Source organism: Lithobates pipiens, unplaced genomic scaffold (genome assembly GCF_037356315.1).
Source record: "Lithobates pipiens isolate NorthernLeopardFrog02 unplaced genomic scaffold, aLitPip1_a1.2 Scaffold_13, whole genome shotgun sequence".
NCBI classification, from domain to species: domain Eukaryota; kingdom Metazoa; phylum Chordata; class Amphibia; order Anura; family Ranidae; genus Lithobates; species Lithobates pipiens.
The window spans coordinates 234054530-234342887 of record NW_027507718.1 but is presented as its reverse complement, the minus strand read 5'-3'; the positions used below and the strand labels follow the sequence as shown (position 1 = coordinate 234342887).

General features: G+C 44.2%; 2 protein-coding genes across 4 annotated transcripts in view; one reads left to right on the top strand and one right to left on the bottom strand.

Moving 5' to 3' along the window:
• SCAMP4 (secretory carrier membrane protein 4) overlaps window positions 1-37290 on the top strand; it is a 63044-nt gene extending 25754 nt beyond the window's left edge. For all 3 annotated transcript variants that reach the window (XM_077476344.1, XM_077476347.1, XM_077476345.1), the window contains exons 2-7: window positions 9054-9097; window positions 10008-10136; window positions 12958-13114; window positions 18038-18139; window positions 26388-26505; window positions 30874-37290. In XM_077476344.1, the coding sequence (XP_077332470.1) occupies window positions 9091-9097; window positions 10008-10136; window positions 12958-13114; window positions 18038-18139; window positions 26388-26505; window positions 30874-31050 (690 nt within the window). In that variant the 5' untranslated portion in view covers window positions 9054-9090 and the 3' untranslated portion in view covers window positions 31051-37290. The remainder of the gene's footprint in view (window positions 1-9053; window positions 9098-10007; window positions 10137-12957; window positions 13115-18037; window positions 18140-26387; window positions 26506-30873) is intronic.
• Window positions 37291-54425: 17135 nt separating this feature from the next.
• Window positions 54426-223168, bottom strand: IL12RB1 (interleukin 12 receptor subunit beta 1). Its single transcript, XM_077476343.1, has 15 exons — window positions 222827-223168; window positions 212497-212623; window positions 173239-173408; window positions 163139-163290; window positions 150460-150535; window positions 148362-148472; window positions 123128-123210; window positions 122156-122357; window positions 120192-120362; window positions 106195-106287; window positions 100390-100545; window positions 99632-99778; window positions 91978-92059; window positions 73358-73439; window positions 54426-54827 (listed from the first exon to the last, which is right to left on the bottom strand). Exons 1-15 carry the CDS (start codon window positions 222939-222941, stop codon window positions 54471-54473), a joined length of 2124 nt encoding a protein of 707 aa, XP_077332469.1. The 5' UTR covers window positions 222942-223168; the 3' UTR covers window positions 54426-54470.
• Window positions 223169-288358: the final 65190 nt, after the last annotated feature.

The window sequence follows — 288358 nt, the reverse complement described above, 5'->3', positions numbered from 1 at the left end:
TCCCGGCAGCTCAGAGAAAATCTCTTTGTTACGAAGTACAAACTCTTTAACCTCCTGTTGTTGGGCTTTCGATAAGGTGTCTGCTATTCCAACCTCAGGAACTAAGCAATCAGGCTGTACTTGTGACAAAGTCTCTGCGACTAGGGATTCCCTATCCCTCCAGGCTTTCAGCAGATTGACGTGATAGATCTGCTCCGGCTTTCGCCTTCCTGGCTGTCTAACCCTGTAGTTCACCTCACTAATTTTTTCAATTACTTCATATGGACCTTGCCATTTGGCCAGAAATTTGCTTTCAACCGTAGGGACTAGCACCAAGACCCTATCCCCCGGGGAAAAAGTACGGGTCTTGGCCCCACGGTTGTACACTCTCTGCTGTGCTAACTGCGCTTGGGTCAAATGTTCCTTTACGATTGGCATTACCTGTGCAATTCTATCTTGCATCAGGGCGACATGCTCAATCACACTCCTGTGAGGAGAACTCTCATTTTCCCAAGTTTCCTTGGCGATATCCAGCAGCCCTCTTGGGTGTCTCCCATAGAGCAACTCGAAGGGTGAGAAACCCGTAGAGGATTGGGGTACCTCCCTAATGGCAAACATCAGATAGGGTATTAGACAATCCCAATTCTTTCCATCTCTATCCACCACCTTCTTTAACATTTGTTTTAGGGTTTTGTTGAATCTTTCAACCAACCCATCTGTTTGGGGGTGATACACAGATGTACGCAATTGCTTCACTTTGTACAACTTGCATAATTCTTTCATAACCCGGGACATAAAGGGTGTACCTTGGTCCGTAAGCAGTTCCTTACAAATACCCACGCGGCTAAAAACAAGAGATAGCTCTTTGGCTATGGTTTTGGCCGAGGTATTTCGAAGAGGAATTGCTTCAGGATATCGGGTGGCATAGTCCAATATAACCAAAATGTACTGATGCCCCCTAGCGGACTTCATTATCGGACCTATCAAATCCATTGCGATCCTTTCAAAGGGGACCTCAATGATAGGAAGAGGTACCAGCGGGTTACGGAAATGTGGCATAGGTGCCGACTTCTGACACACAGGGCAGGAGGAACAATAATTTTCTGTTTCCTTCATGACCCCAGGCCAATAGAATCTCTGCAATACCCTCTCTCTGGTTTTTTCGGTCCCCAGATGACCTCCCAGAATGTGCCCATGGGCCAATTCTAACACCAACTTCCTGTAAGGTTTGGGCACCACAAGTTGCTCAATGGTTTCTTCTGCCCTTTGAGCCACTCGATACAGCAGGTCCCTTTCCACAGTGAAGTACGGGTAAGTGCAAGTCTTATCTGGGTTCACTAACTCGCCATCTATTTTCACCACATTTTCCCGTGCCTTTATTAGGGTGGGGTCTTTTAACCACTTTCAGACCGGACCATTTTGCTGGTAAATGACCAGAGGTCTTTTTACAATTTGGCACTGCGCTGCTTTAACTGGTAATTGCGCGGTCATGCAATGTTGTACCCAAACAAAATTTGCGTCCTTTTCTTCCCACAAATAGAGCTTTCTTTTGATGGTATTTGATTGCCTCTGCGATTTTTATTTTTTGCGATATAAACGTAAAAAGACCGCAAATTTTGAAAAAAAATGATATTTTCTACTTTTTGTTATTAGAAAAATCCAATAAACTCAATTTTAGTCATACATTTAGGCCAAAATGTATTCAGCCACATGTCTTTGGTAAAAAAAAAGTCAATAATTGTATATTTATTGGTTTGCGCAAAAGTTGTCACATCTACAAACTAAGGTACGTTTTCTGGAATTTACGCAGCTTTTAGTTTACGACTGCCTATCTCATTTCTTGAGGTGCTAAAATGGCAGGGCAGTACAAAACCCCCCCAAATGACCCCATTTTGGAAAGTAGACCCCCTAAGGAAATTGATAAGTGGCATGTTGAGCCCATTGAATATTTTTTTTTTTTTTTTTTTTACACAAAGTTGTCACTAAATGATATATTGCTCACACATGCTATGGGCATATGTGAAATGACACCCCAAAATAAATTCTGCTGCTTCTCCTGAGTACGGGGATACCACATGTGTGGGATTTTTTGGGAGCCTAGCCGCGTACGGGGCCCCGAAAACCAAGAACCGCCTTCAGGTTTTCTAAGGGCGTAAATATTTGACTTCACTCCTCACTACCTATTACAGTTTTGAAGGCCATAAAATGCCAAGATGGCACAAAACCCCCACAAATGACCCCATTTTAGAAAGTAGACACCCCAAGCTATTTGCTGAGAGGCATGTTGAGTCCATGGAATATTTTATATTTTGCCACAAGTTGCGGGAAAATTACAAACTTTTTTTTTTTTCACAAAGTTGTCACTAAATTATATATTGCTCACGCATGCCATGGGCATATTTGAAATGACACCCCAAAATAAATTCTGCTGCTTCTCCTGAGTACGGGGATACCACATATGTGGGACTTTTTGGGAGCCTAGCCGCGTACGGGGCCCTGAAAACCAAGCACCGCCTTCAGGCTTTCTAAGGGCGTTACAGTTTTGAAGGCCATAAAATGCCAAGATGGCACAAACCCCCCCCAAATGACCCCATTTTGGAAAGTAGACACCCCTAAATTTAGGGGTACACTAGTGAGACTAGGTAATAAATGGCGGGTGCCCTGAAACTATAAAAAAATAACTAACCAACCAGCGTCACCTGTAACAGTTATATGGTGATCACTGGTGAAAGGGTTAACTAGGGGGCAATCAGGGGGCTTTATGCGGTAGTATATGGGGGTCCCTGGCGCTATAAAAAGCTGCGGCGAACCTAAATACCTACCTGCCTAACTAGCGTCACCTGTGACACTAATACAGCGATCAGAAAAACGATCGCTTATTAGGCTGGGTTCACACTGGAGTGATGCGGGAACGCCACGAATCCGCGGCGGGTTCCCGCATCGCATGCCTCCCGGCGGCAGTTCACACTGCCCTATGCGAACTACTGGGAGTGTCAGTGAAATGTTAATGACACCCCCAGATCAGTTCGCATATCGCAGTGCGATCTGCAAACTCGGATCGCATGGTGTGAACACCCATGCGATCCGATTCTGCTGCGGACCAAAAAAAGGGTCCCGTGCGAATTTGCGGCGGGTGTGGCGGGTGCAGCGAATGGCTGAACTCGAATCGCACAGAGATCGGATGTGATTTGCACTGCAGTGCGGTGCGAATCACATTCGTTCTCATAAACCGCTGCAATGTGAAGCCAGCCTTAGTGACACTGGCGACGGGGGGTGATCACGGGGTTAAACCTTTATTGGGGGGGTTAGGGGGGTACATTAGAACTAAAGGGGGCTAACCCTAAGGGCCGGTTCACACAGCGAGGCGAGGCGACACGGCTCGCCTCGCCTCGCTCCCGCAAGTCGCCCCCGTTCTGTACAATGGAACCGTTCTGAGAGGAGCGACTCGAGTCGCTCCGACTCAGAAAAAAGGTTCCTGTACTACTTCGGGGCGACTTCGGGGGCGACTTGCATTGACTTCTATACAGAAGTCCTCTGCAAGTCGCCGCTGAGCTCCCCGCAGGTCGCGGCGAGGTAAGTCGGAGACGCCTCGCCGCGCCTCGCTGTGTGAACCGGCCCTAACTGCCCTAACAGTTATTACAGTCACAAATGACACCAATGCAAAAAAAAAATAAAAATGACATTGGTGTCACTGTGACTGGGGGGCAGGGGTAATTGGGGGGGTGATCGGGGGGGGTGTGAGTGTGCCTGGCATGTTCTACTGTGTAGTGTCGTGTTGGTGCAACTCACCGATCCTCTCTCCTCGGTGTCGGAACGAAAAATACCGACACGGAGGAGAGATTACATCACTTCCTCTCCTGTGTTTACATTACAGGAGAGGAAGTGATGTCACGGAGCATTTTCATTCGTCGGGAGCGATCGCGAGGGGGTGGCCATGAATGAATGGCCGTCCCCTCGTCCGGGATCGCTCCCGAACGAATACCGACCGCCGCGGGCACCGGGCGGGGGCCCGATCGGGCCCCCGACCCGAGGGAAGGCAGGGACGTACATGTACGCCAATATGCCTGCCCGTGCCATTCTGTCGACGTACATCGTCGTGCGGCGGTCGGGAAGTGGTTAACTGTTCTGTGGCAAAATTTTCCCTGTGAACCTCAAGATCCGAAAACTCCACAGACGGCATGTTTTCAACTGAGGATGTTGGCTCCCCCCCAGTTTCTCGAGTTTCCCCCGCCAATACCGACAAGGGAAATTCAGGAGAGTCCTCACCACCCCCAGAGGAATTCTGGTCATCTTCCTGGTTTATAGGGGCACCAGTGGGGGGCTCAGGACAATCCCAGAGTTCCCAGAATTTTGGAAAATCCCTTCCCACAATAGCATCATGTGGTAAGTGAGACACTAACCCCACCTGATGAGAGAGGTTACCTTTGGGGGTCTCAAAAAACACTGAAGTTACAGGATACTCTCGGGTGTCCCCATGCACACAAATAACAGCCCCCTGTTCTTCCCAGAGACCTCTGTAGTAACTAATTCAGCTTTTATCAATGTTACCAGGCTACCTGAATCTAGCAACACATCAACATGTCTACCATTAATACACATTTTACATAAATGTCTCTCAGGTCCCCGAATGGCAGTGCATGCAACTGTCGCAAACAGCGACTGACGTCTCTCCCTTATAAAGTCACATTGCATAGGCTCATCCACAACTGGGCAATTGGCTGCAATATGTCCCTCTTGCCGGCAGCGGTAGCAAATAATCTTTTTCGCTGCCTCTTGCAGCATGGGCTTCCTGGGCTGCTCCCGCCAGACCTTAGGTAGAACTCCCACCCTCTCACTCTCTCCACCGTCACCCCTTGGAGTCATCTTACCCGCCACTGGGGATGATCTGGTCTTAGGGGGGAAAGTCCGTGAGTCCCTGGAAGATGTGGTCAGGTTCTCTGTAGCCAAGTACCTCTCAACCAGATCCACAAGTTTATCTGCATTTTCTGGGTCTCCATGGCTTACCCATTTTTGGATGGCAGTAGGAAGAGCTCTCAGGAAACGATCCATAACAACACGTTCCACAATGTTTGGTGCAGTCAAAGTCTCTGGCTGCAGCCACTTCCTGCTCAGGTGAATGAGATCATACATTTGAGACCTGGGAGGTTTTCCAACCTGAAAAGTCCAGTTATGCACACGCTGAGCCCGGACGGCCAGGGTGACACCCAGCCGTGCCAATATTTCTGCTTTTAGCACCACATAGTCTTTTGCTTGGTCAGGCTCTAGGTCATAATAAGCTTTCTGCGATTCCCCAGTTAACAGAGGGGCCACCAGTCCAGCCCATTGCTCCTTAGGCCACTTTTCCCTTTCAGCAGTCCTTTCAAATGTGGTCAAAAACACCTCCGGATCATCCTCTCCAGTCATTTTTGTCAGTAAACGGCTCACACCAAAGGATGCGGTATTATTGTAACCACTTGCTTCATTGGTCTGCGGACGTTGCTGTATTAATGTCTCTATTTTCTGTTGAAAATTCTGCTCTTGCTTCTGCAACAGGTCTATGAAGCGGGCTTCAGATCGCTGCTGGGCTTGTTGCTGAGCTTCCAGACTCTGCTGGTGAGCCTTCTGCTGAGCTTCCAGACTCTGCTGCAAAGTTGCATTTATCTGCTGCTGGGCTGCAAGGCTCTTTTGTAAACCTGCATTTGTTTGCTGCTGATTTGCATTTGCTTGTTGCTGGTTTGCATTTGCTACAGCCAGCTGTCTCAGTATCTCCTCCATGCTGGCCTTAACAAAAAAAAAAGTGCCAAAATTCTCCACCAACTGTGAGGGATTAGCTCGGCAGCGGGTGTGTGTGACCCCCTGGATGGGTTCACAACACAAAGTCAGGCACAGCAGACAGCGGTGTAGGTTAAAAAAAACAAAAGATCCGGTTTATTTATGCTACATGCAGTGATACATATAACAGCCAAACAAAATAAAACAAGAAAATAAATCCTGGTCAGCTTGACCTCTAACTACACACGTAGACTCCCTGTCTAACAACTGGGTGCAGCCTTGTGCTGTACCAGTCCCTGCCTTTGTTGTAAAGGTTTTGCCACACAGGCGTTAACTCACCGCACAGTACAGGTGACACACTCCCCAGTCTATACAACACAAAACTGGTTCCAGGATGGAGCATCTCCCTATGCATGCTGGGGTTTTTTGTAGAGGTCTTAATGAGCCCACTTACTACAGCTGGGCTAATTAACTCTTCCCCTCTAATTGTAAAAGTCTGCATAAAGCCTGAATCTAGGACACACATATTTCCCATCCTGGATACAACCAGGTGATTTTACCTGCGTGCTGCCACACTTCATATATGTATACGGGACGTTTTTACAACCTCTCCTGAACGATTTAACTTGACAGATAGTAACCCGCATTTAAAACATCCGTTTTGCCTTGGTTACATGGCGCTTTTAGCGGCGTATTGCTGCGTTTGCGTTTAGAAGACAATCCACAACTTGTGGCAGGTGACGTGGCAAGTGGACAATCCACAACTTGTGGCAGGTGATGTGGCAAGTGACATGGCAAGTGGACAATCCACAACTTGTGTCAGGTGACGTGGCAAGTGGACAATCCACAACTTGTGGCAAGTGGACAATCCACAACTTGTGGCAGGTGACGTGGCAAGTGGACAATCCCCAAATTGTGGCAAGTGACACGCTAAATACAATTACACTGCTGCTCTCACAGCTGCTGCTACTCACTCTGGTCTCATAAAATGGCTGAAATAGTTAATAATACTGTTTTTTGAGCTTGAGGAGGGTCTATGATGTTATCTTAACTAAATGCTTCTAGGCGTAAACGCAGTAAAACGCTGCTAAATCGCGATAAAAATCACGGCTTTTAAAAACGTGTTCAGCAGAGTTTGCCCCGGCGTCTCGTGTGCATGGGGCCTTACTTCTTCAAGGGGCTGTAAATACAAGTTGGTGGAACAGCCATGGGAGCTCAGTGCATCTCACATTGACTTAACCTTCATTTGCCATGTGCTGCACATGGCTGCTCTACATCAATGACATTTTTATCATCTGGAAGAGCAGCCTCTCTCTAACAAATATGTTGATTTTCTCAAAACCAACATATAAATTCAGTTGAATTCACCCAAATTTAACCCAGTTACATCAATATCACAACATTTTTTTGGGGGCATGTGCCAGTATTGGTGAATGATCCAGGTAGGATTTCAAGTAGCCTGTATTCTAAACCCAGATGGAACACCCATATTACTTTTTCCAAGTGCCCATCTTAAACATCTAAAAATTTACCAATATCATAGTTTGTATCAATTCTAAGAATCTGCTCAGACTCTGATGTTCAGACTGGACAGCTTTCCAAATTGCAGGGAAAAAAAATTCAAACAGGATTATCATCACTTTCTGTGTGCACAAGTTTTAGTAAATCTTCCCCATAGACTGGAGCATGTGATGATAAATAACAGCACTGCTCGCTCTACAATAGTAACAGTGAGGTGCATCAGTGGAGAATGGGGATTGTGCATAGGCCAAAAAAGAAACAAGGGTAGGAAACTTAAACAAACCAAAAAAAAGACCCATGGTATACTTGATAATAGAAAAATTTCAAAAAATTGAGTTTAGTATCAGTTAAAAATCTCTAAGAGAAAGGGGGGCTTTAAATGCCATAAATATATGTAATATTTTTATTTGTGATTGTACAACTCCCATTCCAAAAAACTTTGTGAAGCTGTGTAAAATCTACATCAGAACAGAATGCAATGATTTGCAAATCCCTCATAAACCCATATTTTATTCACAATAGAATGGAAAACATATCAAATGTTTAAACTAAGAAAAAGTTAAATTTTAAGAAAAAAAGGAAGGTCATTTTGAAATTGATGGCAGCAACATGCCTCAAAAAAGTTAGGACATGGCAACAAAAAGCTGTCAGAGTAAAGCCTGGTACACACACACACACACACACACACACACACACACACACACACACACACATATATACATTTTTGGTTCAACCCAGCAGGCTAAACGAACGAAAACCTGAGAGGCACTATACTAACTATGCAATGTTAGTACAGTGATCTGCCCCTCTCGCTCGGTCTGTCTCGGCGGCGGGAAATTTAAACATGGGCAAGGCTGCAAACGGCACTGGGCAAGCTGCAAATGACACTGGCAAGCTGCAAATGACACTCTGCTAGCTGAAAATGACACTGGCAAGGCTGCAAACAGCGCTGGGCAAGCTGCAAATGACACTGGCAAGCTGCAAATGACACTCTGCAAGGCTGCAAACAGCGCTGGGCAAGCTGCAAATGATGCTGGGCAAGCTGCAAATGACACTGATTATTCTGCAATTATGGACAAGGCTGCAGATGCACACTGATAAGGCTGCATTGATGGGCATTTAAATGTAAGTTTTTTTTTTTTTTTTTTTTTTTCCTTTAAACTCCCCTCCTAAAACTTTTTTCCTTAAAATGCCCTCCTAAACTTGGGGTGCGTGTTATACGCCGGTGCGTGTTATACCCTGATAAATACGGTATATGCTTGGGTATAAAAAGAGCATCTTAGAGAGTCAGAGTGTCTCAGAAGTAAAGATGGTCAAGGTTCAACAATCTGAAAGGCTTCCTCTAAAAATTGTAGAACAATTTCAGAGTAATGTTTCTCAATGTAAAATTGTGCAGACTTTAAGTATCAGTTAAATAAAAAATGGAATCAACCAAAATGGGTTTTCTAAACTCTGCAATCATCCTATCATCTTGGGAATGGTCACCAAAGAGTGACTGTGGGGGGGAGTTAAACAAGCTGAAGTTACAAACTGATAGGCTACCATGCACAGCTGCACCAGATTCTGAACGCTCACATTTCAGTAAATGTATTCTTATGTGAAAAGGCATCAAAGGCCTGTTATTCCTACTATGCTGTTAGGAATGTCTGGTAAGAGAAGAAATGGTTCTTGATTGTATATTTTTATTTTTTGTACGTAAATAATTTACACAAACTATGTTCTCACTTTGTTAATTGCACGGCTTTAAGATTTTTTAAAAAAAAGAGAACAGAAATGAATGTACAATGTTGTGTGTTTTCTAGATGTTCCAGTTAACCAGGCCAGGTCACGTCTAGAAGAATGGGAGGTATTTGTGTTTTGTAATATTGCTATATATTTTTCATTTACCTTTATTTTTTAACACTTTCACTGCCAGAACCTCCTTTTTATATTTTTTCATTTTGCATACACATACTAAAATGCACATAGATAATAATGCATTTTAACCACTTGCCGACCACTCTCAGCATATATACGTCGGCAGAATGGCATGGCTGGGCAAAGCAGCGCGCGCTTGCCGAGAGCCCCGTGACCGTGCCTGCGGAACCCGTGGACTCGATCACCGCTGGGATACCTGCAATTGTGTAACGGAGCTGAAGAAAGGGGAGATGCCGATGTAAACAGCATCTTCACCGAGGACACCGATTGCCTGCTCCCTGTCATCGGGAGCAGTGATCAGTGTCATGTCACTGCTAGCCCATCCCCCAGACAGTTAAAAACACGCCCCAGGACACACTTAACCCCTCCCTGCCCCTAGTGGTTAACCCCTTCACTGCCAGTGACATTTTTACAGTAATCAAATAAATTTAAATAGCTAAAATACACTTACAATACAATATGTCAGTGCTGTCTATAAAACTATCTCAGATGGCTGGAACGCACTTCCTGGGGCATTTTTGGGAACATGATGATGTCACAGCCTGAAGCTCAGTCTATTGTATTACTAAATGAATCAGAGGAGTCACTCCCCCCCAACACCCCATTCCTTCCCGTGCTGGCTGCTCTGTTATTTGCTTCAGCATTATAGAACAAGTCCGGCTGAATGTGACTATTCACTATGAGATTTTAGTCGCATTAGTGTGCTTTTTTTTTTTTTTTGGACATATACTAGTTACATATTAGTTGAGGAACCGTCCACAACGCATGCTATAGGCTGATAATTTAGAAAGAAAGATGCATGGTTTGACTTGTTTTTTTGTCTACTTTTCTTACCCTAGAACGTGAAAATAATTTCCCTCCATTGCCTAAATTCATCCGCCTGCGTCCCTGTTTCTACCAGAATTTTGAGGATGAAATTCCTTCACAGCACAGAACATTGGTACGGAGGATCTACCATTTGTGGATATGTAAGTACTTCAAAAGGGCTGTCAAATATTATTGCCTCATACAGTTGCACAAAAGAAATTATCGTAGATCTTGAGTAGTCAACATACAATATTGGCCAAAGCCTACAGGTGGCAAATCTTGCTACAATTTGGGATCGTTTTGGTTTGGTTCGCCCATAATGTAAGAAGAATGACTAACATATCAAAATCCATGTCAAGCAGATAAAACCCTGCTGCATTTTGTACATCTTTCGGGGCACACAATCATTGTATGACAAGTGTACAGTTAGGCCCTGAACTTTAAGCCCTTGTACACACGGTTGTAAATTCCGACGGAAATTGTCCAATCGGACCGTTTTGTCGGATAATCCAACTGTGTGCTGGCTCCAATTAACTGTTTCCGTCGGAATATCCGACAGACAAAGTTTTAGAACTTTCCGACAACATGATCCGATCGGACTTTGTTTGATTGTGTGTAGAGAATTCCTATCGGAGAAAGTGGCACGCATGCTCAGATCAAATTACGAGACCAAAGCCATTGGCTACTAGCCTGAACGTAGTCCCGTCGTAACGAAAAAACGTCATCACGTTCAGAACGATCGGATTTTCCGACAACTTTGTCCGACCGTGTGTATGCAACACCGGTTTCGGACAAAATCCGACCGATTTTTGTTGTCGGAATGTCCGACTGTGTGTACAAGGGCTTAGACTTTTTATATGTAGTCAATCAATTTCATATAGATGTGTTAAAAAAAAACAACAACCTCTTTGGCTGAGAGTTTGCATTTACCTATATATCCTCTAATATTATACATTTAGAATTAATTTAATGGTGTGTGTGTGTGTATGTGTATCTGTCTTGGAGCCCATCCTGCTGTTTTGGAATAGTTGAGTTGATCCTAAGCCCCATTACCTCTCTGGGTCAAATGCCCCAGCCATTTAAAAGCATAAGTTGAGTGTCTCAGTGACCGGTAGAAGTTCTCGTATTGGACAATACTTTTTTGTTCAGTATCTCCCACCTGCCTACTTGCTAAGACAGTTGATTGCAAGCAAATATTGGAATTCTAACTGTATGGCAGATTGGGACCCTTACTCTTAAAGGTTGATTACTAAAGGCAAACACTGTGCGTGTTGAAAAGTGCACTTTAAGGCTGGGTTCACACTGATGCGAATTGGATGCAGATGTTAGGGTTGCACCGATGCCACTTTTTTAAGACAGAGTACAAGTACGGAAACTTTTTTTTACCAAGTTCTCCCCAACACCGATTACCAATACTTTTTTTTATAATGTCATGTGACGGTGGCACCAATATGCAGCAGTGATGGGCACTGATGAGGCGTGGACTGTGTCAGTCGTTTGTTTTTTACAATTCATATATTTTTTATTTTATTATTATTATTATTATTTTTTTTTTACAATACTATTTTTATAGGGGGGGATGGGTGGCGGGGAGTGAGTGGATGGTGTCAGTGTATTTTTATTTTTATTTTTATTTTTTTTGTAATTATTTAAAAAATTTTACTTTTAAATTCTTTATTACAACTTTTTTTTTTTTTTTTTTTTATCAACCCTGTTGGGGAGGGCTTTGGTAAGTTATCAGGGGTTTAAACGGACTACTGACATCTCCCTTTTGAGACAGGGAAAGGGACTGAGGACACAGATTTCCCAGTACCTTTCTCAGCAGCCTCAGCTGCACTGAAGATGAATGGACAGGAGACAGAGGCTCCTGTTCATTCATAAACTGAAGCATTATAAACAGTTTACAATTTTCAGTTATGAATGAACAGAGTCAGTGATCACTGAATGTGCATTCAGGAAAGGAAGGAGTTAGTAAATGACAGATTTACCTGCTCCTTCCTCCGCTCTCCATCCTGATAACTCCAGGACGAGGGGGGTGCCGGAGGAGGACCTGGGGAGGACACTGGGAAAAATTGGGGATAATCGGTGGGGGTAGTTACAAGCACCAATTCCTCCTGACAGCCGCGAGAGGGAGAGGAGGAGAATTGGCTGTCTGAAAAGCTATACATGGAGATTGGTGCATGTAACTGCCCCCACTGCCGCACTGATCATCTGTGAGGCGTCCCGGCCCCCCTTCCCTGATACACTGAGGACGTCGGGTGTACTGGCCTTCTGCCAGGTATCGGGTCAAGCATGATCAGAGCATTTGCACGAGTACTCGTGCAAATGCTCGGTATCTGTGTGACCCTAATGTGGGTTTCCCTGCATCCACGTCGCATGACGGATGGGAGAATGTCACCGGCACTCAATGGAGATGGTTCACACAGCTCCGGGGTGGCCATGGTCCACATTGGAAAAGGGCCCTGTGCGTTTTTGGCTCCGTTTCAGGTGCAAATTCAGGCAAAAATTCAAGCCTGAATCGGTAAACAGGGATTCACCAGACCCCCCCCCCCCCCCCAGCAGAAGCTTTGTTAACTTCCATCATCCAATCATGTCCAAGCAAAAATGCTGTTTTTTTTTTTATTTTTATTTTTTTCTTGCACTTGATTGGGTATTCTTTGCAAAGTGCACAGACTATTTGCCTTTAGTAAAACAACCTCTTTGTGTGGAAGCAGTGGTCTCTCTGCAGAGGTTCAACACGCAGCTAAAGCTCCCCATTCAGCAGGGAGAATGGGCTTTGCTGATTGCAGTGATATAAATAGGTATGCAACATATTTTGATAGCCATGTATTACTATTTAGTTGTAAGATACAAGCATCCATGTAGGGTTCACTATTGTTTACAGTGCATGATGTTCCATTAATAACAGAATACACCTAAATAAAACACCCAAGTTTAACAAATATTATCCTTTCTGATTACCATAATTCTCCTGTTTTCTAGTTTATTGCCTGTCCCTTACAGTAAACTTAGTCGCTTGCCTTGCTTGGTGGATTGCAGGAGGTTCTGGGGTGAATTTTGGATTATCTTTGCTATGGCTGGTCATTTTCAGTCCTTGTGGTTATGTGTGTTGGTTTCGTCCAGCATACAAAGCTTTCAGGTAAGCCCTCTCTCTGACTTTTTGGGGAATATTGTGGGGTGTAGGATATGACATCCTAGTCTCATCTCACAAAAGCATAATGCATGCTGTGTTTTTATTACTGTAACTACCGTATATACTCGAGTATAAGCCGAGATTTTCAGCCTCTTTTTTGAGGCTGAAAGTGCCCCCCTCGGCTTATACTCGAGTCATCGCTGTCTGCCCGCTCGATCAGCGTGTCGAGCAGACAGACAGCGGCCATTCTACAATTCAAAAGCCGCGCCTCCGGCTCCGCCTTCGCCTGTGATAGGCGGAACACTGAATTTCCCAGCAGCCTGTGTTCCGCCTATCACGCACATCGTATCATCCTCGTACTACGGACGAGGATGATACGATGTCAGTGATAGGCGGAACACAGGCTGCTGGGAAATTCAGTGTTCCGCCTATCACAGGCGAAGGAGGAGGCGCGGCTTTTGAATTTTACAATGGCCGCCGAAGAGGGCACGGGACGGAGGCAAGGCAAGGCAAGGCACGGCACGGCACGGGACGGGACGGAGGCAAGGCAAGGCACGACACGACGGCAAGGCACGGCACGGCACGGGACGGAACGGAGGCAAGGAGGCAAGGCACGGGACGGAGGCTCGGGACAAAGGTAGGCTGGACACACACACACACACACACACACACACACACACACACACACACGGATACACACACACACAGGGATGGGTGGATGGATGGAGACACACACAGGGATGGGTGGATGGATGGAGACACACACACACAGGGATGGATGGATGGATGGATGGAGACACATACACACAGGGATGGATGGATGGATGGAGACACACACACACAGGGATGGATGGATGGATGGATGGAGACACACACACACAGGGATGGATGGATGGATGGACACACACACACACAGGGATGGATGGACGGACACACAGGGATGGACGGACACACAGGGATGGACGGACACACAGGGATGGACGGACACACACACAGGGATGGACAGGCATGTCTCACCCTCGGCTTATACACGAGTCAATAAGTTTGCCAGTTTTTTGGGGGGTAAATTGGGGGCCTCGGCTTATATTCGGGTCGGCCTATACTCGAGTATATACGGTAATTTGCTTTTGTTTATGAGAGAAAATTGATATTTAAAATAGAACCTAAGGGCCCTTTTCACACGGACGTGTCCGTGTACGGGGCTCCGCTTTTCTCAGTGGGGGATCGCTCTGTCTGATCCCAGCTGAGCAGGCAGATGACAGGTCTATCTCTGCACACTGTGGGGAGGGACGGACCTGTCAGATCGTCGCTCTCCCCTATGGGGGATCGGATGAAGACGAACCATAGAGTCAGTTTTCATTCGATCCACAGACGGATGGAAAAATAGGGTTTTTCCTCTGTCACGCTTTTTCGGAGTGGGTCGGATGTCAGCGGACATGTCACCGCTGACATCCGTCTCTCCATAGAGGTCTATGGAGCGTCCATTCAGGTACGCCTAAAAAAGTGACAGGCGGACCTGAACGGTCCATCCGTGTGAAAGAGGCCAAAGGCAGAACTTTTTTTTTTTTCATTGCAGATAAAGTAAGTAAGAAAGGGCTAAAACCCCTGTCAGTTTTTTGCCATTTGTATCCCACTGGGGGGGTGGTTTCTTCTTTTTCTGTCCCTGGAAGTGAAATCACCCCCCCAAAGTGAGGCAAGCCTGGTGTTTCACCAGGGTTACCAGAACTAATGTCCCCATCGGAAGATTTCCCCTCTTACTGTTGTGGTGTCAACCCAAAAATTGGGGTTTTTCCTTTCCTCTCACATTTGATGATAATGGTAAACATGACAAATAGAGTGGGTGAAACTCCGTAACGGGCGTGCAGACAACAGGTGTCCTAATACCTCTGCAATCTATCCAAAACTAAAGGAAAAGTTGAGCAAAGACATTGCTGAACTGATCAGGTTGATATACTGAATGTATGTTATTTGCCAATTTTTGAGACGTTTTGTCTGTCAGTCAGTTCACAATTAATTTCAGTTTGTGAAATTGCAATCAAACTACACACTATGGCATATGACACCAGTTAAGCTGCACTCTATTTATCCCTCAGTTTCTCCATCTTGTTTTCGTGGCTGCTCAGACCATGGTTCCTTTATCCAAATTTTTGAAACACTATGGTGACATGCTGCCACAAAATATACCCTAATACCAGGATGCCCCATCACTCTAACGATACAAATGTGCCTAACAGGGACACACCCCCTTTTTTGTAGTACATGGTAGTTCTCTTTATAATGCTATACTTTATCAATGCTCTACCTGATATAGTGGTGCCTTATTGATTCCACCCTGTGTTTTTTGCCTAGTACCCAGACTACATCTACTTTTACCCTATATTTGTCACCAGCCATTAACAAGCCAATTGTAATCAGTTTTCATATACCGTTCTATTTTATATAATATTTCTTTGTACTTAATATATCTTTTATATTGTCGGTTGGTACTTTTATAGTATCTTGATTGTAACATGATCTTCCAAATAAAACGTTTGTAATATAAAAAAAAGTCAGTTCACAAACAATTTTGCATGGCTTATCTCTGCATACATGCTGCTAGATTAAAAAACCGTTTGTTACCCCAACATTTCATATTGCTGATATGTGCCCTGTTGTACCATGTACTTGTATGAGAAAGTATCCTGTTATTTGTATTGCTACCTTTGTATGAAATCCCTGGTGTTCCTGCCAGTCCTTCTGCTTTCCTATTAAAAACTGATTATGCTAAGCAGGAGAGCACAGCATGGTCACTTCCCTAGCTATGCTGGGAACTCAGCCTGCTCTCCTCCAATGATCAGACTTGTTCTGACACGCCCCTCCTGCACAGCCTTTCACTGGGATCATCAGTGTGCTGCTGCTTCTCTGCTTCTCCTCCCCCAGCTCTTATGCAGCTGAGAACAGAGGGAATGTGATTCCTTATAAAAAAAAAAGGAAAAAGGGTATTTATCATTTTTTTTTTTTTTTATCTATACACAAATATTCTGCCTTTCATTTCTATTTTAAACTGAATAGGTTGTTTTACAAGGTGATCGTTTACAACCACTTTAAGGTTGGTTATAAGTGTGACGTATGGGGGGGAAGTCTGAAGTACTTATTGTAGAGAGCAGAGAAAGGGATCATATAAAATAAGCAATATTTGATATTTAAACCCAGGCAAAACGTAATATATTGTACTTAGTCCTGATATGTAATGATTGCATACGTTTTCATGAGTCAAGCTAAGATGCTTTTCAGCAAGTACAGCAAATATGTGTTGATCTTCCCAGAAATGCTGTGTTTTTTACCACTTACTGTTTGCAAAACCGAAAGAATAAATGTTTATTCTTTCTGTAAGCTACTAACCCCAACGCATACCTGTAATGGAAAGTGCATAAACAGGAATTTACCTACTAACCATTGGTCATGTTAAAGTGGAACTAACCCAAAACCAAACATTTATTGTATTGCATCTTTCCAATTCCTAGATGTTGTGGCTGCATTTGTTCTTTTTAGATTTTCTTTCTTTTATTTTTATTTGGTGATCCAGCCAGTAAGCTTGCTGTTTTTCTACAGAACAAGCTGTGCTGCAGATGTAGCAGTTAGAAAGTAGCGACAAACCATTTAACACTGACAGGGGTGCTTACAAAGATCAGTTTTAAAAAAAAATGTAAAACCTTTATCCTAAAGTCAAACAATTTTTTGTTGTAGAGTGATGAACCGCTCAGAGGATTGCAATTGCATCTTTTCACCTCCCCTGCTAGATAGGGTGCTGGCTCAGTTTACAGGATATACGTTTTAAGGCAAAGCTCTGCACTGGTGGGGCCCCAATTCTGCAGCTGAATCAACTGTAGGAGACGGTCGTGGTGCTTGCTGGACTTTCTTGGGCGCTCTGAAGCCTTTTTCACAAATGCAGTGGAAATGTTTTTTTATGGGATTAAGTATATTTTAAAGACTTTGCAATTAATTGCAATTCATTTGATCACTCTCCATAACATTCTGGAGTATATGTAAATTGCCATTATAAAAACTAAGGCAGTAGACTTTGTGAAAATGAACATTTGTGTGATTCTCAAAACTTTTGGCCATGGCTGTACATAAGGTGTGTTACTGGCCAGATCACCAGGTGAAAATAGAGGGACGTAGCTTAAAAAGAAAAGAAAAATAATGCAGCTACTACATCTAATGATTGGTAATCTACAAGAATGTGGACTATGAGTTTAAATTGGGTTGTGAAAAGACCAGTTGGCTTGACAAATCAAAAAATTTTTTTTTAAACGAGAAAACTATTAAGAGTTCGGAAATGTTCTCAAACAAGCATAGGTCTACTTTTTTCACTGTTGGATGTTTTCTTCAAAAAATCCAATTTGTTTAAAGGGACTGTATAGTGGTTCTGTGCTTGTTTCCTTCCTTGTTCATTAAAATAATGCTAAAGTTCTTTTTTGCCTTAAAACAAAGTTTTTATTCATACCTACTCTGTGCAACAGTATTGCACCTCCTTATCTCGTCTTTGGTGGTCCGCCGCTGGCGCTGTTCGCACCTCCTTTGCTCCAGATGCCCCCTCAGCAATCACAGTGCTAAGGGTGCGCCTCAGTGTCTCTTATGAGACCTGGAAGAGAGAGGAGCAGTGCTGCAGATGGGACAGTGCTGAATAGGCGAGAGGAGGTCAGGTAAGTGTTTAGGGATGACTCTGAACTTGTCACACAAACAAAAAGGTGGGCTGCAGGGTGGAAAGTTAGAAAAGAGGCCATGTGTCTCAAAAGATCAATTTTTAGTGAGGAATGGATATCTTGGATTTGTGCAGAAGAAAACCGTATATGCAAATGTGTTATCTTTAGTAGGTCAGTTCTTTCAAATAATTTGTCTTCATTCTTAACAGGAAATTCTTAATATGTTTTTGTTGCTTCTCCTCAGGTCTGACAGCTCATTCAACTTCATGACTTTCTTTTTCATATGCGGGGTGCAGTTTGTCCTGTCTGTTGTTCAGGCCATCGGTATTTCCGGATGGGGTGCTTGGTGAGAATCTCAACATATAACTAATCCATGTGGCACATTTTCTATTTGGTAAACTTCAATGAGGGTGCCTTCACATTGCCCCACTATGTTTGACCACAGCGTGGGTGCAGCGCAGTGTACCTGGAGGTTTTGATGCAGGTTAGCTGCGCTTTGCTATAGACTTCTAGCTTCTATTTTCTGAAAGTGCACCACAATGCTTTCACGCAAGACATATGTCACAAAGTATAAACCTGACATTATGATCTAATTACCAACAGATATAAGAATCTTGCTTAACTGACCTATATTTATTCATATACAGTACTTTCTTTATTTTATCTGACAGGTTTTAATGTAACTCATTTAATGGATTGCAGATGCTATTTTAAAGTCAAAGGAATGCATTCCATGGCATTTCTTAGCTGAATACTATATTTTTTAGGAGCTGCTTGTATTGCTTGAACCTGCAGGCTATAAAAAAATCAAATTAAAAGCTAGTCCTGTTTTTCATGATACAGTGGGTATAGAACAAAAATCACCCTCCTTTTTAAAATCCAATATTTTTTTTGCTTTGCAGCCTGAAATGAAGACAGACTCTGTTTTTGTTTTATCCAGCTGTATTTACTAGTTCAACTTCTAACATCCAAGTGAAAGATATAATACCAACATGTCAGAAAAAATAAAAACAAATTCAAAAACAGAATCACTGTTTGGAAAACTGAGTTGGAAAAAGGATCACCTTCCTTATGTCAGTATTTTGTTGGACCAGATTGCGCTTTAATTACAGCCTTTAGTCTGTGATATGTCTCTACTAACTTTTCACATCTAGAGTTTGCAATATTTGCCCTCTCTTCTTTGCAGAAACTGCTCAAGTTCAGTTAAGTTTGATGGTGACCATTTTTGTGGGCTGTAGTCATCAAGTCATTCCACAGATTTTCAATGAAGTTTAAGTCTGTGCTTTGACTAAGCCATGCAAGCACATTCAGCCTTTTCTCCTTCAACCACTGTAAGGTAATTTTTGCTGTTGGCTTTGGATCATCGTCATGTTGGAAGGTCTGGCAGAGGGCAGTAGATTTTCCTCAAGAATTTGATAGTATAACAGGATATTACTACCTTCATGCTTTACTGTAGGAATGGTGATATTTGGATGATGAGCTGTATTGGATTTCTACCAGACATATCATTTGGTGTTCTGGCCAAATAATTCCATTTTAGTCTCATCTGACCATAACACCTTTTCCATGTGGCCTCAGAATCTTAAAGGTGCGTTTTTAAGGTGATCAGATTAGAAATATTTGGCCTCAACACCAAACAATATCTCTGGCCGAAATCCAATACAGCTCACCATTCATACAGTAAAGCATGGAGGTGGTAATATCCTGTAGCGGGGACTGGAGCACTTGTTGGGATAGAAGGAAAAATCGATGGGGCAAAATAGAATCAATATCTTGAGGAAAATCTGCTACCCTCTTCCAGAAACGTGTCAATAAGAAGAAGGTTTGCCTTCCAACATGACAATGACCCAAAGCACGCAGCAAAAATGACCACACAGTGGTTGAAGGAGAAAAAGGTAAATGTCCTTGCATGGCCTAGTCAGAGCCCAGACTTGAACCCCATTGAAAATCTGTGGAATGACTAGAAGACTGGAGTCCAGAAACGGTCACCATCAAATTTAACTGAATTTGAGCAGTCCTGCAAAGAAGAGTGGGCAAATATTGCAAAGTTAGTAGAGACATATCCCAACAGACTAAATGATGTAATTTAAAGCAAAAAGTTGTCCAACAAAAAACTGACATAAGGGGGGCTGGTCTATTTCCAACTCAATGATTCTGTTTTTTGAATTATTTTTATTAATTTTTTTGTGACATATTGGTGTTATATCTTTCACTTGGATGTTAGAAGTTGCACTAGTAAATACAGCTGGATGAAACAAAAACTGTGACTATTAATTTCAGGCTACAAAGCAACAAAATGTGATTATTTAACCACTTTCAGACCGGACCATTTTGCTGGCTTAGGACCAGAGCACTTTTTGTGATTTGGCACTGCGTCGCTTTAACTGACAATTGCACGTGGCTCCCAAACAAAATTGACATCCTTTTTTTTTTTTTCCCCACAAATAGAGCTTTCTTTTTGTGGTATTTGATCCCCTCTGCGGTTTTTATTTTTTGCGCTATAAACAAAAAAAGAGCGACAATTTTTTTTAAAAAAGCATTATTTTTTTACTTTTTGCTATATTAAATATCCCCAAAAAATATATAAAAAAAAATAATTTTTTTCTTGTGTTTAGGCCGATACGTATTCTTCTACATATATTTGGTAAAAAAAAATCGCAATAAGCGATTTATTGGTTTGTGCAAAAGTTATAGCGTTTACAAAATAGGGGTTTGTTTTATGGCATTTTTCTTAATATTTTTTTTTCTCTTATATTCACCGACCGAGACAGCTCCTCTCTGTAACTAAATGGGTTTGTTAGCCTGCCACTAGGAGAAACTAGGCAAAATTGTAACACAATACACAGAATTGTCAGTACTGCCCAGGGGGCGGACCCTGTGCTAACAACCCTCCCTGCTGCCCCAGCAGCCTCAGTTTTATTTTGCATAGTGTAGGAGAATGACCTAGGAACCCTGCGGGCCCTTTGGTCCATTTTTTTTGATGCAGGCTTTATACTTTTGCACAAGATAGAAGATCACAGGATCTTTCATCAACTGCCGGCTGGGTGACAGGCTGGTTGAGTTATCCTTGTAGTCCCCCCAGTCTGGCCATCAAGCGTGTGCAGGTCGCAGCTAAGGCTCGGCAGGCCACGACATACCTCAGCTCCAGAGGTGGTCGGTGAGCTTCAATGCTCCGGGGTATACATATGACCGGGCTACTGATGTCTGGATCACAGTATACCGAGGCCAGCAGCCACCCTGTAATTGCGCAGGAGTGGGTCTGTGATGGAATGTCTCCCAGCTCTTCAGGAATGGTAAGTACGGCTCTCCCTCCTTCGGGGGGTTGAGCAGTTGGGCATTCCCTGGGAGGTCGATTCAGGGCCACCTCACCTCCTTCTCTTCTCTCCCACGTCCCTATCCTCCCTCCTCCCCCCATGGCTGCATGTGCTGCTGGCGGGGTGTGTATGGGGATCGCTGGGTCTCTCACCTATAGGGGGTCTGTGCGGCTAGCGATGGTCCTGGTCCCGGGGTGGGGGGATCCCAAAAAAGGTGTATGTGGAAGTATTTTTGCTGGGTAGAGGCAGCGCTGTTTTATGATTTCTCTTGTCACCGCATGGCGCTGTCCGGCGGCCATTTTGGCTGCGGGCAGAGCAGGTTCCCCTTGTGAGCCTCAGCGGCCATTTTCTATGAGATTTTCCTATTAGTATCATTGGCGGCCATTTCTTTGAAGCCCGAGCGCTCTTTTCACCGCAGCTCTCTTGTGACAGCATACCATGTGCTATCACATTCTGTTTCCTGTGTTCCCTGTGTATACAGGATGCTGGATGGCCATTCCCTGAACGCTGGTGCAAGCTCTGCAGATCGTTTCACTGCTCTTTTCTACAGATGCTGCCGACACAGCTTCTTCACTCTGCACTTGAGTAACCTCCTGGGGACTACAGGCACGGCTAGTAACCATCACAGAACGCCCCAGGGTGGTGAGTCTGGTGCTAGGAATCCCCCCCCCCCCAGGGGGCGGCAGTAGGAGGGTGGGACCTTCACTGTCCTAAGTGCCCTTTCAGGTGGCAGACAGGGTAGGGTCAGCATGGCTTCAGAAACTGGTGTTTCTTCCCCCGAAATCCAGGCTATTGCAACCGGGTCACCTGCAGATAGTGCTGTGCCCATGGACACCCTGACGGCGGTCCTTAACTCTTTTGTTGCAAAAATAGAGGCGGTGCGTGGAAGGAAAGGTGCGCGTAAAAGGCCCCTGCAGGTCTGCTGACCAGGCATCCAAGAAAGCCCTGACGGATCTTCCCTTCCTTGGCGACCGGCTCTTTGGAGCCTCGTTGGATGACATTATTAAAAATGCCACGGGTGGTAAGAGTACACTACTCCCACAGGCCAGGAAGACTAAGGAGCCACACCACAGGCAAGGGCCCTCTTTTTCCGCTCACAAGCTGCTTTTTCGTCCACCCGGTGCTTCGACAGGACGCCCACGGATGGTCAGAAGCGTCCCTGGAACCACAAGCCTAACAAGCCTGCGAACAAAAGTGCTACCGCATGAAGGTTTGCCCCCACCCAAATCTCAGTTGGAGGGTCGTCTTCGGGAGTTTGCAGCCTGGTGGACCTCCCGGTTATCCGACCAATGGGTCTGCAATCTGATTTCTACAGGCTACAAGATAGAGTTTCTCTCTTGGCCGCCAAACAGATTCTTCCCCTCCAGCATACCCGCACCCCTGGTTCGCTGGGAGGCCCTGTTAGGGGCGGTGAGGGACTTGCTGAATCGGGTTGATTGTACCAGTTCCAGAATCGGAACGCTTCCAGGGGTTCTACTCAAATCTGTTTGTGGTTCCCAAGAAGGAAGGGGTATGTCTGATCTTGGACTTAAAAGCCCTCAATCAGTTTGTAAAAGTGCAGAGGTTCAGAATAGAATCAGTTCGCTCAGTAGTCGCTACACTCCATCAAGGGGACTCCCTGGAATCCTTGGACATCCAGGATGCGTACCTGTACATACCCATATGCATCAAAAATTTCTGCATTTGGCAGTCGGGGAAGCCCACTACCAATTTGTGGCTCTTTCTTTTGGCCTGGCATCAGCCCCCCCGAGTCTTTACCAAAGTACTGGTTCCAGTATTGCCATTGCTGCGACAATGCAGGATCGCGATCATGGGCTACCTAGACGATCTCCTCCTGAGAGCATCTTCCGCCTCAGAATTAGAGGAGGATGTGGCGATCACCATGCAGACCCTGCAAGAATTTGGATGGCGGTTGAACCTAAAGAAGTCGGTGATTGTAATGACCCAGCATCTGGAGTACCTAGGTTTGCTATTGGACTCCAGGGAAGCGAGAGTCTTTCGCCCCCGTCAGACAAATTGCAGACTCTCAGAGCTGCGGTCAAACTACTGATGAACCGCAAGTGGTGGTCGCTCCGCTTTTGCATGCAAGTACTGGGGCTCATGGTAGTCTCCTTCGAGGCAGTGCCTTATGCCCAGTTCCACACCAGAGTCCTGCAGAAGGAGATTTTGACAAAATGGGACAGATCTCCATTGTCCCTGGATCAGCAGATCCAGGTGAGCCAGCCAGTCAGGGACTCTCTGATCTGGTGGTTGAGGTCCCCGGTGATTCAGTCCGGAAAATCGTTCCTTCCTCTGAATTGGATGGTAATCACTACGGACGCCAGTCTATCCGGCTGGGGTGGAGTGATGGGGATTCAGTTGGCGCAGGGCCTCTGGTCGACAGAAGAATCCGAGTTGTCGATCAATCTGCTGGAATTGAGAGCGATCAGGCTGTGCCTCCACACATGGTCGGTCGATGTGTCTTCAAGGACCTCCGATCAGGATACAGTCGGACATTGCCACGGCTATGGTGTACATAAATCACCAAGGGGGAACAAGAAGCTCAGCCACTGCTCGGGAGGTTGCTCACATACTTCAGTGGGCAGAGCGACACGTTCTGGCCCTGTCGGCCATTTACATCCCGGGGGTGGAAAATTGGCAGGCAGACTATCTGAGTTGACAGATGCTGGACCCAAGAGAATGGGCATTGCATCCGGAGATATAAAGGCTGCTGTGCCTTGAAATGGGGCACACCAGATGTGGATCTATTGGCCTCCCGTCTCAATCGGAAGGTGCCGAGATTCGTGTCCAGGACAAGAGATCCGTGGGCAGATGCGCTGGTGGCTCCGTGGGATCAGTACCAGCTGATCTACGCCTTTCCTCCACTAAAACTGTTACCACGCCTGCTGCGCAGAGTGGAAGCCGAGGGGATTCCAGTAATCCTGGATGCCCCAGATTGCCCTCAGCGTCCTTGGTACGCAGACCTGGTGCGTCTGGTGGCAGACGCTCCCTGGCGACTGCCGCTGCGGGAGGACCTCCTGTCTCGAGGTCCAATCTTTCACCCTGCTTTAACGGCATGGCTATTGAGAGCCAGGTGCTGAGGAACCAGGGTCTGTCGGACTCGGTGATTCTGACTATGTTGAGGGCGCGGAAATCTTCTTCACGGAAGATATACCATCGTACCTGGAGATATAGGCCTGTGTGAGGAGAAAGGGTGGCATCCGCGCTCCTTTTCTATATCCATGATCCTGCTGTTTCCTCAGCAAGGTGTAGACCAGAAGTTGACGTTGAGCACCATTAAGGGGCAAATTTCAGCTCTGGCTGTCTTTTTTTCAGCGACCCCTGGCGTCTCATTCATTAGTGAGTACCTTTGTTCAGGGGGTATGACATGTAGTCCCTCCGGTGCATCCACCGTTACTTCCATGGGATTTGAACCTGGTGTTATCGGCGCTTCAGAAGCCGCCGTTTGAGAATATCAGGGAGATTCCCCTGTTGACCCTTTCACAGAAAGTGGTCTTTCTAGTGGCCATCACATCGGCCAGGAGGGTTTTGGAATTGGCGGCCTTGTCCTGCAAGTCGCCTTATCTGGTCATCCAAAAGGATAAGGTGGTGTTGCGTCCACAACCGTCCTTTCTACCGAAGGTGGTCTCAGCTTTTCATATCAATGAGGACATTGTATTACCATTGTTGTGTCATAAGCCGAAGCACCCCAAAGAGGTGGTCCTTCATGCTCTCGACGTAGTTAGGGCCCTAAAAGTGTATTTGTTGGCCACGGCTCCCTTTCGGAGGTCAGACTCGCTGTTTGTTTCGGTGGCTGGTCCAAAGAAAGGTATGGTGGTCTCGTCTGCCACCATTTCCAGGTGGATCAGACAGATTGTAGTACAAGCCTACGCCTTGACGGGGCAGGTGCCCCCCTTTCTGGTCACGGCCCACTCTACAGGGGCAATCGGAACGTCTTGGGCCTTCCGACACCAAGCGTCGGTCACTCGGGTGTGTAAGGCGGCGACCTGGTCGTCTGTCCATATGTTTACCAAGTTCTACAAGGTAGACGTCCGTGCATCGGCTGATGCCTGTTTTGGCCGCAAAGTTTTGCAGGCGGCCATGTAGTTGCAATCAAGATTTTTTCCTTGTTTTTCGATAAAAACGCAGTACTGTTGGTTAATGCACTGTTGCATTACATCCGCAAACAGCTTGCGGTGTTGGGGATCTCTCCTGTTGAGAATACCCGGTTATATGGCGGTGTGTTTTTCCGTACACTGCTGTTTTTTTGTGGGTTTAGTTTCACTAGTTCCCACTTACCATGGTGGATGAAGTTTTAATGCTGTTTTTTCCCACCCCTCGTTTGGCACTGCTTGGGGATGCCCCATTTAGTTACAGAGAGGAGCTGTGTCGGTCGGTGAATATAAGAGAAAATAGGATTTTTGTACTCACCGTAAAATCCTTTTCTCTGTAATTCTCTGACCGACACAGCACCCACCCCTCCTTTTATTTTTTTTTCTCTAAGTTATACTGCTTGTTGATGTACTGAGGCTGCTGGGGCAGCAGGGTGTGTTGTTAGCACAGGGTCCACCCCCTGGCCGTTACTGACAATTCTGTGTATTGTGTTACAATTTTGCCTAGTTCTCTTAGTGGCAGGCTAAAAAACCCATTTAGTTACAGAGAGGAGCTGTGTCGGTCGGTGAATTACAGAGAAAAGTATTCACACATCAGACTTTTTTTACACTTTTTTTGGGACTATTGTAATTTATACAACTATCAGTGCTATACAAATGCACTGATTCCTGTGTAAATGACACTGGCAGTGAAGGGGTTATCCAGGAGGTGGCAGTATAGGGGTTAAGTGTGTCCTAGGGGCGTGTTGCTAACTGTGGGGGGCGTGGCTGTGTTTTACAGACCAGTAATTTCTGCTCCAATCACAGGGAGCAGAGATCAGTGCCACTTGTTGCTAGGCAGAACGGGGAGATGCTGTTTACATCGGCATCTCCCCGTTCTTCCTCCCCTTGAGACGAACGCGGGTATCCCCCCGGCGATCGAGTATGCTGGACTCATGGAGGTCCCAACAGGTGCGCGGCCCCGGCGGTGCGCCCGCGATGGCACGGCAGCAAATTCAAAGGGACGTACCTGTATGCCCATTTGCCTGTCCGTGCCATTCTGCCGACGTACATCGTCGTGCGACGGTCGGGAATCGGTTAAAGGGGGTGATTCTTTTCTATACCCACTGTATATTCTATAGTGTATGGGAGGAATCCTTATGTACTTATTATTATACTTATTATTTTCCTTTTTCTTTTTACTTTGAAGTGGCTGGCTGGCTGCAGTGACATTTTTCAGCTACAATGTAGGGGCTGCCATCGTGATGCTTTTCCCAGCTGTGATGTTTACCGTCAGTGCGATTGCAACTGCTCTAGCATTGGTCAAGGTAGGCAAATAGATATTATAATATTTAATATTTAAAGTGTTCTGTGTCAGTGTTGGCAACTTTTTAAAGGCTAAATTTATTTTTTTTCTTTAGTTTTTGGCTAGAGTGGGGGGGGATTAGAACACTTGTCAGTTTTTATTGCTGCCTGTGTCTCCGTTATTGAGATTCACCCTCTCGTTTTGTCTTGTTTACCATTATCATTGAAAATGAAAATTGAGTACTGTCCATGATACTTTTTTTATTTGCACTAACATACAATTTTTCAGGACAAGCTTTTGGGGTATGTCCCCTTCTTCAAGGTCCAAGCAGTACTGATTCACAATTTTTTAAGCAGAATGTTAAAAACAAAAAAAACACATATCTGAGGGAAAGGAGAGAGGAAAAAAAAAGAGAAAAACAAACACAAATCAATGGTAATAAAGATAGCATCAGAGTTAGTGAGATAAGACGGAGAGCAATAGAAAGGGGGGATGGCAGTCACAGAGGGGGTTGTAAAACTTTAGTATAAGGCCCCTTTCACACGGCGGATAGACTTGTGCTTTTAGCTGCAAATTTTATAGTTTTCTACCACAGCTAAAAGCACACAATGCTTTCCTATGGCCTCATTCACACACTGCGTTTAGCTGCGACTTAGTTACATGCGGTTTGGTGTGGATAGAAAAAATAGAATTGACTGCGTCCAGGAGCAATTTAGCGCAGCTATCTGAACATAACCGCTGGTAATTGCAGTGTACTATTTCACCTGCGGATAGCAGCGTGAGGGGAAAAAAAAGATATAGATGGAAATAGATGGTTTGAAATGCAGAGGACTGAAATGCATCATGGGTAGAGGTCAAGGGACCCAAAAAAAAAACAATAAACAAAAAAGGGTTGCTATGGGAATTACTACCGCAGCTAAACGCAACCGCATGTAATTGCACTGTACAAATGCAGCTGATCGCAGTGTCTGGAGTCTTCAATTTCACAGAACAAACTATATGCTTTTAACTGCGGCAGAACAGCTGTCCGTGTGAAAGGGGCCTAATGGGTAAGGAAACCAATATCTAAATTCAGGCCATTATTTTTTTGTGTCAAAAATAATTATCATTCTTAGTTCAAATGTTTTCCTTTCCTGGATAGTTCTGAAATTCCCTTTATGAACTAAAACATTGAGGTCTTCTATAGTGTGGTCAGGTTGTGAGAAGTGATGTCCCACAGGTGCGCATAAACTGTCTTCTTTATGTTCCTTGATGGTATGTCTGTGTAAATTCATCCTCGTTTGCAACTTCTGTCCTGTTTTCACCAACATAAGATCCTTTGCTGCACCTTTTGCATTGGATGAGGTACACAACATTACTGGAGGTACAGTTGTAAGATCCCATGATATTGAAGTTCCCATTTGCGTGTGTGACACTTTTGGATAGATTGATCTGGTTGCATAGTTTGCAGCGCTTTTTATTGCAGGGTTTGCTTCCATTATTTGTGACTTTATAATCAGAGTGAAGTTTCCTGCTGATTAGTTTGTGTCTGAGGTTGGGTGATTGTCTGAAAGCCAATAATGGGGGATGTCTGAATATTCCTTTCAGAGTTTCATCCTCTGTTATAATGGGTTGTAAATTTTTCTTTGATTATCTTTTTGATCCCTTCTAGTGCTGGGTTGTATGTGGTGACTAGAGGTACTCGGTTATTTGTTGTTTTCTCTGTGTATTGGAGGTGATTTTCTCTTGAGGTTTTCAAGGCTGTGTTTATGCTGTTGTTGATGGTTTTGTCTTTGTAACCTTTCTTATGGAAGGAGTCTGCAAGTGTTCTGAGATGTTTATCTCTGTCTTCTGGGTCTAAACAAATTTGGTGGTATCTGATGGCCTGGCTGTGTATGATGGCCGTTTAGTGTGTTGGGAGTGAAAACTGGAACTGTGAAGATAGCTGCATCGGTCAGTCGGTTTTCTGTATATCGACGTGTGAAGCTTGTAATCCCTGATGTACTGTAGTGTGTAGAAAGTTGACATGTGTGTTTGAATAATCCCTTTTTTGTTTGATGGGTGAAAAGTGTTGATCAATGAGAATATTTGGATTTTAGATTTTCTTCACCTTCAGTCCATATCATGAAGATATCAATATAGCGATAATATCTGTATGGCTTTTGTTGTATGCTGTTCAGGAATTTGTCCTCCAGGTCAGCCATAAATACATTTGCATATTGGGGTGCCATTTTGCTTCCCATAGCAGTACCCATACACTGGAGATAGATGTCATTATTGAAAGTGAAGTAGTTGTGTGTTTAAGAATGAATTTAATGAGCTGTGTCACATCCTCAGCAGTGTATTTGTGGTTTGGTGAGGATGAGAAGAATCTGTGACATGCTGTGTTTCCTTTTGTGATCAGGTTGTTTAACTGCTTCTTTATGCGGCTATATGCAGTATCTTCCATCATACTTGATGTAATTGTAGAATCACATCAAGTATCGTTGAAAATTTTAATGAAAAGAAAAACCCAAAGTTTGGGTTATCCCCAAAAAAGTAATAGAGGGGAAGTCTTCCAATGGGACACTAGTTCTGGTGACCTGGGGGCCCCCAAGGAATTCTATTAATTTCTGGGGGGTTTCCTCTCACTTCCTGTTTGGCTATGGGACAGGAAGTGAAGGGAAATCTTTGCAATGGAACACAGATGGCAAAAACAATTCTGACAAGGGTTATAACCCTCCCTTGCTATATCCAAAATGCAAAAGAAGGTTTTTCCTATAGTTCTACTTTAAAAGCCAAGTTCACCTTTTTGATAAGAAATAATAAATTCTCATATTTGTGGATGTGCATTTATTTTTTTCCTGCAGGAGCCTGCAACACATTACACTAATGATCAGCAGGTCTCAGTTGCAATGTCAGGCTCCTGCACACTCTTCTTCCAGCTTTGTGGTCATACCTCCTTGTGGGCTTTCAGGTACAGAGCTGGAGGAAGGGTCAATGGACTACAACGGCGCTCATCAGCACCCTCGTCTATTGAGAGCTTCCAGCCCGTCTCCCGTGGTAGCAGACAGGACTTGTAGTTTTCTCATTCACAGATCCCTGTGAATGAATAACACGACTGTGCGGACAGAGCCCTGAACTGCTGTGCCTTTTCTAAAAATGTGACAGAGGGTGTTGGGAGAGGATCCCTTACTTGCTGTCACAGTGGAAGGGGATGAGCAGGGCATTCGCTAGAATTTTTCATGTTACACCCAAAATACATTTTGTAATATGTTCCAAGGGTGAACTTCTTTTTAAATAATTTCAATTACCCTGTATAAAAAAAGAAAAAGAAAAAACAAACTGAACAAAAAACTAATTATATTTTGGAATCCGTGTACGTGAGTGAAAGCATTAGTGTTAAAGCAGAAGAGAGAATGCAAACCAGACTGAAATTGCTGTAGAGGAATCATAAAGGCATTGATTTTGCAACTGGGAGGAGTGTCTAATGCCCCATACACACTATCAGATTATCTGCTGATTTTTTCCTTCAGGTTTACCAAAACCATGTAGTAGAAGGGCTTGCCTGATTGCATACACATTGAAACTCCTCCTAAGGTTTGACCTCATATTATGTGGTTTTGGTAAATCCAAAGGAAAAACTCAGCAGGAAAACTGATAGTGTGTATGGGGCCTAACTGGTAGTACACAACACTTTGCATTGGGATTACCAGTGTCTGTGTCACAACAGGACTCCGTGATTAAGTATTTGTACAACAGCTTGAGGCAAGGCAGGGGATTTAGTTTGTGTAATGGAACCTCCGCTTTAAGTGCTGGTGACCCCCTGGCATGTCATTTTTTTTGAGGGGGAGCGTGTACCCAGTTTTTACAGACACCCATGTCCCACTTCGTCCCCTTCCGCCGCCAGAAGGAAGATCACCTCTCCCGCCTCCCTCCCTGCAATCCAATCTTCTGGGACACGTCACAGGTCCCAGAAGATTGCCTGGCCATTCACAGCACGCAGCGCCGCTTGTGCATGCGCAGTGCGCCCACAGTTTGAATGGCGGCAGAGAGGAGAGGAGAACGGAGGCTTCGTGCACCCGCATTGCTGGACTGTGGGACAGGTGAGTGTCAGCAGCTACACTTTATTTTTTTATTTTTTGTAGCTGCTGACTTTTAAATGGGTGGAACTACTCCTTTAATGTTTAAAACTTATACCACTCATTTTCACTTTCATTTCCCCAGCCTAAATTATTATTAGGAAGTTTCCACAATCAGTTCATTGGTAACACATGACAAACGGAGCAGGAGAAGAACAGGACAATTGTAAAATGTATTCATGTAGGGATTCATGGTGCCAACTAAAGAACACAAAGTAAAATAGTAGGAAAATTATGGTCTTCTCTAAATGTTTTCAACCATTTTACCTGTAATGCTTTTTTTCTTAAAGGTGCACAGACTGTACAGAAGGGCTGGTTGCAGTTTCCAGAAAGCCCAAGATGAATGGGTCTCGGGGACCTGGAAGAGTCCACCTACCCATGAGGAACAGTACTCCAATTTTACTGGGCCCAGTCTACCCCAGTACCCTACAGTGCCAAATTATCCTGCAGAACGACAGTGGCCATAAACGTTTGCAGCCTTTTATAGCTTCTGGGTTTCCATTGGAGAGTTCTATGAAATCTACAGTGACCAAATTTCATGTGAAGATACCACATACAGCATCTGGCTCCTATAGACTGGTTATTCTATAATCTATTCTAATTAGCCAGACTTATTATTATTATAATTGTTAATATGAATATTACACCCTTTAGCTAAAGATGAAATTAAGACTGCAGTGATGTGTTGAGAAAACTGATCAAGTTGCATACGTTTAAACATGTACTAAAGGGTCTGACCGGTCTTTTAGACTCGGTTCACACCTATGCAGATTGCTTTTGATCAATTTTCTGCTGTGCTTTTTGCTGTGCGCTTTGCATTTTTGCACACAAGACTTTACTGCGATTTGATCCTTATTTGCTTTTTGCATTTTTATGGATTTTTTTGGTCAGTTTGTTGTTGGGAAGATTAAAAAACACAACATTGCGGCAAAATCACACTACATGCTTTTCTGCAGCGTCTCCATATATGTCTATTAAACAAAAAAAGCAAAAGCACCATTTTGTGTTTAAAAAAAGTCCCCGACCCTTTCCAAAAATGCAGCGGCTGAAAAAAATCATAGATATGAATGTGTTTCATAGGAAACCATGTTAAGTGAACTGTAGTGCGTTTCTGCAAAAAAAACGCATAGGTGTGAAGCAGGCTTTAATATGCCTTAGAGATGTGAAATGGAGACTTAAACAAACAAATCAACTATTTACAAGTTGTTTTCATTTCTCAAGCTTTCTAGACAATATGCAACTTTAACATGTTATGTTATTCATTTTTAAGGCCCGGTTCACACTAGATGCAGTGCGGGAACCACATGCGGTTTGAACAGGAATCGCTTTGCATTCCTATTCAAATCACAGGGGATTCTGCAGCAGTGTAATTTGAGCCATTAATTCTGTATGGCTTTAATCACACCGCATCCGCACCTAAATCACACAGAAATTTTTATATTTTTTTCTGCCGCACCAGAATTGGATAGCATGAGTATTCACCTCCATGTGATCTTATTATGCAAATCACACTGAACTTTGCAAACAGATTTAGGGGGGTCATTAACATAAAATACACACCCTCAGCGATTTATATGCACAGGCTGCGATTTTTGATTCTGTGCGGAAACCGCACAGAATTTGCTGCAAATTCCGCACTGCATCGATGCGAACCAGGTCTAAGCCTTTTAATTTCCAGAAAATCTTTTAGCCCTCGTTTCACACTAATGCGTTTCCCGCACCGCATTGTAATCACACGGCGTCCATGCGATACGCTGTTGATGTCGATGTTAGATTAACGACATGCCAAAACAGATTGCAAAACGCAGTGTGATTGCTTGAATCGGATCACATGGGTGTAAACATCCATGTGATCCGATTCAGGTATGGATAAAAAAGACTTCTGCACCGTTTTGGTGCTGATGTGATATGATAACTCAAATCGCATCGCACAGGCATCGCATGTAATGTGCACAGGAATCCCGTGTGAATCACATGCAGTGTCCAGCTGTTCAAAACATATGTTCCTTACAGCTGAATTTCAGGCAAACCGCTTAATATATTATTGAAATGCATACATGGGAAATGTTTTACCTGCAAAGGATTTCTGACCATTCGGTTTTGAGTTTATACTCAACCCATCCAGCGAGCAGATCCAGGTTAGTGACCTGACTTATTTTCTACTGGATTTAAGCAATACAGCTCGCTGCACTTAGCTTGCTATTTAAAAAGTAAAGGCACAGCAATGAATTATTATTTTATAAGGGTATCCTTGCTAGCTCAGGTGCACTGTAGCACACCTGATTGGCTGCTGCTGCTGCTACCAGTCCTTCTTCCATTTTGACTTGTACAGGGGATTACAAGAGACTAACTCCAAGTCAGATTCAGTTACTTACGCTAATTGAATTTCAAAATGTATTTCATTTTTTTAATCAACACCTAACTGCATATATATATATATATTATATCTAACTGAAGTTCAGCTTTAATGCCAAAAAAGAATTTATAAGTTTTACAACTCTTTTTCAGTAGTACCCATCTGACATACTCATTTGCATTTTGAAAATGTTATTATATATATATATGCACCTAATCTATTTATGATGTAATTTAATTATGTGTATTGGATATAGACCTCATTTTAGTGATCTAGGATTATATATCTATTATGATATTATTATGTATGATGCATTATGCATATCAAATCTTACAGAAGTGCCTTACAGCAAGAGAATAATTTTGTATATAGTCATTTTTTTCTGTTTTGTATACATTTCACATTCTCGCAAATTGATTTGAAATCTTTTTCTGAGGTTTAATTATAAAGTGATGATTTGGCTGTAGATGGTTTCATTTGTTACTTAAAGTATATCAACATCTCTGTTTATCGTGGTGAGCCATTAATGCACAAAGACACAGCAATGAGAAATTCAACATTCCTAAACAGTTTCAAATGTTTTTTTATCAAAACACTAGAAGGGGAATCTTCTGATTGTCACACCTTTTCCAGTGACAACTGTCTAAAAGGGGACCCCCCCCTTCTTCTTTTTTTTTTTTCTTTTTTTTGTATTTAAGAGAGAAATTTGTCAATTTCACTTCGCTTCCTAGAACAGAAAGTTGGGGGAATCGTCCCCAACAGAACACCGCAAAAAATAAAATAAAAACCAACCTGGCAATGAGTTTAAATATTCTATACTAAAAATTACCTTTTAGATTCCCTTTAAGCCAAATCAAATCATTGAAATTTATAGTGCTTTTCCATGTGTATAATGTGTTGCCAAAATTTGTATGGTTTGCTTCAAACTGGCTTTAAATTGGTACACTTCTTCTCTTTTTTTTTGCCTGTCTTTGACAGTTTACTAAAAGTGGACCAAAGGAAATTCTAAGTGGATGTTATTTAACACAACATCGAACAGTTGGCTTCCAGGTTGCTGTGGCCAAAAGCCAATGTTTGTTCTTTGCTCCAGTTTAAGGGCCTGTTCACACTAAACTGCAGTAGTTTAGTGTCCAGCAGCTGTCTGTTCTGGCTGCATTTTTTACCCCAAATAAACTTTATTTGAAGTGCACAAAAGTGACACTTTATTCATGTTACTGTACACATAATGTGTTGCGCTGCTGTACAGTGACATGCTATCCTGTCTAGTGCACTGTAATAAAGTGCAGCACATCTCAGATCACTGCAGCACAGCTCCAGGCTATGTTTCAGTTGGAACGCTACCGGTGGCTGGCATTCTTCTAGTGCGGGAAAAACACCAGTGACCACGCTGGCGTATGTGTGAAATGGCTCTTAGTAAAGAGCCACAATGCTTTCTTTCTCGTACATCACAGGACACAGAGTCTCAGTAATTACTGATGGGTTCTAGGGTATCACTAGGTGATTGGACACTGGACAAGGAAGTTCAACCCCTTATATAACCCCTCCCCTTACTGGGAGTAACTAAGTTTTTTCGCCAGTGTCTTAGGTGTTGATCACGAATAAAGATGTGCTGTGCTGAGCTCCACTGGAATATCCTCACTGGGGTTAGCCATGCAACCAGATCCATTCAAGGTGTCTTTTGCAGGCCGAATTGGATGGTACCCGGGCCTCGTGTCCAAAGAATCAAGGTTTTACCTGCAACACTTCTCTTTTTAGAGAGCTGAACCCCGAGATCCAGTATTTGTTTTTTTCAGCCATATTCCTAGCGGGGTGCTTTACAGGCCCAGAACTGCGGATCCCTCTATTCAAGGGGGCCCCAGTCTCTGAAGGTTTTTCTCTAAACGGAGCCCACCGTGAGAAGTGAAGATTGGATCTGTTACACAGAACCCTGCAGCTGGATAAGGTGAGGGAGACTCCTCAAGAATTTTTCTAATTCTAGTGGGTTTCTCCTTTAAGTAAATGTATGCTATGCCTAAAGTCGCCACCGGGGGCTGTCAAGAGCACATATTTTCATGCCTGATCTGTATGTCTCTGTGTCCACATTGTACGCTCCTCCAGCCATGCTCCAGTTAGGATGTGGATAGGGGGGTTTTCTCCTTCAGGGATTCTCCCCCCACGGCTTAGGGGGCTGAGGTGAGACTGAACAGGGAGCGTTAGTATACTGCGCCGTCTGCCGCTGCCATTACGGCTTCACATCCACCGGCCCTTCTCTCTCCTCCGTCCCAGCCTCCCCTCCATGCTTGCCCAAGAGTTCAGAGCCTCGGCTCATGCAGGAAACGCTGTTTTTTTTAAAAAGACGAGGGGGGGCGGGAAGGGATGGTCGAAGGAGAGGGGCGGAGCATTAATGCGACGTTGGCGTAGTTGAGCGCCCACATCGCAGGCTACACAAGCTATAAAGTGCACTCTTTTTCAGGTGCACACGGCTTATGGAGGGACACAGAGCAGACAGGCGCATGTGAGTTTTGGGGACGCAGGCATTCCCAGGCAGCATTTACTTAAGCACCAGACTGAGTCTTGGTAGCAACAGCAGTTGCTGAACTACATTGCTCAGCAGTCAGTGCATTTTTTGTGTGGTACCTCTATCTTTTGTTGCTTTGCACTATGGGCAGAAGAGGTACAAATACCCCGAGAAGTAAGGGCTCAAAGGGGTCCCCCTCAGGCTCTGAGGATCTCCCCTGCAGCACCTCTCCCCCCAAAGGACCTGGGGAAGCTGGCCAGCGTGAGCCGTTGGGGTCAGAAGTTTCAACTGCTTCTGGCACTTCAGCCCCTGTATAAATTATGCAGGAGGTTTTTTCCTCAACCATAAATGGATTAGAGGAAAGGTTAGTGGCCTTAATCGCATCTTCACTCAGTGGAAGAAGGCAAACAGCAAGCCCGGGGGTTGGAAAACCTACCAGTGGCTTTGTGTTTTGCTGTTGATGCTATCAGAGATTCTATCCTCCAGACTACTCGCCTTACGCTTGGGTTGGTTCATATGCGTAGAATCTTATGCCGGGTACACACCACCGGACAGCAAAGGTCTGACGGAACGATTCCGACAGACAATTAGATCGTGTGTGGGCTCCATCGGACCTTATGCTGTCCAAACATCTGACGGACTTTAGAAACAGAACATGTTTCAAATTTTTCCGCCGGAACTCCGACTGACCCAGTTCCTATGGAGAAATCTGCTTGTCTGCATGCTAGTCCAACGGACAAAAACCGACGCTGGAGCAGCTATTGGCTACTGGCTGTGAACTTCCTTATTCTAGTCTGGTCATACGTCATCACGTTCAAATCCGTTAGACTAGAATTGTTCAAGCTTATGGTTTGAAGCAAAAAGTTCTGTCCTTTCAGATCAAGTTGCACTCCACTAGGGATATTAGTGCTTCGTGGGAAGTGCATCACCAGGCCTCCATGGCTCAAATCTGCAAGGCTGCAACCTGGTCGTTAGTCCATACATTCACCAAATTTTATTAGGTGGATGTGAGAAGGCATGAGGATATCCCCTTTGGGCTTAGTGTGCTGCAGGCAGTGGTACAAGGTCCTCAGGTCTGATTACACCCTACTTTGTGTGGTTCCCCTCCCCTCGGATAGCATTGCTCTGGGACATGACCCATGATGTATGAGAAAGAAAATAGGATTTATAACAGCTTATCTGTAAAATCCTTTTCTTTTGAGGTACATCACAGGACACAGAGGTCCCTCCCCTCTTCTAATACACTTATATTGCTTTGCTACAAAACTGAGGTACTCCCAGTAAGGGGAGGAGTTATATAGGGGGTTGAACTTCCCGTCTAGGGTGTGCTAGTGTCCAATCACCTAGTGATACCCTATAACCCATCAGTAATTACCGAGTCTCTGTGTCCCGTGATGTACCTCAAAAGAAAAGGATTTTACAGGTAAGCTGTTATAAAAATCCTATTTTTGTCTCTGGCTTATGCCACAATATAAAAACTAAAATTGTTACAATGAAGATCCGGTCAGCTGGAATCCTACAGTGCCAAGAAGGATGTTGCAAATTAAAGATGTACTCACTAGATGCTACAATAAGTCACTTATCTCTACTAAAGTTTTGGACCACTTTGTAAAGTACTCCGCATAAGAGCTTTTCTGCAACCAGTTGTGAGAAACTTTTTCTATGTGTAATTTAATAATATCAGTTTACACAGAGTATTGCAAGGAGCTGTGGCCTGTCAGAAAAACATTATGTACTGGAAATATAATAAATTCTAGCTCTATTCCAAAGCTGAATGTTTGTGGATTAATAAGGATGATGAATTGTGTGAACTGAAGGAAAAAAATATAATGGAAATAAAAGGCTACTACATGATGTTTTCGTTCTGTGCACACTCAGCGGCACACCCAAAATATTATGAGAGTCAGCAGTGTCTGAATCATTGCATTTCGTGGTGGAGAGAGGAAACAGCATGCTGTTTTTAAATGTTTAAAAAATAATATATAAATATGTTAGGCATGCTTTACTTTTAGTTTTTTTTTTTTTTTTAGTTTTTTTTAGTTTTTTTTTACTTTTACTTTTAAAAATAAAGCAAACTCACCTGGGTGGTTGCAGCATTGATCTGATGTTGTGTCTGTCCCCGTAAGATCAAGAACTGAGTGATGAAACACTGCTGATTGCTCAGTTCTTAGTCTTCAGTCTGTCACTGGTTCTTGCAGTGCTTCATGTTTGCTATCCCTTAGTAGGGTTGGTAGTGCTTTTTGTTTGCTAGATCTGGCTTCAGATTGGCTACATTTCAAATATTGCTCTGGAGTCTAGGAAAATCCTCTGCACCAAGCGGCTCTAGAAACCCCAGCTCCGGCTTCAGAGCTGCTCCAAAACTACTTATAACACCTAAATTTGCATAGGTGCTTCAGCAGGATTCTAGAGATCACTATGTGAAAGTAAAGCTGGCTATGCATGGGTCTGTTTTTTTTCGATCAGCCAGAGGGCTGACCAAAAAGAAAAATGGTCAGATTCTCTCATCCACAAACACTCGAGGTGGATGAGGGAATGCACTATTTTTTTCTGACAGCAGGACTCCTCTGCTGTCAGAATACACTGACTAGCGCTGTAGCAAGTGCTGATTGAGCAAAAATGTGCCAGCATTACCGTTTGGCAGGAGTCAATCATTAGAACGGCCATAGATGGATCAAAATTTGGCTGGTTCCTACTGAATCCAGGCAAATTTTTGTCCATCTATAGTCAGCTTAAAGGTTTTTCCTGGCACCTTTATGGAACCTTTATCCTGTAACAAAGTTACCACAGAATGATTTATTTTACTACGGGTTTACATTACGGTCTCATGCACACGGTGGGGGGTTTATTTACTAAAGGCAAATCCACTTTGCACTTCAAGTGCACTTGGAAGGAAAATAAAAAACAGCATTTTATCTTGCACATAATTGGATGAAAAAAATCAGCAGAGCTTCCACTCATTTTAGATCTACCCTTTAGATCTTTAGCTTTAGAATGACTGCACTTCCAAGTGCACTTGCAAGTGTGTTTTTACAGCTGCTTTTACCAGCGTCAGACATTTTATTTGTATTTTTTGCAGCTTAAATATGCCTCTTCATGTTGTTCTATGTGAGTGGCATAGGCATTTTTAAGCTGGTAAAAAAAACAGGGCCAGTGCGTTCTGGAGCAGCAGCATTACAGCTGTAAAAACATTTGATGCTGCTAAACATGGCCTAAACGTATCGTTAAGCCTTGCCGATGTTTTTTTTTTTTTGACATGTCAAAATCAATGGTTCCCTATGAGAGCCGTCTTAACTGACTTTCCGCCCATTGATTTGAATGGAAGTCGCATCCAAGTTGGATCATCATGTGCTCTGAGGATCTTGAAGGGGAACCCCATGCCATCATTTTAAAAAACAGCATTGCCCCCCCCCCCAACCAATACCATACCATACCATACCCTACCCTTCAGGCTGGTATGGATCTTGAGGGAAAACCCCACGCCTTAAACCAAGCCTGGCAGGTTAGGCCCCACCCATCCTGGGCTCTGGGGGCAGGGGACTTATCGGAATCTGGAAGCTCCCTTTAACAAGGGGGGGCCCCCAGATCCAGGCCCCCCTCCCTATGTGAATGACTACGGGGTACATTGTACCCCATACCCATTCACCCCAAAAAAAACTGTGTAGTGTAAATAAAAACAAGAAACGGTTTTCACAAGTCCTTTATTAAAAATCTTCCTCCATTCTTCTCCCTCTGTTGTTCTCCTTACGGTCTTCTTCCTTAGGTGTCCTTCCTATGGTCTTATCCACTGCTGCTGTCTTCTCCACCGCCGACCCTGTGCTCCAATGCTGTCTCCCATCATTGTATCAGCTCTGCTCTCTGCTGTTCTAATATAGACATGGGGCGTGGCCATCCAGTGGCGTCACGGTGAGACCCACCCTTGTGATGTCACAAGGAGCGGGGTCTAGCTTTGACACCACCGGATGGCCATGCTCCATGGCTATATAACAATGATCAGAGAGCGGAGCTGGCACAATGATGGGAGACGCTGTCGGAGGACTGGGTTGGCGACAGAGAAGGCAGCGAAGGACGACGGAGGAAGATTTTTAATACAGGACTTATGAAAACCTTCTCTTGGTTTTATTTACACTACACTGCCTTTTTGGGGGGGAGCCTCCCTGCCCCAAAGCACCCACCCCACCATGTTGAGGGCATGTGGCCTGGTATGACCCAGGAGAGGAAGAAGTGCTTGCTAGTCCCCCCATTTCCTGACCTGCCGAACTGCATGTTTGGATAAGGGTCTGGTATGGATTTTTGGGGGGGGGGAGACAGGCCGTCTTTTTTTTATTTTATTTTTTTTGGTGTGAGGTTTCCACTTAAGATCCATACTAGACTGAAGGGGAGCCCCAAGCCTTTTTTTCTTTTCATTTTAGCATGGGTTTCCTTTCAACATCCATACCAGATTCAAAGGGTCTGGTATGGATCTTGGGGGGGGGGGGGGGGGGCGCACCGTGTTTTTTTTGGGGGGGGGGGGTTTTGCCGTGGGGTTCCCCTTCAAGATCCTTAGAGCACAAATCAGATCGTGATGTGATGATCTGGATATCAAAATTAAAGGGTAGCGCTAAAAAAAATCCAATGAAAACAAAGAGATAAGGCAATGTGTTAAAGGGACAACAGCAGTGACCATTAATCCAAAGGTGAATGTCCACAAGTAGGAGTCCACTCAAGAGACTATATATTCTATCACCAGCTTGCAATCCAAATAACCTCCAATTAAAGGGCTAATAAGCATAGGTAAGAGGATGGGTACTCTTACTGTAACTGGTGAACACATACACCATAAGACAATGCGTCATCTAGGCTTGAGAGGCTAAATAGCCAATGGTGGTCGGTGCCCGACTTCATGGTAACACCCAGGCTGGGGTTCGGATCGACGTCCATGTCAGTAGGAGTCCATGATTCCAGGCAGATAGCTCCAGAATGGATGGACAACCAAAATCGATCCCTCAGATGTTGATCCAGGGGTACCCGTCAGATGCCGAACATAAAGGGGAAAAAAGTATGGAGATGCTCCACATAGCAGAGATAAACCAATGAAGGTTTATTGAGGTTAAAATACCATACAGAAAAAATGGTAAGGCATAAAAAAAATCACGTGATATTAAAAAGCAATATGGGAAGCAGAAAATACTGGCCCGATGCATTTAGACTGCTAAGTCTTCTACTGGGGCATCTCCTGACCTCCCCATTTTGCTGATATATATAGACTGAACAACAATTACCAAATTGGAAAGAACCGCCCCCATCATGGCAGACCCGGAAGTAACCTGAATATATCCCATCCGGAATACATATTGACCTTTAATATACAATCTCCAATTTAATCCCACCTTAATAGAAAATGTAAATAACCATCCAAATGTGATGAGAACCATACAAAAATCCATATATAGAGGCCAGGGCGCAAAACACAAGAACATGGCCTTTCTGTTTGTGCTCCACACCTCGTAGTGAGCAGCGGAAGTGACAAAAAACATCACTTCCGCTCAAACTCAGAACAATGAACATTCTGTTTGGGCTCAGAGCCTCGTACTGAGCAGTGGAAGTGATGGTAAACGTCACTTCTGCTCAGACTGGTGCACCGCCACACCAAGCCTCGCTATGAATAGCGAAAAACAGCGGAAGACAACACATGTCACTTCCGCTTGTACTAGGATGTATGGGCAACGAGGACGGTGTATATCCATACTGCTTCTGCCCAAACCAAGGGTAACGCCCCCGATCGGGACATAGAAGCGGCATCCCAATCGACATAACCACCCATCCACAGACGCTCCGCGCCATTAGACAGTGATGCGGTAGCGCTGGAAAGAGGGGGGAAAACGCCACAGATCATATATAAAATATATATATATCTAAAAACAGCAAAACTACAGATAGAAGATATAGTCTCTTGATTTGACTCCTACTTGTGGACATTCACCTTTGGATTAATGGTCACTTCTGTTGTCCCTTTAACAATTTGCCAAAGACTTATTTCTTTGTTTTCATTCAATATTTTTTTAGCGCTACACTTTAATTTTGATTTATTTGTTTGGACTTTGTCTGAGTGTTAGCAGCTTTATTTGTGTTTATTTCACTTTTTTTTTAACATATTCACATATTTGTTGCCACTTTTATGGTTTAGCGCAGTATTTTCCTCACCTGCACATGATCTGGATATGACTTCTATTTAACTCAATGGGCTGAAAGTCTGATCAGTTAAGACTGCTCTCATAGGGAACCGTTGATTTTGAATAGAGGTAGAGAAATGCTTCTAAAAGTTAACGTAGCTAAACGTGCATTAATGCTAATGCAAAAAGCTACTAAACGTGTGTTTTTACAGCTGCTTTTTCCTGACGTTGGTAGTGGCTTTGCAGCTTGTTTTTTCTAACGCCCTGTGTGAACGAGGCCTTTAGGCCCCTTTCACACGGGCGGATAGAATGGTGCTTTTAGCTGCGGATTTTCTAGTTTTCTACCGCAGCTAAAAGCACACAATGCTTTCCTATGGCCCCATTCACACACAGCGTTTAGCCGCGATTTCGTTACATGCGGTTCGGTGCGAATAGAAAAAATAGAATTGTATGCGTCCAGGTGCGATGTAGCGCAGCTATAAGCACATAACCGCAGGTAATCGCAGTGTACTATTTCTTCTGCAGATAGCAGCGGCAACAAGGAAAGAAAAACAATAGGAAGCACATCAGAAATGGCAAGAATTTTCCAAACGCAGCTAAACGCAGCTAAACGCAGCTAAACGCAGCTAAACGCAATGTACAACTGCAAGTGAACGCTGTGCCAGGATTCTCTGAATTTCAAAATAGCAAAACATGTTTTTAACAGCGGCAGAACAGCCGCCCGTGTGAAAGGGGCCTTAAGGTCAGGTAGTAAACAAAGTTGTTTATGTAAAAGCAACTGCCTTTTGGGGAGATCTTACTTCACTTCTAGTCCCTATAACAGCAATGCAATAAATAAGGGGAACAGTTGTCAGTGGTGACAGGAAGACACAGACAAAACATTGGTTGCATTAGGTTTCTTTCACACCAGCGGACCGATTGGGTCAATCTCAGTTTTTTAGGCAGACCTGATCAGACCACCCTTTGTTCTCTGTAAAGAAGAGAATGTAAATGGACATGCGTCCTTTTACCTCCGCCTGCATCGGATCGAGATGCCAAAAACAGACGGATGGGGATCCATTCCCCATCTGTCCAGCAATACGGATGACAGTCAGATGGAAACAGACAGATGGTCCGTTTCCATCCGACCACCCCTTAGACAATAGCAGGCTGTGTCTGCTCTGCATAGGCGGTGCAGACACGGACCTGTTATTCGCCTGCTCAGTGGATAGATTCCCCGCTGAGCAGGTGGATCCACTTGATGTGGAAAGGAGCCTTAGAGATTTATGAATGAAAAGTTAGATTAGTTCAGTTTCTGGCAACAAAACCAACTCCATGTGCCAGAGCCTTACCATCCACAGATTAGGATACATATTCAAAAACATTTTCAGAAGCAAGGCAGGGCTGACAATATTTTTTGCAATGTCACTGCAACAACGGTGCTATATTGTCAACCCACAACAGGAAATTGGGAGTGCATTTCTGCTAAGATCAACAAGTACTGTTCTGCACTTTAAGTTTAACCAAAGGGAATTTTTTTTTTTTTAGTTTTGGATAGAGTGCAGAGGGATTAAAACCCCTGATTTTTATTGCTGTCTTTGCCCCCATTAGGGAGATTCACCTTCTCTATTTGTCCAGTTTGTGCTATCTTGGGATTTCATGGCTTCCAACCTGTGATAGGTAGTGAGGAGTGAAATAAAAAATGTACGCCCTTAGAAATTCTGAAGGCGGTGATTGGTTTTCGGGTCCTGTACTTCCAAAAAGTCTCACACATGTGGTATCCCTGTACTCAGGAGAAGCAGTAGAATGTATTTGTGGTGTAATTCCACATATACCCATGACATGTTTAAACAATATATCATTTTGTGACAAGTTTGTGTAAAAATAAATAAATAATTTTCCTCAAACTTGTGGCAAAATCTAAAATATTCCATGGATTCAACGTGCCTCTCGGCAAATAACTTGGGGTGTCTACTTTCCAAAATTGGGTCATTTGGGGGGTTTTGTGCTATCTTGTTATTTTCATGGAAATCAAAAATTTACGCCCTTCAAAATCCTGAAGGCGGTGATTTTTGGGGACCTGTATATGGCTAGGCTCCCAAAAAGTCTCACACATGTGGTATCCCCGTACTCAGGAGAAGCATCTGAATGTATTTTGGGGTGTAATTCCACATATATCCATGGCATGTGTGAGGTATATATCATTTTTATTTTTATTTTTTGTAATTTTTCAATCACTTGTGATAGAAAAATAAAATATTCAATGAACTCCACAATACCTTGGGGTGTCTGCTTTCAAAAAAGAGGTAATTTGGAGGTTTTTTTTACTGCCCTGCTATTTTAACACCTCAAGAAATTAGATAGGCAGTCATAAACTAAAAGCTGCGTAAATTCCAGTAAATGTACGATAGTTTGTAGACGTTATAACAAAAAAATAGTTTATTGGAATTCTATAATAAGAATTATAAAAAAAAAAATTTTTTCAAAATTTGCAGCCTTTTTTGGTTTATATCACATAAAACAAAAATACCAGAGGTGATCAAATCCCACGAAAAGAAAGCTCTATTTGTGGGAAAAAAAGGACGCAAATTTTGTTTGTGTACAGTATTGCATGACAGTGCAATTACCAATTAAATCAACGCAGTGCCAAATTGTAAAAAGTGCTCTGATCATTAAGGGGGTGAAACATTCTGGAGCTGAAGTGGTTAAATGATAGAGACAGAATATCAACCAAAAATACAGGAAAAACACGATACAAATGTTATAAGTTGATTTGTAGTGTAGTGAGTATTTGATCCCCTACCAACCAACAATAAGTATGGCTCCCACAGATTGGCTACAGTATGTGCTCATGTGGTAGACAGATAAGTCCTGTCAATTTAAGAAGTTGCTCCTAACGACAACTATGTGCATAAAAGACACCCGAGCACAGAATCTCTTACTTCCATTCAAACCTCACCATCATGGACAAGACCAAAGAGCTGTCAAAGCATGTCAGGAGCAAGATTGTAGACCTGCAAAAAGCTGGAATGGGCTACACGACCACCATCAAGAAGCTTGGTGAGAAAGAGACAACTGTTGGAGCAACTTCTAGTTGTCAAGCAACAGCCAGGAAACCTTAAGGATTCAGAAAAGATCAGTTAAGAAGAGTGGACCAAAATCTCTCCTGAGATGTGTGCAAACCTGGTAACCAACTACAAGAAAACACCTCTGTGCTTGCCAACAAGGGGTTTTCCACCAAGTACCAAGTCATGTTTTACTTGAGAACAAACACTTATTTTACTCACTGAACTGCAACTCAATTTATAACATTTCTATCATGAGTTTTTTCTGGATTTTTGATTGATATTCTGCCTCTATCATTTAAAATACACCTATGATAAAAAATGATAGACCCTTAATTTCTTTGTAAGGGGGCAAAATCTGCAGGCGATCAAATAATAATCAAATAATAATTTTCCCAACTGTATATAATGTTTACGTACTGTCCTAATGCAAGCCATGCCAAAAAGCTATAGTTCTGATAATTTTTGAAAAATTCTGTATTTGGGGATATGGCAAGAGGATGCAGTGTACCTGCGTTGAAGGTGTGCGGTATTTTACATGCTCAGTGTTTTTAATTTTTATTTTTTTTCCCAAAGGATGCAGTGGGATGTTGTAAAAAAAGCAGCTCTTGAACAAACTGTCAACAACAGTTAAAAAGAAAAGAAAAAATACCCTCAATTAATAGAAAAAATGTACAGTGGGAAGAAAAGGTATGGAAATGGTTTTCTGCTGTAATTTGCCATAAAATGTGATCTGTTTCAATGGTTTTTATTGAAAGTTTTCAAAACTTTTTTAACATTTAAGTTTAAACTGTATACCATATCTCAGTATTATTATACAGTGTGCCTTTCTAGAAAAAATTATCTTCCGGCCTGCACATGTTACTGCTTATTGCTCCAATTCTGAAAAGCATAACAAAACAGAATAACATTTCTGTAGTCTAAAAGATAACTATGAATATCCCCTGGTTTCCCTGTCCATCCTCTACCCTCCACACAGGAAGGGGGAAGACCAAGGCCATAGGCGATTCCAGAAAAAGAAGAGAAGAATGAAAGTAAGAAAAAAAGAATATCGGAGAGGAAAGTGCACTCCCTAAGATTGACTTGGTCAATTCCTGAGATCTCACAAGGGGTCAGACGAGTATTTAACCGCTTTACAACCGGCCCATAGCCGAATGACGGCTTCAGGGCGGTTGTTTAACTCTGGGAGGACGTCATATGACGTCCTCCCAGAATTCCGCTCTCGCGCGCCCCCTGGGGCGCGCACTCGAGAGCATCCGTGACCGCCGGGTCCACAGGATGACGGAGTGATCACTTGTAAACAAACCGGTTCCTCCCTCCCCCTCTCTGTACCGATCGGAACAGCGGAGGGGGAAGAGATCGGTGTCAGCAGCGATGTGGGCTGCATCTGCAGTGCCCACATCGCTGCTCACCGAAAATTAACCCCTGAATTCCCTGCCAATACTCTGCAATACCCTGCAATACTCTGCAATGCCCATGCAACACTCTGCAATGCCCATGCAACACTCTGCAATGCCCATGCAACACTCTGCAATGCCCTGCAACACTCTGCAATAGCCTGCAACACCCTGCAATAGCCTGCAACACCCGCCAATACCCTGCAACACCCGCCAATACCCTGCAACACTCTGCAATGCCCTGCAACACTCTGCAATGCTCTGCAACACCCGCCAATACCCTGTAACGCTCTGCAATTCTCTGCAACACCTGCCAATACCCTGCAACGCTCTGCAATGCTCTGCAACACCCGCCAATACCCTGCAACGCTCTGCAATGCTCTGCAACACCCGCCAATACCCTGCAACGCTCTGCAATGCTCTGCAACACCCGCCAATACCCTGCAACGCTCTGCAATGCTCTGCAACACCCGCCAATACCCTGCAATGCTCTGCAACGCCATACTCTGAGATACCCAGCCATACTCTGAGATACCCAGCCATAGTCGGTGATACCCTGCAATACCCAGCCATAGACACCCACCCCCTCCCGCCGCCCTCCGGTGTTTCTACCGACTCGCCAATACGATTAAAGCCAGAATCTTTTTTTTTTTTTTTCTTTCAGGCTTCTCCAGCTTAGAGGTGAGATGTGGGGTCTTATTGACCCCATATCTCACTGTAAAGAGGACCTGTCATGCCATATTCCTATTACAAGGGATGTTTACATTCCTTGTAATAGGAATAAAAGTGATCAAAAAATTTATTTTTGGGTAAAAAAATGTCAAACTAAAATAAAGTAAAATGAACAATAAAAAAAAAATTTTTTTTTAAAGCTTCCCTGTCCCCATGTGCTCGCATGCAGAAGCGAACGCATACGTAAGTCCCGCCCACATATGAAAACGGTGTTCAAACCACACGTGAGGTATCGCTGCGAATGTCAGAGCGAGAGCAATAATTCTAGCCCTAGACCTCCTCTGTAACTCAAAACATATAACCAGTAAAAAAAATTTAAATCGTCGCCTTTGGGGATTTTTAAGTAGCGACGTTTGGCGCCATTCCACGAGCCTGTGCAATTTTGAAGAGTGACATGTTAGGTATCTATTTACTCAGCGCAACTTCATCTTTCACATTATGCAAAAATTGGGCTAACTTTACTGTGTTTTTTTTTTTTTTTTTTAGCACAAAACTGTTTTTTTTTCCAAAAAAAAGCATTCGAAAAATTGCTGCGCAAATACCGTGCGAGATAAAAAGTTGCAACGACCACCATTGTATTCTCCAGGGTGTTTGCTAAAAAAACATATATAATTTTTTGGGGTTCTATGTAATTTTCTAGCAAATAAATGATGATTTTTACATGTAGGAGAGAAATGTCAGAATTGTCCTGGGTGCTCCAGAACACCTGACGGCGCTCCCTGCATGTTGGGCCTCTGTATGTGGCCACACTGTGTAAAAGTCTCACACATGTGGTATCGCCGTACTCGGGAGTAATAGCAGAATGTGTTTTGGGGTGTAATTTGTGGTATGCATATGCTGTGTGTGAGAAATAAACTGATAATATGACAATTTTGTGAAAAAAAAAAAAAAAGTAAAAAAAATCTTGATTTTGCAAAGAATTGTGGGAAAAAATGACAACTTCAAAAAACTCATTATGCCTCTTACTAAATACCTTGGAATGTCTTCTTTCCAAAAAGGGGTCATTTGGGGGGTATTTGTACTTTTCTGGCATGTTAGGGTCTCAAGATTTGAAATAGGCCGTCAGTACTTCAGGTGTGATCAATTTTCAGATATTGGCACCATAGATTGTGGACTCTCTAACTTTCACAAAGACCAAATAATATCCACCAATTTGTACTTATTTTTACCAAAGATATGTAGTAGTATAAATTTTGGCCAAAATTTATGAAGAAAAAATTACTAATCTGCAAAATTTTATAACAGAAACAAAGAAAAATTCATTTTTTTTACAGAATTTTCTGTATTTTTTCTTTTATAGCACAAAAAATAAAAAAACGATCGGTGATTAAATACCACCAAAAGAAAGCTCCATTTGTGTGAAAAAAAGGACAAAAATTTCATATAGGTCCTGTGTTGCATGACTGAGTAATTGTCATTCAAAATGTGAGAGCACCGAAAGCTGAAAATTGGTCTGGTTATTAAGGGTGTTTAAGTGCCCAGTGGTCAAGTGGTTAATCCATGGTTCCCAGATCTTATCAAATAGGGCTTGTTTGAACTGTAGGATCATAAAATGTGATCTGATCCTCATCAAAGTCTCAATAGACAAACACAATGTGCTTAAAGGATTAGTTCACCTTTGGGAACATGTTACATGTCTCACCCATTTTTTAGGGTGCAACATGTTCCCAATGCTGCAGTTGCTCACAGATTCCCTTGCTGAATGTCTAAAGTTTGTCAAAGAGCCCCTTGGCTACTGGTAAAAGTTTTTTGTGGACTGATGAAATAAAAGTTGAATTGTTCCAGAAGAATACTCAACACTATGGCGCAAAAAGGCACAACTTACCAACATCAAAACATCTTGCCAACAGTAAAGTATGGTGGAGAGAGCATCATGATTTGAGCTTTCTTTGCTGCCTCACGGCCTGGACCACTTGCCATCATCGAGGGGAAAATTAATTCCCAGGTTTACTCTACCAAATACCGTATATACTCGAGTATAAGCCGAGATTTTCAGCCTCTTTTTTGAGGCTGAAAGTGCCCCCCTCGGCTTATACTCGAGTCATCGCTGTCTGCCCGCTCGATCAGCGTGTCGAGCAGACAGACAGCGGCCATTCTATTCAAAAGCCGCGCCTCCGGCTCCGCCTTCGCCTGTGATAGGCGGAACACTGAATTTCCCAGCAGCCTGTGTTCCGCCTATCACGGACATCGTATCATCCTCGTACTACGGACGAGGATGATACGACGTCTGTGATAGGCGGAACACAGGCTGCTGGGAAATTCAGTGTTCCGCCTATCACAGGCGAAGGCGGCGGCGCAGCTTTTGAACTTTACAATGGCCGCCGACGAAGAGGGCACGGGACGGAGGCAAGGCAAGGCACGGCACGGCACGGGACGGGACGGGGGCAAGGCAAGGCACGACACGGGACGGATGCAAGGAGGCAAGGCACGGCACGGGACGGAGGCAAGGAGGCAAGGCACGGGACGGAGGCTCGGGACAAAGGTAGGCTGGACACACACACACACACACACACACACACACACACACACACACACACACACACATGGATGGAGACACACACAGGGATGGATGGATGGATGGATGGAGACACACACACACAGGGATGGATGGATGGATGGATGGAGACACACACACACAGGGATGGATGGATGGATGGAGACACACACACACAGGGATGGATGGATGGATGGACACACACACACACAGGGATGGATGGACGGACACACAGGGATGGACGGACACACAGGGATGGACGGACACACAGGGATGGACGGACACACACACAGGGATGGACAGGCATGTCTCACCCTCGGCTTATACACGAGTCAATAAGTTTGCCAGTTTTTTTGGGGGTAAATTGGGGGCCTCGGCTTATATTCGGGTCGGCCTATACTCGAGTATATACGGTAATGTCAGGGTGGCTGTCTGCCAGCTGAAGCTTAATAGAAGTTGGGTGATGCAGCAGGACAATGACCCAAAGCATCTAAGTAAATCCACCACAGGCTGGCTTCAAAAAAAAAAGTGCCTTTGGAGTGGCCCAGTCAGAGCTCAGACCTTAACCACATAAAAATGCTGTGAAATGACATCAAGAGAGCCGTTCACTGCAGACATTCTACAAATGTTTCTGAGCAAAATGAGTTTTGTAAAGGAATAGTGAAAATTTCCTCCTAAAACCTATGCAGGTCTGAGACAGAGCTACCAAAAGTACTTGCTTGAAGTCATTGCTAGCAAAGGAGGTTCGACCAGCTATTAATGGGAAATTAGAATTGTTTATGTGTTATCAGCCTAAGCACAAGGGGGGATTTACTAAAACTAAAGCACTCAGAATCAGATTAGTAGCCAATCAGTTTCTTCAGCTTGTTTAATTAAGCTTTGACAATAAAAATCCCCCTGGGGGTTATTTATGAAAGGCAAATCCACTTTGCACTACAAGTGCAAAGTGCACTTGAAAGTGCACTTGGAAGTGCAGTTGCTGTAAATCTGAGGGGTAGATCTGAAATGAGGGGAAGCTCTGCTGATTTTATCATCCAATCATGTGCAAGCTAAAATGCTGTTTTTTTTATTTTCCTTGCATGTCCCCCTCAGATCTACAGCAACTGCACATTCAAATGCACTTTTCACTTGTAGTTTGCACTTTGTAGTGCAAAGTGGATTTGCCTTTCGTAAATAACCCCCTGAGCTGATAGGCGCAGAGTGTATGTGCTAATGAGGTCAGCTGGTAAACTCCTTCTTGTCTTACTGGTTTCTCCATCCCAAATCTACATATCAGTAAGTGATGAAGCTTTCTAAGAAATACAGCAGGGACTAAGGTAAGGCCTAGTTCTCAAAATCAAAAAAGCTTGTATTTTTTTGCAACAGAGGTGCATTAATGGCATATTGGTACATAGGGGAGCTGTAATTTAGAAAGAAAAGGTAAACTTAGCCTTTAAACCATTAGAAGTAAGTTATAGCTTTAATAGTTTTTATTTCTTGATGAAAAGAAACATGAATCTAATCAAGTCTAGAAGTCCTCTTCTGCCACAATTTTATACTCTGACTTGTATAAAGATATTATAACTGGTGAGCTGCCCCCCTCACTTCTTGTACTGGAAATACCCAGAACATGATTAGTGGAGACAAACTGCAATCAAAAATTGCTTATATGCCTATACTGACTCTTTTATGCTGCTTAATGGTAAACTCTATGAAAACATACATACCTTATTTTACTCTCCTTATTTATAATTCTCACTTCGTAATACCGTATATACTCGAGTATAGGCCGACCCGAATATAAGCCGAGGCCCCCAATTTACCCCCAAAAAAACTGGCAAACTTATTGACTCGTGTATAAGCCGAGGGTGAGACATGCCTGTCCATCCCTGTGTGTGTGTCCGTCCATCCCTGTGTGTCCGTCCATCCCTGTGTGTCCGTCCATCCCTGTGTGTCCGTCCATCCATCCCTGTGTGTGTGTGTGTCCATCCATCCATCCATCCCTGTGTGTGTGTGTCTCCATCCATCCATCCATCCATCCCTGTGTGTGTGTGTCTCCATCCATCCATCCATCCCTGTGTGTGTGTGTCTCCATCCATCCATCCCTGTGTGTGTGTGTCTCCATCCATCCATCCATCCCTGTGTGTGTGTGTATCCATCCATCCGTGTGTGTGTGTGTGTGTGTGTGTGTGTGTGTGTGTGTGTGTGTGTGTGTGTGTGTGTGTGTCCAGCCTACCTGTGTCCCGAGCCTTTGTCCCGAGCCTCCGTCCCGTGCCTTGCCTCCTTGCCTCCGTCCCGTGCCGTGCCTTGCCTCCGTCCCGTGTCGTGCCTTGCCTTGCCTCCGTCCCGTCCCGTGCCTTGCCTTGCCTCCGTCCCGTGCCCTCTTCGTCGGCGCCTCGGCGGCCATTGTAAAATTCAAAAGCCGCGCCTCCGCCTTCGCCTGTGATAGGCGGAACACTGAATTTCCCAGCAGCCTGTGTTCCGCCTATCACGGACATCGTATCATCCTCGTCCGTAGTACGAGGATGATACGATGTCCGTGATAGGCGGAACACAGGCTGCTGGGAAATTCAGTGTTCCGCCTATCACAGGCGAAGGCGGCGCCGGAGGCGCGGCTTTTGAATTATAGAATGGCCGCTGTCTGTCTGCTCGACACGCTGATCGAGCGGGCAGACAGCGATGACTCGAGTATAAGCCGAGGGGGGCACTTTCAGCCTCAAAAAAGAGGCTGAAAATCTCGGCTTATACTCGAGTATATACGGGTATATTGGTTTGCCAGTTTTCTGCTTGTTTGTGTGATATATTTATTATACAGGATTTATATAGCACCAACAGTTTGTGCAGCGATTTATAAAATAAAGACAGTACAGTTATGATACAATTCAAAACAAGAGGGTTAGAAGAACCTTGCTAGAGAGAGTTTACTGTCTAAAAGGGAAGGGCACAGGGTAATACAAAAGGTAGTAACTGTGGGGATGAGTTGATGGAAAAAGTAACATTTTCAGAGATGGGTTTTCAGGGATCATCTGAAGGCTGATAGAGTAAGAGAGAGCCAACAAATTGGGAATATGAGGAGGTGATGAGGGAGCTAAAGAACAGGAGGTCTTGGGAGTAGGGAAGTTATGATGTAGCTGGTGACAGAGTTGTTGAAGTATTTTGGATTTTATTTGTTGGGTGAGCAAACTCAGTGAAGAGATTGGCAGAAAGGGATGGAAGATGTGAGTGGTTTGTAATATAAACGAGTCTGGCAGCAACATACATGATAGAATGAAGAGGGAAAGGCCTGTGTAGGCCAATGAAGGAGTTGAAATAGTCAAGGCAGGGGATAACAAAGGAATAAATTAGTAGCTTGGTGAAAGTGGCAAGATTTGGACAGTGATTGGATATAGGGGCTACAAAAAAGGAGAAGTCAGAGCCCATGATCACACATGTAGCTTAGCACTCTGGCATGAAGAAAGAAAGGACATATATTTGTGGTATTCATCTTGTTGGAAATGTTGGGGAGAGGACATGGGAGGGGGATATGTTGGTGTGTGTATATATATATATATATATATACAGTGCCTTGCGAAAGTATTCGGCCCCCTTGAACTTTTCAACCTTTTGCCACATTTCAGGCTTCAAACATAAAGATATAAAATTTTTATTTTTTGTGAAGAATCACCAACAAGTGGGACACAATTGTGAAGTGGAACGAAATCTATTGTATTTTTTAAACTTTTTTAACTAATAAAAAAATGAAAAGTGGGGCGTGCAAAATTATTCGGCCCCCTCGCATTAATACTTTGTAGAGCCACCTTTTGCTGCGATTACAGCTGCAAGTCGCTTGGGGTATGTCTCTATCAGTTTTGCACATCGAGAGACTGAAATTCTTGCCCATTCTTCCTTGCAAAACAGCTCGAGCTCAGTGAGGTTGGATGGAGAGCGTTTGTGAACAGCAGTTTTCAGCTCTTTCCACAGATTCTCGATTGGATTCAGGTCTGGACTTTGACTTGGCCATTCTAACACCTGGATGCGTTTATTTGTGAACCATTCCTTTGTAGATTTTGCTGTATGTTTGGGATCATTGTCTTGTTGGAAGATAAATCTCCGTCCCAGTTTCAGGTCTTTTGCAGACTCCAACAGGTTTTCACCCAGAATGGTCCTGTATTTGGCTGTATCCATCTTCCCCTCAATTTTAACCATCTTCCCTGTCCCTGCTGAAGAAAATCAGGCCCAACCCATGATGCTGCCACCACCATGTTTGACAGTGGGGATTGTGTGTTGAGGGTGATGAGCTGTGTTGCTTTTACGCCAAACATATAGTTTTGCATTGTGGGCAAAAAGTTCGATTTTGGTTTCATCTGACCAGAGCACCTTCTTCCACGTTTGGTGTGTCTCCCAGGTGGCTCGTGGCAAACTTTAGACGAGACTTTTTATGGATATCTTTGAGAAATGGCTTTCTTCTTGCCACTCTTCCATAAAGGCCAGATTTGTGCAGTGTACGACTGATTGTTGTCCTATGGACAGACTCTCCCACCTCAGCTGTAGTTCTCTGCAGTTCATCCAGAGTGATCATGGGCCTCTTGGCTGCATCTCTGATCAGTCTTCTCCTTGTCTGAGCTGAAAGTTTAGAGGGACGGCCAGGTCTTGGTAGATTTTCAGTGGTCTGATACTCCTTCCATTTCAAAATGATCGCTTGCACAGTGCTACTTGGGATGTTTAAAGCTTGGGAAATCTTTTTGTATCCAAATCCGGCTTTAAACTTCTCCACAACAGTATTACGGACCTGCCTAGTGTGTTCCTTGGTCTTCATGATGCTCTCTGCACTTTCAACAGAAACCTGAGACTATCACAAAGCAGGTGCATTTATACAGAGACTTGATTACACACAGGTGGATTCTATTTATCACCATCAGTCATTTAGGACAACATTGGATCATTCCGAGATCCTCGCTGAACTTCTGGAGTGAGTTTGCTGCACTGAAAGTAAAGGGGCCGAATAATTTTGCACGCACCACTTTTCAGTTTTTTATTTGCTAAAAAAGTTCAAAATATCCAATAGATTTTGTTCCACTTCACAATTGTGTCCCACTTGTTGGTGATTCTTCACAAAAAAATAAAATTTTATATCTTTATGTTTGAAGCCTGAAATGTGGCAAAAAGTTGAAAAGTTCAAGGGGGCCGAATACTTTCGCAAGGCACTGTATGTGTGTGTATATATATATATATATATATATATTGAATATTCATCATTACCTTATACAGATATTGCATCTTCACAAACACCTAAAAAAGCAACATTTTCTTTTAAATCAGCTTCTGTTGTCAAGTCCTCATCTTCCAGTTTTCTGATCTCCTGAATCAGTGCTTCCTTTCCAGTACCTGGTGTCATAGCAACCACTTGCTTCTTGTATGCAAATTGGAGATCTGTCTCAGCTTCAGCAACTAAAAAGACATCATTATCATATATTTCCCTGGTTACAACCACTTGCTTGATCTCGGGGTCCTTCAAAATCATCTTGGAGTCGTTTAAAGCCACATTGGTTTCTATCTTTAAGAAGTCTGTTTGTTGGTTTTCAGAGCTTGCATCAATTAGATATTTTGGGCATACAATCTAAAATATATTAGTAAAATGACATTAGAATCATGCTACTTAAATAATTGTAAACCTTGATAAGTGTTCACAATAGTGTTATGTAATAATTGAATGTATCTCCTAGTTGATCAGAGTGTGGATGTGCACCATTTCAAACACGGCTGGAGCACCCCAAAATTCCAATGCAAATAATTTTTTTAAGGCATTTGTATATGCTTAGTCATACCTTCTTCCCCCAGACACACACATTGTAGAGTGAATAAAAATAATGTCTACTCTCCCCTAACCTGGAAGACAGGGTAGTACTAGGACACATTTGGAATTGCTGCATATACAGTAACTTGAAAAAGCATTCGTACCCCCTGAAATTTTCCACATTTTGTCCTGTTACAATAAAAAATTTAAATGTATTTTATTGGGGTTTTATGTGATAGACCAACACAAAGTGGCACATAATTGTGAAGTGGAAGGGAAAAGATGAATGGTTTTCAAAAATGTTTACAAATAAATATCTGAAAAGTGTGGCGTGTATTTGTATTCAGCCCCCCTGACCCAAACTTTGTAGAACCACCTTTAGCTGCAATTACAGCTGCAAGTTTTTTTGAGGATGCCTCTACCAGCTTTACACGTCTAGAGAGTGACATTTTTGCCCATTCTTCTTTGCAAAATATCTCAAGCTCTGTCAGATTGGATAGCGTGTGTCTATGAACAGCAATTTTCAAGTCTTGCCACAGTTTCTCAATTGGATTTAGGTCTGGACTTTGGGCCATTCTAACACATGAATATTCTTTGATCTAAAGTTCTAAGCCATTCCATTGTAGCTCTAGCTTTATGTTTAGGGTTGTTGTCCTGCTTAAAGGTGAACCCCTGCCCCAGTCTCAAGTCTCTTGCAGCCTCTAACAGGTTTTCTAATAAGATTGCTCTGTATTTGGCTCCATCCATCTTCCCATCAACTCTGACTCACTTTCCTGTCCCTGCTGAAGAAAAGCATCCCCACAACATGATGCTGCCACCACCATGTTTCATGGTGAAGATGGTGTGTTCATGGTAATGTGCAGTGTTAGTTTTCTGTGACATATAGTGTTTTGCTTTTAGGTCAAAAAGTAAAATTTTGGTCTCATCTGACAAGAGTATCTTCTTCCATATGTTTGCTGTGTCCCCCACATGGCTTCTCGCAAACTGCAAACAGGACTTCTTATCGCTTTCTTTCAACAATGGCTTTTTTCTTGCCACTCTTCCATAAAGGCGAGATTTGTGGAGTGCACGATTAATAGTTGTCCTGTGGACAGATTCTCCCACCTGAGCTGCGGGTCTCTGCAGCTCCTCCAGAGTTACCATGGGCCTCTTGGCTGCATCTCTGAATAATGCTCTTCTTGCCCAGCTTGTCAGTTTAGGTGGACGGCCATGTCTTGGTAGGTTTTCAGTTGTGCCATCCTCTTTCCATTTTCAGATGATGGATTGAACAGTGCTCTGTGAGATGTTTAAAGCTTGGGAAGTTTTTATAACCAAACCCTGCTTTAAACTTCTCCACAACTTTATCTCTGACCTTTCTGGTGTTTTCCTTAGGCTTCATGATGCTGTTTGTGCGCTAAGGTTCTCTAACAAACCTTTGAGGGCTTCACAGAACAGCTGTATTTATACTGAGATTAAATTACACACAATTTACTAATTAGGTGACTTCTGAAGGCAATTGACTCCATTAGATTTGAGTTAGGGGTATCAGAGTAAAGGGGTCTGAATACAAATCCACACTTTTCAGATATTTATTTGTAAAAAAAATTGAAAACTATTTATCATTTTCCTTTCACTTCACAATTCTGTGCCACTGTGTTGGTCTATCACATAAAACCCTAATAAAAACTGTTTACATTTTTGGTTGTAACATGACAAAATGGGGAAAAGTTCAAGGGGCGTGAATACTTTTTTCAAGGCACTGTAATATAAATAATAGTAAAACTTTGGCACAAACATAATACCTAGTGCAGTAGCATACAGCTGCAAAATAATATAATGCTGACTACTAAAAGTAACATTATTAGTTTGAGTATAATTTCTATTCTCCTAAGGATAAATCCTTGATGAAGCATGAGCAGGATATCCTTAGACAAAACATAGCCAGGGGAATTCGTAAAAAAATGCCAACATGCATCTGTACAACACATATCCGTGCAGGTGACATATATATATGTGCTGTAGACACATTGGAGGCGCATTGAAACCAGAATGTCCATATGAACACTGCCCTTAGTGCAACTCTACTTCTATTTAAACCTGGTGGACAAAGCCTGATGTAGATTCACAGATACTAGTTCCCCATCATATCTGCTCCTCTTGTGATCGACAGTAGGCAGTGGGTAGATCCTTAGCCAACAGTCTGCTATTGGCTATATAATCTTCCCACTGCCTGCTGTCAATCACAATATGAAAGTATTGTTATTGACAACTTGTTAAAGTGGCACTAATAAGAACTACCTGAATCTGCCACAGGTATCGGTATAGTTACCTAGACAAGTGGTAGGGATTTTTTATCTGGTGCAGGTCATTTTAAAGGGTCATAGCACCAGAAAACTGTTGGTAGTGTTTTATTGACATCCCATATTGTGCATGCTCTATTTCTCCTGGATAGATAATATGTTAAAACAGAAAAAAAGCAGGTGGTGCCTCTATCTAAGTGTGGAAATAGCTATTTGGTAATGATGAATCAATATACCACTCACATTTTATGGAGGAAATATTGGCTTGTCATCTGCGGAAGTCTTAATAGCTCTAGCAGAGATCTATAGGCAAATGGCTGGTGTTGTGCAGAGATCAGCCAGGAAGCTGCTGGGTGGTGAGAAGGAAGTGCTGGAGAATGGAATGGGCAGCAGTGTGTTGTGCATTGGGGTCTGGGTGTCCTTGGCTTGCTTGACAATCTCCTGAAATGCAGAGTTTAGCCAGGAAGTGGCTAGGAAGAAATGGATAGGAACGCTGTGGCTGGGAAAGCTAAACAGTGTGCAATGCTGTAGAGCTTTCCCTATGGTTTGACAAGGTGGAGCCCTGGGTCGCATAGCCATGACCACTTGTGGAGAGACATCACCTCATCCTAGCGGAGTTTGCCTAAGCCAGACGAGGACATCAAGAAGCTGCCACTCTACAGCGTTGTACGGGGTTTAGTTTCCCCAGCCACCGCGCTCCTGTCTGTTTCTGCCCAGCAGCTTTCTGGCTGAACTCTGCATTTCAGAAGAGTGTCAAGCTAGCCAAGGACACCCAGATGCTAATGCACACCATGTCACTGGCCCCTCCATTCTCCAGCACTTCCTTCTCACCACCCAGCAACTTCCTGCCCGATCGCTGCACAACACTGGCAGCTTGCCTGAGGATTTCTGCTAGGGATGTTAAGACTTCCACAGATGAGAAGCCAATATTTCCTCCATCAAATGCAAGTGCTATATTCATCACCACCAAATAGAAGTTTCCAATACGCCACACTGAGATAAAGGCGCCCCCTGCTTTTTTTCTGTTTTCACACTAGGTTTACTTAAAACCTATATATGGGAGCTGACTCTTCCCACCAAATGTTGATATTTTTAACTGTTTACCCCTCTTTCCATCACTCGCATCCACCCTGCTACATTACTTGTCTGGCTACAGCAGCGCCATAGGTTTTTCCTACTCAACAGGTAATATATTACTTTATAGAGTAGAAACATCATGAGTAGGGAGGAAAAAGTCTGCCTGTGTTTAGTCTGTAAACAGTTTTGCAAATCATGCTCAAAGTTCAAAATCGAACACCAATGAGGTCTATGGTGGTTGAATCAAAAGGCACGGAAAGTCTAGAGTTTCTCCCTAACAGCTCCAACAAACACTGACCATATTGCTCTTGCAAGTCCACCCTTTTATAGAAAGGGGTCTGGGTTATCCTTTCCTTTAAATAGATGAGCACCAACCTCTGGCCACATACAGAGCTGTGTACACCAGCGGCTTTACTCTACATACAGTATACACAGTGGCTTTAAATAGGCGAGCACCAGACTCCTTAACATTGTCACTGTGCACATTCTTTTTTTTTTTTTTGTTTTTTTTTTTTACCTTAAAACTTTTGCAACATAGAGGTACAGTACAGTATTCCTACTGCTGTACAGTACTGTATTTTGAAGTGCAGTTTTATTTGTTTTATGTTTACAGTACACTTTATACTGTATTTTTATTTTTTTTATGAATAAATGGTTGTGGAACGAATCATTGGAGTTTCCATTATTTCCCATGGGGAAATTCACTTTGATATAGGAGTGCTTTGGATTGCAAGCATGTTTCTGGAACAAATTATGCTCGCAAACCAAGGTTTCACTGTATATCTCTTTACATGGGGGACTGTATTATTGAGAGAAGACTGTTTGATCTAAGGTCTCTAAAGCAGACACATGGCCACCCAATGAAGTTGGACAAGAAGCAGTTCAATCTTAAACTGCATAAGGGGATCTTTACTGTTAGAGCAGTATGGATGTGAAACGCTATTGTGTCAGAGGGGAGTGTAGCTTAATTTATAATAACTTTTAGGTGTGTTTCTTATCAAACACTACGTACAGGGATATAAAAAATGATAGGGCCATAAACACAGATGCACTCAGGTTGAACTGGTTGGACAGGTGCTTTTATACAACCTTATCATCCACTATGTAACAAGTAGGGGTGAACAAATCTGCCTGGATTCTGTTCGCAAACCATTTTACAAATCTTGATCGTAGTTTGCAAACATTGCAGCAAACCTCAATGAAGTATTTGAATGGCGAACATTTTTATTTAATTCTGCCCATTTGTAGGACTAATAAGCAAGATAACAATGGCATATGGGAAGCTGGAAACTGCCACGGAGACGTGTATCAATGCCAAAATGAATAAATTAGAATTAAAAGACACTATCTTTCCCTAGACAGAATTTTCATCTCTCTGTAACAGCTCAAGCACACACTAACAATATTTCTGCTGTGACCCCACCCTTTTATAGAAATGGGGTCTGGGTTATCCATATCTTCAAATTGTTTTTTTGACTCCGCTAACCAGGTGCACTGTAAGATAGATTGTTCTTTAATTCTGTTAACCCACCTGCAAACATTGGGATTTGTCATGAACTCATGGTAATGGTGAGCCTCCTCTCTATTCACAAGTATAAAATATATATTATTTAGCTGCCAGGGTATGCCATTCGTTATTAGCAAGCTCATGAAGCAGTCTGACCTGGAAGGGCTGCTGCTGCTGGACATTGCATGTGTTATCATGTCAGCAGATCCAATCCAGTGCCACCATTACTGATGATAGCTGCATAGAAATCCCAGGTTGATGTGGTCACGTTACACTGGAGATATGTCCCTTTATACGGATGTTTGGGGAACTGTCAGAGATTTTTTTTACTATTAAATCCTTCTGTTTTAATCCACATGCAGTCTCCATGCCTTTCTTTCTGTTATCATTCAAGCATTACTCTCCACTTGCTAAGCAGATATATCAAACTACATTTAGTGATGATTATATATATATATATATATATATATATATATATATATATATATATATATACGGTATATGGAATCAATCACAAAATGTAGTTTGATATATTTGCTTAACAAGTACATCAGTTGTCATTTTTGTAGTTTTTAGTGATGTTTGGCATCCTACACTGCCTTGCATACCCTCTTGTCTGCTCTCATGCCCTTTGCTACAATAATGAGAGGCTGTGTCATTAGACAGTCAATAGCTTACTCACCTTTGCAGTAGCAGCATATCTGTTCTTGTAACTAAAGACAATTAACCTACACAAATAAAAACAACTCTCCCATATGTGCGTGTCAGCTCAAAAATGCTGGATTATTCACAGATTAACTGAAGTAGCTTTTACTGGTTTGCTTCCAAATAAAATGAGCCACATGATTTAGGCTTATGATAGCTAGTGTCTGTCAAAGGGGGAACTAATGATATTGGGACATTTTTATTTTATTTAATTTTTTTACATTTTATAACTTATTTTGATGGTTCATTCAAGTTTACAAGGAACATATTTAAAAGGAGTAATAGGGCCAAAGCTCATATGCTTCCACTTCTTCTGTAGGTCACTGGAATGCACTTCATTCTGCACTGCTGTGACCCATATTCAGCCGACTGTGGGCTTTAGCTCCCTGTCGGCTGATGTCACTCAGTTGGCCCAGACTCTGGAGGGATTCCAAGTTTAATATCGAGATCCACACAGATGCGTGAGGGGCAGCTGTCTCAGCCTCTCAGCGCGTCAAGAGGCTGAGCCAGCAGGTCCTGCCCCCAGCACAGCTGAGGGGCATGTTGAGCCCATTGAATATTTTTTTTTTGTCCCAAGTGATTGAATAATGACAAAAAAAAAAAAGTTTACAAAAAGTTGTCAGGTTAGTGCCAGTACCGCTAACACCCACGCGCAAAGCATACACCTCCCGTAGTGGTATAGTATCTGAACAGATCAATATCTGATCAGATCTATACTAGCGTCCCCAGCAGTTTAGGGTTCCAAAAAAACGAATTGTTAGCGGGATAAGCCCAGATACCTGCTAGCACCTGTGTTTTGCCCCTTTGCCCAGCCCACCCAAGTGCAGTATCGATCGATCACTGTCACTTACAAAACACTAAACACATAACTGCAGCGTTCGCAGAGTCAGGCCTGATCCCTGCGATCGCTAACAGTTTTTTTTTGGTAGCAGTTTATATTTAAATCCTGAAGGCGGTGCTTGGATTTCGGGGTACTGTACATGGCTAGGCTCCCAAAAAGTCCCCCACATGTGGTATCCCCGTACTCAGGAGAAGCAGCAGAATTTATTTTGGGGTGTAATTTCACATATGCCCATAGCATGTGTGAGCAATATATCATTTAGTGACAACTTTGTGCAAAAAAAAAAAAGTTTGTAACATTCCCGCAACTTATAAAATGAAATATAAAATATTTCATAGACTCAACATGCCTCTCAGTAAATAGCTTGGGGTGTCTACTTTCCAAAATGGGGTCATTTGGGGGGGGGGGGGGGGTTTGTACTGCCCTGCCATTTTAGCACCTCAAGAAATGAGATAGGCAGTCATAAATTAAAAGCTGTGTAAATTCCAGAAAATGTACTCTAGTTTGTAGACGCTATAACTTTTGCGCAAACCAATAAATATATACGCTTATTGACATTTTTTTACTAAAGATATGTGGCTGAATACATTTTGGCCTAAATTTAGTTTATTCGATTTTTCTTATAACAAAAAGTAGAAAATATCTTTTTTTTTCAAAATTTTCAGTCTTTTTCCTTTTATATCGTAAAAAATAAAAATCGCAGAGGCAATCAAATACCATCAAAAGAAAGCTCTATTTGTGGGAAGAAAAGGACGCAAATTTCGTTTGGGTACAACATTGCATGACTGCGCAATTACCAGTTAAAGCAGTGCAGTGCGAAATTGTAAAAAGACCTCTGGTCCTTAGGCTGACAATTGGTCTGGGGCTTAAGTGGTTAAAAAAAGAAAACAAATAAAATTAGACATGCTATCTGCCAATAGAACTTAACCAAAAAGTGCATTCTATGCATCCAAAAATATAGAAAATGTATCAAATCATTGTTCAACCAAAAAATAAAATAAAAGCCTCATGCATGTGTGCTGCTTCTTAGGGGGTCAACAATGCCAAGAGTTAGTGAAAGCAGTGGTCCGTCATACAAAGATAAATCTGAAAATCATCTGGATTATTCTTCTGGAGCTCCCGCAGCAAAGGCATATGACATAATTAGTCACGATTAATAAAGCAACCAAGTTTTGGTCCATGAAATCCTCCTCCTCCTCTTCCTGGACTGGACTTGGGTCAAAGCAATAACTCCAAGGCCAATAATAAATAACACGTTATCTCCTCCGAAGATTTCCGCAACATGTTTGGTTGATAAAGGGCCATTCAGAAATGAAATGAAAAGCGCAAAATGAAAAGTGCGAAATGAAAAGCACGAATCAACACCCACCAAACTTCTACTAACACGATATTAGCAGAAGGAGCCCAAAGGGTGGCGCCTGACAATTTAACTTCCTCTTTATTGGCTCGTAGTATGTCTAGTACATCACTACGTTAGTGTTTGTTGGCCGACAATTGTGTACCGTTGGTATGCAAGACAAAATCCAGGCACACGCCCTTCAGACAAAAGTCAGATGCTTTGTCTGCGGAAGATCCAATCATGTGTATGAGGCTTACGTCTTCATTCATTTTTTTCATCCATGCAGCCTTCAACCTGTCTAGACCCAGACTGCCTCCAGGTGTCTCTGCTTCTCGTGTTACGCATTCAAAGGTCAGATATTATTATATCAGGAGTGTAAGAGCTCCCTAACAATTGATGGCTATAACGAATATATGTTTTACTTTTTAACATAAAACAAAAAAAAAAAATACTTTATTATAATGAATATTAAAGTAAGAGATTGTATAAGGCCTTCTTTCAGATTTAGCAGTAGTACCCGGTGGCTTCTAAATAAACAGTATCTCTGAGTCCAGGGTACTTTAACCACTTGACAACTGGGCACTTAAACACCATTAATAACCAGACCAATTGTCAGCTTTCGGTGCTCTCACATTTTGAATGACAATTACTCAGTCATGCAACACTGTACCCATATGACATTTTTGTCCTTTTTTTCACACAAATAGAGCTTTCTTTTGGTGGTATTTGGGTTTTTTATTTTTTGTGCTATAAAAGAAAAAAGACCGAAAATTCTGTAAAAAAAAAAGAATTTTTCTTCGTTTCTGTTATAAAATTTTGCAGATTAGTAATTTTTCTTCATAAATTTTGGCCAAAATTTATACTACTACATATCTTTGGTAAAAATAATTCAAATCGGTGTATATTATTTGGTCTTTGTGAAAGTTATAGCGTCCACAAGCTATGGTGACAATGACAAAAAAAAAACATAAAAAATCATTGCTTCGCTATGCAGTCCTTACTCTATTTATTTTTATTTTGTTTGTGACTCATTGAGCAATTTTTGTACATTATCAGCTCCACTATCATCTCATAACATTACAAACAAGTCCAAAAAGCAATACTGTGCAACTGCAGGACTCCACATCTTATAGTGGATCATTTATTTATTACTAGTCTAGGTTTCTTCTTTATATTATTAATGTATGTAAGTAAAGCATATGCTTATATGGTAATAATCTGTGAATTATGATGACCGTTCAGTTTGACCTTGGCCTGTTCCAACTAATCCTACCTATCTTCTTGCTTCTTCACTTGACATATAGGGGTTGATTTACCAAAACTGGAGAGTTTAAAATGTGGTGCTGTCCATGGTAGCCAATTAGCTTCTAACTTCTGCTTGTTCAATTAAGCTTTGACGAAAAAAAAACGGAAGTTGATTGGTTTCTATGCAGAGCTGCTCCGGATTTTGCACTTTTCACCACTAGTAAATCAACTCCATACTGTATATTATCTTGAGTTGCCTGCTTTAACATTGGCCCTGCCAAACAATTACAGCCCTAAGCCATCAACAGTAAAATCTGAATTGTTCATTATCCTGAAGACCTGAACTAATATCACTCACCCTAGTTTGTGTTACTAGCTTACTGCATGGTTTTATAATTAAAATTTATTGCATTTTTTTTTTTTAGTCATTCTGCATTTCTAATTCTCACTAGCTGATAATACAAGGGATTCTTATCTGCTAAGTATCCAACGTCATGTTTTAAGTAGTACTCCATGGTGCTGATACAATTTATGCTTTTCTCATGGATTTTACTTTTATTCTACAGATCCAATACCATTTATTGTGTATAGGCAATCTGCGGATATAAGTTTTGTCCTAAACATTTAATTGTGCAATGCCTACAATACAGTGACCAGACATCCCTGGTTCCCAGGGACAGTCCCCAGACTGAGGACATGGTCCCCGGTCCAAGACCGTCCCCGCTTTTGTCCCTGGATTGCAGGCAGGGGTCCCCGGGTCCAACTCCGAGGCTGCGATCACTGCTTTTCTCCCCCTGCTGTACCAGTCCTGCCCTGATCTCATTGAGCGGCGCATATGTAAGTAGCTGTCGTGCATTCCAGCCTATTTGGCTGTAATAGGTAGTGGGTTGGCAAGTGTATATACTCACTTTCCAGCCTATTTGATATGTTTATGTGTACAATTGTTTAGAGCTATCTGCTTCTATCATTGTCTCCGGCACCATTTTGGAGAAGCCTGGTGCCCTGATAGGACAGCAAATCTCTTATATAGGGAAGCCCAGCCACGTTAAGGGTGTTCATGTGTGTGTATAGACAGGGACAGAAACCCGCTTGTGAGGGAGAGTTAGAAGGTGATAGGGAGAGTGTTCCGGCCTGTGAGGGATAACTCAGGGTTTCTACTGAGTTCTGTAACAGCAATCCTGGTCAGATGAAAGACTCCCCGTGGCGGACAATAAAACCGATGCCCTCACTTTGAGGGCGGGACAAGCGTATCCGATGCCTATATCCATCTGCTGAAGAAATAACGTTGTTTCTGGGTAACGTGTGAATATCAGCCTCTTCAGATACGCATTGTGTGCTGGGATTTATACTGTGTTAGTCAGTGGGAAGTGCCTATAGTGCTGATGAGTATGGATGAGCCGAGCACCCCCGGTTCAGTTCGCTCCAGAACTTTTGAACAGACCGAAAATTTGTGCGAACTTTAGAACCCCATTGAAGTCTATGGGACTCGAACGTTCGAAATAAAAAGTGCTAATTTTAATGGCTAATATGCAAGATATTGTCCTAAAAAGGGTTTGGGAACCTGGCTCCTGTCCCAGGGGACATGGGTCAATGCCTAAAATGTTTTTAAAAACGGCCGTTTTTTCAGGAGCACTGATTTTAAAGACGATTAAAGTGGAAAAAAAGTTAAATATTCCTTTAAATATCATGCCTGGGGGGTGTCTATAGTATGCCTGTGAAGTGGCACGTGTTTCCCATGTTTAGAACAGTCCCTGCCCAAGATGACATTTAACGGAAAAAAAGTCATTTAAAACTGCTTGCGGTTTTAATGTAATATCTGGTTCCGGCAATACAGATGAAAATCATTGAGAAAAATGGCATATGTAGCCCCCCCCCCATATTAAGGGGAACCCCGTACCCATATTAAAAAAAGGAAAGGCATGGGGCCCCAAGGCGCTATATACTCAGAACAGGAGTATACAGGCAGTGCAAACAAGACAGGGACTGTGTAGGTTTGTTGTGTTAAGTAGAATCTGTTTGTAATTTTGAACTGGTACATTTTTAAGGAGTAGCTCCAGTCAAAAAATCTATTTTTAAGCTTTTAGGAAAACATAGGGAAGGGTTATCACCCCTGTATAATTTGTTTTGCCGTCCCTCTTTTTTCCTCTCACTTCCTGGTGTCTCCTTCCATTTGCAAGTAGGAGACGTTTGTAAGTTGGATGTTTGAAAGTAGGAGCCTGCCCTATATGCTCTGCAGAAATGGGGGCCTAAGGTGTTGGTGTTGCCACAACACTGTAAGCCCTCAAAGTGACTCTTGCTGGAGCGCCCTGCTGTGAACGATTATATCAAGAATTGTAATTACATGCAATTGTTGAACAGTGGTAGAAAACTTGGGCCTTTGGTGGTTGTGGTGGCCGTGCTGGTGCCACGACACTATAAGTCCTCACAGTTACTCTCGGTGGGCACAGGGACAGGCCCTGCTCTGAAATATTATATCAAGAATTGTAATTACATGCCCCTGTTAAATAGGGGCTGAAAAATTAGGCCTTAGGCACTGCTTGCTGGTGCCACAACACTGCAACCTCTCCCAGATACTCTAGTTGGAGTTCAGGAATGAGCCCTGCTGCAAAGAATTGCATCAAAAATTGCAATTACACACCCCTGTTAAACAGGGGCTGAAAAATTGGGCCTATACACTGCAACCTCTACCATATACTCTAGTTGGATTGCAGGAATGAGCCCTGCTGCAAAGCATTGCATCAAAAATTGTAATTACATGCCCCTGTTAAACTGGGGCTGAAAAATTGGGCCTTAGGCACTGGTGCTGGTGCCATGACACTGCAACCTCTCCCATATACTCTATTTGGAGTGCAGGAATGAGCCCTGCTGCAAAGCATTGCATCAACAATTGTAATTACACGCCCCTGTTTAACAGGGGCTGAAAAATTGGGCTGGTGGCATCACCCAGATCCAAAAATGTTCTTCCAAGATATCAGCGGAGGAGGAAGAGGATAGACAGTCAACATAACAGGACAGTCACTCAGCATCAGCATAGGCAGTCTTGAAGGGATGTGATATTTCCAAAAAAATTATTTGGTTACATCAGCTTCAGGTGCTTGGTAGCTGGTGGTGATCCAAGACTGATTCATCTTTATGAAGGTCAGTCGATCAACCGAGTCGGTGGACAGGCGCACCCTGTGATCAGTTACAAAACCACCAGCAGCACTGAAGATGCGTTCCGAAAGAACGCTGGATGCAGGACAGGCCAGTAGTTCAATTGCATACTGTGCAAGCTCTGGCCAGTGATCCATCCTCAAGACCCAGTAAGCCAGAGGATTTTCGGTGGCAAAGGTGTCCAAGTCTGACCTTGCCCCTAGGTATTCCTGCACCATGTAAATCAGATGCTGGCGATGGTTGCTGGAACCGATCATACCTTGGGGCTGCGGACTAAAAAACTGTCTGAACGAATCGGTCAGACGGCCACCTTCTCCACCGCTCCTTCTGACTGAAGCCTCAGCAACACGTTGTCCAGGACCAGGAGTTTGTAACCTCCCAGTCTCTGGGAACGCATTGCACAGACCTTTCTGCAAGGCCTCCTGGAGAGGTCTCATCCTCTGCTCCCTCGGCGACGGCAAGATAAGATCGGCAACCTTACCCTTGTACCGTGGATCAAGGAGAGTGGCCAGCCAGTAATGATCCCTCTCCTTGATCCGAAGAATACGAGGATCTTTCTGCAGACTTTGCACGATCAGGGAGGCCATGCAGCGTAGCTTAGCTGAGGCATTCGGTCCGGAGTCCTCTGGGTCACTAAGGTCACTAAGGACCAGCTACGTAGAAGTCCACGGGTTTCTTGAGACTGTAAATCATCCCTACAAGACTGCTGCTGCTGAGTGCCAAGCTCCACCTCCATGCTGACACAATCATCTTACTCCTCCTCCTCCTCCTCCTCTTCCTGTGTGATGGGTGGGACAGCAGGAACACTGTCTGGCTAAAGGGGGCCTTGAGAGGCAAGGAAGTCCTCCTCTTCCTGCCTCTGTTCTGCCTCAAGTGCCCTGTCCATTATTTCACGCAGCGTATGCTCCAACAGGTGGACAAGAGGTATAGTGTCACTGATGCATGCACTGTCACTGCTCACCATCCTTGTGGCCTCCTCAAACGGTGACAGGGCAGTGCATGTATCCCTGATCATGCGCCACTGGCGTGGTGAGAAAGAACCCAGCTGCCAGAAGAGTGACCCAATGGGCCGTGAAAGACAGGTAACGTCCCTGTCCATGCCTGCTGGACCATGAGTCAGCGGTAATATGCACCTTACCGCTGACCGCCCTGTCCAGCGAGGCAAGGGCATTGGCTTCCACATGCTGGTAGAAAGCCGGAATCGCCTTCCGTGAGAAAAGGTGGCGTTCGGGGACCTGCCACTGAGGAACCGCACATTGCACAAACTCACGAAAGGGGGCCGAGTCTACCAACTGAAAAGGCAGCAGTTGAAGTGCTAGCAATTTAGCCAAGCTAGCATTCAACCGCTGGGCATGTGGATGGCTGGGAGTGAACTTCTTTCTACGGTCCAGCAGCTGGGGCAGGGACATTTGCCTGATACAATCGGACGTGGGTGTACTGCTAGCAGAGTGCCAGCAAGCACTTGGCTGTGACACACCTAATTCTACACCTTCATTCCTCTCAGTGCAGGTTTCAGAGGGGACTGAAGGTCTAGTGGGGTTGGAGATCCCAGCTGATGAGGAGCAAGGAGAGGTCCGCTTTGTTCTTTGGTGTGGGTCTTTGAGGTACGCTTGCCAACGAGCTGCATGGCAGGTCAACATATGTCTGGTCAAGCATGTGGTGCCCAAGCGGGTGATGTTTTGGCCACGCGAGATACGCTTGAGACATATGTTGCAAATAGCAGCGCTGCGATCTGATGACACCAAAGACCTTTTAGAATAACGCGCAGAGGCAGCACCCTGCACAGGCGCAGCTCTGCGGTGTGATTCAGTCGGTGTGCTGCCCCTAAGCGGGCCCCCGGAGGGCACCCTGCCTCGTTGGAGATGTGCCTCCTCCTCTCTCCTACCAGGCACCCATGTGGAGTCAGTGACCTCATCATCCCCTCCCTCTTCATCACTGGAGCAAACCTGGCAATATGCTGCAGCTTGTGAAACATGACTGCCAGATTGCTGTCCTTCTTGAGCATCCCCTCTCTCTGCGCTCACGCTACTGCCTTCCTCTAGCTGAGTATCATCATCAGAGCCTTCAAAACACTGGGCACCCTACTGGAGCATGTACCCAACACTGTGCTCAAACAGTTCGGGGGACTCCTCAGGTGGACATGGTGGGTCTAGGGAAGGAGTGACTGATGATGACATTGAGGCGAGGGAAGTGGATGCGTTGGCAGCTGCTTTGCTAGTACCCTCAGCCTGGGTGAGAGAGGATGAGGAGGATGAAGAGGGTTTGGTCATCCACTCTACCAAGTCTTCGGCATGATGCGGCTCAACATGTCCAGCTGCCGAAAATAAGGACAAGCGCGTCCCATGGCCACGTGCTGATGACGATGCACTGTGTCCACCACCAGCACTGTTGTCTGTAGACACAAAGCCTGCTTGCCCTCTTTTATTGGCTCGTGCCTGTCTGCCTCTCCTTGTTGGCCTTCTAGACATGGTAATGGCCTGCAGGGAGATGGGAAAACCAGCAATTGGGTAGTGTAATTTGTACTGGAGGCATACAACACCCACTAACTCCTGTAGATGCCTGTATGATAGAACACCAGCAATAAAGGGTAGATACAGGTGTATACTGTGCTGTGCTGGAGACACACAACACCCACTAACTCCTGCAGATGGCTCTATTTGAGAACAGTAATAAAGGGTAGATACAGGTGTATACTGCGCTGGGGGCACACAACGCCCACTAATTCCTGCAGATGGCTGTATTAGAGAACACCAGCAATAAAGGGTAGATACGGGTGTATATTGTGCTGTGCTGGAGGCACACAACACCCAACTCCTGCAGATGCCTTTATTATAGAACACCAGCAATTAAAGGGTAGATACAGGTGTATACTGTGCTGTGCTGGAGGCACACAACACCCACTAACTCCTGCAGATGCCTTTATTATAGAACACCAGCAATTAAAGGGTAGATACAGGTGCATACTGTGCTGTGCTGGAGGCACACAACACCCACTAACTCCTGCAGATGCCTCTATTAGAGAACAGCAATAAACGTAGATACAGGTGTATACTGCGCTGGAAGCACACAACACCCACTAACTCCTGCAGATGGCTCTATTAGAGAACAGCAATAAATGTAGATACAGGTGTATACTGCGCTGGAAGCTCACAACACCCACTAATTCCTGCAGATGGCTCTATTAGAGAACAGCAATAAAGGTAGAAAAAGGTGTATACTGCGCTGTAAGCAAACACCCACTAACTCCTGCAGATGGCTCTATTACAGAACAGCAATAAAGGGTAGATACTGGTGTATACTGCGCTGAAGGCACACAACACCCACTAACTCCTGCAGACGCCGCGCTGGCGGCCTTATATAGTGTGGGGCGTGTACTAAACAGCCTGAGCTATAATTGGCCACAGGCATCCTGCCGGCGCTGTGATTGGCCAAGCATGCGGGGTCACAGTGCATACTTGGCCAATCATTCATGAGCCAGCAATGCACTGCGATGGTGCAGTGCGTTGTGGGCCATGGGCGCCACGTGAATTTGTCGCAAACGGCCCACAGAGTTCTGGCTTCGCCGAATGGACGAACAGCCGCTGTTCGAGTCGAACATGCATTCGACTCGAACACCAAGCTCGTCCCTACTGATGAGTACAATTACCGCTTACATCAGAAGTGACTGTGCTGTGTATCTGTGCCTCCATGCTTGGAATGAAACTACGTGCATTACTGCTGTAAATACTTTTCCTACTCCCGTCTCTCCGGTAATAAACGTCTGGTTCATAAGGTCAGTACATGTGATTCCCTCTGTGAAGCCGCTACACCCTAACCCCGCTTACACACAGCTGATTGCAAACAGGCACACACAGCTTTGCTGGCCACTCTGCAGAATGGAAGAAAGGAGCAGGGAGGGGGTGGGGCCCAGATTGACACTCGTGGAGGAGCGTTCAGAGGCCACACTACACAAACACAAACTACATTGTTGAGGTACGGGGGGGGTTACAGTATACAGAGAGGGAGAAAGGGGGGGTTACAGTATACGGGGGTTACAGTATACAGAGAGGGACGGGATTACAGTATACAGATAGGGAGAGGGGGAGTTACAGTATACAGAGGGGATCATCGAATAAAAGCAGCCAACAACTCCATACCATCAAGCGTATTTATTTTCAAGCCTTCACAGTGGGTACAGAGAAGGGGGTTACAGTGTACAAAAAGAGGGGTAGATGCAGTATACAGAGAGAGAGGGTTCAGTATATACAGAGAGAGAGGAGGTACGGTATATACAGAGAGAGGGGGATACAGTACACAGAGAAATATTGGGGGGTACAGTAGATACAGAGAGAGAGGCCGCACAGTATATACAGAGAGAGGGGGAGATTCAGTGTATACAGAGAGCGCGTGGGGGTACAGTATACACAGAGAGAGGGGGTACAGTATATACAGAGAGAGAGGGGTATACATTATATACAGAGAGATTGGGTGATACAGTATATACAGAGAAAGAGGGGGAGATTCAGTGTATACAGAGAGAGTGAGGGGGTACAGTATATACAGAGAGAGAAGGGGAATACGGTATTTACAGAAAGAGAGAGAGGGAGGGGTACAGTATATACAGCAAGAGCGGGGGGAACAGTATACACAGAGAGAGGGGGGTACAGTATATACAGAGCAAGAGATTGGGGGATACAGTATATACAGAGAGGGGGATACAGTATGCTCTGTAGATGCAGGAGGGAGGGGGATAGAGCGGCTGGAAAGGAAGACAAGGTAGAAAATATGTGGAGTGATAGAGGGATTAGGAGGATATGTGCTGGAGGGGGCTGTGGCAGGGGGAAGACAATTCTAGAAGTGTGGCTTGGATTTGAAATCTGACAACTCCTCCTTGCACTCTCTCTTCCTTCCGAAAGGACCCCTATAGCACATATCCTACCCCCCTACCCCTCCCCCTTGCGCTGCCTTTCTTCTCTCACAAAGCCCCCCCCCAGCACATATCTGACCCCCTTAAGCGCCTCTAGCACATATGGGCACAGGCTGCATATGATGGACACAGAGGCTGTATGATTGCCACAGAGGCTGCACATGATGGGCACAGTGGTTGTATGATGGCCACTGAGGCTGCATATGATGGGCACAGTGGCTGTATGATGGGCACAGGCTGCATATGATTGCCGCAGAGGCTGTATGGTTGGCAGAGAGGCTGCATATGATGGGCACCGTGGCTGTATGATGGGTACAGTGGCTGTATTATGGGCACAGGCTGCATATGACGGGCACAGAGGATTCATATGATAGGCACAGAGGCTACATATGATGTGCACAGTGGCTGCATATGATGGGCACAGAGGTCTCATTTTATGGGCACGGGGGCTGTATTTTATGGGCACAGTAGCTGCATTTGATGGGGCACAATGGCTGCATTTTATGGGGCACAATGGCTGCATTTTATGGGGCACAGCGAAGCTGCATTTGATGTTTTTTTTTTTGAATTTTTCAGTTTGTTTGCGCCCCCTCAAAAATTTTGAGCACCAGCCCCCACTGCCTCCAGAACATATCTAACTCTCCCCATCCCCCTTCTCGCACTAGCCCTCTCCCCAGGACATTCTGTGCAGAGCACTCACAATTCAGCCACGCACACTGTTTGCTGCAGCGAGCTATGCGCCACATTACTACTTTCTTTCAGGCCACCAAAAGTGTCCCAGGTCTTTTACAATCTTATAGTGTATAACCCCCCCCCCCCCCCCCAAAAAAATGCTGTCACTAAAGTGTTTGGGTTTGGCTTGAAGAAAAAGTGGCAACCCTAGTGGGTATACAGTATATACATAGGGAGAAGGGAGATACAGTATACAGAAAGAGGGGGAGATGCAGTATATACAGAGAGAGAGAGGGGTACAGTATACAGAGAGAGAGGGAGATACAGTATATACAGAGAGAGGGGGGATACATTATATACAGAGTGAAATGGAAGATACAGTATATAGAGGGAGGGTGAGATACAGTATATAGATAAATATATTATTGTATAAATATAATATCAATAAATACATTGAAAAGTATTTTTTATATCATATCTTCTTAACATTTGGTAGTCCTATCCCAAAAAATTCTAAGAAGGATTTTTTTATATATATAAAAAATCTGGTCACCTTAGCCTACAATAAAATTATTGTTGTGTTAACGTTGTCATTCAAAAAATGCATTGGTATCACATATAATACTTACATAGTTGCTATTGTTTGGAACAAGTGTTAATACATTGCTCTTTGAAGGGTCGGGCAGAACAGGAAATAAATACACTCGGAGTCTGAAATATTTTAAGTAGAACTAGTTAACACTAATTTAAAAAAAACTGACTAGAAATTATTGCAGCATTGTGGCAGGTATCAAAATACTTAACTTTTCAGATTAATAAAAAGTGCATTCCAGATGAAAAACAAATACGGTATATGAATACATTTATTTTAAGCTACACAAACTGATTTTTGTTTTTGATTGCTTTGTTTAGCAGAGCAAGCAATATGTATTCTATATTTTGGATTCTTTCAATTACAAGAACTGTGGACACGACTAAGCATTGCTTGATTGCAAATATACAAAGCTACTGGAAGTATTTTCATCTTCTGCAAACTTAAAATGTATGATATGTAAAATGAATATTATTAACATAAAACTTATATGTTATAGGTGACTGATTTTTTTTATAATGAAATGACTTAATTGCATAGCTAAAACATTTAGGTACTATATGTGACATTGTCTTAACCAACAATACTACCAATAGGTAGAGGTTTAGTAAAATGTTAAGACAGAACTGCAATTAAGATAACAGTCTGTGAAAATTAAAAGAGTAGGAGAAGTATAGGATTGAAAAAAAACAATTATACTCTCCTAGGTTGATGCAGCATCTGATCCCCACTGCTCAAAGACCGAAAGAACTGAGTGATGAAAGACCGCTGACCTCTCAGTTCTCTCAGTGAACAGAGAGCAGATGACGGTCAGTCATGGGGTCTCTGCTCTGCCCCTCCGATGCTCACTGAAGCATCGGCCGCTGTGGGCAGTTATCTGGCTTAGGCTCTTAGAGGTGTGCTGAGATGCTGAGCCAGCTGCGGGTCAAGCATCTGGGTGGATTCTGACATTAAAGTCCATCCAGAGTCTGGACCAGCTCAGTGACGTCAGCTGACAGACATCAGACGTTTAGCCCGCTGTCGGCTGAATGTAGGTCACAGGAGTGCAAATCTAACTACACTCTTGTGATCCACAGGAGAAGTAGGGCCAAAAGGAGCTTTGGCTCTACATCTACTTTATGTAAAATGGACACAGGGTATTAAAGTGAGAAAAAATAAGTAGGAAAATGGGAGAAGGAAAAGTCATAGAGGTAAGAATGACCAAAAAAACCAATAGTGGTTTAGAAAGGCGTGTGATGTGTCAAATATAATTATCACTCTTAGTTCAAATGTTTTCCTTTCCTAAGTGGAAGTGAAATCCAAGATGTTCATGCCCTCCAGAGAGTGATTTTTTTATTTAGAAATTGAGTCCAATAGGTGTCACTAATCATCTCCCTTATGCCCTGAGGTTAATTGTTAGTTAGTTAATGTCAGCGTTTGGGTGAATGTCTGAAGACCAAAATTTAAAAGATCGTTTGAAGAGATGATGCAGTTTCATGCTATATTCCGATAGCTTGCGGCTATTTTATTTTATTTCATATACCTTCTAATGCTGGATTGTATGTAGATACTAGAAGTATTAATTTTTTCTCTTTGAACTGTAGGAGATTTCCCTTTGGGTTTTTAGTGCAGTGCTTGTACTGATATTTTTATTGATATGTCATCCCTTAGGAAGAATTCTGCAAGTATTCTGAGATGCTTATTTTGTTCTTCTCGGTCAGAGTGTGGTGGTAACTGGTGGCCTTGTTATGTATAAAGGATTGTTTGGAATGTTGGAGGTGGAACCTGGAACTGTGGAGATATTTGCATTGATCAAAGTATTTCCTGTAGTATACAGTTTGGCATTCTTGATGGACACTGTGCTGTCCAGGAAGTTAAAAGTGGTGCCCATATAGTCCATTTTAAGACTAAGTGAAGAGTGGAATGTATTAGGTAATAGAGATTCTCTTCTGCTTTTATCCATATGATAAGAATAGTATAGTAATTGTAAACATATGGTTTTGTTGTACACTGTACTTCTTATAACACTAATCATATACAAAATTTTATGTCATAATCAAAAGTGAAATCATTACATTTTAGTACGAATTCAATGAGCACTTTATTTGAAGTTTAGGAAGGTAATGGGAATATGTGACATGCCTTAATACCACCTTTCTGAGGTATGCATTTACACAGATTCTACATCCATAGTCACTAGCCTTGTATTTGGTTGTGGATGCTTTATACTGTGTAGTTTGGTAAGTAAATCATTAGCATCAAGGGGGTAGACCCTAAAGGCCTGTATTAAAAATACCTCTTAAAAATAAAAAATCAATCACATAGAGTATTCATCTTGTTGATTCAAGTGCACTAAGATAACTACAATCACCGTACTTATAGCTAGCATGGGCCTTTTTTTTCTTTCCTGTAAATCCCTTATTGGAGTATGTTCTGGGACACAGAGTATAAGTCTGAAACACTGGAATGCCCAAAAGCAGTCCAACTAGCAGGCCCACAAGAAAAAAAAACAATAGGTTGATACGGTTAGCTCAAGGGTTCCTACAGCATGGCCTGAAGAACCTCACAACCAAAACCAGCATCAGCCGAGGCCTGAACATCCTCCTGGGAAAACACAACTGTGTAAGCAGAAAACCAGGTGGCATACAAATCTAAAAAAAAAATTCCTGATGCTGAAAAACACATGAAGCAATAACTGATCTTATCAATCAGACTGATAAAAGGGAGCTGTAGCTGAAAGATAAACTCAAATGGCAGGATCCACATCCAGACAATGGAACAAAATCTTTTTAGGATATGTAGAAGTAGGACAGAGAGGCAGTAGGAAGAAACCACCTCAGAAAGAAGTCTCTGGGCCTCAAAGAAACCTTATCCTTCTGTGGCATAAGAAAGGATTTTTTTACAGATTAAGGATGCCAACTAATGCTGCGCACACACGACCGGACTTTCCAGCAGAAAAGGCCAGACGGAATCATTTCATCGGATATTCCGATCATGTGTGGGCTTCATCTGACTTTTTTCTTCAAAAATTCTGACGGACCTAGAAATAGAACAAGTTTTAAATCTTTCCGAACGAATCAATTCCTATCAGGAAAACCGTTCGTCTGTATGCTATTCCGATGGACCAAATATGATGCAAGGGCAGCTATTGGCTACTGGCTATTGAACTTCCTTTTCTAGTCCCGTCGTACTTCAAGGCGTTCGAAACGAACAGACTTTGGTATGATCGTGTGTAGGCAAGTCCGTTTGGTCGGAACTCCATTGGAAACTCTGTCAGAAAGATCGCCAGAATTTAATCTGATGGAAAGTCCGATCGTATGTATGCGGCATAAGAATATCACCCTGCAGAAGTGATGGCAATACCAAAAGCAACCATGTGAGTTTGGATAGATGGAATATCTGGACACTCTGGGAGTGTTCACAAGTGAGGAGCACTTGCCTCCAGACTGGGTGGATTTTGGGATTGCTGCTCAGCTGAGTTCCAGTCTTGGCCTTGGAAGCCTGCAATAAACTTTTTGTTTTGTTTCAGGAGCAGGGACCTTATCCACCCCAGTTTTTGCATTCTTTTCTGGGACTAAATGGATACTCCCTACTTTTTTGAGAAACACTGTTTAATGATGTAATGCTTCTTCTCCCCTATCAATCAGTGTGACTGCTGTCCCATTATGCACACACTGCTCAGGACACATTTTTAAGAGGGGGCCACTCCTCATTTACAGTCATTCGTATTTGATATACTGTTGGGCAACTGAGTATTGGATGAAACTCTGTGGTTTTGCTATATGTATAACCTCATCTATCTTTCTCCCTTTCAGGAGACAGGACAAGTTGTGCACGGGAAGGAAAGTATAGCAAATCACTTGTTAACCTGCCTCAAATGGCCTTTTGATGTGTGCATGGGCACGTACGACAGGACCTACTCTTTTCAAATAAAAAAGATACTCAAAAACAAACCACTAGAATCATCACAATCTACAACAAACAACAAAGGGCAGTCAAAATAACATAGAAAGATATTGGCACCTCCTGCAAATTGACCCCAACCTCAGTCCACATATATGAACAACTCCGGCTATCATCTACTGTAGAGTCAAGTCCTTGAAGGACCAACTAGTAAGAAGCGAATATGTAGGGACATTCAGGTCAAACACATGTAAAAGATTGGGTACCTTCACATGTGGAGGCTATCCATATTCTAGATATAGGAACATAAAATAAAATAAAATACAACCCTGCCGAATGGCAAACTGTACAAACCTAAACATTTTGCTAACTGAAAAACTCTAGGAGTAATTTACCTACTGACATGCCAATGCAAAGCTTCTATGTAGGGGAAATCAAACTCGAGTTCTGGAAGAGGGCATCTAGACACATCATGGCCAATGCTAATCCCGACCTCCCCTTTGGAAGACATGTCAGAGATTGCCATCAGGGCATCTCCCCCCATATCCAATTCACCACCATCCTGGATCAGGATCATCCCGATAATAGGGAGGCATATTGGAGCACACTTCTACTCCAACGGGAAGTAAGATGGATTGCAGAATTAGGTGCCACTACACCTCCGGGCCTTAACACCCCACTGAGGTATTTTTTATTAACCATACTTCATTCTACATAGGCATCTATAAACAAATAGAAATGTTCATATCCTCTTCTAAGGCAACTGTCATCACAATTGACAAATACATTTTCATTGTGCCATATGGATATTCTATGAAAGTGGTTATTCTTCCATATGTTCCTGTAATGTCGCGTACACACGACTGGACTTTACGGCAGACTAGGTCCAAAGGGATTAGTCAGTCAGACAATCCAATCGTGTGTGGGCTAGTCTGATCGTTTAAAAAAAAAAAAATCAGACAGACCTAGAAATAGAACATGTTTCAAATCTATCTGACGGACTCAAATCTGACGAACTAAAATCGGGAAAAGCGTTCGTCTGTGTGCTGGTCCGACACACCAAATATGACGCAAGGGAAGCTATTGGCTACTGGCTATTGCACTTCCTTGTTTAGTCACATTTACACCATCACGTTCAAAACTAATGGACTTTCCAACGGACTTAGTCCGTTTTTGTGTGGCCAAGTCCGTTTGTTCGGAAAGTCAGTCTGAATTCCACCAAAAGTCCGTCGGATCTAGCCTGCCGGAAAGTCCGTTCGTGTGTACGCGGCATAATATACTGATTTGACTGATTATTGCAATAAAGCGCATGTGAAAATATCTATATTATGACCTAGTTTTTGGCCAGTCTCTCGTACACTTGGACAATTTTAACAAATACATGTCCTATAATAAGCTTATATACAGGAAATACTCAGGACTAGGGATGAGCCGAACACCCCCTGGTTCGGTTCGCACCAGAACTTTCGAACGGACCCCGTGTTCGTAACGAACGTTAGAACCCCATTGAAGTCTATGGGACTCGAACGTTCGAAATGGAAAGTGCTAATTTTAACGGCTGATATGCAAGATACTGTCCTAAAAAGGGTTTGGGGACCTGACTCCTGCCTCAGGGGACATGGGTCAATGCAATAAAAAGTTTTAAAAGCGGCCGTTTTGGCGGGAACACTGATTTTAATGACGATTAAAGTGAAAAAAATAAATGAAATATTCCTTTAAATATGGTGCCTGGGGGGTGTCTGTAGTATGCCTGTGAAGTGCCACGTGTTTCCCGTGTTTAGAACAGTCCCTGCACAAAATGACATTAAGCGGAAATAACACCATTTAAAACTGCTTGCGGTTTTAATGTTATATCTGGTTCCTGCAATATGGTTGAAAATCATTCAGAAAAATGGCATGGGTAGCCCTCCCTGCCCATTACCAGCCTATTTGGGTCTTGTACGCATATTAAGGGGAACCCCGTACCCATATTAAAAAAAGGAAATGTGTGTGGCCCCCAGGCCCTATATACTCAGAACAGCAGTATACAGGTGGTGCAAACAAGACAGGGACTGTGTAGGTTTGTTGTGTTAAGTTGAATCTGTTTGTAATTTTCAACTGGTACATTTTTAAAGTGTAGCTCCAGTCAAAAAAACTATTTTTAAGCTTTTTGGAAAACATAGGGAAGGGATATCACCCCTGTATAATTTGTTTTGTCGTCCATCTTTTTTCATCTCACTTGCTGTTGTCTCCTTCCGTTTGCAAGTAGGAGATGTTTGTAAATTGGATGTTTGAAAGTAGGGGCCTGCCCTATATGCTCTGCAGAAATGGCGGAACAAGGTGTTGGTTTTGCCACAACATTGTAAGCCCTCAAAGTGACTCTTGGTGGGCGCTGGAGCGCCCTGCTGTGAACGATTATATCAAGAATTGTAATTACATGCCATTGTTGAACAGTGGTAGAAAAATTGACCTTTGGTGGTTGTGGTGCTGGTGCCACAACACTATAAGTCCTCACCGTTACTCTGGGTGGGCACAGGAAGGGGCCCTCCTGTGAAATATTATATCAAGAATTGTAATTACATGTCCCTGTTAAACAGGGGCAGAAAAATTGGGCCTTAGGCACTGGTGCCATCACACTGCAACCTCTGCCATATACTCTAGTTTTATTGCAGGAATTAGCCCTGCTGCAAAGCATTGCATCAAAAATTGTACTTAAACGCCCCTGTTAAACAGGGGCAGAAAAATTGGGCTGCTGGCACTGGTGCCATCACACTGCAACCTCTGCCATATACTCTAGTTTTATTGCAGGAATTAGCCCTGCTGCAAAGCATTGCATCAAAAATTGTACTTAAACGCCCCTGTTAAACAGGGGCAGAAAAATTGGGCTGCTGGCACTGGTGCCATCACACTGCAACCTCTGCCATATACTCTAGTTTTATTGCAGGAATTAGCCCTGCTGCAAAGCATTGCATCAAAAATTGTACTTAAACGCCCCTGTTAAACAGGGGCAGAAAAATTGGGCTGCTGGCACTGGTGCCATCACACTGCAACCTCTGCCATATACTCTAGTTTTATTGCAGGAATTAGCCCTGCTGCAAAGCATTGCATCAAAAATTGTACTTAAACGCCCCTGTTAAACAGGGGCAGAAAAATTGGGCCTTAGGCACTGGTGCCATCACACTGCAACCTCTGCCATATACTCTAGTTTTATTGCAGGAATTAGCCCTGCTGCAAAGCATTGCATCAAAAATTGTACTTAAACGCCCCTGTTAAACAGGGGCAGAAAAATTGGGCCTTAGGCACTGGTGCCATCACACTGCAACCTCTGCCATATACTCTAGTTTTATTGCAGGAATTAGCCCTGCTGCAAAGCATTGCATCAAAAATTGTACTTAAACGCCCCTGTTAAACAGGGGCAGAAAAATTGGGCTGCTGGCATCACCCAGAACCAAAAATGTTCTTCCAACATATCAGCGGAGGAGGAAGAGGATAGACAATCAACATAACAGGACAGTCACTCAGCATCAGCATAGGCAGTCTTGAAGGGATGTGGTATTTAAAAAAAAATTATTCGGTTACATCAGCTTCAGGTGCTTGGTAGCTGTGGGTGATCCAAGACTGATTCATCTTGATGAAGGTCAGTCGATCAACTGATTCGGTGGACAGGCACACCCTGTGATCGGTAACAAAGCCACCAGCAGCACTGAAGGTGTGTTCCGAAAGAACGCTGGATGCAGGACAGGCCAGTAGCTCAATTGCATACTGTGCAAGCTCTGGCCAGTGATCCATCCTCAAGACCCAGTAAGCCAGAGGATTTTCAGTGGGAAAGGTGTCCAAGTCTGACCTTGCCCCTAGGTATTCCTGCACCATGTAAATTAGACGCTGGCGATGGGTGCTGGAACCAATCATACCTTGGGGCTGCGGACTAAAAAACTGTCTGAAAGCATCAGTCAGACGGCCACCTTCTCCACCGCTCCTTCTGACTGATGCCTCAGCAACACGTTGTCCAGGACCAGGAGTTTGTGACCTCCCAGTCTCTGGGAACGCGTTGCACAGAGCTTTCTGCAAGGCCTCCCGGAGATGTCTCATCCTCTGCTCCCTCTGCGATGGCAAGATAAGGTCGGCAACCTTACCCTTGTACCGTGGATCAAGGAGAGTGGCCAGCCAGTAATGGTCCCTCTCCTTGATCCGAAGAATACGAGGATCCTTCCGCAGGCTTTGCAGGATCAGGGAGGCCATGCAGCGTAGGTTAGCTGAGGCATTCGGTCCGGAGTCCTCTGGGTCACTAAGGACAACATGATCCGCAGCTACCTCCTCCCAGCCACGTACAAGTCCACGTGTTTCTTGGGACTGTAAATCATCCCTATAAGACTGCTGCTGCTGCTGCTGCTGATGCTGAGTGCCAGCCTCCACCTCCATGCTGACACAATCATCCTCCTCCTCCTCACCCTCTTCCTGTGTGATGGGTGGCACAGCAGGAACACTGTCTGGATAAAGGGGGCCTTGAGAGGCAAGGAAGTCCTCCTCTTCCTGCCTCTGTTCTGCCTCAAGTGCCCTGTCCATTATTCCACGCAGCGTATGCTCCAAGAGGTGGACAAGAGGTACAGTGTCACTGATGCATGCACTGTCACTGCTCATCATCCTTGTGGCCTCCTCAAACGGTGACAGGACAGTGCATGCATCCCTGATCATGCCCCACTGGCGTGGTGAGAAAAAACCAAGCTCCCCTGACCCTGTCCTGGTGCCGTAGTCGCACAGGTTCTCATTGATGGCCCTCTGCTGCGTGTGCAGCCGCTGCAGCATGGCCAATGTTGAGTTCCATCTGGTGGGCATGTCACATATAAGGCGGTTCTTGGGCAGGTTCAACTCCTTTTGGAGCTCAGCCAGCCGAGCACAGGCATTAAATGATCGGCGGAAATGCACACAGACTCTCCTGGCCTATTTCAGGATATCCTGTAAGCCGGGGTACCTGCCCAAGAACCGCTGCACCACCAGGTTAAGGACGTGAGCTACACAGGGCACATGGGTCAGTTGTCCCTGTCGGAGGGCGGAGAGGAGGTTGGTGCCATTGTCGCAAACCACCATTCCTGGCTTAAGCTGGCGTGGCGTCAACCACCTCTCGGCCTGCCCCTGCAGAGCTGACAAAACATCCGCCCCAGTGTGGCTCCTGTCCCCCAAACAAACCAGCGCAAGCACGGCATGGCATCGTTTTGCCTGCGTACTTGCGTAGCCCCTGCAACGCCTACGGAGCACCACTGGTTCTGAGGACAGAGCACTGGAAGAGGCCATGGAGGAAGAAGAAGAGGAGGGGGTGGAGGAGAGAGGTGTGTCACAACCAATAGTAGCATTTTGGAGGCGTGGTGGCGGAACAACCTCCAACACTACTGCACCTTGTCCTGCATCCTTCCCAGCAGCCAGAAGAGTGACCCAATGGGCCGTGAAAGACAGGTAACGTCCCTGTCCATGCCTGCTGGACCTTGAGTCAGCGGTAATATGCACCTTACCGCTGACCGCCCTGTCCAGCGAGGCAAGGACATTGCCTTCCACATGCCGGTAGAGAGCTGGAATCGCCTTCCGTGAGAAAAAGTGGCGTTTGGGGACCTGCCACTGAGGAACCGCACATTGTACAAACTCACGGAAGGGGGCCGAGTCTACCAACTGAAAAGGCAGCAGTTGAAGTGCTAGCAATTTAGCCAAGCTAGCATTCAACCGCTGGGCATGTGGATGGCTGGGAGTAAATTTCTTCCGCCGGTCCAGCAGCTGGGGCAGGGACATTTGCCTGCTATAATCGGACGTGGATGTACCACTAGCAGAGTTCCCGGAAGCACTTGGCTGTGACACACCTGATTCTACACCTTCATTCCTCTCAGAGCAGGTTTCAGAGAGGACTGAAGGTCTAGTGGGGTTGGAGATGCCAGCTGATGAGGAGCAAGGAGAGGTCCGCTTTGTTCTTTGGTGTGGGTCTTTGAGGTATGCTTGCCAACGAGCTGCATGGCAGGTCAACATATGTCTGGTCAAGCATGTGGTACCCAAGCGGCTGATGTTTTGGCCACGTGAGATACGCTTGAGACATATGTTGCAAATAGCAGCGGTGCGATCTGATGCACTCGTCTCAAAAAACCAAAGTACTTTTAGAATAACGCGCAGAGGAAGCGCTCTGCGCAGGCGGAGCTCTGCGATGTGATTCAGTCGGTGTGCTGCCCCTAAGCTGGCCCCCGGAGGGCATCCTGCCTCGTTGGACATGTGCCTCCTCCTCCTCCTCCTCCCTCCTTCCAGGCACCCACGTGGAGTCAGTGCCCTCATCATCCCCTCCCTCTTCATCGCTGTAGCAAACCTGGCAGTATGCTGCAGCTTGTGGAACATGACTGCCAGATTGCTGTGCTTCTTGAGCATCCTCTCTCTCTGCGCTCACGCTACTGCCTTCCTCTAGCTGAGTGTCATCATCAGAGCCCACCAAACACTGGGCATCCTCCTGGAGCATGTACCCAACACTGTGCTCAAAGAGTTCAGGAGACTCCTCAGGAGGACGTGGTGGGTCTAGGGAAGGAGTCACTGATGATGACATTGAGAGGAGGGACGACGATGTGTTGGCAGCTGCTTTTCTACTACCCTGAGACTGGGTGAGAGAGGATGAGGAGGATGAAGAGGGCTTGGTCATCCACTCTACCAAGTCGTTGGCATGTTGCGGTTCAACATGTCCAGCTGCAGAAAAGAAGGACAAGCATGTCCCATGGCCACGTGCTGATGACAATGCACCGCGTCCACGATCAGCACTGTTGTCTCTAGACACAGAGCCTGCTTGCCCTCTTTTATCGGCTCGTGCCTGTCTGCCTCTCCTTGCTGGCCTTCCAGACATGGTAATGGCCTGAAGGGAGTTGGGTAAAACAGTAGTTGGGTAGTTTATATTGTGCTGGAGGCACACAACACCCACTAACTCCTGCAGATGCCTTTTTTATACAACAGCAGAGTTAAAGGGGTATATACAGATGTATACTGTGCTGTGCTGGAAGCACACACAACTTCCAATAACTCCTGCAGATGACAATCGGGCCCAAATAGAGAACAGCTATGTAGGTGGATTATAGCGGTATGTACTGGGTACAGAGCACGCACACAGCACGCACTATCTCCTGAGTGACACTACTGACTGCAAGCTCTATTGTTAAAGATGGACCACTAGCTATATAGGTGAGGTGAATATCACGGTGTATACTGCGGTCAGGGCACGCAGACAATAACCAGAAAACAGCAGAGTTAAAGGGGTATATACAGATGTATACTGTGCTGTGCTGGAAGCACACACAACTTCCTATAACTCCTGCAGATGACAATCGGGCCCAAATAGAGAACAGCTATGTAGGTGGATTATAGCGGTATGTACTGGGTACAGAGCACGCACACAGCACGCACTATCTCCTGAGTGACACTACTGACTGCAAGCTCTATTGTTAAAGATGGACCACTAGCTATATAGGTGAGGTGAATATCACGGTGTATACTGCGGTCAGGGCACGCAGACAATAACCAGAAAACAGCAGAGTTAAAGGGGTATATACAGATGTATACTGTGCTGTGCTGGAAGCACACACAACTTCCAATAACTCCTGCAGATGACAATCGGGCTCAAATAGAGAACAGCTATGTAGGTGTATATAGTGGTATGTACTGGGTATAGAGCACGCAGACAGCACGCACTAACACTACTGACTGCAAGCTCTATTATTAAAGCTAGATCACTAGCTATATAGGTGAGGTGAATATAGTGGTGTATACTGCGGTCAGGGCACAGACAGTAACCACTACACAAGAGCAAGATAGTAAATCAGCCAAAAACGATTGGTGTGTAACTGTGTTGAAGGTACACAGAACACCCACTGCTTCAGACGCCAACACACTGCACGAGGCTGCCTTAATGGCGGCCTTATATAGTGTGGGGCGTGCACTACACAGCCTGAGCTATGATTGGCTACAGGCAGGAAGCCTGTGGCCAACCATGGCTCTCCTCGCTGCTGGCGCTGCGATTGGCCAAGCATGCGGGGTCACAGTGCATGCTTGGCCAATCGTGAGACAGCAATGCATTGCGCCATCGCAGTGCATTGTGGGCCACACTAATTTTGCCGCGAACGGCCCAAACGTTCGGAATTCGGCGAACGCACGAACGACCGATGTTCGAGTCGAACATGCGTTCGACTCGAACACGAAGCTCATCCCTACTCAGGACATTGTTATCCTATTCCAAGTTAATGATTTTTCTTTTATTTGATGTACTGTATTAACTCCCTTATCTTCCACTACATATTTATGTTTCTTATAGGTTGAGCCACACTATCTATATGCACATTGACTTCCAATATCCCCTCCTCTGGAACCTTCTTTATCCTTGAAGCTTCCACCACTCGCTGTCTGAGTCGGCTGCAATTATTGTGGATCCTTGTGAGGGACATTTCAGGCCTCAGGGGTTCCCCCATACAACTGGGTGATAGACCTCTAGGGAAATTCTCCCCTGATGCAGCTATATCATCTATCTTTTTAATTACTTTTCATATGATACAGCATTGGTATGTACAATTCACTGTGTGTTGGTTGTGCTCATTTCATGTCCTGCTATATGTTCTTAATCTATGCTATGTTCTGTTATAGAATGTCTTCAATTTATGATCTTCTCTATTTCCCTGAAGAAGGAATATACGTCTACATTCCCAAAACGCATTGGAATTAATGAGAAGCAATTTCTACGCTTATTTATTAGCTCTTATGAGCTTGGTATACTGTATACTGTATTTTGTATTGTGTACTCTTATCGTGATGTTTGCACCAATACAATTTTAATACTTTAATAAATATTGCTAAACTTTTTAATCAGTATAGTGTTCATTACAGTTTGCCCATAAAGTCCCACGGGGGGGGGGTACACTCTTTTCTTCAGTATAGCAAATCAGGGCGCAGGGAAAGCAGGAACCAATTGAAGACCACTCAGCAATCTGTTCAAGTCAAATAGGCCATTTTGTGCCGGACATGAGTGTGCATATGCGCATGTGTATGCTCCATTTTGCGCACACGCTAATACAGTTGCAGCTGAGCTGAGTCCATGGGCGGGTTTCAAAATGGTGTGCACATGTGCAGTGAGTTCGACGTAGAAGGTGGCTGCACAGGCTTAGTGAAGGCGCCTGAGTTGAAGCCTGGGAAACAGAGAAATGGCACTAGAACAGTAAATTGTCCTCTTACACTACCCACTTGTGACTGAATGTATCAAAGCTGACACCGCAGTTATACTCCTAAGTGGCCAAAGCAGCACACCTGGGCTTCCATTTAAAGAGTCCTTACTGGAGCAGTCTTCCATCCTGCGGCTCCCCCAGGCACTTAGGCAGTGCGTTAGAGACAAGCCCTACCTTCATTCATTCAACTAGCATACATACTAGGGAATCTTTAGGGATTGGGTTCTGCCAGATGTGTGTATTTTAGCCTTCAACCTGTGGAGAAATGTACCATGTACATGTACCATGTACACCATGTACACCATGTACCTAAGTGAACACCAAACACAGGATCCAGTACCCAGTCAGCAGCATTAAAGGCCAGCCCCACATATTCTTCCGGGCGGTTTCTAGGTACAGTACCCCAGGGCAAAGCTGAGAAGTAAACAATCCAAAAGCTGCAAAAAAGAGCCCCAGTGGCTCTGCAGCAACTGAAGAATTCTACTTGAAGAAAAAAATTTATTGACAGGTGAAAAGGTTTTTCTTCTATCAGAACAGAGAGAAAATACTCATTCTTCTAAGCACATTAGCAAAAAAGGCATGCTTGGAGCATGAGAGGTTATGGTGGACTGTCCTTTACTGCATTGCTTCCCAGTGTCCAATTCTCTTGAAGGTGGCAGTATATCCCAGTGTTAAAGAATACTCTTTTGTGTCCTGTTATGTAAGACTAATGCCGCATACACACGATCAGACTATCCGACAGACTTAGTCTGGGGGACAAACCTCCGGACTTTGCAGGGGTGGGGTCACCACGTGACATCATCTGGTGAGCCCACCCATTGTCCCTATATAAGTCGCCGCACAACACGTCCCTGTCATTGCGGCCAGAGACAGCGTCGAGTCAACATCTCAAAGAAGAAGAGAAGGCCACGGCGGCGGCGACAGAAGACCGGGCCACCGCTAGTAAAAGAGCTATAGGAAGAAGGCGGAGGCCCGGCAAGAAGAACCGAAGAGGGGGACAAGACCCCTGAAGTTGGAAGAAGAGGCGGCGGCGATAGAAGACCGGGCTACCGCTAATAAAAGAGCTGGGAGAAGAATGCGGAGGCCTGGCAAGAAGAACCGAAGAGGGGGACAAGACCCCCGAAGTCGGAAGAAGACCCCCGGGCGGCGGTGGCGACGAAGAAGAAGAAAGCTGGGCTCCTCCTCTAGTAAAAGAGCTAGCAAAAGATATCGGAGAAGACCCCCCAAGACGGAAGACCACCGGAGCTGTGCAATAAATTATTTTAAAAACTTGTGTTGTGTTTTTTTTTATGTACACTTTTTCCCCCAGGGTGAATGGGTAGGGGTACCATGTACCCCATACTCATTCACCTAGGGTGGGGGGCTGGGATCTGGGGGCTTCCTTATTAAAAGGGGCTCCCGGATTCTGATAAGCCCCCCGCCCGCAGACCCCGTCAACCAACGGCCAGGGTTGTCGGGAAGGGGCCCTTGTCCTTATCAATATGGGGTCAAGATGCTTTGGGGTGGGGGGGCCGCAGGGCCCCCCTTCCCCAAAGTACCCCCCCATGTTGAGGGCACGCGGCTTGGTACGGCTCAGGAGGGGGGGGGGGCGCTTGTTCGTCCCCATCCCCTTTCCTGACCGGCCGGGCTGCGTGCTCGGATAAGGGTCTGATATGGACTTTGTGAGGGACCCCCACGCCATTTTTTCGGCATAGGGCTTCCCCTTTAAGTCCATACCAGGTGACGGGGCCAGCGACGTGTCAATCTCGCCGATGGAGGCGGCGACATTGATCTCCTGCGCTAGTCCCGTCTACCGGGAGTCACGTTCAAAATGAACGGACTTTTCTCCATGTGTGGGCAAGTCCATTCATTTCAAAAGTCGGGAGGACTAGCGCACAGACGGCCGGATTGTCTGCCAGACTGCCGAGTCCGGCGGACAATTTTGAGTCAAAACTTCTTTCCAAGTCCGCACACGGGCGGATTGTCCGACGGACTCTGGTCCACCGGACCAAGTCCGCTGGATAGTCTGATCGTGTGTACGCGGCATTACACAACAATGTTCACATTTACACAATGTGCAAATGAAGCATGGAAACAGTGTAGTAACATTGCCCTACTCCCAGGGGCATAACTATAGGCGTCACAATTGTGACCCGTCTCCATGCTCCAGGGGGCATGTGTGGCTCCCCCGTACACCTGAATAGAGGTGGTGGGGGCAGCATATAGAGGAACCAATCCCCTCCATTTTCTTCCTGCAGTCGGTGAAAGCCTGCTTCCCCTCCTATCCCTCCCGCAGGCATTCAGCATCTTCAGGAGGAAAATGGATGGGATTGGTTATTTTATATGCTGCCTCATCACCCTTCCTATCCAGGCTACTGCTGCTCCCCAGTGTGCTCCCCTGGTCCCTCCCCCCCCCCCCCCACAGTGCTGCTGGCCTCCCCCCTCTCCTCTCCCATGGGGAATGTGTAAGGATGAAGAGCGGGAAATGGGCCGTTAAATATGTAATTTACTGGCCCCTTCCTTTTCTGAATAGACACAGTGAGTGATCGGTACCGACTGCTTCTGTGTCCATTCATAAGAGAAGCATAATAAAATATGTTTACTATGCTTCCGTTTGTAAATGAAAGGGAAGCTCTGTACAGAGCCCTTCCTTTCCATTTATTCTTTGCAGCTGAGGCTGCAGAGATGCAGATTGAGGGTTGTGTCCTCAATCTCCTTTCTCTGTCTCAAAGGTGAAACATTGAAGGTCTGAAATTACACCAAAGCCCCCTCAACAGAGGCTTGTTTGAAAAAAACATTTTTTTTAAAAATTGTAAAAAAATAAAATACCAAAAATAAAAAATGACTGACACCAATAGCGGCACTACCTGGCTCTAACATGGTCGCAAAGGTGAGACTTTCTTCCTAATACATGCCATTGTATAGAATCTGCCTTTCTGTGAAAATGTAAACTTCCAATAAAGAGGATATTTTAAAAAAATTTGGAAATGTATGAATATTGAGCAAACATTGTGTGAATCTTGGGTGAAAACATTAGAAAATAGACCCCCTAGGTGTTTGTCTATAGAGGTGATAGAGATGGTTCTTTCAATGAATATGTATAATCGGTTCCCCCCAGGCCTATGGCAAGATGACGCCGGCAGGAAGCTCAATGTTGATTCGGTTGGAGGTAAAATTACGTCCTCCCAGATCGCGCCCCGCGGGGCTGCGTCCACCGGACACAGCCAATGACTGATCACTGTACCAGGCGGCTGCCGGTACCATGTGACCGCTGTAACCAATCACAGCAGGTCATATGACAGTTGTAAACAATAGATGGCTTCACCGGTTACTGTCCCTGATCACTGCCACCCCTGTTATATGATGACGCTGTACTACACTATTGGCAGTACGTTTAAAAAAAAAAAGTTTTAATTTTCCAAAAACGTATGACAAAAAAAAGGACAACTTAAAAAAAAAGCTTGAATTTTGGGCCTCAAGAAATGAGATAGGCCATCACTCTGTACATCAAGATTGATCAGTTTTCAGATATATATTATAGTATGTGGACTCTATAACTTTCCTACAGACTAACATGCGGTAGTTTGCATGAAGGTAAAAAAAAACTTGAGTCTTTACAACCATTTTAAAGCTTACAAAAGAACATAAAGAACTAGCAATACTATGAAGTTACTTTTCTATGGAAAAAAGACACTACACTTTGATTGCTACAAAACAAATAGTAGCATATGTAACCCAGATCAGCAACATGTTTTCATTCTTAGGTGGTAATCCTTGAGAACAGTAAATCATAGCAAATAATTGGGGTAATATTGATTTGTTGTTATGGGTTACTGCACTTTAGTACTAGCACTTCAGAGTAAGGCTGGGTTCACACTTATGCGATTGCAGACATCACACGTGGTTCGCACTGCATTCCTGTGCACATCACATGCGATGTCTATGCTATGTGAATTCAGCCATACAGTTTGTATCGCTGAAATCCCAAAACAAAATGGTGCAGGACCCTTTTTTTGGTCCGCACTGGAATCAGATCGTATTGTGTTCAGACCCATACAATTCGATTTCATCCGATTCCACATATCGCACTGTGTTCTGTAAACCAATTTGGGTGTATCATTAACTTTGTATTGACATTGCAGCGCTTCGCAGAGAGCAGTGTGAACTACCTACATGCGATGCCGGAACCTGCACAGGAAATCGCTTTGGTTCCCGCGTCGCACCAGTATGAACCAAGCCTATTGCCTCGTACAAACGGGCGGAAATTCGAACGGAAAAGGTCCGATCGGAATATATTGTCTGAAAATCCGATCGTGTGTGGGCTCTATCGGACTTTTTCCGTTGGAGATTCCGACTGAAAAAATTTGAGAGCAGGATTTCATATTTTTCGACAAATAATTCCAATCGGACTTTGTCCAATCGTTTGTAAAGAATTTCGATCCGGCAAAGGGCCACGCATGCTCAGATCAAATTACGAGACCAAAGCTATTGGTTAGTAGCCTCAGCGTAGTCCCGTCGTAACAAACGAACGTCATTGCGTTCCGAACGATCGGATTTTCCGACAACTTTGTCCAACCGTGTGTATGCAACACCAGTTTCGGACAAAATTTTGTGGTCAGAATGTCTGACCATGTGTACGGGGGCTAAGAACTTGAACTAATAAGAAGTTAGAACTGCCACACTGAAAAGCAAGCACTGGCTTCACTTGGGTTATCATGATGGTTTGATTGCCTTTTGTACAATAAATAGGACATATGTCACTGTGATATGAACAGTCATTTTTACTAAGTTAAAGAGGAAGTAAACCCTGATGAGTTTACTTCCTCTTTCATTCCCTGCAAAGGTAAAGCATAATGGACTACTATGCATCGCATAGTAGCCCATTATGTGTCACTTACCTGACACAGGAGCCAGCGAAGTCACCGCTGTCCCCTGTAGTCCGCCGCATCCATCTTCTCGGTGGGTCTTGCTGCTCCGCCGCTGTCATTCGGCGAAGCCGCGATGACGTCACTCCCGCGCATGCGCACGGGAGCCGCCACTCGCAGCATATCGCCGTTGACCACGGCGCGCTCCATGGCGCATGCTCTGTAGACAGCGGTGCCTGTCTTTCGGCAAATATTTCTTGAACCTACAGGTAAGCCTTAATCTAGGCTTACCTGTAGGTCAAAGTGTGTTGTAAGGGTTTAGAACCACTTTAAGGGCCTCTCATTTACAATTTAAAATTATTATCCAGACAAAACATTTTCTTCTTTTGGTTAGAGTGGAAAAGGGTGAGACCTTTTTTTAAGTTTTTACTGCTCTGTGTGGCCCCACTGGGCAGACTTTCCTTTACTTTCTGTGCCAGTGAATATGCATGGTAAGGGAAATCTCCAATAAGAATTTAAGAATGCAACTTAATTGTTCCTTCCTTGTTTGTTTTCTTTGGTAGCATAGAGCTAAGACTTGAACATTATTGCTAGCACTGGAAATGTGGGGAAATCTCCCCAGTGAATTCTCAGCAATAAAAACCTTCCAGAGGTTATAATTTTTCCACATTTTGTGCAAAACAACACTCTTTAAATGTATGAATCTATACAATTCATATTTGGTAGACTTAACATACCTTGTTCCAGCCACGTATATGGCAACTCCCAAAAGCAAACAAATAGCGATCACAACAAATACAATCCATTTGTTATTGGTGTCTGTAAATACAAAAACAGATGGAGGAAAACAAATGTTATTAAAGTATGATAAACCCTACATTTTTAGCCACCTAAAATATTTGCCTAATCATTTTAATCATCAACTATTGCAGCCTTTACCTAAATTACTAGCTAGTAAGATCTTCTTTAACCATCAACCATTCAATGCATTTATATTTCAGACCCTGGCTAAGTCATTAGCATATCCTGTTGGTTGTAAGAGTGTGAGCTTGAGAATTATGCCACGTACACAAGACCGGACTTTCCGGCAGACTAAGTCCGACGGTCTTCCTGACGGACTTTTCAGCAGAGTTCCGACAGACTTTCCAAATGAGCTTTGCTGTCGAAAAGTCCGGCCCCGTGTACGCTGCACTAGGGTTCTAATATCCAACCAAAGTAATGCCAACATAATCTGACAGAATAAGTTTTTTTTATTTGATACTGCTATCTTGCATTTTTTATTACAAATGCAAGGTCTGGGCAATAGTTCAGGTTTTATAACAACTACAGAAATGGACAGGTTAGAGTTTGCACAGAAAGTAATCAGTGAACTAGTAGGGCTAAAAGGCAGCTACAAATCAAAGCCTGACATCAAAACATGTGTGAAAAGAAATATGTAGTCAGGTATTACACCAAGGAAAGACGAAAAGATTGATTGCACACTTGAATCCAAAAAATGCTGTAGAGATTTCTTTATTGTCGTGAGCCAGACAAAATTGTAATGATGATCAGTTGACGCGTTTCACACGGACAAGCACGGTTCTTTTCATGTGAAACGCATCAACTGATCATCATTGCAAGTTTTGTGCATCAATCACTCTGGATCAGTGGCTTTAAACATTACTCTTCCCAGTAGGAAGTCTCCTGAAGCTTGATTTCCCATTCCATTGGTATTTCAAAGCCCTGGATTAACTGGGAGCAAAACTATTGCACACACAGCATTCATTCTACTCAGCTAGTTATCCCCCGTTCTTTCAGAGACTAAAAATAATGTGATCTTCCTGGAATTCTCTTTTTATCTTGTGGTTTGGTTGAATTCACTCAGCTAAAATGACTTTATTGCTGGAGCTGTTATAGGTATTTTGCTCATTAACAGTATGGCTACTTTCACACTGAGGTGTTTTACAGGTGTTTTTGCGCTAAAAATAGTGCCTGTAAACTGCCTTTTCCGCAGCCCCAGTGTGAAAGCCTGAGTACTTTCACACTGGAGTGGTGAGCTTGCAGGACAGGAAAAAAATTCCTGCAAGCAGAACCTTTGGGGTAGTGTGAGAGCAATGTATACACCTGCCGCTGCCATTGAAATCAATGGGCACCGCTGTTTTACGGGCGATTTTAACACCCGCTAGTGGCCAAAAAGAGCCGCCATAACAGCTTTAAAGCGCCTCCAAAACAAGCAGCGCTTTACCGCTAATGCCCCCACCCTCTGCCCCAGTGTGAAAGTAGCCTACCTGTCCTATACTTCAAGCTTAAGGCTATGCAAAATAGTCATGTATTTTATCTGGGGTAAAAAATCCCTTTCATATGTGGAAAACAAAGGTGGTATCTGGTCAATGTTTTTCGGGCCACGCTAGCAGTGTGGAATCAGAGCCTGGTTTTGCTTCACACTTTTAACCAGCAGCATGTGAGAAGAAGAACGAAAGGGCTGGAGCAAGTGCTCTGGCCTGAGACCCAGGAAAGCTACCTGAGAGAGAGAGCTGCATATGGAAATCACTGCAAAAAAAAGAAAATGTCTGCAAAATGCTTGTTTTATTAGTGACTGGGAAAACACTTCACCCGCCAGAGAAGTATCCGTCCTGTTTAGTTAGTGCCCGGATGGCAAGGATTTATTTTCTGTTTTGTTCTGTTTGTTTTATTTGAAACCTTTTCAAATAAAACTGGCTAAAGTCAGAAAGACCTGTCATTTGGACCGTCTTTTTTCCAGGGAAAGTGATCTTTGAACTGACCCCCACAATATCCAGGAATACAATGTTCATCCACAAATGTGGATGGAGGTTTGGGTGACGATAATTGGAATATATGTTAGCAAGTGGCCTATGTGTAGCCCACATTTCAGCTGTACACAAAACCAAATACCATCTGTTGTGTGTGTTATTGGAAGCTCTAAACTCTTTTCCAGTCATGGTCAATTCTCTCCCCTGGATTCCATCTTTTCGCAAGCCACCCTCAATCAGTCCTATTCTGCAACACACTCCGAGTTTGCCATTCCCTCAAGTTTTCTAGCTCCCTACTCTCTTCTCACCTTCCCTTTTTTATTTCCCTGGGAAATCATGTTTCTGTCTGCTCTGGAAAGCTCCTCATCCTTCCAATGGTGGTCTAAAAGTGGTTTCACTGTTGTACACAAGTTAATTTTATTTTCAGACCTTATATCTCGGGAGTCTTTGAGAGACCACCACAAAATCCCTTCTAGGGAGATTTTTTGCTACATGAAAATAAGGTATTGGGTCAGGTCTCTTATCTTCTGACCTCTTACCAGAAGTCTCCTCACTCAATTTGCATGCCTTTGCTCTGATGTTCCTTGTTCTGCCAAATAAATTACTACTTGATAGTGCTCTCATTTACCTGAAGGCCCATTCTTATGTTGATGAACAGCTCTTAGATTTCCCTGCCTCCAAAAATGATGATGTCTGGGTATATGGCTGATTGGATATCACTGAAATGCTCTTCCAATATTACTTCTCATGCGTCAGCGTATAAGGTGCTAATATGTTGGTATCTGGTCCTATTTAGGTTAACTCATTTTTATCTAACTGCCTGAATAGGTTCCTTGGGGGTTGGTCTGAGGTTTGGCCAAACCCATCCATCCATGTTCAGACTCTCATGGAGTTGGAAGACCCTGAATGCTGGAGGATATAATTGGAATTCCCTTCTGGATACGGATGATCACAAAATACATGGTCTAAGGAGCTGGATATCGTCTGATTTGTTTCAAAGGCGAATTACCCCTGCAGGGGTGTATTCTTCTGGTGAGTGGGGAACCTGTGGGGGAGCACAGAAGTCACTTTGGAGATTGCACAAGAAGCACTAAAGTCACTTTATGAACATTTTATACTGGATGTGCACCACTGAAGATTTTTTGGAAAATTGGACACTATTTTTTCACTTTTTTTATTATTATTATTTTTATTTTTGTATTTTTTAGCAATTCTTTTTTCTAGGGTCTATATTATATATTATATATTTTTATTTTTACTTATATATATATGCACTTGTTGTTTTTTTCACAGGTGATTCTGTAGTATATATACAGTGTTTAGGGTTTGTGATTTTGGGCACGAGCTGTGTTATCAATAATTTGTTTTCTCACTTGCACTTTTTTGATGCACTTTTATATATACAGATTTCATTAATAGTTGTTGTATTTTCAGATTCATTTTCACATATATTAACTGAGGTGTATTTTCACAATATTATCTTATAGTATGATGGTATAATTACACGGTTAGCACTGATGCGATTTTAAGGTAAAGTCGCACCAAGCAATAATATTTTTTATTTTAGTTTTTTATCCTATAAGATATATGTAAGGTTTCTTTGGGAATATATTGAGTTTTCAAACTAAGGTCATTAATAATTACACTCACCATGGCTATGTCTGAGTCGCATTAGGTAATCTGTGCGACTGTATATGATTTTGGCAGAAGCTGTTTCTGTGTTCTTTCCTTTCTGTTGGCTTGGACTGAAATGAGTGGGTTCTAAGGAAATTATCGCCTTCCGAAAGGAGTAATTATTTCTATTTTATTTGGTTATAATTGAAGACTTTTAAGTGTGAAATAGGCCAGTTTTACTGGAATTGCTGGCTTTTTTCTGATTGTTTCTTTTAGATATACATCTTTCCCAGTATTGAGAACTATCTTCTGTTTGTGCTAAAGAGGTAGCGCCAATTACCCCGGTTGTTAAATTGTTCTTACTGTTGGAAGAAACCCCAATTGGGGATTTTCTTCTTTTTTGGGGGGCTGCAACCTATAATTATATATAGATTTTTTATTTTTTTATTTTTTTTCTCGAGCCTACTGCCCCTTTTGTTTATCTATCCAACACCCAGGGTTGACTAGCGCGGTTTATTCTATTTTTAACAATTAAACTGTAGCTTCAGCATGGAAATCACAGTCCCTCCTCTTCCGTAAGCTCAAACCCCATCTCCATGGTTTTATGTACAAAAAAAAGTTGTCTAGCTGCTAGTATTAGACACCCATGATATATTTCTATATATAGATATAGATAGATATAATGTGCTCTCCTACATTGATGTACGGGAAGGCTAAATGGCATCGCTAACAATTATATCTTGGAACACCAGGGGTCTTAATTCCCCTGTGTATCGGTCGCTGGTGTCCCAATTCCTGCGGTCATACAACCCTCATATTTGTGTCCTTCAAGAGACCCATTTGGTTGGGAGAAAGACCCTTAGCCTTAAAAAACCCTGGGTGGGCTATTACTACCATTCAGTATACTCTAACTTTGCCAGGGGGGTCAGTATCCTTGTGCGCAGGTCTCTGTCCTTTAGGCTCTTGGGTCTGGTGTTCGACCCAGATGGACAATACATAATAATGCATGCAATGACATAGTGTTTAGAGATACTGCTGGTGGGTGTGTACATACCTCCCCCTGCCTCGACTAAACTGCTCCACAGGCTAAGCCCTCTCATCGCCAAGTATGCAACAGATAATTTGATACTCATGGGGGACTTTAATATGCCACTGAACCCTGGGCTGGACCACTTCACCTCTATGGCGGGGTCCACTTCAGATTTGTCTATCTGAGCAGAGACATACGAGCTGATGGACCTGTGGAGGCGGCGATATCCCCTCGACAGGTCCTTTACATGCCACTCTGCCACCCACAGGACTCTCTCGCGCATAGATTTGATGTATGTGGGGAGACCCTTCTTACCTAGGGTCCATCAAATTTCCATCCTTCCGAGGGGAATTTCTGACCAAGCACCACTCCTCCTCCAGTTTTCTTTTAGAGGGATCCCACATGGATAAACTGTGGAGGCTGTCAAGATTCTGGATCTCTGATCCTAGGGTAGACTCCAGGTTTCGTCAACAGATGAATACATACTGGGCACTCAATCCCGGGGTCGGCTCCAGTGGTGGTGGTGTGGGACGCCTTTAAGGCCTCCGCCAGGGGTCACTGCCAAATGCTTATTAGAGGGGTCTGCAGACAGCTGCGGCCCGACTTGGTTAGAGCTGAAGACCGGGCCACTTACTTGGAGCGCCAATAGACCCAAACCAGGGACCCGGAGCTTTATACTAAACTTCAAGAGAGCACAAGGGAGGTCCTGCAGATCTGCACCTCCCTAACCAAAATGAAACTGCTCCAACAATCCCAGAGAATCTTTTAAGAGGGCAAACGGGGGGGGGGGGGGATGCCCTCTCTCCCCGAGGCTTTTTGCCCTGGAGATAGAGCCTTTGGCGATCTTAATACGCCAAGACCACAGGGTGAGGGGTTTTGCAGATTGGGGTGATCTAGGAGAAAATATTACTTTATGCTGACGACACCCTGCTGTACCTGGCTGATGCAGGAACCTCCCTATGTGCTGCACTTGAGATAATAGACTAGTAGACCAATTTGGAGGATATTCTGAGATCCGCATTAATTGGGACAAGTCAGTCCTTTTCTCCCTACATCCCTCGGGTTCTAGGGTGGATACTGACACTCCACTTCAATGGGTGGATGAATTTATATATCTGGGAGTAACTGTCTGGGGGTCCCTGCAGGCATACATAGCTGACAACCTTTCTCCCCTTCTAGCCCAGTTTGGCAGTAAATGCCAGCTTTGGAAAACCCTGCCCCTGTCTCCGGTGAGTAGGGTACATTTGTTAAAGATGGTGTATCGCCCCAAGTTCTTGTACTTCTTCAGATAGACTCTGTCCCCTATCCCTAAATCCTTCTTTCAAAAGCTGGACAGTTTTATTTCCACTTTTGTTCGGGCGGGGAAAACCCCGAAATTGGCGAGGCAGATGCTCAAACTCCCCCTTTCACAGGGGGGCTTGGCAATGCCCCACTTTCAACTCTCCTACTGGGCGGCGGTCCTGGTGACTGTCCGATGGTGGTTCGACCAGCCCAGGCAGAACCCAGCAGTGACTCTTGAGGTGGCCGTTCTGGGCTCCTATGCGGCCCTGAGTAATTTGGCCTATAGAGGGCCTAGGGCCCACCCCCAGAAGATGACTCTGATGTGCACGACAATACAGGTATGGCACATGGTGAGGGCAATTTACAAAACATCCACAATATCTCCTCATACACCCTTATGGGGCAACCCCACGTTGTCGCACCTCTATAAGCTCCCAGACCCCCAGTTATGGGCATCCAAAGGGATGATCATCATTAAACACATCTACACGGACGGCTCCTTCTCCTCCTTCAAGACACTAAGAGCTAAATATGCTATTCCCACCATGTGACATTTAGGTATTATCAACTTAGACATGCGACACGGGCCCAGTCCCCCAACCCCCTAACCCTCCAGAATGACTCTGTGGAATTACTCATCTTTAACATCTCTAATATCCTGGACAAGCCCCTCTCCTCTCTCTACTTTTACATCTCCCTCGCACACATGACATCTCTGACCAAAGTTTACAATAAATGGAGGACTGCCATCCTGGACTTGACGGAAGAGGGATGGGAGGAAACGGTGACTGACTATATTACCAGGAGGATCTCAGCAAAAGATCGCTTTATCCCACTTAAATTCCTACACCGGGCGTACTACACTCCTGTTAGACTGGCCAGTATATACCCGGAGGTGAGTGCCCTTTTCTCCAGATGTCGTTCCTCCCCAGGAAAGTTCTTTCACATGGTATGATCATGCCCTCTAATATGTCCTTCTGGGAGAACATATTACATGTCCTGGGGTCCTTTGGTGATTGGTCTCTCAGTTTAGATCCAACCATGGCATTGCTTGGCATTCTGAAGAATGAGGAGGCCTCTAGGCATGAAAAACTGTTCCTCCTCAAGTGGAAGCAGCCCACCCCTCCTACACATCATATGTGGGCGGCCACAATTAACTCTGTACTACCGTTATACAAACTAACATATGAGAGTAGAAATTGCCCCAAAAAATTTGATAAGGTCTGGTCACAATGGATTGATGCAAATAGTCCGGAGCCCTAGGGCTCACAGGGAAGTCATAAGCGATACTACTGTGTCCTACACTATCTTTCTGGTGATGCTTGAATTGAGAACTCTATGTCGTGTTGCCCTGTGCCTTTCTGCCCTTTTTATGAATTACAACTGCAACAATGTTCTTCTCCTTTTTACTGTTTACTTTGCTTCAAAACCAATAAAAACCATTGACATGGAAAAATTCAGTCTTGAGCCTCTTCAAAAGACCATCACAGACACACTAATGGCTTTAACTTTCAGGAATTTGGGATTTTTGTATCATTGAATGTAAAAATGGAAATATTTTACTAATTTTACCTGGTGATTCAGAATGAGAACTGGATTGGCAGAGGGGGTTATTTTTGGATTGGCAGCGATATGTTTTGATGGTTATTTGCATAAAATATGTGTGTAAAAAGTACAGCTGTAAAAATGCACAATATTGATGGATTAGCAGATTACCTTTCAATACTGTCTGTGAGTTGGAAACAAATGTTACACTTTTTCCTGTGTATTCTCCATAGGTAGTGACCCCTCTAACCTCAAAGGTGCAGTGAAATCCCAAAGACAGGTGCTCTACAAGGTGTTGAGTCACAGAAGAATTCTCTCCTTAAAATAATTTCACAAAATGGTTTAGAACTATAAAAAAAGAACAAGTTTCATTCATGATGTTTTGATTTAAAACTCGTTAATATATTGCATTTTTGTCTGACAATAAGAAAGATTCTTTGAATGTTTCTTGGGTACACACTGATGCATAAATGGTGTAAGCCAGGAGGTGTAGCACTAAGATTAATTAGGCCTATATACTATCCGATAGGGCGGTCAGCTGTGAAGGATGAGGAATATAATGGATGGAAAAAAAGAAATACATCAATAAGGAGAATTGCAAATATTTCCAATTACTACAAAAAAAAGTTGGTGGTGGGGTCTACATCTATGTAGAACAGAGAATAATTAGTAACACTGTGCTTCACCAAATTTTTAAAACAAAAGTTGTGTGCACTTATAGCACAATATTCTAATTCAGCATCCAGTGATATAACTTACTATGGCACCTATAGTCCACATTCTTTTTTAGACAACCAGCACAGTTGCTCTAACAGAAAAGCGTAGGCAAGACTATGAAAACTGTCTGAATGAGTATATCTGTGGATTCCATTTGGCTTTAAACAACAGCCAATGACATTATTAGACTAACCAGGAATATATCAACTTACTCCTTGAGATGCTCGTGTTATGTTCAGTAATCCTGATTTCCCAGTTTTTCAGAAGACCGTAGCACTTTTGAAGATCAAAACTATTCCACTGCAAGAGGACAGACTGGGAAGTGATGTTTACAACTGTGAGATTTCCTGGTCCTATGAACATTGAAGCTGAGAAACAACAATCAAGACTTCAGTGGACAGCTCAGAATGAATACAGGGCAATAAGGTAAATTATTCTACAGTGATGGATTTTGATTAAAAAGAGTATAAAAACTCAGGTATATGGAAATCAGGCAAAAAAATGAATTCTCCTGTTTGAATGCCCTTTTCTTGATGGTAGAAAATACATTTAATATGTCCACATAAAAGCAAGTTGCACACACATACACAGGTTTTCCAGCTCATCCTTTTATTATGGAAATTCTTGATCTCCACAGTTCTTGTGACTGACTAGACATAGTCAGTGCAGTGACAGAATTTAACAAGCCAAGGATCCTCTAATGAAGGGAATGAGTTGACAACCTAACAGATGCATAGTAGACACACCACATCAATAACAGGTGCGTGCCCTACAGGTGCATTTTATTTTTTAGTTACAAGTTCACCCACCATAAATCATTTTACTTGGTAGTCAGTTGGAGGACACAGGACTCTATTTTTACACATGTGAGTATAGGTCCTGCCTCTATTCTTAGACGTTTACTGGAGGACATGGGACTTTACTCTTTAATGTGTGGTACACCCAAAAGCAATACTCCATATTCCCATCGCACACGCTTCTGGATAAGCTCTCAAATGTTTGGGTACTGCAGCAACACCCAAAAGCAGTCCCTAAAATGAAGAGCATTGCAAAGGCACCACACACAAAACAGGGGCAAATAAAAAGTCCTTGCAACCCTCATGTGACTAAATGCCAATGTTGCCTACAGGACCTTACATTTGAGGCTATCCTTCGCTCATACAGTCACAGTGAACCTGTAGAATCTAGTAAAGGTGTGGACTGAGGACTAAGGGGCAGCCTTACAAACCTGAAATATGGAGCCAGATTTGCCATTTTGCCTGGGGTGCCATAACTGCTAAGAGCTGTGCATGGCACATTGCAAGTGCACCCATCACGCAGCCTACTATGTTGCTGATAAGCTCATGGAGCCAAATTATTTATTACAATGCAGATGTTACCACCCAACTCACCTAACTCTGTTACCTAAATTTAGTAATTGCAGCAGCATTAGCAGTTCCCACTAGTCTTATCCTCTTCCCACACAAACTTCCCTCACCCAGCAAGTAATGACATAATCCATTGGCTATTCTGCTTATGGGACAGGGCATGTATGTGTGCAGGAAGAGACTGTGACTGCTTGGAGGCTCAGTCAGGTCTGTCTAGGCCGCTGTTTGCTGTCTGTTTACTACCTAACATGAATTGAATAAACCAAGTAAGTCCCTGTGAGTTTTCACATTCTCCACTGACCACCATTGTAAGGGGGCATTTCACTAAATGTACCCTCATATATTGGTAGTCAGAAAAGTACCCTCCTCTATTGGTGATCAGTGGTCATGTGTCCCTTTACATAGGGTCCAACAATGTAGGGGGACACTTTACCACTGTTCACCAATGTAAGGGAGCTTTTCTTACCTGGACTGCACCAATCCATAGTATATTCTATGCTGTATTTTGCATATTATACAGCATATTCTATACTGTATGTAAGCCCCTGAACCCTGTTATACATTAAATATTGTAGGCTGATGCACTACATGCTGTGCAATACATTACATACTCTTTACCACTGCACTCCACTATGACGCATATTACATTCACCAGATCACCTCGTTCTGTACACCATGATGCATGTTACATTGTAAAAACCACTACACATTGTGTTGTACATCAGATATTGCAGATCCCTGCACACTGTACGCTGTTTTGTAATTGCCATGCACCAGACGATGCCCTCTGTACGTTTGCACCTGCACAATACTATACGCCCAGTGATGTGTTGCTTTGGACTTTAATGGTTGTTTGCATGTAAGCTTCAGAAATGGAAATCCAGCTCTGATTGGTGGTCAGGATAGGGAAACTAAAGTGTTCATTGGTTTAAGAATGAAACGAGAAACAATGACACTAAGAAATTTATTAGAATACCTTTTTTTTTGTAAGGAAATGAATAGTGCTAAAATGGATACACACTGAACATATTGGTATTGGGGCATGAAAAAAAATGATTAATGCTGATATTCCATTATATAAAGTGACCTAAGAGACTAAAAGATTTAAAAAATAACAGTATGAATATTTGGTTCAGATGGGTGGACTCTTATGAAACCTTAGACGTATCAGGAGAGGATGGTATAAATACTTTATACAAAAGATTCAGCAGTTCTTTTTCCAGACATAGTAGCTAAAGGCTAGGCAAAATAGATGGGGTGCATTGTGGGTATACAGACAGGAAACAGAAGTCACAGGACATTGCTATCAATTATAAAGGCACACAAGCCACTCCAAGATGTTCCTTTCTTTTCCAGCTTTATTGGTTTGATTTAAATTGGTAAGTTACATAGAATACCAAAAGATTGCTGTATGATGATAGGAAAACCCTCACTATATGATAGAAGACTTGTCAATGTTCACCCAAAATCTCAAGGTGTTTGGTAATGAAAAATTTGCTATTTTTCCTGTAACAGCAGTTGTCTTATTAGGGCATTGTGACAACACTGAAGAAATTACACTTTGTTACAATGTAAAGTAGTGAGTGTACAGTTTGCATAACAGTGTAAATGTGCTGACCCCTCAAATAATCAAAACACAGCCATTAATGTCTAAGCCGCTGGCAACAAAAGTAGGTAAAATGTCCAAATCGGGCCCAAGTGTCAATATTTTGTGTGGCCACCATTATTTTCCAGCACTGCCTTATGCCTCTTGGGCATGGAGTCCACCAGAGCTTCACAGGTTGCCACTGGAGTCCTCTTCCACTCCTCCATGACAACATCACAGAGCTGGTGGATGTTAGAGACCTTGCACTCCTCCACCTTCCGTTTGAGGATGCCCCACAGATGCTTAATTTGGTTTAGGTCTGGAGACATGCTTGGCCAGTCACCATCACCTTTACCCTTAGCTTCTTTAGCAAGGCAGTGGTTGTCTTGGAGGTGTGTTTGGGGTTGTTATCATGTTGGAATACTGCACTGTGGCCCACTCTCTGAAAAGAAGGGGTTATGCTTTACTTCAGTATGTCACAGTACATGTTAGCATTCATGGTTCCCTCAATGAACTGCAGCACTCATGCAGCCCCGGACCATGACATTCCCACCACTATGCTTGACTGTAGGCAAGCCACACTTGTCCTTGTACTCCTCACCTGGTTGCCGCCACACACGCTTGACACCATCTTTACCAAATAAGTTTATCTTGGTCTCATCAGACCACAGGACATGGTTCCAGTAATCCATGCCCTTAGTCTGCTTGTCTTCAGCAAACTGTTTGTGGGCTTTCTTGTGCATAATCTTAAGAAGAGGCTTCCTTTTGGGACAACAGCCATGCAGACCAATTTGATGCAGTGTGCGGCGTATGGTCTGAGCATGGACAGGCTGACCTACCCCCAACCACTTCAACAGCACTCATATGTCTTTATCCTAAAGACAACCTCTGGATATAATGCTGAGCACGTGCACTCAACTTCTTTGGTCGACCATGGCGAGGCCTGTTCTGAGTGGAACCTGTCCTGTTAAACCGCTGTACGGTCTTGGTCACCATGCTGCAGCTCAATTTCAAGGTCTTGGCAATCTTCGTAAAACCTAGGCCATCTTTATGTAGAGCAACAATTCTTTTTTTCAGATCTTCGGAAAGGTCTTTGCCATGAGGTGCGATGTTGACCTTCCAGTGACCAGTATGAGAGAATGAGAGTGATAACACCAAATTTAACACACCTGCTCCCCATTCACAATTGAGACGTTTTAACACTAATGAGTCACATGACACGGGGAGGGAAAATGGCTAATTGGGCCCAATTTGGACATTTTCACTTAGGGGTGTACTCACTTTTGTTGCCAATGGTTTAGACATTAATAGCTGTGTGTTGAGTTATTTTGAGAGGAAAGCAAATTTAAACTGTTATACAGGCTGTACACTCACTATTTCTTCAGTGTTGTCACGTGAAAATATATGATAAAATATTTACAAAAATGTGAGGGGTGTACTCACTTTTGTTAGATACAGTATGTACCATCGATTTTAGAACTCTTTAACTTGCATATGGTCTAAATAAAATACACTTACTTGTTTTCCTTGACCAAAGAAATTTAACAGAATACGTTTTGGCCTATTTTTGAAGCAATATTAGGTTTTTGTAAAATTTATAGCAGTAACTAAGGGAAAACATTTATTTTTCAAAAATGTCTGTCTTTTTTACTTTATATAGTAAAAAATAAAAAATCCAGTGGTGAGTAAAAACCTCTAAAAGAAAGAAATGCATGACCGAGTAATAGTCAAAGTGTGACAGTGCTGAAAACTGAAAAATGGCCTGGGCAGGAAGTGGGTTTAACATACCGGTCTATAATTAGTTAAAAGAAGTTTGGGATTTAAAAAAATAAACACCTAGGTGGATGAAGCATTAATCACCCGTCGGCTCTGCAGTGAGAACTGAGTTGAACAATTCTGATCGCTCAGTTCTTTGCTCTGCTCTCCCCTTCAGCACTCACTGGAGCACTTGCCTGTGGAGGGGGTGGATCGCTGAGAGGCAGAGCCATGTGCCGGTCCAGGCTTCTGGGCACATACCAACCATATTATTGGGTTCTTTCCTGAGCCTGGATTGGCTGAGTGACATCAAAACGGGTCACAGGACTGCAGAACGACTGCACTTCTGTGATCCATAGGAGAAGCATGGCCGAAAAAGCTTTGGCCATACTTCTCCCTTAATTACCCAAAAACCATTAGACTAAAGGATTCTGCTGTTTAGAGTGAGAATTACTTTTTATAATGGTACATTTAGGGCCCATTCACATTTAAGTGTTCTATTGTGGTGCATATACACCCATCAAGGCATGCATTAATGTGTATTGTGTTAAGGCAGCCAATTCTTCATGAATGTGCTAGCAACACAATACATCCGATGGAAAAACACGCACAATCCCTTTGTGGCGATGCAGAGCCCCACAACAGCATTATGGGTGTTGTGGTGCACTGCAGTGCATTATGCTCTAATGTGCAAGGGTTTGGGTTACTCCATTACACCTATCCATGATTTTTTGTGTATTGTTATGCATCCTTGATTATTTATATGTTTCTGTGATATTGTAATTATGTATTTTTTTGTATAATAAAACATTTTTTATATATATTTTCCTACATATGTGAATATGGTAGTACCTATAAAGTCCCACTTCTAGGGGGTTTCTCCATTTTTCTATCCTTCTGGGGTTGTGGTACACCTTTTATAGCAGATTTATTTCAGATAGCTCTGTTTCATATTTGCAGTGTGTTCGGCAGATATTGCTGATGAATAGCACCCCATGGGCTGCCTTGCAAATTAATGTGCATGCAATAACTCACCACAACAGATCATTAAACGTGTGACTGTTCATACAAATTGCATTCTGCTTAAAAATATCTATGAGTACCTGACATTGTTTACCTATTACTACTTCCATTCTAAACGCTCCCCCCCCCCCCCCCTTTGTCTTATTAACAATTAACAATTATTATTAATATTAACTATTAACTTATTAACTATTAACAATTAATATTAATTAATTAATTAATTAATTAATATTAACTTATTAACTATTAACAATTGTGCAGAAAATAAAATGGAAAATCAAACTTACGTCGAAAGTAGTATGCTGTTTTCACAGTTCTGTGCTGGCTGTGGTTAAATGTATGTATGCGAATTCTGTAACACTGCATAATCTCAAAATTATCTTAAAAAAAAAATAAAATAGAGAAGAGAATACATTTTAAGCATTTTTAAAAAAAATTAAGCCAATGAAAGTATTATTTATTGCTAATTTTTGTACATATTTAATTACAGCTAAGTTTTAATTTTCCAAGTGAATAAAGTGTTATATTTGTTATAATGCAAAGCAGAGGCGGCTCTAGGCTTTGTGAGGCCTTAGGCAAAACCTTGACATGAGGCCCCACTCACGCCCATAATGGGAAAAATAATTCAAGCAATAAAAATTAACTGTATAGATTGCATATAATAAGAGCCTTAAACGCCATGAACTATAATTTCACAGTTTCTAGAATTTTCTCTAGCAAAATCATTAAACATATATATATTACATGCACACAAATATAAATACAATTTGTGCAGCTGCTACTAGTAATGTGTAGTAGTAGAATAAAAGTCAAAAATCATATTTCTTCATTCACATGAAGCTCAGGTTAATATAACCCAGCACAGAGTTCCACCTTACATCAGAGTCTGCAACAAGATTCCCCCTTACAGTGCAAGGGGAAATTTGATGTAAGGGGAATGCTGCAGACTGGAGTAAGGGGGAACTTTAAAGTACGGTGGGCTCTGGTGACCAGAGATCACCTTATATCAGAGTGAACAGCATTCCTATTTACATCAGAGTTCCCCTTTTTATCAGGGTCCCTGGAGTGCCAACTTGCATTTAAAATGAGAACGCCAATGTGGGGGATACGCTGGTGACCACAGACCACAGAGTTAATACACTAAGGTGAAGGGGAGGTTACTAATATAAGGGGGAACCTTTATATCAGTGCCTCCTTACCTTACTGTATTCACTCCACCTTACATCACTGACCCTCATCAGACTATCCTGTCACCGACGTCCTCTCAGGTTCACCGGTGCAGGGCTCAGCCAGACGGTCCTCTCTGGGCTCCGGCTTGGTGGCTCTAGTTTCATCCTCTATTATCCTCTACACAGTCTACACAAGTCAAACTCCTCTTGTGACCCCTATCCTAGCAGCGCTCCAGCTCTTGACTCCTCTGCAGAATGCACAATAAAGATGATGGTCAGAGACTGTGCAGACATGATTCAAGAGATGGTCAGAGACTGCGGAAATTATACAATAGGTGGTCAGAAACTGTGGACAAGATACAAGAGATGGTCAGAGACTGCAGACATGATACAAGAGATGGTCAGAGACTGCAGACATGATACAAGAGATGGTTAGAGACTGCAGAAATTATACAATAGATGGTCAGAAACTGCGGACATGATACAAGAGATGGTCAGAAACTGCGGACATGATACAAGAGATGGTCAGAGACTGCACACATGATACAAGAGATGGTCAGAGACTGCACACATGATACAAGAGATGGTCAGAGACTGCAGACATGATACAAGAGATGGTCAGAGACTGCACACATAGATGGTCAGAGACTGCAGACATGATACAAGAGATGGTCAGAAACTTCGGACATGATACAAGAGATGGTCAGAGACTGCAGACATGATGCAAGAGATGGTCAGAGACTGCAGACATGATGCAAGAGATGGTCAGAGACTGCAGACATGATACAAGAGATGGTTAGAGACTGCAGAAATTATACAATAGATGGTCAGAAACTGCGGACATGATACAAGAGATGGTCAGAAACTGCGGACATGATACAAGAGATGGTCAGAGACTGCACACATGATACAAGAGATGGTCAGAGACTGCACACATGATACAAGAGATGGTCAGAGACTGCAGACATGATACAAGAGATGGTCAGAGACTGCACACATAGATGGTCAGAGACTGCAGACATGATACAAGAGATGGTCAGAAACTTCGGACATGATACAAGAGATGGTCAGAGACTGCAGACATGATGCAAGAGATGGTCAGAGACTGCAGACATGATGCAAGAGATGGTCAGAGACTGCAGACATGATGCAAGAGATGGTCAGAGACTGCAGACATGATGCAAGAGATGGTCAGAGACTGCAGACATGATGCAAGAGATGGTCAGAGACTGCAGACATGATGCAAGAGATGGTCAGAGACTGCAGACATGATGCAAGAGATGGTCAGAGACTGCAGACATGATACAAGAGATGGTCAGAGACTGCAGACATGATGCAAGAGATGGTCAGAGACTGCAGACATGATGCAAGAGATGGTCAGAGACTGCAGACATGATGCAAGAGATGGTCAGAGACTGCAGACATGATGCAAGAGATGGTCAGAGACTGCAGACATGATGCAAGAGATGGTCAGAGACTGCAGACATGATACAAGAGATGGTCAGAGACTGCAGACATGATACAAGAGATGGTCAGAGACTGCAGACATGATACAAGAGATGGTCAGAGACTGCACACGATACAAGAGATGGTCAGAGACTGCAGACATGATACAAGAGATGGTCAGAGACTGCAGACATGATACAAGAGATGGTCAGAGACTGCGCACATAGATGGTCAGAGACTGCAGACATGATACAAGAGATGGTCAGAGACTGCAGACATGATGCAAGAGATGGTCAGAGACTGCAGACATGATGCAAGAGATGGTCAGAGACTGCAGACATGATGCAAGAGATGGTCAGAGACTGCAGACATGATGCAAGAGATGGTTAGAGACTGCAGACATGATGCAAGAGATGGTCAGAGACTGCAGACTTGATACAAAAGATGGTCAGAGACTGCAGACTTGATACAAAAGATGGTCAGAGACTGCAGACTTGATACAAGAGATGGTCAGAGACTGAAGATATGATACAAGAGATGTTCAGAGACTAAAGACATGGTACAAGAGATGGTCGGACTGCAAACATGTTACAAGAGATGGTCAGAGACTGAAGACATGATACCAGAGATGGTCAGAGACTGCATACATGATACAAGAGATGGTCAGAGACTGCATACATGATACAAGAGATGGTCAGAGACTGCAGACATGATACAAGAGATGGTCAGAGACTGCAGACATGATGCAGGAGATGGTCAGAGACTGCACACATAAAAACAGGAGACGGCCAGAGATTTCAGAGATAAAAACAGGAGACGGTCAGAGATTGCAGAGGTAAAAACAGGAGATGGTCAGAGATTGCAGAGATAAAAACAGGAGATGGTCAGAGAATGCAGGCATGATACAGGAGATGGTCAGAGACTGCAGACATGATACAAGAGATGGTCAGAGACTGCAGACATGATACAAGAGATGGTCAGAGACTGCAGACATGATGCAGGAGATGGTCAGAGACTGCACACATAAAAACAGGAGACGGCCAGAGATTTCAGAGATAAAAACAGGAGACGGTCAGAGATTGCAGAGGTAAAAACAGGAGACGGTCAGAGATTGCAGAGGTAAAAAACAGGAGATGGTCAGAGGTCGCAGAGATAAAAAGAGGAGATGGTCAGAGGTCGCAGAGATAAAAACAGGAGATGGTCAGAGGTCGCAGAGATAAAAACAGGAGATGGTCAGAGGTCGCAGAAATAAAAACAGGAGATGGTCAGAGGGTGCAGAGATAAAAACAGGAGATGGTCAGAGGGCGCAGAGATAAAAACAGGAGATGGTCAGAGGTTGCAGAGATAAAAACAGGAGATGGTCAGAGATTGCAGAGGTAAAAACAGGAGACGATCAGAGAATGCAAGCATGATACAGGAGATGGTCAGAGACTGCACACATAAAAACAGGAGACGGCCAGAGATTGCAGAGATAAAAACAGGAGATGGTCAGAGATTGCAGAGGTAAAAACAGGAGACGGTCAGAGGTTGCAGACATAGAAACAGGAGATGGTCAGTGATTGCAGAGGTAAAAAACAGGAGATGGTCAGAGGTCGCAGAGATAAAAACAGGAGATGGTCAGAGGTCGCAGAGATAAAAACGGGAGATGGTCAGAGATTGCAGAGATACAAACTGGAGATGGCCAGAGATTGCAGAGATACAAATGGGAGACGGTCGGAGATTGCAGAGGTAAAAACAGTAGATGGTCAGAGGTTGCAGATATACAAACAGGAGATGGTCAGAGATTGGTAATGACAAGCAAACTCACTTTGCTGCAGCATCCATCGAACATTTGCAGGGGGTGGTTCCTTGGGAAGGGGAAAGACTTGTGCTGGGGGGTGAGGGGAGTGGATTTCATATCCATCCCCCCTTGAAGCACCAAGTCTTCTACAATCCTAAAGTGCCCATATATCCTCTCAAAGTGGATATACAAACAAATCCAAGTGTAATGCATGTTTACCCCCCCGTAAGTCTCACTTTTAGTCTATTAAAAAAGACCTCAGATCAGCGCTGTCCCGGCAGAGCTGCGTGGCTGTCCTTCCTCCCCGCCTCCTCCTCTGTGTCCAGGAAAACATCACAGCAGGTGGAGGAGGGGGCGGGGTCAGCGCGCAGAGCTCCGTATGTGAATGTCAGCCAGGGAAAGATGGCACTTTTCGGCTGTCATACAAAGCGCTGCTCATGGGAACCAAGGCATCCCGCGGGCATTCCGGGACTCTGATTCGCCAGCACTCCAGATTGGGACATGGTGGTACAAGTTGCGTGGCGATCCCAGGGATGTTGAGCTATGGGCAAATTAGGCTTTTGCGAGGCCCCTCGGATTGCGAGGCCTTAGGCAAACGCCTAAACTGCCTAATTAGAGAGCCGCCTCTGATGCAAAGTATTAGGTCCCCTATACATTACAGCATTCTGTTATGGAGTTTTAATGCAGCTCAATTCACTGCATGGTACATGCATTTTAATGTGCTTTCTTCTGTTGGCGCCAACTGTATTTGAGCATTGGAGTTCTATTCTAAATGAATAACACTGCCATATATCACAGTCCCATTCAGCAACTCATAGTACAATGAACGCCTTTCCGTATGTTATTGCAATGTATGGGCCTAAATGGAATTTGCACCAATATGTAGGCTGCAATTTCTAACCTCTCTCCAAAAATGTAGTTCCTGGCTATTATTCTGATCTAATGGCTCGGATCTAATCTTATGGTGAGGCAGTATTTGAATGTAGATAGACGTTTGTGTACATTTTGAAGATCCAGCTTTTGACTAGTATAATTATTAGACATGTGCAGAGTAAAATATTTCGTTTCGGAATTTCGTTTTCGTCTGAAAACTTAATTTATTTAGTTACTCCCGAAATTCGTTTTTATTTATTTTGTTTTTCGTTCAAAAATTGCATTCGTCCGAAAATCCACATGAATTACGGTCGAATCTGTCTTTGAAGGCTTATGGTGTCTGTCGAATGTATAAAGAAGATTCGACGGAGCTAGTATATAGCATACTTTAGAACCCTATTAAAGTCTATGGGACTCCAACGTTCAAAATCTAAAGTGCTAATTTTAAAGGCTAATTTGCAAGTTACTGTCCTAAAAAGTGTTTGGGGACCCGGGTCCTGCCCCAGGGGACATGTATCAATGCAAAAAAAAGTTTTAAAAACGGCAGTTTTTTCAGGAGCAGTGATTTTAATAATGATTAAAGTGAAACAATAAAAGTGTAATATTCCTTTAAATTTCGTAGGGGGGGGGGGTTGTCTATAGTATGCCTGTGAAGGGGCGCATGTTTCCCGTGCTTAGAATTGTCCCTGCACAAAGTGTCATTTATGCAGGAAAAAAAGTCCTTTAAAATCACTCGCAGCTATAATGAATTGTCGGCTCCCGTAATACAGAGAACACTCATTGAAAGTCATTGATAAATAAATAAATAAATAAAAAAAAAAGCGTGGGGGTCCCCCAAATTCAATTACCAGGCCCTTCAGGTCTGGTATGGATATTAAGGAGAACCCTGCCTCAAATTTAAGAAAAAATTTGACGTGGGGTTCCCCCTAAATATCCATAACCAGACCCTTCAGGTCTGGTATGGATATTAAGGGGAACCCCGCGTCAAATTAAAAAAAAAATTGACGTGGGGTTCCCCCTAAAAATCCATACCAGACCCTTTATCCGAGCACGCAACCTGGCAGGCTGCAGGAAAAGAGGGGGGGACGAGAGAGCGGCCCCCCCTCCCTCCTGAACCGTACCAGGCCACATGCCCTCAACATTGGGAGGATGCTTTGGGGGTCCGTGACCCCTCAAAGCACCTTGTCCCCATGTTGATGAGGACAAGGGCCTCATCCCCACAACCCTTGCCGTTGGTTGTGGAGGTCTGTGGGCGGGGGGCTTATCAGAATCTGGAAGCCCCCTTTAACAAGGGGACCCCCAGATCCCGGCCCCCCCCCTGTTTGAAATGGTAAGGGGGTACAAAAGTACCCCTACCATTTCACAAAGAAAGTGTAAAAAATGTTAAATTAAAACAAACACACTTTTTAAAAATTCCTTTATTAAAAATAAATAAAAAGATTCCAGCGGCGGTAATCCACTCTTGCTATCCAGCGACGGACGGTCATCTCTCCAGCGATGTCTAATGTCATCTAGCGCAGCGCAGCATCCTTCTTCTGTCTCCTCCACGGAGACACTGCAGGCATTCCGGCGGATGATGTTTCTTATATACGGAGGGCGGGGCCACCCGTCGCCTGACCCCGCCCCCCTCTGACGCAAGGGGAAACCCGGGGTTCCCCGTGACGTATGGGTGACCCCGCCCCCCTCTGATGTAACAGAAACCTGCCTGTGTTACATCAGAGGGGTGCGGGTCACCCCTACGTCACAGGGAACCCCGGGTTTCCCCTTACGTCAGAGGGGGGCGGGGTCAGGTGACGGGTGGCCCCGCCCTCTGTATATAAGAAACGTCATCCACCGGAATCCTTGCAGTGTCTCCTCCACGGAGACAGAAGTACGGAGGATTCGCTGCGCTGGATGACATGAGACATCGCTGGAGAGATGATCGTCCGTCGCTGGATAGCAAGAGTGGATTACCGCCGCTGGAATCTTTTTTTTATTTTTTTATTTTTAATAAAGGAATTTTTCAAAAGTGTGTTTGTTTTATTTAACCATTTTTTACACTTTCTTTGTGAAATGGTAGGGGTACTTTTGTACCCCCTTACCATTTCAAACAGGGGGGGGGGCCGGGATCTGGGGGTTCCCTTGTTAAAGGGGGCTTCCAGATTCTGATAAGCCCCCCGCCCGCAGACCTCCACAACCACCGGCCAGGGTTGTGGGGATGAGGCCCTTGTCCTCATCAACATGGGGACAAGGTGCTTTGAGGGGTCACGGACCCCCAAAGCACCCTCCCAATGTTGAGGGCATGTGGCCTGGTACGGTTCAGGAGGGAGGGGGGGCCGCTCTCTCGTCCCCCCCTCTTTTCCTGCGGCCTGCCAGGTTGCGTGCTCGGATAAAGGGTCTGGTATGGATTTTTAGGGGGAACCCCACGTCAAATTTTTTTTAAATTTGATGCGGGGTTCCCCTTAATATCCATACCAGACCTGAAGGGTCTGGTTATGGATATTTAGGGGGAACCCCATGTCAAATTTTTTCTTAAATTTGAGGCAGGGTTCCCCTTAATATCCATACCAGACCTGAAGGGCCTGGTAATTGAATTTGGGGGACCCCCACGCTTTTTTTTTTATTTATTTATTTATTTCTTTATCAATGACTTTCAATGAGTGTTCTCTGTATTACGAGAGCCGACAATTCATAATAGCTGCGAGTGATTTTAAAGGACTTTTTTTCCTGCATAAATGACACTTTGTGCAGGGACAATTCTAAGCATGGGAAACATGCGCCCCTTCACAGGCATACTATAGACAACCCCCCCCTACGAAATTTAAAGGAATATTACACTTTTATTGTTTCACTTTAATCATTATTAAAATAACTGCTCCCGAAAAAACGGCCGTTTTTAAAACTTTTTTTTGCATTGATACATGTCTCCTGGGGCAGGACCCGGGTCCCCAAACACTTTTTAGGACAGTAACTTGCAGAATCTTTTCTCTCTGTCAAATCTTTTTTCTCTGTCGAATATTTTCTCTATATAATCTTGGACTAATAGAGGTAAGGTTAAGCACATTCGACCACAGGTTCTATAGACACAGATTGTTGTCAGAGTCATGTCGAATCTCCTATTCTATATCGAACTGTTGTAACAATGAAAACGAAAATAAAGCATTTATTTATGTCGGATCTTTCGTTTTTCGGATTTTGTGCTTTCGTTATCGTTTGTCAAAACGAAAACGAAAATAGCTGAAATTCGGACGAAAATGCATTCGGACGAAAACGAATGCACATGTCTAATAATTATAGATGTCACAACAATCCGTCACTATGTGCCCTGGGTCCCCACGGGTCTAACAACAGGGAAAGCCACTCAAAATACAGGTTTGTTGCTATTTACATATGCATGCGGGACCAATGTGTGTGTTTGCAATTGCGCATAAGCACGAAGAAGCAGGGGCAGTTTAAATGTCTTTTACATTTTATTTTATTTAAAAAAAAGGACAATGTATCTTTATTTATTTTTTTCTTTATTTTTTGCTATCACAAGGGAGGAACAACATACCTTGTGATAGCATGGGCCATGACAGGTCCTCTTTATGGAGAGATATTGGGTCTTTTAGACCCCTTATCTGTCCTCTGGCCTCCAAGCATCTGCTATCACTGATGTGAGAGAGCCTGACAACCCCAGGGCCAGTTTACCCCCATTTACACTGCCCCAGTGTCCACCCAGTAACCTCAAAATAGCCCTCAACACTGTGTGTCCTACTGACCAGCTCCCAGTGGGACCCACAGTTCAGCAGCCGGCAGGACCCACAGGTCCGCGGCCAGCTCTGAGCAGGACCTGCAGCCATTTGGTTCAGAATATTTTTTTTCTTATATTCCTCCTCTTAAACCTAGGTGCGTCTTATGGTCTGGTGCGTTTTATTGAGCGAAAAATATGCATTCTATAAATGAAGAAATAGTCCTTCCACTGCATTCACCTTCTGGGCCACTCTGTTGACCTGATGGGGCCCAAGAAAATGTAATTACATCCCCCCCCCCCCCCCCCCCCCCCCCCCCCCCAGGAAAACCCAGGAGCTGTAAACACAGGACCTCTGCAATGTTTATCAGGTAAGTAAACACTGTTCCCGCTAATCATCAACAAAAAAAGTCCATATTAAATAAATACTAAAGATAAATTGGAGTGCGCTTCTCCTGGTGTTGAGTGCTCAAAATTTACCAAAAAGGGCTTCAGTGCTCCAAAAGTGCTGAGAAATGTCTTATCCTCTTACCAGATAGTAATGATCTCAATATTATAAGAGATCATAATAAGGATTGGGGTTTATGGTATATCCTTCAATGGCCAATCTCTTTTTCAAACAATGCTGGTCTTAATACCTCTGTGCACAGTAGTCAGCATCCAAATCTCTAAACACTCGTACATTGGGGCAAAAAAGTATTTAGTCAGCCACCAATTGTGCAAGTTCTCCCACTTAAAAAGATGAGAGATGCCTGTAAATGTCATCATAGGTGTACCTCAACTATGAAAGACAAAATGGGGAAACAAATGCAGACAATCACATTGTCTGATTTTTTAAAGAATTTATTTGCAAATTATGGTGGAAAAAAAGTATTTGGTCACCTACAAACAAGCAAGATTTCTGGCTCTCACAGACCTGTATCTTCTTCTTTAAGAGGCTCCTCTGTCCTCCATTCATTACCTGTATTAATGGCACCTGTTTGAACTTGTTATCAGTATAAAAGACACCTGTCCACAACCTCAAACAGTCACACTTCAAACTCCACTATGGTGAAGACCAAAGAGCTGTCGAAGGACATCAGAAACAAAATTGTAGACCTGCACCAGGCTGGGAAGACTGAATCTGCAATAGGCAAGCAGCTTGATGTGAAGAAATCAACTGTGGGAGCAATAATTAGAAAATGGAAGACATACAAGACCACTCATAATCTCCCTCGATCTGGGGCTGCACACAAGATCTCACCCTGTGGGTTCAAAATGATCACAAGAATGGTGAGCAAAAATCCCAGAACCTACTGAATGACCTGCAGAGAGCTGGGACCAACGTAACAAAGGCTACCATCAGTAAAACATTATGCTGCCAGGGACTCAGATCCTGCAGTGTCCCCCTGCTTAAGCCAGTACATGTCTGGGCCCATCTGAGGTTTGCTAGAGAGCATTCGGATGATCCAGAAGAGGATTGGGAGAATGTCATATGGTCAGATGAAACCAAAGTAGAACGGTTTTGTAGAAACACAACTCGTCATATTTTGAGGAGAGAGAATGCTGAGTTGCAACCAAAGAACACCATACCTACTGTGAAGCATGGGGGTGGAAACATCATGTTTCTCTGCAAAGGGAACAGGACGACTGATCCGTGTACATGAACAAAGGATATATAACAAAGTATAGAGTTGAACTTTTGATATTGACCAAATACTTATTTTCCACTATAATTTGCAAATAAATTCTTTCAAAAATCAGTGTGATTGTCTGGATTTGTTTCCACATTTTGTCTCTCATAGTTGAGGTACACCTATGATGACAATTACAGGCCTCTCTCATCTTTTTAAGTGGGAGAACTTGCACAATTAGTGGCTGACTAAATATTTTTTTGTCCCACTGTATCTGGACTCTGGAAGCCGCAAATTGGCCCTCCCTATCTCTTGGGCAGTGGTGTGTTGTTTATGCATGGAAAAGAAGAAGGCTCATTGCGCAATATATTTAAACTGTTTATTAAAACTAAAAAAAAATTGCACTGACAGGTATAAAGGTCAAAAAGAGTGGTGATAATAGCCCAGGCATCGGGACACACTAGCCACTCTGGACGTAATGGTGTCACAACTCCGACTCCCCCCGATGCATTTCCCCATAGCTGCCGTCCTCTGGAATTGGAGGAACAGCCCCGATCCTTTTCTTCTGGGGTCACCCACCAGGGCTCCAGGCTCTTCATCTTCTGCAAGTGCCCCCATGGAAAGCCCCGCTCGGCACAGCATTTGATTGACAGCAGCGAGAGCCAACAACTCCTGCTGCTATCAATCTGTCCAGGGACGCGGGAGACAGTGGCGAGAGCCGCTGCTCTTGTTCACATCATTGGATCGGATTGGACTAAGGTAAGTATAAATGGGGGCTGGGGGAGATTTTTCAGCACAGGTTTTTCACCTTAATGCATTCAATGCAAAAATCTTAAAGTGGATGTAAACCCACTTTGTGCTACAGGTAAGCCTATAATATGTCTTACTTGTAGCTACCCAGGATATCTCCTTAACCTGCACGGTTTTGGAGATATCCCCAATATTTGTATGTGCCGGCGTCATCGGCATCATCGTCACATGCGCACTGACACAAACTGAAGCAATGGCATGTATGTGCAGTTGCTTCAGTGAGTGTGCCGTTACCGCGCACATGTGAGCGGGAGTGACATCATCGCGGCTCTGGCCAATCACAGCGCCGGAGCCGTGATACCCGGAAGTAACTCTGGGAGTGATGTTGCCCGATGGAGCGGTGTATGGGCACCGCAGAGAGGGCTTCGATCTCAGGCGAGTATTACATAATGAGCTAGTATGCTATGCATACTAGCTCATTATGCCTTTGTCTAGCAGATGTTAGTTTTTTTTTAAAGTGGCTTTACACCCACTTTAAGGCTTTCAAACTACTTTAACTGCAAGCTGCCACTTGGTCATAACAACTGCCCATGACTCCACATGTCCTAATAGCAAAACAGTTTACCTTCAGGCTTTTACATAGACATCTTTTCCACCTGGCTTTGAGACAAAGCTATGCATACATAGTACTGATTGGCCCCACAGGCAGTGGCACCTGATCCACTTTGCTCACTAATCTAAGGTATGTATGAGGGGGTATACATAAGTGGAAATTTAAAACTTTAGTAGAATTTGTGAAAATGCAGTTACAGTATGTGCCATATCTACAATGTACCAGATAATAATTACTCTCTGCATAGACCAGATGGCAAAACATCTACTGTGTACATTGGGAATTGGGACAAGGCCTGGACATTGCAGAGACTGGCAACAGATGTGAAACTATAGAGCTCTGTTCCCAGGAGGTTACTTTATATGTCATGGGCTGTTTAATCTTTCAGAGGCACATTCATTTTTACAGATTCATAGATGTGCATCCTTTTAGATACAGAGAGTACTTAGTGGTGTTCTTTTCTAAGCCCTTGTACACACGGTCAGACATTCCGACGGAAAATGTCCGATCGGACCGTGTTGTCGGATAGTCCGACCGTGTGTGGGCTTCATCTGATTTTTCCGTCGGAATGTCCGACAAACAGAATTTGAGAGCTGGATAAAAAATGTTTTCCAACAACACAATCCGATCGGACTTTGTCCAATCATTTGTAGAGAATTCCGATCGGACAAAGTGCCACGCATGCTCAGATCAAATTCCTAGACCAAAGCTATTGGCTACTAGCCTGAACGTAGTCCCGTCATAACGAAATAACGTCATCACGTTACGAACGATCTGATTTTCCGACAACTTTGTCCGACCGTGTGTATGCAACACCAGTTTAGGACAAAATCCGTCGGAAAAAATCAGACGGATTTTGTTGTTGGAATGTCCGACCATGTGTACAAGGGCTAACAGGTGTTATTGTTTTTGTTGACTGAGAAGCATAGGTGTGCGCAGCCTATTGCATTATGGTGTGCACCCAAAGCTCAAACACACATGCCTTTCTCTGCAGCCTCAGCTGCACCGGACAGTGAATGAATGGGAAGTGCTTTGTGCTGAGTGGCTTCCTGTTAATTCACAAACGGCAGCATAGTAAATACAGTACAAATAAAAAATTGCAGCAAGTTATGCAAAAAATGACCCCATGTATGAATAACATGTGTCAATAAAGTGCAATTCAGTGTAATAAATGTCCAATAGTACAAACAACCTAAAAAACATATAAAGCAATGCAAATGTGTAATTCTATGCAATTAATGTGCAATAATACAAACATCAAAATGCATATATGACAATGCACAGGCATGCGTTAAAGTGCAATATAAGTGCAAAAAAACAGCTGATATCAAAAGTTCATGTGTAGCTGAAATCCAATGTAAGGGATCTCAAGTGCAATATGGAATGCTGATGACATTCTACACTATTTGAAGTTTTTTTTCCCTCTTTGCATATTCTCATTTCCTGCAAATGATGCTGTCTGGCTACCATCTGATGTGCATGGATTCTTCCGGTGGGGGACACCTGAGCATTTCATCAGTGGATCCTCAATTCTACTAAGCGCTGTTTGACCACCCTGAGTAAGGGAGGTCGCAGGCTCTCTGCTAAGCCTTTTATCCTAATGAGGCGACGGGTATCACGATGTCAAGAACTTGGTCTACGCTCCATATTGCTCTTGAGATCCCTTACATTGGATTTCAGCTACACATCAACTTTTGATATCAGCTGTTTTTTTCACACTTATATTGCACTTTAACGCACGCCTGTGCATTGCCATTTTGTGGTTATTGCACATTAATTGCATAGAATTGCACATTTGCATTGTTTTATATGTTTTTTTGGTTGTTTTTAATATTGCACATTTATTACACTGAATTGCACATTTGCACTTTATTGACACGTTTTTCATACATGGGGTAATTTTTTGCATAACTTAGCTCTGCACTTTATTATTTGTATTGTTGTTTGGTGCCCAATATCTAGGTTATAGTGTTCAGCTGCAGGTCACATTTTATTATTTAATATTATTTTATCTTTTACTCACTAAGCACAGATATTACTTTACACTTATATTAAATACAGTGTACTATGTTTCAGTTATGAATGAACACAGTGACTGAGTGTGTTCACTGTTTTCATTTAGAAAACCAAGGGGAGGCCAGTGAATTAAATATTTATTAGCCCCTTCCCCTGCTCTCCATTCTGAAACATTCCCCGGAGGAAGAGGAGAGGAGAGAAGGCAAACGGGGGGGGGGGGGGGAGCCTGGCCAGGAGGGGGAATCGGCACTGCACATACACCCCCTGTGTACCCCTATGCCAAGAAGGGGAAAGTTACATGTGGATATGACTTACCTGTTGATATCTTTATATGATTACTCTTATAGTTTCTTGTAATATTGCTGAAGATTTCTTTCCCTGCAGAAGTCTGCCACTCAGTGCAATAGTGTGCAGACTTTTTTCTTTTCTTTTCCCAACTTAGAATTAGTTGCCTTTCTGATAGTGTGACATTTTCAAAATCGGATCCTAAAATGTGAATTGTAATGCTGTAAAATTAAGTCGCATTAGTCATAAAGGAAAATTCTCTGACTCCAGAATAGAATTTCAAGTTCCAGGGCAGTGAAGCTACAGTAAAATTGGTTTAGATTTACTGGCCTGAAAACAGTAGATACCTTGAGAAAGAGAATTGCTAAGTACAAATACACAGATATTTTGCTTTGTCACAGATTCTTTTTAACAAATGAAGAATGCATATTTTGCTATGTAACATATGTCTGCTAAATAAATTGCTAAATATGTAACCCATGGCTGCACCCACTGTAACTGTAACTTTTATAGACGGGCAGTAAAATACATTACATAGTTACATAGAGACCGACACTTGAATTCCTTGTTAGGATTTTTATTTTGCATAAAACGGTTGAACAAACTCAGTCTCTAAATTGGGAATAGAGGGTATCAGGGTAGAGTTTAGCTCAGGTGCTTGGAACTGCTGACTTCAATAAAAATCTCTCTCTATGTACACAGTCTAGGGAACAGCCGCTCGCAACTGGACTCTTTAACTGTTGGATAAATCCTTACGCCTTGGGTTTAGCAGCCAACAGGTAACTCTAGCTTTTCAAAGTCTCTCATGCAGACTTGGTTGGAAACTTGGGAATTTAGTTACAACTGGAAGGGTAGAAGTAGGAACTTTTCTTACTGTACCAGAATCTTTCAGCCGGTCCGGCGATACTGTAAGAATTGTGGATTCAATCAATGTCCATGGCAGCTCAGCTTCCAGGCTCTTACTGAGCAGCCACTTTTGTGCGTGGCTCTCTTACCGAAGAGTCCTCCCCTGGTCGCATGTAGAGTTGCTGGACCTCTCCAAAACCCTAGACAGCACCGGGAAACCTTAGAATCCTCCTTCCAGTTACTGTGCCTCGAACTAGCCGGCTCTGAGGCTCGGAAATGGATGGATCTGCACCCCAGGCCATGAGGGCTTCTGGGGGCTGGTCAGGAGGACCAGGACCATGGAGTCAGCAACAACTTCTGGACCGGAACCCCGAACCACGTGACTTTGGCACCTTAAGTACCCCTTCCCAGATTACGCAGTGAGACAAACTCCCACTGATTGGTTCTGAGACAGAGATTGGTACCCAATGCGTCCAACCAGACTGTGTTCTATAGCCTCCCACAGGTGTACAACCCCACCTATGACTAGGCAGAACTTCTATACAGCCCAGCCAAACTGATGCCAAAGTATATTTTAGCACAAATAGTCCCAAAACTCATTACAGTTTTAGGAAAAAACTAAATTTAAACATATAGCACGTACTCGTTAGGAGTACCAGCGCTACATTTAAGTAACTATAATTTAAGGTTTCGATTTTCTTATGGTTTCACAAGCATGATTTTGAGGATGGGGTTATTTGGTATTCATGAACTCAACACTGTTCCATCCATAATATCAATTAGATATTTTGAACATTATATTGTGTTTGGCGAGACCGGGTACATTCCGTCCCATAGCACCCTCATAGGATGGCTCAGTACGTGTCACTGTCAGCCAGTGCATCCACTAAAAAAAGTTGTGTGTTTTTTGCTGAAAATACATATTTCATAAAAATTTTCACAAATATTGTGCAACAAATAAAAACCAAGACTACACATTTTTATTTTGTTATTCTGTTTCGGGGTTATTTAGTACGTGTTTAAGTTAATAATTTGCATTTTAGGAAGTGTGTTAAAAATGGACTGGGTTAAAGTGTGAAAGGGGCAAATTTTATTTTACATAAAATAATATTAAGTCAAAAATAGGAACACTATTATACTGTACTTACTTTCATCTTCATCAATCAATAAAGACCATGGAGGTGTATGTTCAGCTTGATTAAAGGCTACAATAGTTGCATTGTAGGATGCACCTGATATGGTTGTGTTAAACCAATTATCTTTTGTACGGGTATGTAATTTGGCATCTGGGCATGGAAGTAAGGTGAGGGTAATATCATAATTTATATCTCTTTGGTTTTCTCTGCCAAGCTGTGAAAATAAAAGAATAACAATCATTAAGAAAACTTGAACTTTTGTTTTACAATATTAATTTCCTCTCTCCTAATGTGATGTTTGTGAAGTTGCTATTTCCAGCCTTTCAATCAACAAGGAACTGACATTTAAAAAAGTAATTTCAGCTCAACTTGATATTTCATTTTGTCAGTGAGAGTCCAACACCTACCTTCCATTATGAAGGGGTGTCACTTCTTATTTAAGCTTATGGAAACCATGCTAGGAGCGTTGAGTCACCTTTACTTGGCTTTATAGAGTTTTTGTAGATGAGGCAGAACCACCTACTAAGGACATAGTTCCTCTGTAATCTCCAAAGTATGAGACGTCAGTAGGTGATTCATTTCACCAGCATCCACTAATAACGTTAGAATACATTTAAAGTAGTCATAATTTGTGTAGTAAGCTGTACAAGGAGTGTTACTTTAATTATAAAATGCTGGTGGCAAAGGCATGGATACAAAAATGTCTCTGATCGACTGGATGTGATCGACATTGTTTATGTCATATTTTTGGTAATTTTTCAAGTTCTTCTCATATCAGTAAATCATATTACTAATCTCACTCATCAGCTGCAAATCAAGAATATAATCCATTGGACCACTGTCAACATAATCCACATTGCCAACTTGTACATGCAAAGTAAATGTTTAATAAATATTTTAAAAGCTTCAAAATACAGTTGTAATTTTGTGACTTTTTAAGCATATACATTATTGCTGCATTTTAACCAGCATTGAAAAACGTACCTTCCAATCTAATGTCAGGGTTCGAGTTCCATTATTTTTTAATTTCCCTGCTTTGTAACTTGATTGTGGATTAAAATCAATATCTGCAAAACAGTAACAGGAGCATTATACCAGTCTAAAACATTCTTTGCTGCATAGTTAGACTGCGTGTGAGCTTGCTGCGGGTTAGTAATGAGCAAATTGCCCAAAATTGAATTCTGTCTAAAGCATCAAACAAAAAATTATTATAAAGCCCCATACACACTATCAGATTTTCTGCTGATTTTTTTCTTCAGATTTACCAAAACCATGTAGTAGAAGGGCCTGCCTGATTACATACACATTGGAACTCCTAAGGTTTGACCTCATATTATATGGTTTTGGTAAATCTGATGGAAGAAATCAGCAGAAAATCTGATAGTGTGTATGGGGCTTAAGACAACCTATGAAATCAGTGGAAGGCAAATTTTGGTGGACGATTTTATCCTGTGGGGGGATTGGGCAAGCTATTGCCAAATAAATAGCCTTGGAATCTGGGCACTGTTCTGGGGAACCTTTGCCAATCAAAAGGCAATAATGAAAAAACAAACAAAAAAAAAACAGATACAGCAGAGGGAGAAGCCTTATCATATAGCTTTTAGGGTGACATGAAAATTACACAAACCCTTTAACAGGCTGGTTTGGGAGATTCCTAACGTCTATTTGTACATACATTTTAAGATAGCAGATATGAACGGCACCTATATTATTATTATCATATTGATTAAAAAGGCTTTTTCTAGTAATTGAATAAGTGACACTTTTGTGTTTTTGGTAAGCAGTACTAGGCCCGCTTTGGTCAGAAATAGCAGCTGCAACAGACATAAATGCAAAGTGAGAAGCCACAAGAAGGTGTCTTCCCAAACAAATTCACTTGAATGGGTCATGCTTGGCAGGTGCTACCCCCACCAACCATGACAGGGCATATAATTCCTGCTGCAGCTATTACATGTATACACCCGTGGCCACTGCAGCTAAAGAGAGTGCAGTTGGGACAGGGGTGGTAAAAACCCAGCTTAACTAAAGGGGTTTACCGCCCCTCAAAATTAAAATGGTAAAACCATGCGGCTGAGTTGTGGTTTTACCACCCCCAAACCCTACCTCCTTTAATTGCTGAGGCAGCAGACAAAGGTATACACATGTCGCAGCAGTAATGAAACCACCTGTTGCTTTTGGTGGGTGGTACTGCCTGCCAATCAGTACCCATTCAAGTAAATGGGGCCACTCTGCAAAAGCCCCGCAACTGCATGCCTCTGTGGGGTTCAAGGGGTTAAAGCAGATGGTGAGAAAGCAACACAACCCTGCCTACTTTAACCCCTTGTTTGTTGTGCTGCACAAGGTACTTGCAGAGCGGCTTCATTCACTTGAATGGCTCATGCTTGGCAGGTGCTATGCCCACCAACCATGACCAGGGCGTATAATTCCTGCTGCAGCTGTGACATGTGTACATCCCTGGCCACTGTAGCTAAAGGGGGTGCAGTTGGGGCTGGGTGGTAGAAACCCGGCTTAACTAGGGGTTTTACCACCCCCCAAAATTCAAATGTAAATTACATTTTATTATTCTGAGCCCCCTATAGGGCTGCTTTCACACTGATGTGCTGTTGTTTACCTGCACTGCAGGTACAGAGCAGGGCATCTGTGAGTTTCCTGGGTTAGCTGTGATATGCCATAGACTTCTATTATAGCCTGCAGGTGTGATGTACTTTCTGAAAGCAGACCAAAACTCCGGACTTTTGGTGTGCTTTCAGAAAGTGCACCAAACCTGCTGGATATGATAAAAGTTTATGGCTAAACACAGTAAACCTGCAGGAAAGCTGAAGGTACACTGCACTGCCCCCCTGGTGTCAGTAAACAGCAGAACATCAGTGTAAAAAGCAGCCCTATACTATTATACCCAGTGTATTGTTTCACACTGAACTGAAGACCTTCTTTCCTGCTGCTGGCACCACTCTGGAGATCGCTAGCCAGGATAAGAGGTGGAGTGCAGTTGGTATCACTCTGCATGGGACAGGAGTCAGCAGTACCTTTTGGCTAAGATCAAGTGTGGTATCTGTTCTTATCAGTTGCCAAAGGAGGCGCTATTAGCATCCGGAAGGACAGTTTCAGTAGGGGCCACATCGTGCCGCCCGACAGAAAACTGGGGGCAGATGCATGGTTGTGTCTGAGCCGTCTGGAAGGATGCTCCTGGTGAGGATGGGTGCTGTCACTGGTCTGATCCAGAGGGTCGAGTACCTGGCCTTCTGGCCTGGATTGGGGTAGTTCTAGCCCTGGACAGTTTTTCGGGAGGGAAAACCGGCTGCTCCTACGCTGGGGGGAGGAGCGGTTAGTACTTCCCGAATGTAATTAGGAAGGAGTGATGGGAGCGACGGTGGAGCCTGATGGCTAAGGGCTCTCACCAAGCTTCCTGATCTTCATGCCTTCCTGTCTAGGGTGGGGGGTGCTGTGGTCCGGACCGTAGGTCAGGTCAGTCTTGAAGGCATATGGAGTATGTGCCCCTGGAGTGGCAGTCCAGGGGTGCCTAAGAATCACTGTGAGTGAGGGTCACTTTGATTTTGGGCACCAAGGTCACTGCATCATAACACGCTTTTTTAGCACCTGCCTCTTGGGCCGGGCCTTTTGGCTGGGACCAGAGGAATTTTTTATTCCTGGCCGGAGGGCCTGGTCGTTGTTTCACACAATGACCACCTTTTCACTCTCCTCTCCACTATCCCTTCCCCACTTTTTATTTATTTTCAGTGTGTGTTTGTCACGTCTTGTTTTGTCACTTTGCACGTTTGCTGTGATGAGTAGGGTCACAGGTTCTAGGGCCTATCCTGAAAGTCTGGGGAGGGGGTGGACATGGCCTTCTGGCTTAGTTCGCCCTCTTCCTTAGGGTTGGGGTCTCCCTTCGGGGGAGCCTCACCTAGTATTTGGGTAAGTCTGTCTCGGCAGACCTTCCAAAGAACGGGGTCTTACTGGTTTCGGCCAGGAAGACCAAGTTTTAAGTGTCCTTGTCCCTGTCAGGAGCCTAACACCCCGGGGGATTCGGGACAAGGTCCTCTGATTTTAGAGGACTTGTGTACCCGTCTGCACTTTTTTGTGTCACTCTTTATGTGTGTGCACATTTTTTATGCACCGCGTGAAGTTTTTGAGTGTGTTTTGCACGCCAAAGGCTTTAAAAAAAAAAAAAGGAGTCAGCAGTACATACTGTAGGAGGCATCCGATTATGTGGCTCTTGCTCACTTCTACAGCTCCAACTATACAAGTAGTCCCTCTGCATTGTACTCTGTTTGATGTTCTGGGATGGCGGGTCAGCAAGCCCAGACTGGGATCTAACTGTCAACTGGTCACAATCTACAGGTTGCTGACCCTTACCATAGGCTAAAAACAATGAACAAAAATAAATAATATGGGGGAGACTTTTGCACTGTAAACTAAGGGGTAGGTTTATAAAGAATTTGCATTGCCATTGCCAAGTTAAAGTGGTTGTAAACCCTAGAAAAAACAAACAAAAAAAAACTGCAAGACAAAGGCATTATGAGCTAGTATGCATAGCATACTAGCTCATTATGAAATACTCACCTTAGATCAAAGCCCCGCAGCGGTCCCAGCACACTGCTCTTACCAGCGACATGTCTCCCGGAGTTATTTCCGGGTATGCGCCATTGCTTCAGTGTGCATGTGCCGATGACGTCAGCACATACTGATGCAGGGTATTTCCACAGTAGCTACAGGTAAGCCTTACAAAAAAAAATATGTACATAGACTATATCTTGTGCTGTTTCAAATTATAATAATTAGAATTATTATTATTATTATTATTATAAAAAAAAAAAAATGGAAAATACCAAGTTTGGTCACTAGATGGAGCTAAGTATTAATGTAAAAGAGCATTGCTCTTTACTTTAGCTCAGGCATGTCCAAAGTCCGGCCCGCGGGCCAATCGCGGCCCGCGTTCCGGTTTCGGACGGCCCGTCTGGTCATGTTCACATATCTATCTTTTGTGGCCCCCAACGAATCCCCGATCGCCGGGGGCCACAAAAGATAGATATGCTGGCTGCCATGGAGGGGGCAGGACGAGTGCCGTGGATACAGGACAGCGTCCTGTGTAAAAGGAAGTCCCGTCCTGTGCTGCCATTGGACAACCATTTTGTCCATCACAGGAGGCGGGACTTTCAATTAAAGAGGCCGTCATAGAAACAGGAGTTTCTCCTGTATGTCTGTCGGTGCTCGTCCCGCCCCCCTCCCTGTCTCCTCCAACGCTGCAGAGGGACATGAATCAGGCTGCACTGATGGCAATGGTGAGTCTGCATTCATGGAAATGTGTGGGCTGCATTCATGGCAATATGGGGGGCTGCATTCATGGAAATGTGTGGGCTGCATTCATGGCAATATGGGGGCTGCATTCATGGCAATGTGTGGGCTGCATTCATAGCAATATGGGGGCTACATTCATGGCAATATGGGGGCTGCATTCATGGCAATGTGGGGGCTGCATTCCTGGCAATGTGGGGGCTGCATTCATGGCAATGTGTGGGCTGCATTCATGGAAATGTGTGGGCTGCATTCATGGAAATGTGTGGGCTGCATTCATGGCAATATGGGGGCTGCATTCATGGCAATGTGTGGGCTGCATTCATAGCAATATGGGGGCTACATTCATGGCAATATGGGGGCTGCATTCATGGCAATGTGGGGGCTGCATTCCTGGCAATGTGGGGGCTGCATTCATGGCAATGTGTGGGCTGCATTCATGGAAATGTGTGGGCTGCATTCATGGAAATGTGTGGGCTGCATTCATGGAAATGTGTGGGCTGCATTCATGGAAATGTGTGGGCTGCATTCATGGCAATATGGGGGCTGCATTCATGGAAATGTGTGGGCTGCATTCATGGCAATATGGGGGCTGCATTCATGGCAATGTGTGGGCTGCATTCATGGCAATGTGTGGGCTGCATTCATGGCAATGTGTGGGCTGCATTCATGGCAATATGGGGGCTGCATTCATGGCAATGTGGGGGCTGCATTCCTGGCAATGTGGGGGCTGCATTCATGGCAACGTGGGGGCTGCATTCATGGCAATGTGGGGGGCTGCATTCATGGCAATACGGTGGAGGCTGCATTCATGGCAATACGCTGGGGGCTGCATTCATGGCAATACGGGGGAGGCTGCATTCATGACAATACACCGGGGGCTGCATTCATGGCAATACGCTGGGGGCTGCATTCATGGCAATACGCTGGGGGCTGCATTCATGGCAATACGCTGGGGGCTGCATTCATGGCAATACGCTGGGGGCTGAATTCATGGCAATACGCTGGGGGCTGCATTCATGGCAATACGGGGGAGGCTGCATTCATGACAATACACCGGGGGCTGCATTCATGGCAATACGCTGGGGGCTGCATTCATGGCAATACGCTGGGGGCTGCATTCATGGCAATACGCTGGGGGCTGCATTCATGGCAATACGCTGGGGGCTGAATTCATGGCAATACGCTGGGGGCTGAATTTATGGCAATACGCTGGGGGCTGAATTTATGGCAATACGCTGGGGGCTGAATTCATGGCAATACGCTGGGGGCTGAATTCATGGCAATACGCTGGGGGCTGAATTCATGGCAATACGCTGGGGGCTGCATTCATGGCAATATGGGGGAGGCTGTATTCATGGCAATACGCTGGGGGCTGAATTCATGGCAATACGCTGGGGGCTGAATTCATGGCAATACGCTGGGGGCTGCATTCATGGCAATACGCTGGGGGCTGCATTCATGGCAATACGCTGGGGGCTGCATTCATGGCAATACGCTGGGGGCTGAATTCATGGCAATACGCTGGGGGCTAAATTCATGGCAATACGCTGGGGGCTGAATTCATGGCAATACGCTGGGGGCTGAATTCATGGCAATACGCTGGGGGCTGAATTCATGGCAATACGCTGGGGGCTGCATTCATGGCAATATGGGGGAGGCTGCATTCATGACAATACGCTGGGGGCTGCATTCATGGCAATACGCTGGGGGCTGCATTCATGGCAATACGCTGGGGGCTGCATTCATGGCAATACGCTGGGGGCTGCATTCATGGCAATACGCTGGGGGCTGCATTCATGGCAATACGCTGGGGGCTGCATTCATGGCAATACGCTGGGGGCTGAATTCATGGCAATACGCTGGGGGCTGAATTCATGGCAATACGCTGGGGGCTGAATTCATGGCAATACGCTGGGGGCTGCATTTATGGCAATACGCTGGGGGCTGCATTTATGGCAATACGCTGGGGGCTGCATTCATGGCAATACGCTGGGGGCTGCATTCATGGCAATACGCTGGGGGCTGAATTCATGGCAATACGCTGGGGGCTGAATTCATGGCAATACGCTGGGGGCTGAATTCATGGCAATACGCTGGGGGCTGAATTCATGGCAATACGCTGGGGGCTGAATTCATGGCAATACGCTGGGGGCTGAATTCATGGCAATACGCTGGGGGCTGCATTCATGGCAATACGGGGGAGGCTGCATTCATGACAATACGCTGGGGGCTGCATTCATGGCAATACGCTGGGGGCTGCATTCATGGCAATACGCTGGGGGCTGCATTCATGGCAATACGCTGGGGGCTGCATTCATGGCAATACGCTGGGGGCTGCATTCATGGCAATACGCTGGGGGCTGAATTCATGGCAATACGCTGGGGGCTGCAGATGGGCACTGACCCTTATTTTGCTTCACATGTCTTTATTTAAAATGTAAGATTTTTTATTTTTTTTTCCTGAGACTTCCTTTTTAAAGTTAAGGTGTGTGGTATAAGCCGATTAAATACAGTATATCCAAATAACACACCCGAGCTCATCTGTTCACCACACACAGCACAAAGGCAAGAGAATTCTTGTTGGGCCGTGTATTAGTGCTCGGATGAACACACTTAGACTGAATTTTAATGGTTTAAAGAATGTCAAGCAAAATGGTCGGCCCTCGAGCATGTTCACTTCATCAAATCTGGCCCTCTTTGAAAAAAGTTTGGACACCCCTGCTTTAGCTGCTGTAGAGTGTAAACTGTTATAACAGAATTGATGCAATGGGGTTGATTTACTAAAGACAAGTATTCTGTGCACTGCAAATGCACTTGCTCCACAGCTTAATAAATTAGGTAAAACTTCACTTGTAAAGAATACTCAATCACATGCAAGGAAAAAAAAAACAGCATTTTTGTTAGATAGATGATAGAAACCAGCGGAGCTTCCCCTCATTTTAGAGCCTCTCTTCAGTGCTAGAGAAAATCCACTTAAAGTGCACAGTATATTTGCCTTTAGTAAATCAACCTCCCGATTGCAGAGAAGGAATTCCATTGTCTAACAAGGTTAGGAACTGAAACCCTTCACAAACAAGGAAAAGATCAAAGTAAACAATGGTGTTCTGTCTCTGCAACATTGTATATGTTTTGTATATTAGTTCACTCTCTGAAATAGCTGATTATTGCTGAAGTAGCTTTACACTGTCAGTGGTGAGGACGTGAATCCCCATACCACACAGTATAGATGTCCCCCCATATTTTCTCTTCTGGTCAGATGTTCGTAGTCTATAATGTTATGCCATTTTCTCTATAGGTTGAATTTCATTATGTAATGCAGGGTTTTTTAACTGAGGTCCCACATGTTCCCAGGGGTTCTGCCATTATCTACCTGTCAATCGCAGGCAGGTGATGGGTAAATCATATCCCCACCTAGCTGGCACTAGGAAATGCTCCTCCCTCGTATGTAGAGCAGTTCAGGGAAGCTGCTGTGAGTCCTCTTATGGCACACTTTTCCCCACCTGCCCTCCCTCTCCCTTCTCGTCCACCCCATGTGATGTCACATACAAGCACCTGAGATGGACAGAAGAAGAGGGTTGGCAAGGAGCAGCGTGCCATAAGAGGACTCACAGCAGGTTTACGGCACTGCTCTGCATATGAAAGAAACTGCTACCATAATGTACCCTGCTGTGCCCCCCACCCCCCTATGTAATGCACCCTGCTGTTCCCCCATATAATGCACCCTACTGTCCCCCCCCATGTAAATGTTCCCTGTTGTGCCCCCCCAAGCAATGTTCTCTGTTGCACCCCATGAAATGTGCCCTGCTGTGCCCCCCCTGTAATATGTCATGCCCTGCTGTGCCCCCCATGTAATGTGCGCTGCTGTTCCTCCCTTGTAACATGCCCTACAGTGCCCTCCATATAATGTGCCTTGCCCTGCTCCCCCATGTAACATGCCCTGCTGTGCCCACCATGTAATGTGCCCTGCTGCTCCCCTTGTAATATGTCCCACTGTGCCTCGCTGCATTCCCATGTAATGTGTACTGCCGTGCCCCCCCTTCTTAGGTGCCTTACTGTGCCCCCATGTAATACTTCTTGCTGTGATCCCCATGTAATTTGCCCTGATGTTCCCCTATGTAATATGCCCTGCTGTGCCCCCCATGTAATGTGACGTCCAGACTCTTGACGGAGCTGGGGTCTCCCAGCAAAACGTGTTGATATCATGCCTCTGTGCCGTCCGTTGCATTCTACTGCTCCCTGTGCTGATATGGCTGATATGGCGTGGATCTGCCAGTTGGAGCAAGGTTTGAAGACATTGGGGGTTATTCACGAAAGGCAAATTCACTTTGCACTGCAAGTGTACTTGAAAGTACACTGAAGTGCACTTGGAAGTGCAGTTGGTCTAAATCTAAGGGGTAGATCTGAAATGAGTGGAAGCTCTGCTGATTTTATCATCCAATCATGTGCAAGCTAAAATGCTGTTTTTTATTTTCCTTGCATGTCCCCCTCGGATCAACAGCGACTTCACTTCCAAGTGCACTTTCAGTGCAAAGTGGATTTTCCTTTAGTAAATAACCCCCAATGTCAGAAACACTCAGCACTCACAATTGCCGCAGTTGCACTGGAGCGGCTTACAGACACATGTGTTGCAGTGTCTCCTCATGAGTATTGTATTACAAGGAGATCTTAAGGAAGGAGGATGAGCTTTTCACTTCCCTTTCGGGACGTCTCTGACAGATCCATGCAGAGCTCCAATCGACTCCTGGACATGTAAATATGCCATTGATCAAGTTGTGTCACTCGCCTCTCCAATTTACATAGGATTACATCCTACCTTGCTTGTTCATGCATAGCTGTCTATGGGTCCCACACATAGGTTGATGTTTCCCTTGTTGGCACACGCCACTAGTTGTTCCATTCATCCTCTTACCTACCATTCAATACATCCAGTTGTTAATTACAGTTATCTTCTATTTCTTTGCAACATTATGGACTATTTTCGACTCACTGTCAGCATGATATTCAATCAATCCTGCCATGGCTTTCAGCTCTACAGGTACCCCAGCCTTTAATTGCCATTAGTTGCCAAACACTGGCTTTTGAGACTGACAGAGCTATCTTGCCAATACATACAACACTTTTTAGCCCCTCCATTTCAATGTGATTCTACATGATTTGATATGATATGTGGGAGTATGCATGCATGAATGGTGTCTAGAAGCTTTTATACACATTGCCATTTTAGATGGTGGAAGGTGGAGGAATGTTTTACATGTATTTTTCATTCATTTAAAACTATATTTTTTGATGTTTTTGCTTTTAGAATTTTTTGATTACTAGTTCCCAGTGGCTCATTCATATGGCTCTTTTGACTGTCCCCTCTCTGGTATAGTCTACTATATTTTTTATGCTACTTTACCTAGCACTTTTGTTCCCCTCCATGTAATGTGCCTTGCTACTCCCCCCCCCATGTAATGTGTCCACCTACACCCCATGTAATGTGTCTTGCTGACCCCCCTGTAATGTGTTCTCCTGCCCCCCTGTACCAATCCCTGCTGACCCCCTGCTATGTGCCCTCCTGTTCCCCATGTACTGTGCCTTGCTTCCCATGTGTACCGTGTCCCTCTGCTCCCACTGTACTGTGTCCTCCTTACCCCCCCCCCACCTCCCCCCCGTGCTCTGTCCTGCTGACCCCCTGTTTCCCTGAACCCTGCTGCCGCCCTGTACATTTGCCTATTTTTTACACAGAATTTAGCATCTCTGCAATAAAAAAAAAAAAAAACAAGCACATGTCTCATCTTAATTAAAAAATGTTTTAATATTTATTATTTTATTTTATGATATTTTTAAAAATAATTGGTATATCCACAGCTCGATGATCACACCAATATTCTGTGAGCTGTAGATCTGAAAATTATTTTAGGGGATTCCTGTGATCGCAAACCTATTGCCAAGGGTTCCTCCAAAGTAATTAAGGTTAGGAAACTGATGTAATGTCTAAATATCTTTGTGCTGACTAGTGGCATTCCAGTGCAACTATAATTTGTTTATTACTGTATTTCTGAAATGGTACAATCCAGTTTACCTGCATTTTGGGGCTGGTTGGTTTAGTCCTTAGATATGCCCCTCCTTCTTCATGTTCCCTCAGTTAGTTGCCAGTTTTTAGAGTGGGCACTAGGTGTAAAAGATGATTGTCCCTTTACACTTTGAATTGACTATTAAAAATCCCATGTACTGCATTTTAACAGATAAAATGACATTAGAGTAAGCGCATTAGAATCAGCCCTTTCTTCCTCCTCACCATCAGCACCTCAACACTTCTACATATATTCCTTCTCTGCCTCTTGCTGCCTCATGGCATTCCAAACGCTGGAGCAGGACAGGGATAGTATACAGATTGACTGGATAGTTTAGGTAGTTCCTCATATTACATAGTTTTGGTAGATCAAAAGTTGATTGTATAGAGATAATGTGGTCAGATTAAAATGTGTGCTGAGCTTTAGGCCATTCAGAGCATGAATCATTACTCACTACTCTCTGAATGCGGTCTTTAAGACAGTTTTCCATTCATTTAGTGACTGAGTTCTAAGCCTATAAACATTAACATATGCATTAGCTGCCTGTGTGTCGATTGCTTTTGCAAAATCCAAGTATCCTATATCCAGTCATAAATAGAGATGAGCCGAACAACCCCCGGTTCGGTTTGCAGCAGAACATGCGAACAGGCAAAGAATTTGTGTGAACACCGTTAAAGTCTATGGGACACAAACGTGAAAAATCGAAAGTGCTAATTTTAAAGGCTTATATGCAAGGTTTTGCCATAAAAAGTGTTTGGGGACCCGGGTCCTGCCCCAGTGGACATGTATCAATGCAAAAAAAAGTTTTAAAAACTGCAGTTTTTTCAGGAGCAGTGATTTTAATAATGCTTAAAGTGAAACAAAAAAATGAAATATTCCTTTATATATTGTGCCTGGGGGGTCTCCTTAGTCTGCCTGTAAAGTAGCGCATCTTTCCCATGTTTATAACAGTACCTGTCATGGTCGTCCCCGGAATCCAGTGGCTTATGGAAGGCCTGCTCACGGAATCCCCACGTTGAGAACTAACCAGTATCCATGGGCGCGCGTTGGCGCAAACGGGCGCACGCGGGTGTGCGATGTTGCGAACGAGCGCACGCGGGTGCGCAATGGTATGAACGGGCGCACGCGGGTGCGCGATGGTACGAACGGGTGCGCGGGGTCACGAACGGCTGCATGGTTTCACGCGGGCGCGCGCAGACACGCCGTGCAACCATTCTTGGCGCCCAAAGGGCTACTTAAGGAACCTGTTACTGTGCCTCTGTGCTGTCCAGTCTACAGCGTGTCCGGTTATTCTGTCTTCTGCTACCTGATTGTTCCTGATTCTTGTTACCCGGCCTGTTCCTGACGACGTCTGCTTGCTGCCAGCCTCTGACCTCCGGCCTGTCTGACCATGCTTCTGTCTCCCCCCGTGTACCGTTGCTGCCCGCCTGTTACCGACCCGGCTTGTACCTTGACCTTGCTTCTGCTACCAGCTGTTCCAGTCTGACCACCTGTGCCTGCTGTTGTCTGCTGTCTGCTACCAGCTGTTCCGATCTGACCGCCTGTGCCTGCTGTTGTCTGCTATCTGCTACCAGCTGTTCCGGCCTGACCGCCTGTGCCTGCTGTAGTCTGCTGTCTGCTACCAGCTGTTCCAGCCTGATCGCCTGTGCCTGCTGTTGTCTGCTATCTGCTACCAGCTGTTCCGGCCTGACCGCCTGTGCCTGCTGTTATCTGACCAGTCTACCGGGTGTCTACATCCCCAGCCCTTCTGTGGTTCCTCCACTACTCAAGGTCCGGACCTGTCCTTCACCAGCTCGGCACTTGAGCCCTCTGAACTCTAGAACTCCTGTTCCCACTTCCAGGGATTCTCGAGCCAGAGGCTTACGAGAGGCCGCTTCCTGCATTCTGGGCTCCTATACCAGGTATGTGACAGTACCACAGCAAAATGAAACTTCTATAGGAAGAAATGTAATTTAAAAATGCTTGCGGCTGTAATGTATTGTCGGATCCCAATAATATAGATAAAAATCATTGAAAAAAATGACGTGGGTTCCCCCAGCTCCCATCCAATGAATATTGAGAGGAACCCCACACCAACAATGCCAAAAATAAAATGCCAAAATGCCATGCGGGTCCCCGAGGTATTATATACTCTGAACAGCAGTATATATACTATACAGCCTGCCCTATATACCCTACCAAAAAATTGAGCTTTAGGTGTTGGTGGTGCCAGAACACTGTAACCCATCACAGTTACTCTTGATGGGCTCAAAAATGGGCCCTGCTTTGAAATATTATATCAAAAGATTTTGTGGGCTCCTTGAGGGTAGGGACTGATGTGAGTGTGCAATGTACAACGTGCAGGGATAGGGACAATTGTAGACACTCGCTCAGGTTGAACTGAATGAACTGGTGTCTTTATTCAACCTTACTAACTAGGTAACTAGGTAAAAATTGTAATTACATAGCCCTGTTTAACAGGGGCAGAAAAATTGGGCCTTTGGATTTGGTGGCGCCAGAACACTGTAAGCCTTCACAGTTACTCTTGTTGGGCGCAGGACCTGCTGTGAAATATTATGTCAAAAATTGTAATTACATGGGTCTGGAAATGTGTTACACAAACCTTTCCTCATGGCCTCCTAAAGATGTTTCAGCCTCTACTCCCTCTGTGAAGGAAGGATGAGTTCTGCAACTTTACCCTTGTAACATAGATCAAGAAGGGTTGCCAACTAGTAGGGATAAGTTTGCAGAGGCATTTGATTCTGAGTTCTCTGGGTCACTAAGGATCACATGATCCGTAACTATCTCCTCCCAGCCACACATAACTCCTTGGGTTTCTGGGAACTGAAAACCATTCCTTGGAGACAGCTGCTGAGTGTTATTCTCTACATCCATGCTGACACGATCCTCCTCTTCCTCTTCTTCCTGTGTGTTTGGTGGGCATTGAGAGGAAAGGAAGTTCTCCTCTCCTTCCACTGTTCTGCCTCAAGTGCCCTGTCCATGATTCTATAAAGTGTCTGCTCCAGCAGGAAGACTAGAGGGACAGTGTCACTGATGCATGCATTGTTGCTGCTCACCATCCCTGTGGCCTCCTCATTTGGTGACAGGACAGCGCATGCATCCTTGATCAGTAGCCACTGGCATGGTGAAAAGAAGCCAAGCTCCCCTGATCCTGTCCTGGTGCCATACTCGCACAGGTAATGATTGTTGGCCCTCTGTTGTGTGTGCAGCTGCTGCAGCATTGCCAACATTGAGTTCCACCTGGTGGGTATGTCACAAATTAAGCGATTGATGGGCAGGTTGCATTCCCTGAATGTCAGCCAGCCGAGCACTGGCATTATATGACTGGCGGAAATGACCACAGACTTTTCTGGCCTGCCTCAGGAGATCTTGTAAACCTGGGTACCTGGTCAAGAACCGCTGCACTACCAAATACAGGATGTGTGCCAAAACATGGAACATGGGTCAAGTGTCCCTGTCGGAGGGTGGAGAGAAGGTTGGTGCCATTGTCACATACAACCATTCCTGGCTGAAGCTGGCATGCGTCAACCACCTCTGAGCCTGCCCCGGCAGAACTGACAGAATCTCTGCCCTAGTGTCGCTCCTGTCCCCTAGGCAGACCAACTCAAGCACTACATGGAATCTTTTAGCCTGAGTGCTTGCGTAGCCCCTTGAACGCTTACGGAGCACTGCTGGTTCAGAGGACAGATCTGCAGAAGAGGCCATAGAGGAAGAAAAGGAAGAAGAAGAGGAGGGGTGGAGGAGAGAGCTGTGGCAGAATCACCACTAGCATTTTGGAGGCATGGTGGTGGAACAAGCTCCAACAACACTGAACCCTGTCCTGCATCCTTCCAGCTGCCAGCAGAGCTACCCAGTGCACTGTGAAGGAAAGGTAACATCCCTGCCCATGCCTGCTGAACCATGAGTCAACAGTAATATGAACCTTACTGCTGAACGCCCTGTCCAACAAGGCCAAAACATTGCCTTCCCCATGCCGGTAGAGAGCTGGAATGGCCTTCTGTGAAAATAAATGGCATTTTGAAGCCTGCCACTGAAGTACAGCATATTCCACAAATTCACAAAAGTGTATCAGCTGAAAGGGCAGTGCAGTTGCAGTGCTAGAAATTTGGCCAAGCTAGCATTTAGACGTTGAGCATGTAGATGGCTGGGACCTAATTTCTTTTTACAGATCAGCAACTGGGGTAGGGAAATCTTTCTGCTAAAATAAATTGGTGGTGTGGCTGCAAGTACTTGGGACACCTATTATTATATCTTCATTCCTCTCAGTGCAGGTTTTTGAGAGGATGGAGGTACAGTAGGTTTGGAGATCCCAGATGAGGAGCAAGGAGAAGTCCGCCTTTTTCTATGATGTGGGTCTTTCAAGTGTGGTTGCCAATGCACTTCATGGCAGGTCGCCAATGTCTGGTCAAGCATGTGGTGCCCAAGCAGCTGCTGTTCTGGCCACACTTCGCTTCAGAAATAGTTTTCAAACTTCAGAAATAGTTTTCAAACAGCAACGGTACGATCTGACCCAGACCAAGGAACTTTTAAAATTCAGCAGGGAGTCAGCAGCACCCTGCACCTGCGGAGCTCTGCGGTGTGATGCAATAGGGTGGTTGCTCTTAAGCTGCCCCCTAGAGGACATCCTGCCTTGTTGGAGCTGTGCCTCCACCTCCCCTCTTCTCTCAGGCACCCAAGTACAGTCCGTGACCTTATCATCCCCTGCCTCCTCGTCACTGGAGCAAACTTGACAGTATGCTGCAGCTGGGGGAACATGACTGCCAGTTTCTTGTCCTTCTGTGGCACCCCCTCTCTCTAGGCTCACGTTACTCCCTTCCTCAATCTATGAACCAACATCGGAGCCTTCAAATCCCTGTGCAACCTCCAGCAGCACTGTGGTCGAATAATTCTGCGGATATACATAAAAACAAGAAAGAAATTATCACGCTAGAAAAAATGTTCGAAAAAAGCTGCAACTGAACACCATCAAATATCCTTTTGGCAAACATGAAATAATATAAAAATAAATTTGTGCTACCAATGTGAAATAATGTAAAAAATAATCACAATGAAATGAAAAAATCCCACAATAAAAGAAAGTCCTATTAGATCAATAATCCAATCAAGTGAATTATCCTTTCTTATTCAAGTGTAATAAAACACGCATATTAATACTAGTATCCTTGGTAGAAATAATACGGATGAGAGTAATATTCAGATGAACCCCGGCAGTAGTGATCAGCAATAGCCAAGTCCTTCCATTGATAGTATATAAGGGTCCTTATCAGATCCGTTGGACTCCCTTATGAGCGGAGGCGGCTGGGCAGGCAGACACAGCCCTCTGCAGGGACACATGGAACTTCGCCGGCGAAATCCGGAAGTAAACGAGGGGACACAGAAAGCAGTAGGCGGTGCACTGGCAGACTACCATGCGAACTCATAAATTACTTCTCTGATCTAGCGTGATTCTCCAGCGAGGAATTCAAAGGTTTCTCAACCAAACTGGAAGTAGGTTTTCAGCTAATGAATCAGCTTATCTAGGAGGGAAATAAACACTCGGACCAGCCGGTCACGAGTGCGGGTGGAAAAAGGGAGAAAAACGGACTCCAATAGTGAATTACCGTTGAGATCAAAAAGTTAATTTTAATATATAAAAAAGAGACCAGTGGTTTTACCCACAAACGGCCACAATACAAAGAGATATTGCACAAGCGAAAATTTATAAAAAAAACAAACTGTTAAATAGAGTAAAGTCAAAATAAATAAAAGCATATAACACCCATGCATGGGAGTCACACAGAGCAGGATGGTATCAACATATTATGCCCCCTTTTTTTATATATTTAAATTTACTTTTTGATCTCAACGGTAATTCAATATTGGAGTCTGTTTTTTTCCCTTTTTCCACCCGCACTCGTGACCGGCTGGTCCGAGTGTTTATTTCCCTTCTAGATGAGCTGATTCATTAGTTGAAAAGCTACTTCCAGTTTGGTTGAGAAACCTTTGAATTCCTTCCTGGAGAATCACGCTGGATCAGAGTAGTGATTGGTGAGTTTGCATGTCAGTCAGCCAGTGCACTGCCTACTGCTGTCTGTGTCTCCTCGTTTACTTCAGGATTTCACCGGTGGAGTTCGCAGAAGTTCCATCTGTCCCAGCAGAGGTGTCTGCCTGCCCAGCCGACTCCGCTCATAAGGGAGTCCAACGGATCTGTTAAGGACCCTTATATACTATCAATGGAAGGACTTGGCTATTGCTGATCACTACTGCTGAATATTACTCTCATCCGTATTATTTCTACCAAGGACATTATTGTTATGCGTGTTTTATTACACTTGAATAAGAAAGGATAATTCACTTGATTGGATTATTGGTCTAATAGGACTTTCTTTTATTGTGGGATTTTTTTCATTTCATTGTGATTATTTTTTACATTATTTCACATTGGTAGCGCAACTTTATTTTTATATTATTTCACATTTGCCATAAGAATAATTCTGGGGAAGGAGTGACTGTGGACAAGAAGCTGGTGGAATAAACCGCTTTGGCAGCTGCATTAGAAGGCAAACTACTCTGAGCCTGGGTAACGGAGGATGAAGAGGTTGAGGACTGCTTCGTTATCCACTCCACTAACTCTTCTGCATGTTGTGGCTCAATAACATGGGCAGCAGCAGAAAAAAAAAGGACAAGCATGCCCCACGGCCACCTGCAGAAAATGCACCATGTCCACGACCACCAATGTTGACTGTAGACACCGAGGCTGCTTGCCCTCTTTTAGTGGCCTGTGAGTGTCTGCCTCTCCTTGGTGGCCTTCCTGAAATGATGTATTTTTTGTTTTGCAACACCACACTACACTGTATTATATACCGTGTACACAGCCTGAAGTGTATTAGCAACTATACACCACCGAATGCACTGTATATATAGGCTACACTGAATGCAGAGTATATATTTATGCTAGACTGTGTATATATAAATATATATATATATATTAATACACCGCCTGAAGTGTATTAGAAACTGTACACGCTGTATTAGATACTGTGTACACCGCCTGCACTGTATTAGAAACTGTACAATGGCCACACTGTATTATATACTATGTACACCACTAAAAGTGTAATAGAAACTGTACACACTGTATTAGATACTGTGTACACCACCACATGCACTGTATTAGAAACTGTACAATGGGTGCACTGTATTGTATACTGTATACACAGCCTGAAGTGTAATAGAAACTGTACACACTGTTTTAGATACTGTGTACACCGCCTGCACAGTATTAGAAACTGTACAATGGCTGCACTGTATTGTATATTGTGTACACCACCAGAAGTGTAGCAGAAACTGTAGTAGAAACTGTACACACTGTATTAGTTACTGTGTACACCACCTGCACTGTATTAGAAACTGTACAATGGCTGCACTGTATTGTATACTGTCTACACCACCAGAAGTGTAGTAGAAATTGTGCACACCGTATTAGATACTGTGTACACTGCCTGCACTGTATTAGAAACCGTACAACGGCTGCACTGTATTGTACACCGTGGTCACCACCAGAGTGTAGTAGAAACTCGAAACATCAAGCTCATCCCTAATCATAAACAGAAAATAGATTTGTTTGACGACTTCGATCTTTGCTATTGCTTGTAGTATTGTTTTTTTTTAGAAACTCGTCTAAGTTCTCTATCAAACTCAAGTATCTTTCCAACTGTAGTAGTTAAACTAATTGGTCTGTAGTTACTTAGTGAAGACTTTGATCCCTAAGCCCTTCTACACACGGTCGGAGATTCCGACAACCAAATCCGTCGGAGTAATTCCGATGGATTAATTCCGGAAGAGGTCCGGAAGTGATGTTGCATACACACGGTCGGACTAAGTTGTCGGAAAATCCGATTGTACATAACGTGATGACGTTATTTAGTTACGACGGGACTACGTTCAGGCTAGTAGCCAATAGCTTTGGTCTAGGAATTTGATCTGAGCATGCGTGGCACTTTGTCCGTCGGAGTAGGCTACACATGATCGGAGTATGTCTGATAGGAGCATTTTGTTACCGGCAAGTTGGAAAAATTGGTCCGTCGGATCTTCCGACGGAAACAGTCCGATGCAGACCACACACAGTCGGAATATCCGACAAAACGGTCCGATAGGAAACATTCCGACGGAATCTCCGACCGTGTGTACAAGGGCTTAGATATTGGATTTACACCAAGCCAGTAATTATATAGTCTCAAAAAATTTGTAACAATGGCTTCAAAATAACAGAGCTTAATTTATAAGAAAATGTGGGTGTAAACCATTTGGTCCAGGTGGAACTTTATTTTGTCTAATGCCATGTACACACGGTCGGACTTTCTGGCAGAATAGGTCAGACTGAATCATTTTTTGGATATTCCGATCGTGTGTGGGCTTCATCTGACTTTTTCTTTTGAAAATTCTGATGGACCTAGAAATAGAAAATTTCTTAAAGAGGGATTCCACCAAAAAAAAATATTAAAAGCCAGCAGCTATAAATACTACAGCTGCTGACTTTTAATAAATGGACACTCACCTGTCCCGGGTTCCAGCGATGCCGGCAGCCGAGGCCAATCGATCGCTCGGCCCTCGGCTGCTGCCGCCACCATTCTAGGTGAGGGAATCAGGAAGTGAAGCGAATCGGCTTCACTTCCCGGTTCCCTACTGCGCATGCGCGAGTCGCGCAGCGCAATAGGAATTCTCCGCGCTGTCACTGGGACCCGTGTGTGTCCCAGCAGACAGCGCGGCAGGACAGGAAATGGCGTAGACTCCCACGGGAGTCTATGCCCGGAAGTGGGTGTAAATACCTGTCTTTGACAGGTATATCCACCCCCCTCCCCCCTGAAAGGTGCCAATTGTGACACCGGAGGGGGTGAGGGATCCGATCAGTGGAGGTTCCACTTTAGGGTGGAACCCCGCTTTAAATCTTTCCGACAGAATCAATTCCTATCAGGAAAATCGTGCATCTGTATGCTGTTCCAACAAACCAAAAACTACACAAGGGCAGCTATTGGCTACTGGCTATTGAACTTCCTTTTTCTAGTCCCGTAATACGTGTTGTACGCCACCATGTTCTAAGCGATCGGTGTGATCGTGTGTAGGCAAGTCCGTTTCAGCTGAGTTTATTCTGACGTGTATACGCTGCATCATTGTTTCTGGGCCATATCAGTTTTGAGCCATTATGGTTCGTTTGAGTCTATGGTAATACTATCTCAATTTTCTTTCGCTTACAAACTCAGACCTGAGCTTAAAATTTAAATATTGTGACTCCTGCGCTAGCAATTACAAAATTACCTATAACCCAGTGAATAATAGGATAAGCCTTATTGCAACAACTTAAATCAATAAGAAAAAAAAGGGAGAGAGATGCTACACTGCTAACAATGAATAATCAAACACAAAATACAGTACTACAATCTGTGTATAGTGTGTGATTCTTGTGTGTCAGTACTCAGAAGCATATGAGAATATATAATACGCCACAGGTAAGCAAATGGTGTAACCTAATAAACTTTAAAGCGAGAAAACAAAATGCTTAACACTGTGCAATATACTGTGATCAATATCTTCTTTGCATACACACGATCAGAATTTTGGCCAGCAAAAGACAGATGAGAGCTTTTCATCAGAAAATGCAACCGTGTGTATGCTCCATCGGAATTTAGCTGGCTTTTATTTCTTTATCCCCAAAAGCATAGGTGTGCGTAGCCTATTGCATTAGGGTGTGTGCCTCAGAGCTCAAACACATATGTGTGTATGTGCATGTGTACAGAGTATTTGGAACCTGGAGCGGATCCTATATCTGGTACACACCACGCCACTTTAAAATGTGCCCCCTGCATACCTATGCATCTTTGTCACTACTGTGTACCCCCTCTCCACAACTGAACCTCTGGACCTCTTTACATTACACAGCACCCTGCACCTCTGGACTCCTTTATATTACACAGCACCCTGCAGCTCTGGACCCCTTTACATTACAGATCCCCCTGCACCTCTGGACCTCTTTACATTACACATCACCCTGCACCTCTGGACCCCTTTACATTACACAGCACCCTGTACCTCTGGACCCCTTTACATTACACAGCCCCCTGCACCTCTTTATCCCTTTACATTTCACACCCCCTGCCCCTCTGGACCTCTTTACATTGCACAGCACCCTGCACCTCTGGTCCCCTTTACATTACACAGCACGCTGCACCTCTGGACCCCATTACATTACACAGCACCCTGGACCCCTTTACATTACACAGCACCCTGCACCTCTGGACTCCATTACATTACACAGCACCCTGCACCTCTGGACCCCTTTACATTACACAGCACCCTGCACCTCTGGACCCCTTTATATTACACAGAACCCTGCACCTCTGGACCCCTTTACATTATACAGCAACCTGCACCTCTGGGCCCCTTTAAATTACACATCACCCTGTACCTCTGGATCCTTTTACATTACACATCCCCTGCATCTCTGGACCCCTTTACATTACACATCCCCCTGCACCTCTAGACCCCTTTACATTGTACTGCACCTCTGGACCACCCCTTTACATTACACAGCCCCCTGTACCTCTGGACCCCTTTACATTACATAGAACCATGCACTTCTGGTCCCCTTTACATTACACGGACCCCTTTACATTACACAGCCCCCTGCACCTCTAGACCACTTTACATTACACAGCACCCCACATCTCTGGACCACTTTACATTGCACAGCACCCTGCACCTATGGACCCTTTTACATTACACAATCCCTTGCACCTCTGGACCCCTTTACATTGCACCCTGAACCTCTGGACCCCTTTACATTACACAGCAACCTGCACCTCTTGACCCCTTTACATTACACAACCCCCCACAGCTCTGGACCCCTGCATGCTACACAAACCCCCCTAACAGTTCTGGACTCCCTGCATGTTACACAGATCCCCTCCCTAACAGCTTTTGGACTCCATGCATGTTACACAGACCCCCCCTAACAGTTCTGGTCCCCCTGCTGGTTACACAGATGGCCCCCTTCAGTACAGGGTCCCCCATTTAGTACAGACCCCCCTATTCAATGAAGACCCCCATTCAGTACAGACCCCCCATTCAGTACAAACCCTCCCATTCAGTATAGACCCCCCAGTGGAGACCAACCATTCAGTACAGACCCTCCCTTCAGTACAGACTCCCCCATTCAGCATAGACTCCCCTTCAGTACAGACCCCCCATTCAGGACAGACCCCCATTAAATACTGACCCCCAGTGCAGATCCCTCCCCCATTCAGTAAAGACCCCCCTTCAGTACAGAACCCCCCCCCATTCAGTACAGACCACCCCTTCAGTACAGACCTCCCCATTCAGTACAGACCCCCCATTCAGTACAGACCCCCCCCTCATTCAATACCTCGGATCAGTGCAGGACATGCACAGCAGGCCCCCTCCCCCTGTGTAGAAATAAACACAAAGGAGAGGGAGGTGGATTCACTCTGCTCAGCCGGGACTGCTCAGAGCCTCCCCATTTGGTATGCCCCCCCCACTTGGTATGCCACTGCATGTGTATATATACTGACAATATCAGTAGAGCATTGGACAGTGTTAGTCTAGGGCAGAGGCTGGAGTCAGTAGGGCAGAGATTGGTGTCAAACTCAGTAGGGCAGTAGATGGTGTCGGTAGTTTTTATGTGAATTTTTATTTATTTATTTTTTTTACAAATTTTTTAGGAAATATCAGGGGTTTAAACACAGGAAATCTGCACCATGCAGGGTGTGCCCAGGCCCACCTGGCACACCCTGTGTGCATGTCTATACCCAAAAGGAAAAACTGTTGCTATAACTACGTATCTATCGGAGTATAACACACAGGCGTATAACACGCATCCTAATTTTAAGAGGGAAGTTTTAGGAGAAAAACTTTCCACACCCCCCTGCACAACACACGGACCCCCTGCACAGCACACGGACCCCCCGCACAGCACACGGACCCCCTGCACAGCACACAGGCCCCTTTCCCTGCACAGTTCATAGCCCCCTTTCATTATAAAGTCCACCCCTGCACTCCCAGGAGACCCACAGTCTCCTGGGACAGCATTGCCAGCATACTCTAAGGCTGCATTCACACCTGAGCGTAGCGTTTTCAGGCAGGAAATCGCACGATTTTGCAGCGTTTTTTTGCGGCGTTTTTGTACCACGATTTGCTGCGTTTTTTACTGCGATTCGCTGCGTTTTTTACCGCGATTTTGTGCAGGGCAAAAGGTCACCAATGTTAAAAGAAGAAAAACGCCCAAATCTGCTCACTTCGAGCGACAAAAAAGGGTCCGGAACTTGTTTGAGCTTCAGGCGTTCGGCTTCAGGCGACATGGAGTGGAGATGTGAACCATCTCCATTGAGAATAATACATTTTTTCCCCTCCAGCGTTTTGTAGCTTCAGGCTTCAAGCTACAAAACACTCAGGTGTGAATGGGGTGTAAAGTTGAGAAACATCACTGTCAGCTCCTTTTCATACAGCGCTCATCCTGTGTCACTCTCATTGTAAATCAAAGGTTCTAAATACCTCTTAATACCCCATTAATGCAGCTCTCTCGTGGACACGGTCATGTGACTCTCCTCTGCTGTTTCATTGATGGTCACATGACCGCTCTCCTCCTCCAATCAAAAGCTGCACTCGAGAAGGAGGCAGAGCAGGAGGAGGAGAGCGGCCAGAACGAGGAGGTGTGTTACTGGTAGGGATGCACCGAATGGGTTTTTTGGTGCCGAAACCGATACCGAAAATGAAAAATACACTAGGCCGAAAACCGATACCGAAACAGCACCGATACCGAAAATGACTGTTTTTAAAAAATATTTTTATACAGGAGGTGGTCAGAGACTGGGGACATGGTACAGGAGGTGGTCAGAGACTGGGGACATGGTACAGGAGGTGGTCAGAGACTGGGGACATGGTACAGGAGATGGTCAGAGACTGGGGACATGGTACAGGAGATGGTCAGAGACTGGGGACATGGTACAGGAGGTGGTCAGAGACTGGGGACATGGTACAGGAGGTGGTCAGAGACTGGGGACATGGTACAGGAGATGGTCAGAGACTGGGGACATGGTACAGAAGGTGGTCAGAGACTGGGGACATGGTACAGGAGGTGGTCAGAGACTGGGGACATGGTACAGGAGGTGGTCAGAGACTGGGGACATGGTACAGGAGGTGGTCAGAGACTGGGGACATGGTACAGGAGGTGGTCAGAGACTGGGGACATGGTACAGGAGGTGGTCAGAGACTGGGGACATGGTACAGGAGATGGTCAGAGACTGGGGACATGGTACAGGAGGTGGTCAAAGACTGGGGACATGGTACAGGAGATGGTCAGAGACTGGGGACATGGTACAGGAGATGGTCAGAGACTGGGGACATGGTACAGGAGATGGTCAGAGACTGGGGACATGGTACAGGAGATGGTCAGAGACTGGGGACATGGTACAGGAGATGGTCAGAGACTGGGGACATGGTACAGGAGATGGTCAGAGACTGGGGACATGGTACAGGAGGTGGTCAGAGACTGCATGCATGGTACAGGAGGTGGTCAGAGACTGGGGACACGGTACAGGAGATGGTCAGAGACTGGGGACACGGTTCAGGAGATGGTCAGAGACTGGGGACACGGTACAGGAGGTGGTCAGAGACTGGGGACACGGTACAGGAGATGGTCAGAGACTGGGGACACGGTACAGGAGATGGTCAGAGACTGGGGACACGGTACAGGAGATGGTCAGAGACTGGGGACACGGTACAGGAGATGGTCAGAGACTGGGGACACGGTACAGGAGATGGTCAGAGACAATTGCAGCTAGTGTGCCCCATTGCAGCTAGTGTGCCCCATTGCAGCCAATTGCAGCCAGTGTGCCCCATTGCAGCCAATTGCAGCCAGTGTGTCCCATTGCAGCCAATTGCAGCCAGTGTGTCCCATTGCAGCCTGTGTGCCATTTTGCAGCCAGCCTGTGCACTGTGTGCAGGGAAGAGAGCCGCCTCCGCCGCCTGTTTGATAACAGCGCCGGGAACATCACAGCTTTCATTTCAATTGCTGTGTGTTCCCGGCCGTGCGCCGTCACACGCAGCCCCTCTCCCTTGTCCGGGCACTTTGATAGACAGATCATCCGTCCAATCCTGCGGATGATCTGTCTATCTAAGTGCCCGGACAAGGGGGAGGGGCTGCGTGTGACGGCGCACGGCCGGGAACACACAGCAATTGAAATGAAAGCTGTGATGTTCCCGGCGCTGTTATCAAAAAGGCGGCGGAGGTGGCTCTCCTGCGCTATGATGGGCGTCACCAGGGGCGGGGGGCGGAGCCCCGCCCCCACCCAGGCCACGCCCCATTATCGGCTCCATTATCGGCCGTTTTTCTCTTTCGGCAAATTGCTGAAAAGGGCATTTTCGGCCGATATGTTTCGGCGGCCGAAATTTCGGTGCATCACTAGTTACTGGCCAGATCACCAGGAGAAAACAGAGCAAAAAACATAAATACATCTAAATAAATAAATAAAACAAATGCAGCCATCACCTCTATATATTGGTTTTGGGTTTAATACCACTTTAGCCTATAATGAGCTGTATGAACAGGGCATGAAAAAAGGGAAGTATGTCCCTCCTTGAAATCATTCACGTGTGTGCGGAATACAAATTCTTAGCAAACAGAAAGCTAGCATGGTGCTGCTTATGCCTTTTGTTGGTTGCACAAGTTACAAATAAAAATGATTAATATGCAATGTTTCATATTAATCTAACATTAAAACTTTTTGTATTTTGTATTTTTTTGGACATAGTATATTTATAACATACAGCATATATACAAAAAAGGTTATACTTTCCCTTTTGATCAAGGTTACCTGGAGGGATAAATACCGATTGACTCCATTCACTCCAAACACTTTCTTTATACTTCTGGCGGATTTTAATGTAGTGCTCTTTGTCACCATCAAGATTAATTGTGCAACTTTCTGTAGAAAGATCATTTTATGTTGTAAGTAAACATCACCCTGACAAATCATTTTTCACATTGAAAAAAAAAAGAGTTAGTTGAATCAATTACAAACAAAAAAAAGATAAAATACAAAAGGTAAATTATGATTGTCCAAGTACATAGTGCTCATTTTCAATAATTGCTGATTAGTGCTCCAAATCTATATAGGAGCTTAAGAAAACTTGAGTGACAGAGCACTATTAAAAAGCATATTAGGGTGTGGTGATGCAGAACATTAGAACTAAAAAGAAGAATACTGCAGATTATCAGAGTGCACCTCCCATCCCCCCCCCCCCCCCACCAAAAAAACTCCAATGATTGAGTGGCCTTAGATGGGAGAAAGAGGTTCTTAATGAAGGGTAAACATTATGATGGCATAGTAGATAACTTGCAGGTTTCTGAATGTACTGAGCTATCCAAGGAGGGAGTGGTGAAGCACCTTGATGTCACCCATGTCTACTGAATGCTTCAGAAGGCAGGGCTCAGGTAAGTATATATATTGTTTATACAGTATCTCACAAAGTGAGTACACCCCTCATATTTTATTATATCTTTTCATGTGACAACACTGAAGAAATGATACTTTGCTACAATGTAAATTAGTGAGTGTACAGCTTATATAACAGTGTAAATTTGCTGTCCCCTCAAAATACTGTATATATTGTACATTCACATCAGCCCCTGTTCTCAAGAAGCTTACAATATAAGGTCCTTAACTCACAATCATACATACAAGGGACAATTTAGACAGAATCCATCCAATTAACCTACTATGATGTTTTTGGAGTGTGGGAGGAAACCAAAGTACCCAGAGGAAATCCACACAGACACAGGGAGAACATGCAAACTCCAGGCAGGTATTGTTGTGGTTGGGATTTGACTGCTGTGCTGCTAGGCAGAGGTGCTAGCCCCTGCAAAGCTTTGCTGCCGGTGTGATTTCAGACTGACCATGTTAGGAATTAGAGAACATCCATCTCAGTGCCATCAGTTCCTGACTGTCCTCCTATGATCAGATTTGTGCTGACCCCCCCCCCTCCCTTTGCACAGCCATTCACTGAGAAGTTCAGTGTACTTCTAGGAACCCACTTGTTTATAGTGAGGGGGCTGGCTTATCCAAAAGCCTCCATAATGGCCCTTCTAAGTATAAAGGCCAAGTAGCACATACTTGAATCCCTGCATTAAACCTGAAATTTTTTGTGAACCCATGAAAGCAACAAACATGGACCTCATCCTTACTAGGAAACCAGGGCCATCTTTAAGGCAGGGCAAAAGGGGCAGCTGCCCTGGGCCCTGTCATTGTTGTGGGGCCCAAAGCAGCTGCCTCATACTTGCCAACTATCCCAGTTTAAATTCCCTTGTCCCTTGAAGTTTCTGTCCCATGATGTGTCCTGATATCTCAGTGTGAAGTGTTGGTACTAATTCTGCCCAGCTCTGCCCTATTGCTGTGTACAGAGGACTCACCTGCAGACCTGCGTTTACATGTAAGTAACCGACATTCATATGTAAATAGCGGCAGCATTACTAAGCAAATAGCTGTGGCCGGCAGCATTGATATGTAAATAAAGGCGGCGTTTATATGTACAGTATAAGTATATCATGCTCCCCTGCAGTGAGGAGATGATGTGCTGTAATCTCTAGCAACCAATCAGTGAGCAGCATTACTGTACAGTAATCTCTAGCAACCAATTAACAAGCAGAAATCATTTGCTGTAACCTCTAGCAACCAGTCAGTAAGCAGTAATTATATGCTGTAACCTCTGGCAACCAATCGCAATCGTTGCCTGATCTGATACAGTAAACTGATTTTAAGTCTAGCTGCTATATATTGTATGTCTCAGAGCAGGTGGAGAGTGAAAAGGGAGGGGGGCAATACATTTTTTTGCCCAGGGTCCAATCAATATTAAAAATGGCCCTGTAGAAGACACAAAATTACTTCATAATTCTAGCATTCTTAACAATAGTACCTTTGCAAATGGGCAACTTGGTGTGATCATTTTCAGTTAGGAAACAGTTGCTGGTTTCAGATGTATTACACTGAACCTAGAGAAAATAAAATACACATTTCAATGTTTTCTTTGCATACATAAAACGTACAGCACAGAATAAAGAGCTACTAAAAATGCATACAGCACAGTTTTGGATGTACGGTATTCATTGTTACATCAGAACAACTTGAACTGGTTGATTAAAACTTTTAAAATAAATGAAAAACTCTCAATAAAGTGGAATTCCAGGCCCAAGCAAACTAATCTTAAAACTATGCCACCCACCTTCTAACACTTATACTAACTACCCTGAGTAAGAAAGATCTGTATATTTACCTATTTTCAGGCCACTCCAGTTTAGTCACGTGATCAGCTCCCTGTGTCCAACAATGGATGGGCCATAGTAAGCCTATGGGTGACTTCACGGCCCAGGCATTCCAGCCATTGTAGAGCACTCTCTCCTCTCCTCTGTAGCTGGTGCCAGCTGACATAGGGGAGATCACGTGACCAGACTGGATCAGCCTCAAAATAGGTAGGGTTTTAGATCTTTCTTCCACAAGGTAGTTGGCATAGGTGCTAGTTTTGGCCTGGGTGAATCGAGCGGAGGCTGCTTTTACCTGTTAACCACTTGGGCCAGGAGAGGTGTGTGACAGCTGGGCTATCTCTTCCTATTTCTACAGCATAGTTTCAAGATTAGTTTGCTTTAGACTGGAATTCCACATATGGACTTATGGTTTAAGTACAAGAGCACGTAAACTCCTTCAAAGCCCTGGTCAATACATAGAGCACTGTGCCAGCAGGGCCTTTAAGTGCCAAGCCTAAGGTGGGGTGGTCTAATACTAGCCTGTGTAGCAGCTTTGCCAATCCCTTCAGTAGCCCAATAGGACTACCAGAAACGCCCTTGCTTGACATGAGAGAGGTGTTGTCCTAAGGGCAACAGAAGTATCCATTAGTAGCTGCCACCTAGCAACCCTTTAGGGAATTTGCTCCAAGGCAGCCCTGTTATTGCAAAATTTTCATTCTCTGTTGTATATTTTATTGTTATGTACATCTCACTTTGCTATTCTGATTCTGTTGGCATTATCAGTTTCTATGCATCTATTTCTATTCAATGAATTTCAAGTTAAAGCCACCTTCTGTCTGACCATTTTGCCAGTCACGAATCCCGTTGCACTACAGTAGTAACCTGCAAGTAACACAACTACAATTTCCATAATGGCTTCTAAGCTCTGCCTCTTTCTAGATCTTCACACAACAAGCCTGCACATGCATATTGCATGCATATTATATTTGCAGTGGTCATTATGTTAAAATTTTCCAAAACAAATAAGTGCTTTCTTAACAAAATAAAGCGTGGAGACTTATGCCACGTACACGCGACTGGACTTTCCGGCAGACTATGTCCGACGGTCTTCCCGACAGACTTTCCGAATGAATGGACTTGGCCACACAGTATCACACCAAAGTCGGATTCGACTGCGTTGACGTACGACCGGACTAGAATAAGGAAGTTCATAGCCAGTAGCCAATAGCTTCCCTAGTGTCAGTTTTTCATCCGTCAGACTAGCATACAGACAAACTGATTTTTCAACCAGACTTGAGTCCATCTAAAGCAGAGGTCTCAAACTGGTGGCCCTCCAGCTGTTGAAAAACTACAACTCCCATGAGGCATTGCAAGGCGGACAATTACAAGCATGACTCCCTCAGGCAGAGGCATGATGGGACTTGTAGTTCCGCAACAGCTGGAGGGCCACCAGTTTGAGATCCCTGATCTAAAGGATTTGAAACGTTTCATAGTTTCATAGTTAGTAAGGTTGAATAAAGACACCAGTCCATCCAGTTCAACCTGAGCGTCTACAATTGTCTCTATCCCTGTACATTACACACTCACATTGGTCCCTACCCTCAAGGAGCCCACAATCCAAGGTCCCCATTCATATACTAGGGACAATTTTGGACAGAAGCCAATTAACCTACCTGCATGTCTTTGGTTTGTGGGAGGAAACTGGAGTACCCAGAGGAAACCCACGCAGGCACAGGGAGAACATGCAAACTCCAGGCAGGTAGAGTCGTGGTTGGGATTCGAACCAGCGACCCTTCTTACTGCTAGGCGAGAGTGCTAACCACTACACCACTGTGCCACCACGTTCTAAATCTAAAATCTGTCAGATTTTTCGACAGCACAGGTCCGATGAAGCCCACACACGGTTGAATCGTCCGACTAAGGCCGCGTACACACGCGCGGACTGTTCGCCCAACCTTGTTCGTCAAACAGTTTCGGCAAACAGTCCGCTCAAAATTAGCATGGACGGACATGGCCACACACGACGAACGAACAGTTTGCTGAAACCGTGCGCGATGACGTGAACGGCACGTACGACGGGACGAAAAATACGACGTCCTATACACTGCATTATAACTTTCGGCGTGTAAATCCTTTCTGAGCATGCGCGGAACTTAGTTTGACGAACAAGCCTACACACGGGCGGACTGTTCGCTGAAACAAGGTTTCAGCGGACAGTTTTTCGGAAATTCCGTAAAACCTTGTTCGTCAAACTGTCCGCTGAAACTGTCCGCTGAAAGCCCACACACGAGCGGACTGTCCGCCCAAACACTGTTCAGTGGACAAAGTTGGGCGAACAGTCCGCCCGTGTGTACGCGGCCTTATTCATTCCGTCAGACCTTTGTTGTCGAAAAGGCCAGCCATGTGTACAAGGCATTAGTTGAATGAGGGAGTTTGCTTTGAATAAGCTATATAGCATTTTTAGTTTGTGGCGCTCAGATACAATTAAGTTCTGCTTTAAAGTATGAGGCCTGAGACACATGGGCAGAGAAATCGCTGAAGCATTTTTTGCAACAACAAAAAACCCAGCTCTTTATTACACAATAAGTTCATGCACATTGTGGCATTTAGATTCATATTTTGGACCAATGTTTAGCAGATAAATGCCCCAAGCCTGCATTCAGAGTGCAACTTTACAGAAAAGGCCAGCAGTAGCAGCCCCTGTATATCTTTAATGAGGGGTTTCTTTAAAGTACAACTGAAGTTTAACTTTTTTTTTATAGTTCACATATTTTTAATTAATGGTTAAAAAGGGTATGATACATGTGAGCAATGGGTGATGTCATTGCAGGTACAGAACATAGTGAAATGCTTTTGAGAGTGATTTTTCAGTGCAATCATTTGCAATCATTACAATCATTCTGGATGAAGTAGGGAAACATTCCGTTCGCATTGCCAAATGCAATAAGGGAAAGGGCCAGAGAAGGTTTCTCAGAAGTAACTGTAATATCAGAGATCAGGAAGAAAAATTGGTCCCAGTAAGAGCGAAGGGATTTGTAGATTAATTTTTTATTTATTTTTTTACTTAGGTCCCCCACCCTCCTGAGTGCTGTCCACCTGGCCTTATACTTACCTTTAGCCCCAATTCAGCGAACTTCATTGCGTGGCCCCACTTCAAGCTGCATAGCCTTTCATCTGAAAATGGCCATTTCATACTGCTCAAACACACTCAAGCCCTATTCATCCCTTTAGTAAAGCCTCTTGAGGCCGCCATGAGTACAACTTTTCCACAGGAATAAATAGGCTCAGAGCAAAGCCACACGGTGAAGTTCACTGGATCAAGGCTGAAGTATGTATAATTATTAGATACAGTTGCCCTTTAAGGAGGTTAGAATATGATCCTACATAATATCATAGAAAGCATTTAGGGGTACAATAATAATAAAAAGGTTCCTAATGACCTGTCATTTCTGGAAGTTCAAAACCATGCAGGAAATGATTCACTACCAACAACTTGCTAATAAGATGTGACTTCCTGACTGGTCTTTTTCAAGACAGGAGCTATAATTGATATTATAGTATTAAAGATGCCGTTTAAGAGTGCAGTTGGGTGATATGATGAAGCTAATGCAAGATCCTTCGTTTTTCAGCAGCATAGAATATGTTTTACTTACATTATGCAGGCCTCAGGCTCTGCAGGTGACCTGAAAGTTTTTTGAAGTTTTAGGCTGGCAATACGTGGGTCGAATTTCGAAAGAATTTTCTTTAAAAAATCTTATCTAAAAATTTTTGTTTGTATTTTGCACCATTAGTAGCCCACTAATGGTGCAAAATACAAACAAAAATTCTTTGTGCAGCAACAGACGATTTTCGTGCGGCAATCAAATTTGAGTAATTGGACATGTTGGGAAGTTTTTGAAAAATGAATGGTTCTCTAATCAATGATGGGAAAATCGCACGAGAAATGTGATCGAAAAAGAATGCGCATGTGGAAGAAAAGGAAATTCACGTAAAGAAAAGAAGATTCCCAGCCACGAAAATTCTTTTCTGTAGCAACATGAGGTGAAATTGAATGCTTGGTTTTTGAATTTAGAAATCAATGGTGGCACTATGAATTGAATTTTACGATTTTTAAAAGAAAATCCTTTCGAAATTTGACCAGCCTAATGCTGCCTACACACGATCGGATTTTCAAACAACAAATGTTGGATGTGAGCTTGTTGGAGAAAAGTCCGACCGTGTGTATGCTCCATTGAACATTTGTTGTCGGACTTTCCACCAACAAATGTTGGCTAGCAGGTTCTCAAATTTTCCGCCAACAAATTTTTGCTGTCGGACCTTCCGCTCGCGCGTACACAAGTCCATTGCACAAAAGTCCACACATGCTCGGAACAAGTACGAGCCGGGAGCGATCGGTCTTGTAAAACTAGCGTTCCTAATGGAGATATCACATACATCTTGTACGTCACTACGTTCGTAATTGTTGCCCAACATTTGTGTGACCGTGTGTATGCAAGACAAGTTGGAGCCAACATCCTTCAAACAAAAATCCAGTGTTTTGTTGTCGAAAAGTCAGATTGTGTGTACGGGGCATAAGTCTGACCATTGGTCATCAGGTGGGAAACCCCATACTTCTACAGCTGTCAACTGACTTAGTGTAAAAGAGTCTTGGATGATGAATTAGGGAACCATCCACAGCTGCAAACCTGATGTGGAGCTCTGTCAGTGAAACTGTATCCACTGGCACAATTATCGCTTGTTTAAACTTGTGGTTTAGCTGCATTGTTATTGCCGCCCAACGACCCCACCTTAAGCAGCTAAGGCAGCAGATGGAGGTGTTTACATGCCATTGTTGTGGTGCTTTACTTCACGGCCATGGCATAAAATGATTGCTCCTGTCACGCTTAAGTGATTACGGATGCGATACAAACCACCTGCAACTGCGTATAGCGCACCTATTTGCAGCGTACTGGTTCAACAAAAACGGAGTTTAAACAGGCTTTAAGTAAGCGTCACCTTTCTTCTTAAATAGAGAGCCCGGAGCAAAAGTAATAAAAAATACTAAGCGCAGGGCAGGCATGACGGAGTTAATTAGTGGGTGAAGAGACAGAATTTTGTTTTACAGAAAGGGGATGGGAACAGAGCTAGAGGGGGGAGTGGCTTTCTCCGCAGTTCATTCTGGCCACGAGGAGCGAGCTTCCCACCCTTCCTCACTGATCTTTGGGGGGGGTTTTTGTTGTTATTAATCTTTATAATATGCATTTCAGAAAACAGGATGTCGTGGCAGCGGCGTGGTGTTGGTCTTTGCGGGTGAAGGTTAAACCCCAGCTATGGAAGAGTGCGGGACCCATTGGTGGTACGGGGCCCGTGGGTGGTGGTCTAGCTAACAGTGGTTTAGCTAGAAGGCTGTTACCCGGTGCACTGCAGTCAGTGGTTTGTGTCTCTGAGCCAGCAGGTCAGCTGGAGGACTATTTTAGTTTTATGGTACCGCAGTGCCGGAATGGAAATGGTGGTTAGAGTGGTGGGTTTTTTCCTGCAAAGACCAATGGGAGGAGTTAACTGATATTACAGGTTTATACAGTTATGTTAATTGATGTTAATTTATTTGAATATTTAATAATAAAGTTAATTGTTTGCTACGGCCATTATTTACTCCAGATTGGTGTGGTCTCAATTTCTGGGGGGTTATGGGGACGTAGCAGTGGTTAAGGTATATTGGTTACAATAAAGCACAGCCCGCAGACGTGAGCGCAGCGTAGGAGCAGGGCTGGCATGAAGACAGTGGACTGCAGCGATTGGCCGGGGGGCGGAGTCAGCGCAAGGACGTGTGCGCGCTCTACGCCCCGGCGTCAGTGGAAGCTGCGAAGTTCCCACCCTCCCTCCCTTACCTTGGACGGAGTGGTTGTGGTAGAATCTACCGGAGGGGGGGGGGGGGGGGAACAGGCTAACTTGTTTTTTTCTGTTTCAGGTTTGCGGTGTTGGATGTCGTAGCGGTTGGCGGGTGTTGGTCGATGCAGGTACAGGAAGATAACCCCTCCCCACAGAGAAGTTGATGCGGGACCCATTGGAGATATGGGCTCGTTGATGATATGCCATATAGTGAGGGTTGATATGGCTGATGGTGAATGGGTGCACTGCGGTAAAATAGTTTGGTGTCTTTGAGCCAGCACGTCGGCTTGAGGCCTAGTTAAAGGAATATTACCGCAGTGCTTGTTTGGATCGATATGCTAATGGGGTGGAGAGGGGGTGTTTTACTGCAGATGACCAACGCGCTCAGGGTTTGAAGTTAAATTATGTTTTGTTGATATTTTGTTATATGTTAAATTGTTATATTTTGATTAATAAAGAGGCTGCTACGGCCACTAAATACTCCAAAAGAAGGTGTGGTCTCATTTAATGGGAAGGGGCAATTATGGAGTTGGGTGGTTGGTACAGCAGCCGAAGCACGTCAGTCATTCTGTAGTCATGGGATAGTAGCACATCTATTATACGATGGTCAAGGTGCTGATGATCATTGTAGAACAACACTTTTATCATCTCCAAAACATCAAATTTATATACACAGATCACAATCAACAGTAACAATATTGTCACTGACATTTATTTTAAAGTGAGTGTTGCAATCTTTCTAGTGAGCTTATGGGCTATAATGGGCTATGGTATCTTCACTTATTTTAATTTAAAAACTATTTATGGCATTACTAATAGGTGAAGAAAAGAGGATCAGAGCTGCTCTGTGCAAAACCCTTGCACAGAGCAGGTAAGTATAGACATGTTTGTTATTTAAAAAATAAAATAAAAAATCCTTTAGGAGTGTGTCTATGGGAATGTTTGACCATTCTTCCAGAAGCGTATTTGTGAAGTTAGGCTCTGATGTTGGATGAGAAGGCCTGGCTCTCGGTCTCTCGGTATGCTTTGTTCATATTTCATGTCTGAGGTTTAGAAACACTTTAAGATCTCTGCCCGCTTAGTTTTCCTAACTGCTTGCCCATCAGCCATTATACTGCGGCAGGTCGGCTCTCCTGCGCAAACCATCATAGGTGTACATCGGTCTTTGCATAGGAGATAGCTGGCACGTGCCACGTGCCCCGGGTGCGTGCACATGGGTCCGGCGGACACCGCGATTGTGGCGTACAGAGGCAGAACGGGGAACTGCCTATGCAAGGCAATTCCCCTTTCTGCCAGATGACATGTCCGAGATCTTCTGTTCCCAGTGATTAGGAACAGTGATTTCTGTCATGTCCCTGGTAGCCTATCCCCCCTACAATTAGAACACACCCAGGGAACACACTTAACCCCTTGATTGCCCCCTAGTGTTAACTCCTTCCCTGCCAGTGTCATTTTTACATTGATCAGTGCATTTTTGTAGCACTGATCAATATAATAATGTCACTAGTGCCCAAAAAGTATCATTTGAGGTCAGATTTGTCTGCCGCAATGTCGCAGTCGCGCTAAAAATCACAGATTGTCACCATTACCAGTAAAAACAATAAAAAAATAAAATAAAAGTCCCTAAATTTATCCCAGTTTATAGATGCAATAACTTTTGCTCAAACCAATCAATATACGCCTATTGTGATTTTTTTTTAACAAAAATATGTAGAAGAATATATATTGGCCTAAACTGATGAATAGATGAATAAATTATTTTTTATATATTTTTTTTTGGGGGGGAGGGGTATGTATTATAGCAAGAAAGTAACAAAAATAGTTTTTTTCACAATTCTTTCAAAATTGGCGGTCTTTTGTTTATAGCGCAAAAAATAAAAACCGCAGAGGTGACCAAATACCACCAAAAGAAAGCTCTATTTGTGAGGGAAAAAAAGGGCATCAATTTTGTTTGGGTACAGCATCGCACGGCTGCGCAATTGTCAGTTAAATCGACGCAGTGCCACATCGCAAAAAAATGACCTGGTCATTAAGGGGTCAAATCCTTCTGGGGCTGAAGTGGTTAAACAGGGCAAGAACAGCCTTACAAGGAAAACAAAATTAAGAACTACTAGATAAAAAAAAGATTAAAATGATAATCTGTAAATGGTATAAAAATGAAAATAGAAAAAAATTGTAGTGGAGTATTTGGAAAATGGCTGGGTCTGGATTGGTGTTTGGCTCTCGGCAGTATCAAAACTCAGCTTTCTGTCCTTTCTATCTTGTTTAAAAGACTATTGGCCACTGCCTCCATTTAATAGGACCTAATATGTTTCAAAGATCAGCAGTAAAGCAGGTCTGCTACTTGTGGTTCTATTAGCAAGTGGTCCTGTCTTGCGTGCTACAGCATGCGCTGTTCAGAAGTTCACAAGTGCTCGCATAATGTTCGGACGCTGGCTATCTTACCAAACACCTACCCGATGTCTAGATCTGGTATATTTTTTAAATTCTTGGGGACGGAGGGATGCTATGGGGTCAGGAAATAGTGGGGTTATGCATTTAAAGTTTTTTGTGCACTCTTTTTAACATTTTATTACACTTTAAAAGTGCAATATGGTAATGCAAAAAACTATACTATCCCACCTTTGTGTCCCTGGCCAATTTGTACAAAGTTGAGGGCTTTAGATGTGTTGTGGCTCCAACTTCCACTACTCACTGATATTGTTGAATTCATGAAAGGAAGAATTTAGTATTCTAAAGGAACTCATAGAGTTTCTGGTTATAGTATTATTTTGTACATATTGTACTCTGTTGGACTTGTCATCTGTTTCTGAGATCCAATAGATGCTACACTCCTTGAAAAGGAAGCACAAAATCCTTAAACTTGCTTGAAAGGATGCAATTTACACTTCCTTTTCCATTTCATGTACAGTAAAACCTTGGTTTGAGAGTAACTTGGTTTGAGAGCATGTTGCAAGACAAGCACATTTTTTTTATAAATATTGACTTGATATACAAGCAATGTCTTGATATACAAGTAGTGTCTTGTCACAAGTGAGTATAAAAGAGAAGACAGGCCCCTCTAAGTGTAGCAATATGGTTACATTAAGGCGTTTTTCAGGCGCTACAGCGCTAAAAATAGCATCTGAAAAAAAACAGCCACTTTCAATCCAGTGTGAAAGCCGGAAGGCTTTCACACTGGAGCGGTGCGCTGGCAGGACAGTAAAAAAAGTCCTGCTATCAGCATCTTTGGAGCGGTGAAGGAACAGTGTATTCACTGCTCCTCTCCATTGAAATCAATGGGGCAGCGCGGCTATACCGCCAGCAAAGCGCCGCTGCAGTGGCGCTTTGCGGGCGGTTTTAACCCTTTTCCGGTTAAAACCGCCCCGCTAGCGGCCGAATACTGCCGCTAAAACTACGCCGACACTTACCCCTTTTTTGCAGATTTTCCCTTACTTTCTGTTTTTTAAAACCCTTGTCACTATGACAGTAAGTGAGGAGAAATAGAGCCCCAGACAACAGTAAAAACACAACAAGGCTGGTATTCCTCCCTAAATTCATAACAAAAACATTTGCAGAAGGGTTGTATTGCAGAAAAAAATTATCCACAATTTCTGTATGAAACATATGATTAATCTTAAAATTGCCCATCACTTTGTAATAGTCATAATACAGAAACAAAGAAGTGCAAGACTATATAGTCGCCATGCAGGGCCGGATTAACATAGGGGCTATTGGAGCTGCAGCTCCAGGCCCCTTTCTCAAGATAGGCCCATTTGCCCAAAAAAAAAAAAAAAAAAAAAAAAAGAAAAGAAAAAAAGATTGACTTCAAGGATTGTAGCTCAACGATCAGGAGTCACAGAGACCCCATATTTGGGGGGTAGGTAGCTAAAGACCCACTCCAGCACTGGTTAAAATATGGGGCTGCTATCATCTATGGTTCTGGAGATTCGGGGCTCCTTGCGCAGCCTGTCAGAAGCTACATACAGAGCGGCTGTATATATACAAGCTGGAACACTCTGCAGCAGACTGAGAGGATGAACTCACAGTGCTTATAATAATTATTTGTAGATTACTTATAATAATTAACCCCTTGCCACCCAGGCCCATTCTGAGACTTCTCTCCTACATGTAAAAATCATCATTTTTTTATGCTAGAAAATACTCAGAACCCTAAAGCATTATATATTGTTTTAGCAGAGACCCTATGGAATAAAATGGTGGTCTTTGCAACTTTTTATGTTACACGATATTTGCGCAGCAATTTTTCAGACTTTTTTGGAAAGAAACTGTTTCATTCATAAAAAAAACTAAAGTTAGCACAATTTTTTACAGGTTACATGTTCAGAGTTACAGAGGAGGTCTAGTGCTAGAATTATTGCTCTCGTCTAACGATGGTGGCGTATGTAACCTGTGTGTATCTGCTCTGATACTAACCAGTGCCTACCCAGGGACTGACTAGTATCTCTCCTCAGCCTGTCCCCACACACCCTCTCACCCGCTGACCTGTGAATGAGGCAATCACTCCCGCAGTGTTATTGTGTTCTGCCAGTGAATACAATGATTAGTGTTGCTAACTATAGCTGGCAGCACTGATTGTTTTGGGGAAAACCTGACAGGCTGGTTGTACTCAAGTCGGTTAATAGGTTGACTTGTGTAAAACCAGCTAGCCCATACATAGATCGACTATGGCTGGTCTCTGCTTAATTGGTGTCATATCAATCCATGTATGGCCCGCTTAACCACTACACCGTCCCTAAACATCATTCCACAAACCTTTACATTTTTCCTTCCCAGATTACTTCATCCTCCTCTCCTATACATAGTACACACTGTCATACTCTGCACACTTCTCTCCTATACATAGTGCCCACTGTCATACTCTCCACACTTCTCTCCTATACATAGTGCCCACTGTCATACTCTCCACACTTGTCTCCTATACATAACGCCCACTGTCATATCCTACACACTCCTCTCCTGTACATACTACTCACTGTCATACCCTCCACACTTCTCTCCTATACATAACACTCACTGTCATATCCTACACACTCCTCTCCTGTACATGGTGCCCACTGTCATACACTTCTCTCCTGTACATAGTGCCCACTGTCGTACCCTCCACACTCCTCTCCTATACATAGTGCCCACCGTCATACCCTCCACACTCCTCTGCTGTACATACAGCTTACTGTCATACCCTCCACACTCCTCTCCTATACATAGTGCCCACTGTCATACCTCCAACACTTCTCTCCTATACATAGTGCCCACTGTCATACCCTCCACACTCCTCTCCTGTACATACTACTCACTGTCATACCCTCCATACTCCTCTCCTATTCATAGTGCCCATCATCATACCCTCCCTCCACACTCCTTTCCTGTAATTACTGCTTACTGTCCTACTCTCCACACATCTCTCCTGTACATATTGCTCAGTGTCATACCCTTCACACTCTTCTCTTATACATAGTGCCCACTGTCATACTCTTCACACTCCTCTCCTGTACATAGTGCCTTCTGCCATACCCTCTGCACTCCTCTCCTGTACATAGTGCCCACTGTTAGACCCTCCACATTCCTCTCCCTCACCTGCACATACTTCCCACTTTTATACCATCCATACTCCTCCCCTATGCCTCCTACCCACAAAAACTGTTCTTTAAAATTATACTGAATATCCTCAATATTACCAGCTCTAGAATGGGCACTTTTGTCAGTTCAAATAAAGGGAATCTCACAGTGCTCATATTTGTTCTGCCCCATTATTAGTACTTATTTAATTTTGTAATTACTATTGTGATGTATACAGGAACATAGGGGATGTCAGCTACTCTAAATATAGCACTTGTAAAAAAAGCTTCCCTGAAATTATTTTTGAAATGTTGACAACTATGCACCTAGACACTGCCCAAGGGCCACAGGGTCAGTAGGGGCCCCAGGAGAGGCTCCTGTAATATTAAAGCAGTAGTAAACTTTTCTAACATTACTACTTTTTAGAGGCCCTGGGGTAGGTTATGCCATAATGTACAAGTATGCCCAGCATAATAGCACATTAGGGCACACTTAAATTGTCAGACTGAGCCCTCCAGTGCTGTGCTGTGATCAATCCGGCAGGGCCCCAGGCACTTCCATCTTCACCCGGTCTTCCTTCTGGTTTCTGTGCCTTCGGTCACTTGCCTTGGTCAGGCTGCGTTGATGTCATTCCCACACATGCTCATGTGCATCCTCTCTCTCCCATCCCCCCCTTTCTCTCTCATCCTCCCTCCCTTACCCCTCACATCTCTTTCATCCCCTTTCTCTCTCTCTCTCTTTCTCTCATCATCCCCCTCTCTCTTTAATTGAATTTGTTATAACAAAAAATAGTTTGCATTTTTATTTATTTATTATTTATAAAAGGCCCCACCAGAATCCTCAGCACCAGGCCCATGATGTTCTTAATCTGGCCCTGTCGCCATGCCTCTATGCTATGTGATTAGACTAAAATTCCTGAGATCTTACCGTAACAAATGAATGTTCCTTTAGTTTGTACTGTATTTCTCTTATCGTTTCCATAGAATCTGAAAATCGATCAGTTCTTGTCCAGTGAACAATCACAGATTTCCCACGTTTTTCCATTGATATGTTTTTCAAGTCTGGTGGGTCCAGCTTTACTAATATATAGAGGGGACAATTTTCAATGTTATTATTCAGTTTTTTTTCTTGCAAAATATTCATCATGCCTAATACAGTGCTAATATACTGTACTGTATGTATCCTATGAAATTTGTGAGCTCAGAAAACTAATTTTCACTAGAAACCATTAATGACTTGAACAGACGTGAAAACTACAAAAATGTAATAAAAAAATTACTACATTTTAAAGCGGAAGTAAGCCCATCCATAAAACAGTTTCATTTCCAGGACATGCCGGAAATGTAACACTCCCATTGGTTGTGCTCTCAATCAAACTGTTAAACCATCCAATGGCTGGTGTCATGACTGATCACATGTGCAGCATCATGGTAGTTTTATATTAACCATTTAACGACCGCCGCATGCCATTGTACGTCATTACAATGGCATGTACAGGCACAAGCACGTACATGTACGTGCTTGCCTTCCAGCGGGTGGGGGGTCCGAGCGGACCCCCTCCCGCTGGATGCGGTGGTCCGGTTCGCTTCAGGAGCGATCCGGGATGAGGGGATGGCCGTTGGTTTCTGGCCATCCCCTCTCGATCGCTCCTGGCGAATGAGAAGCTTCCTCCCACTGTGTATTGTATACACAGGCAGGGAGGAAGTGATGTCATTCTCCTCGGGGCGGTCTTATTGACCGGACTATGAGGAGAGGACACAGTAAGTCTGCACCAAGCACTACACTGACACTAACTAACACAGAGGCACACAAACCCCCCCCCCCCCGATCACCCCCCCGATGTCCCCCCGCCCCCCCCCCCCCCAGTCACAGTGTCACTGATTGCAGTGATCATTTATTTACTGATCACTGCATTCAGTGTCAGTTGTAAAAGTAAAAAGTGTCAGGGCAGTTAGTGTTAGGTCCAGGGTAGCCCCCTACCACCCCCCAATAAAGATTTAACCCCCTGATTGCCCTTAGAGTTAACCCTTTCCCCCCCTTTTGCCAGTGTCACTAAGCGATCATTTTTCAGTGTCGCTAGTGTTGCTAGGTAGCTAGTTATTTTTTTAGGTTCACCGCTAGGTTTTTATAGCGCTAGGTACCCCGATATACTACTCAATAACGGTTTTAACCCCCTGATTGCCCCTAGTTAACCCTTTCACCCCCCTTTGCCAGTGTCACTAAGCGATCATTTTTCTGATCGCTGCATTAGTGTCGCTAGGTAGCTAGTTATTTTTTTAGGTTCACCGCCAGGTTTTTATAGCGCTAGGTACCCCGATATACTACCCAATAATGGTTTTAACCCCCTGATTGCCCCTAGTTAACCCTTTCACCCCCTTTTGCCAGTGTCACTAAGCGATAATTTTTCTGATCGCTGAATTAGTGTCACTAGTGTCGCTAGGTAGCTAGTTATTTTTTTAGGTTCACCGCCAGGTTTTTATAGCGCTAGGTACCCCCATATACTACCCAATAATGGTTTTAACCCCCTGATTGCCCCTAGTTAACCCTTTCAACAGCGATCACCGTATAAGTGTCACTGGTGACGCTGGTTAGCCAGTTAGTTATTTAGGTTCCCCGTCAGGTTTTTATATAGCGCCAGGGACCCCCATATACTACCTAATAAAAATTTGAACCCCCTGATTGCCCCTAGTTAACCCTTTCACCAGTGATCACCGTATAAGTGTTACGGGTGACTCTGGTTAGTTAGTTTGCTTTTTATAGCATCAAAGCACCCACCATTTATTACCCAATAAAGGTTTAACCCCCTGATCACCCGGCGGGTGATATCAATTAGGTTATAGTTTAGGGTCTGAGTCGCCCCAGGCAGCGCTAGGCTAGTGCCAGTACCGCTAACACCCACGCGCAAAGCATACACCTCCCGTAGTGGTATAGAATCTGAACAGATCAATGTCTGATCTGATCAGATCTATACTAGCGTCCCCAGCAGTTTAGGGTTCCAAAAAACGCATTGTTAGCGGGATCAGCCCAGATACCTGCTAGCACCTGCGTTTTGTCCCTCCGCCCAGCCCACCCAAGTGCAGTATCGATCGATCGCTGTCACTTACAAAACACTAAACACATAACTGCAGCGATCGCAGAGTCAGGCCTGATCCCTGCGATCGCTAACTGTTTTTTTTGGTAGCGTTTTATATTTAAATCCGGAAGGCAGTGCTTGGTTTTCGGGGTCCCATACGTGGCTAGGCTCTCAAAAAGTCCCCCACATGTGGTATCCCCATACTCGGGAGAAGCAGCAGAATTTATTTTGGGGTGTAATTTGACTTATGCCCATAGCATGTGTGAGCAATATATCATTTAGTGACAACTTTGTGCAAAAAAAAAAAAATAATAATATTCCTGCAACTTATGGCAAAATATAAAATATTTCATGGACTCAACATGCCTCTCAGTAAATAGCTTGGGGTGTCTACTTTCCAAAATGGGGTCATTTGGGGGGGTTTTGTGTTATTTTGGCATTTTATGGCCTTCGAAACTGTGATAGGTAGTGAGGAGTGAAATCAAAAATTTGCACCCTTAGAAAACCTGAAGGCAGTGATTGGTTTTCGGGGTGCCGTACGCAGCTAGACTCCCAAAAAGTCCCACATATGTGGTATCCCCGTACTCAGGAGAAGCAGCAGAATATATTTTGGGGTGCAATTCCACATATAACTATGGCATGTGTGAGTAATATATCATTTAGTGACAACTTTTTGTAAACTTTTTTTTTTTTTGTGTCATTATTCAATCACTTGGGACAAAAAAAAATATTCAATGGGCTCAACATGCCCCTCGGCAATTTCCTTGGGGTGTCTACTTTCCAAAATGGGGTAATTTGGGGGGGTTTTGTGTTATTTTGGCATTTTTTGGCTTTCGAAACTGTGATAGGTAGTGAGGAGTGAAATCAAAAATTTGCACCCTTAGAAATCCTGAAGGCAGTGATTGGATTTCGGGGTGCCGTACGCGGCTATACTCCCAAAAAGTCCCACATATGTGGTATCCCCGTACTCAGGAGAAGCAGCAGAATATATTTTGGGGTGCAATTCCACATATAACTATGGCATCTGTGAGCAATATATCATTTAGTGACAACTTTTTGTAAACTTTTTTTTTTTTTTGTGTCATTATTCAATCACTTGGGACAAAAAAAAAAAAATATATTCATTGGGCTCAACATGCCCTTCAGCAATTTCCTTGGGGTGTCTACTTTGCAAAATGGGGTCATTTGGGGGGGGGGGGGGGTTTGTACTGCCCTGCCATTTTAGCACCTCAAGAAATGAGAGGCAGTCATAAATTAAAAGCTGTGTAAATTCCAGAAAATGTACTCTAGTTTGTAGACGCTATAACTTTTGCGCAAACCAATAAATATACGCTTATTGACATTTTTTTTACTAAAGACATGTGGCTGAATAAATTTTGCCCTAAATGTATGGCTAAAATTGAGTTTATTCGATTTTTCTTATAACAAAAAGTAGAAAATATATTTTTTTCTCCATATTTTTTTCTCCAAATTTTCGGTCTTTTTCCATTTATATCGCAAAAAATAAAAATCGCAGAGGCAATCAAATACCATCAAAAGAAAGCTCTATTTGTGGGAAGAAAAGGACGCAAATTTCGTTTGGGTACAACATTGCATGACCGCGCAATTACCAGTTAAACCAGTGCAGTGCAAAATTGTAAAAAAGACATCTGGTCCTTAGGCTGAAAATTGGTCCGGGGCTAAAGTGGTTAAACAGAGGCAAAGATGGCAGCTTCCTTGGCTGAAAACGATAGGGGGGTTTACTTACATTTTAAGCCAAGTGTACAAGATGAAAAATGTACTTACCAAAATGTAGTGGCTGTATCTAAAATTGTATTGAGGAAAAATGGGGAAATAGAGTGTAGGGAATATGGGTTGGTGTTTTTGTGCTCCCTGTTTCTACACTTTTGTTTTATCTTTTTATATATATACAGTGCACTGAAATGTCCCCTGTTAAGCTTGTACACCTTTCTCCCCCCACCCTTCCAGCACCCAACCCTCCCCCTACTCCTACCCTTCTCTTCTCTGTAAGTAGGGGAACCAGTGGACAGAGAGAGAATGTTCCTTAATGTTCCTCCTCCATTTCCTGTTGCCTGATCCTCCCTTTGCATTATCCAATGGTGGGCAGCTGTCAGCTGTGAGAAACTGGTCAGGTGCCTAAAGCACCACATAACATGTCTGCAAAGAAGACTAAGGGGATGGTGTCACTTATTCAAACATGCTCATAGATCACCATTCTTGCAACCTACTCTAAGGATTACAAAATTGAGCAGTCAACCAGCAGCTACTGCTGGAAAGGGGGACACCAACCTCCCTAAGCCTGGCCCTCAACTTGTAGCATGACAAGTAATTATTTACAGCTCATTGTTTCTGGTAAAACCTCTGTAGCATATGCCACTGTAGCGCTACCCCCATGAGGGCCTCTTAAAGGATTTGTACCCTATTGGTTGCCCCGACCCTGCAAGTCCTCTGACACCTCTGACACCCTAGGTTCTGACATTCTTGTTGTGACCAAAAACACTTAGAGACACACACAATCAAGTGAAACAGTTGAATCTTGTTTACTAAGTTATTAAGATCATTAGAATCCAGTGACATAAACGTGTCACTTGAACAAATTTTACTATGACAAATAACCCTGATGGCAGAACAGTCAAAAAGAAACAATAACTGATTGCAATATTTATTGAACACTTACACAAGATCAACAGACTCTGTTTCAGTTGAGATCTATGGGTATAGGCTGAAGAAGGGCAGGGGAATGACTCTGTTTATGTCAGACCACTCCTCTCTATATCCCAGCACCATAGTCCCAAGAACCATATGGATATGGTATTCAATTCAGTTTAAACAATATGACCCTTCAGTCTTAAAACTTGCTCTTTCGGGGATTAGAGATCTGAGGGTAAGCTTGGGCCTTCGCGGCGCCAATGGCACTCATCCCTATACCATATGGATACGGTATTCAATTCAGTTAAAATAATTTGACCCTTAAGTCTTAAAACTTGCTCTTTCAGTGAGTAGAGACCTGAGTGTAAGCTTGGGCCTTCACGGCGCCAATGGCACTTATCCCTTTTGGGGGGATATGTTGTAGTCTCTCAAAAAGAGAAGATGCCTTGTGTCTTCAGCTAGCTCTTTAATGATTCACTTGAAGCGGTTTGACAAGCAGGATGATATAGAGTAGGCTTGCAGTGTCTGGGTGAGTAGGGTGAACACTGTGGCTGCTCAGCTGAAAGTAAGTCTAGCACAAAGTTCTCTTACAGATTACTCAGAGAAACAACTACGTTGTCTGCATGCAGTGTCCCTTTGTCGTAGAGAAAAATGGGCAGGTGCCCACTCACCCATCTTAGCGATCTTCCATTATAAGAAGTGGTGTGATTGCTCCACAGCAGGCCTCTGCAGAGCCTGGCTCAAGGAGTGATGCTCAACCTTGTGTTGAGCTGAGCTACAGCCCAGCAGGATCTGGTGCAGATATGACAAGAGTGGCTTCCAGGCTGCCGCTGGATGACCAGAGCTGGCTGGCAGTGGATGCTACTGTAAGAATTTGTGATGACTCTCTTTCTCCCTGTAGCACTCGGCTACAGCACAGACTAACACCGGGTCACTTACTTTTAGATCCAGGCCAGGGTCCCAAGAGAGTCACCCGGCCCCCACACAGGCTTTTTATCACTTTTTCCAGCATTCTGCTCTCTTCTACAGCCGCCTAGTACTTGCAGTCCAAAACAGTCTGACTGGGATGCAAGCCCTGGCTCTTCAGACTACACGTCCCAAGATGCTTTTCTTCACTCCCTGAAATTTTTCACTCTGCTGGCAGGATGTGATGAAATAAAGTCTAAACCTAGCACTAGAGGGGAACAGCCTCACTACAGCATAGGCTGCAAAATGTCTCCTGATAAAGCAGGCAATATTAGCTAGCTCCTGGCTACACAACATAGAATTGAAGCACGTGGGATGTCAAACATCTGTTGGTGGCAGTTAATTAAAGTCACTGAATTCCACTGTGTAAGGTGTGGCAAGGTAGGAGCAGTAAAGACATTTGTAAACCCTCCTGGTCTAGTGTACCAGGTCGTGCAATCCTGATTACTTGCCTTGAAATTGCTGAACAAACAAGTTGAAGCCATCGGCCAGGAAAGGCACATGTGTAATCTTCTCCACGTGTAGGGCAGCCAGCAAGTTTGAACTGTTTTCCCATATAACCTTGTCTCGCTAATGGTGACAAGGGACAACCACTTCTCATTCTGGGCCTGCAGAGTCACCAACAGCTCGTACCCAGGCAGATGATCTATATGTTTGGTTTGAGAAGTAGCATAGGCCCTTGTTGCGCTTGTGAGGGCTCACAGGTAATTACATAGAGGAGATGTTGCTGGAGATGCAGTCAAGGGATGAGGACAAGGACAATGTAGGTGTTGAGCTGGTATAATTTACCATTAAATGAAGCAGCTCCAGTGGTATTCTCCTTGCTACATACTTCCTTTAAGCCAAAAGCTTCACCCAGTGTGCAGTGAATGATATATACTGCCTTGCCCGTGTTTGATTGATCAGGCGTTGGTGGTCATGTGGGACCTGCCCCTAAAATATTGTTCTGGTGACAGGGACATGTTTTATTCCAAGTGTTCGTGGAGAGCCAGGACAGCCATATGGGAAAAATATTGGAGACTGGGTATCTGCTACTGTGGTGCTTTTCAGACCATGAACCAGAGGAAGGGGGCTGTTTCCATTAACTGTTATTGGGTAGTAGTTGCAGTAGAAGAAACCTAGCTAAAATCTGGTAACAATTGAGGAGGGACTTTCCATAGTAGCTGGGTTTTCTAGAGAAGCTGCCATTCGGCTCCTGCCTGAATGCCCATACGCTGGTTCTGACAGGAAAGGGCCTCCAACCTGGCAGCCCAGCTACCTCTGCCTCATTAGGTGTGTATTATCTGAGCTGCTGAGAGAGGGAAGCAGAGGAACTTATTTTCCCTGTACATGTCCAGGAACCCAGGAAGTTTGAAAAAATTTGTTAAAGGAGCATGCACCTGTTCCTGATCATGATAGGCAAACGGGCACTTTGGTACAATAATACTGCTTTTAAAAAATGGGTGAAATTGTTTTCTTGCTTGTGGCCAATGTACAATAATTATTGTACAATAAAAGTCACTGCATTCATTTTTGAGTCAAATGAACCATTGCATAATTCATACTTGGATTTACTGAAAAAGCCAAATCCTTTCATAATCTTTTGAAAAGTAAAGGTTATGATGTACTTAGTCCATGGGGGGAAGGGGGAGGGCAGAAAGAAGCTCTTAAAGTGTAGTTCCATGTTTGCAGCCAAATTGGGATAATATTTACTCTATATGTGTTCCCAGCAGGGCCAGATCTAGCCCGAACTAGGCCAAAGGAAGCACACGGTCTACACAGACTTTGCTGTGCTACACACTACAACACAGACGAAGCAGATAAATTTATGGAGGAGGTTCCTCCGCACTTTTTCTCTCTCCTCACCCCCTCAGACTGTCCTAAAAAACCGCTCCTTCTCTGTGATTGTGACAGAAATGCAGGTCTATATTAATAATAGGCTAAAGGCTAGAAAAGTAGGGAACCTACTAGGCATCCAACTAAACCAGCTCCTGTAAATTGTGTAGCAGTATACTACTATAAAGAATGAGCACTCTCTAGTCCTTTGCCAATATCAGGATATCATCTCAATAATTAAATGCTTTTGACCCTCAAACTCTCTATTAGTGATAAAAGGACCTTCATAAAGGTTCTTGGGATATAGACAGGTCATCGACAGGCACTAGAAATGAAAACAACAACGGGCTACTGTGAAATGAAGATATTTTTTTAATTCCTGATGTACTGGAATATTAAGATATGTGTCCGCTAAATTTATGGACAGCATCCACCCTTAAAGGTTGGTCATTAGTAGGATTAATTGAAGAGTCTTCATTTTGAATGACTACTTGGATATATTTGTTTTGCCCCTTCAGGTTTAGGATGACCTCACATCCCCCGTTTTCTTTATTACCAGGAACAATGTGAAGTATAATCTTCTGCTGCTCTGAGCTTTTGGGACTCCTACCAGAAAGCAGTGGATATTTCAAAGCCTTGGCTTGAGACCTGGACTTTGGGAAGCCTCCTATGCAGTCAATGATCCAGAGGCTGAAGACACCATCAGAGATAGAGAGAGGGAGGAAGCTCTTTTTTCCTGGCTGGTGGATGGAGAAGCTATGTGTGACGGATCCTATCCCACACTTTGCTGAGGGCTTCCGTCAGTAATACCATTTCCTCCAGTCAGACCAGCAGAGAGATTTATATTATTATAGCTGCATTGAATACAAGTCTAGCCGAAAATAGCTTGTAGGATCTTGAATGCTTTATTGGCCAGAATACAGCCTTTTTATACACTTTTAACACAATGGGTTAGATAATGAGGTAGGGTTGCTCATGGATACTCCCCCCTCCCCTATAGCAACAACTTAAAAGACAATTGCATAATTAACATGTTAATTAACACAGCGCTTAAGGCATCCTAGGTGACCAGACAGTTTGTCTCCGCAGGTCAATGTGATCAGCTCTTTTAAGGATCATGTATTGTTCAAAATTAAAAACCAGGAATAGTCTTTGGGCATATACAGGGTTCCCAGAGTCTGTATGTCTTGGGGGACATGGACCTGAATCTAAAGTAACACCACCTCCAGGGTACCCAGGCATAAAGCTCACAAAGAGTACCGTTCCCCCAAATGCCAGGGCCTATAATTGCAAGCAAGAGGTTAGCATTCAGTCCTCTTCAAAAGCCTCTGTCCCAGCTAGTTCTGTCCCACTATGGTTACACAGGAATGGTGAGTTGCAGCTGGCCACCCATACTCTACAGATTACTAGCAAAGATACAGATTTGCCAGATAGGGACATTTCATTCCTGCATGCATAAAATTTTAATGGGACGCTACACCGAGCCCCAACAAGCTGGCCAGCAGAAAGTCAAGAACATGTGTACTACTGATTGCTGTCTGTTGCTGAGGTGATCACCTATAGGTCACCCACTTCATTAGGCTACCCAGTGCAGGTTTAAGAAAGAGGTGGACTATTAATCAATAACTGTTTGTAGCCTGTTAATTGTATTGGTTAATTACTAAACTACTACTGTTTGCTATTGTTTGATTCTTGACAGCTGTAGTATATCTTTAACCAATTACGGACCGCCCGCCGTCGTTGTATGTTGGTACTTTGAAGAGGGATATTGTTGTTATGGCAGCAGCTAGCTACCATAACCCTGGTATCCTCTTCCTCAGCGGGCAGTCCACTTTCAGATAAAAGTGGTCTCTGAGGCGGATTCATTGCAAGATCACTTTTATCGGCAGCGGGCCCTCCCGTCGCGCTCTGATGTCCTCTGCAGGAGCCGTTGTAGCGGCGGAGGCGATCTGGACCTCTTCCGTGTGTGGTATGGAGATGAGAGAAGAGAAGATGGCCCCAATCCGTCCCCATACCATTGCAGGGTGGAAGCAACGTCAAAACGTCACTTCCGCCCATAACTGTTAAAGTGGTATTTCAGCCGCAAATTTTTTTTTTTTTCTAAGTCAGCAGCTACAAACACTAGCTGCTGACTTTTAATAAGGACACTTACCTATCCAGGGAGCCCATGATGTCACCCCCCCAAGGCCAATCCGTCCATTGCTTGTCTTGAGAGGCTATGCAGAGGGAATCAGTAAATATACCCTGTTTGTTTATTTTACAGTTGCCTGTGACATGGTTATAGTAGTTCTTTATTACTTAAATAACATAATGCTAAGGCATAATTATATCAATATATTTATATCATATACAGCCATACATTAGACCAGGGCTTAGGGGTGTCCAGCCTGTGGCCTTCCAGCTGTTGCAGAACTACAAGTCCCATGAGGTTTAGACACTGGCCTATCACAGAACTGGTGTAAAAATCTGTGAAATACATTTGTATCATATGCTTACAAACAATCTGTTTTGTGCTATGATTTACCTGCTTTGTTCAAAAGTATAGTAATATTTGCAGAGCGGTAGATTTTATCTTCTTCATTTGCCTCCACCCAGACATAAATTAGTTTCTTGAAATGTATTTCACTGCTATCAGTAATATAATATGTTTGGTGTCCTGCTTCAAAACTGTCACCTGCGTCATCTTCTAAAGTGCTGAATAAAGAAAAATGGTCAGTTATTGAAACCAATAAAATGCATCATACAGCATTAACTTGGATAATTCAATGTTCCTGTTTTGTTGAACCCCATGGGAACACGCAAACTACTATAAAGTTAAAAAAAAATTGAATATCTGCTCATTAGATGTAAGGATGAAAAGTATAGCTGAAAGTGCCACATATTGTAGTCCATTATCCAGTAGTAATGGTAGGTCCCACAACTGGAGCAATGTGTTTGAGTATAAGCAGGTTTGTCCCAGCTAGTTGTTCATGAGGAGACAACTGCGTATCTCTAGGTAGTCTACGGTTGCACTCTACAAAGAAATTCATTCTTCAGGTTGCTTGCATAGAGGCTAAAGCTGAAGTTTAGTCAATAAATATTTTTGCTCCTAAAACCGAAGTCACATCACTTACCTGAAATGAAGTAGGTCCCACATCTGTCAGGCAACTGGATCCTGTACAAATCCCCATGTGGAAAGATGACAAGTCCTCTTCCTGTCATTAAACTTCCAGTGCCAAGGCATTTAATAGATCCAGATAATCAATTCAAAGGCTTTCCCCAGTCTAGAAAAGAGTGAAGAGGGGGTGGTCCCTGTCGAATCTTTTATGCTGTAACTCACAGAAGATCAGAGCTATTGACTCCCCCAGTGCTGCAAGTTCAACAGCAGGAGGAGGACTGCTAAGCATTTATTGCCATTCAGTGCCATCTGAAAAGCATCATGAGCCCTTGGTCAAAGTAATGCACTGGGGCACCTACCAGACTGCATCAGGTATCCCCATCACAGTGTACCCATACATCAAATTTGCCTATCACATTGCCCATATACGTGAGGTGTCTCCCCTTCACAGTGCCCATATACTATACATCTGGTGTCCACATCACAGTGTCCCCATACATCAGGTATCCCCATCACAGTGTCCCCATACTTCAGTTGTCCCCTTCACAGTGTCCCCATACATCAGGTATCCCCATCACAGTGTCCCCATACTTCAGATGTCCCCTTCACAGTGTCCCCATACATCAGGTTCCTACCACCACAGTGTTCCTATACATCAGGTTCCCTCATCACATTGCCCCTTTACATCAGGTTCCCTCATCACCCTGTCCTCATACAACCCAAACAGCCTGGATCATCACCATGGGAGTGTTGTGTGTACTCTGGAGCTGTTTATCTATACACACAACACCCCCAGGCTGTCCAATCCACCCTGCATGGCAGATTCCACCAGTCAAAATTTGGCTCTCTCAATCCCACTGTGGACACAGTGGCTGTGGCTTCAGCTTCTCCTGTATCTCAAACGGCTTTGTTTACTGCTCCCAGAGACGGCTCTTCTTCCCACACATGCAGCGGCTCTCTCTCTCCCCAACCTACAGCGATTTGAGCTATCCACCTGCCTGCAGATATGGACTAATCCCATTGTGACATGCCTTTCGTTGCTTCATTCATGTGAGTGCATAACTATACAGTTTTTACTATTTTCTTTCCAATAAATCGACTTACTACACTATATCGGGCTCCTTGGCACCTCTCTTGGAGGGCACTGTCCTGAAGTCCTGGCCTGGAGGAGGATATTTTATGTCCCTCATTGAGGATATACCTGTGGCTGCTAGGTGACAGACAGCTCCTGAGACATTGCGAGTAAAGCCTCGTACACACGATCGGATTTTCCGCAGAGAAAACCTCAGACTTTTGTCTGAAGGGCATTGTCCAGGAACTTGTCTTGCATACAAACGGCAAGGAAATGTCAGCCAACAAAAATGAACGTAGTGACGTACTATGTGTTTTTTTAGCTCTTTAGCACCACCCTTTGGGCTCCTTCTGCTATTTTTGTGTTAGTAGAAGTTTAGTGAGTGTTGATTCCCGCTTTTCTTTTCACACTTTTCATTTTGTGCTTTTCATTTCGCTCTTTTCAATTTGTTTCTTTACGGCCGTTCGTCAACCAGTCATGTTGCGGAATCGAAGAAGATAACGTGTTATTTATTATTGGCCTTGGAGTTATTTCTTTCACCCAAGTCTAGTCCAGGAACAAGAGGAGGAGGATTTCTTGTACCAAAAATTAGTTGCTTTATTAATCGTGACCAATTATGTCATATGCCTTTGCTGCGGGAGCTAAAGGAGAATAATCCGGATGATTTTCGGAATTATCTCTGGATGACGGACCCCTGCTTTCACCAGCTCTTGGCATTGTAGACCCCCTTTATTAGGAAGCAGGACACATGCATTTTATTTTTATTTTTTTATTTTTGCCATAACCCCATCAGTATCACCAGCAAAGCAGCAGACCCCAAAGACCAAAGCGGAGGGTCTCGGGGTTATTTTAGATGCACAAATGTCAATGGATGCGCAAATAGGATCTGTAGTCAGTGGATCTCACCATCTGCTGCGCATGCTTCGCAGACTCATCCCTTTTATCCCAAAGAATGACAAAGCAGTGGTAGTTGGAACAATCATTAATTCACGTCTGGACTACGCAAATTCGCTTTACATAGGATTACCACAATATAAACTTGCGCGATTACAACTGATCCAAAACACGGCGGCAAGGCTGATAACAGGAATTAAACCCTGGGAATCCATCTCTCCTTCGCTGAGGAGCTTACATTGGCTAACCGTAAAAAATCGGATCACGTTCAAGATCCTTTGCCTCACCCACAAATGTGTGCATAGAGAAGCTCCGCAATACCTAATGGAGAAAATAAATCATTACACACCAAACCGCAGTCTTCGATCAGCCAACAAAAACCTCCTCCTCGTGCCCAAAGCCCGGTATAAATCCAAGGGTGATCGGAGATTCGCTGTCCAAGGGCCTCGGCTATGGAATGCTCTACCAATCAACATCCGCCTGGAAGAAAATCACCTGGCTTTTAGGAAAAAACTCAAGACCTTCCTCTTTTAGCAGATGATCAAAGCTCGCCACAGCGCCTAGAGGCGATTCAGTTCGCATTGTGCGCTATACAAGTATTTCATTCATTCATTCATTCATTCATTATCATCCCTTTAAAGAAGAAGAAGATGTGCGCTGAGCTTCGAAATTTCATAATTTGCCAGGTCACAAATGTTAATTCTCCATTACGAATGCTAGTTTACAAGACCGACCGCTTCTAGCTCGTCCTTGATTCCGAGCATGCGTATTTGTACTTTGAACTTTTGTCTGATGGACTTGTGTACACACGATTGTAAAATCCAACAACAGACCCTTGTCCGCGGAAAATTTTAAAGCCTGCCATCCAACATTTGTCCACGAAAAATCTGATAACAATTATCCGATGGAACGTACAAGCGGTCGGATTTTCCGCCAACAGCCTGTCAGCACACAATCCCCCCCCCCAGCCCCCACATTTTACTTACCTGAGCCTCTTCATCTCTTCGGCGGGGACTCACTGTCCCTCTCTCCACAGGGTCCCAGCTCCCGCTGCTGTCAATTAAATCCAATGACACAGGTGCCGGGGGGCGAGTCCGGCATTCGTGTCTGTGGATGCAAATGCTGGAATTGGGAGCAAGCCTGCAAGGTAACCCCCTCGGGAGAGCGCTTCTCCTAGGGGGCTATCTGCTGTGGAGAGGAGCCGCAAGAGCCGCCGGGGGACCCCACAAGAGGAAGTTTGGGGCCACTCTGTGCAAAACGAGCTGCACAGTGGAGGTAGGTATTATATGTTTGTTATTTAAAAAAAAAAAGATCCTTTACAATCACTTTACACTCAGCCTGCTGTCTCTCTCACTAGACTTCTTGGACTCTCAGCTACTTGCTGGATCTCTCAAACTTTACCCACAACTAACTGCTGTACTTATCTTCAAGCTTTACTCACAGCTACCCGCTGTCTTCCTGGATGAGTCTCCACTGAAACTTTCCCACTTACTTCACCGTCCCCGGCTAGTGAAGCGTCTGCTCTGGTACTCCTTCAGAACTTTATCCCTTCCAAATTTGCCTCTGGTAACAGGAGTGGTTGTCCCTTTGCGGCAACTGCTTTTCCTTTACCTCCGGCAACGATAAGGCTACCCTTGGGCTGAGCCTCTAACACACACGGTTCCGCCCCAGGCTTCAGGGTTAACCTTTGCTGCTCCTCTTGGATAAGCCTTATGTAGACCTAACAGCCAGTATGACTCCTGGATAGGCCTCAGGCTTCAGGCCTAGCAACCAGGAGTTACTTGACACACACCCACCCAGGCCGCAGCCCCGGGCGAGAAGAACTCTGATGACATGACTCCTTCCTTCGAAATAAATAGACTATCCCAGCATGCTCAGCAGCCGAAGAAACTCCTGCTGATTGGCTGAGACCACTTATTTACCCATCACCTGAATTCACTGTAATCCATCACCCTAACGCAGGATGATGGATTACAAAGGCAACAGTGCCACCTATTGACAGAAGAAAGAGACCACAAACTAAACTTAGGACAGAAATCAGTGGATCAAAACTACCAATTAGCTAGGCTAGTTACCACTAGCACTATTAGATTTATTAGCAGCCCTGTTTAGGACCAGGGTGTTACATAAGAATAAAGTAAAAAATGATTGGAAAACCAGTCAATTTATAGTCAGAAGAGTGCAAAAGAACGAAAAGGTCAGCAACTAAGTCACTGTAAATGACAGCATTGGTTTTCTAAAACAGAAGTCATCACTTGTTTAAATTAGAACACCAGACAAATACATGCTTAAGCAACATATACTGTATATGTGGTAAAAAATGATTTGGTATACTGTATATTCAGTTTAATGGCCACACATCTGCTATCTTGCACAGTCCAGGGGGTGACTCGTCTCTCATGATGTAGCTTCCTATATCAACCTCTCAACGATCAGCCAGCCCTCTGGGCAGTGAATTATCATTACCACCACATTCATCCATTGACTAGGGAGGTGACCAATAAAATGCAAGGGTGTGGCCCTTGTGTTTCCTTCTGAGGAATGCAGGTAGACCAACTCTGCTCACCTGGAACATCACATTCAGGCCGGGTTCACACCTATGCAAATTAGATGCGGATTTCCCCACATCCAATTCGCATAGCAGGAGAATGTGACTGGCTCCCTATGAAGCCGGTTCACATATCTGCGGAGCGTACCGCACAAAAACAATGTGCGTCTTTGGCTCCGTTTCAGGGCCGAATTCAGGCATAGAGTCGGCCCTGATTCGTACCTGTGTGATCTGCAGCGGGTTATAGTGTGAACCCGGCCTTAAGCTTTTACTTCACTCTAGTTGGATGTCTGTGTTCATTCACATATTGTATAAGATAAAACTTTAAAAGCTATTTTCAAAGGGAGCTCACAAGTTGAGTTCCCTTCATTCAGCAACTTTACCTAGGTTATACAGGGATATGTGCAGGTTGCATGGAAAACATTTGTTGACCAATGTTTTAATCTTATTATAACATATGGAAGCTGGGGATTAAATTAAGTCACACCTGAGTGCCCTCTGAAACCCCTCTTTTGAAACAGTAAAGTTAAACTAGAAAGTAGCTGATTTGGGATGTAGGGAACAAATATAGTGCTACCCCTGCAGAAGCCGCTGGATTTTTCAGGCCTTCCCCTTGCACACAGCCAGTCAACAGGAATTTTCTCACAGGCCCAATATTCAGTCCAGGTGATTTTTTCTTTTTTTTTTTTATTAAAGGGATAAACTTAGATAGAGAATGGGAAAGCATGGGATGGCCAGAACTGTAAAACTTGAACAAGCGCTTGAAGACTTGTGATATTTTCGGGCTAACTAACTTCAACAGGGCTGCCCTCCCATGAGCATGATGGCATAGCTAAAACAAACAGTTCCAACTAAAGCCGCGTACACACGGGGCGGACTGTCTGGCCAACTTAGTCCGTCAGACAATCCGACGGACAGTCCGTCATACTTTCGAATGAACGGACTTGACCACACACACCACTTTTTGAGCGGACTAATACGGCGTACTAAGTCCGCCATACTATCCACCCTACTTTTGAAATGAACGGACTCGCCCACACACGCGGAGGAAAGTCCGCTCATTTCGAGCGTGCTCGGACAAGGGTCTGTTGTGGACTTGGGGGGGACCCCCACGCCGATTTTGTTCGGCGTTGGGGTTCCCCTTTAAGTCCATACCAGGCGGCGGGGCCAGCGACGTCTCCTTCGCGGGCCCCGCCTACCTGGATACCCGCTCGAAATGAGCGGACTTTTCTCCGGGCGGGAAAAGTCTGCTCATTTCAAAAGTACGGCGGACTGGCACACACACGGGCAGATTGCCGCGTGTGTAGGCTTGTTCGTCAAACTAAGTTCCGCGCATGCTCAGAAAGAATTTATACGCCGAAGGTTGCATTGCAGTGTATAGGACGTCGTTTTCTAGTCCCGTCGTACGTGCCGTTCACGTCATCGCGCACGGTTTCAGCGGACTGTTCGTTCGTCGTGTGTGGCCAAGTCCGTCCATGCTAATTTTGAGCGGACTGTCCGCTGAAACTGTTTGACGAACAAAGTTGAGCGAACAGTCCCCGCGTGTGTACGCGGCCTTATACAATACCAGTGAAACAGTTCAAATTTGTTTACTGTGGTAAAAGGGCCACATAAAAGTGTAAAACATAACACTGTAAATCACAAAGGTATTTTTATCTGAAAAATATAGCACTGTTTATTAATACTATTTTCAGTTGGTAACCCTTTTGGTAGTAAAGAGAAATGCAAAGCATACAAATGACCCAAATTGTGCCAGACCCTGTTTCTGCCACAGTAACCTATGTGAACAGGTCAGCAGAAGGGTAGGGAACTGACATTTCATTTACTATGTCAGGTTCACTCCCCTCTGTTTCCTCAACCAACAGGCCATAAACAATGGCTTCACGGGGGGAGGGGGCCCTGATCCCCCCAACATTATACTGTGCCCCACCATTTGCCCCCAGTTAAAATGCCTTTTTGTTTGCATTCATAGCGGATGCTCCGCTATCACGTACCTTACAGCGGAGCCCGAAATGACGAGGGCGGCCTCTTGCACGGTCCCGGTCCTAGCACCCCTGTAGGTGGAGACAGGAACTGCTAGGGCAGTGGAAGGGTGCAGGTGCCTATAGGCAAATAGATAGCAGGTCAAGATCAAGCAGGAATAGGCAACGGGCTGGCAGAGAGGTACACAGACGGCAGGCAGGCTCGTGGTTGGGGGCAGGCAGAGGTCGGCAACAGGACAGGCGGCAGAGTACAGAATCAGGAGACAGAGCCATAGTCAGAGGTTCAAGCCAGGGTCGAGGCAGGTAAACAAAGCAGACAAGGTTGCAGGGGTATTCCAAGAGAGTGGTCAGGAAGAGCTGGGTGTTCAAGATCAAGGGAAGTCAGACAAGGCAGCAGCAGGTATGCAGGAACGAGCTGAGACAATCCAGCACTGATGCTAAGTGGCTCCTCGTTTAAATAGGCCGTCGTACACCGTGATTCGCCCGTGTGCGCATAGTGCGCATGTCCAATCTACAAGATGCGCCGAAGCGCACATCCGTTCCAAAAGGGTGCGCCAATGCGCATATCCATTACATATGATGCGCCGATGCGTACATGTGTTCGGAAAGGTGCGCCAGTGGATCCGGGATTCACTTGCTTGGTGCGGAGGTTCCCTGACATTGCCCTTTCCTTAGGGGCAGCCTCCAGATGCCCCTCTGAGCCAACTTTTCCGGATGGGAGCGGTGAAAGGCTTGCATGAGTCTTTGAGCATAAAGGTTTGCCTCGGGCTCCCAGGAGTTTTCCTCTGGTCCAAACCCTTTCCATTTAATCAGGTATTGATTTTTTCCCTGCCATCTCCTGCAGTCTACAATGGCTTCAATCTCAAACTCCTCTTCTTCATCCACCACTATAGCTTCTGGAGGCCCCACTTCACGAATTTGCCCCATCGGGTTTTATTAGGGAGGTATGAAACACAGGTTTTCCTTTTGATCGGAAAGGGTCCCAAATATCTAGGTCCCAGTTTCTTTGATGGGCAGGTCATCTTTAAGTTTGCGGTTGAGACCGATATAAGATCGCTAGGTTTTAAGTCCAGGTCCCCTCTACTCCTTCTGTCGAAAAACGTTTTATTGTCCTTTTGTGCTTTGGTGATGGTCTCTCTCAGCACCTGATTATTAGTGGCAAAGAAGTTTAGTCTGTACTGGACCGCTGGCAAAGGAGAGTCCGGAATTAACGTTGGTAGAAAACAAGGATGAAACCCGTAATTGGAGAAAAAGGGGGATTGATTGGTGGCGGCATGGGTGGAATTGTTAAATGCTAATTCTGAGGCCCAATCCTGGGTAAAGGAGGAGAAGCAACGTAGGTATTGTTCTAGCGTCTGGTTAGTACGCTCTGTCTGCCCGTTTGTCTGAGGATGGTAGGCTGAAGAGAAACTGAGCTTGATACCTAAGGCTTCACATAGTGCTTTCCAAAATTATGAAGTGAACTGCACTCCGCGATCAAAGACAATATCACTAGGGATTCCGTGCAGTCTGATTATCTCTTAATGAAAACTTTGGCAGTTTCTGTCGCTGATGGGGTCCCTTTCATTGGGATAAAGTGTGTCATCTTGGAGAGACGATCAAACACCACAAAGATGGATGAAAATCCTTCCGAAGGAGGAAGCGCCACAATTAAATCCATAGCGATTTTATCCCAGCGTCTTTCAGGAATGGGCAAAGGTTGGAGCAGACCCCATGCTTTGCCTTTGCTATTCTTGTTTCTGAGGCAGGTTAGACAAGGCCTTGCTAGGTTAGGCCACCAAAAGTGTCTTTGGACCAGGTCCATGGTCTTTAATCCCCCGAAATGGCCTGCTAAGGGGTAGCCATGGCATGCCTGCAAGATGATAGTGTGCAGATCCAGTGGTACGAAAATCTTGTTATTCCACCAATAGAGTCCATCTTTTTCTTGCAGGCGTGTATCCGGAGGTTCCCGTAGAAGCTTGGCGGATTTGTGGCATTAGATCGGGTTGGGTTAGTAAGAAATTTCCAGCCTGCAGGATGGTGTCTGGTTGAGGTGGGGCTTCGACTTTGGTGAACATCCTGGAGAGTGCATCGGGTTTCACGTTTTTGGACCCGGGCCGAAAGGTAATGTGGAGATTAAAACGAGAAAAAAAAGAGCCCATCTTGCTTGTCTAGGTCTAAGACTCTTGGCGGTTCTAAGATATTCAAAATTTTTATGATCCGTGGAGATCAGTATTGAGTGTGCTGCTCCCTCCAAAAGATGTCGCCACTCTTCCAAGGCCATTTTGATTGCCAACAGTTCACGGTCACCTACATCGTAATTCCTCTCTGATGGCCCAACTTCTTTGAAAAGAAAGCCACAGGATGCATTAGGGATTTAGGTCCTTGGCGCTGGGACAGGATGGCTCCAACGGCATTTTCTGAGGCATCTACTTCCAAGATGTAAGGAAGGGCAGGGTCGGGATGCTTCAAAATTGGAGCAGAGGTAAAGAGGTTTTTTAATTTATCGAATGCAGCCTGGGCTGCCTCAGTCCACTGGAAACAGTTCTGTTTCTTGATAAGGTGGTTGATGGGTGTGATGATGCCCGAGAAGTCCTTAATGAATTTTCTGTAAAAATTAGCAAAGCCGATAAAGCGTTGAACACCTTTCTTATCGGTTGGCGGTGGCCAGGATGTTATAGCTGAGACTTTCTGGGGGTCCATGGCCACGCTTCCAGTTGAGATTACAAACCCCAAGAAGTGGATGGTCTGCGGCTCAAATTCACACTTCTAGGCTTTGGCGTAAAGTCTGTTTTGTCTTAACCTGAGGAGAACTTGCTTTATGTGGTCACGATGTAGTTCCAGAGATGCCGAGAAGATCAGAATGTCGTCCAGGTACACGATCATGAACAGGTCTAAGAGATCCCTGAAGATGTTATTAACAAAATGCTGGAAGATTGGCGGTGCATTACATAAGCCGAAGGACATGACAAGGTACTCAAAATGGCCAAAGCGGGTCCGGAAGGCCGTTTTCCACTCGTCCCCTTTTCTGATCCTGATTAGATTGTATGCCCCTCGTAAGTCCAGTTTGGTAAATATTTATGCAGACCGGAGTCTCTGGAGTAGCTCTGGGATTAAAGGAAGAGGATATCGATTTTTGACAGTGATCCGGTTTAATCCACCATAGTCTACGCATGGACAAAGTAAATGATCTTTCTTCTCAACGAAGAATATCCCAGCCCCGGCTGGGGAGGACGAGTGCCAGATGAACCCCTTTTTAAGATTTTCATTGATACAGTCCTTCAGGACCAGCAGTTCAGGCTCTGAGAGGGGAAAAATTCCCCCGAAAGGAATCTCTGCCCCGGGTAGGAGTTCAATTGGGCAATCGTAGGCCCGGTGATTGGGAAGAGTGTCTGCCCTTTGCTTGTCGCAGACATCCAGAAAGTTGTGGTATACAGGTGGAACAAGGTCCTGGGATTTCGGATGCAGGTTTTAGGCAGCCAATGACTGGGATTGTGTGGGGGAGAGTTTTTAGGCAGTTGTGAAGGCAATAGGAAGACTGGAGGACCACTTTGCCGGAAGTCCAGTCAATCTGAGGGTTGTGGGCTTGTAACCACGGCATCCCCAAAATAATTGGAAAAAATGGTGAGGAGATTACATCTAGGCAAAGCAGCTCTTGGTGGTTCGGCAGGATGTCCGCAGGCAAGGGCTGTGTCTCCTGAAAAACGGGTCCAGACTTGATGTTAGAACCATCTGCCAGCCGTATGGATAGTCCTTGTTGCTTGGATCGCAGAGGGATATGATGTTGCAGCGCAAAGGTATGGTCAACAAAGCAGCTACAAGCTTCTGAGTCAATTATGGCTTGAACCTGAAGTGTCTTTTCTGGAAGCTGTAGGGAAACAGGAATGGCAATGTGAGCAGATTTTGACAGAGTCAGTACATAGGGATCGTGAGGAGAGGGGAGGCTGGACTTAGGAGTCTTGTTGGGACACTGGTTAGCATAGTGGCCGGCTCCTCCACAGTAGAGACACAGGTTATGTAGGTGGCAGCGCTGCTTTTCTTCCGGTGTTAATGGTGCACGGAGAAGACCTATCTGCATAGGCTCTGGAGTCTCTGCAAATGCAGAAGGTGGTGGGGGTGCAAGAGTAGACTGCTCAGAACTGGGACTTTAGGCAGCATCCATACAGGCCGGTACTGGCTGGTTCTTTCGGAACGTCGTTCCCTTAACCTGAAATCAATCTGAATGGATAACTGAATCAATTCTTCCAGGGAATCAGGAACCCCAACACGGGCTAACTCATCCTTGAGAGCTTCCGATAGTCCTAGCCGAAATTGTAAACGGAGAGCGGCGTTGTTCCATTGTGTATCGGGACTCCACCATTTGAAGTCTGTTAAGTAATCCTCCACAGGTCTGCGGCCTTGCTGGAGGGCACGAAGGCTAGTTACGGCTGTGGTGGTAAGTTGGGGGTTGTCGTAAAGTTTGGCCATCTCATTAAAGAAAGAGTCCATGGTGTTCAGGAGAGGACTGGCCTGTTCAAGGAGGTGATGAGCCCAGGTTTAGGGTTACCCCTGGAGCAAGGAAACAATGAACCCCACCTTGATACTGTCCAGGGAGAAGGTACGGGGTTGTAGTAGGAAATACAGATGACAAGCATTCCTGAAAGCACAGAACTTGCTTCAGTCTCCAGCAAACTTCTTGAGCGGATACCCGTGGTTCGGGGGGTGGCACCACTACTGCAGGTACGGATGCTGGAGAGGAAGATGCAGGTGCTGGAACTGTTGGCTGTGTTGAGGTGCTTGGAGAGAGAGACTCTACATGCTGTTCTAGCCTTTGGTACCCGTCTTGTAGGCCCTGGACAGCCTGGTAAAGGTTTGCAATTTTTGGCACAGTGCTTCTATATCTGAGGCCCCCCTTTCGGACTCCATGTGGCTGGATTGTACTGTCACGTACCTTACAGCAGAGTCCGAAATGACGAGGGCGGCTTCTTGCACGGTCCCGGTCCTAGCACCCCTGGAGGTGGATACAGGAACTGCTAGGGCAGCAGAAGGGTGCAGGTGCCTGTAAGGCAAGTAGATAGCAGGTCAAGATCAAGCAGGAGTCGGCAACGGGCTGGCAGAGAGGTACACAGACGGCAGGCAGGCTCGTGGTCGGGGACAGCCAGAGGTCGGCAACAGGACAGGCAGCGGAGTACAGAATCAGGAGACAGAGCCGTAGTCAGAGGTTCAAGCCGGGGTTGGTGCAGGTAAACAAGGCAGTCAAGGTTGCAGGGGTATTCCAAGAGAGTGGTCAGGAAGAGCTGGGTGTTCAAGATCAAGGGAAGTAGGACAAGGCAGCAGCAGGTATGCAGGAACGAGCTGAGACAATCCAGCACTGATGCTAAGTGGCTCCTCGTTTAAACAGGGCGCCGTGCACCGTGATTCGAATACCGGTGCCAAGAATGCGCATGTCCATTCTACAAGATGCACCGATGTGCACATCCATTCCAAAAGGGTGTGCCGATGCGCATATCCATTACATATGATGCGCCGATGCGCACATCTGTTCGGAAAGATGCGCCAATGCGCACATTGGATCCGGGATTCATTTGCTTGGTGCGGAGGTTCCCTGACATCCGCATCTTGCTCAGGCCGCCGCTAGAGTAACACAGTCTCTCCTAACAGGGAGCGCATCCCCAATCAGCTCCTGCGGGGGATTCCTCCCCCCTCCCTCTGCTCGCTGACACTGCCTAATGCGAGCGCTCACACAACCACGGCCACCCATTCTGCTCCTTCAGGACAGGAGAACCAGCCTGCAAACTCTGAGAGTGGTGACTGCAAGCTGAGCCGAGTGTCAGTCTATGACATTCTTTCACAGCCCAGCGAGTCCAGCCAGCCCCTCCCCCACCACCTCACTCTCCTCATGTATGTGGGAGCAGGGAAGAATACAGCTCCTCCTCCTTCTCCTGCCCCTGTTCCGGTGTCCTATCACATAATGTCCCCCATCAGATAGTGTCCGCTGTGTATTGTGTATCTCTCCACCCCTCAACTCACTCCATCAGTTTCCTCACACCACTGTCACACCACTTTTTCAAACTCAACTTATCCAAAACCAAGCTCATAATATTTCCTGCCCCATGTGCCTCTTCCCTGACTTCTCTGTCAAGAGCAATGGCACAACCATCCACCCATCCCCACATGCCAGGGTGCTAGGTGTTATCCTGGACTCTGAACTCTCCTTTTGGTCCCCAAATCCAATCCCTTTCTGAAGTTTGCTACCTCAACCTCTGCAACATCTCCAAACTATGTCCCTTCCTAACCAATGAAACCACAAAGCTCCTGATTTACTCCCTGTTTTTTTCTTGCCTCGACTACTGCAACTCCCTCCTCATTGGCTTACCTTTAAATTGACTATCCCCCCTTCAGTCCATCATGATTACCGCTTCCAGACTCATCCACCTTGCAATCCCTCCATTGGCTGCCAATCACCCAACAAATTAAATTCAAAATACTAACAAGTTACAAAGCCATCCAAAACTCTGCCCCCACCTACATCACTAGCCTAGTCTCAAAATACCAACCTAATCGTTCTCTTCGTTCTTCCCAAGACCTCCTGCTCTCTAGCTCCCTCATCACCTCCTCCCATATTCGCCTCCAGGACTTCTCCTGAGCCACTCCCATCCTCTGGAATACCCTACCCCAATCTGTCAGACTATCTCCAAATCTATCTACTTTTAGGCGATCCCTGAAAAGGTTTCTCTTCAGATAACCTACTCTGCCGCCACCTAACAATTAATAATTCCTTCTGTATTGAATTGTATTGTAATTGTACTGTCTGCCCCACTGTTGTAAAGTGCTGCGCAAACTGTCGGTGCTATATAAATCCTGTATAATATTAATAATAATAGCACTGTACACTCTACATCAGGGGAGGCCAACCAGTGGCCCGGGGGCCACATGTGGCCCGTGGAGCCCTCTGATGTGGCTCGCGACCTCCTGCTCTGGAATAGTGGGTTAGCAAGCCCAGATCGCAGGTTGCCAACCCGTCATACCACAGCATCAGTGTTGTGAATGAAGCTGGTGGTAGAGGAAAAAATCTGCCGCAGAGCCCCATAAGCCGATGCTTCCTGTACAGCACCGGCTTTTGCCACAGGCAGAGTCTATGGCAAATTTCAGTTAACCCGCAGGATAGACTCAGGTGTACTATGCTGCCCACACGGTTTGGGTAAACCGCAGCACATCAGTATGAAAGTTTTAAGCCCTTTTCACACGATCGGCCCTACCCAATTGGACCCTCAATTCACGTATACAGAGCGGCAGATGTAAACAGACTTTTGTCCGTTTACTCTCCTGCCTCCGACCCACAAAAAAAAAAAATCTGGGTGGATCGGATTGGAGGGCCTATAGAGTAGCCGCGACCTGTCATCCGCCCGCTCAGTTCATTGTGGCCCACGACTGGTTACCAAGTTACCAAGTTACCAAGCCCTCACTCTTAAAAAAGTTGGGCACCCCTGCTGTACAGGAATGGCCAGCTCCTGGATACATGTAAAAGGGCTTTTTGATCCTGGCTTCTCTGATCCTCCCCTTTTTCCACTGTCCCCAGATAATTTACTGATAACACAGAGTCTGGAGTCAGGCTGCACATGCTCAGTTTAGTTTGTATTAGAGCTAGAGAGGTTTTATTTTTTTTCTTGGGAGAGTGCATGTAATCAGCACAGGCCCAATCAGCATTGTCCAGACAGAGGGCCAGGGGTCCTGCAGTCTTATAGGACAGTCAGAAAACTCCTCCTACAAGCTTTAACCAGTGCTTGGCTGGACACTGATAGAAGCCACAAGATTACTCTAACTGCTAATGAGAAAAAATATTTAGCAGTTTATATTTACTAAAACTATTGTATTTTCATGTTCTGTGTACTGTGGGAGACCAGATATAGTGAATGCAGGGTCCAGGGTTAAGTAACACTTTAAGCCTAGCACACACTGCTAGGTTAGTGTCAGTTTGACTACAGATGTGTAAGGGTTATTCTCAGAAATAAAGGTAAAAACCACCAAGACTATGAGAAAGGAAAAATGAAACCTTAATCATATAACCACTTCCTCCCATACTAGCCCTCTTTTTCAGCAGCATCATTTTAACTGGTTAGCTTATACAACCTTCAGTTATTTGTGGCTGCTTTGACTATTGTTTCTTTATGTTTATCACCAAACTTCAGAGGAAATCTATCTGTATCTTATCTATAGGTTGTATCAGGAAAGTGAAAATATATACAGGGCACCTGTAATGGCTAACTAGAGCAAATAGCAACAATAATGGGATCACAGGTTGTGCCACAACATAAAATAGTTGTATGTTTATACTAGATGGGACACAATTCTCCACCTGCACCACCAAACCACGAATCGAATTTTGCTTGTATTGCTGATATTCTGGTCTTCTGGAGTGTGAGAATAAAACAGGAGGATTTTCCTGAAGCAGAACTTTTGGGCAAAAAAATCAACATTTGCAAGCAGGAAGAGTTTTTTTCTTAATTGCAGAAGAGACATACTATCAAGGGAATTCAAAATAGCCCTATTGACAATTTTATGGCATTAATTGCCTTATAGTAAAACTACTCTACATCTGAGCACCACAAACCAAAAAAAAATGTTTTAAAAAAATTTGAATTCATTTTTTTCCATCTCTCCATGCTTTATTTTGCTGATAAATAACTTTGGAAACCACCCCCTAACATTTTTGGTCATCATCTTAAATAAGGACATATTCATGTAGCATTTACTTCCTGAAAATCCATCTGCCCTTAGCCCAGGCATGAAGGCAGGACGGTGTGCTTAGCTGAGTAAACCCCTTCTCTTCTCCAAGAGACTCCTGGCATGTATGACATCATTTGGTTAGGCCTGGAGTTTAAAACAAGTGTAGCGGCCTCCCATACCTCTAGAGGCCTGATGGTGACCTCCAGAGTCAGGGAGAGCTGACATCCATCTTCATAGAGTGGGTTACCAGGCATGGTGGGTGTAATGCAAGATGAAATTATGTGTGGCAGTCACTTTTTGCATGCTAATAAAAAGATTTATTGTCTCTTAACAAGAACTGTGGGAGAGGGGGTTAGGGCCAGGACACCCTTAGGTAGATGCAATGACAATTAGCAGACTCCGAGACACAATAGGCAGACAGCTATACAGTTCAAAGCCTCCAGCCGGATGCAACTTCTGTATTGGCAGGACCGCTGTCTCCTATGGCAACTAAGCTTTTAACAGTCTCCAAAGATGTTCACACATAGCACTTGGCAGCACAGTAAGGTTCTTTTCTTACCTCACAGTTTCCCACTGTAGGACTTTACTCACTGAGCTCGCAGTTTCTCCCTAGACTTCCAGATCCCAGCTACCCACTGGATCCCTTGAGCTCTTCCACAGCTAACCCGCTTAGCACTTGCTCAAGCTTTCCCACTTCTTCACCGTCCCCGGGTGGCGAGAAGACTGCTCTGGTACTTCTTCAGGCTTACTCACAGTAGTCTCTGGTAATAAGGTGGATGGTCCCTTAGCGGCGACTGCGTTCCCCTTTACCTCTGACCACGACTGGTTCCCCATCCGGTGGAATCTCAGTAACTCAATTGGACTCCAATCTTGCAGTGCCAACCCTACACTGCTTCTCCTACTATTAGATAGTCCTCAGGCAGCCTAGCCAGGTGTCCCCTGGATAGGCCACAACTTCAGGCTTTGCAGCCCAGGACAATATAACACACGTCCACCCAGACAGCCGTCCAGGTGGCACAGAACCCCGATCACCTGACTCTACCCAAATAAATAGGCTCTCCCAGCAGGGACTAAAGAAACACCTGCCAATTGGCTGAGATACCCCATCCATTCGTAATCTGACTTTGCTATGCTCTTGTTGATCTAATGTCACCAGCAACAGTGCCACTTAGTGACAGAAGAGAAAAGGTGCAGCAACTTCAGAATTAGAGAGGGGATCAGTGGATCTTCTAACAATTAACCAGAACATTTACTATCTGGCAAACTAAATTTGTGAGTAACCTGCCTACACACCAGAGTGCTACAGAAGTAAATATGATACGCACCTTATCTATTTAGTAATGGTAGCAGCATATGGATTAAAAATAGTCAATGCTGGGGGGCGTGGCCAAGATGGCGATCTAGGAGGAAGCAAGATTTAGAGCTCTGCTGGCAATCCGATTTTTATCCTATTTCCTGACTAACTCTGGGCTTCAAATACTGGCTAGCTTGAGGCAAATGTCCTCCAAAGCAAGACACAGGGGTAAGAGGCTCCATTTCCCTCCGAGCGCCGAAGAATCCGGCTCGCAAGAGGACTTGCGCGCGGCGACCCCCCTGCGACGTCTGTCTCACATGGCCTCGCAGACTGAGATGGAGAGCTCGGCGGGCGAGACGCAGCTTGGATTCCAGGAGGTGATGGCGGCGATCGCTACCTGCCAGGCGGCTCTCACTAACAAGATCGAGGCAGTGCAGCTGGATGTCGGGCTCATCAGGCAGGACCTGGACAAACTGCGGACCCGAGTGACGGAGGTTGAACATAGGACTGGTCTGACAGAGGATTCATTGGCGGAGCATATGGCCTCTATCCGCTCCCTCAAAACTAGGGTGCGTGCCCTTGAATATAAAGTGGACGACGCCGAAAATAGGAATAGGAGGAATAACCTCCGCCTGGTGGGTCTGCCAGAAGGTGTGGAGGGGAAAAACCCGACGGTGTTCGTGGAGGAGTTGTTACGATCCCTACTGCCGGCTGCGCAATTCTCCCCCTACTATACTGTGGAGCGGGCGCACCAGGTACCACCTTTTCCGGGGCCCCCCGGAGCCCACCCTCGGACATTGATCTTCTGCATGCTGAACTTTAGGGACCGGGATGAAGCTTTGCGGGCTGCCAGGCGGGCGGGAGAACTGCTATACCAGAATGCCAAGCTTCTCTTCTTCCCTGACTACTCTCTGGAGACGCAGAAACTACGCCGTGCTTTCGACCAGGTGAAGGCAGGTTTGCGGGCTAGAAATATTAAATATAGTATCCTGTTTCCTGCTAAGTTGAGAGTCCAGGATGGTGAGTCGATGCAATTTTTCACCTCACCTCGGGATGCTGCCGCCTGGCTGGAGACTTTGCCTCCTCGGGGGTGAAGGGAAAACGCTCTCTACCTGTTTTTTGTTTTCTTAGCTCCTCTGGATGGTTTTTTCTCCCCCCCCCCCCTTTTTTCTGCTAAAGTGCCTGTTTTCCCCCGTCTGACACTGGGCCTATGGTTGGTGTTTTTGTTTTTTTGTTTTGTTGCTGTTGGCTAACCAGGGCGGCTGTGGGACGGTATTGGTCACCACTGCACCAGGGGTTTTTTCTTCTATTTTGGCTGCGCTGCCCTGCCGGACTTGTTCTTATTTCCTCTTCTCTCCTCCTGGATGAGGGTGGTGTGTCCCCCCTCCTTCCCCCCCCCTCTGATGTGCCTCTGAGGAACTGATGGACGTCACCTGAGGAATTGACTTTTCTGGTGCTGTGTGGATTCGCGCTTACTTCCGTGGTTGGACGCCTTGGTACTGGTGTGGGGAGCGCGGGACTCCAACCAGGGTGTCTGGGGGGGGGCAGTGGGGGGGAATCTATGTTTTATTATGTATCTGAGTGAACTTTTGGAGGAGGGAGGATTTATTTGCGTTCTATTACAACTAAGTTGAGTGCCCCTGAGTGTGCTCAGGTGATTATTGACCTGTTAGCTATCCAGCATCTCTACTGTCTAGTAGGGTGGTGTTCTCTGCTGACAGCTAACGTCCCCTTGTTAGTCCTCTTTGTTAAGTGTTTCTAGTTGGGTATGGGATCCAATGCATCGCCAGTTTTAGGGGGGTGCGGGGTGGGGGGGTTTCAATTTCAGTTTCTGCAGTTGCAGACGGTGGGGTTTTGCTTAAGAGTTCTTTTGTTAGTGGGAGTTGCTAATGTACTGCAAGGAGCGAGCTGCCCTGCAGGGGTATACATATATACATGGATGGTCTTGCTATATTTTACCATGGTGAGGTGTGGTGCGGTCTCTGGGGCCTGGTGGGTGGGGGGGGGGTGGGCGGGCTGGGACCTGGTGGCCTTCTGTTGTGCGGCATGGCTAGTGTTTCTATTGTATCTTGGAACGTGAGGGGGCTGAATTCTGCGATTAAGAGGTCTTTGGTATTTAAATGTTTGCAGAAGTATGCCCCCCACGTATGTATACTCCAAGAAACGCATATGGTGGGCCAGCGGATCCTGGGCCTTCGGAGGGCGTGGGTAGGCACACATTACCACTCTACCTACTCGAGTTATGCCAGGGGGGTCAGTATACTGATCCGGAGATCACTCCCGTCCCAGGTTTTGGACGTCCGTACTGATCCTGGGGGACTTTATGTGATTTTACATATGTCCATTTGCGGAAGGAGCCTGGTTCTGGTGGGCCTGTATCTCCCCCCCCTGGCTGACTCGACCATTCTCTATGATATTATGCAGATAGTGCTGGGGTATCCTACACAAGAGGTTATTATATTCGGGGACTTTAATTTGACTCCTAGGAATGATCTTGATAGGCTACACCAGGGATGTAGGCCCTCTTCGGACCTGCAGCAGTGGGCTACCACGTTTGCATTAACTGATGTGTGGCGGCATTATCACCCTCATGATCGAGAGTATACCTGTCACTCGGCTTCCCACAGGGCCCTCTCCCGCATTGACCTGGTTTATGCTTCTTCTGGGGCGCTTGTGTGGACGCAGGAGGTTCGACATTTACCTAGGGGCGTTTCTGACCACTCCCCGCTGTGCCTGGTTGTATCTCTAGACAGACCTACCAGACTGCGATTGTGGCGATTATCGGGGTTCTGGGCGACGGACGACAGGTTGAAAGATTCCATGACTGAGGCACTCTGTCAGTATTGGATTAATCAGGGGGAGTCGGCACTTGTACCGAATGCCTGGGATGCCTTCAAGGCCTGGACGAGGGGGGCTTTCATTTCCCAAATTTCCCACACGCAGAGGGAGGTTGAGCGGGCCCTGCGGGAGCGGGAGGAGGGGGCTGGGAGGCACGAGGCGGCATACATTCTGGACCCCAGTGATTCTAACTACCGGACTTGGCAGGGAGCGTTGAGGGAACTTTTGTTGTATAGCGTGGAGCAGACTAAAAAATCTATGCTGCACGCTAGACAACGGATATTTGAATTTGGCGATAGAAACGGGCGGTTGCTTGCTTGGTTGGTGAAGGGGCAGGCTGGGTCCACACACATAGCTCACATTCGCAACGCTAGTGGCGAACTGCTGTTTTCTCCTGCGGATATTAACCTGCAGTTTATGGAATACTTTAGGGGAGTATATGCCTCTCGCGCCAGGTTTGGTGCAGAGGAGTTGGGGAATTACTTGCGGCAGATCACTTTCCCTATGTTGCCTCATACGGGCAGGGATATGTTAGATAGTGAAATTACATTGGAGGAGGTGCAGGCTGCGATTGGGGCTCTTCAGTCGGGCAAGACTCCAGGAATGGATGGGCTGCCCTCTGAATTTTATGTACAAAATGTGGAGCTCCTGGCACCTAAACTCACTGCGTTGTTCTCTGGACTTGGGGCAGCTGGGGCCCTCCCTGAATCTATGGAGGAAGCAGTCATTGTTCTTATTCCCAAGCCAGGTAAGGACCCGCAAGAGTGCTCCTCATATAGGCCCATCTTGCTGCTCAACGTGGACGCCAAGATTCTAGCGAAAGTGTTAGCCACTCGACTAGCGTCGGTCATTACCACGTTGATTCATGCCGACCAGACTGGCTTCATGCCTGGTAAAGGTACGGACATCAACATACGTCGTCTGTTTCTTAATTTGTCTATCACTCATGCCAATAGTGGTTCTAGGGTTGTGGCGTCTCTTGACGCAGAAAAGGCGTTTGACTCTGTGGAGTGGGGATACCTCTGGGAGGTACTCCGTTGTTTTGGGTTTGGCCCTGGGTTTCTGCGTTGGGTGCAACTGCTTTATCAGGCACCCAGTGCTAGGGTGCGCACCAACGATAGAATATCGGATCTGTTCCCGCTCCACAGAGGCACACACCAGGGTTGTCCCTTGTCCCCTGGGCTGTTTGCCTTGGCAATAGAGCCCTTAGCGATTTTGATCAGGGAGTCCCCGGGTGTTCAGGGGCTGGTGGTGGGTGGAGTGGAAGAGAAGATTTCGCTTTATGCGGATGATGCTCTACTCTATTTGAGTGATGCTGGTCCCTCGTTAGCAGCTGCTCTGCAAATATTTGATCACTTTGGAGCCCACTCGGGTATTCGCATCAACTGGTCTAAATCTATTCTACTCCCTTTGGATGGTAGGGACTGTGGTGGCCCGACCTCTGGACCATTGGAATGGGTGTCCTCCTTTAAGTATTTGGGAGTGATGGTGTCCAGGGACCCTGCCCACTACTATCGCCTCAATGTAAGCCCCCCTGCTCCACTTCGTTAGGGACCGGTTTCGTTCATGGTCTGAGCTGCCACTGAATCTGTTGGGACGCGTCAGCATCTTTAAGATGATGGTGCTGCCCAAACTCAACTACATTTTTAGGAATAGTCCGGTGTGGGTTCCGGCCTCTTTTTTTAGGGAGTTGGATGGTTACCTTACCTCCTTTTTGTGGAATGGCGCGACCCCACGCTTGGCCAAGGCCACGATGCGCCTCCCTACACATTTGGGGGGACTTGCCCTTCCTGACGTGTGGGTTTATTACTGGGCAGCAATGTTAGTTACAGCTTATTGGTGGCTGGAAGGGAGTCCCTCTAATGCCGCGGTGTGTCTGGGGATGGCCCGGGTGGGCGGGAGACGGGACCTTCAGGAATTGGTGTATCGGGGAGTGAGGGCCTATCCGGATCTCCCGACCCCGACGAAGGCTACATTAAAGGCGTGGGTTGTGGCTAGGCATAGGTTTTCGGGCGATGAACGGTGGTCCCCTGCTCGGCCACTTTGGGATAACCCTACCCTACATCATAGATACGGGATAAGGACCCTTCGGGACATTATGCCTACTGGTACACTGCTGACATACGCACAACTAGCTGGGAGGCATGGTCTCCCTGGGTGGATGTACTTTCGTTACATATAACTGCGTCATGCGGCTAGGGCCCAATTCCCGGTTCCCCCCATGATCCAACTGGACCCAGTAGAGGACCTCCTGTCTGACAGGGCCTTGCGGAAGCCCCTCTCGGCACTGTATAATACCCTATTGCCGAAAGACATTCCCAGAATGTATAGGTTATGGGAAGAGTGGCGAAGTGACATCCCAACACTAACTAGGGAGGATTGGGAGGAATGTTTAAATTATTGTCCCAGGGTAATGATAGCAACGGGAGATAAGCTGATTCAGATTAAATTTCTTCATAGAGTATATTTTACCCCGGTCAGGCTGTCAAAAATGTACGCTGGCAGAGACCCACACTGCCCCCGCTGTAGAATGCATCTCGGCACATTTCTTCATATGTTCTGGGAATGCCCTGCACTGTCCACCTTCTGGGAGGGGATCTTCGAGCATATGAATGTCCGTATGGATCTATCAGTCTCCAGAATGCCAGAACTTGCTCTTCTAGGAATACAGGAGGATGCCCAGAGACCGCACCACAGTAGGATACTCATTTCTGTACATTTTTTCTATGCTAAAAGGGAGATCCTATTGAGATAGACATCCCCAGTTCCGCCTAGGGTGTCTGCATGGGAGGATAGAGTAAATACTGTGTTACCCATTTACAAGTTAACATATATGAGTAGGGGGTGCCCTTGGAAGTTTCACAAGGTGTGGTCCCCCTGGACTGGGTTCGCCCCTGGATAGTAGACTGGGAGGGAGAGATTTTTTTGTCCTGCTTCCTCCCCTTCCCCCTCCCCATACTTTTTCGTTTCCTTCACTGTTTTTCCTTGCTTCTCCCTTTTCGTCTCCCCCCCCCCTTCTTTCTTTTTTTTTTCTCCCCCTCCCCCCCTTCTCCCCTTCTTGTTCCCCCCTCTCCCCCCTTCCCTTCCCTTCCCTCCCCCTTCCTTTCCCCCCCTGGTGGGCTGTATCACTGCGACTGGTATCTTAAAGCTTACTCGTTTCCATGTTTCACTATGGTTACTATAATGACCTTGTACTTTGTCACCTGTATACCTTGTATGTAGATTCTGTATTTTGCTACGGTTCAATAAAGCACTCCTGATTATTAAAAAAAAAAAAAAAAAATAGTCAATGCTGCACGAGAGAGTGAAGTTCCGCTTTAGGATCTGCCTGCCCCTAATGCAGGCAAGGATTTGCACAAATGTCCATAACATTACCAACATGTGTGGCAAATTCAGGTAGTTCTTACTACTGCCACATTAAAAAACCTGTCGCTATGGCAGCAACAAATTACCAACATGTGTGGCAAATTCAGGTAGTTCTTACTACTGCCACATTAAAAACCTGTCGCTATGGCAGCAACAGATTCTTGCAGAAATACTGCCAGTTAACTAAATAGGAAACTAGTGGTAATTAAAACCAGCTCTGAGCTGGCATACAGAGGTACACCAGTTCTCAAAATGCGGCATGGCTGTGCTGGAAAGCTGTAAAAATGTAACATACTCCTGCATACTCCGGCCCCATTGACCTGTCGTCCAGAAGTATCCCTAACCAAAAGCTAAATTTAACCGCTTCAATACAGGGCACTTTTACCCTCTTCCTGCCCAAGCTAATTTTCAGCTTTTATCGCTGTCGTACTTTGAATGACAATTGTACGGTTATGCAACACAGCACATCAATGAAATTTGTATAATTTTTTTCACACAAATAGAGCTTTCTTTAGGTGGTATTTAATCATCGCTGTTTTTTTTTTGTTTTTGTTTTTTTCATTTTTTGCTAAAAAAAAAAGAATAAAGGCTGAAAATTTTGAAAACAAAAAAACTTTTCTTAGTATCTGTCAATATATTTTGTTAATAAGTAGTTTATCTTCTTCACGGACGTGCATTGATGAGGTGGCACTGATGGGTACTAATAGGCTGCACTGATGGCTCCGATGAGGCGGCACTTATGGGCACTGATGAGATGCACTGAAGGTCACTGTTTAGGTGGCATTGATGAGGAGGCACGAATATGCTGCATTAATGGGCACTTATAGATGCCACTGATATGCAGCAATCATGAGCACTGATAGGCGGCACTGATGAGCAGGCATGGATGGGCACTGAATGGTGTCACTGATGGGCACTGCTGGGGCTACCCTGATTATCTGTACAGTCTCCCCTATGAGGAGATTCTGCTGATCGGCTCTCCTTGCCTCATACTCTGTCAGTGTGAGGCAAGGAGAGCCAATAAACGGTACTTCCATATTTGCATGTGATCAGCTGTGATTGGACACAGCTGCAGTTGGATGTGATTGGACACAGCCGATCACATGGGCAAGAGCCTCGTCATCCTCTCTTTACTCCGATGGCCGTGCTGCGCACCCCTGTGGGGGCACCAGAGCAGTGACACTGGGGTGACGTCATATGACAAATGAGAGGAGATCCCGCCCGCCGTCATGCATGCATCAATGGGCAGATTTGAAAGCTGCTATTGGACTGAGTATCAGCTATTGATCCATCCACTGCTGTGCACTGTCATTCAAAAGTAAAGAGGAAATAGTTTTATCCTCCCCTAGTACAAAACTTCTCAGCCATGCACCTCTCATTGTGACAGGTGCAGTGGTTGTGGGGAGGGGGGGGGAATGTCCAGTATGGCTCAGACAGATTTATAAACATGTACATGACAGATACAGGAATCGGGAGCAAGCATCATCGATTTCAGTCACGACATGATGTAATTTGCCTACCGCACCTTAACCAATCAGGGGAAGCCTTTTATTCATTCAAAAAATACAAACCTTCCTGTGATTGGTCGAGCAGTACTCAATCTAACTCAATATTATTCAGGAATGGGAAAAGTTCCCTTACTGCTGCTGGTACTCAGTGTTGTAGACTGATGCTACATACAGTTTGTAGAGCTCTGATGGCAGGTTCATCAGCTTGACCAAAAAGAATTAAGCAACTCAAATAACTTCAGCTCTACCACCTAATCAAAAAAGTAACTATCCTAATCTGGGATATACTGTACATATTTCCCATCCATCCTGGATACCAGGGCCACTGTTAGAAATTTCAGGGCCCCATGCAGCTTACCTGACAGGCCCCCCACCCCCGGGAGAAAATATCAAGACAATTTTTTCATTGAAAATGCATGAAAATAGTTATTGGTGGACACAAACATTCCATACATAAAAAACATAAATTCTCGCCAAACAACAATGCACATGTTCCCCCAACTCCCAGTTCAAATTCCCCCTCCCAGCACTAATCTTTGCCCCACAAATCCTGCTCCCCTCTTAGCACAAATCTCCCTCACCCCCAAAAAAAAATCGCCATATCTAGCACACATCCTCATTCATCCCAAACCTTCTATCCTAGTACGAATCTTCTCCCCCAAATCCCTGCTTCCCCCCAATCCCTCCTATTAGCCCAAATTATCCCACCCCCTCCTGGCACAAATACCAAAAAATCCTTCCTCCTAGCACAACCCCCTCCTAGCACACCCTTCCCAGCCCAAATTCTTCCTCAATACTCAAATCCCCCACCCTCCTCCTAGCACATATCCCCCCTCCCCAAATTCCCATTACACTTCCCAGCACAGATAGCCACCCATCCCCCCCCCCCCAAACATCCCAAGCACAAATGTTTATTCCCCCTTCGCCCAACTTACAGAGGGAAGCCACTACAAAGCCAGGAGGAGGTGCACTGTATTGTGCTCTCGCCTCCTGTCAGAACAGCGCATATCTATACAGCACATGAGACAGGATCGCTCTTAGTGAAGAAAAGGTCATCAGTACACCAAGGATTCCTCGAAAGGGTCCAAATCCTTATTTCATGGTCACATGATAAACATTCAGCAATGTTTCGGAGCCATGCAGAGCCCCTTCGTCAGGCAGGTGGCCAGCATTAGAATCGCTCTTAGATCGCATTGGACTGCCCGCACACACAGTATGTGTTTATTATGATCTCCTCCAAGGGCTGCTCATTTCCTGGCAGCAGGAAATGTGGGTAGGGGACGATAATCAAACCGTGTGTGTGTACAGTCCAATGTGATTGGAGAGAATGATCATGTGTGCTGTATAGACAAGCACTCTTCTGACACGAGGAAAGAGCAAGACACCTCCTCCTGGCTGTTTCCCCTCTGTCTTGTCTCCTCCCACTGCACCAGCATCCATGCTGTTGTCCCCTTGTCCCAGCCCTGAGTGCGGGCGGGGCCGGGGGAAGAAGCTTGGCAGCCACCAGTCAGGCACATCCTCCACGGGAGGGCAGGCCTGAGGGGCAAAACTGAAACCATCCTAAATCCAGCTAAAAGCTGGCAGGAGGGAGAGGGGGAGAAGTCAGCTTTCAGTTGCTGCAGAGAGCCACACAGTTCTGTCATCATTTGTTCTCTGCTCCACTGGTCCTTCTGCTGTCTGCACCCCCTGTGTGCTTGATCTCCCTACAGACGGATTGGTGGTACCCCCCTATCAGTGGCCCTGCTGGATACAACCAGATGTTTCTAGTGACCTGCTATCACAGTGGCTACAGCCATCCTCTTGTACAGGACTCTGGCTCAGTCAGCCTCCACAGTACACAATGTAGTGCACACAGCAGCCAAAAAGAAGCAAAGACTGAAATTCTGCAGCATCTCCTTGACCTACAGCTGACATCATGGACTGGGCAATAGCTTTGTGTCACTGAGCAGGGACTGCTGGATGCACAGCTGTGCCTGTGAGGGAGCTGCTGTATATAGGTGAGAGAGGTAGGCTGAAGAGAAAGCTAAAGAAAGAGCAGGAGCCAGGGATACAGCCTTCCGCATCATTACGTTGTGTGCATTTAGTGACAATAACTGCAGGTGATCAGTGGCTTTGAAAAACAGGCATGATGAGCTGTGGCCGCCGACAGCCTGTCATTGCAGTGTAGGGGTTCAGCAGCCGCAGCTATTTGAAAGCAGCTGTTGATTTCAGCAACCGGAATCACTAGATTATTGCTGCTGGAATTCGCAGCATGGCCATATGCCCATGCAAATGGTGTTTTATTCCGACATGTAGCCCATCTGGCAAAGAAAGGGGACATAAGTGATGTCCCCTAGGATTTTCCAGCAGCTTTTTTTATGGACTTCAAGTGGATTCTTCCACAGAACTTCAAGTGGAATCTTCAGTGGAACTTCAAAAGGAAAGTGCCTAATTCCTTTAAATAGCATGTCAGATGGTGCCATGATTCTGCCTGTGATGGTGTCATTGACAATGGATTTACAACGAGGGACTTTTTGGGGATTTTTGTTTTTTTAACCTCCCTGGCGGTATGATTCAGTCTGGAATAAGGTGCTGAAAGCGGTACAATTATTTTGCATGGAAATCTGGCTTTTATTTTGTAGTCCTGTAATTCTTAGGAATAACGCTCTGAAATCTCTTCAAACCAGAGTCTAGCGGACATCCCGGGTATGATAAAGTTTATAATATAATAAAGAATAATAAAAATTATTCAATAATGTAATCAAATCCAAAAAAAACTGAAAAAGGGACATGTTTTGGTTGCTATGGACAATCTCCAAATTCCAGGCAGTAAAAAACAGTATTTATAATATAAAAGTGCATGCAGGGCACTGCACAGACCACTAGGGACAAAGGGTGTGTGTATTTTTTAATACAGCACTGTAATCTGTAAGATTACAGTGCTGTGTGTGTTTTGTGTATTTTTACTTTTTTGAATTTGCCGCCGTTCTCCGCTCCCGTGCGTCGTAACGTCGCAGGGAACGGAGCTCGGCGGCATTCGGCACTGTGAATCGAGCGGAGGACAACTCGATCACACAGCGCGGCGAACATCGCTGGATCCAGGGGACAAGGTGAGTAACTCTTCCTGTGTCCTCCCCTGCATCGAGCGATGCAAACCCGAGTCTGGCTCGGGGTTACCGCTTATGTAATTAAAATCCCAACCCGAGCCAGACTCGGGATTACCGCTAGGAAGGTTAATAAAGGACTTATCAAACATTTTTGTTGTCTTTATTTCTAGGTTACTACTGAATAAGTAGGGGTACTATATACCCCATACTCAATCACATGGTATCTAGGTGCCCCCTTATTGGTAAAGGGGGCATCCAGATTCTGATAAGCCCCCTGCCCACAGACTGCTAAAACCACTGGCCAGGGTTGTGGGCAAATGGCCCTTGTCTTAATTAACATGGTGACAAGGCGCTTTGCCAGGGTTCTCCTTGTAAACTTGTGATTGGACTGAGCCTTGAGCTCATCCCTATTTCCGGTGGCTCGACAACATCCTGTCTTATACAGGATCCTGGACATGGTTACATATTTGGTAAGGTTGAATAAAAGCACAGCTCCAACCATTTCAACCTGAAATACATTTTAAAGAGTCAAGGAACAGAAAAACGAGTCAAGTCCAGCAGATCTGGCAACTACACACTTTCTTAACCTACTCCGAAAAATAACAGTCCTCTTGTGCATCCGTAACAGAAACTTTAACTGCAGTCTTCTCCAGCGCAGCCATGTGCATGCTTTTGGGGGATGCCAAAGGTTGCCATGGCTTCCGGAACTAGTGTAATATTTACTTCAAACATCAGCAACAGGAATTCCCTACAGAGGCTACAGATGATAATGCAGCATATGTGATTTTTCTGCTCTCTCAGGAATCCTTGCTATGTACATCTCGCAGGGCCCTCTGATTACTCTTGTACCAAATTCTAATGTAACTGTAATGTCTGCCCTCATGTTGTAAAGCACTGAGCAAACTGTTGATGCTATATAAAACCTGTAAAATAATAATAATAATAATAATAATAGAAGAAAGGAGATCCTGTAACCAACAACACTGCTGCATTTTCTTCTTCCTCCTGCATACAATATTTGAAGAGTCAACTCAAGCATTCTTTTTGGAAGTTCCCTTCTACATTTATGCCAAGGTTTGCTCACAATAAAACAGAAAGAGATATATGATGCATTGCCTGCTATTTGAGCAACATGTCACCATATCTACAGACAACCCCCCCTCCCACATGTGGCCAACAACTGCTCAAGCTTTTGGAGTACACCGTGCTTCCAGACACAAACAACTGTGTACTCCAGCATTCTCTACACCCCCGTGACCCATATTATTACATAGATCCTGCCTTCATAGGATCTTGAACTCTTGTGCTCCAAAAGACTTGCTGATGCCTGTGCACTCCTGTTAACCTAGTGTGTCCACTGATTCTGATCCTTCAGTTTTTGTATATCCAGGGACCTTTGTTTTTCCAGTGACCTCATTTTCTCCATCTAACCATGTGTCTTCAAGAAAACTCTGTGTCTCCAGAAACCTTTGTGTCTACAAGTGACCTCGCCGCTTTGTTTAGTGTAATAGATGAAGAGCAAGCTTGTTGTTGCAGTGGCTCTCTGCTAGTCACTTGTTGCTAGGATGCCGCTTCTAGCTACACAACTGCTGTAGTGTAACAGTTTCAGCCAAATGATCAGACCAGCGGTGATGTGCAATTTTTACTTTACTTAACAATAAACTTCAACATAAATTGAACACGGGTGAACACGGGTATATAGTATAGCACAGAACATTAATATGAACTGTGAAGAAAAAGGCTATACCGTATTTATCGGCGTATAACACGTACCCCAAGTTTAAGAGGGAATTTAAAAGAAAAAAACTTTTAGGAGGGAAGTTTAAGGGAAAAAAAACTTACATTTAAATGCCCATCAATGCAGCCTTGTCAGTGTCATTTGCAGCCTTGCATTGCAGCCTTGTCAGTCATTTGCAGCCTTGTTAGTCATTTGTAGCCTTCCATTGCAGCCTTGTCAGTCATTTGCAGCCTTGTTAGTCATTTGCAGCCTTCCATTGCAGCCTTGTCAGTCATTTGCAGCCTTGTCAGTCATTTGTAGCCTTGTCAGTCATTTGCAGTCTTGTCAGTGTCTTTGCCGTTTAAAAATGGTGCCGCCGAGATACAGTGTGGATGTCCTGTGTATCTCGGCGGCTCTCGGTAGTTCTCGGCCGTTATCGGTGGCTTTCGGGTATTTTCGGCCGCACTCGCCCATTCTCGGCTATTTTCGGCCGCACTTGGCCGTTCTCGCCTATTTTAGGCCGTTCTCGGCTATTTTCGGCCACACTCAGCCGAGTGCGACCGAAAATAGCCGAGAACGCCAAAAAAAGAACAGCCGAAGATAGCCGAGGACGGGCGGGAGAACGCAGAGAATGGCAGAGAGGGTTAGAAACAACGGGGGATCAGCGTATAACACGCACCCCCAATTTCCCCCTGATTTTAGGGGGAAAAAAGTGCGTGTTATACGCCGATAAATACAGTAACAATTATACTGCCATTCAACTAATGTCTACTAGATTTTAGCAGGGTGTTCCGAGTTCAATCTTCAGATAGAATAGAGCACTAAAGAATCTCACATGTCCAACATAGTAATCATTCGTTCAACAGACTAGGAGCTCAGTGGACCTCCTGCTGGCACAAATTTCACGTTGGCCCTGCTTTCTACTTGCTTCGGTCAGGAGGTTCTGGTGGCTGCAGATAGGGCCAACCCACGTCATGTACAGCTTCCAAAATTGGACTGTAACAGAGTCCTCTACAGTGACTGGGGCTTGGAAAAATGCTGCATGCTCTTGTGCTCACTGCTGGTGGCCTGCACACCAGACTTAACAGAGGAGGACCCAGCACCTGGGAACAGCTCACTTGCCCAGTCACTGCTGTCCCATCAGGCAGGATCTCTCTTATCACAGGAAGCTGGGTGGAGCTGACATTTACCCCCCCCCCCCCCGGGCGTGTCCAGGAGCTCAGAGGATTGTGGGGAGTTGAGTTAAAGGGACCTCCACCGGAATCTGGACAAAGGGGCATCCCACTACACTGCCATCATGAAATTCTAAGCCAGTATTGCAAATGCTGTTATTCAGACCTGAAGATCCAAGCTTTTGTAATAAAAGCAGATGCTAGCATTTGAGCAAAGTAAAAAAAATAACCTTGCAGTTATTTACTGTAAAAGATGAGAGCACCAAAAGATAGAGCTGCTTGTTGCCAGACCACCGCTTCTGACAGAGTTGGAGCTCATCTTGCCCTTGACTCTCCTAATTAGACGGTGGGTGGGGCTTAGGCACCCTAATGGGGACTAGTGGAACTGCACTTAAAGCCCGCTGCATCTCCCCTCATCTTGTGACTTCAGACAACACTCTGTGCTGTGGGACTGGTTCCAAAGAGTAGGGTGTGACGGAAGTCACTTTGGGTGGGGGGCCCATGGAACCCAGAATCCCTTGGAGAGGTTGGGAAACCCTTGTGTCCGCTCCCCATGCACCTCCAATGTCTACGTCAACCTGTGTCTATTAGGGGCACAGGGTCACCCTTGGGTGCCAGGCGGGGGCAGTAAAATCCGAATTCTAAGCCACATGCTTCCCCAGGGTTAACTGATTTTGTATTAGTGAAGCACCTTAAAGTGAAGTAAACCTATACTGTTATTATTACTATGTTAGGATCAATATTATCTTTGTTTATTAGCAGGTGAATGCGGCCCTCCATGTATTTTACATACTTTGAATCTGGCCCTTAAAGTGGAGTCCCACCCAAAAATGGAACTTCCGCTTATCCAGTTCCTCCCCCCTCCGGTGTTACATTTGATGGGGGGTGGGTGAGCAGATACCTGTCTAATACAGGTATTTGCTCCCACTTCTGGCGATAGTTTGCCGAAGAGTCTGCGGCGATCTACGCTATGTCCAGCTCCTCCTCTGCCCCCGCCGTCTTCTTGGAGACACACAGGTCCCACACAGCGCGACTCGCACGTGTGCAGTAAAGAACCAGGCTATGAAGCCTTAAGGCTTCACTTCCTAATTCCCTTAGTTAAGATGCCGGTGCCTCCACCTGAAGCCGAGGGATGGGTCGGCTTCAGGTGAGGACATCGTGAGTGCCCTGGACAAGTAAGTGTCCTTATTTTAAAAGTCAGCTGCTGGAGTATTTGTGGTTGCTGACCCCTGCCTTATAGCCTGGCTACCCATAGCTCTCTGGTCAACCCGAGGACATAGGAAACATACTGACAGTGTTAAATTTGGCATCTGGCTGGCTCAGCTAACATGAGGAAATGAGCACAGCTAAGGGAAACAAGTGCTTACACAGGCAGACACATTAACCACTTGTAGGCACCTGCCTACAGAACTAACAATCCATGTTAACATCAGAGAAGTACTGCTTCACTGTAATAGATGAGAGCATTATACACTTGGTGCAGCAGTTCTCTCCTCTCCGTGTTGTTCATTGATAGGAAGCAAATCACAATTACACTGAATCAAATCATATCAAAGCATTCTAAGCTGGTTCCACAAAAGCTGCTATCAAGAGCTGAATATGCAGAACCTTTGTAATAATGACAAATGCTAACATTTCAGCAATGTTCTAAAAAAAGCAGTGTGACCCATTCATTAGGATTCCAATGGGGTGGTGTTTTTTTTTTGAGACCCGTCCCCTGATTGGATGAAAGGACAGGCGATCCTATTGGACGCTGAGGAGGAGGGAGGAGACGTACGGTGGAAGCCGCCAAAATGCACAGGAGGAGGAGGAGACACGATGGAAACTGCTGCCCGTAGGAGTCTTGCCTGACCTAGATGGGGTAAGTGCGGGGCTGGATTACTGACTGACAGCCCGGTAATTAGTTAGTGTAGTAGATTAGAGCACTATGAGCTAGGTGCTTAGGGTTGCTCTCTAAGACCTAGACTGGAAAGGAACATTGTCATTAAAGAGAGCACAACCGATTTTAATTTTTCAAATAAATTGTATGCAAACACACTGCAAAATAAATACCCATGGTACATACATTTGAAAGGCTAAAAGAAACACTACATAGTTACATAGTTACATAGTTGGTGAGGTTGAAAAAAGACACAAATCCATCAAGTCCAACCTATGTTTGTGATTATATGTCAGTATTACATTACATTGTATGTTGCATTCATTCAGGTGCTTATCTAATAGTTTCTTGAAACTATCAATGCCCCCCGCTGAGACCACCGCCTGTGGAAGGGAATTACACATCCTTGCCGCTCTTACAGTAAAGAACCCTCTACGTAATTAAGGTTAAACCTCTTTTCTTATAATTTTAATGAGTGGCCATGAGTCTTGTTAAACTCCCCTGTGCGAAAAAGTTTTATCCCTATTGTGGGGTCACCAGTATGGTATTTGTATATTGAAATCATATGCCCTCTCAAGCATCTCTTCTCCAGAGAAAATAGGTTCAGTGCTCGCAACCTTTCCTCATAACTAATATCCTCCAAACCCTTTATTAGCTTTCTTGCCTTTCTTTGTACTCACTCAATTTCCAGTACATCCTCCCTGAGGACTGGTGCCCAGACCTGAACAGAATACTCTAGGTGCGGCCGGACCAGAGTCTTGTAGAGCGTTAGAATTATTGTTTTATCTTTGGAGTTTATCCCCTTTTTAATGAATGCCAATATTCTGTTTGCTTTCCGTCGGAGACTCTTTACCGAGATCGTAGTTGCGGGGTGTCAGACTGACACCCCGCAACAAAGATCGCCGCGATGCGCGCCCCCGGGGGCATGCAGCGGCTTAATATCCTGATCACGTCATATGACGTCCGGTCAGGATATTACAACCACTTTGCCACCGTCATTTTGCTATATGGTGGGCGGCAAGTGGTTAAATAGGATTGGTCCCAGCACAGAACCCTGGGGACCCCACTACCCACCCCTGACTATTTTGAGTACTCCCCATTTATCACCACTCTCTGAACTCACCCTTGTAGCCAGTTTTCAATCCATGTACTCACCCTATGGTCCATGCCAACGGACCTTATTTTGTACTGTAAACGTTTATGGGGAACTGTGTCAAATGCTTTTTCAAAATCCAGATACACCATGTCTACGGGCCTTCCTTTATCTAGATGGCAATTCACCTCCTCATAGAAGATTAATAGATTGGTTTGGCAAGAATGATTCTTCTTGAATCCATGCTGATTACTGCTAATAGGGATGAGCCGAACACCCCCCGGTTCGGTTCGCACCAGAACTTGCGAACGACCCCCGCGTTCGGTACGAACGTTAGAACCCCATTGAAGTCTATGGGACTCGAACGTTCGAATTGGAAAGTGCTAATTTTAACGGCTAATATGCAAGATAGTGTCCTAAAAAGGGTTTGGGGACCTGCCTCCTGCCTCAGGGGACATGGGTCACTGCAAAAAAAAGTTTTAAAAACTGCCGTTTTGGCGGGAGCACTGATTTTAATGACGATTAAAGTGAAAAAAAAAAGTGAAATATTCCTTTAAATATGGTGCCTGGGGGGTGTCTGTAGTATGCCTGTGAAGTGCCACGTGTTTCCCGTGTTTAGAACAGTCCCTGCACAAAATGACATTAAACGGAAATAACACCATTTAAAACTGCTTGCGGTTTTAATGTTATATCTGGTTCCTGCAATATGGTTGAAAATCATTGAGAAACATGGCATGGGTAGCCCTCCCTGCCCATTACCAGCCTATTTGGGTCTTGTACGCATATTAAGGGGAACCCCGTACCCATATTAAAAAAAGGAAATGCGTGTGGCCCCCAGGCCCTATATACTCAGAACAGCAGTATACAGGCGGTGCAAACAAGACAGGGACTGTGTAGGTTTGTTGTGTTAAGTTGAATCTGTTTGTCATTTTCAACCGGTACATTTTTAAAGTGTAGCTCCAGTCAAAAAAACTATCTTTAAGCTTTTTGGAAAACATAGGGAAGGGTTATCACCCCTGTATAATTTGTTTTGTCGTCCATCTTTTTTCATCTCACTTGCTGCTGTCTCCTTGCGTTTGCAAGTAGGAGATGTTTGTAAGTTGGATGTTTGAAAGTAGGGGCCTGCCCTATATTATAGCGGTATGTACTGGGTACAGAGCACGCAGACAGCACGCACTATCTCCTAACACTACTGACTGCAAGCTCTATTATTAACCACTTGTTAGCCCAATGTTTGCATAAAGTGAAAGATGAAGTTATGCTGAGTAAATAGATATCAAACATGTCACTCTTCAAAATTGCACATGCCCGTGAAATGGCGCCAAACGTCGCTACTTAAAAAATCCCCATAGGCGACGCTTTAATTTTTTTTTTTACTGGTTACATGTTTTGAGTTGCAGAGGAGGTCTAGGACTAGAATTATTGCTCTCGCTCTAACATTCTCGGCGATACCTCACATGTGTGGCACATGCGAGCACATGGGGACATGGGCGCTTTAATTTTTATTTTATTTTTTTATTGTTCATTTTACTTTATTGTAATAGGAATATGGGGTGACAGGTCCTCTTTACAGTGAAATCTGGGGGGTCAATATGACCCCACATCTCACCTCTAGGCTGGGAAGCCTGAAATAAAAAATAAAAAAAAGATTCTGGCTTTGATCGTACTGGCGAGTTGGTAGAAGCACCGGAGGGCGGTGAGGGGTGGGGGGCGTCTATGGCTGGGTATTTCAGGGTATCACCGAGTATGGCTGGGTATCTCTGAGTATGGCTGGGTATGGCAATTTATGGCAGGGTATTACAGAGTATTGGCGGGGTATTGGCTGGGTACTACAGAGTAATAGCAGGGTACTGCAGAGTATTGGGGGGTACTACAGAGTAATGGCAGGGTACTGCAGAGTATTGGGGGTACTGCAGAGTAATGGCGGGTACTGCAGAGTAATGGCGGGTACTGCAGAGTATTGGGGGGTACTGCAGAGTAATGGGGGTTACTGCAGAGTAATGGGGGGTACTGCAGAGTAATGGCAGGGTACTGCACTGCAGAGTAATGGCAGGGTACTGCAGAGTATTGGGGGTACTGCAGAGTAATGGCGGGTACTGCAGAGTAATGGCGGGTACTGCAGAGTAACGGCGGGTACTGCAGAGTATTGGGGGGTACTGCAGAGTAATGGGGGTTACTGCAGAGTAATGGGGGGTACTGCAGAGTAATGGCAGGGTACTGCACTGCAGAGTAATGGCAGGGTACTGCACTGCAGAGTAATGGCGGGGTACTGCAGAGTAATGGCAGGGTACTGCAGAGTATGCACTGGTATTGCAGAGTATTGGCAGGGAATTGAGGGGTTAAATTCGGTGAGCAGCGATGTGGGCACTGCAGATGCAGCCCACATCGCTGCTGACACCGATCTCTTTCCCCTCCGCTGTACCGATCGGTACAGAGAGGGGAGGGAGGAACAGGCGTCATAACATGACGCCGGTTTGTTTCCAAGTGATCACTCCGTCATTTGACGGAGCAATCACGTGGTAAACGGCCGCTATGAGCGGCCGTTTACCGTGATCCGTGATGCGACCCGGCGGTCACGGATGCTCTCGAGTGCGCACACCTCGGGGCACGCGAGAGCAGAATTCTGGGAGGCCGTTAATTAACGGCCTCTCAGAGTTAAACAACCCCCCTGAAGCCGTTAATCGGCAATGGGCAGTTGTTAAGTGGTTAAAGCTAGATCACTAGCTATATAGGTGAGGTGAATATAGTGGTGTATACTGCAGTCAGGGCACAGACAACAACCACTACACAGCAGCAAGATAGGAAATCAGCCAAAAACGATTGGTGTGTACTGTGTTGAAGGTACACAGAACACCCACTGCTTCAGATGCTAAGTAACACACTACACGAGGCCGCCTCAAAGGCGGCCTTATATAGTGTGGGGCGTGCACTACACAGCCTGAGCTATGATTGGCCACAGGCAGGATGCCTGTGGCCAATCATGGCTCTCCTCGCTGCCGGCGCTGCGATTGGCCAAGCATGCGGGGTCACAGTGCATGCTTGGCCAATCATGGGGCAGCAATGCACTGCGCCACCGCAGTGCATTGTGGTCCGCGCGCGCGTCACTCGAATTTTGACGCGAACGGCCCAAACGTTCGGAATTCGCCGAACGGCCGAACAGCCAATGTTCGAGTCGAACGTACGTTCGACTCGAACACGAAGCTCATCCCTAACTGCTAATGATACCGTTCTCATTACTAAAATCTTGTATATAGTCCGTTATTATCCCCGCCAAGAATTTTCATACTATTGATGTTAGGCTAACTGGTCTGTAATTCCCAGGAATGTATTTTGGGCCCTTTTTAAATATTGGTGCTACATTGGCTTTTCTCCAATCAGCTGGTACCATTCCAGTCAGTAGACTGTCAGTAAAAATTAGGAACAATGGTCTGACAATTACTTGACTGAGCTCCCTAAGTACCCTGAGGTGCAAGCCATCTGGTCCCGGTGATTTATTAATGTTAAGTTTCTCAAGTATAATTCTAATTCTGTCCTCTGTTAACCATGTAGGTGCTTCCTGTGACGTGTCATGAGAATAAACACTGCAGTTTTGGTTACTGAAGCCTCCCGATTCCCTCATGAAGACTGAGGAGAAGAATAAATTCCATACCTTCGCCATCTCCCCATCCTTTGTAACCAGATGTCCTTCCTCATTATTAATGGGGCCAATATGGTCTGTCCTCCCTTTTTTACTGTTTACATACTTTCTTGGGATTTTTTTGCTCTCCTCCACTATATGTCTTTCATGTTCTATCTTGGCCGTCCTTATTGCACCCTTACATTTCTTGTTGCATTCTTTATAAAGTCTGAATGCTGATGATGATCCCTCAACCTCTTATTTTTTTAAGGCCTTCCCCTTTGCTTTTATACGCATTTTTACATTGGAGTTAAGCCATCCAGGACTTGTTCGCTCTTTTAAATTTATTACCCAATGGGATGCATTGGCTAATGCCCTTATTTAATATGCTCTTAAAGCAAACCCATCTATCCTCCGTGCTCTTTGTTCCTAATATTTTATCCCAATTTATGCCTTCTAGCAAGGTTCATAGTTTAGGGAAGTTGGCTCTTTTGAAATTCAGCATCTTTGTATTCCCCCTTATGTTTTCTATTTGTGTGATTTATACTGAAGCCAATTGACCTAAATTTCCCCCGTATTTCCACATTTGAGATCAGGTCTGTATTGTTGGTAATCAGTAGCTTCAATAACGCTTTATTTTTAGTTGGTGCGTCTACCATCTGACCCATAAAATTGTCCTGCAAGACATTTAGGAACTGGCAAGCCTTAGATTAATGTGTGGTTCCCTCCGCCTATGTCTGGATAGTTAAAATCCCTCATTATGATAACACTTCCCATCCTTGCTGCTAATCCAAATTGTGATAGGAGATCTATCTCCCCTTCCTTCCTCAGGTTAGGGGGCCTATAGCATACTCCCAGTATTATTTTGCCCTTAGCTTCATCCCTTTGGAGCTCTACCCATAAGGATCCCACCTCCTTCCTTGCTCCCTTAGTGATATCATCTCTCACATTCACTAGTATATTATTCTTGACATATAGGCATACCCCTTCCCCTTTTTTACCCTCTCTAGCCTTGCGATAAAGGGTATACCCTTGAATGTTTGCCAGCCAATCATGAGAGCTGTTGAACCAGGTCTCTGAAATTCCCACAAAATACAAATCCTCCTTGTACAACAGTATCTCTAGTTCACCCATCTTGTCCACCAGGCTCCTGGCATTGGTGAACATGACACATAGTTTACACCGGTTGCATATTATCCTCTTATTGGGTGTTCTGAGATTGCAATTTGGACTTGCTGCTATACTTACCTTGGGTTTATGTGCTTTGGTCAACCTACCACTAATGCCCCCAATACTACCCTCTGGAATATGTTCCGCGCTAACTATCTCTACCTAGGGACCCTCCCCCCCATCGCCTAGTTTAAAAACCCCTCTAACTTCTAATGTGGCTCATGTCAAATGTAAAAAAATCTATGAAAAAAATAACAAAAGGGTATTCTGTGAATGGAAGAGAGAAGGGAAGGGGTGGACGAACATCATAATCTCCTCTTGTCTATTCATAGAATGACATGTATTCTGTAAAAAAAAAAAAAAAACCTATCTTTCATTGTATGACTGTATGTGAGCCAGAAGTCTCAATGCTGAAAGTTCGGCCCTAGCTATACCAACAGGAATAAATAGAAAGTTATTAAACTAACAGTTTTAACTAATATAGTAGCTAGCGACAAGTTGAAAGAACAGCATTGGAGTTGGCTTATTGATAAATAGCAATTGTGCAAAAATATTTTTCTAGAAGTTCAGCTTTAATATACAAGCTATGCGATTTTTTTTGTTCTAAGTATGAAAATGTGGCAGGTGAAAAACACAGCTTGTGCTGCATTTTTTTTTTTTAAAACAGAATGAAATTAAAAGCTAAGCCATGGGAATTAAACGGAAATAATTTGTCAAAATTAAATCTTTTTAAGTGTAAAAAGTTAATTTGCTGCTGCTACATACCTGTAATTGAGAGTGAAAGTAGCATTTTCTGACTCTTCCCCAGCTTTCCAGCTACAATAGCAGAAATTATTTTTTAGAGTGTAGTTCTGATAGCAAATAAGATCGGTGGGGATCTTTTTGGTTAGAGCTGCAAAATATGAACAATAAACGTAATAAATTATCAGCTTATTGACCACATGCCTAATAACCCAATATTGACCGCATATACTGTATTTCTTGGCAAGCATGCATGCCTTTCACACATGAATGCAAAATGTCTATAAAGCAGTATCGAATAGTAGTGAAGTACACATAGTGAAAAGTTTACTTTGGACTGTATTATGTAAAATAAGCCAATTCATGTCTTTTATACGTGTTGGCACTGCAATTTCTATACTTTTATGTTCACGCTGCACCAGAATGTCAGCAACAGGGATATCATAAAATGATACACCCTAATAAATAGGTTCATTTTGCTTATATTGGAAATATGTGTTCAGAAACTGCAGTGCTTCAGTTGAATGTATGCTTTGGAAGGTTTTGGTTCTTGAAGAACTGAGTTGATTTCTCATTTGGCTACAGATTCTGTGCTGAAGATGAGATGACTTCTTTTGTTTTTCAAAAATTATTTTTATGGCCTAATTATTTCAAGGACAAAAATAAATAAACATTCGATTTTTTTCCAGTTTGCATGCAAATTCGGACTACTTATGCTTATTATTATACATAGAGCCAACAGTTTACGAAGTGTCAATGGGGACAAGGACCTCTTCATCACAACCCTGGGCGGTGGTTTTAGGGGTCTGCGGGCTGGGCGCTTATCAGAATCTGGAGATCCCCAGATCCTGCCCTCCGCTATGTGAATAAGTATGGGGTAGATAGTCCCCCTACAAATTCACCAAAGTGTAAAAAGTAAATAAAGACACAAGTTTTTGACAATTCCTTTATTAATTTTTTTTTAAAATAAATTTAGCTAATGGGCAGAGTCACCTGATGTCAGCGGTAACCCCGTCCCCTTGTGACTTCACCCACCGGGGCATGCTGGGTCGATGACACCACAAGAGGCAGAGTCGCGCACCAGTTTTTTGGGGGGGTTTTTGGCCAAAGGGCCTGGTATGGATTGGGGGGACCCCACGCTGTTTTTTTTCTGACTTTTCTATTGCCTGGGGTTCTATCAAGAAATGCCTCCCATCTAAAAATGCCCCCGATGGATCTGCGCATGCACAGTACAAAACATCACTCCAGCTGATATGTTGACGGCTGGTGTGACGCCAACACAGTGCATGTGCAGATCATCTGAGGCCTTTTTCTAAGGGAGACAGTATTTGACTGGCAGTATTCAAAGCTATGCAAACAGCGGAGGGAGAACGTACCTGTCATATTGTGTCTTGCTGTTGCGGGGCTGGTTTTCCGTGTGCTGAAGAGTGGGTTTTTGTCAGTGTGGCGGTGCGGATTTGGTGTGTTGAATGGCAGGTTTTGGTCTTGTTTAAGGGTCACATGCAAAACCCACCCTTCAACACACCAACAACCTGCCCCGCAACAGCGAGGCTCAATCTGACAACTACATTTCTCCGCTATTTGCATAGCGTCAGAGGAATTATCCGACACTTTGCAAATCTCCCAAAATGAGAGGGATTCCCCACTTAGTTGTCCATGGAATAAGTGTCCTCATTGGACGATTTCCCCTTATCTCCTGCTGTGGCGAAAACTCAAAATGTTTGGATTTCCCCTCACTTGCTTTCTTGGTAATAATGGTAACCAGTACAAATAGCATAGTAAACCTCCCCAAAGGGGAAACAGTACAAAGTAAAAAATAACACATAGACAATGGATCTAACCCTTTTCTATCCACAAATGAAAAACCTTGTTGTGCAGTAGTACTATATGTGGTACAGATAACCTGTATCTATAGGCTTTTCACATATAGTGTGATACAATGTTAAAATCCATCAGGTTTGTATAGCTTTTGGAGTCCCCATCAGGGAGATTTACTTTTTCTTTTATCCCTGCAACCACTGTAACCAGGACAAAGAGGGATGGAAAATCAATTGCCTCTGGAACAGACATAGTTCCCATGACTAATTGCTAATTTGGGATTCCCCTCACACTGAAGAGATTTTCTTTAACTTCCTGTTCCCGGAATTTTTTATTAAGGAAAATGTTCTCAACGGGACAAAGACAGCAACAAATATTCCTGACGGGTGTTTTAAGTTTTTTTTTAAACCTCAAACATGAACTGTGAACAAAGCATATCCCCATATAGCGCGTATTTATCTCAATTAACCACTTAAGCCCCGGACCAATTTGCAGCCAAAGGACCAAGCCCCTTTTTGCGATTCGGCACTGCGTTGCTTTAACTGATAATTGCGCGGTCATGCAACGTGGCTCCCAAACAAAATTGGCGTGCTTTTTTTACCACAAACAGAGCTTTCTTTTGGTGGTGTTTGGTCACCTCTGCGGTTTTTATTTTTTGCGCTATAAACAAAAATAGAGAGACAATTTTGAAAAAAATTCAATATTTCTTATTTTTTGCTATAATAAATATCCCCTAAAAATATATGAAAAAACATTTTTTTTCCTCTGTTTAGGCCGATACGTATTCTTCTACATATTTTTGGTAAAAAAAAAATCGCAATTATTGATTGGTTTGCGCAAAAGTTATAGCGTTTACAAAATAGGGGATAGTTTTATAGCATTTTTAATCTTTTTTTTTTTACTAGTAATGGCAGCGATCAGCAATTTTTATTGTGACTGCAACATTATGGTGGACACATCGGACATTTTTGACACATTTTTGGAACCATTGTCATTTATACAGCAATCAGTGCTATTTAAATGCACTGATTCCTGTGTAAAGGACACTGGCAGTGAAAGAGTTAACCAATAGGGGGCAGTGTAGGTGTTATGCATGACGTTATGTGTTTTTTTTATTGTAGGGGGCATGGCCTGGCATGTGACATCACTGATCGTCCTTCCCTATAAAAGGGAAGAGATAATCGGTGACAGCCACACAGGGAAGCACGGGGAGAGGTTTGTTTACACAGACCTCTCCTCATTCTTCAGCTCTGTGACCTGATCGCGGGACACCAACGGCGATCGGGTCCGCTAGTCCCGCGGCAATGGTCACGGAGCACAGGACTGGGTCAGGAGCGTGCCGCCGCCGGCGCGCTCCCAACCCACGGCTGGGCACTTAAAAAGCAATGTACAGGTACGTGCTTGTGCCCAGCCGTGCCATTCTGCCAACGTACTTTGACGTGAGGCGGTCCTTAAGTGTTTAAGAATCATTTCAGTCTGCTACTTCATTCAACTGCTATCAGGATGAGTCACTTCTGACAAGTTTTCCTGACAATTAGGGCTCATTTACACTTGCTTTGGCTTTAACAAGGCTTCAACAAGGCTTCAGACAGGCTTTGTTAAAGCTCTCTGAACGCTAGTCAAAGCTCCTGTCCCTAAATAAAATGGTTAGCTTACAGTCCTGCTTTTCTTTGCTTTGCTTTGCTTTGGCTTCACTTTAAAAATGATACCCCATGTAGCTTCAGTGGTGCTTCAAAGCATCTTCAAAGACTCATTAGAAGTCTATGGCAAAGCTCGCTTGAAGCCCCACTGAAGCCCCACCGAATCCCGCCAAAGTCTCATCGAAGCCCTGCAAAGCTTCACCGAAGCCCCATCAAAGCTCCACCAAAGTCTCATTGAAGCCTCATCAAAGCATCAAGCAAAAGCAGGTGTAAACAGGACGGTAAGCTAACCATTTTATTTAGTGACAGGAGCTTTGACTGGCGTTCAGAGAGCTTTAACAAAGCCTGCCCGAAGCCTTGTTTTGAAGCAAGTGTAAACTAGCCCTAAGAGAAAAAAAAGTGAAAGGGGAGGGAGCTAAAGCTGATTGACAGGATCAGCTCTCTTCCTGTGTGGTGTGTGGAGAGGGGCGTGTCCCTTCTCTCCAATTAACTCTCAGAGCTCTACTCACAGAGCTCTACAGAGTGTAATTTCAGCTCTCCACCCTGTTTTTTCTGACAGCTCAGAAAAACTTTAAAAATTCTGTGTATCGCCTGGAATCAGTCACTTCACTGAGTGTAAGTAAGGGTTTACAACCACCTTAACTTTCCCCTACTCTATCCAAAAGTAAAACAAAGTTTTTGGTTTTAGATATACTTTATCTGATGGCTTGCCACTATAACAGTGCTGTCTCTTATTTAATTCATTTAACCACTTGCTTACTGGGCACTTAAACCCCCCTCAGTCCCAGACCAATTTTCAGCTTTCAGCGCTGATGCACTTTGAGTGACAATTGCGCGGGCATACAACACTGTACCCAAATGAAATTTTTATCATTTTTTTCCTACAAATAGAGCTTTCTTTTGGTGGTATTTAGTTACAGCTCGGAGTTTTATTTTTTGCTAAACAAACAAAAAAAGATGCAAAAAAAAAAAAAAAAAAAATCATGTTTTAATAGTTTGTTATAAAATTTTGCAAACGGGTCATTTTTCTCCTTCATTGAAGTGCGCTGATTAGGCGGCACTGATAGGCTGCATTGGTGGGCACTGATGGGCTGCATTGGTGGGCACTGATGGGCTGCATTGGTGGGCACTGATAGGCTGCACTGGTGGGCACTGATAGGCATAGTTAAGGCGGCACTAATAGGCACAGATAAGGCGGCACCGATGGGCACAGATAAGGCGGCACTGATGGGCAAAGATGGGCACAGATAAGATGGCACGGATGGGTGGCACGGATGGGTGGCACGGATGGGTGGCACGGATGGGCACTGATAGGTACCACAGATAGATGGGACTGATGGGCACTGATAGGTGGCACTGATAGGTGGCTCTGATAGGTGGCACTGCTGGGCACTAATGGGCGGCACTGCTGGGCACTGATGGGCGGCACTGCTGGGCACTGATGGGCGGCACTGGGGTGCAGCACCTGAGGCAGATTTTGGGTGGCACTGTGGGTGGCACTGCTGGGTGGCACTGTGGGTGGCACTGTGGGCACTGCTGGGTGGCACTGTGGGCACTGCTGGGTGGCACTGTGGGCACTATGGGCACTGCTGGGTGGCACTGACAGGGGGGCACTTACTTTATTCAGGATGGCACTGCGGGTGGCAGGTGGGCACTGGCAGGGGGCAGGTGTCCTTTTAAATTGCTGGCCGTGATCGGGACTGATGTCCCGAACACGGCCGCCGGCGATCGGCTTTTTTTTTTTCTCCTCGCGCTGACAGGAATACTAGCCGATTACCGGCTCCGTTTTATCACATGATCAGCTGTCATTGGCTGACAGCTGATCACGTGATAAGGGGTCGGGATCGACCCCTTACACGGATCGGTGATCAGGCGAGTCTCACGGACTCGCCGATCACAGAGCGCGCCGCGCGCGCCCCTCAGGGGGCGCGCAGGCCGCTCGTAACCGGGACTACGTCAATAGACGTAGTCCCGAAAATGTGGGTCCGCGCTATTGCCGTCATTTTGCAATAGCGCGGGTCCCAAGTGGTTAAAATGTTTTGTTTCTAAAACATTATATTTGGTGGTTTAAAATCCCTTAAGCTTTAACACTTTTTAACACACTTGAGACCCGCACTACGTCTATTGACGTCATGGGGTTTCGCTGGTTATATCTAAATGATGCCTGAGGCCACAGACATCATTCAGATATTGCCGCTTTCAGCCGGCGATTCCCTACACCATATGAATGATCATAGTGGCTGTCCTGCCGCTTGATCGTTCTTACGGGCGGCGGGAGGGGACGCCCCCCCCCTCCCGCCGCCCTCCGGTGCTTCTACCGACTCACCGTTTCCATCGGTGAGTCGGTCACAGGATCCGCCAGCCCCAGCAAGTGATCATAGAGATTTCCGGTGGACTAGATTGTCCCCGGAGTCTCTATGATTGTTCGGAGGCCGGGCGCGATGTTATGACGTCACGCCCGGCCTCGGTATTCAAATTAACGGCGCCGATCTGGCTAGGAAGCCGTGATCGTTTTTTTTTTTTTTTTTTTTTATTCTTCCCAGCCTAGAGGTGAGATATGGGATCTTATTGACCCAATATTTCACTGTAAATAGGTCCGATCGTGCCATTTTCCTATTACAAGAGATGTTTACATTCCTTGTAATAGGAATAAAAATCATAAAAATTTTTTTTTTTTTTTAAGTGTAAAACTAAAACTAAAAAATAAAATAAACAATAAAAAAAAATTAAAAAAATTTAAAGCGCCCCTGTCCCCGTGAGCTCGCACACAGAAGCGAACGCATACGTAAGTCCACCCACATATGAAAACGGTGTTCAAACCACACATGTGAGGTATCGCCGCGAACGTTAGAGCGAGAGCAATAATTCTAGCCCTAGACCTCCTCTGTAACCCAAAATATGTAACCAGTAAAAAAATGTAAAGCGTCACCTATGGGGATTTTTAAATACCAAAGTTTGGCGCCATTCCACGAGCGTGTGCAATTTTGAAGCGTGACATGTTGGGTATCTATTTACTCGGCGTATCCTCCTCTTTCACATTATGCAAAAAAATTGGGCTAACTTTACTGTTTGTTTTTTTTTTAAGCATGAAACATTTTTTTTTCTGAAAAAAACGCATTCGAAAAATTGCTGCGCAAATAACGTGCGAGATAAAAAGTTGCAATGACCGCCATTGTATTCTCTAGGGTCTTTGCTAAAAAAACATATATAATGTTTGGGGGTTCTATGTAATTTTCTAGCAAAAAAATTAGGAATTTTACATGTAGGAGAGAAATGTCAGAATTGGCCTGGGTCCGAAGTGGTTAAAAAAAAAAATCAAGTTAGTCAAATAGAAAATACTATATTCATTATAACAACCTTATTCCAATGAAAAGAAATGTCACTAGAACTGCTAATTTTGCTTTCATTTTCTTCTTTAGTTGATGAGTTTACACTTTCCTAATGTGGGTGGTAATACACACATCAATTAAATATATTAATTTTTATTTGGCTTTTTAGGGCTTGCATAAATTAATTCTGGAAAAAATCATGAAAAAGCTTTAATATTTAATGTGAACTTCTCCATTCTCTAAACATGGTGGCACTTTTGGAATCTTCTCTATCAGTATATTTGAAATAAACATCTTGAGTCCATGAATTTTTTTGGATATTTAAGCTTCAACTTTTTGTCAAATGTCAGTATCTTAATCTTCATTACCATGTTTAAGAATTCTATGTGCAGAGGTCTAATATTTAAAGTGAACTTTTTCATTATCTAAGCATGGTGGTACCTTTGGAATCATCTCTGTCAATAATTTAAATTAAAATCATGTCCTATATTCATATTTCAACTTTTTTGTCAAATATCAGTGTCTAGGCACTCATTGCCATAATTAGCTTCTCTCCGCGGTGATGTAAGCAAAGAGTAGTGACCAATCATTATTCCAGGAAGAGCTAAGGTGTCCTTGACTTTAGGACTATGATCAATAGTGTAAACAGTTCATATTTGGCAGTGCTTTTTGTAAAGTAAAGGTTTGTTTCAGGCTGGGTTTACACATGTGCCTCTGCGGGTTCGTGCCTGGGGTCCGGTGCATGTCTGTTCACCGGTTCAGGTGTGATTCAGGTCCGAATGTTTGCCTGAATTTGCACGTAAACCAGACTCAAACATGCATCGGACCCTTTTTCTCCATTGAGAGTCGATCACGCTTGCCTGTCATGTGAATTGGATGTGGGGAAACCTGCATCCAATTTACATATGTGTGAACCCAGCCTCAAAAAACAGTATTTTATCTCAGCAAAGAGAAAGTGCCTTATGGCGGTAATAAACTCAAAAGCGCTTATGTTACAGTGGTGAGGCAGAAGAGCAGGGGGGTACAGAGGTGAGACAGATGTGCAGGAGGTAAAGTGGGGGGGGGGTGATGAGAAGGGGGTTCAGCGGTGAGACAGAAGAGTACAGTACAGTGATACGGCAGATGAGCAGGGGGTTACAGTGGTGAGACAGATGAGTGGGGGGGGGGTCAGTGTTGTGCCAGATTAGAAGGGGGTTTCAGTGGTGGAAAAGATAATCAGGGGGTTCATTGTTGGGGCAGATTTGAAAGGTAGTTGCATTAGTGGGGCAGAAGAGCAGGGGGTACAGAGGTGGGGCAGAACGCAGGAGGGTACAGAGGTGGGGAAGAGGAGAAAGGAGGTACAATGGTGGGACAGATGAGCAGGGGGTTACCTTGGTGGGGCAGAAGAGCAGGGGGAACAGAGGTAGGATAGAAGAGCAGGGGGAACAGTGATGGGGCAGATGAGCTGTTGGGTTCAGTGTTAAAACAGGTGAGAAGGCGGCTCAGTAGTGAGACAGAAGAGCATGGGGTAAAGAAGTGGAGTAGAAGTGCAGGCGGTGGTGGGGCAGATGAGAAAGGAACCACATTGTTGTGGCAGATGAGCAGAGGGGGTTACAGTGGTAGGACAGAAGCACGGGGGGGGGGGAGGGTTACAGTGGTGTGACAGAAGCGCAGGGTGGTACAGTGAGGGGACAGATGAGCAGTGAGGTAAAGTGCGGGGACAGATTTAAAGGGGGTACAGTGCTCTGAGGTGTGAAGGTGCAGGAATTGGGGCTGATCTGAGGACTGGAGGTACAGGAATTGGGGCTGATCTAAGGCATGAAAGTGCAGGATGTTACTCAGTATTACTCAAGTAGTGTACAGTGCACAGTAGTGTAGTAGGTAGCACTCTCACCTAGCAGTAAAAAGGTCTGCTGGTTCGAATCCCAACCATGACACTACCTGCCTGGAATTTGCATGTTCTCCTTGTGCCTGCATGGGTTTCCTCCGGGTACTCTGGTTTCCTCCCACACTCCAAAGACATGCTGGTAGGTTAATTGGTTTCTGTCTAAATTGGTCTTATTATATGAATGTGAGTTAGGGACCTTAGATTGTAAGCTCCTTGAGGGTAGGGACTGATGTGAATGTACAATGTATATGTAAAGCGCTGTGTAAATTGATGGCGCTATATAAGTGCAATAAATAATCATTTACTTTATAAAAAAAAAATCCTTTTTGTGATTGAGAGTGTGAAGTTAACAATTTTTTGTTAGAAATAAGGCACGCTCAATTTCTTTGAAAACATTTTTCGGCACACTGTGCTCAAAAGGTTGCCTAACCCTGCCCCAGACTGACAATGCTTGTGTCCAAAGGTGTCCTCTGTGTTCCTTCATCCAGAGTGGGGGCATTCTAATACAGGAGGTGTGTTACTGGTCAGATCACCAGGTATAAACCGAGGGGAAAAAAGCCTAAAAATAAAAAACGTATGCAGCTACCACATCTTAGCCCTTGTACACACGGTCGGACATTCCGACAACAAAATCTGTCGGATTTTGTCTGAAACTTGTGTTGCATACACACGGTCGGACAAAGTTGTCGGAAAATCCGATCATACGTAACATGATGACGTTATTTCGTTACGACAGGACTACGTTCAGGCTAGTAGCCAATAGCTTTGGTCTAGGAATTTGATCTGAGCATGCGTGGCACTTTGCCCGATCGGAATTCTCTACACACAGTCAGACAAAGTCCGATCGGATCGTGTTGTCGGAAAATTTTAAAGCCCAACTCTAAAACTTTGTTGGTCGGATATTCCGATGGAAACAGTCTGATGGAGCCCACACACAGTCAGATTATCCGACAACACGGTCCGATCGGACATTTTCCGTCGGAATGTCCGACCGTGCGTACAAGGGCTAATGATTGGTAAGCTGCAATATAATATATTTTTTAGTTTTTGGGTTTAATACCGCTTTAAAACCTTTTAGTATCTCTCAATTAAGAAGGGAGCTTGTCTCAACAAGAAGGCAATTTTATTGTTTCTTAAAACAGCAAAACAAATTACATCATCCCTGTAGGTACCTTTACTATTGGATGAGAAGGCAAATGTAGATAACTTTACTATTGGATTAGAAGGCAAATGTAGATAACTTTACTATTGGATCAGAAGGCAAATGTAGACAACTTTACTATTGGATCAGAAGGCAAATGTAGATAACTTTACTATTGGATCAGAAGGCAAATACAGACAGTAACATTTTACCAACTACAGCCTCTATAGTTTGCTTAAGGTGAACAAGCTTCAGTTATACGTTGCCTGAAGGGAAGTGAGTAGTATACAGGTTGGCTGCATGAACACTAGTAGGGAAGGAAATGCTCTTTACAAGCTGTGTTGTGGTAAGGACCACATTTTTAATAAAGAACAGAGGAAATATATATATATATATATATATATATATATATATATATATATATATATAAAAAAAACTTTTGCTGCATGTAACATGTTTGCAATGTTAGAATTCTTACATTTTCAGTTTAAACATAATCAGGCCATAATAACCTTCTCATTAGACTAGGTCTAGATTGACTTGTTGCATTCTGACTTACCTGCCTGTTGATCAGTGCTGACAACAATGATGAGCTGAGTCCAAAGTAGTACCATAATCCTAGCATTGTCTCTGGATCCAAAAGGTGTCAGTGGTAGCATCATACTCTTCACCATTTAAAGTCGAACTTAAGAATGAAATGATTTCAAATATGGTATGGACGTTTCAATTAAAAAAAAAAAATCTTTTTCACAGCGGGAAAAACCAAACTAATAGCGAGAACAAAAGATCATCAAATAAAAGCAAGAGTGTGTCTCATAAACTGTGTATGAGAGAATATCATGACACATTGTAGGTCACAAAGTGTTGCTGCTCTCAAAGCAGTACACAACTGTGGTCTGCAATAAAATGTCACTGCATGCTAAAGAAGTGCCTAAAAAGAAACTGTGACATCTTGTAACCACAGCTGAGATACATACAGCAAAGGTACAGGGAAACTGGTTTATGTGGGATGTTTAGAACATCCAAACAGGGATGTGAAAGAACTGCTTGAGCCTTATTAGTTCATGCTGGTCACATAACACTTCCAGGGGAGCAATAATGGTTCCCCTTTTGCTTTTGAAAGTCATAAGGCTGGGCATTTCATATAAAATCATTTCTTTTAAAAGTCTATATGCAAAATAGTGGAACTTTACTAAATGTACTACTAAAGTTAAGAGTGCTTTGCTCAGGTTAAGTTAAACCTAACCAGGTGCTTAGGGCAACTTAAATAGATAAAACCAACTTTATCCAATTCAACTTCTGTGCTGATGGCTCCCAAAAGCTTCCATTGACTGAGTGCACACAATAGGCAAAAATTAGCTTTTTCTCCTACCCACAGCTCTGATGGAAACCCCATTCTATAATGTAATGTTTGCACTTTACTGACCAGTAAAGAAATTAGAATATTGGAGAGGGTAGACATGTCAGAGAGTATATGTTGAGCAGAAGCTGATATGTGCATACTGAGCATTCCATTGTTAAGGTGGTCACAGTAAAAGTATGTGGACAGTGTGAAAAATGTAACAAATTTACATATTTTATATATTTGCCACCAGCAGACCCTCATCTCCATGATAAACCCTGGGAGGGGCGGGGTGAAACATGTTGGAGTTGTAGTCTGGATAAATCGAGGCTGCTTTTACCAGATAACCACTCGGGTCAGGCAAGGTGTGCAGCGGCTGTCATCTCTTCCTATTTTTGCAGTATGCTTTGAGTCTGGATGGACCTTTCCCCAGCCTGCACTCTCATTAGTCAGCGGCATCCAACTCATCGGACCTTAAAGGTGTTGTAAAGGTAAATGTTTTTTCACCTTAATGCATTCTATGCATTAAGGTGAAAAAACATCTCACACTGCCGGTGCCCCCAGTCCCCCCGTTTTACTTACCTGACCTCTCGAAAATCCCGCGCTCGCCCCGCCGTCCTCTTGGCTGCTCAGCCTGGCCACTGATTGGCTGGAGTGGATGGATTGAAAGCAGCGCAGCCATTGGCTCGCGCTGCTGTCAATCACATCCAATGACGCAGCGTGCCGGGGGCGGGGTCGTGTGATACAGCAAGCAGCTATAGCCGCCAGCTGTATCATGGGAGCGCGATCGCAGGTGCTTCTCACCATGCGAGGGAGCTCGCATGAACGTGAGAAGTACCTGCGGGAGGAAGCAGAGACAGCCGCCGAGGGACCCCAGAAGAGCAGGTTCAGGGCCACTCTGTGCAAAACGAGCTGCACAGTGTAGGTAAGTATGACATGTTTGTTATTTTAAAAAAAAATTAAATTTTACTTTACCTTTAACAGCCTAAGCAGGGACTAGTGTTGCCAGCAGTCAGTATTTTTACTTACTCCTGCCAGTAAATGCCAGTGACAGGAAAAGATTCCCAGTGAAACATATGGCTGTGACGCTTGGAGTTCTGGTCCTCAGCCAGTCGAGAGCATCTGAGTGCCTGCTACAGTGTGTTTGGGTGGTGGAGCCAGCGGGTCTGAAGGGGGCAGTGCCTGAGCGTGTCATGTGATGTCATGGTGCAAGGCAGCTGAGTGGAGCCTTCTGTGTGGGTCTGTGGGATGGGAGCAAGGCAATCTGGGTCCCGGACTGTCAGTGCTGTTTGGACTGGAGTGGACTGAAGGGACTACCTGGCTGGGTAGACAGACTGTCGTGTCGGTGAGGTGTCATCATCATCTGTGCTGGGCACACTGCTGTCAGTGTCACTGTGAGTCCATTTCATGTGTGTGTGCCTGCCCATTCTAATTTATTGCCCTCCTGAGTCCTGTACCTAAGCTACTTACTTGCTATATCAAAAATTAAATTAAATTAAATTGAAAGAAATGTGTTTTTTGCCCTAATATCTAACTTAAATCATTGCGTATTGTACTTGTGTGTAGCTTAACCACTTGCTGACCGGCGCACAGACGTATACGTCTGCAGAATGGCTCGTACAGTCAAATGGGCATACCTGTACGTCCCATTGAATTTGGCGCCTTGCGGGCGCCCTCTGCGCGCCCTCCCGATGACAGGGATCTACTGCTCCCTGTCATCGGGAGCAGTGATCGCTGTCATGTCAGTGGTAGCCCATCCCCCCCACAGTTAGAATCACTCCCTAGGACACACTTAACCCCTTGATCGCCCCCTAGTGTTTATCCCCTTCCCTGCCAGTGTCATTTATACAGTAATCAGTGGCTATTTATAGCACTGATCTCTGTATAAATGACAATGGCCCCAAAATAGTATCAAAAGATTCCAATGTGTCCGCCATAATGTCGCAGTCCCGATAAAAATCGCAGATAGCCACCATTACTAGTAAAAAAAAAAAATAATAATAAAAATGCAATAAATCTATCCCCTATTTGGTAGACGCTATAACTAACGATTTTTTTTTTTTTTTTACAAAAAATATGTAGAAGAATACATATTGGCCTAAACTGAGGAAAAAAATTAGTTTTTTTTATATTTTTTGGGGGGATATTTATTATAGCAAAAAGTAAAAAATAATGCTTTTTTTTCAAAACTGTGGCTCTATTTTTGTTTATAGTTAAAAAAATAAAAACCGCAGAGGTGATCAAATACCATCAAAAGAAAGCTCTATTTGTGGGGGAAAAAAAGACATAAGTTTTGTTTGGGTACAATGTCGCGTGACGCAGTGCCGAATCACAAAAAATGCTCTGATCAGGAAGGGGATAAATCCTTCCGGGCCTGAAGTGTTTAAATACTGAAATTTGCATTTAAAACAGTTTTTATGCCAGTAACTTTTGGGTATAGTGTCAGTAAATTTCAATCCGATAGGTTGGCAACACTGGCGGGGGCCCTTTAGCATTTATTGTGGGTCACAGTTTGACACGTTTACTTTAATGCAGACTTGAGCCACTTGAATGACATTCTACCATCAAAGCCTCTGAGATATAAAGATGAAGCCTGTAAACATAAAATGAAAAATGTTTTGTATAAAAAAAAAGTCATATTTATAAAGGTGTTTTACATGTTCTCAGAGTTGTATGGAGCAATATTTTGCACCACAAAACCTAACTTCTAGTCAAGGGACCTCAAAACATGTCTCTCAGAAGCTGACACCTCAGCATCAGGAAACACGGAATAATGAGGTCAGTTCACTAGAGCACAATGCGTGCAACATTTTGAATTATTTCAGTTATTTGCTATTTTTTGTGGTTGGTTTTAAACTATTTTTCAAATTCAGTTAAATATTTATGGTATGATTCAGCTGAAATTATCTTGTGCACCAAATTTTTACAAATTTTGCAGGGTTTTATACTCATGCTGTCGTTCTGAGGCTTGTACTGCAATGATGTCTGAGTCACTGACCCAGAAAACATATAGAAATAAGTCGTTCTGACACTTGTCTGACATTCATTTAATGCATGCTTAATTCAGGGCTGTAACTGATAGGTGCTGAAATCAGACACAGCCAAGCATCTATCATTTTTGGAAAGAGAGTAGCAATTTCGGACCCCATATTGCACACATGAGTTATTTTTGCATATAGCATGCCTCTTGCTAGCATTCCCTGTGACGTTCTATGAGATGCCTAAGATATAAAATATGTATTCATGAGAAATATGGACTATGCTATATGAAAACTATAGGTCCTTTTTAGATGTCAAAATTTTAGCTATTTAAATTAATGTTTTTTACTTATAATTTATATCACAGCTTTATTTTATAAATAAAGATGTAATACAGAGTGCACACATAAATCAAATTAACAGCAACCAGATGAAATAAGAAAAAAAAATAATTAAAGCAGCAGCTACAAATACTGTAGCTGCTGACTTTTAATATAAGGACACTTACCTGTCCAGGGATCCCACAATGTCGGCACCCCGAGCTGATTCGTCAATTGGCTTCGGGTGCAGGTACCAGCATTTTAAGCAAGGGAAACCGGCCGTGAAGCCTTCAGACTTCACGGCTGGTTTCCTGCTGCGCATGTGCAAGTCACGCTGCACTTTATGAATAGTCCTGCTGTCTTCTGGGACCTGTGTGTGTCCTAGAAGGCAGTGCAGGGAAGGAGGAGGGGCCAGACATGTCGTAGACCGCCGACTGGTGATCTTATCCAGAAGTGGAATCGGGTATTTGTCAAAACCATTACCCGCTCCCCCTCCCAAAAAGTAGCAAATGTGGCAGTGGAGTCAGGGAGGGTGGGAACAAGCAGAGCTTCCCCTTTTGGGTGGAGATATCCCTTGCTTTCTCTTAGCCCTTGTACACACGGTCCGACAAACAAATCCGTCTGAGTTATTCCAACGGATTAATTCCGGACGAGGTCCGGAAGTGATGTTGCATACACACGGTCGGACCAAGTTGTCGGAGTTTCCGGTTACGAAGAACGGGGTGACGTAAGCCACTTATGGCGGGACTAGAAAAGGGAAGTTCAGCACCATGTCCGGCACCCTTTGGGCTCCTTCTGCTGATCTCGTGTGTATCGCGTGTTAGTAGAAGTTTGGTGAGAGACGATTCGCGTTTTTCAGATTAGTGATTCAGTTCGCTACTGCTCTTCAGTTTCTGCTTGTCTTTGCGTATCTGATAATCAGTGCGTGTAGTCAGTAAGTATTTGTTTCTCATTGTGGACTATATCTTGGTATAGTACGCTTTGATTTGCATTGCTTATTGTCTGCTTGCTTCTGCTATTCAGTTTGTTCTTTCAGGCATTGCTGTTTATCAGTGCTTTCTGTTGTCCTTTCTGACCAGCCGACCATTTTCAAACCATGTTTTGTCTACGTACTTGTCGTTGTGCTGTGCAGGGGCTTTGTGTTGGGGTTCTTACTTTGACACAATCCCGGTCCATGAACAGGGAGGGGAGGCGTTTGTGGACCAAGAATTGGTTGCGCCAGCGTGACCAGTTCTCGCACATGCCTTTGCTCCGTGAGATCAGGGGGAATAATCCTGATGATTTCAGGAATTATCTCTGGATGATGGACCCCGTTTTTCACCATCTGCTGGCTTTGCTGACCCCTTATATCACCAGGCAGGATACCTGCATGCGGCAAGCCATCACTCCGGAGCAGAGGCTCATCGCCACGTTGCGCTACTTGGCGACTGGGAGAAGCCTTCAGGACCTCAAGTTCTCTATAGGCATCTCCCCCCAGGCTCTGGGGATCATTATTCCAGAGACCTGTTCTGCCATCATTCAGGTCCTGCAGAAGGACTATATGAAGGTAAGTTTTATCCTTTAACATCACATTCTATGTATTTCATGATTGCTAATGTCTTGCATTTCTTTCCTCATTCCCTAATTACCATCATTGCAATATGCTCTAATTCATATACTATGCCCCTTTGTCCTCATGCATATTTGCCTCACTAACTTCCCCACCATGCTCTTCTTGGCCCATAAAACTATAGTCTAGTCACTTACCAATGTCTTTTGTCAGCTCCATAGTATTGCTTTCCCCTAAACACCCTCTAAAATGTTTACAAATGTTATGTATGTGCTTCAATTCATGCAGAGTGACATTTTATTTTTTTTGGTTGTGCCAAACTCATTAGGAACCCCAATCCCCCCAACTGCTAGCTCAGCTGATAGCAATCCTCTATCTGCTGACTTTACCAAACCCAATACACACTATATCTACCTTTTTTATGGTCACATTTATGGATGAATTCACCAGAGCATGTAGTGCAAGGGCCTGCCTCAATACTTTCAAATGCTATAATTTTTTTATTTTTTCCCCTATTATTATCTTGATATGTAATAGCAGAATGTCAAAATGTGCTTCCATTTTGTTTTCTTTTTGGTATTATGACACTTATTACCTGTCCGGTGGGCTGCCAATAGTGTAAGTAAGGAGGGGCTTCCCAAAGTATCACACATTATTTAGGCATTCAGCTCTCAATCAAGTGGAGAGGGTTACCTGTCCAAAACATCCCCCCCTCATCTTTAGCAAGGGCCCATCAGATGGGGGGATGGGGGGGGGTTATGACTCTGATAAGGGGACCTTATACTTTAGGCTTTAAATACTCAGTTCCCAAAGTGTTATACTGATCTTGGCCAAAAATGTTTGTGTCTAATCTGCTTGCAATGTTGATTTGCAAAATTACTAATTTTTGGTCTTGTTTCACTCCACAGTGTCCTTCAATGCCACAGGAATGGCAGACTGTGGCCTCCCACTTTGCCAGTCGTTGGGACTTTCCCAATTGTGGAGGTGCAATTGATGGGAAGCACGTCCGCATTTTCCCACCACCCAACTCGGGGTCGTACTATTTTAACTACAAGGGGTTTAATAGTATCGTGATGTTGGCAGTGGTGTCTGCGACCTATGACTTTTTGTATGTGGACGTGGGGCAAAATGGACGGATGTCAGATGGTGGAGTGTTCTCACGGACGGAGTTCGACTGGCGTCTCCAGAGTGGCAGTCTGGGCTTGCCACCCCCAGAGGAGAATCAGGAAGGACTCCCGTTTGTCTTCGTCGCGGATGAGTCATTTGCCCTGGCGAACCATCTGATGCGGCCTTTCCCGATGAGGACCCTCACCCCGGACCAGAGGATTTTTAATTTCTGCCTATCCAGAGCCCGAAGAGTGGTGGAGAACACCTTTGGAATACTGGCCAGCCGGTTCTGCCTTTTTTTAACGCCTATCCACATGGCGGAATACAAACTAAATCACATTCTGCAAACTGTGCGGTCTCAGTTGTCCAAGAAGCAGACTTGCTAGAAAATGAGAACCTCACGGGCCTTGGAGCTGCTCGTCCTGGCTTGCCCTCCCAAAGCGCCCGTGAGGTTAGAACCCAATAATGGCCATTGATATGCCAGACAATGTCTGAGTGGCATTTTCGGAATAAATTTTTCTTTGAAACTCCAATATTTGTTTTCATTTACTGCTTGGCTTGGTTTTAGGTGTCTCCTAGGTAAATTTATGTTTTTTCTTGTTGTGCCTTTTTCACCAACAGTGGAAACCCAAGTTCTGAGTGAGATGAGGGGACAGTCTCTTCTTCAGATAATCTTATTATGTTGTTGGTCTGCTACACACACACCTTGTTTTTGTTAACTGACCAAAATCGTGCTCATTTTCAGCACAATGGCAGGAAAATTGCATGATTGTCCAAATTAACACATCACTGTGGGTGTTATTTACTAAAGGTACAGCCACTATGCACTACAAGTGCACTGCAAAAGTGCACCTGAAACTGAACTTGGAGTGCAAAGTGGAGTTAACTTTAGTAAATAACACCCATTCTCACCGAAAACAACAATTTTACTCCAAATACATCTTTTGCGCAATGAAAAAGGAAGCCACACATTGTTGATAATTTTAATTTTTAATCAAAGCACACTCACATGTGCGTTTAGAAAAGGGTTTTACAACAAACCAACAAATTGGGTGTATCAAAAACGTTATTTGAGGTATTTTTTTGTTTACTTGGTGTTTTTGTGTAAACAGGCATGTATCAAAGCGTAACATACAGAACACAGGAACTTACAAAGTTCAACTTTGAAAAGTGAAGACAATATCAGACATGAGTATGTACAAACTGGGCTGATATTGCCTTCATCACATGGGGTGTCACCCCTGGAAAAGCCAAATTTGGAAGATGCACACAGTGTGTCAACATGTGCTATCTCACATCATGGGGGATCAATGTACATGTTTTGGGGCTGCAACCCCTTCATCTCAGCCACTTTCCACAAAACACATACATTCTTCCCCCATGATGGGAGATAGCGCATGTTGACACACTCTGTGCATCTTCCAAATTTGGATTTACAAAAAATACAAAAGTTGTGGTTTAAAAGCCAAAAAAAAAACCCTAACTAGTTTGGGCTGTTTCACACTCTCCCCAAAACATCAATGATGTTCTTCATTTTATTTTTAACATCATTGATGTTTTGCTGTATATTTTCTAAATCCCGATTGCACCCCATTATCTCCCCAAATCAGGATCTGGGCACTTTCACTGGTAAAATGGGATTCTTCTTCCACATCACCTACAAACAAAGCCAAAAAACACCATGTATTATAAATATGTTGACATACATTGATGAGCTTACCGGAAGCTGTGTTCTCCGACACTCACCTGTTGTGGTGACAATTTGTCCAACTTCAACGATCTCTCCTTCCTCCTCCTCCTCCTGCTCCTCTGCTTCTGGTTTTGGAATTTTGCCTTCTTTGGGAGGGGTGGAGTCCCTGGTGTCCTCAGACTTCCCAAGTCTTCTCTCCCCTATGAGAATGTAAAAAAAGAATAATTAGCACACAGAGGGCAGAAATAGGAATATGAAACATTGCTTGGAAGTGTTATACAATTGAGTTCAACGGTGAGAACATTATTGTGGACACTTTGTTAAGCTGGAATACTTACCTGCAGAACGATGTTTCTTACGAACAAATGAAACCATGAACTTGAAAGTGGCCATTTTAAAATGCACAACATGAAATCAAAGCACATGGAGCAGTATGCAAGCAAGAATAATCATATGAACACAGGACAACTACTTACTTTTTTGAAGAACATGCTTGATCCTTCTGTACTGATTGTGCTCCCTCAGTTTCAGGTCTGACCAGCGTTTTCTCAGTTGATCCTTGGATTGGCGTACCCCAAAATTCTTCTGAAGACTCTTCACAACTTTAGTCATGATCTTGGCCTTTCTGATATTTGGGTTTGGGTAAGGTCCATACTTCCCATCATAGTCGGTCCTGTTCAATATGCTCACCATCTCCAACATCTCTACAAAAGACATATTTGAGGCCTTAAATCTTCTCTTCCTGGATCGGGACGTTTCAGGCTCCGGGCTTTCCTCACCCTCCTCCTTGTTAGTGGAACTCTGATTGCGCACCTGCGTTCTCTCCGCCATGTGCTCTCCCCAATGCGCTGAAAGCGAAGGGGCGGGGAATAGTCTAGAAAGAATTCAGGGGCGGGCGGAGTTTCACGCATGCGCACTGTATATAAAATGCAACACACGTGTATCGTCCATACGATCTGTGAACAGAGTGAGGAGCTGACGCGACGATCGTGTAAACGAAGGTAAAATTTTGAACTTGGTACATCACTAGACTAGACTGCTTCTATCTAGGCCAATGTTAGGACAAGATTAGAAGGGTTTATCATGGCATTATTAGTATTTTAGGGTTTGTCTTGTGTTGTGTCTTGCAGAGAAGATGGATCCATTCAAAAACCTCAATATGGGTCTATTCCTGGAACTGTAAAGGGAGATGCCCTGCCTGTGGCAGATCAACAACCTGTTTTATCACGTCAGAAGAAAGAGGAATGCAGCACTGGAGAAACTTCTTTCTTTGATGCGGATCATGGTCCCCACGGCAGACATGGCCTATGTGAAGAGGAAAATTGGTGTAATGAAGAGTATATATCTCAGGGAGAGAAAGAAGCACCTGGAGTCCTTGAGATCAGGAGATCCAGATGCCATTTATTACCCCAGGATGGCTTACTTCCAGAGGCTGCATTTTCTGGTAGACCAGGGGGTACCCAGGCCACCACTCTCCAGTCTTCCTTCAAGGCTTCCTTTACCCCCAGCTGAGGCTTCCAACATCCAACCTGGGCCTTCCAGGCAGCAACATGTGGTGGGGCCCAGCTTGAGACAGGTATAGCATTGTTGAACATATTTTTTGTGGTGCATTTAATGGTGTTAACTAGATGTTCTTATTGATCAGTAAGTTGTGATTTAACAAAGTGGTTTACATCTCAATAGACAGTAGTGAGCAAAAATGTTTGGGACCAGAATGAAAAATGCTGGGCTCAGAATGATAGTCTGTTCTATTTGATAACATTCAATTTGCAAAAGTCATGAGCTAAAAATGGTGTGATTGATGAGCAAAAAACTAAAACTATGTCCCATTTTCATACACAGGAAGACCTCAGTCGGGGGGAGGCTGTGGCAAGTGGCAGCCAGGAGGTCGACCAATGCCCTCCTTCTCCTCCTCCTGCCACAACTACAGGAGCCCAGCCACAGCCTCGAAGGATGCCTGGTGGGAAGTGCCTAAGGAAGACGAGAGAGTGATGGCCTGGGTTCAGTCTGGTCTGAAAGAAGATGCAGCCTCTTGAAGAACCACATCCTGGGGACATAGATAGCATCTGATTTTCCTGATCTCTAGGACTTCTGGACCAGACTTCTCTCCCTGAGATATGTACTCCTCAGGCCACCAATTTTTCTTTTTCTAATTAGTTCATGTCTGCCCTGGGGGCCAAAGGCTTCGCCAAAGTAACAAGTTTCTCCAGCGCTGCCTTCCTCTTTTTAGTTGTTTGAGACCTAAATAAAGTTTTTTTTCTGTTGGAAGAAATACTTGCGTATGTGTTTTACTTCAAAAAGGACAGTTTATTTGTAAGCAGGCAGGTACATTTCAAAAAAACAAAGTGAAATGAATAACAAGGGGTACCAACACTAAAAACAACCTCCTGTAGATTAAAAAAGAAAAAGAAATATAAAAAATATAATAATGTTGTTGTGGTAAGTTTACACACAAAACACACCCCAAAAAATGGAAAGATGAGCAAACTGTCAAAAAAGGAGATGTTTATGAAAAAAAAACCACAAAATTCACCCAAAAAACAATAAACAAAAAATAAAATTGTGTAGATGTGACGAATTCAAAAATTGTATTGCTGAAATGAGTAAAAAAGAGTCATGAAATACGTTCGGGAGAAGTGTGTGTGACTATGAGCATCAAAAGAAGTTCCTTCTTGCAGCATTGTAAAGAACAAGAGAATGCACTTCATGAAATAATTTTTAACATTGCAGCGCGACGAATGTGTTATATCGATTACGAGCAGTAGTTTTACCTGAGCGAGCACTTCCATGTCCGAATTGAATTGTGAGCATGCGTGGCACCTTGTCCGTCGGAGTAGTCTACACATGATCGGAGTATGTCCGATCGGAGCATTTTGTCTGAAAATTTTTCCGGCAAGTTGGAAAAGTTGGTCTGTCGGATATTCTGACGGAAACAGTCCGATGCAGACGACACACAGTCGGAATATCTGACAAAACGCTCCGATAGGAAACATTCCGACGGAATCTCCGACCGTGTATACAAGGGCTTACGCTCGATCACTTTGTTTAACCTAAATATTGTGTGGGAAATGTTTTGGTTTGTTTAGCCTCTTGCAATAATTTGATTGAGAGTTAAAGTTATTGTAAAGTCTTGTTTTTTTTTTAGTTAAAAATAACAAACATGTACTTACCTTCTGTGTGCAGTGGTTTTGCACAGAGCAGCCTAGATCCTCTTTGTCTCAGGTCCCTCTTCGGTGCTCTTGGCTCCTGCATTCTGCCGAGTGCTCTCACAGCAAGCAGCTTGCTATGGGGCACCCAAGCCGAGCCACAGCTCCCTGTGGCCATTCAGACATGGAGCCACGACCCGGCCGGCCCCCTTTCTCACCACATTGGCTGACAGACTTTGATTGACAGCAGTGGGAGCCACGCTGCTGTCTCAGCCAATAAGGAGGGGAGTCCCGGGCAACCAAGACACTCCTGCAACATCGCTGGATCTAGATGGGGCTCAGGTAAGTATTAGAGGGGGCTGAGGGGGGCTGCTTCACACAGAAGGCTTTTTATCTTAATGCATAGAATGCATTAAGATAAAAAAAACTTCTGCCTTTACAATCAAATCTGTTTGAAACAAAAAAAAACTGTCACGTGTCTGACCAGCAATTAAGTTGGAAAATGTATTATGAAGGACTAAGTAGACCATTTGTTCAATGTGTCTTTGCTGTACCTGATAATTGAATCTATTAATACTGTCCCCTTGTGAATACTACATTTTAATCTGTCACTTTTCCAATGTATTGATTTATTTTTATCAGCTTTTTTTCTAACATGGTGACATGTGAACCCTAGCTCATCCTAGGCCCCCACAGCCTAAGGCTTGGTCCTAAAAAAGTGAACTATGACAGTCCTTATGGGGCCTGAGTGACCAAACAACTAGAAACTAGGCATCAGAATGTATGTGTGATAGTATGGAGACTGGGATCATCTGGGGTCTGTTATGCACGTGTAAAGTTTTACTGCAAAAAGGAGGTGATGGACAATATGCAGGAGTTCCACACTACAATGGTGACTGGGTCTGGATCAGGAGAATAACGTAAAAGTGCTGAGGGTGCTGGCACATGTACTGTATTTTCTAGTTATCAGGACATTGATAAATCCAATATACCAAGACAATAATACTGTGCAGGTTTGTAGAGAATTACAGCATACTTCAATGATATATGAGCACATATGTATGTATTATATGCTGTGCTAAGGCATATTTAACCTGTAGGTGGCAAACAAGATGGCCGTTTAGGGGCAAAATGGCTTCATTATAAGTTTAATATGTGCTCGTTTTTTCCTTTTAATGTACACTTAGCATTTTGAAAAAATAAAATTCTGACGACTTACTAAAAATTATGATTTATGCTTGGAGAACCTGTGGCAAAGATGTTCCTGGAAATTGGCATCTGCAGATATTTTTGAATGGCAGATAAAGAAATAAACATCCTCCTATGATGACTTTTTTTATGAACTATGATCACAAAACAATTAACTCAATAAGTGTCATAATCAAATTATTCTTTGATTTGTCAGTTATATACCTTGGCACAATCTATATGACATACATCAATCGGTATACTTAACCTGAGAGTGTGCTGAAATAAACAGAACAGCTTACTCATCATACTTGAGTCTGTCTAGTCTCTATGTAACTGCATATTATCTCTTGATTTGAGTATTACTGACCAGACCCGGAATGGGACAAAAAAACAGGCCCAGGCATTTTTGACTGAGCAGCCCACATTTTTTTTTAAAACAAATTACAAATAATGACAACCCCTGTTCTTTTCCAGGGACCGAGGGGGGCAGGTGGGCATTTGCTGGGACGGTTGGTGACGGGATATTCACAGAGTCTGTGATTACCTTCTTGTTAATGTGAAAAGACTCCCACTCTCTGTGCAGATTGCCAGCTCCTCCCACCCCTGCTCTGCTGATAGGATGACATTGTTGATGGGGCAGGAGAACCGGGAGAGGAAACACAGGCATGACCACATAGCGGAAGGTGAGCCTGTGTTAGCCTTGTCCAGAGCTCGGTTGCCTATCACCTCCCACTTGGGGAGGTTGGGGACCCCGGCATTAGCCTGCTTTTGTTAGGACATGTGGCCCGGCAGCCCCGGCCCACCAGGCAAATTCCCTGTGTGCCCTAAGGCCAGTCCGGGTGTATTACTGACTAACAAAGGTCAGATATCTATACATGAGTTGAAAAATCTCGCAACAACCTAGTCTTCAAAACATGAGAGGTGGTGAATAGCAGACTTAGACTGCCAGATGTGACAAGAAAAAACAGAAACTATGTATGCTACCTCCTGTACCCTTATATAGCTATTACTTTCTTGCCTCACTCTTTTGCATAGTAACTGTACACCAGCTTGGTGACTTACGACCATGTCAGTCTTCTGCTGTTACTCTTCTCTTCACAAATAACAGTCCCTTGCTATCTGCTGATAGTAAAGAAACATATCAGGGATGCTGGGTGACATATTTGACCAAAACAACCAGGATTTCCCAAATATGGTCAAATGCTTCAGTGTTGTCAGTTATTTCCAAGATGACAAGACCCTTTTTGTAGATCCCTTACCCCTATTCACACTCAAAAGGAGAATGGAAGGTTATTCTGATAATCTGAAAGGTTACGTAGTGATTATGTCAATTTGGAGGGGCCTGGCCCGATCTATTTCATGCAACCCTTGGGGATTCCATCACTTTTACATGGAGCTTTATGCTTCTAAGACTGCTACCACAATGCATGAGTTGGTAGTTTTTTTTTGAACAATTGCCCCTTCCCCTGCCCCTTTTCCTAAATCTCTGGGATCTGATGGGATTCCAGCAGAGGTATATTACCAATGTGGGGATGTCCTTTTGCCCCCGCTTCTCCATGCATTACATGAGGTGGCGAATACTGGGGTTTCACCAGACTCTATGAAGGCTACTATTGTGGTAATCCCAAAACCTGAGAAAGATAAATCCTCCCAGACTCCTATCGTCCTATATCTTTATTAAATACAGACTTTAAAATATTTGCCCAAGTTCTAGCCATCAGACTCTCTAAGGTAATTGATAAGCTGATTTGTTATGACTAGTCAGGATTTATCCCCTCTAGATCAACAGCCAATAACATCAGGCGCTTATTCCCTAACCTGCAGGTACCTGTGGATAATCCAGGAGGTAGGACTGGACTAAGTCTATTCTCTGCCTTTTGATCCATACATCTTTGCGTGCATTCTCAAGGCAGATGTAGCTTAGATAGACAAAAACAAAAAATCCATAGCTGGTGTAAACTTTCTCTCTCTGTAGTGGGGACTGGGGAGAGTTAATCTAATAAAATGGTCTGGGCCCCACAGCTTTTATATATTTTCTATTACTTTCTTGTGTGGATGTCGCAAAAGTGGTTTAAACTCATTGATTCCAAGTTCAGGGATCTTATTTGGGAAAAGACAAAAAGCCTGAATAAGTTTGACCATTTTGCAGCATAGTAGGGAGTGGCGGTCCCACATTCTAAGCCCTTGTACACACGGTCGGACATTCCGACAACCAAATCCATCGGATTTTGTCCGAAACTGGTGTTGCATACACACGGTCGGACAAAGTTGTCGGAAAATCCGATCATTCAGAACATGATGACGTTATTTCGTTAGGACGGGACTACGTTCAGGCTAGTAGCCAATAGCTTTGGTCTAGGAATTTGATCTGAGCATGCATGGCACTTTGTCTGATTGGAATTCTCTACAAACGATTGGACAAAGTCCGATCGGATCATGTTGTCGGAAAATTTTATAGCCCAGCTTTAAAACTTTGTCGGTCGGATATTTTGACGGAAACAGTCCGATGGAGCCCACACACAGTTGGATTATCCGACAACATGATCCGATCGGACATTTTCCATCGGAATGTCCGACCGTGTGTACAAGGGCTAGCTTGCTGGCTGGGGCCGTTGGACTGATTACTATTTCTAACCCAGACCAGCCGGCTATTTCTCATTTGGAAATGGGTTTACCAGCCCTCCCCTCCTCCTGCCCTACTTTGTAACTTTTTACTCCTCTATGGCACAACCCCATGTATCAGCTCAATAAGTTACAGTAAGTTTATGAATGGAGATGGAGGGGCATTTGGTATATTACTCAACTGTTCTTTGGTACTACTCCTAAGGCATATGATCAGTTATGCTCCGAGTCCTCACTAGCCCATTAACAATTTTATAAATATCTGCAGCTTAGACTCACTGTGTCTAGCTCCCCATTGGTGGTCAAAGTCATTCACACTACACTGACTACTGTTCACAAAAGTTTGATGTCCTGTATATATATATATGAGAAAAGAGTCCAGGGGATTACTGCACTTAAAAATTTTATTTATTTAAAGATTTGTAAAGTTATATCTCAAAAAGTGTTCAAAAAGATTTTCGTTTTGGGCTTACATGCTTACGCCCTTCCTCAGATCAGACCGCATCTAACGTTTTCATCAAAGACATTGCAATTTAAACATTTTTCCCAAAAAGTCACATATGGAATTAAACTATGGTTAATTACTCATTGGTACAATTGTATTCCTTCATTCATTCATTATTTCACCCCACTGATACACAAATGGTTAACCAAGTAGAAACTCATCTCATTAGTCACTTAGGAACCATCACATTGTTATTCTGTGCATCTTCCAAATTTGGATTTACAAAAAATACAAAAGTTGTGGTTTAAAAGCCAAAAAAAAAACCCTAACTAGTTTGGGCTGTTTCACACTCTCCCCAAAACATCAATGATGTTCTTCATTTTATTTTTAACATCATTGATGTTTTGCTGTATATTTTCTAAATCCCGATTGCACCCCATTATCTCCCCAAATCAGGATCTGGGCACTTTCACTGGTAAAATGGGATTCTTCTTCCACATCACCTACAAAACAAAGCCAAAAAACACCATGTATTATAAATATGTTGACATACATTGATGAGCTTACCGGAAGCTGTGTTCTCCGACACTCACCTGTTGTGGTGACAATTTGTCCAACTTCAACGATCTCTCCTTCCTCCTCCTCCTCCTGCTCCTCTGCTTCTGGTTTTGGAATTTTGCCTTCTTTGGGAGGGGTGGAGTCCCTGGTGTCCTCAGACTTCCCAAGTCTTCTCTCCCCTATGAGAATGTAAAAAAAGAATAATTAGCACACAGAGGGCAGAAATAGGAATATGAAACATTGCTTGGAAGTGTTATACAATTGAGTTCAACGGTGAGAACATTATTGTGGACACTTTGTTAAGCTGGAATACTTACCTGCAGAACGATGTTTCTTACGAACAAATGAAACCATGAACTTGAAAGTGGCCATTTTAAAATGCACAACATGAAATCAAAGCACATGGAGCAGTATGCAAGCAAGAATAATCATATGAACACAGGACAACTACTTACTTTTTTGAAGAACATGCTTGATCCTTCTGTACTGATTGTGCTCCCTCAGTTTCAGGTCTGACCAGCGTTTTCTCAGTTGATCCTTGGATTGGCGTACCCCAAAATTCTTCTGAAGACTCTTCACAACTTTAGTCATGATCTTGGCCTTTCTGATATTTGGGTTTGGGTAAGGTCCATACTTCCCATCATAGTCGGTCCTGTTCAATATGCTCACCATCTCCAACATCTCTACAAAAGACATATTTGAGGCCTTAAATCTTCTCTTCCTGGATCGGGACGTTTCAGGCTCCGGGCTTTCCTCACCCTCCTCCTTGTTAGTGGAACTCTGATTGCGCACCTGCGTTCTCTCCGCCATGTGCTCTCCCCAATGCGCTGAAAGCGAAGGGGCGGGGAATAGTCTAGAAAGAATTCAGGGGCGGGCGGAGTTTCACGCATGCGCACTGTATATAAAATGCAACACACGTGTATCGTCCATACGATCTGTGAACAGAGTGAGGAGCTGACGCGACGATCGTGTAAACGAAGGTAAAATTTTGAACTTGGTACATCACTAGACTAAACTGCTTCTATCTAGGCCAATGTTAGGACAAGATTAGAAGGGTTTATCATGGCATTATTAGTATTTTAGGGTTTGTCTTGTGTTGTGTCTTGCAGAGAAGATGGATCCATTCAAAAACCTCAATATGGGTCTATTCCTGGAACTGTAAAGGGAGATGCCCTGCCTGTGGCAGATCAACAACCCGTTTTATCACGTCAGAAGAAAGAGGAATGCAGCACTGGAGAAACTTCTTTCTTTGATGCGGATCATGGTCCCCACGGCAGACATGGCCTATGTGAAGAGGAAAATTGGTGTAATGAAGAGTATATATCTCAGGGAGAGAAAGAAGCACCTGGAGTCCTTGAGATCAGGAGATCCAGATGCCATTTATTACCCCAGGATGGCTTACTTCCAGAGGCTGCATTTTCTGGTAGACCAGGGGGTACCCAGGCCACCACTCTCCAGTCTTCCTTCAAGGCTTCCTTCACCCCCAGCTGAGGCTTCCAACATCCAACCTGGGCCTTCCAGGCAGCAACATGTGGTGGGGCCCAGCTTGAGACAGGTATAGCATTGTTGAACATATTTTTTGTGGTGCATTTAATGGTGTTAACTAGATGTTCTTATTGATCAGTAAGTTGTGATTTAACAAAGTGGTTTACATCTCAATAGACAGTAGTGAGCAAAAATGTTTGGGACCAGAATGAAAAATGCTGGGCTCAGAATGATAGTCTGTTCTATTTGATAACATTCAATTTGCAAAAGTCATGAGCTAAAAATGGTGTGATTGATGAGCAAAAAACTAAAACTATGTCCCATTTTCATACACAGGAAGACCTCAGTCGGGGGGAGGCTGTGGCAAGTGGCAGCCAGGAGGTCGACCAATGCCCTCCTTCTCCTCCTCCTGCCACAACTACAGGAGCCCAGCCACAGCCTCGAAGGATGCCTGGTGGGAAGTGCCTAAGGAAGACGAGAGAGTGATGGCCTGGGTTCAGTCTGGTCTGAAAGAAGATGCAGCCTCTTGAAGAACCACATCCTGGGGACATAGATGGCATCTGATTTTCCTGATCTCTAGGACTTCTGGACCAGACTTCTCTCCCTGAGATATGTACTCCTCAGGCCACCAATTTTTCTTTTTCTAATTAGTTCATGTCTGCCCTGGGGGCCAAAGGCTTCGCCAAAGTAACAAGTTTCTCCAGCGCTGCCTTCCTCTTTTTAGTTGTTTGAGACCTAAATAAAGTTTTTTTTCTGTTGGAAGAAATACTTGCGTATGTGTTTTACTTCAAAAAGGACAGTTTATTTGTAAGCAGGCAGGTACATTTCAAAAAAACAAAGTGAAATGAATAACAAGGGGTACCAACACTAAAAACAACCTCCTGTAGATTAAAAAAGAAAAAGAAATATAAAAAATATAATAATGTTGTTGTGGTAAGTTTACACACAAAACACACCCCAAAAAATGGAAAGATGAGCAAACTGTCAAAAAAGGAGATGTTTATGAAAAAAAAACCACAAAATTCACCCAAAAAACAATAAACAAAAAATAAAATTGTGTAGATGTGACGAATTCAAAAATTGTATTGCTGAAATGAGTAAAAAAGAGTCATGAAATACGTTCGGGAGAAGTGTGTGTGACTATGAGCATCAAAAGAAGTTCCTTCTTGCAGCATTGTAAAGAACAAGAGAATGCACTTCATGAAATAATTTTTAACATTGCAGCGCGACGAATGTGTTATATCGATTACGAGCAGTAGTTTTACCTGAGCGAGCACTTCCATGTCCGAATTGAATTGTGAGCATGCGTGGCACCTTGTCCGTCGGAGTAGTCTACACATGATCGGAGTATGTCCGATCGGAGCATTTTGTCTGAAAATTTTTCCGGCAAGTTGGAAAAGTTGGTCCGTCGGATATTCTGACGGAAACAGTCCGATGCAGACGACACACAGTCGGAATATCTGACAAAACGCTCCGATAGGAAACATTCCGACGGAATCTCCGACCGTGTATACAAGGGCTTACGCTCGATCACTTTGTTTAACCTAAATATTGTGTGGGAAATGTTTTGGTTTGTTTAGCCTCTTGCAATAATTTGATTGAGAGTTAAAGTTATTGTAAAGTCTTGTTTTTTTTTTAGTTAAAAATAACAAACATGTACTTACCTTCTGTGTGCAGTGGTTTTGCACAGAGCAGCCTAGATCCTCTTTGTCTCAGGTCCCTCTTCGGTGCTCTTGGCTCCTGCATTCTGCCGAGTGCTCTCACAGCAAGCAGCTTGCTATGGGGCACCCAAGCCGAGCCACAGCTCCCTGTGGCCATTCAGACATGGAGCCACGACCCGGCCGGCCCCCTTTCTCACCACATTGGCTGACAGACTTTGATTGACAGCAGTGGGAGCCACGCTGCTGTCTCAGCCAATAAGGAGGGGAGTCCCGGGCAACCAAGACACTCCTGCAACATCGCTGGATCTAGATGGGGCTCAGGTAAGTATTAGAGGGGGCTGAGGGGGGCTGCTTCACACAGAAGGCTTTTTATCTTAATGCATAGAATGCATTAAGATAAAAAAAACTTCTGCCTTTACAATCAAATCTGTTTGAAACAAAAAAAAACTGTCACGTGTCTGACCAGCAATTAAGTTGGAAAATGTATTATGAAGGACTAAGTAGACCATTTGTTCAATGTGTCTTTGCTGTACCTGATAATTGAATCTATTAATACTGTCCCCTTGTGAATACTACATTTTAATCTGTCACTTTTCCAATGTATTGATTTATTTTTATCAGCTTTTTTTCTAACATGGTGACATGTGAACCCTAGCTCATCCTAGGCCCCCACAGCCTAAGGCTTGGTCCTAAAAAAGTGAACTATGACAGTCCTTATGGGGCCTGAGTGACCAAACAACTAGAAACTAGGCATCAGAATGTATGTGTGATAGTATGGAGACTGGGATCATCTGGGGTCTGTTATGCACGTGTAAAGTTTTACTGCAAAAAGGAGGTGATGGACAATATGCAGGAGTTCCACACTACAATGGTGACTGGGTCTGGATCAGGAGAATAACGTAAAAGTGCTGAGGGTGCTGGCACATGTACTGTATTTTCTAGTTATCAGGACATTGATAAATCCAATATACCAAGACAATAATACTGTGCAGGTTTGTAGAGAATTACAGCATACTTCAATGATATATGAGCACATATGTATGTATTATATGCTGTGCTAAGGCATATTTAACCTGTAGGTGGCAAACAAGATGGCCGTTTAGGGGCAAAATGGCTTCATTATAAGTTTAATATGTGCTCGTTTTTTCCTTTTAATGTACACTTAGCATTTTGAAAAAATAAAATTCTGACGACTTACTAAAAATTATGATTTATGCTTGGAGAACCTGTGGCAAAGATGTTCCTGGAAATTGGCATCTGCAGATATTTTTGAATGGCAGATAAAGAAATAAACATCCTCCTATGATGACTTTTTTTATGAACTATGATCACAAAACAATTAACTCAATAAGTGTCATAATCAAATTATTCTTTGATTTGTCAGTTATATACCTTGGCACAATCTATATGACATACATCAATCGGTATACTTAACCTGAGAGTGTGCTGAAATAAACAGAACAGCTTACTCATCATACTTGAGTCTGTCTAGTCTCTATGTAACTGCATATTATCTCTTGATTTGAGTATTACTGACCAGACCCGGAATGGGACAAAAAAACAGGCCCAGGCATTTTTGACTGAGCAGCCCACATTTTTTTTTAAAACAAATTACAAATAATGACAACCCCTGTTCTTTTCCAGGGACCGAGGGGGGCAGGTGGGCATTTGCTGGGACGGTTGGTGACGGGATATTCACAGAGTCTGTGATTACCTTCTTGTTAATGTGAAAAGACTCCCACTCTCTGTGCAGATTGCCAGCTCCTCCCACCCCTGCTCTGCTGATAGGATGACATTGTTGATGGGGCAGGAGAACCGGGAGAGGAAACACAGGCATGACCACATAGCGGAAGGTGAGCCTGTGTTAGCCTTGTCCAGAGCTCGGTTGCCTATCACCTCCCACTTGGGGAGGTTGGGGACCCCGGCATTAGCCTGCTTTTGTTAGGACATGTGGCCCGGCAGCCCCGGCCCACCAGGCAAATTCCCTGTGTGCCCTAAGGCCAGTCCGGGTGTATTACTGACTAACAAAGGTCAGATATCTATACATGAGTTGAAAAATCTCGCAACAACCTAGTCTTCAAAACATGAGAGGTGGTGAATAGCAGACTTAGACTGCCAGATGTGACAAGAAAAAACAGAAACTATGTATGCTACCTCCTGTACCCTTATATAGCTATTACTTTCTTGCCTCACTCTTTTGCATAGTAACTGTACACCAGCTTGGTGACTTACGACCATGTCAGTCTTCTGCTGTTACTCTTCTCTTCACAAATAACAGTCCCTTGCTATCTGCTGATAGTAAAGAAACATATCAGGGATGCTGGGTGACATATTTGACCAAAACAACCAGGATTTCCCAAATATGGTCAAATGCTTCAGTGTTGTCAGTTATTTCCAAGATGACAAGACCCTTTTTGTAGATCCCTTACCCCTATTCACACTCAAAAGGAGAATGGAAGGTTATTCTGATAATCTGAAAGGTTACGTAGTGATTATGTCAATTTGGAGGGGCCTGGCCCGATCTATTTCATGCAACCCTTGGGGATTCCATCACTTTTACATGGAGCTTTATGCTTCTAAGACTGCTACCACAATGCATGAGTTGGTAGTTTTTTTTTGAACAATTGCCCCTTCCCCTGCCCCTTTTCCTAAATCTCTGGGATCTGATGGGATTCCAGCAGAGGTATATTACCAATGTGGGGATGTCCTTTTGCCCCCGCTTCTCCATGCATTACATGAGGTGGCGAATACTGGGGTTTCACCAGACTCTATGAAGGCTACTATTGTGGTAATCCCAAAACCTGAGAAAGATAAATCCTCCCAGACTCCTATCGTCCTATATCTTTATTAAATACAGACTTTAAAATATTTGCCCAAGTTCTAGCCATCAGACTCTCTAAGGTAATTGATAAGCTGATTTGTTATGACTAGTCAGGATTTATCCCCTCTAGATCAACAGCCAATAACATCAGGCGCTTATTCCCTAACCTGCAGGTACCTGTGGATAATCCAGGAGGTAGGACTGGACTAAGTCTATTCTCATGCCTTTTGATCCATACATCTTTGCGTGCATTCTCAAGGCAGATGTAGCTTAGATAGACAAAAACAAAAAATCCATAGCTGGTGTAAACTTTCTCTCTCTGTAGTGGGGACTGGGGAGAGTTAATCTAATAAAATGGTCTGGGCCCCACAGCTTTTATATATTTTCTATTACTTTCTTGTGTGGATGTCGCAAAAGTGGTTTAAACTCATTGATTCCAAGTTCAGGGATCTTATTTGGGAAAAGACAAAAAGCCTGAATAAGTTTGACCATTTTGCAGCATAGTAGGGAGTGGCGGTCCCACATTCTAAGCCCTTGTACACACGGTCGGACATTCCGACAACCAAATCCATCGGATTTTGTCCGACGGATTTTGTCCGAAACTGGTGTTGCATACACACGGTCGGACAAAGTTGTCGGAAAATCCGATCATTCAGAACATGATGACGTTATTTCGTTAGGACGGGACTACGTTCAGGCTAGTAGCCAATAGCTTTGGTCTAGGAATTTGATCTGAGCATGCATGGCACTTTGTCTGATTGGAATTCTCTACAAACGATTGGACAAAGTCCGATCGGATCATGTTGTCGGAAAATTTTATAGCCCAGCTTTAAAACTTTGTCGGTCGGATATTTTGACGGAAACAGTCCGATGGAGCCCACACACAGTTGGATTATCCGACAACATGATCCGATCGGACATTTTCCATCGGAATGTCCGACCGTGTGTACAAGGGCTAGCTTGCTGGCTGGGGCCGTTGGACTGATTACTATTTCTAACCCAGACCAGCCGGCTATTTCTCATTTGGAAATGGGTTTACCAGCCCTCCCCTCCTCCTGCCCTACTTTGTAACTTTTTACTCCTCTATGGCACAACCCCATGTATCAGCTCAATAAGTTACAGTAAGTTTATGAATGGAGATGGAGGGGCATTTGGTATATTACTCAACTGTTCTTTGGTACTACTCCTAAGGCATATGATCAGTTATGCTCCGAGTCCTCACTAGCCCATTAACAATTTTATAAATATCTGCAGCTTAGACTCACTGTGTCTAGCTCCCCATTGGTGGTCAAAGTCATTCACACTACACTGACTACTGTTCACAAAAGTTTGATGTCCTGTATATATATATGAGAAAAGAGTCCAGGGGATTACTGCACTTAAAAATTTTATTTATTTAAAGATTTGTAAAGTTATATCTCAAAAAGTGTTCAAAAAGATTTTCGTTTTGGGCTTACATGCTTACGCCCTTCCTCAGATCAGACCGCATCTAACGTTTTCATCAAAGACATTGCAATTTAAACATTTTTCCCAAAAAGTCACATATGGAATTAAACTATGGTTAATTACTCATTGGTACAATTGTATTCCTTCATTCATTCATTATTTCACCCCACTGATACACAAATGGTTAACCAAGTAGAAACTCATCTCATTAGTCACTTAGGAACCATCACATTGTTATTCTGTTGAAAAAATATGTCTGGTTATACGATCTTTAACTTTTTGGGATGTTTCTCCAATATATAATAATCCAATAGGACATTTTATGGCATAAATGACATATGATGATTGGCCGGTGTAATGGCCCTTGATTGGGACATCAAAGCCTTTATGTGGGTGCGATATACTTTTTCCTTTTATCATAGAACTAGATTGGATATATGATAGACATGGAAATTATCCCATTTTTTTTGGTCCCAGAAAAGTTATCTTGGGAATAAGAGGGGAAAATTGATTGCATCTTACTAATCGATCTCCAGAGTCCTAGCCTTTCTATATGAAGGTAACGGTAAATCCTAGAATTCTTCTATAGTGAGATAACTTTCCCTCAATGAATTCCAGTGTTTCTTAATTATATTAAAATCAATATGTGAAAACGGATGAAATTGTGTAACAAAAAGCATCCTCTTAGTGTGTTTTTTATTTGTTCCAATCTTATTTAGATTTAAACGTCCTTTACTACTGCTTCAGGATAATTTCTGTTAATTACCGGTAATTTAACTTCCATTTCTTTCAATCTTTCTTCACAATGTTGTGGATCACTAACTATTCTTTGAACCTTCATTAGTTGGCTCTTAGCAATATAATTAAATAGGTTGAGGATGAAAACTGTCAAAATGTAACAATTGGTTGTGATCTGTACTTTTAACATAGAGATCGCTATCAATTTTCATCTGATTTATTTTCAACATGGTGTCCAGGAAGGGAATTTCAGTCCCACCAAACATATATTGAACTTCAAACCAGGAATAAAATAATTAAGATATTGATCAAATAATAATAGGGTTCCAATGTCGCCACCCCACACTGCAAACACATCATCCACAAAGCTATACCATCCCTGGCAATGTTCCAGGAAAATGTTATTATTATATATAAAGGACATTTCGATCATGTTCATAAATGTGTTTACGTATGGGGGTGCGATAGTGGAACCCATCACTGCCCCTTTAAGCTGTAAATAATGAGTTTCTTTGAAGAGAAAATAATTCTCCTCAAGATCAATTTTTAGTAGGTCCAACAAAAAGTCAATTTGTCGACTGTTGTAGCAATCTGATTGCCTCAAGAGTCGTTCACAGGCTTCAATACTCAGTTCGTGGGGAATAATAGTGTAGAGACTGGATATGTCCCATGTGACTAGGATGGAATCAGATGACAACTTGATCCTTTTAATCTTTTCAAGAAAATCTGTAGTGTCCCATATAAATGATTTGGTGTTTATTAACCACTTAAGGACCACCGTATTGCCAATGTACGTCATTACAATGGCACAGGCAGGCACAAGCACGTACATGTATGTGCCTGCCTTCCAGCGGGTGGGGGGTCCGATCGGACCCCCTCCCGCTGGATACGGCGGTCCGTTTCCCTCCAGGAGCGATCCGTGATGAGGGGATGGCCGTTGGTTTCTGGCCACCCCCTCTCGATCGCTCCTGGCCAATGACGAACTTCCTCCCACTGTGTATTGTTTACACAGGAAGGAGGAAGTGATGTCATTCTCCTCGGGGCGGTCTTTTTGACCGGACTACGAGGAGAAGACTAAAAGTAAGTGCACCAAAACACTACACTGACACATAGGTACACATAGGTACACAAACCCCCCCCCGATCCCCCCCCCCCGATCGCCCCCCGATCCCCCCCCGCCCCCCCTCCCCCCCCCAGTCACAGTGTCACTGATTGCATTGATCATTTCTTTACTGATCAATGCATTCAGTGTCAGTTGTAAAAGTAAAAACTGTCAGGGCAGTTAGTGTTAGGTCCAGGGTAGCCCCCTATCACCCCCCAATAAAGATTTAACCCCCTGATTGCTCCTAGAGTTAACCCTTTCACCCCCTTTTGCCAGTGTCACTAAGCGATAATTTTTCTGATCGCTGCATCAGTGTCGCTAGTGTCGCTAGGTAGCTAGTTATTTTTTTAGGTTCACCGCCAGGTTTTTATATCGCTAGGTACCCCGATATACTACCCAATAATGGTTTTAACATCCTGATTGCCCCTAGTTAACCCTTTCACCCCCTTTTGCCACTGTCACTAAGCGATCATTTTTCTGATCGCTGCATCAGTGTCGCTACTGTCACTAGGTAGCTAGTTAATTTTTTAGGTTCACCGCCAGGTTTTTATAGCGCTAGGTACCCCGATATACTACCCAATAATGGTTTTAACATCCTGATTGCCCCTAGTTAACCCTTTCACCCCCTTTTGCCACTGTCACTAAGCGATCATTTTTCTGATCGCTGCATTAGTGTCGCTACTGTCGCTAGGTAGCTAGTTATTTTTTTAGGTTCACCGCCAGGTTTTTATATCGCTAGGTACCCCGATATACTACCCAATAATGGTTTTAACATCCTGATTGCCCCTAGTTAACCCTTTCACCCCCTTTTGCCAGTGTCACTAAGCGATCATTTTTCTGATCGCTGCATCAGTGTCACTACTGTCGCTAGGTAGCTAGTTATTTTTTTAGGTTCACCGCCAGGTTTTTATAGTGCTAGGTACCCCGATATACTACCCAATAATGGTTTTAACCCCCTGATTGCCCCTAGTTAACCCTTTCACCAGCGATCACAGTATAAGTGTCACTGGTGACGCTGGTTAGTCAGTTAGTTATTTAGGTTCCCCGTCAGGTTTTTTTATATAGCGCCAGGGACCCCCATATACTACCTAATAAAAATTTGAACCCCCTGATTGCCCCTAGTTAACCCTTTCACCACTGATCACCGTATAAGTGTTACGGGTGACTCTGGTTAGTTTGCTTTTTATAGCATCAGGGCACCCACCATTTATTACCCAATAAAGGTTTAACCCCCTGATTACCCGGCAGGTGATATCAATTAGGTTTTAGGGTCAGGGTCTGCGTCGCCCCAGGCAGCGCTAGGTTAGTGCCAGTACCGCTAACACCCACGCGCAAAGCATACACCTCCCGTAGTGGTATAGAATCTGAACAGATCAATATCTGATCTGATCAGATCTATACTAGCGTCCCCAGCAGTTCAGGGTTCCAAAAAAACGCATTGTTAGCGGGATCAGCCCAGATACCTGCTAGCACCTGCGTTTTGCCCCTCTGCCCAGCCCACCCAAGTGCAGTATTGATCGATCACTGTCACTTACAAAACACTAAACACATAACTGCAGTGATCGCAGAGTCAGGCCTGATCCCTGCGATCACTAACAGTTTTTTTGGTAGCATTTTATATTTAAATCCGGAAGGCAGTGCTTGGTTTTCGGGGTCCCGTACGTGGCTAGGCTCCCAAAAAGTCCCCCACATGTGGTATCTCCGTACTCGGGAGAAGCAGCAGAATTTATTTTGGGGTGTAATTTGACTTCTGCCCATAGCATGTGTGAGCAATATATCATTTAGTGACAACTTTGTGCAAAAAAAAAAAAGTTTGTAATATTCCCGCAACTTTTGGCAAAATATAAAATATTCCATGGACTCAACATGCCTCTCAGTAAATAGCTTGGGGTGTCTACTTTCCAAAATGGGGTCATTTTGGGGGGTTTTGTGCTATTTTGGCATTTTATGGCCTTCGAAACTGATAGGTAGTGAGGAGTTAAATCAAAAATTTGCACCCTTAGAAATCCTGAAGGTGGTGATTGGTTTTCGGGGTGCCGTGCGCGACTAGACTCACAAAAAGTCCCACACATGTGGTATCCCCATACTCGGGAGAAGTAGCGGAATATATTTTGGGGTGCAATTCCACATATAACCATGGCATGTGTGAGCAATATATAATTTAGTGACAACTTTTTGTAAAAAAATTTTTTTTTTGTCATTATTCAATCCCTTAGGACAAAAAAAATAAATATTCAATGGGCTCAACATACCCATCAGCAATTTCCTTGGGGTGTCTACTTTCCAAAATGGGGTCATTTGGGGGGGGAGTTGTACTGCCCTGCCATTTTAGCACCTCAAGAAATGAGATAGGCAGTCATAAATTAAAAGCTGTGTAAATTCCAGAAAATGTACTCTAGTTTATAGACGCTATAACTTTTGCGCAAACCAAAAAATATACGCTTATTGACATTTTTTTTACTAAAGACATGTGGCTGAATAAATTTTGCCCTCAATGTATGACTAAAATTTAGTTTATTCGATTTTTCTTATAACAAAAAGAAGAAAATATCTTTTTTTTTCAAAATGTTCGCTCTTTTTCCATTTATATCGCAAAAAAAAAATCGCAGAGGCAATCAAATACCATCAAAAGAAAGCTCTATTTGTGGGAAGAAAAGGACGCAAATTTCGTTTGGGTGCAATATTGCATGACCGCGCAATTACCAGTTAAAGCAGCGCAGTGCGAAATTGGAAAAAGATCTCTGGTCCTTAAGGTGTTTATTGGTCCGGGGCTGTAGTGGTTAATAATGGGGTTATACATTTATCAAGATATTGTGCCAATGGGGTTGTTACTGATGCCATCCCAGAAACGATGGAACGTCCCGGTAGGTTAATAGGATCTTTGTGTATTTTAGGCAAAATATATATCACAGGAGTGATAGGTTGTTCACATAATAAGAATTTATAAGTTATACGTAATCTTTTTGAATACTTTTTGAGATGTAACTTTACAAACCTTTAAACAAATAAAGTTTTTAAGTGCAGCAATCCTCCTGACTCTTTTCTTTTGATATGTGGGACAATCTGTACTGTTTTTGTTCTTCACTCTTTATTATTAATTAAAGAGTTTGTATTGAAAGAAAAATTCTTGGGGGTCTGAATGGTTTTTGAAAATGGGGTAAACCCAGTTATAATTGACATTGAGAGATTGTATAATACTATCCCTCATGACACAAACCTATCCGTTATAGCTAACCATCTACATTAAAGAGGATCACCAGCTCAGAAGTACAACTTTATTTTGAAACGACTGAAATTTATTCTACCTCGAAATATCTTCATGTTTGGATCCTCCCACTACCTCCAGGTTCAGGGGGTTGCGTTTGTGACACGATGTGCCCCATCCTACGCCAACCTGTATCTGAGGGGGGGTGGGAGAGAGAATTATTTGCGCATGATGACATTTCTGAATATTTATTGTACAGCGTATCCTGGCATTGATATATCAATGATGTTCTACTGTTTTGGTCAGGCAGTAGGGATGAACTAATTTCTTCCATGGATATTATTTCCATAAACAACTATAACTTAAAGGGGTTGTAAAGGTTTGTTGTTTTCTGTTAAAATAACAAACATGTCATTCTTACTTGCCCTGTGCAAGAGCAAGGGTTTTGTGGCAAGATCCTCCTTTTCTGGGGTCCCCCAGTGGTGCTCTTGGCTCCTCCCCTTCATCGAGTGCCCCCACAGAGAGCTGCATTCCATGGGGGCACTCGTGCTGGCGCACTCCTCAGTCCTGCTGCTGTGTCCATTGACATAGACAGCAGGACTTGGCCAATGGCTCCAACTGCTATCAATCTATCCAGTGAGACAACAGCTGCAGTGCTCATACCCGTCGCTGGAACGATCGGGTTCAGGTAAGTAAAAGGGGGGCTGTGGGGGGCTGCTGCACTACAGAAGGTTTTTCACCTTAATGCATAAAATGCATTAAGGTGAAAAACATTGAGGGTTCACAACCCATTTAAGATTCATAATTAAATGTGATCAGCAAAGAATCTATTTTTTAAACGTGGACATTTTTCTTAATATTGATGGATCAGCTGGCTCCTCTCACTATAGAAAACCTTTGGCAGGTAACACAATCACATACACAACTTTTAACCACTTCAATACAGGGCACTTAAACACCTTCCTGCCCAGACCAATTTTGAGCTTTCAGCGCTGTCGCACTTTGAATGACAATTGCGCGGTCATGCTACACTGTACCCAAATGAAATTTTTATCATTTTTTTCCCACAAATAGAGCTTTCTTTTGGTGGTATTTGATCACCTCTACGGTTTTTATTTTGTGCGCTACAAATAAAAAAATACCGAAAATTTTGAAAAAAAAAATGTTTTTTTTTGTTTCAGTTTCAAAACTTTGTAAATAAGTATGTTTTCTCCTTCACTGATGGGCACTGATGGGGCTACACTGATGGGCACTGATAAGGTGGCACTGATGGGCACCAATGTGGCACCAATGAAGTGGCACTGATAGGCGGCACTGATGAGCGACACGGATGGGCGACACGGATGGGCGACACGGATGGGCGACACGGACGGACACTGATAGGTGGCACAAATTGGCACTGATAGCTGGCACGGATGGGCGGCACGGATGGGCATGGATAGGCGGCACAGGTGGGCATGGATAGGCGGCACAGGTGGGCATAGATAGGCGGCACAGGTGGGCATAGATAGGCGGCACAGGTGGGCATGGATAGGCGGCACAGGTGGGCACTCAGGCGGCACAGGTGGGCACTCAGGCGGCACAGGTGGGCACTCATAGGCGGCACAGGTGGGCACTCATAGGCGGCATCGGTGTTATAGTAATGGATGCCAATCAGTGCCAAACAATAATGCATGCCAATCAGTGATGCCCATTGTGGCCACTGATTGGCATCCATTATGGGCACTGATTGGCACCCATTGTGCTGACTGGCACCCTGGTGGTCTAGGGAGGATTATGGATTGTTATTACCTTTTCCCTGGTGGTCTAGTGGTGTCCCTGGTGGTCCAGTGTGGGCATCCTCGGGGGGGCTGTGCTGATAATCGATCAGCACAGACCCCCCCTGTCAGAGGAGCAGCCGATCGGCTCTCCTCTACTCGCGTCTGACAGACGCGAGTGAGGGAAAGCCGATCACCGGCTCTTCCCATTTACACTGTGATCAGCCGTGATTGGACACGGCTGATCACATGGTAAAGAGTCTCTGTCGGAGACTCTTTACCGAGATCGTAGTTGCCGGGTGTCAGACTGACACCCCGCAACAACGATCGCCGCGATGCGCGCCCCTGGGGGCGCGCAGCGGCTCATTATCCTAATCACGTCATATGACGTCCGGTTAGGATAATGAAACCACTTTGCCGCCGTCAATTTGTAATAGGGCGGGAGGCAAGTGGTTAATAAGAAGCATACCATAGAGCCAGTAGCTAAAGAACTCTATTCCAGACTTAGAGAAAGGGGTTATAGCCACGCCTGCCTCAAAGGAACCTATAACAAAGTTAAAAGACAGGAAAGTAATGCACTGTACACACGGTCGGACATTCCGACCACAAAATCCATCAGATTTTTTCCAACGGATTTTGTCCGAAACTTGTACACACGGTCGCACAAAGTTGTCGGTAAATCCCATCGTTCTGAACGAGGTGACGTCAAACACGTACGTCGGGACTATAAATGGGCCAGTAGCCAATAACTTTAGTCTTTTAGTTTATTCTGAGCATGTGTGGCACTTTGTCCGTCGGAATTGTCTACACACGATTGGAATTTATGCGATCGGATTTTGTTGTCAGAAAATTTTAGATCCGGCTTTCAAACTTTGTGCATTGGAAATTCTGATGGAAAAAGTCCGATAGAGCCCACACACGATCGGATTTTCCAACAACATACTCCAATCGAACTTTTTCCATCAGAATTTCCAACCGTGTGTACAGGGCAAAATTGTTACATTTTTTCCACAAAACCAAAAAAAAACTCTCAGCCATTTAGAATGATAATGCAATACTCAAAACAACACAGGCAAATAAGAAAGATTCTAATTACATTTTGGCTCCTCTTGACAGCAGACGCTACTGTAAGTAAATATATTAAACAGTATCCCCAAATTAATTATAAACAAGCATCATTGCTCAAAGATCGACTAGTTAAAAGTCATTACAGTTCATGCCTGTGGAAATTGTGAAGTCTGTAAACATATACTAACCCGTTGAGACATTGTTCTTCCCAATGGAGAAATTCCCTCTATTAGACATAAAGTAACTTGCCAGACTGTATGTCAGGAAAACCTTTCCCGCAAACGTCCGAGTGGTGTGAGGGTCAGAAAAATACCCGTGTGCAGGAAAACCAACAGCGCAGTGTGTGCGTGCATGCGTGCGTGCATGCGTGCGTGCACGTGCACGGCCGTTTTGATGGCAATTGGCGCCAATGACGCTATTTAAAGGGGATCTTTGCCTTGCTGTCTTGCTGCCCAATCAACAGCGTTCCTGTGTAATCTGCTACCCTGTATCCAAATCTACCTGATCCATATTGAACTTGGTCTGTTCCTGACTTCTCTGCTTGCTGCCTGCCCCTGACCTTGGCTTCTGAACCTGACGATTCTCTTGGACTTTGCTTTGGTACCTGATCTGCTCACCCGTGTTTGACCCGGACTGTTTAACTACTCTGCAACCTGCCAGTTACCTGCCTAACGCTGCTGGACTACAGAACACCTCCCTGTTCTCCGCTGTATCCGTCCAGTGCCTTTTGCTGTATCCTGCTGACACCTGCATCCCGCTGCTGGACTACAGAACTCCTCCCTGTTGTCAGCTGCATTCTGCCCGCGGTCTGTATTCCGCCATTGGGCTACAAGGCACATACCTGCTCTTCGTTGCTTCCGGTTGGAACCGCCTGCTGTGTCCTGCTATCATCTGCATCCTGCGGCTGGACTACAGGCCACCTCTCTACTACCAACGATCTCCTGCCTTCTACACCGGCCATCCAGTCAGGCGCTTGTGCTCCTTTGTGCTCCCGAGCCCCTGTCATCTCTATCAGGGCCTCCCGAGTCAGAGGTTTACGAGAAGCCGCTCCCTGCACTCTGGGCTCTGCCTTAAGGTACGTGACACTGTAGGAGTAGTTTATTTGGCCAAATGTTTATGTGGGTTATATTACATGGGCAACACAAAATATGCTTTTATTAAACACATTAAGAACCATGTTACCCCGATTTATACATTTTTGATGGAAATTAGCCAACATGTAGGTCTGTACCACAACTTCAATATAAACATAATCGAATTTGCAGCCCTAGAACATGTACCGACAAATGCTAGAGGCTGCAATATAGACCAAACCTTATTGCAACTAGAATCTCATTGGATTCACAACTTAAAGCGGAGTTCCTCTTAAAAAAATAAAAATAAAGGTCAGCAGCTACAAATACTGCAGCTGCTGACTTTTAATAATCAGACACTTACCTGTACCAGGGTCCAGCGATGCAGAGGAACAAAGCCCCACTCGTCTCCCCCTCCTCTCTGCAGTGCCGGAATTGTCACTGTTGATGCCCAGCTGTGGCTTCACAGCCGGGCACGCACTGTGCATGTGCGAGCCATGCTGCACGCTGTGACTGGCCGGGCAATCATCTGGGAACTGTGACGTGTCCTAGATGATTGCCGAGAGGGACGGGGGAGAGGTGATCTCCCTTACGGGGCCGTGGAGCACCAGGAGGAAGTGGGAGCTGAAAGCGCCCCCCCCCCCCAAAAAATTACATGCCATATGTGAGTTCCAATGTATTGTTAATTGCACCCCAATCACAGATTGCAAATGAACTGCGTTTGCGGGCACCAAATTGCATGGTACCATGTGATTTTGGTGCAGTGCATTCTTGCACAGTCTGGTGCACTACTGTGCAGTCTGGTTCATTTTGCAGCCCATTCAAATGAATGGACTGTCAAAACACACCGCATGGGAACACACAAAAATCACACTGGAACCCATGCATTCCTGTGAAATCCTGTGAGAACCTAAATTAATATAGAAATCCTAAGTACCTGCCCAGTGGGAACATATATCTTCTTTTTCACACGTAAAAATAAAATAAAAAATGTTGTTTTAAAAAAATGCATAAGTACAGTAACTTAGCCCTTTTTTAAAATACAAGAAGTGGATATGGCTGATTAATATAAAATTCACACCCAACTAAAAGCTGGCTGCTACAGAGAGCACACAGTATTTCCAGGTGCTGTGGGGATAAAAGCAGCAGATGCAACAGTGGTATCCACACCTCCTCCCATCTCCTTGCTCAAGGTGAATACCAGGTGTTCTGTGAATGGAAAACGGAAGCGATGGGGTTGTAACATGATCTCTCTTCCTTCATTCACAGAACACATTGTACCCTGTCACAAGAAAAAAAAATGCCTGTTGTGAGTGGGCAAGGATAGGAAAGGGCAGGGATGCCACTGTCGTAGCTGCTGCTTTCCCACAGCACCTGAAAAACTAGCCCTCTTTGTAGTAGCCGGCTTTTAGTTAGGTGTGCATTTTGCATTAAGCCTCTTGTACACACACCTCTTGTACTTATAAATAGGGCTAAGTTGTTGTACTTGTGCATAACAATTTTCAAAGGAAACTACTGATTACATGTCCAGTGTCCTTTTTTTTTTTTTTTTTTGGAGCCTGTGAAATATTGTTATATTTATGCAGAACTTGGGGCTCGTATGAGGTGCAGAATTTGGTTCTGATCTGAGGTGTGAAGGTTCAGAATTTGGTTATGATCTGAGGGGTGAAGGTGCAGAATTTATTTCTAATCTGAGGTGTGAAGGTGCAGAATTTGGTTCTGATCTGAGATGTGAAGGTGCAGAATTTTGTTCTGATCTGAGGGGTGAAGGTGCAGAATTTGGTTCTGATCTGAGGGGGGAAGGTACAGAATTTGGTTCTGATCTGAGGTGTATAGGTGCAGAATTTGGTTCTGATCTGAGGAGTGAAGGTGCAGAATTTGGTTCTGATCTGAGGGGGAAGGTACAGAATTTGGTTCTGATCTGAGGTGCGAAGGTGCAGAATTTGGTTCTGATCTGAGGTGTGAAGGTGCAGAATTTGGTTCTGATCTGAGGTGTGAAGGTGCAGAATTTGGTTCTGATCTGAGATGTGAAGGTGCAGAATTTGGTTCTGATCTGAGGGGTGAAGGTACAGAATCTGGTTCTGATCTGAAGTGTATAGGTGCAGAATTTGGTTCTGATCTGAGGGGTGAAGGTGCAGAATTTGGTTCTGATCTAAGGGGTAAAGGTGCAGAATTTGGTTCTGATCTGAGGTGTGAAGGTGCAGAATTTGGTTCTGATCTGAGGGGTGAAGGTGCAGAATTTGGCTCTGATCTGAGGGGTGAAGGTACATGCACTGGGGTTCATTTGAGATATAAAGGTGCAGAAATTGGGCCTGATCTGAGGTGAGAAGGTGCAGATATTGGGCCTTATCTGAGGTGTGAAGGTGCAGAAACTCAGCCTTATCATGTGAAGGAGCATGCATTGGGGCTCAAAGGAGAGCTGATGGTGCAGAAATTGGGGCGTGAGCTGAGGACGGTATGAATGTTCATACATTGGGGCGCATCTGAGATCTGAAGGACGGTGCAGAAACCTAGCCTGATCTGAGATTTTAAGGTAAATGAATTAGGGCTGATCTGGGATGTGAAGGTGCAGAAACTGGGGCTCACATAAGATCTGAATGAACGTGCAGAATTTGGGCTGATCCAAGGTGTGAAGATGAAAAAAATTGTGAAGGTAGCCTTGGCAATGTTATGTGCAGTTGGATCTACTTATATGTGTGAGCAAATATTCTCACATATGACAGGAATATTGAACCAATATTGCACTCTGATGACCTCTGATTACCATTTCCTGTACAACTTATAATTGATCTTTGAAAGTTAAATATTATTTTTCTTATTAATCATCAAGCAGTTTACAGCATTTACTTTATAACAATTCCTTTCATGATTGAGAGTGTGAAGTTGACATTTATCTTTATATAACCGGCACTCTCCATTGAATTGAAAACATTTTTCGGCACACTATGCACAAAAGGTTGCCTACCCCTGCTCTAAACACCTAGTATTGGATATGAATGTCTATTCAAAGTCAATATGATTGTTTTTTGCAACTATGACATGCCACAAGAAATTTGAGCTGTATAGCTTAGCTGTGTGCATATTATATTTTGTTTTGGGTAACATTTCGGATATGATTTTTTCTTACCTGTGTTGTGATGCGCTGATGTCTATGGACATCACATCTCACACACACACATGCCCTATGGTCCTGATTATATTTTAGAATATATCTGCTTTGATCTATTTTACTTTTTTACTTTTTAAAATTAACAAAACTTTTTGCATCTATGTTTGTTTTCTAGTTTGTCCCTTTTTGGGCATTAGCCATGCATGTATAGGTGCCCCCATCCTTATTTTCCAAACTATACATTATGTAAGTTCAACAAGATTAAACAAATTTCAATTAGTAGTTTGGACATAACATCATGTCCAATTATATATTGAGTTTTGTTTTTTCATTTTACTTTTTTAGCCCGATCTTTTTTGTGTCTCCTGTGGTCACTGGGTGTTCTTCTACATGGTACAGTGTGGTTGGTCGCGCCTTCCATCCTTGGTGAACCAGTGAGTATATGTGGTTGGGTTATACAGAGCAGATACTATGTAATTAATATTCTACTTCAAATATGCGTATAGATGATTTAATACATATCATATATGTTATTATGTTATCTTGCTGTTTACTAATCTCTTTTTTTGTATAATTATTTTTGTTATAATTGGTTGACTGTTCTGAAGTGATCTTCTATTAATCCCCTGAGGAAGCCAATTTTAGCAAAACATGTTGGGATTAGATACTACATCTCTACCATACATGTAAAGTGAACACCTACTGTGACCTTTCTTTGGATATGTGTAAAACAAATATATCAATTTTTTATACCTTTTAATCATGTACTGAATAAACTTTGTTATGTTTTAATTAGTTTTTTTTGTTTATTGGCACTGTTATAACCCCATTGGTTACCTTCTGTGCTATTTACAGTCTTGGTCAATATGAAAGTTAAAGGAACTTTAGAAACAAAATTGCAGAACCACTTTATCTGGGAGAAAGGTAAGTATATGGCTCCTTACAATCTAAGGCTTATATCTCAGAGATTGCAGGGCTGAAGTCACTGCTACGAAAAAATAGAGGCTTCAAGGTCAAATCCAGAATGAAATAGGATTCAAAGGAGAAGAACAGATGCTGCTTTCTGTTGTAAGAGAATGTAAAGAAGTCCAATTCAGGGTGACCTTCAATGGAGGCAGATATGGTTAAAGAGTTCTGTGTTGATGGCCAACTTGTTTTTGTCTATGAAGTGATGAGATAGGTGATCTACTCTGACATTGTTAAAGGCTGGAACACACAGTGCCTTGAAAAAGAATTCATACCCCTTGAAATTGTCCACATTTTTTCATGTTACAACCAAAAACGTAAATGTATTTTATTGGGATTTTATGTGATAGACCAACACAAAGTGGCACATAAAAGGAAAATGATAAATGGTTTCCCTAGGCCCTGCCTGTCCTGCCGGACTGTACATTAAGTCCTCTTCCCAGAACTCTGCAGGCACAGACACCATATAACTCTGCTTCTTCCATCTCTTTCTCCTCTGACGATGACACTGGACTAAGAGTTTTTGAATATCCTTTTATCACCTTCAGATTCATCACTCTCTTCGGCTCCCACTAGCCTGGCCTTTTTCGAATGTGTACAGGCCGGAGCTGACCTTTTGGGAGATATCTGAGGAACTGCTGGAACTCTTACTGCATAAGACAATAGTAACAAATGATTTTGATGCCACATCTTCTTTGGTCCCGTCTCTCCTTCTGGTTGGATCTGATACACCGGCAGTCCAGGGATCCGCTTGCTCACAACATAAGGCTGTGACCTCCATCTGTCTGCCAACTTGTGCTTCCCTGGTACGCCCAGATTCTTTAACAGTACTCGATCCCCTGGCTGTAGGTCTTGAATTTTAACCCAGTTCCTTTTATGCCTGGACTCCCTAACAGTAGCATGCTCTGCTGCTTGCTCATATGCTTGTCTCAGATTCTTCCTTAGTCTGTTCACATATCCTTTATGTTAGGTGAGAGGGGCATCATCCAGAGACATGCCAAAAGCCAAGTCAGTGGGGAGCCTGGCCTCTCTTCCAAACATCAACCAGTATGGAGTGTATCCAGTGACATCACTCTTGGTGCAATTGTATGCATGAACCAGTACAGTACTGGTATGTGATTTCCCCAGTGTTGCTTCTTGTCTGGCGTCAGGGTTCCTAACATGTTCAGCAAGGTCCTATTAAATCGCTCACCTTGAGGGTGATAGGCTGTAGTGTACGATTTCCTGATGCCCAGAAGAGTACACAGCTGATGTACTAACCGACTCTCAAAATCCCTTCCTTGGTCCGAATGGACCCTCACTTGTAGTCCAAAATGTACAAAGAACTTCTCCACAAGCACTCTGGCTACTGTACTGGCTTTCTGATCTTTCGTAGGGTAGGCTTGTGCATAGCGGGTGAATTGATCTGTTACCACCACAATCTTACTTCTTCCACCTATATCGGGCTCCAAGCACAGAAAGTCAATGCACACCAACTCCAGGGGTTCTTGGCTCTGTAAATGGCCCATAGAGGCTGCCCTCACTGGCAAGGTCTTCCTCTGAATACACGTGAGATAAGAATGACAGTAACTCTCAACTTCTCTTGGGAGGTTGGGCCAATAAAATCTATCCCTAATTAACCAGAAAGTTCTTTCTGTACCCAGGTGACCATGCTCATCATGAAGGGATGCTAGAACAGTAGCATGGTGTCTCTCCAGGAGGAACAGCTGCAACGTCGATATAATACTCTGAGTTTAAATCGATCCCATTCTCTGTATAAAATCTTTGCCCCTGGTTCATGACTCTTTAGTAACAACCCGGAGTCCTGGTTCTTCAAGGCCTGCACTACTAATCTGCCCAATGGATCCTCCTCCTGATCCTTCTTCAGGTCCCTTTTTGACAATTGCAACAAGCCTTCTTCTCCTTTCACTTGAGTCAGTCCACAATAACGTCTAGGGATACCGGATGGATGAACTCCTAGGTATTCTGCAGCCACCCCCCCCCCACTCATCTTCTTATCCAGACCCTGACACAAAGCTCGCACTCCTTCAGTTACACAGGCCCATTCTGCTGGTTCTTCTTCTTGTCTGTGGGGCCTGCAAGATAAGGCATCCGCATCTTGGTTCCCAACTCCAGGCTGGTTCTTCAAACTGAACCGGAACCCAGCCAACGCTGCTATCCACCTGTGCCCCATAGCATCCAACTTGGCTGTGGTCAAGACATAAGTCAGAGGATTGTTGTCCGTCTTCACAGTGAACTCGGCTCCATACAAATAGTCTCTCAACTTGTCGACCACCGTCCACTTGAGGGCCAAAAACTCTAGCTTGTGCACAGGGTAGTTCCGAGGGGTAAGGCTCCTACTCACATAGGCTATGGGTCCTGCCTGGTGTTGATGCAGCACTCCTCCTAGACCATCTCTACTTGCAATCCACATGTAGCTCATAGGGTAGACTGGGGTCGGCATAAGCCAACGCTGGAGCTTCTGTAAGGTGCTTCTTTAATCTCCAAAATGCCTCTTTAGAAGAATGGGGCCACTGGCTCTGTACAGATTCTCCTTTCTTGCGAATACCACCCCTTTTCCTCTTCATTCCTTCTTCTTTCCCCGTGACCTCATGCAATAACTCGTTGAGGGGTCGGCAATTGTTGCAAAATTTTCCATAAATCTTCAGTAGTAGGAACAGTACCCCAAGAAGGATCTCAACTCAGTCATCATTCTCGGCCGAGGCCAGCTAATGACAGCTTCTAACTTCTGCGGGTTCAGTAGCGACTCCTCTTCATAGAGCTGGGAGAACACCTTCTCCAATCAAGCCTCATGTTCTTTCAAGGTCTTCCCAAACATGATAATGTCGTCAAGGTACACCAGGACCTCCACGAGATTCATATCACTGACTGTCTTCTCCATTAGACGTTGGAATGTGGCAGGGGCCCCCGACAAACCCTAAGGCATTCGACTGAACTCGTGGAAACCCAACGGGCATATAAACGCGGCCTTCTCCTGGTCTTCCGGATCCATAGGAATTTGGTAGTACCCACTCTTCAAATCCAACACACTGAACCACTTGGCTCCAGTGAGGCACTGCAAAGCATCTTCAATGCGGAGGGTGGTATATTGATCAGGGATGGTGCGTCAATTCAATGTGTCAATAGTCAATACACATGCGGAAGGACCCATTCTTCTTCCTCACTAACATGACAGCAGAGGCATGGGGCGCCTAGATTCTTGAATTCCCCCCAACCTTTTTAGCTCAGCCAGCTGTTCTCTTAAGTCTTCCAGGTTGCTAAGCGGTACTCTCCGGGCTCTCTCACCTAATGGCTTGTCCTCCTGAAGACGAATTCTGTGTTTAACACTCCTCACACATCTCACAGCAAAATCATCTTTGGCGAATAGCTTCTCCCATCTCTTCAGCTGAGTCTTTGCCCTTTCCTGCCTGGAGGAAGGCAAGTTCTCTGAACAGTACTGCAGCTCTTTCTGTAGGCCCTGGCTATTCTCCTCACTTCCTCTGGAAGTACAGGATTGGCAGCGCTCACCTGTCCCACTAGCATCCGAGCCCCCAACGTTATTGGTTGGTCAGCCACATTCTTCAATTGGATGGGCACACTCTTCCCTGCTGTGCGCAGGTCCCGGGTGGGAACCAACTCAGGAACCATCTCCAATCCTATTGCTCAGGCCCTCTCGTCCGTTTCCAGTACTACACATGTGCCTGGCTGATTCCATGTTAGTTTAACTGTAGCCTTCACATGAGCAACCTCTCCCAGCCATATGGTCCTTTTTCTGCCTTCTAATTTCCACAGCCACCCTACTTCTCCTTTCAGGGCTTTCTTCTCTCTTACTACCTGTTGGCACGCTTGTCATAACTGCAAGTGGATCTTATTGGTGGTGAACCCATCCTCGTTCAACACAGCGAACAACAGTCTTCTTACTAGGTCCGTGTTTGTCCCAATATGGAATTCCGCCCAGCTCCAGTGGGTCTGGGGCACACAACAGCCAGTGTGTTGAAAGTCTCTTCTTTTCCCACAACTGTGGGCCCAAAGGAGATTCGAATGGGAATGTAGCCATCGTAAGGACATCTGGTGGTCCAGATTCCCCAGATCTCGAGCTCCTCCAGCTTATGTATGGGGATGTGCCTTAAGTGAGTTACATAATAGTGTAACTTGTGCCCCTGTATCCAGTAAAGCCTTAGTATAGACTCCTTCTATTTGCACTGATACAAGGGGGGAAGGCCCCACTAGTCTTTCCATAAACTCTCAGAATTCCCCATAGTGTTGGTAGAATTATCCTTCCACCTTTCCTTTATAACCCCAGGATTCTGGTCATTAGTCCTGGGCGATGTGTTGAAGTTCCCTTGGGTGGTGCCCACTGGGCGGGTCCTCTCATGAGCCCGCTGAAAAGACCCGGCCGTGGCCCTAGAGACTGGTGAAGCACTGACTTTCTGCACCCGGCTCCCTGAACCCAGTGTAGGGTTGCTTGTCCATCTGCTTGTCTTCCTGAGGTTTTCGGGGCTCTCTCTTCTTCTTTGGCCCCTCTTTAGTCACTCCCCCTTCCGGCTTCTTGGAGCTCTGCTTTTTAGCGGGGTTCTCAGCTCACTCCTTCACTGAGAACCCCTGAAGTTTCCCGCCTGCTGTTTTTTCAACAACGTCTTCAACATTTTCTTCAATTCCCCTAACATTTCAGCATTCAGATCCTTCTTTGGGCATTGGGCCCTGAAATGTCCAGGATCCCCACACTGATAGCAATTCCAAGTATCCATCCGTTCATTCGGATTCTTAATTGTGCCCCCATCACTCGTAACAGAGTTTTTTGCAGTTGGGCTTTGGCTTGGGTTCCGTCCTCGACTGGCTTGACCCAGGTCGGCTTTGACATGGATTTCACCATAGGAGTCTGATGGTGTTCCCCCCATTCATACTCCTCCTCACTTTCATCTTCCACACTTTTCACTGATACTGACTGAGCAGCAACCCTCTCACTCTTCTGAGGGGTGCCAGTGGCCAGCCAGGCTTCTTTACCCTTTTCTTCTAGGATGGCCTCTTCTTCTTGCACTAATCCCATCAATTCCAGATAGGTTGGTGCCTTTTAGGAGTAACCGAAGAGCAATGGGATGGTTTGGTCTAGCCCCTTGTAAAGTCCGTTCTAGTCTGACTTTATCTGCCTCTTTGGGATCAACGCCCTTCTTCAGGATGATTTGATGCAAGATCTGGTCTATACGGACACTCTCAAATTCTTCTTCTTCCTCGGGCCTTGGTATTCGTCCTGAGAATATCGGTGGCTTCCAATACCTCTCATTTGTGGACGTCTGGTGGGTTTGTATCAGACTGTCCACCAAGTGGCTCATGTCTAAATAGAAGGAAGCTGGTGGCATCCTATTCTCAGAGTTCTCTCCTGTTCCAGGGCAATGGACTCCCTGGCAGTGTCACTGGTGACTTTTCTTCTGATTCTAGTACAGGAATCACCTGCCCATCCAGGCCTTCTGCTAAGCTCACCATCCCTTCTCTGAACTCTATTGGGTGCCTTCTTTCCACTCTAATGGCACGTGCACACGATCGGACTATACGGCGGACTTAGTCTGGTGGACAAAGCGCTGTACTTTGCAGCGGAGGTCCGCCGGACTTTCCGAAAGAGCGGACCTGCCCAAACACGACCGGACTTTTCCGGAAGACTAAGTCCGGCGGACAAACCGCCGGACTGTGGCAGGAGTCCGCTGGACTTTTGAAATGAACGGACTTGCCCACACACAGAGAAAAGTCGGGGTGCCAATTTCTCTCTAGGCACTTTCCTTAAATTGAAGTTCCCTGTTGTTCTGCACAGCTGTAAAATTCCTTCAAGCAGTCCTCAATCTGTAAAAATGTGAAATATATGAAATTATTTCAATTGTTTTGCTTTCATGTTAATAGTTGGGAATAACTTTTAATAAGCTTATCTTACTTTTTTCGTCATAAAAGTTGCAAAAGTGACTGACAAGTTTGGTTTCAGTCTGACAGTTTGGCATTTCTATATATTTATTTTCTTGGCACCCCAGATGTTTTGGAACTACATTGCCCATAATGCTCAAACACATTGCAAAGTGCATGAGCATAATGGGAAATGTAGTTCCAAAACATCTGGGGTGCCAGGGTTCGCCATCACTGGCCTAGTGGCTTCAGAAAATTCCTGTCACTGCAATTTTCACCAGGCTAAATCTCTGATGCGAATGTAGTCTAAGGCTTGGTTCACACTAGTGCAGCTGCAATTTGATCTGATTTTCAGTGCAACTTGGTTGCATTTGTGACACATTCCTGGATGGATGATGCCCCTTCTGGACCCTATTACAAGCCCCTATACCGCTTGCACTCTACACAAAAGCCATAAGGCAGTTATCTGTTCTGTGGGTGCTTGATTATCCACCTGAGTGCTCAGATCAACAGAGCTATACATGAGCAAGTTTCAGCCATTGCAGCTGCAACAGTGGTGTCCACTACCTCGGCTACATTTGGTGCTCTTAAACAGTATTCAAAAGTCTAACAGGAATGGACTCATTAAAAATCAGTGTTACTTTACTCTCTTGGGAGTAGGACTTTAGTCACTACAGTATGTGAAGCCTATACTATGTGATGTTTTGGTGTGTCTAAATTGTGTTGCATTTTTTCTTGTGTTTCTTTCTCTGCTGCAGGTGGAAGCCAGAAGAGACCTTCAATCAAGCTGTCAGGCCCTTTAGTTGCATTAGGATACTGCGTGTTAGCTGAGGGAATAGTCAGTCAGAGACGAATATAGTGATGTACAGCCTTTACCATTCTATGTTGTGCTTCTTATTGCATTTGTTATCTTTTTCCTTTTTCTCTTCCCTATCCTTTGCTCTGTTTAGGTACTGTTCCTTTATTTGGTTCTCCAGACTTCACAGAAGTTGTCTGATTTTAGGGATGGGGAGATGGGGGATAAGGGTAGCCACCGTGTACTTTAGGGGTGTCTAGGAAATGTTATTTTCTTGGGTAGTAGTTTGCCTTGGATAATTTGTATTTTCCCATTTGGCTTCTGCCCTATGTTTGAGATTGGCACGTAGGACAAAATGGGGCAGGAGTAAAACATGTGTTAGGGCTCTTTAATGTCCTCTCTGGGTACTAGTAGTTTCCTGTCAGTGATGTATGCAGGGGGAGGCTATCAAAGCTTGAAGTTTGGCCTGGTAAGTTCTCTTTCCCCCGGGCTTCGAGGAAGGTATGCCTTTCAACAGGGCTGCTGATAGAAATCAAGAAAATATTAAAGCTATACTTTACTAAAAATACAATAAAATTATTAGCAGACACAAATACAACATAACTCACAGAACCCCTCCTAAATCTAAAAGATAAAACTTTTTTTAAGTTTTAGTTAATACAGGCTGGGCAGTTGTATCAGAGAAACAGAGGGAGAGAAACAAAGTTACAGAGATAATGAGTTCAGGAGCACAGCTAACATTAGAGCCAGCGATGAGGGGGAGGGGGGGGGGGGTGGGAGCCTGCACTGGGAAGGGGATTAGTGAGGGAAAACTGTCTCTTTCTCAGCAGATAAAAGCTGGCAGCAGGGAGGGGGGGAGAGACCAGCTTTCAGCTGCTGGAGGAAGAGAGCCACAATTGTCATCAATCACTAATCCACCTCCCTTTATGGGGCCCCCTGTGTGCTCTGGCCCCCTACAAGAGGACCGGTTGCCCCCCCCCCCTATCAGCGGCCCTGCCCTTCAAGGTGGAAGAGCCCAATGGATGTTTGCTGGAGGGGGATTGGTGTCCATCCTCAGAGTATCTTCACACTCAATTGGACAAATGGAGTTGGGATGTCCCCATTGCTATTGCAGACCTAGTCCTAACCCTCTCCCTGTGAAGCTGGACTAAAGTGATTGGCACAGGGGGAAATCATTCCTATTCTGGCTAAATGCATCGGGTCATCACCCACCAACAGGGCACTCCCCTAAACTGGACACCTGAGAATGTATGGAATGGAAGACTCTTCCCCTTTTACCGGTGGGTAGAGTAAACTTAGTTAAGATGGTATACTTTTCCCTTTCCCTTCCCTTTTTAAATTTCCCTACTTCTTTCGAAACTCCCCTCTAATTCCTCCTGCCTTATTCTTTGCCAAATTAAAATGTATATCATCCTTTGTCTGGAAAGGGAGGCCCCTGCGACTGCCCATCTCTACCCTTCAGCTTCCCATCACCCAGGGAGGTTTGCCCCTACCGGACTTCCAGGTCTAGTTCTGGGTGGCTGTCCTGGTGACGGTTAAATGGTGGTTCTCCCAACCCCACGATAACCCAGCAGTGACCCTGGAAGCAGCTATAATGGGGTCATACTCCCTCCTTAGCAATGTGGTGTTCAGGGGGGCGAAATCCCACCCTGGCAACACGGAATTGATGCGTACAGCAATCACGATATGGCACTGGGCCAGGACCCACTTTATCTTCCCGGAGACATTCTCCTCTCACATCCCCCTCTGGGGTAACCCTTATTTACCACATATGAATACTGTTCCAGATCCTCAGATCTGGGCGAGAAAGGCAATAGTGAAACTTAAGCGCACATTGTCATGGGAAGTACACTAAGATCTTTCTCTGATCCCAAGGATGACTGCTCACTACCGGGCTGGATGTTATTCCGATGTTACCAGCTCTGCCATGCTTATAGGAAACAGTTTGCGCCACTCCTTACACTAGAATCAGACTCCTGACCTGTCAGAGGGTGAATGCGAAACATGTATATCCTCCTTTGTTACCAATATGAGACCGATTCCTACAGGTTAAGTTCCTCCACAGAGCCTATTACACCCTGAAACGACTGACGATTATGAATCCTACTGCCCCAGTGCCCTGTCCCAGATGTGATCTGGGGTTTGCCTCCTTCTTCCACATGGCCTGGCCCTGCCCCCACCTCAGAGACTATTGGTCGGGAATAGCTGACAGCCTTGACCGGATTACCTCTCTGAAACTGGGAATTAACCCCAAACCGATGTTGCTGACGGTCTTTAACCCCAGAGTACGGGGGAAATACACAAAATTATTCCTAAACTATGCTACGTTTTACGCCCAAAAGGAGATATTTTTCTATTGGAAGGACGCTACCCCTCCCTCAGTGTCCTCATGGTGCTTAGTATTGAACTCAGTGCTGCCACTGTACAATATCCCCTATGCTAACCAAAATTGCCCTAATAAATTTGATAAGATATGGTTGGGATGGATAGATGCTTGGGGTACAGAGTTGGCAGATGACAATCGAGACATTGCTGATGAACCTGTTCCATGATAATGGACCACTGATATGATCTCCTGAATAACCATGTACTATTTATATAGTGTGAATCCAACCACTTAGACAAGGCCCCCCTCCCTCCATTTTTCATTTATCCTACTCCTCTCCTTCCCTCTCCCTTCCCTTCTGGACCTCCTTAAATCAGTCTGCTTTGATCTATTACATCCAACCAGTATCCCATTGTAATGGTATAAAATAGCCTTGAACACCTTTCTTCTGTTAACATCACCAAATCACCAAATCAACTGTCTTGTGTCAATCTATGCAATATTATATTTATAACTAACTGCGTATATGCATTGTTTGTACTGTAAAACATTGCATAAACATTTTTCTTGTGAAAAAAAAAAGTGATTGGCACCTTTTGTTGTCATGTGCCGTTCTCCACTGTGGCCATGGTCCACCCTGGGAATGCTAGCCTTCTCTCTGCTGGAGATGAATCCACTGCTCTACACCATGCAGGGGGTGCTACAACAGGATGTGAACAAAGCGAAAAGAGGGCACACCATCCTTGCGCATTACCCAAGTGATGTTTATTGGTATAAAAAGAAAGAGTGTATGCTCACAAACAAGTCAATCTTAAAAGCATTCCAAAGCCAACAATGGACACAAAGCAACCAGGTCACTGGAACCGTGTCCAGCACGCCGCAAGACCTAGATGGCTGATGTGTTTCAAGGGGAGATCCCCTCTTCCTCGGAGCCGCTCTGAGAAAGAGGAGGTCTTTCGGCATGCTGGACACAGTCCCTGTGACCTGGTTGCTTTGTGTCCTCTTTTTGTTTCATAGTGATCTCATTGAGCTTTCCCTGACCCTTGGAGGGCAGCAAAGTCTGTGCATTCACCCAGAGCCTTAGAGATCCTGGCAACATCCACCGCCCTCAAATCACTTTTAAGCGCAAGAGATTTTGTCTGTCCTTAGTTCCTACTACAGGATGTGTTGTGTTATAATAGCTGTAGTTAATTTTTAAATTAATAAATTGATTTATTGATGCATATATTTTAGTCATGTGGTTTCATCTAAATTTATGGTTAGAAATGATTAGAAAGCCATAGATAAGTAATATGAATGAATGTTAGGAATGCTGGACAAGCTCCTACAATTCCTGCAACCACTATTAGACACGATCCTTTGCCCGTCACAGTCTCTCCGCAGCCTGCCAGTTCTTCTGTATGCAGCCAAATATGTTCCAAGTCCTATGCCCTGATTGGCTGTATGCCATTTCTAACTAGGGCATGGTTAGAAATGGTTAGAAAGCGATAGATAAGTATTGTGATTGAATGCTAGAAATGCTAGACAAGCTCCTACAATTCCTGCAACCACTGTCAGATGTGATCCTTTGCCTGTAAGAGTCTCTCCACAGCCTGCCAGTTCTTCTGTATGCAGCCACTGCTCAGAAGCTCTTTCATCCCAATCTGACCATCAGAGCTTGTGGGGCCCTGCACTGTCAGCAAAGCCACACTGCTTTTATTGGTCAGTGGCGCTATTCCCTATTGTTAGGCAGTGGCTTGGTGCTGCCTGTTCCAAGTCCTATGCCCTGATTGGCTGGCAGGGCTGTGGTGCCCTACATCAAAGCCCAGCCCATTTCTTGGCTCTGGATACGGATACTTTGCTACTGACCCTTGCTTGCATACGGATTACTCTTTTGATTGCCACCTGTCCTGACTTTTCCCTGAATATGGATACTTTTGAGTATTTTTGCCCTGGTCCCCTTGCCTGGATAACAGAGTATACTACTATCTGCTGTCAGCTCATAGCACTGCTATCTTGGCAACCTCCCAGTTACCATTCCTGGTCTTTCCTGTGCACAGCACCTACCTTGAACTTTGCCACCCTGAAGCAATCTGACACAGTTTATGAACTCTCTCTCAGGGTTGCTGGGAGTAGAGCTGAGCTCAGGTGTCCTGCGAAATAATCCCCGACCCCAACTCCTGTTTTTTGTACTCAAAAAAGTTGCAGGCTGGATAATTTCTGGGGTAGTGATGATTCTGGAGGACTCCCAGGCTCAACAATGAACAAGGTGAAAAAAAAGTATGAAATAAATTACTTTAGCCCCCGTTGACTGATGGAATGCCAGTGGGACAGGACTGGCAATATTAGTTTGTATGCTTTTAAGCTGAAACTGACAATAATTGATTCTGTGCCTTTAAGCCGGAACAGGCAATATTTGATTGTAAAGTGAGCAATTCAGGCTTCCTGCGGGGTTTGCTTGTAATGGCTTATGCCCAACCCTACAGGACTCTCTCAACAGTGAAGCTCCCTCATCAGGATGCTCCTAACTGGCACCCATCTTCTGCTTCCCTCCTCCTGAAGTTACCTTCCAGAGGGGCAGCAGCAAACCTCAGGCCTATGGATCCAGGCCCTTAGCCACGCAAGCCTGGGAGGTAAAAGGAGCTTCTTGAAAGTTCCCCCAAATATTTACATCCTCCCACAGCATACACCTCTGGCCCTAAAACCCTAGTGATTGGGCAGGGAAACCTTGCACACTATTGCCAGGTACACTCTCCTGCAGCAGGAGGAAGCAAATGATAACCAGAGCATAGGGAAAACTTACCAAAACAGACTATAAAAATCAACCCAGGCTGCAAATCTGGTAACTCTAAATCCAGTGGAGGCTCTCTTGCATAGAGATGGGAAGCCAGTTTTTTACAATGCCATTTTTTTTATTTTTTCCTGAAAAAAAATAGAAGTGTGGACTATGTTCTTTTACAATGATAAATAATATATCTTTGACATGGTATTCAAACTATATAACACAGAGACCTTAAAGCAGTAGTAAACCACAAAAAAAAAAAAAAAATCTTCTTACTGCAAGTTAATGTCTTAATATGCTAGAATGCAGCACATAACACCACATTATGAAAGACTTACCTGAAAACAAAGCCCTCCAATGGCACGCTGTCACTGCTGACAGGGCTTCCATCTTCACAAGGCCTTCATTCCAGGTTCGCATGCTGCTTCTTTCTGATTGGTCGCGACATCACCGGTGCTACTTAAGTAAATATCTCCTAAACAGTACATGTTTAGAAAATAATTACTGTACCTAAAGGTAAGCCATTTATAGGCTTACCTGTAGATATAAATCAACAAAAAAACCTTTACTACCACTTTAATGAAAGATTTCTGAGACTTTATGTAAAGTCTTAAATTATTGAAAGTACTCTTATCTGAAGACAAGCAGATCCAGGAATAAAATTCAAGCATCACTATACTTCACAATGCAGTTATCAAACAAAAGAAATACGGATTTCTGCCACTAGGGAGCACTGCAGGGAAAGACTCCAGTTTAGTTTGCTTGTGGGCTCCATCTTGTACCCCCTACAGTTGGGTGATTGTTGGGATACAGTAGATGATAGTTTCTGTCACTCTCTTAGGCCTTTATTGACAGATAAGATGGTACATTTGTCTGACAAATTATTTATCTTTATAATCTTTAAATTATTTATATCAATGTTCTCCACCATCATAGCATAACATTTACATATAGTCTGGTCAGTAAATATTTTTTCCTTTTTCTCCTCACAGTAAAATGGTGAGACATCTAGAGTTTGGAAACATTTCCATATAGTGCAATTTCTGCAAAGCTGCAATACGCAAATATTGTGAGAAGAAATATTATTTTACAAATGCTACAAGGATGACAAAACACATCCTTGCATGCCAGAGATGCCCTAAAGACGCTAAACAATACTTTATAGAATTAAAGTGGTTGTAAAGGCAGAAGTTTTTTTCATCTTAATGCATTCTATGGAGGAGGGTGGGAGGAAGTGGGCTGTCGTTTACCACTGTGTATAGGCCCATATGTGTGACTCTCTAGTCACATGGGCTGCTCAGATGTGATAGGGAGGAAATGCTCGGCATAGAAACTCGCTGAAAACTGAGCATGTGCAGAGTGGTCAGCACAGCTGCAAAGTCCCTAGCTGAATTGGGAACATGAACAAAAAGGGGAGATAGAGAGCAGCAGGATCAACCAAGTTTTTTTTTTTTTGCAGAATACAGAAAATAAAATCTCATAGTAACCGAGTATGAACAGCATATAATACAGCATCTATTGTTTTTTATCATGTGGGTTTAGTGAGACTTTAAGCTCCCTCCTAAATCTGAACCCAATATAATAATGCTCCTCACAATTCATGCAATAATGAAGGTACACTGGGATCACACGACTGTTAACTAGGGTTGAGCTCAGTGTTTGACTCAAACGCATGTTCGACTCGAACATCGGCCATTCGTCTGTTCGGCGAATTCAGAAATTTGTGGACAGTTCGCACCAAATTCGTGTGGTACGAATGGCCCACAATGCACTACGCCATCACAGTGCATGGCTGGCTCATGATTGGCCAAGCATCCACTGTGACCCCGCATGCTTGGCCAATCACAGCGCCGGCATCGAGGAGAGCCATAATTGGCCACAGGCAGGATGCCTGTGGCCAATTTTAGCTCAGGGGGTTTAGTACACGCCCCACACTATATAAGGCCATCAGTGCGGCGGCCTTGTGTAGTATGTTCCGGCGCACAGGGAAAGAGCAAGATAGGCAGGGACAGTGTTCTTTTCTCAGGCATCTGCAGGAGTTAAATTGGGTGTTGTGTGCCTCCAGCACAGTATACACCTGTATCTACCCTTTTTTGCTGGTGTTCTCTAATACAGGCATCTGCAGGAGTTTATCGTGGGTGTTGTGTGCCTCCAGCACAGTGTACACCTGTATCTACCCTTTATTGCTGGTGTTCTCTAATACAGGCATCTGCAGGAGTTAAAGTGGGTGTTGTGTGCCTCCAGCACAGTATACACCTAAAGATACCCCTTATTGCTGGTGTTGTCTGTTGCATATCTTGCATATTAGCCTTTAAAATGAGCACTTTTGAACGTTCGAGTCCCATAGACTTTAATAGGGTTCTAAAGTTCGTACAAATTTTTGGTCCGTTCGAAGGTTCTGGTGTGAACCGAACCGGGGGGTGTTCGGCTCAACCCTACTGTTAACTTATTTAAGCCGGATCACATTCCAAATAGCTCCAGAAATGTCCAGCCATCCCCTATATTTACAAGCTAATGTAAAACAGCATGGCCTGGTTCTTTCTTTCTGTGTTACGGATAGGGATGTAATCCTGAATTACAGCAGTGTACAGTGTGTATAATAAATAATTATTGGCATATGTCTACAGTTCAGTAATGATTACATAAAGTAAGTAAGGGCAATATGTTTATCTCCTGTTGTGTCTGGAGGGGGAGAGCACAGACATGCTTTGCATACATAAGGTTATCACCTACCTATCCTGCTATGTGATACTGAGTAGTATGGCTGACTGGCTGCAGAATGAGGGGCATGATTTATGTTGAAGTGGGCTTGTTCACATTTAAATGTACAGGCCTAGTGTACCTCCCACATTCATTCCAATCCCACGGATTCATGGGAAATGTAGTTTGATGATAGTGTAAAGCAAGGGGAAAGGATGTGATGTAATCACTGTTCTAACATCTCCTCCCTAGCAGAATACATAATGCATTTTTTGAATTACAGAGCTGACTTCTTGGAAATTCAATTAGACTTTTTCTCTTTAATGGTAAGGAATTACACAAATGTAATAACTGTTTAGTGTTTAGTGTAGGGAGTTATACTAATGGGGTTTTTTTTTGTGGATCCCGGAGTACTGCTATAACCACTTCAGTCCCGGAAAGGATTTGCCCCCTTCCGGACCAGGCCATTTTTTTTTGCGATACAGCACTACGTCGCTTTAGCGGACAATTGCGCAGTCGTGCGATGTTGTACCCAAGTAAAATGTATGTCCTTTTTTCCTTCACAAATAGAGCATTCTTTTGGTGGTATTTGATCACCTCTGCGTTTTTCTTTGTGGCGCTATAGACAAAAAAAGAGTGACATATTTGAAAAAAACACAATATTTTGTACTTTTTGCTATAATAAATATCCAAAAATTGAAATTCCTCAGTTTAGGCTGGTATGTATTCTTCTACATATTTTTGGTAAAAAATTGCAATAAGCGTATATTGATTGGTTTGTGCAAAATTTATAGCGTCTACAAAATAGGGGATAGATTTAAGTCATTTATATTATTATTATTATAATTTTTTTACTAGTAATGGCGGCAATCTGTGATTTTTATCAGGACTACGACATTGCAGCAGGCAGATTGGGCATTTTTGACACTATTTTGGGACCATTGACATTTATATAGTGATCAGAGCTAAAAATAGCCACGATTACTGTATAATTGTCACTGGCAGGGAAGTGGTTAACACTAGGGGCGATCAAGGGGTTAACTGTGTTCTCTAGGTGCGTTCTAACTGTAGGGGGGGGGGGGGGGTGAGCCTGACTAGGGAAGGAGACCGATCAGTGTTCATATTTAGTATGAATACACAATCAGTCTTCTCTCTCCTGAGAGAACCGGGATTTGTTTTTTTTGTTTACACACACAGATCCCGGTTCTTGCTCTGTCACAAGCAATCGCGGGTGCCCAGCAGTCATCGTGCCCACCAGGCACACGCAGCAGCGTGTGTACCTGCTGTGACATCTTAAAGGTGCGACGTACAGCTACGGCGATTTGCGCATGCCATATAACTGCGGCGGCTTGTCGGCTAGTGGTTAAGTAAAAGAGTCATTGAACATACACAATCTATTTGGGCCTTTCAGTCACATTGCTAACTTCACGAGTTTTGGCTTTAGATATACTATAAAGAACATCAGTCTACAAACTAGAGCATAGGCCAAATAAAGAAAGCAGTACGTGGTAGCAGAGCACGATGTTGTACTGATACTGGATTATTTTCTATATAACCCAGTTTGTGTGTGAACATACTGTATACTGGGAAAAGAGAATAAAAAACATTTTGTTTGTGAAAATATGATAATGACCAAGGTGCCCAAGATTTGTGTCACAAAATGATCTACTTCCAACAAGAAAAGGAAATAAATAGTGACGCTGACTTGGGGCTACCCAATCCTTTTTTGAAAAGGTACAAAAATTGATACCTGTTCTGGATTGATGTGTTTTAAGTTTTGTTTGTTTGTGAGTATATTGGTATACTTAACCACTTTCAGACCGGACCATTTTGCTGGTCAATGACCAGAGGTCTTTTTACAATTTGGCACTGCGCTGCTTTAACTGGTAATTGCGCGGTCATGCAATGTTGTACCCAAACAAAATTTGCGTCCTTTTCTTCCCACAAATAGAGCTTTCTTTTGATGGTATTTGATTGCCTCTGCGATTTTTATTTTTTGCGATATAAACGTAAAAAGAGCGCAAATTTTGAAAAAAAATGATATTTTCTACTTTTTGTTATTAGAAAAATCCAATAAACTCAATTTTAGTCATACATTTAGGCCAAAATGTATTCAGCCACATGTCTTTGGTAAAAAAAAAGTCAATAACTGTATATTTATTGGTTTGCGCAAAAGTTGTCACATCTACAAACTAAGGTACGTTTTCTGGAATTTACGCAGCTTTTAGTTTACGACTGCCTATCTCATTTCTTGAGGTGCTAAAATGGCAGGGCAGTACAAAACCCCCCCAAATGACCCCATTTTGGAAAGTAGACCCCTTAAGGAAATTGATAAGTGGCATGTTGAGCCCATTGAATATTTTATTTTTTTGCCTCAAGCGATTGAATAATGACAAAAAAAAAAATTTTTTTTTTTTTTACACAAAGTTGTCACTAAATGATATATTGCTCACACATGCTATGGGCATATGTGAAATGACACCCCAAAATAAATTCTGCTGCTTCTCCTGAGTACGGGGATATCACATATGTGGGACTTTTTGGGAGCCTATCCGCGTACGGGGCCCCGAAAACCAAGCACCGCCTTCAGGCTTTCTAAGGGCGTAAATTTTTGATTTCACTTCTCACTACCTATAAGGCTGCGTACACACGGGCGGACTGTTCGCCCAACTTTGTCCGTCCAACAGTTTCGGCAAACAGTCCGCTCAAAATTAGCATGGACGGACATGGCCACACACGACGAACGAACAGTTTGCTGAAACCGTGCGCGATGACGTGAACGGCACGTACGACGGGACGAAAAATACGACGTCCTATACACTGCATTATAGCTTTCGGCGTGAAAATCCTTTCTGAGCATGTGCGCAACTTTGTTTGACGAACAAGCCTACACACGAGCGGGCTGTTCGCTGAAACAAGGTTTCAGCGGACAGTTTTTCGGAAATTCCGAAAAACCTTGTCCGTCCAACTGTCCGCTGAAACTGTCCGCTGAAAGCCCACACACGAGTGGACTGTCCGCCCAAACACTGTTCAGCGGACAAAGTTGGGCGAACAGTCCGCCCGTGTGTACGCGGCCTTACAGTTTTGAAGGCCATAAAATGCCAAGATGGCACAAAACCCCCACAAATGACCCCATTTTAGAAAGTAGACACCCCAAGCTATTTGCTGAGAGGCATGTTGAGTCCATGGAATATTTTATATTTTGCCACAAGTTGCGGGAAAATTACAAACTTTAATTTTTTTTTATTTTTTTTTCACAAAGTTGTCACTAAATGATATATTGCTCACACATGCCATGGGCATATGTGAAATGACACCCCAAAATAAATTCTGCTGCTTCTCCTGAGTACGGGGATACCACATGTGTGGGATTTTTTGGGAGCCTAGCCGCGTACGGGGCCCCGAAAGCCAAGAACCGCCTTCAGGTTTTCTAAGGGCGTAAATATTTGACTTCACTCCTCACTACCTATTACAGTTTTGAAGGCCATAAAATGCCAAGATGGCACAAAACCCCCACAAATGACGCCATTTTAGAAAGTAGACACCCCAAGCTATTTGCTGAGAGGCATGTTGAGTCCATGGAATATTTTATATTTTGCCACAAGTTGCGGGAAATTTGCAAACTTTTTTTTTTTTTTTTTTCACAAAGTTGTCACTAAATGATATATTGCTCACGCATGCCATGGGCATATGTGAAATGACACCCCAAAATAAATTCTGCTGCTTCTCCTGAGTACGGGGATACCACATATGTGGGACTTTTTGGGAGCCTAGCCACGTACGGGGCCCCGAAAACCAAGCACCGCCTTCAGGCTTTCTAAGGGCGTTACAGTTTTGAAGGCCATAAAATGCCAAGATGGCACAAACCCCCCCCCCAAATGACCCCATTTTGGAAAGTAGACACCCCTAAATTTAGGGGTACACTAGTGAGACTAGGTAATAAATGGCGGGTGCCCTGAAACTATAAAAAAATAACTAACCAACCAGCGTCACCTGTAACAGTTATATGGTGATCACTGGTGAAAGGGTTAACTAGGGGGGCAATCAGGGGGCTTTATGCGGTAGTATATGGGGGTCCCTGGCGCTATAAAAAGCTGCGGCGAACCTAAATACCTACCTGCCTAACTAGCGTCACCTGTGACACTAATACAGCGATCAGAAAAACGATCGCTTATTAGGCTGGGTTCACACTGGAGCGATGCGGGAACGCCACGAATCCGCGGCGGGTTCCCGCATCGCATGCCTCCCGGCGGCAGTTCACACTGCCCTATGCGAACTGCTGGTAGTGTCAGTGAAATGTTAATGACACCCCCAGATCAGTTCGCATATCGCAGTGCGATCTGCAAACTCGGATCGCATGGTGTGAACACCCATGCGATCCGATTCTGCTGCGGACCAAAAAAAGGGTCCCGTGCGAATTTGCGGCGGGTGCGGCGGTGCGGCGCGAATTCAGCCATACTATCTGTATGGCTGAACTCGAATCGCACAGAGATCGGATGTGATTTGCACTGCAGTGCGGTGCGATTCACATTCGTTCTCATAAACCGCTGCAATGTGAACCCAGCCTTAGTGACACTGGCGACGGGGGGTGATCACGGGGTTAAACCTTTATTGGGGGGGTTAGGGGGGTACCTTAGAACTAAAGGGGGCTAACCCTAACTGCCCTAACAGTTATTACAGTCACAAATGACACCCGCCGGGTGATCAGGGGGTTAAACCTTTATTAGGTAATAAATGGCGGGTGCCCTGAAACTATAAAAAAATAACTAACCAACCAGCGTCACCTGTAACAGTTATATGGTGATCACTGGTGAAAGGGTTAACTAGGGGGCAATCAGGGGGCTTTATGCGGTAGTATATGGGGGTCCCTGGCGCTATAAAAAGCTGTGGCGAACCTAAATACCTACCTGCCTAACTAGCGTCACCTGTGACACTAATACAGCGATCAGAAAAACGATCGCTTATTAGGCTGGGTTCACACTGGAGCGATGCGGGAACGCCACGAATCCGCGGCGGGTTCCCGCATCGCATGCCTCCCGGCGGCAGTTCACACTGCCCTATGCGAACTGCTGGTAGTGTCAGTGAAATGTTAATGACACCCCCAGATCAGTTCGCATATCGCAGTGCGATCTGCAAACTCGGATCGCATGGTGTGAACACCCATGCGATCCGATTCTGCTGCGGACCAAAAAAAGGGTCCCGCGCGAATTTGCGGCGGGTGCGGCGGTGCGGCGCGAATTCAGCCATACTATCTGTATGGCTGAACTCGAATCGCACAGAGATCGGATGTGATTTGCACTGCAGTGCGGTGCGAATTACATTCGTTCTCATAAACCGCTGCAATGTGAACCCAGCCTTAGTGACACTGGCGACGGGGGGTGATCACGGGGTTAAACCTTTATTGGGGGGGTTAGGGGGGTACCTTAGAACTAAAGGGGGCTAACCCTAACTGCCCTAACAGTTATTACAGTCACAAATGACACCCGCCGGGTGATCAGGGGGTTAAACCTTTATTAGGTAATAAATGGCGGGTGCCCTGAAACTATAAAAAAAATAACTAACCAACCAGCGTCACCTGTAACAGTTATATGGTGATCACTGGTGAAAGGGTTAACTAGGGGGCAATCAGGGGGCTTTATGCGGTAGTATATGGGGGTCCCTGGCGCTATAAAAAGCTGTGGCGAACCTAAATACCTACCTGCCTAACTAGCATCACCTGTGACACTAATACAGCGATCAGAAAAATGATCGCTTATTAGGCTGGGTTCACACTGGAGCGATGCAGGAACGCCACGAATCCGCGGCGGGTTCCCGCATCGCATGCCTCCCGGCGGCAGTTCACACTGCCCTATGCGAACTGCTGGGAGTGTCAGTGAAATGTTAATGACACCCCCAGATCAGTTCGCATATCGCAGTGCGATCTGCAAACTCGGATCGCATAGTGTGAACACCCATGCGATCCGATTCTGCTGCGGACCAAAAAAAGGGTCCCGTGCGAATTTGCGGCGGGTGCGGCGGTTGCGACGCAAATTCAGCCATACTATCCATATGGCTGAACTCGAATCGCACAGAGATCGGATGTGATTTGCACTGCAGTGCGGTGCGAATCACATTCGTTCTCATAAACCGCTGCAATGTGAACCCAGCCTTAGTGACACTGGCGACGGGGGGTGATCACGGGGTTAAACCTTTATTGGGGGGTTAGGGGGGTACATTAGAACTAAAGGGGGCTAACCCTAACTGCCCTAACAGTTATTACAGTCACAAATGACACCAATGCAAAAAAAAAAAAAATGACATTGGTGTCACTGTGACTGGGGGGCAGGGGTAATTGGGGGGGTGATCGGGGGGGTGTGAGTGTGCCTGGCATGTTCTACTGTGTAGTGTCGTGTTGGTGCAACTCACCGATCCTCTCTCCTCGGTGTCGGAACGAAAAATACCGACAAGGAGGAGAGATTACATCACTTCCTCTCCTGTGTTTACATTACAGGAGAGGAAGTGATGTCACGGAGCATTTCTATTCGTCGGGAGCGATCGCGAGGGGGTGGCCATGAATGAATGGCCGCCCCCTCATCCCGGATCGCTCCCGAACGAATACCGACCGCCGCAGGCACCGGGGGGGCCCGATCGGGCCCCCCACCCGCGGGAAGGCAGGGACGTATATATACGCCCATATGCCTGCCCGTGCCATTCTGTCGACGTATATCGTCGTGCGGCGGTCGGCAAGTGGTTAAATAAATGTAGACCTGTTTTTAATACTGTGCAATGAGGTTTTTTGCCTTACCTTTCTATGTTGCATGGTTTAATATCATTTCTGGTGGAGTGTTCCGGTCGTATGGATTTTAGGCTACTCTGGATGCACAATTGGGGTTGATGTTTAATTGAGCGCTGCTGACCATTGTAGCACTAACCCCTCGAAGGAGCTGCTGGTTAGATTTGGGATTACCGTTACCTTCTGTCTTCCTCGTTGCACATCTAGGGGTGTCCTGTGGTAATGGCCCGGTAACTTGAGAGACCGACAACAGATCCGCTTGAATGGATTTTATTTGCAAAGACAATGAACAGTCTCTTAAATTGGGATCAGAGGGTTGGAAAGGGAATTCAGATACTCTCAGTGTCAAAGTCAAAATGTTGAAGAAATTGTGTACTTTGACTGCATCCAGAGAATAGCCATTCGCAACTGGATGATCACTCAGGTTGGACAGTCCCTCTCTCACAAGGCCTAGCAGCCAACAAGGTGCTTAACTCAGGAACAAGAATCTGCCACAGACATTGCTGTAGAACGTACAAGATAATGTCTCTGCCAAAGACGTTGTTGTGGAACACGTAGGAAAACTTAAGCTTGAAAACACTTGTAGGATACCTGGATCTTTCAGTCAGCTTGGCGATATCCACAAGACCGAATTTTCTCGGGTACTTCAGCCCTTCCAGGCTCTTACTAAGAAACCCACCCATTCGTGGTCTTCTTCTGAAGAGTCCTCCCCTGGAATGCGTGAAGTCACTGCGTCTCTCCCAAACTGGAGACTGCACCCAACCACTTCAGAATTCTTTAGTTTCCTTGCCTCGGGCTAGCCAGCTCCGAGACATCAAAATCGGGTGGATCCGCACCCCAGGCCATAGCCTTCCTGGGGGCTGGTCAGAAGGACCAGGACCATGAAGTCAGTACATCATTCTGGACCGGAACCCCGAACCACATGACGTCCGCATCTTAAATACCCTCCCAGAAAGCACAGTGAGAGAGCCACTCATACTGGGTGGGCTCCGAGAGAGTGTAACTTAAGCACCTAACCAGACCATAGTTCCATGCCTGCCAGAAGAGACAGTGCCCCCTGTGGCCAGGCTGAACATTTCACAGTCCAGTCAGACTGATGCTGAAGTCTAATTTAGATAATTGTACCCAAACCAAACTGCAGTTTAGGCAATTTTAACGTTGAAAAAACCCATAGCGCGTGCTCTTCAGGAGCCGCCGCTACACCATTCTATGTGGGTAGTCAGCAGGGTAAGGGTAAGAGGGTTGGCATGTTGTGATACCAGTGGAGGACATCTTCAGATTACCCTTTGTGTTATCAGTGCACTTGTGGGGCATCTATCAATCTCTGGATTTTGTAATGGGACTGTGAAGGACTTTCATTTTGTTATAGCACTGCATATGTATCTTTTTATTTGTATTATTTGTTACCAGCAACTTTTTGCTAGCTGCTTTTGCTAAATATAGATTGTTTTATTGCTCTGAGCACAGGATATCTGTTGTATGTTTTTTTAATGTTGTATACAAAATTGCCCTAAAATACAAGAAAAAACTAAAATATGGGCAATGAATGCTACTACTCCCCCTACCTCACCCCTCCAGACACAGACCCTATAGATCACCTAACCCACCACCACTGGTCACCTCCTGCAAATAACTGAGCAATAGTCATTCAGTGACAATTGTCAAATGAAATTCTTTTGTTTACAAACTCTTTTTATTTGGTACAAAGAAATAGTACAAAAAGTTTTTGTCATATGCCGTAAAAAGTACAATAAAGGTAATCTTTACATCCAGATTAACAAAATATATTGTGTGGTTATTGAAAGACATATTTTTTTTAATAATACAAATATATTATATTATTCATTGAGCACCAGTATTTGGTAAAATTATTCAGGGTTGAAAAAATAAAAAATAAATTGGTATGGTTAAGCCATGGGTCCCATTTTTTAGTGTACAAATGGTTAGTATTCTGTCGTGTGTGGAATATATTTTCCATAAGATTAATATTGTTAATTATGGTTTTCAAATGTGATTGGGGGACTGAATGGGATTTCCAATGATATGCTATCAACCAGTGTATAGTAACAGATATTGTGTGTATCAATCTCATAATATGTATGGAAAGACTAATAAGCAAAATAGGAGCCAGTTATAGATAGTGAGGTTTATACTACTATCTGAAATTTTGGAAGTAAATTTTTCTAGTTGCTTCCATATATGAGTAACCCTTTCATAATTCCAAAAAATTTGTGAGAATGAACCTGTGGAATTGTAACCTCTGAAGCATGTATGTGGGATGTCAGGGAAAATAGCATGGATTTTAACTAGAGTATACTATCACCCCGTAAAAATTTTAATTGCAGTCTCTTTAATTGTGATTGATCTTCTGCATTTGTTTAGATTATTGATGCAAATGTCCCAGTTTTCAGTTGTAAATGAGAAATCACATTATTGTTCCCATCTAAGCATGTAGAGGAGTTTGGATGGTTCTGTGTTATTGACTAAATTAGAATAGATTTCAGATATCAGACCCGTTCTCCTAGGTGAATTTAGACAAATGTTTTTGAAGAATGATATTGGAAGTGAGTTTACTGTTTGGAAATATGTACTAAAAAAAATGTCTAATTTGGAGGAATTGATTAAACTCTGAATTGGGGATCTGATGTCTAGATTTCAATGAAGAGAATGAAGTGAAATTGTTGTTTTCTAACAAATTAAATAGGGATATTAGGTTATTGTTTGTCAACCATGAAAAGTCTCCTCTTTCATTTGTATTTAGGGGGGATTTTGGGTCTCCAATAATATGCAAGTGTGGGTGTGTTAGAGATTAGGTTATATTTCTTGTTGTGTTTCCATAATTGATATGATTGTGAGACTAGTTGATTGAGATTGTCTAAGATGTGATTTGAAACCTTATTGCCCCATAATATACCACAAATAGAAAATGGTAGAATGGAATCTTTTTCAAATCTAACCCATTGAATTTTGGGGTTGGGAAATGTGCCATTGCTCAACTTGTGACCATCTGATGGCTAAGTAATATAGCCAGAAGTCTGGAAGGCCCGGTCCACTGTTTTTTTTGTGGATTGTGTAATAACTGATCTAGATAGATGTGGATGAGAATCTAACCATATAAATGTATTAATTTCTGTTTGGAATTTAATAATAATTACTTTATTCAATCTAATTGTGAGAGCCCTAAATAGGTATAATATCTTTGGTAAAATTGTCATTTTAATTGCTGTAATTCTGCCTAAAAAAGATATTTTGAAAGATTTCCACATTTTGAGCATCAATCTCAGTTTTGTATTAATGGGATGTAGTTTTTTGAGGAAAGGTCATTGATGGTCGGTGTGAGAAATATACCTAGATATGAGAGAGGATCCATCGACCATGAGAAATTTAATGAGGAATGTAAGGAGTCTAAGTGGGATGGTGGGATGTTTATTGGCAGACCGATAGATTTGGAGACATTCACCGCCAGGCCTGAAAGTGATGCAAATGTTTTAAGAGTATGTAATAAATTTGATAAAGCTATATTGCATTGATGTGCAATTAGTGGACCTCCAGCCTCCCATCATGCCTCTGCCTCTGTCTGTCATGCTTGTGGCTCTAAGAGTCTTGCTATTCTTCATGGGAATTGTAGTTCTGCAACAGCTGGAGGTCCGCTAATTGCATATCCCTTCTATTTTGGGTTGTGTGAGGAATAAAATCATATTGTCCACATACATACTCAAGTAATAGGTGTTATTTTTAGAATTATATCCTTTTATATCTGGGTGTTGCAATATTGCTGTAGCTAAGGGTTCAAGCGCTAAAGCGAACAGTAAGGGAGATAAGGGACATCCCTGGCGTGTGCCCCTGCCTAATTTTAAAAAGTCTGAATTACAGTCTGGTAAACTAATCCTAGTCGATAGGTTATGATAGAGAGCATGAAAGGCTTGGAGAAAGTGACCCATGAAGCCATATCTTTTCAGCACTAAATCAAGGAAATTCCAGGATACACTATCCTAATGCTTTATTTATATCAAGGCTGAGTAGTAAGACAGATCTGGAGTTAATATTTGCGTCTTGTATTATATTTGTAACGAATCTATTGTTGTCTATAATTTGTCTGTCAGGTATGAAACCTATTGGCTAATAGTCTAAAGCATATCTTAAGATCATTGTTTATTACCGAAATTGATCTGTAATTTTGTGGCAATGTATGGTCTTTGTTTGGTTTTGGAATGAAAGACATGTTAGCAAGAAGTATTTTGTCTGGGAACTGTTCTCCATTTAGGATGTTGTTACCGTATTTATTGGCGTATAACACGCACTTTTTTTCCCCTAAAATCAGGGGGAAATCGGGGTTGCACGTTATACGCCGATCCCCCGCCCTTCCTAACCTTTTCTGCCGCTCTCGGTGGCTTTCAGGTATTTTCGGCCGTTCTTGGGTATATTTGTCCGTTCTCTGCTATTTTCGGCCGTTCTCGACTATTTTCGGCCACATTTGGCCATTCTCGGCGGCTTTCAGGAAACCCGAAAGCCTCCGAGAATGGCCAAGTGAGGCCGTTAATAGGCAAGAAGGGCTGAAAATAGCAGAGAATGGCCAAGTGTGGCGGAAAATGACCGAAAGTCGCCGAGAACGGCCGAGAACGAGTGCCGCCGAGATACACAGGACATCTGCCCTGTATCTCGGCGGCGCCATTTTTAAAATGGCAAGGAAACAAGCCTGGAAGGCTGCAATGCAAGGCTGCAATGGAAGGCTGCAATGCAAGGCTGCAATGAAAGGCTGCAATGGAAGGCTGCAATGGAAGGCTGCAATGCAAGGCTGCAATGCAAGACTGCAATGGAAGTCTGCAATGCAATGCAAGGCTGCAAATGACTGACAAGGCTGCAATGCAAGGCTGCAAATGACACTGACAAGGCTGCATTATACGCAGAGGCGTATAACACGCACCCCAAGTTTAGGAGGGAATTTAAAAGAAAAAACTTTTAGGAGGAAAGTTTAAGGAAAAAAACTTACATTTAAATATGTAAGTTTTTTTCCTTAAACTTTCCTCCTAACAGTTTTTTCTTTTAAATTCCCTCCTAAACTTGGGGTGCGTGTTATACGCCTCTGCGTGTTATACGCCGATAAATATGGTATATCATTTTGTTAAATTTGGTGTTAACAATTGTTGATATTGTTTATAATAGAATGAGGAGAATCCATCTGGGCCTGGGGCTGAGTTTTTTTTTTAGGGATTTTATAATAAGAAGTATTTCCTCATCTGTGCATGGGGCGTTTAAAGCTTCTATTTGTGTTTGGGTTAGCTTTGGAATATGGATTTTATCTAGCCAGGAAATTGCTGTGGGTGGGATTAATGAGTTAGGGGCTGAGAGAAGATCACAATATAATTTTTTTAATATAGATTTCTTAGGGATGGGTGACTAATTGATTTGAGTTATTTTTTAGTTTATAAACATGGGTGGGTTTTATAGATTGGTTAAGCTAGCGAGCAAACATTGTAAAATATGCATTACTAGACAGGAAAAATTTTGCTTTTGACCATTGAAGAGCCCTTTCTGCTTTATATGTGAGTAATGAGTCTAATTCATTATGTTTTTGGGAAATGAATATATATGTGTTCTGGTCTTGTGAGTTAGTATGCATTTTATATAGGTTGTGAAGATCTTTGGTAAGGGTATGAATTTTTCCCATTTTATTTTATTGCATCGTGCAGCTCGTTTAATGAGAAGGCCTCTCAAAACTGCCTTATAGGCTAGCCACAATGAAGTTGTAGAGATATCTGTGGTAGAAGTTGATGTAAAATAATCTTTTATTTCTGATGCGATCTCATGTTTGTGTGTGGGGTCTGTTAGTATTTAATCATTAATTCTTGATGAATATGAGGTAGAAGTAAGGCCTATAAATTGAGTATTAAAAGTTGTGATATGTACAAATGTAATTTTGAACATATGCTGGGATTGGTGTATTGTGATGAGTGTGGTCCTGGACACCAAAGCCATTCCTTGTGTCGCTACTTACTACTACTAAGAAAAGGTGAAAATGTTTTATGAAAAGTGTTTCTATTATGAGAAATAGACATACACCCTCTCATTCCAGAATAGATGCTCTAGTCTACACCATAATAATTTGCACCATTGTATTAAATTGTGTCCTTCAGTTTATAAGTAATAAGTACATTCTCATGGACACCTCACCTTAAAGAATCAGACCAGCAGCGGTGTTCAGTGTTAATGAACTTTACAAAAATGTGTATAATTAAATAGATTGTACTGCGCTGTAACATCCCAATATGCTAATCAATCCAATATGTGCAAGATCAAATCAGAATGCTTAAAAAAATCATACACATGTAAAATAAAACATCATTTAAAATCCATTAGTCAATTTCTCTTAAGAATGTACATCCAACTGCACACAGAACAGGACAAAGATGAGATAATATTCACTCCACCATCATCATCAAATCCCTTGGATGTACTCTCACCTTCAGTGTCGGACCTTAATATTATAAAAGTCATACCTCCCAACATTTTGAGATGGGAATGTCGGACACCTACTGGAAAATGTATGTAGGCATAAGACACGCCCCCCCTGCCACACCCCCTTAAAGGAGAATTAACCAAAAAAAGGTTAATTAAATACACGAGTGCTTTTTTTTTACCATTACTATTCCTTTATATTGGATTTTAAAATTTACAAATGCAGACATTTAGAATTTGGATGAAAGGTTTAGTGCTGGGAAACGCTTATTGAAAGATAAAAAGTGCATTTTATATACAACTATATAGATCAGACCAAAATGAGGGACAAATGATGGAGAAAAAGGGACATTGCTCCAAATCAGGGACAGTCCCTCGAAATCAGGGACAGTTGGGAGCTATGAAAAAGTTAAAGTGCGCAGGTTCCCTTTATACAGCCATGATGGGATCTAATGGATGGTTAATCTCAAAAAGATCAGCATGAAGGAAATGCCAATGAATGAGCTCAGAAAGAAAAAAAATATTTAGGTATGTCCTTCAGTTTGGTTGACTTTGGTTCACTTTAAGATAAAACAATGCTATATGATAACATTAAGACATTAGAAAAACATAGCATGCTAGCTTTAATTTTTCTAAACAGGTTTAAAGTGTAATTATTACTACTAAAATGTTGTTATCCAAAAACTATTGTTTTGTTTTTAAAACAATAGGAAAAAAACTGAAAATAATACAAGGTATATAAATTAGGTTGACAAAAAAAAAGCTTTTTCAGCAGTGTTCTGTGAATTCTGAGAAATCACTGCACAGTTGTAACAACAAGGAAAATCATTTCGTTCGGCCTTGCAAAATAGCTGCATTGTCCATGTTCTCCTCTAATTTATACAGCATTCATTATAAGAAAAAAGCAGTACCATTGAGAGCCTGGTAGCACATCTAATGTGAGAAACACCCATTGCCATTACCATCCTTTGTTAACCTAGAAAATAAAAGACAGGCTTTAACTCTTGTGTTTTCAGACAAATTTGGGACACTATC

Bases quoted from the DNA above. Each gene is read 5' to 3' on its own strand.
- IL12RB1 (XM_077476343.1), bottom strand. From the start codon at position 222,941: ATGGTGAAGAGTATGATGCTACCACTGACACCTTTTGGATCCAGAGAC. The intron at 148,473-150,459 runs GTACTATTGTTA...ATCTTTCTACAG, and splicing joins CAAGTTGCCCATTTGCAAAG to AAAGTTGCACAATTAATCTT. The intron at 122,358-123,127 runs GTACGTTTTTCA...TTATTTTCACAG, and splicing joins CCCTGACATTAGATTGGAAG to CTTGGCAGAGAAAACCAAAG.